General features: G+C 39.2%; 2 protein-coding genes and 1 pseudogene across 2 annotated transcripts; 1 reads left to right on the top strand and 2 right to left on the bottom strand.

Moving 5' to 3' along the window:
* Positions 1-32,550: 32,550 nt before the first annotated feature.
* Positions 32,551-78,063, bottom strand: MOB3A (MOB kinase activator 3A). The gene is made up of 4 exons (XM_074204651.1): positions 77,991-78,063; positions 55,443-55,974; positions 45,189-45,391; positions 32,551-39,314 (listed from the first exon to the last, which is right to left on the bottom strand). Exons 2-4 carry the CDS (start codon positions 55,861-55,863, stop codon positions 39,285-39,287), a joined length of 654 nt encoding a protein of 217 aa, XP_074060752.1. The 5' UTR covers positions 55,864-55,974; positions 77,991-78,063; the 3' UTR covers positions 32,551-39,284.
* A 17,516-nt stretch (positions 78,064-95,579) lies between these two features.
* LOC141503884 (U4 spliceosomal RNA) lies at positions 95,580-95,753 on the top strand (annotated as a pseudogene).
* Positions 95,754-118,759: 23,006 nt separating this feature from the next.
* AP3D1 (adaptor related protein complex 3 subunit delta 1) lies at positions 118,760-256,372 on the bottom strand. The gene is made up of 32 exons (XM_074204650.1): positions 256,015-256,372; positions 207,251-207,346; positions 204,181-204,261; positions 202,653-202,733; positions 198,068-198,175; positions 191,498-191,627; positions 190,159-190,298; positions 189,606-189,679; positions 185,116-185,165; positions 180,835-180,884; positions 180,321-180,369; positions 174,760-174,905; positions 173,724-173,872; positions 173,398-173,628; positions 171,363-171,594; positions 159,977-160,122; positions 159,515-159,656; positions 157,070-157,141; positions 153,145-153,220; positions 149,514-149,713; positions 148,661-148,734; positions 142,166-142,352; positions 140,857-140,919; positions 134,458-134,538; positions 132,864-133,013; positions 131,555-131,602; positions 130,234-130,423; positions 127,766-127,854; positions 126,946-127,031; positions 126,199-126,320; positions 121,318-121,397; positions 118,760-121,157 (listed from the first exon to the last, which is right to left on the bottom strand). Exons 1-32 carry the CDS (start codon positions 256,108-256,110, stop codon positions 121,062-121,064), a joined length of 3,615 nt encoding a protein of 1,204 aa, XP_074060751.1. The 5' UTR covers positions 256,111-256,372; the 3' UTR covers positions 118,760-121,061.
* Between the last annotated feature and the right edge of the window lie 425 nt (positions 256,373-256,797).

Below are 256,797 nucleotides of genomic sequence, written 5' to 3'. Positions count from 1 at the left end.
CCTTCCCATTTTATAGTTGGGGAAACTGAAGCCGGGAGAAGCTACGTGAATGGGGATGAGTGATACAAAGTGAAATAAGCAGAATCAGAATAATTTATCCAATCACTATCCCTGTGTGAATGAAGCAACAAAACCCATCGAACTGCCCTTCCTTTTCACAAGTGGTGGCGCTTGTAGGGGAGGGCTTTCTCTGGGATCTCACTAAGGGTTTCTATAATGCCGGGAAACAAAATAAATCAATAGCAGCCGAGGTGAGGTGCCTGGCAGCCCAGGCTCCCTGGACCTCTTCCACAGCTGGCTGCCTCACACTCACTCAGCAGCGGGCACACTGTGGACTGGCTGGGGTCACGGGACAGGGGAGGCAACCTGCCTGTAAGTTTCCCTTCTTGGCCCTTCCCGGTCTCCGCTGCCCCTGGACCTGGAGCCCAGGCCTTGTGGCCCTTCCCCGGTTCAGGGAGGGCGGCCAATGCTGTTTCCTAGGGTGGGACTAGAAGTGAAGGGGGAGGAGGGAAGAGAGTGTGGACTGGGAGAGTACCAAGGGCAGGGTGGGGGGTGGCGGGCAGGGTTTTGGCAGCGGCTAACCATGAGTAATTGAGAAGGCCTGGCCGTGTGGTGACCCCGGCAGCTTGGGCAAGGGGCCCGGAAAGGCTGTGCGGCTGCTCTGTCTCTGTTTCCTTTCTTCCCAGAGTTGGGAGGTGGTTTCCTTCCCTCCAAATGTTGCTCCTTCCCCCCTCAACTTCCCAGTTTAGGGAGGAGCCGGGGGCCCTATTTCTTAGATGGTAAGCCTTGGGAAGGGAAGGGGCTACATGAGAATTCTGCATGAAGGAAGCAGCCCTGGGCTGCCAGTTTTGCAAGACCATGGACAAGCAATACCTCTTCTCTGGGGTCTAATCTCCTCAGCTTTAAAATACTAGCAGCTGAACTCTGGCCTAGAAGAGATTTTCCCTTATCTGGGAAACCTGACTCCTCAATCCTCACCTCTACTCAACTCTAATCCTTGAGTCTACTCCCTACTTTCCAAAGGATTCCTCCAGCCCCCACATTCTGAGCCAGAGATAGGGTTTTTTTTTCCCCAAGGCAATGGGGTTAAGTGACTTGCCCAAGGCCACACAGCTAGGTCATTATTAAGTGTGAGGTCACATTTGAACTCAGGTCCTCCCGACTCCAAGGCTGGTGTTCGATCCACTGCGCCACCTAGCTGTCCCCTGAGCCAGAGATTGTAAAGACTGCTCACCATCTAGAATCCTTCAGGCAAGGTAGAGGAAAGGCTTATTCTGCCTTCCTACCATCCAACCCATTAACCTCTACTATCACTAGATCCCACCCTCAGGCGCTGCCATCCATACTCCTTCTGAGCCCTAAAGACCAGGAGGACCATGTGTCCTGAACCTCAGAGAGGGAGCCCAGAGAGTAGGCTGCCTCCCTTTTCTATTCATAGCTCTAACACTTATCACAGTGAGTCCTTAATAAATGTATTTTCACTCACTCGTTCATTCAAAATCTCATGGTCTCAGAATCAGGAGAATATTGTAAACAACGACAGCAATATGTTTTAAGAACAACTTTAAGCAAATAAGTTATTTTGATTGTTAAAATACCCACATGAACAATAAAGGACCTAGGAAGGGAGCCAAGATGGCAGAGAGAAGTTATGTGAACTCTCCTTAGTTTCCCTCAGAAACAATGTTAAATCAAACCTCTAAAAAGACATATAAAAAAATGTTATCTGCATCCAGAGAAAAAACACTGATAAATAGAAGTATGTATAGAATAATTTTACAGACACACACACACACACACACAAAATATATTTGTAGTCATTTCTTGGGGACAGGGGAGAAAAAAATTTACAAGATAATTTTGTTATAGATTGACAGGAATAGCAAGAATAGCAAGTTATGCAATAGTAGATTTTCTGTTTCATGTACAATCATCTTTTTATTGTATTATTATAGAAATGCTTGCTTTATTCTATAAGTTAAAAATACAAACAAAACAAACCTCATGAATCTATATCAATTCTAGGTTTAGCTCTGCCACCAACTTACTGTATGACATTGGACTAGTGGCTTCCCCTCTCTGGACCTCAATCAACTTCTTCATATATATTAAAGAGAGCTTTAAAAAAAAAAGTTCTGTTTTTCTTAACTTGCAAGGGATGTTTTTTACTGAGACTGAACTTTTTTAAACATGAATAGTTCAGGTGCTTTTTGTGACTAGTTGGCAACAAGCCCCCATTGATGGAATATGGAAGCTTGATGGAATATGGAAGACTTCCTTCCTTCTTCTCTCCCTCCCTTCCCTGGCTCAGGTACTAATCCCTCTGCAGCTCAGAATGAGGCATTATCTGAAATCATGCAATCTGAAGAAAGATTTCTCTCATCCTAGAGGGCAGGCCTGGGGGGGATGGCTAGCAGGCCAAGAAGAGGCAAAGACAGAGAAGATGACAAATGGCCAAGACTCCATTGGACCTCCTTCCCTTCTCCTCTCTTGGCTTTCAAGGCCTCCATCCATGAGTAGGCAGCATCCTAACCCAGCTAATCTTATTTCTCAGTGTGAGAGAACTGGATTTAGAGTTGGGAGACAGATTCAAAATCCATTTCTAACAACTAGCTGTGTGATGCTGGGCAAGTCCTCTACCTCCAGGAGTCCCAGTTTTCTTATCTGGAATATGGGGATAGAAGTATTTGCACAATTATATCATAAAGTTGTTTTGCAGAAAGTATTTTATGAGTTTTTTCTTTTTTTTGAAGGAGGCATGAGGTAAACCATCATTTCATTGGTATGGAGAATTTCTAGTGTAAACATTCCTTTTGCTGATGCAGAATGTAAACTCCTTATAGTCTTAGGGAGTTGTCTAGAGACACTAAGAGGTAGGTGCCTAAGTTCGAAGCAGCACTCCTCTAGGTATCCCTGCTAGTACTGATTGAGATCTCCCCTCTCTGAATTCTTATCTTATTTTAAGAGTTAACACTAGACAGACTGTGGGGAAATCTGTCTGGTAAGTCAGAGAGAACAGGACAAATGTAGGATTAGAAGGAAACTTTCTTAATGACAAAGAAACTGAGGCCCAAAGAGGGAGAACGGACAGTGAATAGTGGCAAGTCCAGGACAATTCCAGGCCTTCTGATCTTCTACCCCAAACTGTCTCTGAACTAAACTAAATGGAACTGAAAGATTCACTCCCAAAATTGTAAAATTCAAAACCTTACAAACTACTATTATATATAATTGGAAAACAAATAAAATATTAATAAAAAAAGTTCACTGCTGGGGCAGGGGAGATAGCTAAATCACAATCAGCCCAAAGAGGGTTCTCCCTGATTACAATAGTATGACCTTGGTCAAGTCACTTCCTGTCTCATTGGAAAGCTCTCCCTCTTGGATGCAAAGGTTGGAGATCACAATCCTCAGGTTACCTTTCAACTTTCGATCTTGGGCTCCCAGGGGGTGCCAGTTCACGTGGCACTGCTTCTACATACTAGAGATAGAGATCAGTGAAGGAAAGGGCAATAAGGGGGAGAATGTGGGGGAAGTGGTTTAGATAAAGAGAGGTCCTCAGGGTTAGGTTGCCTAGGAAATCACTTCCATCCCTTCACTCCTTTGTTAAAAAAACCCTTCAATGGCCTCTCAGTATCTACATCTAAGATATATTTGGACAAGGAGCTGTCAAAATCCATAGATTTTGGACTAGAGGGTGGCATAGGTAGATAGACTGGGAGGCAAGCCCCTTCCTTCAGCAGCCTACTACCTGGGGAAACAGCCCAATCTACATGAGCTCTTGCTCCAGATGCCAACAGAGCAACTGGGCCTGGCAAGTCTAGCATCCAGCCCGCAAATATCTCTAGTCTGGGGATAAGAAGCTGGGGTCATAATGAAAAGTTGCTTCCTTGCTAGTCCTCACTTTGTACTTGCCAGCTTAGTCCCTTCCCACCCAATCCTGGTAACACAAAAGACCATCATGAATAGCCTATAAGCCTCTTTTTCAAAGAAAACAGCAAACAGAAACCAGAGGAGTTATACAGATTAGAATATTCCAGAATAAAGGAGTTCCCTCTCTGTTAAGTGGATGAATTCTAAATTGGAGAATTCTCCAGCAATAACAGTATGGTGTGTCAAAGGCTCGCTTACCTATCTTCCATGTCCACCCATCTGTGTCCCTTTACTGCATCATGAACTGACCAGGCCACTTTAGAGGCAATGACCTGCTGGAATTCTTCATGGTCATAGATTGTAAAGGTCAAAGAACTAAAAATATTTGCCTGCTTTGGAAATGAAAAACTGAAAAATTCCTACTGTGTTCAAAAGAAAGAATGAGGTTGTACAGTGCTAGACTGAGAAAGATGGGGATGATTCTATCCTCGCAATCAGAAAAGGAAGATTTGAAATCTTTTTTTTTTTGATGGGGAGTTTGTTTTTAAGCCTCATCTAGTGTAAAGAGGACAAAAGATTTCCTTTATGGAGAGCAAGAAGTGAGGAAAGCTAAGAAAAGTAGCTGTTCATTGCCCCCTCCAAAATCTATCCTACATTTTCAAAATTGTTCCTTCCTGAAGTGGCATATTTCAGTTCCTATGAATGGGATCATACACAGAATTTTTATATGGCATTGATTGGAATTTTTAATTACTTTTTTTTTAAGATTGAGGCCTCTGCAGAAAATTAAGTGTTTCCAAAATTTGCACATGGCTTAGGATCTTTTTTTGGGGGGAAGGTTGTTTCTTGAGAAAATAAAACTGACTGGTTTATTATTTTTTAAATATAAATGTCCATTTTCTAGGCATTTAATCATTGCCTCTTCCTTCACTGCTATTCTTAAGTTAGGCATGTTCAGATTTGCTATGTTATTTTTGGAGAGAATCTGTCTACAAGAGCACAGTGTCTGTCTACAACCATGCATTAAGAAGAGGGTCATTATTTAAAGTTGAGATTTCAGAAGCCTGAGTCTTGGGGATGAAACCTGATTGCTGAGATCTTGGTCTATAAACAATTCATCAGCTTCTGAAACTATGAAGAAACACATATCAATAAAATGATGAAATCCCCATCTATGAGTTTGAAAAATGTACTTGAAATGAAAACCTTTAAAAGTTGAAATTTGATCATGCTTTAAACAAAATTAAAGAATTCTTTTTTTTTTTAGGTTTTTGCAAGGGAAATGGGGTTAAGTGGCTTGCCCAAGGCCACACAGCTAGGTAATTATGAAGTGTCTGAGATCCAATTTGAACCCAGGTACTCCTGACTCCAGGGCTAGTGCTTTATCCACCTAGCCACCCCAAAAATAAAGAATTCTTGAGCTGGAAGTGAAAACACCCCAGTGCAGCCAAAGACAGAGGATGCTATTTCCCCCAAAGTACCATAAGTCCAGCATCTCAACTAGGTTCTCCCTTAAAGTGGGTGACCAACAGGTCCCCCTATATAGTTCCAGTACATTGTTTCTCAACAAATCTGGAGTCCTCCCTTTCTTATAAGAATATTGGGCCACCTTCCCCCTCAAGGTGCATCTTTGCTGGGGAGGTTTAGTCAAATCTCTGCATTTGGAGGCTTGTCTTTCTTCTACTATACAGTGAGGGGGCTGTATCAGAAAGCCTCTGCAGTCTTTCTGAGTTTTGATTCTATAATCTTGTGAAGTTGACCACCGAGCCTCACTACCTTCTTCTCCCTGGGGACTCTCAGTCCTGTCACCCCGGTCATTTTTCTTTTGCTCACTTTAGCCCCAGCTTGGAACATCCTGCCTCTTCATCTTGGACTTCTCTATATTTTCCCTGGACCTTTTTATGATGTTTTTTTTTTTCGTGGACAGGAGTGTTCCAGGTGTGAATGTTCCAGACTATGAGCTCCTTCAGGACAGGGGCTGGGGCTCAGATTGGTTTTTACTATCACAGCCCTGATTACAGGGAAGATCATTAATAAACACGAGATGGTGATGGAAAGAAGACAGATATAAGTAGTCAATGGACAGAAAGGGGACCCTCCCAAGATGCTTAACACCATATCACATTGATTCAGGGTCAGCAAAGAAATGAATAACCAACTCCCAGAGAGAGACCAGTACAAACTTTACCAAAACTGCTCTCTCACTACCAGCTCCCTTGGAAACCTTACTCCTGTCTTCCTAGTGATAGAGAGGCAAACCTTGGACTCCAAAAGCTGTCCCAGCAGACCACAAATTGTAGCCATCCCATTAAGCTGAAGACAGTTCAAGTACCAGCCTAGTGAGTAATGAATGGGCACTGTGTCTTTGTCATCTACACTCAACTTGGCTCTTTTTCAGAAGGGTGACCTTATTTTGAGTCCTAGTGACTGAAGAAGACCTGGCTTCTAACATGGGGAGGGGGCGGGGAGTGCGGTAATGAAGGGACCCACCCATCCTGAAGACAAAGAAGACAATTTGAAGTAATACATTTCCTCAACTAGATGTTTCTAGTTGCCATTTATAGCACCACAGCCCCTTCCTGTTTCTGTCTCCTTACTGCTCATTCTTGGGCACCATCCTCACCTAAACTGTTATGATGGCCTTGAGTTTCTTTGCCTTAAGTCTCACTTAATTCCGATCCATTCTCCACATAGGTCAAAATTGTTTTCTTTAGGCCTAGGTCTGACTCTGTTATTCCCCTACCCTATAAACTCCAGTGGCTCCCTATTAACTCTAGGATCAAATAGGAATCCTCTTTTTGACTCTGAGCCCTTCACAAGTGGGCCCCAAGCTCCCTTCCTCATCCTCTTTGATGCCTTGCTGATCATCACCTGGCTCTCTACCTCTGTCTCCATGCCTTTACCCTGGTTATCTTAAATGCCTGCAATGTGGCTACCTTCTCCTTTCCACCTCAGAAAAGCTCAGTTACAGAACTACCCCCAAGCACAGTCTTACTTGGAAGGGTTGCATTGTATACGGCAGCCTTCCTCCCCAAATCCTGGGGCAGAGCAGAGATGACAAGGATTATGGGCGTTCAGAAGGAGTTTTAGCAAGGTGGGAAGGCTGCCTAGGGGAGGTGCAATAGCTACCTGAGCTGGAAGGGCTGGGGGTGAGGCTGTAGGACTGAGCAGAGAAAGGAAGAATCTTGGGGACCCGGAAGAGAACGAGTCAAGTACAGAAAAGGCCCCAGGGGAGTTTGGGCCATGGGGAGAGAGCAGGTGAGCCAGAGCGGAGTAAGCAAGGTGGGAGAGGCAGGCTGGGCTCTTCCCATTCTGGGACACTAACCACAGGGTTATGCAGAGGAAGCTAGATGTCTTGCTCTCTCAATTGAGATCATTGAAGGGTGTTTCAGGGACCGCTAGGCATGGGACTGTGATGTCAAAGGGGATGCTGTTTTTGAATGGCCCAGGAGGATGGAGCCTGGACTCTGTTCCTCCTCCAAAGGACTTGCCCCAATACCAGCAGATCGGGCTACCCCTTCTATCTTGGGCAATTCCTAAGGAGAAGAGGAGGAATGGGTAGAAAATCCTGAGCTGCACATTGACTGTGGGATGTAGAGTTCATCTGGGTCTAGTTTCCATTTCTTTCTTTTTTTTTTTTTTAAATGAAAAGTGGTCTGAGCTGATCTCTAAATCTGATGATTCTGTGAGCCCCTGCCCACAAGCTCTTCCTCCCCTGGACCCCGGTGATACTACCAGTACCTTTCCTGTGTCCATATCTCTCCACCCTAATAGTAAACGACCGGAAGACAGGGCTCCCCACTGCTGCAGTGAAGAGGCAATCAGAAGACCTGAGCTCAGAGCTCACTTACACACAGTGTAAGCCGTCTCTTTCCGTTCTCTGCACCTGACCAATAAACTGAATACAATATGCTTGTCATTTACAAAATGATGTATCGTCTGCCCTGTCAACGTTAGATGGTTATGACAAACACACGAGGGGTGCACGCAATGCTTTGCAACCTGACCCGTTCTATAAACGTGGGTCATTATAACCATTGTTCATTAATTCTTTAGTCTATACAGTGCCCAACCTTTGGGGAGCAACTCTCTCCCCCCAAGGGCAGACCAGCTCCTTCTCTGGAAATGGCAGCCTTAGGGACAGGGTCCTGCTTGCTGGTGGAGAATTTTCCTGAACCCACCCAGCCAGAACAGGAAGGGGCCTTAGGGATCATCTAGTCTTGAGGAGGGAGCATAGCACCCACTTCGTCTTGGAGCAGTCTTGGTCCTTGCAGCTGCCATGACACACACGTTTTTAATGAGATCACAATGATGCTGCTGAGGCAAAAGGGTTTCGAGCCGTGTAAAACACGGTCCTTCTAGTTTGAGAACAGAAACAGAAAAAGCACAGAATGTGCAAACATCCCTGATATTTCCTCACTTATTTCTTCATCCATTCCCCTTTGGAAGAGTGGGAGACTGTGCCAGGCAAAATTGGAGCAGAGCTCAGGGCAAGAGCCTTCTGTTTGCCCTTGTTTTCAAGAAGTGAAATCTTTTGGTTTATGGGCTCTGTGCCTGTTTGGTTGGCAAGGTCAGTCTCCTCATTTTACAGAAGGGGTAGCAGAGACCCCAATTTACACAGGGAGCCACTAGCAGGGCCAGAAAAAAGATCTGAGTTCCTAACTGTCCATTGTTTGCTGGGCTAGCAGTCATTCTCTTCCCCAGGTGCCAGAAATGTTCATTCTTATTTTTGACCAGGCCTTAACTTTGTTTTTTCTTAAGACAACTGTGGCTACAGTATGTATGGTGCTTGGAGTCAGGAATTACTGAATTTGAATCCTGCCACTCTGGGGAAGTCACTTCTCTCAGCCTCAATTTCCTGATCTGTAAAATGGGAATCATACCATGATAGTACTTACCTCACAAGTTTATATCAAGGATCAAATAAATATATGCATATAGGTCTATATAAATATATCTAGGAGTGTGTGTAGTTGTATATTCACAAACCTTAATATACAAACACTTTCTGTTGTTATGCTAAAGTACTTTCCTCACAACAACCCGGAATGAATTCTTTATTTCCACTTAACAAAGGAGCTTAGGCTCAGAGCATTAAGGAAGGTCCCCAAGGTCACACAGGAAAGGGACAGGCAGGCAATAAAGTCAGTACCCAGAAAGGTCTGGACAGTCTAGAACATTGGGGTTAGTCTAATGATGATATTTAACAGTTAAAAACGCAGTCTTCACTTGGGTTTACAAGGGCGGCTGCCAGCTCTGCGGTGGGATATGGGAGCCCGAAGAGCCCTATGTCCCTCCTAGGAAGGGCTGATAGTCCTGGGGGTCGCGGGTCTGGAGTGGGCGTCCTGTCCCCGCTGCCAGCTTAAGAAGACCCTTGGGAGAAGGGAGCATTCAGAGGTGGGCCAGCAGCCGGCAAAGGGCCCTGAGCTCCTTTCCCAGAGGAACGAGGGAAAGGAACCGGAGAGCTTTGGTAGTGGTCCTTAAATAGGTGCAGGGCTGTCCTGAGGGAGGGATCCAGATTCCAGAGGCAAACTGAGGCCGCAAGTCAGGAAAGTGTCCCGGCCTGAGGGGCGGGGAGGCCGGGGCGCCTGGTGGATGCCACAGTGCTGGCATGCTCCCGGGCCCAGGGGGGTGGCCGGAGGGCAGGGCCTGGCAGACGGGGTCAGAACTAACCCGTGGAGCTGGGGGGCGCGGGTGCCCTGGGGGTGGCATGAGGAGGGGGTGCTCTCTTCCCTCCAGCCAGCCGCCCCCCGGAGGCTTCTCTTGCCCGTGAACTGGGGAGCCGGGCCTGGGCCACGGATGCTCCGACGGCTCCTGTCCCTCTCCTTGCCCCCTTCTCTGTGCCCTCTGGGCAGCGGGCCCGGCCGGAGGGCTTGCGGCTCAGCGGGCAGCTCCCCGGCTCGGCTCCCCACCCCGGCACTTTCTGCCCTCCCCAGCAGCTGGGCCCCGGCTGCTGCCCTGCTCCCGCCCGGCCCGCGCCGCCTCGGAGCCCCCCCACCCCGGGCTCTTCAGCCAGGCCGGCTTCTCCGCTCCAGAACCCGAGGGGTCGGAGCGGCCCCGCCCCCCACGCGCTGCCCGGGGTGCCCGGCCCGGGGTCCCCAGCCGCGGGGCGCCCCGACTCCTCCCGGCCCGGGGTCCCCAGCCGCGGGGCGCCCCGACTCCTCCGGGCCCGGCCCGGCCCGGCCCGGGGTCCCCAGCCGAGGGGCGCCCCGACTCCTTCAGGCCCAGCCCGGGGCGCCCCGACTCCTCCCGGCCCGGCCCGGGGTCCCCAGCCGCGGGGCACCCCGACTCCTCCGGGCCCGGCCCGGGGTCCCCAGCCGAGGGGCGCCCCGACTCCTCCGGGCCCGGCCCGGGGTCCCCAGCCCGGGGCGCCCCGACTCCTCCCGGCCCGGGGTCCCCAGCCGAGGGGCGCCCCGACTCCTCCGGGCCCGGCCCGGCCCCAGCCGCGGGGCTCCCGGGGGCGCCTCCGCCGCCGCCTCCCGCAGCCCCCCGAGCCGGGCCTGGCCCCGCCGGGCCCAGGGAAGCGGCACCAGGACCTTCGGCCCAACTGGCTGCTTCTGCCTCGATTGCCTCCCCCTCCCCAACCCCTCCCAGCTCGCCCCCTCCCCTCCCTGCTTTTCCCTTTAAAAATCTTTTTTTTTAGTTTTCGCGCGGCGGCGGGGTGAAGTGGCTGCCCGAGGCCGCACAGCCAGGTCAGGGTTAAGTGTCTGAGGCGGATTTGAACTCGGGTCCTGCCGACTGCCGCCCGCGGCCTCAGTCTCTTCCCTGTGCGATGGGGGAGGGCCCCGCGGCGGGGGGCGGGGGCCGGGGACCGCTCTCAGGAGGGGCGGGGGCGTGGTTGCCACGGCGACAGGGTTGCGTCACTCTCGGGGGAGGAGGCGGAGGCGCAGGCGCGCGCCGAGCCTGTGAGGCCCGGAACCTGCGGCTGCTCCCCCGGGCGGGGGCGGGGAGGGGGCGGGGCTCCCCGGAGGGGGCGGGGCCTCCCGCGACCAGCCAATCCCGGCCGCTGCCTGCGAGGAAAACACGGCGAGGCTGAAGGGGTGAGAAGGGGGAGGCGGCCCCGCCCCGCCCCACTCCTGGTGACGTCACCTGCTCTCTAGCGGCCCCTGGCGGCCTTTCGACGAGCCGGCCGGGCGGAGCTTGGGGGCTCCCGCCACTAAGCCCTCCTCCTGGGCTCCCCCCCCCACCCCCGGGCTGGGCAAGATGGGGAACCACCACTACTAATTTTTTCTTCTTTTTTGTTTTTTTTTACTAGGCTTTACATGGTGAAGTGACTCACCCAAGGTCACACAGCTGGGTAATTATGAAGTGTCTGAGGGCAGATTTGAACTCAGGTCCTCCTGTCGCCATTGTGCCACCCAGCTGCCTCACCTCCACTACTTATTAAGGAAAATGTCCAGCTTTGAGGGACTCTGGAGATGGCATATTAGCTGTTCTCAAACTTCTGGTTCCTTCTAAAGTCCCTTACATTATACAAGGTTTTTCCCCCACTTCCCTTTTAGCAAGAACCACACAGTTCACTGAAAAAAAATCACCAGTTCCATCTTATCCCCATTTCTGCCCTTCAGATAACTTCATTCTTCCCTAGCCCCCTTTGTTCCTTTGATTCAGGCTTAGGACATGAGGTGTCCTTTGCCCTTGCGCCCCTGATCCCAGGACCTTGCCGTTTAGATCATGCGCCCTTCTGTATCATTTTCCAGCTTCCTTATCCATTGGTTCCTTCTCATCTGCCTCAAAATATGCCTGATCTACCTTATCCTTAAAAAAAAATAAGCCCATCCCTCAAGCTCTGCTATGATAAATAGAAGGGGTTATTGAAGGGATGTTGGGGAGGCCTACTCAACAAAGATATAATAATGGATTGGATATGGACATCAAGTGAAAGCAAAGAAGGGAGAATGAACCCCCAGATTTCAACCTTGAGTGACTAAGAGAAATTGTGGGCTCAACAAAAGTAGGTCCCTGAGAAGGGGTCCTCCGTTTCTTAGACAAATTCTAGAAAAGTAACTTTTTCTATCTCCTGTTCAATTCTTGACCCTTTGAATCTGGTTTTTATCTCTTATCACCTAATAGAGACTGCTGTTGCCAAGGTCACCAATTATCTCTTTAATGTTAAATCCATTCATCTTTTCTCGGTCCACATCCCTCTTGGTCTCTCAGATTGAATATTTGACAATGGACAGGTCTCTCCTTCTGAGGTATTCGTGACATTGCTCTGAGGTCTTGGTTCTTTGCCGCTGTCTCTGACTGATCCTTGATCCTTGGGTTGAATCATTATCGATGCCCTGCCCTTCCATGTATGATGGGTTATAGCTCTGTTTTGGGGCCTTTTCTCTTTCTGTCTCTTGGTAATCTCATTAAATTCCCATCAATTCAACTATCATCTCTATGAAGATGACTCCCAATTACCCTAGACCATTCTCTCTTCTCTCATCTGGACTATTCAAGTTAGCTGGCCTCAAAGAATCCAGTTTCTCCCTACTCCTTTCCCATCCTCCATAACAGCCAAACAGTATTATGTAAACATAGCTCTGATCTTATCACTTCCCTATTTAATAAACTGAGTTGTTTCCTACTGTCTCTAGTGTAAAAAAATAAAGTCCTGGGACTTTTTAAAGCTTCTCAACTCTTGGCTGCAGCCTAAGTCCATTTTTACTGCACACTCAGACAGTCTATGGGCCAACAAGACTCAACTACTCTCTTATTACAACATTACATTTCCTCCCTCTGTGACTTTGCCTAGGCTGTAACACCCCCCCCCCCCCATACTCAGCACACATTCCCTCTTCATCTCCACCTCTTGGAACTCCCTTTCAAGGCTCAGCTCAAGTGGTACCTCCTTCAAGAGGTTCTTTCTGATTTCTTATTCTCCCAGTGAATGCTCCCTAGCCACATCACTCACTTTATATTAATTTTTTTTATGTATCTTTGCTCATCTGCAAACATGTTTCTCTCTATAAAATATGATCTCCTTGGAGTCAGGAGAACTCCTGACATGACCTGAGTTCAAATCTGACTTCAGAGACTTGAAACCGGGAAAGAAAAATTTCTCATAACTGTATTGTGATGAAAGAGTAATTTCTATTAGAGAATACTGGACTGCAAATGGGTCACCTTGCCCCCAGTTAAAAAATTAAAACTCCAAAAGTCTCCCTTTAATCATAAATCTAGGAGAATAATGCTCAAGATGTAGGGACACAGGGCGGCTAGGTGATGTAGTGGATAAAGCACTGGCCCTGGAGTCAGGAGTACCTGGGTTCAAATCCAGTCTCAGACACTTAATAATTACCTAGCCCTGTGGCCTTGGGCAAGTCACTTAACCCCATTTGCCTTGCAAAAACCTAAAAAAAAAAAAAAAAGATGTAAGGAGACCATCCTCTCAGAAAAAAGGCAATCAAAGTTTCAGATAATTGTTCAGAGATGATAATCTTGTAGATTAGTTTTGGGTAGAGATATTAGGTACCTGAGGTTAAGCCACCAAGGAAATTAATAATTTTCTCTATTTTTTGATTCTGTATTAAAAGTTTGATTTCTTTCCCAGTTCAACTTCCATCTTGGAATTGGTCTCCACCTATAGATTTTTGGTAAATCCCAGAAAATAAAACATCATGTCTAATCTATGTTTTTACATAAAGTTATTTTAACTCTATTTTTTTGTTTTGGTTTTTTTTTGGGGGGGGGCAAGGCAGTGGGGTTATGTAACTTGCCTAAGGTCAGACAGCAGGTAATTATCTGAGGTCACATTTGAACTCAGGTCCTCTGACTCCAGGGCAGGTACTCTATCCACTTTGATGGCCCTAACCCTATATTTTTAAGGTTCTCACAATTTTAGGGTTCACAACACTTAATAGTTATGTGACCTTAGGCAAGTCACTTAAACCAGACTGCGGCTCATCCAGGCCATCTCCATTCTTCCTGATCCATATCTGGCCACTGGACTCAGATGACACTGGAGGAGAAGTGAGGTTGGTGACTTAGCATGGTATCCCCACCCCATTCAAATCCAATTCATGTGCTTGTCATGGCATCACCTCCCAGATATCCTGGACTTCTACAAGGATGAAGAACAGGGGCGGCTAGGTGGCGCAGTGGATAGAGCACGGGCCCTGGAGTCAGGAGGACCTGAGTTCAAATGCAGCCTCAGACACTTAATAATTACCTAGCTGTGTGGCCTTGGGCAAGTCACTTAACCCCATTGCCTTGCAAAAACCTAAAAACAAAAACAAAACAAAACAAAAAAGAATGAAGGACAATCATCATCAAGCTTTTTGAGGACAGGTGCTGTCTCACCTTTGTACAGCATTTGTTGGCAGAAGGTACTTGCAAAATGTTTGTTAATTGAGAACATGTATGGACACATATAGATCTGTGGTGATGATGGTGGCAGCATCCTTGGGAGTAGAGAGAAAGGGATCAACCAAAGGATCAGTAGCGAGTCCATTAAACTTGGTGCCTGATTATGGAAAGCAAAGTTAGTGTCAGAGACAAGGTTTTCTAGTGTGGTTCAACCCCTCCCTGCACAAGGATTCCTTTTACTATGGTCTTTGTGGGTAGACCCCCACCTTCCCTCTATCTAGACCTTGACCTGTGCAGCCCAGCACTACTTTTAGATGGTTTTGATTTGAGAAGCTTTCCCTCCTCTCACATCTCCATGGACCACCCTGTAGCTTCTGCCCATTGCTCCTATTTTTGCCTACCAGTCTGGGGTCAAACACATGGAGATGATGTGAGAACTGCAGAGCTAGATTACTACCATTTTAGACATGGGAAATAAGCTCAGATTGGGGAAGAGCTCCCCAAACCCCACAGCTTAGGGTAGTAAGCTGCTGAACCAGGCCAGGCCTCTCCTGGAGTTCTTTCCACGCAACTGCTCTGTTTTCCAACTTTTACTGGTCTGCTGTGTATATATAGCACATTATGTTAGGGGTTATGCAGGACTGAAAGACCCCAGTCCAGTGGGAGTTCACAACGCACTCTGGGAAACTGGAGAAAAGCCTGCTAAGTTTTACAAAGCATTTTCCTCACAAGAGGTCAGAGAAGTCCAGAGAGCTTTATTGACCCATTTAACAGATGAAGTAACTGAAGTGGTGGAGAGATACCCAAGGGTCACACAGAGTGTCAGAACTCCTGAAGTCTTTCCTGGGTCCAAGCCCAGATTTCTTTTCACTGCATCATTCTGTTTTAATCTTATATCTTATATTAACATACGGCCTAAAGGTTGACAAAGTGTTTTAGTGCCATGATCTCTTTTTAGCTTGACAATGTCTGGTAGGATAGGTGGGATAGGTATTACTGTTCCTATTTTACAGATGAGAAAACTAAGGCTCAGAGAAAGGGAAGAAACTTTCATGAGTCACATGGCAAGCACTCCATTGACTTGTTCTAAACTGAATTCAGCAAATATTGAAATGGCTACTTGTGTATAAGACCCCCTCCTAGGTGGTGGGGAGAAAAAGGCAGGTGCCCAAGGGGCATGCAAAAGTGTGTAAGAGAGGTAACCAGTCACTTTAATACTGACTGCACTCAGAGGCAGAGGACAGGGTTAGCTTTGTAAAGGACCAGCTAGTTTAGCTTGAGAAAATCATTTGACAGGTTAACCCCTTTTCTGGATCTCAATCCCCTTTCATACATAATACTTGGGAATTAAGAATGAGCCTAACTCCTCTCCTTTTCTCTCCAGTCCTTTCCTGTCCTCTCCCTTCCCCTCTTCTCATGACCCTCCTCTGCTCTCCTCCTTCATCCTTCCTCTCTCAAATGAGAGCACGACCTTGGATAAATCAGCTTCCCTCCAGTAAAATAAGCTGGAGAAGGGAATGGAAAGCCTCTCCAGCATCCATGCCAGGAAAATCCCAAATGGGGCCATGGAGAATCAGGCCCGACTTCACCTCACTGGGTTGTTGGGAGGGTCAGCTAAGAAAACGTATATCAATGGAACCTAATGATGGTAAGAATAACTGGGCTTTTCTGGGTCTCTGGGGAAATAGAGTACACTACTTACTCAGCTCACCATGGTGCCAACACTCCCACTTGAAGTTGGCATCTAAGGGGCATCCTCAGGAGCACTGCTTTCGAGCACCTTTTCTATGGTTTGCTAGCAGTATTTTCTGGATGGGGAGCCAGGAGACCTCCAGGTTCCTAGGCCTGAACTTTTTTTTTTTTTCCCAAGGCAATGGGGTTAAGTGGCTTGCCCAAGGCCACACAGCTAGGTAATTAGTAAGTGTCTGAGGCCAGATTTGAACCTGGGTCCTCCTGACTCCAAGGCTGGTGCTCTGTCCACTAAGCCACCTAGCTGCTCCAGGCCTGAACTTCTTAATTATTCTGTCCCCTACTTCTAGGCCAGGGAGGAAGGCAGGGACAAGGGCGCCCTCCTCCTGTCAACAGACCCTGTCCCAATTGCTTCTTCTAATGTCCGGCAAGTAGCTGGTAGAATGAAGTGTCTTAGCTCCTAGCTTTTTTGTTTGTTTGTTTTTGCAAGGCAATGGGGTTAAGTGGCTTGCCCAAGACCACACAGCTAGGTCATTATTAAATGTCTGAGGCTGGATTTGAATTCAGGTCCTCCTGACTCCAGGACTGGTGCTCTATCTACTGTGCCACCTAGCCGCCCAGCTCCTAGCTTTTCTTAAAGAATCTTGGGAATCTGAATGGATTTTTTTTAAGAGGGCAGGGAGGGGAGGTGACCTCTGTCTTCCAGGACAGAGTTCAAGTTTTTGGGAGAAGGGGCAGAAGGAGGACTGCCCAGCTCTGACATACCAAAACATAAACAGCTGCAATGTTGGAGCTCTCCTGTTGCTCAGATCATGCAGCCAATGGTGGCAGAGGGGTAGGGTCTGGCCCTGTGCCCCTGTTTGGGTGCCTAGACAACCACAACAATCTGTGTGACCCAATCTGCTCTCAATCAAACTCTCAGGGTCCCATATCAGTTTACCTTATTCTCCCAGTGTCCACTGAGCACTCTTGAAGTATTTACCAGCACATAGTATACAAGGCCCACGCTAGGTACTGCTGACATGGATAGAGAGAAGTGTAAGACATGGTCCTGCCCTCACAAGGCTTCCAGTCTACTTGGAGACAGAAGACAAAACAAATAAAATTAAAAAAAAAAAATACAAGGCCACACATGTTATATACAAAATGAAAGGTACAAACAAGAAGTGCTAAAATGATATTCACTGCTCCTATTTCTGAAGCGTTTTTACCTTATCAGTTTTCCTTACCACAACCTGATGAGGTTTATCTGTTACTGAATTACTTTTACAAATGAGGAAGCTAAGACTTGAGAAGGGAAGGGGACTTGCTTAGTGTCACAACCAGAACTTGAACCCAAGTTTTCTAGGCCTAAATGTGGGAGAAACTTCCAGAAACTCTGAGGAAAATGATTTCCTTGGCTTCCTGGAAGAGACTTCCCCTGGACTAGAGCTGGGATGATAAAGATTTAAATAAGCAGAAAGGAAAGAATCAGTGGAAAGGGGAAAAGTGGTGCTTGGCAGCAAATCAGAGCAAGCTGTGGTACTGGAACATAGGCTGGTGAAACAGTTGGAACTTTGTCCTAGAAAGCTATTAATTTTCTGCTCCTGCTTGGAACTTTCTGAGGAAGCATCTTAGAGGCCACCTAATGGCACTTACCTGTGCCATCCTTTCTATAGCACCTTCAGGGGCAGCCCATTTCTAAGGGCACACCTCTCATGGTTGGGAGGACGATCCTTCAATCAAACCTAAACTTGTCTCTTTGGAACTTCTACCCACCGCTCCTTGTTCTATGCTCTGGGTTCAAGGAGAACAAGATGCTTCTTCTCTGGAATGACATACTTTGTTTTTTTTTTTTACAAGGCAATGGGGTTAAGTGGCTTGCCCAAGGTCACACAGTTAGGTAATTATTAAGTGTTTGAGGTCACATTTGAACTCAGGTCCTCCTGACTCCAGGGCAGGTACTCTATCCATAATGCCATTTAGCTGCCCCATGGCAGACTTGCAAGGATTTGAAGAGATAGCTTCGATATCCCTCCTAAATCTCCTTTTCTCCAGTCCAGTCAACTCATTTTCAAATGATATGATCTGGGGATCCTTCACCATCCCAGTTCCTTTCCTCTGGATGTTATCCTGCTTATCATTATCCTTCCTAGAAATGTGATATCCAGAGCGAAACAAATCGACAATCATCTCTTGATTCTTGGACACTGTTTTTTTCAACTTTGCTTACTTTACTCTGCTTCAGTTCATGAAGATCATTCCTTAATTCTCTGTATCTGCCATTTCTTACAGCAGATTAATATTCCATTATATTCAATGTTCCATATGATATACTTTGTTTCTTTTTTATAGCCCTAAAAAGTACTGCTAAAAATTATCTTGGTATATATGGGGATTTCTTATTAGGCTTCCTTGGAAGTATGAACCTAATAATGGAAACTTTGGATCAAAAGATAAGCATGCTTTCGTCACTTCATTTGTATTTGAGCCATCTTTTTTTATAATTCAATAATTTATTTTTCCCAATTACAAATAAAAACAATTTCAATATTCTTCAAATTTTGAATTCTAAATTCTTTCCTTTCCTTCTTTACCCTCTCCCTCTCCATAGAGAAGGTAAGTAATTTGATAGAGGTTATATATGTGTAGTCATGCATAACACATTTCCATCTAAGTCATGCTGTGAAAGAAAACACAGACAAGAAAAAAACAAAAAACAAAGAAAGAAAATCAAAAGAATCTTCATTTCTGCATTCAGTCTCTACTAGTTCTTTCTCTGAGTCCCACAGAACTGTCTTGGATCATTGCATTGCTGAGAATAAACTAAGTCATTCACAGATAATCATCATATAATATTATACAATTATTTCAGAAAATGTTTTCCTGGTTCTGCTCATTTCACTTTGCATCAATTCACATGTGAGCCTTTCCATGTATTTCTGAGGTCATCCTGCCCATCATTTCTTAAAGCACAATGGTATTCCATCACAATCAAATGCAAACTTGTTCAGACATTTCCAATTGATGGGCATCCTCTCAATTTCCAATTCTTTGTCACTACTAAAAGAACTGCTACAAATAGTTTTTGTATATATAGGTCCTTCTCCTTTTTGGTTTTATCTCTTTGGGATACAGACCTAGTAATGGTACTCTCTGACCAAAGAGTATGCATGGTTTTATAGCCCTTTGGGCATAGTTCCAACTGCTCTCCAGAAGGGTGGAATCAGGTTACAACTTCACCAACAGTCCATTAGTGTAGTGTTTTCCCACATCCTCCCCAGTATTTGCCATTTTCCTTTTCTGTCAACAATATTAGCAAAGCAGGGATAATAAATGGGTCAGTGGACTTCCCAGTCAGTCAAAGACTCTGAATACAGAGTGAGACAGAATGTAATGCGTTAAAAACAATTTATCAAGACAATTAATTAAAAGAAAAGAATTAACAGGATATAAAATTAGGACATCTGATTTTTAACTGGAAGAAATATTTTCAAGTTGGGAGGCGAATGAGTGAGTTTTTGAGGATTGGAAAGGGGAGCGTAAACAGGTGGAATTTCCTGAAATCAGAAAAAAGAGGCATCCCAATCCTCCCAAGTGTTTGTATTCAATCATAGGAGCATGGATACAGTAACTGATTGACCAGTATGGGATCAATTCTCATATAAGAGATAAATCACTGGAGATGTATAATTGTGAGAAAACTCTTTGCATTAATCTTTGTATCTGATTGAATTTCCGACTGACAGAACCTAGGTCCTTCTTAGAGAAGGGTCTCCAAAACCCTATTTGCTTCAGTTTCCTCATCTGTCACATGAGTTGGAGAATGAAATAACAAGCTACTCTAGCATCTTTGCCAAGAAAACCCCAAATGGGGTAATGGAGAGTCGCACATGAAATGACTGATCAAGCAACAGGTAGAGGTGGTCCAGCTACTCAGCCACATAGGACTGGGTTCAAACAATGTAATAAAATTCTTTTTTTAATAACTCCCATAATTGAAAAAAGTTTTCTCATAAGGCAGAAATGGGACTAGACCCATTACTGAATAGAAAGGGAACTAAGGGGCAGCTAGGTGGTGCAGTGGATAGAGCACCAGTCCTGGAGTCAGGAGGACTGGAGTTTAAATTGGGCCTCAGACACTTACTAATTACCTAGCTGTGTGGCCCTGGGCAAGTCACTTAACTCCATTCTTGCAAAAATTAAAAAAAAAAAAAGGAAGCTGAGCTAGAAGTCCGATTAAGTAATGAGGCAGAGTCCATTTGAGATTCACTCCTTTCCCACAATTTTCACATATGGAGGTGGAGCCCACAAGGGCAACTGAAAAGGACCAAGTTTCAGAAGAACCAGGAAACAGAAGTGTAATCCAGAGAGGAGAGAGGAGCCAGAACGAGCAGGTGGTCAACACTGTCCAATGACTAATAATAGTTAGCATTTATATAGCTCCTTGAGGTTTAAAAAATGCTTTATATATTGACTCACTTAATCCTCGCAACAACTGTGTGCGTCAAGGGCTTTTATTAGCCTCATTTTGTTGTTCAGTCATTTCAGTCCTGTCTGACTCTTTGTGACCCCATGTGGGGTTTTCTTGGCAAAGACACTGGAGTGGCTTACCATTTCCTTTTCCAGTTCATTTTAAAGATGAGGAAATTGAGGCAAACAGAGTGAAGTCAAACTCAGGAAGCTGCGTTTTCCTGATTCCAGGGCAGGCATTCTATCCACTGCACCATCTAGCTTTCCCTATCCTCATTTTACAGATGAAGTAACTAAGCTACGGAAGGGATGAGTGACCTATGGAGAATGTGAGGAAGGATTAAAACTGAGGTCTTCTTGTTTCCCAATCCTGTGCTCTATCACCCATGCCACCTAGCTGCCTTATGAAAAATGAAGCAACTCCTTACTATATACAGTGTTACGTACTGGGGACACAAATAGAAAAGATAGCTCCACAGTCCCTGCTCTCAAGAAGCTCATATTCCACTGGGGGAAGCAACAGATTCTTTGTTTCAGCTCAGATGGAACAGTGCCACAGTTCTTTGGGTAGGACAGCAAGCTTTCTTTACTGTCATTTCCACTGATATAAATCCTATGGTTTCTGACGTTCAACCACTTGATAATACCAAGAACTTGGGGACTCTTTTCTGGGTCTTCTGTAGTTGTGGCTGCAATCCCCCACAGGAGCAGTGCCAGGCTATGTCTCCATAGACTTTACTTCCCAGAATGCTGGCTGCAGGCAGAGGGCCGGGTCTTTCTAGTTCCAAGTCTCTTGGGTTCAGGATCTCCGTCATGGTCTGAGGGAGATAGTAGTCCATGGTGGTCATAGTGGTTTGACTTGCCTAGCATATGCTGTCCCCTGTCTCTTTCTGCTTCGGCTAGGTTGGCTTGTCTGCCCAGTGAGTGACAGTTGATTAGCAGTTGGAAGGGATGCCCAGTTCCTTCTCCACAGAAGTTGCTTCCTGGGAATGATAGCCTGGGAACTGGGCTAAGCTGGGAACAGGACAGGGCATCTGTGAAGGGTACTACCACTGCCAGAGCACTTCTGCATATCAACCGAGAAGAAATGAGGATGAGGAAAAAATCCATCAGCTTTGACATTTGAGAAACCAACAGTGGAGAAGAGCTAGTGATTTTCATTTGTTTTATCTGTAAAATAAGGGGGTTAAACTACATGAACTTAGTGGCATATATGCAAAAGGGGAAAGAGTAACATCTAGGAAGTGAGGTTTAGAGTAGGTAGAATTTGAAAAGGAAGAGGAAGAGGAGGAATAGAACATTCCTGGGGAATCACCAGGATGAGGCAGAAGTGGTGAGATGATCTTGGGATCAAGAGAGATCTGAGTCTTGTCTCTGTCACTCATTGTGTGACAAAGGTAGGCACCATTTTGAACCTTGGTTATATCACCTATGGGAGTATATTCAGGGAGGACCAGATCCCTTTGCAGGGCTGCTCACTGACCTTTCATATCTACTTTTACCCAACTTTTGCCCGTGTCTGAGATGCTGTAGCACATATAGCAGCTATACACCATTTCAGCAGATGGGCTAAACCAGGTTGAGGGTAACCAAAAGGCCTCAAACTATCAGTGAATTAGGGTATATCTACCCCAAGCATGTGAAGATTTCCCCCACAGAATAGATGGATGTGAATATTTTGTTCCATGAAGGAGCAGAAGACAGCCCTGAAGGCAGCAGAAGCACTTAGAGATTGATAAGACATGGAAATGTCAAGGGCATCCACTGCAGCCAACCATCCTGATTTTTATCTTGTCAATGGACTTCAATGACAATTGAAGAAAGTGAGACTGATTATTTTCTTGTAATTCTGCCTTTCCTCTAAATCAAAAGACATGATCCATACCATTTTGCTCATCTTTGACACAGATTATTTGTGCCCAACTTGTGGTAGAGCCTTCTATGCTGATCAGCCACCATCAGATACACTCTATCTTGACTCCAACATCATTCTCTCATTTTGGTTCTCTTCCAGTACAAAGGACAACAATGATGAACAATATCACCTATGAAATGAAGATAATAATATTTCTAACGGTTCCTCTAAAGTCTGTTGTGGGGCTCAGATGGAAATCTTAAAGCACTAGACAGTATTAGTTTTATTATAGGAGGGAATGATCCCCACATGAGCAGAGAATCATGAGGAGGTAGGTCAAGAGCAGATGATTATAAAGATGGAGTCAATGGGTGAAAAAGAGTAGATGAGGAGACATGGTAAGGGAATAACAAGAGGTAAAATTGTAAAGGTAGGATAGGGGCAGTCTATGGAATGCTTTGTATCAAATGATACAACTTTTGTGGATGATGATCTGTGGATATGTATTAAAGTTGCTCAGAAACCTGATCTAAAATACCAAGAAATACAATAGACTTTCATTATGGCAGGAGCTAATTTTCTCCAGGGGTAGACCCCAAACCAGCCAGATCTTTCTCTAGCTGATAGACTGGGGATGCCATTCCCCTACCCTGTCCCCACCTCTTTCAAGCCTCCCTATAAGATATTGGATTTTCTGATGACCCTGAAAGGATCCACCAAAAGATGGGGAATTGAGGGGTTAGGAAGTCAAGGTCTAATGATGATAAGATTCTGGGGAAACACATGTATACCTACTTATATATGAACATATATATTATATATATATACTTATATATGAATAAAAGTGGTTTATCTTTGGTTCCTTGTAATTTGTATTTTTTAAAATTTTATGATTCTTTTAACTCATGTGTTTGAACTTCAGAGTTTTTACTTACTCTAGTCTTTTTATCAGGAAAGCTTAGAAATTCTCTATTTCATTAAAGATTTAATTTTCCCCCTGCAGTTTTGTATTGTTTTGCTAGATATTACTTTTAGTTATAAAGCTATATCAATATTGTACCCCAAGTTCTTTGTTCCTTTAGAGTAGTGGTTGCTAAGTTATGTGTGATCCTAATTGTGGTTCCTTGGTACTTCAATTATTTCTGGCTGCTTATAGTAACTTTTCATTGACTTGCAAGCTCTAGATTTGGGGGATTGGATGAAATTATTTCATATGATTAGGTGTACAAATAGAGATCTATACAAAAAAGGAGAGGTGAGGTCAAACTACTGACATTTATCTCTACCTCTCCTCTGAACTTGGTCAAAGGCAGGGAATGAATCCGGGGAATTTTCATTAAGGGGGTTTCTTTCAAGAGGTTACCAGAGGGTTACTAAAGAGATCTATGTTCACTTTAGACTATGGTTCTAAAAATCTGGACAGTTTTCTTTGAAGATTTCTTGAAACATTGTTTTGGTCATAGTATTCAGTTAGTCTAATGATTTTACATTTTTTCCCTCCTTGATCTGTTTTTGAGCTCCAGGGCCAGTGCTTTAATCCACTTCGCCACCTAGCCGCCCCTTAATTTTAAAAAATCTTTTGATTGTTTTACTATTTCTTGTGACCCATGGAGTCATTGATTTATTTTTTCTTTTTTAATTTTAAACATTTTTAGAAAGATTTTATTTATTTTGAGTTTCACATTTTTTCCCCCATTCTTGCTTCCCTCCCCCCACACCCCACAGAAGGCATTCTGTTAGTCTTTACATTGTTTCCATGGTATACACTGATGTCAGTTCAATATGATGAGAGAGATATCATATCCTCAAGAAAGAAAAATAAAGTATGAGATAGCAAAATTACATAAGAAAATAATGGCTTTTTTTTTCTAATTTGAAGGTAACAGTCTTTGGTCTTTGTTCAAAGTCCACAATTCTTTCTCTGGATACAGATGGTATTCTCCATTGCAGATAGCCAAAAACTGTCCCTGGTTGTTGCACTGATGGAATGAACAAGTCTATCAAGATTGATCATCGCCCCCATGTTGCTGTTAGGGTGTGCAGTGTTTTTCTGGTTCTGCTTATCTCATTCAGCATCATTTCATGCAAATCCCTCCAGACTTCCCTGAATTCCCATCCCTCCTGGTTTCTTTCTTTTTTTAGGTTTTTTGCTAGGCAAATGGGGTTAAGTGGCTTGCCCAAGGCCACACAATTAGGTAATTATTAAGTGTCTGAGACCAGATTTGAACCCAGGTACTCCTGACTCCAAGGCTGGTGCTTTATCCACTAGCCACCTAGCCGCCACCCCCCCCACCCCCCCACCCCCGTTTCTAGTAGAACAATAGTGTTCCATGGCATACATATACCACAGTCTGTTAAGCCATTCCCCAATTGAAGGACATTTACTTGATTTCCAGTTCTTTGCCACCACAAACAAAGCTGCTATGAATATTTTTGTACAAGTGATGTTTTTACCCTTTTTTCATAATCTCTTTAGGGTATAGACCCAGTAGTAGTATTACTGGATCAAAGAGTATGCACATTTTTGTTGCCCTTTGGGTATACCCATTCTTATTCTCTAAACTGGTAAAAAGCAATCTGGTGAAGTGCATTAAAAGCTACTTTGAGAGTCAAGAAGGAGCTCTACTCTTGCCTCTGATCCATCCTGGCAGTGTGACTATGTTCAAGTCACTTAATCTCTTATTACCTCAGGAAAGTGCAACTATATACAGATAAATTTCTCATCTATATCTGTGAAAAGAGTTTCTGTGCCAAGAATTCCCTATACTGATGAAATCACAGAAACAGACCCCAAAACAGACTCCAAAAGCTACACTGATTGTTCTTTGCCAAAGATTTAGTTCTGAAAGATTTTAGCAAATAATTTGATAAAGTCCCCCGTGTTATTCTTATGGAAAAGATGGAAGGATGTGGGCCAGATGATTGTACCATATATTGGTACCATATATGCATTTGAAACTGGTTGAATGGTTGGAATCCATCACCAATCAATCAATCAACATTTAGAAAGCACCTGCTATATGTATCTCCAGCACTGTTCTAGATATAAGGTGGCCAGGGAGGGAGGGCACTAGTCATTGAGAAAATCAGGAACTGCTTTGTGTAGAAGGTGTAGCTAAGGCTGAGTCTTTTTTGTGGGTTTATTTTTTGCAAGGCAAAGGGGTTAAATGACTTGCCCAAGATCACACAGCCAGGTAATTATAAAGTGTTTGAGGTCATATTAGAACTCAGGTCGTCTTAAGGCTGTTTTGAAGTAATGAGGGATTGGTTCAGTGAGACAGTAAGTTGTGAAAAGGGAGAGCATTGTAGGCTGTGTGTGTGTGTGTGTGTGTGTGTGTGTGTGTGTATGTTGGGGTGGGATCCAGTTTAAAAATCAATAGTAGTCATTTAATTTCTTCATACCTGAGTATCTCTTTTTGGTTCTGGCCTGGGCTGTTTAACACTTAAAAAAAGAACTCAAGCAAAAACAATGGCAGTACCTTTTATCCAATATACAGATGCCACAAGGCTGGGATATGCAGCTAACACAAAGCCAGGGATCCAGAAATAACCTGGTGAGCCAGAACGAGCATTCTGCAAAACCAGATAAAGATAACATTCCATAGCAATAGATGTAAAGTTTATCCTTGGACTCAAAGATAGACTTTACAAGGACTAGATGGAGAATGTGGAGAGAAAATAGTTTGTCTGGAGCAATTGTGGGGGCCTGGAAAAAGGGCTGAAATAGGAACAAGGGGTGGAGTTTCAAAGAGGTAAATTCAGTTTTAGTACTAGCATAAACTTCTTACAACTTATATCCAAAGTGGAGTGGGCTGCCTGAAAAGTAGTGTTTGCTTTTTATCCAAGATCTACAGGTAAAGAAAGACCAGGGCACTGTTTTGGTTCATGGATTGGATGAGCTGGCCTCTGGGGGACACTTCTGACTTTGTAGTTCTAGGCTTTTGGTGTCATGGACAGAGCACTATATTTAGAGTTAGAAGATCCAGGCTCTGTTGCCCTTTGTGACCTTGGATCTGCTTCACAGTTCTCAGCTTCTTTATCTGTACAATCTGTAGAATGAGATGACTTCTAAAAACCATGCCTATCCTCTTCCCTCCTTCCACCCCAGAGCCTCTCAACCTGGAATGTGGGGTACAGAGATAGAAAGTCATTTCCCTAAAAGTCAGCCAGTGGGGAAAGGACTTGAGCCCAGGTCTCATCACTACCACCAAATCTAGGGTTCTTTCCACTGCATTCATTGCGGGAAAATTAGAGAGAGTTGGCCAAATATTAGTAGTTGATAAGTAGAATCCAAGAATGCTGAGTTCAGGGTCTATGCTTGTTCCATTCCTGGAATCATTCTGATTGTGTTTTCTTCCTAGAACAAATTTCAGACAAGGGCTCGTTACTAAAGATCAGGAGAATGACCTTCTCCTCACACACACCTGGACCAGCATTAGGTCAGTTACCCTAGTTAGGGCCCTTTCCCAGAAGCTGAACCTGAGCTGAGCTAGCACAGGGCTAGAATTCCCCAGCCAGTAGATGCAGCTGTTCTGCTGACCCATACATGGGAAAGGGGACATGTGTGTGGGGAATCCATCTGGGACTGAAGCAGGGCCACAGAGAGGGGTCAGGAACCTTCCGTTTGAAGAATTCTGGACATGTGGATTTAGTCTTCATCAGAGGTCAAGTCAACAAGGGTTAGTTATGGCTCCACAGTCTATGCAGATCTTTGCTCCCCTGAGGATCAATCACAGGATTTAGAGTAGGAAGGACCTTAAAGATCATCACCCTCTTCTACTATAAATGTGGAAATTGAGGCCTGAGAAAGTCAAGGTCCCAGAGGTATTAAGTGGCAGTATGAGAATTTGAATTCAGTCCTCTGAGTCCAAATTCAGCACTCTTTCTATCCCACCATCTTGCCTTTATATAACATTCTACATTTTATAAATCTGAGTTTAATTAAAAACAAACCCTGGGTTCAAAACTTTGGTTGGTTGGGTGGGTGGTTCTTGTCTTTCATTACTGAAGAAGACCAAAACAACATCACTATGTTGGCGCCAAATTACAGTGTGTCCAACTGGGGTTGATCAGGCCAATATGAGCTCAGACAGCTCAGCCACAATTAGTCCAGGTGAACTCCTGAGGTTCAAAACTCAACTCTGAGGGAGCAGCTAGGCAGAACAGCAGATAGAGCACCAGTCCTGGAGTCAGCAGGAGCTGAGTTTAAATCCACACACTAGCTGTGCCCCTGTGCCTCCAAAACACCAAAAAAAAAAAGAAAAAACAATCCCATCCCAAATTTCACTTCTGCTGCTCACTGCTCCTTTGAGTAGGTCTCTGAGTTTCAGTTTTGTCATTTGGAAAGTGAAGCCCAAGATCCTCATGAAAATCTTGTAAGGTAGACAGGGCAAAGATTACTCTTCATTTTACACAGAACAAAGCTGAGATTTAGTCAGGGGAAGGAGTTTGCTGAAGGTTGCCCACCCAGCCAGTATGTTGAATAATCCCAATGACATCACAGGTCCTGTTCCTACTCTAAGTATGTAAAATAGGTATGAAGACCTGCCATTTCATTTGGCATAGAAAATTCCCTGGTTGATATTAAGCACCTTTCTGTACCTTAAAGAGTTACCTAGAACAGTGGTCTCCAAAGTTGGGGCAATGGTCTAATGCCAAGGACCAGGGTTTCAACCACTCAGATAGTGGGAAATTTGGTCACATCCCATCTTTCCTCTCCACCATCATTCATCCACTACTCCCTTCCACAGTCCCCTCCTCAGACCCACCCCCACAATGCTACTCTTCCCATAAAGGCCCACTTCACCCTTCTCCCCCAGTTCCCTCTTGCCACAACTCTACTCTTAGGGGAAGGGACTGGTGAAGAATTATTTTTTTGTGGGAGTGAGTAGCTCAGGATAAGCAGGCAAGGTTGGGTTGTGATCAGAGTAGCTTTTCTGCCAAACCACCCCTCTTCTGTGTTCCCTATTTCTGTGGAGGGCAAAACTTCTGAAATATTTCCTCCAAACTTTCTAGATCAAGCATTGTTATTAATATAAAATATGTTTATACTCTCCCATGTATGTATCTTTACTTATAAATGGCATAAATATACTATTATACTATAGTGGCTAAATGCTGTCAAAGGGTAAAGAAAGGTGAAGAAGGATAAATATTGGAAAAGACCTCTAGGCCAATGGTAACTGGAAAGACAGTCACCTCAGTTGAATAGAATCCTGATAAGGAGGTTGGAAAAAAGCTATACTGGATGTCAGAAACCCCAGACTCAAGGGTCAAAGAATATATCCAAAGTCCTAGATGAAGGGAAATCTGGTTTAGATTCATTCAACATCTATCAAGATAGATAGATAGAGCTGAGGGGCAGCTAGGTGGTGCAGTGGTTAAAGCACCAGCCCCGGAGTCAGGAGTACCTGAGTTCAAATCCGGCCTCAGACACTTAATGATTACCTAGCTGTGTGGCCTTGGGCAAGCCACTTAACCCCATTTGCCCTGCAAAAACCTAAAAAGAAAAAAGAAAAAAAAGAGCTACAGGGTCATGAAACAAAGACTTAAGAGACCACTCCTGGGGTCTAGTGTCTTTCAGCAAAGAGAAGAGACTGTATAGACAAAGCAAGATAAACAGAAGCAAAGGATGAGGGACTTTAACTTTAGGATCCCACTAACTCCTTTCTTTCCTTAACAGGAGGCACTTCTTGCCATCCCTTCTCTGGGATATCATAATATGCAGTTAGTGCAGTGGTTAGATAGAGTCAGCTCTAGGTTGGAATCCTAATACATTTGCTTCTGTGTAATCAAGGCCAGGTAACTTAATATTGACTGGTTTCTAAGTTTTCTCATCTGTAAAATGGAGATAGTAACAGTAGCTCCTTCACAGGGCTGCTGTGAGGATTAAATAAGAAAATACGTGCAGAGCATTTTAATAAACCTTAAAACCCTATAAAATATGATCATCTCCTTTTTAATTCTATCATCAAAGGATCATGGGATTTAGACAGGAAGAGAACTGAGATATTGTTTTTTCCCAAATGGTTCATTTTACAACAAAAGAACCGAAGCACTGAGAAGAGCAGGGCAGGGTTCAGATGAACAGAATCATGGAAGAAATGATGATCTCCACAGGAGCCTTCACAGTGAAGGCCAGAAAGAAGGAGTCAGTTTTGTAATTTTATTTCCTTGGCTCCGATTTCCACACCTGCCCACTGAGGCGCCCTCCGTCTTTTTTCAGGGGCTCAGAGAGGCCCAGCCCTTCACTCCTCTCTACAGTCTCCATGAGGCCACAAGGTCAACCAGGTCAATCCTAGTTGCTACTCCGATTGACCCAACAGTCCTAATGTGACTGAGCACTTAGGCCCTGTGGACTACGCCCTGCTTGTCATCAATCCAGTGGAAATTTGATGAGAAATGCATGATGTAAGGGCCTTATTTCTCCCCACTTGAGAGCTCCCTTGCCCAGCAATCCTTGGGCTGCTTCCCGCTACCTGAATGGAAGGGCCTTTCACTGGCTGTTGTGCCACTGTACAAGGTATGCTAAGTGAGGAGCTCTCCCTTCCTTCCCTAAGGCTGGCAAGTTTAGCGCTCAGGGACTCTGGGTGGGAGGAATGATCCACCCTACACCCCAGATGTCACAAAGCTCTGAAAGTAAGGTCATATTTTTTGCCTCTTTTTTCCTGCTGACCTTACCTTACTACCAAGTCTCAGCTGCCATCTTACTGCCTTAGCCTGCAACTTCCCTCAACACCTGGGTCTCACTCCCCAAACTCATCTATCCACTCCATCCCTGCCACATGATGGCTGGGGTGTGTTAGCCGACCTTCACACTCTGCTACCAAGAGTCTCCTCAGTCCATGGAGTGGAGACCAGAGAGAAGCCAGTCCTGAGGGCCAGCATGATCCAGTCAGCAGCAAAGCTACTGCGTCCACCAAGCACAGAGGTCCATGTCCTTTAGCTCTGCCACCCCCAGAAGTGAACAGAAGGGAGAATGCTTTGTAGTAGCTGGTCTCCCAAAGGGTCTAATGTGGAGAGGAGAGTGTCCCTAGCTGGGGCCAGGAGCATTAGCCCATCCAGAGACCCAACCTGCCAGGTCATAGAAGCTCAGTCTTAACTTACCTTACATACCACTGCTCAATTATTTATCAAGTATTTATTCAGTGCCTTCTATGCAGGAGGCCAGGCCCATCAAACCTTTTAGATCTTCTGGGTCTCCAGGCCCAACAAAAACCCCTCAAGGCAAGAATTCAGAACCCATTCATGAATTCAATGCAACCTAAACTAACAGAGCACAACCATCAAAGCAACTTGGCCAGGGTCCCCAAGGGTGGATGGCTGGATATACCTATTCTAGGTTATCAACATATAAAGACAAGGAACATCCCCTGCCCTTAAGGAGCTTACATTCTATTGAGGAGAAAGAATAGCTATACAGAATCAAATATGTGACCCAAAGCTGAGTTTTAAAGGTCACTCCAGATTCTAGGCGGAAGGGAACAAGCCTTTCTAGAGTACCTGTTCTGGGTCAGTTCTGGTCTAAGTGTCTTTTATAAATATTCTCTCATTTGATCTCACAATACTACAAGGCAAACACAACTATTAACCCCATTTTATAGTAGAGAAACATGAAGTAAAATCAGGTTAGGTGACTTGCTCAAGGTCACACAGCTAGTAAATGTCTGAGGCCACATTTGAACCCAGTCTTCCTGACCTCAAGCTCCAACCATGCATTAGGTCAATCTAAGCCATGTGGGCTTCTTCATCCTTTTTGCTTGGACCATTCCCACTCCCTGGGAATGCCCTCTTCTCCATGTTCTTTCCTTGGACTCTCCTAAGCTCAATTGGAGCCCTACCCAGGCCTTCCATGCCAGGTAGACTCATCTTTCTGAGTTCAAATCAGCCCTGTTTGGCTCCATTTCCTCATCTATAAAATGAACTGGAGAAGGAATCTTTGTCATATGGGTCAGGAAGAGTGACACCTGACTGCAAAACAACTCAACAGATGCCTGTAGGAAGGTGCTTCATGCAAGGCATAGAGAGGAAAAGGCGAGGTTCGGCAAAAGGATCATGTATCCGGAGCAGGAGACCTCAAAGGCCGTCTAGTTCAGAGTCCCTCATTTGACAAAATGACAACACTGGAGCCTAGAATTGAAAGCTGTTATAAATGAATGAAAGAGTGAGAGGAAATTGTAGATTTTATACATGAATCCTGCAGGGTACAGGTACCTCACCTAGCATGAGGTACGAGGCAACATTCAAACATCAGGTAATTTAGTCTCCAGAAACTCTTTCCCTTTCCTCATGGATTTTCATAGGCTCTCAGAGTTTGAGTTACAATCTAAGAGGTCCATCCATTCCATGATATATCCCTAATATGATCCCCCCCACACATCATATGACACATGATATGCTGATGAACCCCAATCATCATGGGGATGTGTGGGATAAAATTCAATTACCTAATTGTACAAACTCAGTTGCATTAGGTCAAGATTTCTAGGCCACTTTTTTTTTTTAGGTTTTTGTAAGACAATGGGGTTAAGTGGCTTGCCCAAGGCCACACAGCTAGGTAATTATTAAGTGTCTGAGGCCGCATTTGAACTCAGATACTCCTGACTCCAGGGCCGGTGCTCTATCCACTGTGCCACCTAGCCACCCCCACTCTTTTTTTTAAAGAAAGATTTTATTTATTTTGAGTTTTACAATTTTTCCCCCATTCTTGCTTCCCTTCCCCCACCCCCCACATAGGCAGTCTGTTAGTCTTTACACTGTTTCCATGGTATACACCGATCTTAGTTGAATGTGATGAGAGAAAAATCATATCCTTAAGGAAGAAAAATAAAGTATAAGAGATAGAAAAATTGGGTCCTGGCAACTTGTGGGATTTTTTTCCTAAATTGAAGGTAATAGTCTTTGGTCTTTGCTCAAAGTCCACAATTCTTTCTCTGGATACAGACGGTATTCTCCATTGCAGACAGCCCCAAATTGTCCCTGATTGTTACACTGATGGAATGAGCGAGTCCATCAAAGTTGATCATCACCCCCATGTTGCTGTTAGGGTGTACAGTGTTTTTCTGCTTCTGCTCATCTTACTCAGCATCAGTTCATGCCAATCCCTCCAGGCTTCCCTGAATTCCCATCCCTCCTGGTTTCTAATAGAACAATAGTGTTCCATGACATACATATACCACAGTCTGTTAAACCATTCCCCAATTGAAGGACATTCACTTAATTTCCAATTCTTTGCCACCACAAACAGGGCTGCAATGAATATTTTTTATTTTTTATTTTTATTAAATATATTAAAAATATATTTATATATTTTTATCTAGGTCACTCTTGACCAGATTCTTCTAATCTTGGGTTTGCCATCTCTGGAATGGGATTAGGAAAACTCCCCATTTTATGATTGGCTGGGACATTTTGTAAATTCCCTAGGGGCCCCCCTCCACACCCTGTGAAGACCAACACCCTACATTCCTCACAATACCTTAAGTGTCAAAAGCAAGATCTGAGCCTGTCCTGGGCCTCGGGGTCACTTCTCCTTTCTCTTGGTCAAAGATTCACTGACCTGGGGGTTCACAAATATTACTTATAAACCCAAAACCTAGAAGATAACTGGTAGGTTCTTGGAGTCCTGACAAGTGACAACCAATCTGAGAAACATTTGGAGGACTTGAGTCTGGGGAGAAGGGGACAGGTAGAATACTCCTGAAGGTAGTTCTGTTCTCAATAATCAATCCTGGTTAAAAGGTCCAAAGTGACCTTTCGCCAAATGCTTAATAAAGATCTGAAACTCTTCTAGGCTCCTGGCCTCACAAATTCTAAATTTAAACATAGAAGCAGCTGAGATTAATCTTGTCTAAATTGTGCATTCAGACAAACAAAAATATTTAACTTCAGACGTTAAGGGAACTTTTCAGGAGGAGTTTCTGACCCATAAGATTTTGGGGGGAGGGAAAATTAAACATCTTTAGAATTTTGCATTCCATATGCCAACAAGAAGTCTTTACTCAAAGGCCCATGGCACCCTCTAGGGGCCATAAGTTGCCAGGACCCAAGTTTCAGTAGGACATTGTGCCCAGGGCAAGGAAAATGGAAGGAGGAAACAGATTTATCTTTGAAGAAACATTAACTACCAAATAAACAAAGCGGTCATGATGGGGGATCAAGGCAGTTTTCCTTCCTGCTACAGGATCAGAGAATTAGGACACCTTTTAGTCCAACCCATACCTAAATTAACCCCTCCCCCCATGCCATACCCAACAAGATATCTCCTAGCCTTTCCAGACATTCCTTCAGGGAGGCAGGTCATTCCACCTGACATCAATCCTAAGTTGGCATCTTTACCCTTTCCACCCAAACAAGACTGATGCCTCTTCCTCAGAATGGTCACGTTCCCTCTCATTGTATCTTCCCTTCATGTTGCTTTTTTTAACCAATGGCATGATCTCCAATCCCTTTGCTATGTCGTCCTTTGGTTTTGCATTCCTAACATGTGGGACCCTGCTAGGAAACCAGGGCTCCTGAAGAGTGATAGTCCTGGCCTCCTCTTAGAATGAAGCTTGGCCTCACTAGCTATGGGGGCTGTGAGGTTACTCAGGCTTCTCCAAGCTGGTACTCAGGGGGCTGGGTTTTTGTTTTTAACAGAAGGCTGCCTTTGTACCTGTTCAATTTTATTTTATGACCTTCATGCCCAAAGGTGTCACATCCCTGGAAGGGACCTTGAAACTCCCTAGTGTGGCCAGACTGGGCCAGATTTAGTAAATCTTTAATAAAATATGTAAATAAAAACAACATAGGTGTTAGCTTGAGGTTTTCTTTCAAATCTAATATGTCCCTCAATATGTTAGATTAGATCTTTGGCTCAGCTCTGGGTTATCTGTACATTTGCCAAGCCTACCACCTATGTCTTTAGCCAAGTCACTGAGATACTCCATTGGGGATCCTACCCCAAGGGGACACAGGACCATGTCTGCTCTGAGGCTCACTATTCAGCCTGAATTGTACCACTGTCTAGACCACAAAACTCAATACTTTACATCATTTTTTTAAACAGGAGGTGGCATAGTACTAGATTTGGAGTCAGGAAGACCTGAATTCTAATCTTGCCTCACTCAGCCTCAGTTTCCTCATTTATAAAATGGCTATAATATACTTCTCAGGTTGGGTTATATAAATGTTAGCTATCCATTATCATTATCCTCAAGAATAGCCTAAGACTGAGTCAAATGTTTTACTAAAATCTAGTTAAAATATAGGACAGGTAGGTGGTGTGGGGAATAGAGTATCAGGCTTAGATAAGGAAGACCCAAGTTCAAATCTAATTTTGGACACTTACTGTGTAACCCTGGGTAAGTCAATATTTTCCTCAGTTTCCTGAAGTGCAAAATGAGATGGAGAAGGAAATGGTGAACCATGTCAGTATCTTTGCCTAGAAAACCTCAAATGGGTCACAAAGTTGGCCACAATTAAACTATATAGACTAAAAGACAGCATGGCATTGATGGAATGAGGAAGTCCTGAGTTCAAATCTCTAGACACTGCAAGTTTCCTTAGTGAGGATAATCATACCTGCCTCACAAAATTATTATAAGTATCAAATAAGAGAATGTAAAAAGGTAGTGTAAGTCATTATACATATATCCTATCCAAAATATAGTTATCGTGGATGTGATGTGCTTGATGATGCCATCCTGGGTGTCCGTTGCTGACATTTATTTTTCTAGAATGTTTATAAATCAAACATAAATAAAAATAAGATTAACTGACTGCTTGGGACCCTTGCCCTTCTCCAGTCCTCTGGCCTTCTCCAGTTCTCTGCACCTGTGGGGGCTCAAGCAAGGGCAGTTCAGTGCTTTCTTACAATCATCTTGTTTATTGTGGACATCACTCATAACTAGTAATTTTTTTGTTTTGTCTTTTCTGATCCAAAGACCATTCTTCTTGGCAAATAGAAACAAGAGATGAAGAGTTGATCCTTAATCACGGTCCATTCACTCAGAGCATTACTCTAATCCCTTCCTGATTCTCTTTTCCTCTTTTTTCCCCATTTCCTCTTTTTTTAAGGCCATTATGCTTATTCCAATTTGCCTGGCTGTACCTTTTAAAAATTTAAATTGGTTTCCTTATGCATTAGCATTTAGTTTCACTTTAAATTGGTTTCCTTATGCATTAGCATTTAGTTTCTTTAGAAGGTTATCCCTTTTCCTTCTCATTAGAATTGTCTTCAGTTTTATTCTTGAAAGTTTCCAATCTCTCCTGGGCTGGCTTCCTCTATAGATCCAAGAGCTCTCCCTCAGCCTTTTTTCCTAAACTCTCTGAAATGTGCTTATTGAGTTAAATTGCTTTCCTAGAATCTCAGGTATATATCACACTGAGCTGACTTTTCTCTATCACACATTCCAAGATAGAATAACTCACTTCCCAGGTTTCTCATTATTCCTAACCTAGTAACCAGTTAATTCTTGTTGATAAGATTTGAATCCAGAAAGTAAGTTTTCTTTGTTGGTTCCTGCAACTTTCGAATTATGAAATTCTAATTAATGGAACAGCTGATATAGTCAAAACGAGTACAGTAGACAGAACCCTGGATTTAGTCCGAGACCTTGGGCTCACATCCCAGTTCTGCCATTTACCATCTGTGCAACGTTTTGAGCCACTTTATCTTTTTTTTTACAAGGCAGTGGGGTTAAGTGGCTTGCCCAAGGCCACACAGCTAGGTAATTGTCTGAGCCCGGACTTGAACCCAGGGTACTTCTGACTCCAGGGCCGGTGCTTTATCCACTACGCCACCTAGCCGCCCTGCTAGTTAATTATTAAGTGACTGAGGCCGGATTTGAACTCTGACTCCAGGGCCAGTACTCTAACCACTGCACCACCTAGACACCCCCCACTTTATCTCTCAGTGCCTGTTTCCTTATGTGAACACTTCTAAGGTCCCTTCGAACTGTATATGTCTAAAATTTACAACTAAAAGAGGAAAAGGGCAAATTCTCAAGCAGTAAGAGTTGCTCTCCACTTCGAATTATACTTTAGAGTTCTGAAGCCTCTCCAAGATTAGCCTAGTGCTCTCTCAAGAGCTACAGAAGATGAATGTGACTTATCCAAGGTCACACAGTTGAGCCCTAAGTCTCTTGACTTGGTCTGCAATGGCTAGAGGGCTAGAATCTGAGTCTCAGGGCTAGAGATTCAAAACTAGACAGGGTCTCAGTCTATCATCAAGTTTAACTACTCCTTAGTTTTACACATCAGGAAGCCAAGGCAGAGAGCTTGAAATGGCTTGTCCTGGGTCCCAGATATAGTGTCTGAAACAACATCTGAACCCAGAGCTTCCTGACTCTGAGTCCAGGGTCATCTGTATCCACTACAGCATGTTGCTTATCAGGAAGTTTGATCAAATTTCACCTGGAACATGTATGAGCCATAAGACTGTACTGTAAGTCACTGACCTTTTCAGAGTCTGTTGTAGGATCTACTTCACTGAGTTGTTGGGAGGCTTAAATGAAATAAGGTATACAAAATATTTTACAAACTTTCAAGTATTATCTAAATGTAAGCAATCATTATTTCCACTACCTCAATCTGCTAAGACTTTACTCAACAGTCTAAAAAAAGCAAGTGATAAGTGATACTAATATTCTTGTTTAGGAATTATTGAGACCGACAGGAAGAAACTAGCCAAGAAAGGAGATGCAGTGCTTCCAACGCTGCCTTCATCTTCAGTCCTCATGCAAACCACAAAATCTTCTGTTTCTATGTAGGAAATAAGTGGAAGACTGTACTACTTAGACAAATACAGCATAATTTATTTTTACGTTCATTTCCAAGAATAATAGTGGTATGTGGTAAAGGGAAGAGGAATGTTTCAAACAACTCTAAGTGACAGAGTCCATTCGGTAAAGGCAGAATTCCACAGGGATTTATACTTCCCCAGTTCCCCTCTTATTCGACAAGCAGTGTAAAGGAAAGTGCTGGGCTCATTCTAAGGTACCTCCAGGGGCTGCTCAGGTCCTGAATTGTTAAATATACATGAAAGATGGCTCTGGTAGTTTGGTCACTGCTAACACAAAAACATTTAAAAAAAATTTACCTGATATAACCTTTCTTAATTTTAGGAAATGCTTGATATAATTAGAAAGGACTCTGGTTTTGGTTATTTAAAGTGGGAGTGTTGAAGATGGGTGGTCTAACAGACAGGGCAGCAATGGATCTGAGCCAGTCTCAACAAGCTCATTATCATTATCTCAGCAGAGAAGGTTTACAGTAAACGTAGCTGTGTACTAACAGAGAATGATTTGTGGGCATTATCAAATTCAAATATGATCATCAAAAATTCCAAATGATTAAAAGAGACCTAACCAAAAAGTTCTGAACAACCTAATGGTATGATCCAAGCAGCTGAAGGATTAGCTCTGGAGTATTGGAGAAAAGATGTGGTTTCTTTTGGTCACTTGGGCAGAATCTACATGAAGGCATTTCCCTAAGAAAAAATCCTCAGGACCAGAAGGATTTACATAGAGAATTGACCTACTGGCTTTGGTGACCTTTATTTCAAAGATTAATTCTGATCAACCAAAGGTCTCTGACAAATGATTCTTCCACATCATGAGAATGCTGAACTCAAAACAGTTAAAGGGGAAGCAAGACATCTAAACAAAACTCAAGGTCTCAACCAAAAAGATGTATATGAAAGAAGATTTAGTTCAGCTTCCCTGGTGATGGAAAAGTGAGATCCTTTAGGATTCAATTATATGAGATTATTCCTTGAACCTCTGTCTGAGGTAGATAAACCTCTATGACAACTCAATCTAACTCAGAAGAAATACATGGTGATATGTTGGGGTTTATTATTCAAGATCTATTTCCCAAACTGTGTCATGTGGGACCCAGGCATATTACATTAGGAGAATAAAGGTTTCATGAATTGATGCTAATGATATCTCTAAAATATTAAATATGAAATGGTGCATTATTAAAATGCTCAATATAAACAGCAATTTTCCATTATGAAAATAGATTTACAGTCTTCTATTTTACTCCAAAATTTCTCCAACTTCCTTTATCCTAGGGGTTCCTGTTCAATCAAAACACTTTTTAGCCAAAATAGTTCTGTGGCTAAACTGATTTGGAAAACCTTGGTCTAGAGGAAATAAGAAATAGTTGGGTTTCAAACAAATGTACATCCTGACTAGTCAGAGAGGCTAGCTGGGGAGGATCTGGGTTAAAATAAAGATGATGGAGAGTGCAGTCTGTGTGCTAATCGTACCTTATACTTAAAAAAACAAAAAACAAATTACGAGGTAAAAACTGGTGGCTACTTGTGAGACTAAGATGCTCTTCTAATAACTATGACTCAAATTCTCTTACTCTGCTCCCCACCCCCCACCCCAGTTCTGCAGAAAGTTTTCCATCTGGCTTTCAAGAGTAAATAACAATCTTTCCCTACTACATCTAGGGGATCAGTGCATAGTGCTTTCAGAAGAAGACAACCAACACAGTTCCAAGGCAAGTGTAAGCTGCTATGCCTATAGCATCAAGGCTCCAAGACGAGGACTTCAGGGTGCCACAGATGAAATAATGAAATGTCAGGCGGCTTTGCTGACAAAACTCTTCTGCCTCCTGGCAAAAGGAAGTGGTTTAAGGACAAAGTGGATTTTTCCATTCACTGAGAATCACAGATTTTTAAGAGCTAGAAACAAAGTTGATATGATAAAATCATGGAATCTTTGAGAAGGAAGAGACCTTAAAGCTCATCTAATCCAATTCTCTTCATTTTACAGATGAAGAAACTGAGGCCTAGAGAGATGAAGTGACTTGCCCAAGGTCACACAGCTTGCAAGTGGCAGAGGCATGACAACTAGTTAGTTCTTTCCACTTTAGTAGGCTGCCCTCTAGAAATCAATTCCAAAAATAAAACAAAAATAATCTTCAACTAATATGAAGCATCTTAAAAATGATTACTGTAATGTCACAGTATTCCAGAAAAAAATGAGGAATTTTCACTTGGAAGGTTCTTGTTTAAAAAAATAGATTTTTAAAAAAAATGTATGTATTGGAGTCTCTGGTTTCTAGATGGTATCTTCTTGTTCAGAAAGATGGGGTTCATCTGTCCCGAGAGGTGGTCCCATTTTCAGTGGCACATTCGGGAGGTCATTTCCTTCTGTCAAAAACAAATCCCCCAACCCAAACAACAGAATGAATATTGGAATCAGGAAAATTAGGAGATAAGACCAAGACCCAAATTCTACTGTGGATTTATTTTTAGCCTCTTGAAAAACAAAAGGCACTAGAGTGACAACCAGCCAGTAAATTATTTCAGCATTTCACCAAGGCACTAAAAGCACTTTATGAATATTATGGTCCTATTACTTGGGGTGAAAAGGAGATTGGTAACTAATTTGAACTTTCCATTCTATGATCCTAGATCCTTTTCCCTTCCATCATTTTCATTTTGATACAAAGACATAGAAGGAAATAGGAAAGTTTGACAGGAGCCCTTCCACCCAGAGATACATAGGTAGGCTAAGCCCTGGCTTAATTCTTGGCTCTAGTCATGGCTGATAACTTTAGGGGGATTACTTCATCTGAAGTATGGTGCTCTATCTGAAGCTAGAGGATCTGGCTCCAGACCTTGCTTGGCCTCTAGCTATCTGAATGGATGACCTTAAGCAGGACACTCACTTTCCTGAACCTCAGTTCTTCACTACAGAATCAGGAAGTTGGACTAGATGAGTGGAGAGTCCCTTTCAATTGTTCAATTTAGGATTCTATTCTGTCCAAAAAGTACTCTAAATTTGCTCCTTCACCCTTGCCTGAAAGTCTTTGTTTATGTAATTTTGCAATTCAGCAATTGGTGCTCATATCTTATCTCCTGACTAGCCTGAAGCAGGCTCCTTCAGGATGGCAGTCACATTTATATTTCTCTCTTTCAATTTCATGTCCAGTGTGCTTTGTTCATAGCAGCATGTTAGAAAGCCTGAAGAACAGAGAATCCAAACTGAATTTCCTAGTTTCTCCATGTCCAAAGAGGTTTCTCCCATTGCCATCAGACTATACCACAGTACGTTTTAGAACTGTTCTTTCTGCCCCTAGTCTCTTCCCTTTCTAGTTCACCCTTCATACCAATACAGAGGTCATCTGATCATTGTCCTCTTCCACTTTTACATTTCTGTTCCTATGTCTAGAAGGGAATATTACCTATTTATCCACCTCTCCCACTTCCAAGTCTTTCCTGACCCCCTCTCCCCACCCCAGCTCTAAGAGAAGCCTTCTGTGCTTGGGAGTCTCTTCTCTCATCATATATATATTCTCATCTATATGGAAAAGCAAGGACATTCTTTCTTCGTATTTTTCATTTGTGTATCCCTAGGGTCTAATATGAAGCCTTGTAAGGAAGCATGTAATATTGGTTGGATGAAGAAGGGGCGGGGATTGTTCAGCACTGCCACTATGCAAAGGCAATAGGAAGCAACTAATTGTATACAACCAAAAAACTCCACAACCCAATTGTTGCTACATTTTAGGCTAAACATTTCTGAGCTAGGATACATCCTGAGAGGGTTCTAGGCTGGTCCTTAAGGTGACCAGACTCCCAAGGCAAGGAGGTCTGATGGAATCAACTGGGAATGTTTAGTCCCAGGAGGAAAAAGCTTAGGGATAACAGGATAACTATTTTCAAATGTCAGAAACATTTGATTTGGTTTGTTTGGCCCAGTGAGGAGGGCAACTACTGGATTCCAGCTGAATATAAAGAAAACTTCCTAACAATTAGAGCTGTCCAAAAGTGTCATTTGGTAACTCAGAAGGTAAATGAGTTCTTGACCACTGGGAGTCTTTAAGCAAAGAATGACTGGCACCTGTCAGAAACATTGTAGAAGGGATTCCTATTGAGTTGGTGCTGGAAGAGCCAAGCTCTGAGGTTCCTTCCCAAATCAGACTATGATAATATGAACCTTGCGGGCACTAGAGAGCATCACACATTCAAGAAGCAGATCAATGGAGCAGAGCAGAATTTTTCAAGGTAATAAGAGGCTCAGGAAAGTCTGAGTGTACAGGGATGGTTTTCCTCTTGAAATTGCTGCTTTTATGATTTCAGTCTAAGTAAGAGATACAGACTCTCTCTGAGAAAAAAACCATAAGGCAAGGTGGGAAGTCATTGATGCCCTTGGAAATGGCACAAATGAACTCAGTTTGAGAATCACTGTCCAAAAGCACCCCTTTATTATGGGATAAATCAAAGTAGTCAGAGCTGGAAAAAGCTCAGAAATCACTTGGCAAAGGTGAGGGAGGACAGGTGTCTTGACCAGGGCAACACAGCAGGGCTGAGACCCACCACTGGGTCCTCTGAATCCACCTTCCAGGGACCTCTACTACATGATGCAGCTTCCTCAAAGTTCGGCCTTTTTCATTCTCCAAAATTCCTAGAGGAGCTGCAGAAAGGGAAGGAAGGGAAGAACCTCACTTCTCTGAATGTGCCCAGGCCAGAGTGACCCTCACAGGCCCACCCTAGGGATGGCTGGGACAGACACTGCAGGAGGATGGTTGCATGATCCTTTGTACCAGACTCTGGGATCTTTTTGGTTTTTTCAGAGTAGGACTGCTGCCCTTCTTCATCCCCTATATTGCAACTTCTGCATTAAGAGAATCTGGCCATAATTTGACTGAGTTGCATTTTTATTTAGTTGTATTACTATTGTTTTTCTCACTTGGTTGTTTTACATGTTAAATTAGATATGGATCAGGATCTCCCAGAACTTGTGCTTAAATAGGTGGAGCCCTGGAGTACATGAAGGCCTTGGGGTATATTCCATGCACAATAAAGCACTGCAGGAGATTTTGGTGATGAGATGTATTCAAAAGAAAAAACTAAAACTATAGAACACTTAGAAGGAGATGTTTGGTAATTCAAAAGCCATCAAAAGGGTTTGTCTGCCTCAATCTCCAGCTGGGTAAGGGCCAACATGCCCTCTTCAGATCATTCTTGAGTATCCTAAAAGAAGTCAGCTTGGGTCCTGCTGTTCCCCTCTCATACCATGATCCTCTTTTTGCCACAGAAAGAGTCCTTCACATTTGCTGCTTTCACAGTCTCATCACTCACTTCTCAATTTCTTGCAAATATACTTCCATCCTCCTTAATGTATCAGATTGGTCTGGACAGTCACCAGGACTTCCAAACTGCCAGACCTTAATTCCTTAATGCCAGGTCTTAACTCTTTTTAATTGTTTTCCAATTATATACAATAATAGTTTCTATGAATCATTTTTTTGCAAGATGTTGAATTTTGCAATTTCCCCCCTTCCTTCCAACAGAAGGCAATCTGATAGTCTTTACATTGTTTCCATGCTATGCATAAATCAATACTGAATGTGTTGAGAGAGAAAAAAAGATATTCTTAAGGAAGAAAGAATAGAGATAGCAAAATTATGTACTATTAAGACAACTTTTTAAAAATTGAAGATAATAATCTTTAGTCTTTGTTCAAACTCCACAATTCTTTCTCTGGATAGTGATGGTATTCTCCATCACAGAACCCCTAAAATTGTTTCTGATTATTGCACTGATGGAGTGAGTAAATCCATCAAGGTTGAACATCACCACACGATGGTGTCAAGGTTCTTATGATTCTATTCATCTAATTCAGCATTAATTCATGCCAGTCTTTCCAGGCTTCTCTGAAATCCCATTCCTGTTCCTGATGAAACAGTAGTGTTCCATCACATTCATATACCACAATTTGTTCAGCTATTCCTCAATTGATGGACACCCCCCCCCTTGATTTCCAATTCTTTGCCACTACAAACAGAGCTGCTATGAATATTTTTGTGCAAATGATGTTTTTACCCTTTTTTCATCATCTCTTCAGGGTACAGACCCAGTAGTGGTATTGTTGGATCAAAGGGTATGTTCATTTTTATTGCCCTTTGGGCATAATTCCACATTGCACTCCAGAAAGGTTGGATCAGTTCACAGCTCCATCAATAATGCATTAGTGTCCCAGCAGTGGTCTTAATTCTTACCCTTAATATTCTTAATATCTGACTCTTCACAAGTATAATTCCAGCACCTTGCAGTTTATAAGACACAACAGAAATGTGATCACCCCTCCTTTTTTTTTAATGTAGGGTTTTGGGTTTTTTTTGGCAAGGTAATGGGGTTAAGTGGCTTGCCCAAAGCCACACAGCTAGGTAATTATTAAGTTTCTGAGGCCAGATTTGAACTCAGGTACTCCTGACTCCAGCATAGGTGCTCTATCTACTGCGCCACCTAGCCGCCCTACCCCTCCTCTTTTTCAATACTTTTTCCTCCCTTTTTTTCCTGTGACTACTCCTGCATCTCCTGGATTACTCTGATCATTCCTGCTGAATCCCTTCATATGTCCTCAGAGCATCCCTCTAACTCCTCCCACTACAGTCCCTTGGTGTTCTTACTCCTTGTTAAGCCTCAGTCACCTGCATACATCTACCCCCCAACTTCCCTCTTGGTCTCAGGTCCAAAGCTCCAACTTCAAAGTGATATTTCCAACCAGACATCCCTGCCATGCCTCAGAATCAACAAGCTCGAAATTCTTCATTTCCTTTCTCTCTAAAACTAGCCTCTTTTCCTAATTTTCATATTTTTATTGATGGTGCCACTATTCTCCCAGTCATCAGACTTGAAATCTCAACTTTATGTTTGACTTTCTTTTTCTCACCTTTTACAAACACTCAGATATTAGATTTTATGAAATCCATCCGAGCAATATCTTTTGCACCCATCCCCTACTTCCTACTGTCATACTACCATTACCTAGTTCAGGGACCTTACTACGCTTTCTTGTCTCCAAATTATGGTATCTCAAATTACTTAAACCATTGGCTAACCTGAATTATATATATATTTCTATATCTGCCTTATCTCCCTTCTACCTCCTCTAACAGAATATAAGCGCCTTGAAGACAAGAGCTATCCTTTTCATCATTGTATTTCCCAAATCTAGTAGAATGCCCTGAAAATAGATGTTTAAGGTTTGTTGAACTGAATATATTTAATTGAATGGGCATAAATTTTTGGTCTTTTAATAAAAATACTGTTCTGAGGATGAGGTAAATCTCCATATTAGATCTGATTTTGAACTTCTGAGAAATCCTGACCTTGCTCTTATTAGGAATCCAGCCCCAAGTCTAGCGGGTCTCAATCATTCATACCAGCAAGACTTTCCTTATGGGCAGTCCTTGTCCTCTTCTCTGCCTCATCCCACTCCTCAAATGCCTCAAGAACTACTCATCATCAACCAAGCCTGAGCAAAGGAAGAATTGCCTCAGTTAATAATGGGCACTTTCTTTCCATTTAGGACAAAAGACATCATTGCTGCTAGTACCTGCAATTGTGATTCTTATATTACTTGAGAGTTGGCAATTTTAGTTGACTAAGCTACTTTATTAATATGATTTTCTGATCCTTGACCTTCTGGGCTGTGGACACCTGCTTCAGCTGTTAAGTGCCAGAAACAGGGTCTATCTCTTGGTAATAAAACTTCATACTGAAGTTGGTCATCTTGACTTTGCAAAGGTTTGCTCATTAATAGATTCAATTAAAGCCATGGAGAGACTCTGCCTGTCATCTAATCCAAATCTTCCCTGAAATATTAATCCCTTGAAGTGGTGGTGGTGGTGTATGCCCTTCATTTTTGAAGAAGACTATGACATCAGGAAGGCGATGTCATGACAAGCACATGAATTGGATTTGATTGAGAGGGTGCTGAACTAAGTCACCAGACTCATTTCCTCCGGAGTCATCTGGGTCCAGTGGCCAGATGTGAATCAGGACCACTGGAGATGGCCCTGGAGGCAAGGTAATTAGGGTTAAATGACTTGTTCAAGGTCATACAGCTAATAAGTGTCAAATGTCTGAGGTCAGAATAGAATCCTGTCTTCTTGACTCCAAGGTCAGTGCTCTATCCACTGCGCCACCTAGCTGCCCTGGGTGGTGAGGACAGTTAGAAAAAGTGACTATTTGTTCCCCTCCTTCCCCTCCCCAGTCCTCCTGGCTACTCACCAGTGGTTCTAATTCTTTGGTGTCTATCAGGTTAAACTCTTTCACAAAATAATAGAAGTGTTTATAGCAGGTATTCACATGAGCCTCGGAGCCCATCTGAGTGATTCGGTCAAAGTGGTGGATATACACGTGAACAAAGACTCTGAAAAGCCTGGACAGGATCTTCTTTACCACTTGCAAAAAGTTCTTGGGGAATGGGGTACCTAAAAGAGAAGGATCAAGAATGAGAAAGATTACATTTTTTTCAAGAATCATTTATCTTGTGCTCTGGATGACTTCAGAGGGAGTGGAAACCTGCTAATCTTTTCTAAAATAACAACCTACCTCTATTAGTCAATTGACAGGATACTATATCTCAATATTCTAGATTTATCCTAGTTCAAAAAATTTAAAAATGATAAAAAGGTTCTATTTTTAATCAAAACAGTCCTGTGGATTTTATTTTGTTTTTCATTTGGTATATATTTTGCTTTGGGGAAAACTAGACTAGTGACTTTAGTTCAACTAGACTAGTGACTTTAGTTCATATGGCAGTGAAGTAGAATAGAAAGTATGATGGACTTGGGAATCAAGAGAACAGGTTCATATAACAGCTGTAACTGTAACTTATTAACTGTATGACATTGTGCAGATCATTATCTAAGGCTCAATTTTCTCATCTACAAAATGACCCTGTTGTACTCATAGAGAACTTTGTAAAACTTTAAAAGTTCTACAAAAATGTTAACTACTGTTATTTTAAAAACTATTTTAGTTTCTACCTCTGCCCCACTGTCCTAACCCAAGGTCTTAGTAAATATAAGAGAATAAGACTTTAGATCAAGATGGCTGCCTGAATGGGAAGTCAACCATCCAGCTCCCAGATACTTAATCTATACAAAACTGAACCAAGAGAGGGGGAGAAGGGAGATTTAGAGAGAGGATGGATTAGGGGAAGCAACAGTACTAAGCTAAGCAAAATAAACTACTAAGCATGTACAAAAATGTTTGCAGCTCTTTTTGAGGTGATAAAGAACAGGAATCTGAGGGGGCACTCATCAACTGAGGAATGGTTAAACAAGTTGAGATATATCAATGTGATGGAATACTACTGTGCTATAAGAAATAATAAGAGGATGGTTTCAGAGAAAGCTGGGAAGACTCATGAACTGATGCACAATCTATAAGACAATAATATCTTGATGACCATCAACTCCAAAAGACCTAAAAACTCTATTACAATGACCAATATTCACAGAGGGCTCAATGAAACATGCTACTACTGAATGAGAGGTAAGACTGTCACATAATGTGATTTTTTGGGGGGGTGGGGGGAGGTGACCAATGAAGACATTTGTTTTGCTTGACTAGAAATGTTTGTAACAGGGATTTTGCTTTTCCTTCTTTCTCAATTGGGAGGAGGGGATGAAAGCATAATGAGAGTTTTTACTGATTTAAAAAAAAATTTAATTAAAAAAAGTCAAACAACAAAAAAGACAAGTGGTATTAAATGGAGATTCACAGTTGCTATAGAGAATCCTCCTTTTGCATTCTGCTGTGTGTATGGAAAAATGTTCATTTTTTTATTTAACTTCACAACAGAAAAAGTATTTTAAAAAATTTAATATAAAAATCATTAGAAAACTGTCTAAATTTTATTTTTTTGGTGTGAGTTACCATCTGGGTCTTCACAATAATTATGTTAGACAAGTATTTTATATGAATGTAATGGAATTTACATATATAATAGCATATATAGCATAATGTCTTAACAGAATGTCAATAACAGTAGCAAGCTTAGAAAAATATCAGTGCATTTAGAGACAAAGAGCATCAGTAATGAGATCTAGGCTGGTTCTGTCACTCACATGACCAAGTGACTGCCCTCTTTGAGCCTCCTCAGTAAAAATAAGGATGTTAGACTAAGTAACCTATAAATGTCCCTTTTCCAACATTCTATTTAAGGATCTACTGCTTCATACTCTCAAAGCACTTTCATGTACATTATTTTTTATCAATTTTCAGTCTAATATAGCACCTGTCAACTTCCATCTCACTTAATTTTCACAACTATAGGAAGCAGGCAAGACAAGATCACATATTTAGAGCTGAACAGCTCTTGAATATCATCTAAGTGGAGTGTCTCCACTTTGTAGAATGGAAGCCCAGAGAATTCAGGTGACTTGTAAAGGTCACATGGAGAAAGAGTACAATAGCCAGGGCTGGACTCAGTTCTTCTGACTCGACCATTCCCAACTATCTCTTTATTATTAATTTCAAATTAGAGACATCAGCTTCATTTCCAACTGAAAAAACTGAAGTACAGAGTAGGGCACCTTGTCCGAGGTCACACGACCAGGTAGTGATGATGTTTAGTGGGGCTGCCAATACAGTTTACATCCTCTGGGCACTGACCTGAGGTTAGGGGAAGACCTAGAGAAGCCCCTGAAAAGTGAATAAAGAACATCTGAAGAAAAGTAATAAGAATAGGTATGACAACTTGAAGCTGAAGGGCAATCTGAATGAATCATATAAAGGACAGTGAATACAAATGTTCTCCATAGTTACACAGAATAAAACAAGAATATGTTTAAATAACATTATGAAGGGTTTAGATTAGAGAGGAAGAAGAATTTCTTAGCTGGGAGAATTGTTGAATACTGCAATAGGCCAGTGGGGTGAAACCTTTTTTCTGCCAAGAGCCGTTTAAAAATTTATAACATCATAGGGGCAGCTAGGTGGCACAGTGAATAGAGTACTGGCCCTGGATTTAAAAGGACCTGAATTCAAATCAGATCTCAGATACTTAATAATACCTGTGTGGCCGTGGGCAAGTCACTTAACCCCTTTGCCTTGCAAAATAAAAAAAATAATAATTTAAAAATGTATAACATCATTCAAGGGCCATAGAAAATTATAAAATTTGGTCAAACATTTCAATAAGGCAGAATCATAAAATCTCACAGCTAGAAGCTAGTCCAACAATGCCCTTTATCATACATCTTCAAAGTGGGCAAAAAGGGGGAACCCCCATCACCTATTAAGGCTGACTCCAATTCTGGAAAGCTGTCATTATTACCAAGTTTTCTCCTACATCAAATCTAAATTTGTTGTTGAATCAGGATCTTTGCCATTCTTGTTTGAAGTGATTCTAGAGAGTCAGACACTTGTTAATGTGTGTCTAAAATGTGGTACCCAAAAGGAAACCAGGCAAAATACAATGGACTCTTCTTCCCTTTCTCCTGCATATACATAAGGATAAAGGCATGGAAGAGTTTGGAAGCTACATCAAGGGAAGGAGTGCCCTTATCCATAAAAATCACAAACCTTTGAAATAATAATTTCAGGGCTGATATACTTAATTTGTCCATGGAAAAAGGCTTAAATAATACTGAGGCAATGGTGTTGACTGCTATGGTTGTCTCTGGCAAACAGTGCCTTTTGTTGTCTCTAATCCATTGATGGCAATTTTAGATTCTGCAGGAGAGTCATGTGATGGCAATATTTGGAAGGTAAAAGTGGGGCTATGGTCCTTGCAGGAAGCTAATCCCTAGGAATGGAAATGAAAATATTCATGTTTTGTTGTTTAGACCCATCTTTTAGTATCCATGGTCTATCCCCCAGGGATTTCATGATGACTGAGTTATACAGATCAGAAGATCATAGGATTAATACATGTAAGGGACCTTAAAGATAATCCAGCCCAGTCCTTACACATTTTACAGACAGAAACTTAAGTTTCCAGAGAAGGGAAATGACTTGCCCGGGGGGAAGTCACTAGCAGAGCCAGGTCTTCTAATTCCAAATCTAAAAAGACAAGATATGAGCAAGCTACATCACGTTATCAGTGATGGTTTGCATTCTAGAAGCAGAATAAAAGATGTCATCAGTGCATAAATGACTGGAGGAAGAAATTAAGCCAGTCTTGTAGTGAAACTGGGAAAAATGGATAGAAACATCACAAAGAGCCAGAGGAACACATCTTATTTTGAATATATCCTTTATATAAGATTTATGGAAAAACGTGGACAACAATCACACAGATTGCATCTCTTTAGAGTGGTGGAGAGAGTATCCCAGTGATCATATGGATGAGATTATGAAGCTATATATTATGATATATAAATATTAACAAAACATTTTGATATTTCAGAAACCATTGCCAATGATTGTGAAATCCTGAGTAAAACAAAAACAAAAACAAAAACAAAAAGCACAGGTAGTTATACCATTTTTATCCATTGTAGATGATTTAGAAGAGAGGCAAATTTAAAAGAAGTGACTAGTTAAGATGATGATGTCAGAATGGAATTAGGGCTTAAATATTGCAGTAAGGATCTCTTACAAAGGATGAACTATACCAAACATATTTGCCTGGAGTCTTCAGAATCTAATCTATAAACTAAACCAAAAAGGAAAGGAAAAGGGGAAAACTGGCCCAAATAAATCACAGGGCTGCAATTTTAGTTTTATGGTATTTATATACATGTATATGTTCTAGATTGCCTTCCATTCTATCATTTCCTGAGATCCCTTCCTCAAGAACTGCAAGTACAACATAGAAAAAGTAGAAGTGGGAAGAATGGTACTTTATAGATGATATCCTTATGTATCCAGCAGTAATCCTTATGACTTCATATTTTTATACACAAATGCACAACATATGGCTAACAAACAGAACTGGAGTTGCTATTGCAAGGAGAGAATTTTGACCTTATAGGAATTACTGAAACTTGTTGGTGTGATATGCCTCAAATGGAGAATGACTTTGGATGGGGGAAAAAAGAAGTGAGAATATATAATCCTACTCCTCTTTTTTAAAGATAAGACTCATGTGAGGCAATTTAAAAACCTGAATCAAGAACATGATCATTTGGATGAAGATCAACTGAGGGAAAAAAAAAACAAACTATTGAACAAGGATGTAGATTAGAAATTAGACAAGGACAGGACTTGAACAAGTGGATGGGAGGCAGAAGGAAGTAAAGTTAGGTTTGATATAGGGAAAATTTCCTAACTGTGAGAGCTAGAATGGGCTGCCAGGACCTGGGGGAAGGGGGCATTGACCTCTCAGGGAGGTCTTCAAAAAGAGTCTAGGTGTCCAATTATTAGGTTGTTCAAGTACAGGTTGGTTCTCAGATAAGTCTTTCATTGGATGGTATTCAAAAGCATTCCACCCGGGAGAATCTGCTAAAGGCTCATACTGTACTGAGCTAGTTTTGAGAACCTAGGGTTATCTCCCTACCATGTTCATGAAACAACAAAGGAGGATTATCCATATAGCTAGGTAGATGTCAGGACAGCTAGGTGGTGCAGTGGATAGAACACTGGCCCTGGAGTCAGGAGGAACTGAGTTCAAATCCGACTTCAGACACTTAATAATTACCTAGCTGTGTGGCCTTGGGCAAGCCACTTAACCCCATTGCCTTGCAAAAAACCTAAAATAAAGAAAGAAAGAAATAGATAGATAGATAGATAGATAGACAAACAAAGATATGTAGATGTGTCAATAATAAGCACTGATGTCCCAAGAAATATATGCATATGCAAAAAACTACCAAGATTATTTGAAGGAAAGCACTAGTAGGTACAGATAGCTATGCATGAACAAAACTGTTATCTTGTTATGTAATTTTGCTATCTCTTATACTTTATGTTTCTTCCTTAATGATATGATTTCTCTGGGGCAGCTAGGTGGCACAGTGGATAGAGCACTGGCCCTGGAGTCAGGAGGACCTGAGTTCATATCTGGCCTCAGACACTTAATAATTCCTAGCTGTGTGTCCTTGGGCAAGTCACTTAACCCCATTTGCCTTGCAAAAAAAAAACCTAAGGATATGATTTCTCTCTCATCACATTCAACTAAGATCAATGTATATGATGGAAACAATGTAAAGACTAACAGAATGCCTTCTGTGGGGGGGGGGGAGCAAGATTAGGGGGAAAATTGTAAAATTCAAAATAAACAAAATCTTTCAGATAGCTATGCATAACCATACACAGATGTTTGTAGATTGGAGCTAGAAGGTATCTTAGAAACCATGTCAAAACCCTCATTTTATAAAGGAATCAGAGGGAGTAAGAAGTGACCTTTCTAAAAATCAGTTACAATTATCATAGGATCACAGAAAAGAAGGGATCTAAGAAATTGCATAGTTTGGCTATATATAGGTTATGATATTGAGTCCAGAAATCAAAGCCACAAAGCAGAGAATATCAGATTAGAGACTTCAGCTGCTCTGACTCTTGACTCTGAGCGACACCTCTCTGTAGAGAGGTCTTGTGGATTTGGAGTCTAGAAGACCTGGGCTTCAGTGTCACTTGACACAACCTGTGAGATTCTGGGCAAGAGATTTAATCTCTCTGAGCCTCAGGCCACTCTAAATTTTAGTTTAGTAAAAAAGAATGGCTTAGTAAATGACTTAGTAAAATGGCTTAGTAAAAAAGAGAGACTTTCCATATGGAAAAAACTCTATATCCTTAATGTTTGTAGTTATCAGGTTATAAAGATAATTAATAGTAATTACTTACATTTGTATATTACTTTTCTCATAACAAACCTGTGAGGTAGGGAATACAAGTATCATTTCCCTCATTTCATATGTAAGAGAACTAAGATTAAGTGATTTGACTAGAGATAAATATATCAATGATATGAATCTCTCTATATAGCTTATTCAGATTTTTTCAAAAAAACATTTCATCATGCTTTTTCCTTGCTCAAAAACCTTAACTACTGCCTTAGTACCTTCAGATAAAATCCAAATTGCTTAGCCTGGAATTAGAAGTCTGCTACAGTAATGTCTATTTTTCCAATCTTATCACAAACTATAAGCAGTCCTATAAGACTGCAAAATTTTCACCAAATAGTCCTACTTTTTTCCTTCCTTGACTTTGATCACGTTTTCAGAGATTTAGAGCTGGCAGGAACCACAGAAATCTTTTAGTTTAACCCTGTCATTTTATAGATAAGGAAACTGAAGTCAAAGGGACTAAGTAACTTGCCTAAGGTCACAAAGGAGACCTTAGCAGCAGGTTCTCTGGCTTTAAACCCAGAATTTTTTTCCACTGCCTCTAAAAATGTTGATCATTCCTATCTGACCATCCAAATTCTCCTCATCCATTCAGAACAAAGCTCCAGTGCATTATCAGTTCCCAAAGATCACTCTCCCACTTTCCTCCTCTATAATAGTTTTTCCTATACTGATGGTATAGAAACTAGTGAACAATGAATCATGTACTGCCTTCTTTAACTTTTAGAGCTTTTAAGCTTCCCTTCCTTAATTCTAAGTTCTTCAAGGACTGAGCTAATGTTCCATGTCTAGAATTTTAGAAACCTTAGAACACAGCTTTAAGAATAAAGAGTAAGCATCAAAGAGACTTAAAAACATTTAAACATTCAATGCAAAAACTGGAAGAAACTTCAGAACACATAGAGTGGATTGTAGATGATACACTAGAGCTGTTATCATCTAGTTGAACCCCTCAATTTTACAGAGGAGGAAATGAGTATCAAGAATACAAATGATGTGTCTAAAAGCATATAATGGGCTGGTGGAGGAGCCCCAAGCTTCTTCTGACCTCATCTAATACAGGGCACCTTTGAGACTGCTTTGTCCCCTAACAATGCTCACTACATTTTTCATTTTATTAAGCAAATTAGATGTAACCCTGGGCAGGAGAGACATTGAATCTAGAGGGATACAGGACAGTTATATTTCAGGAGATGTACAAAGAGCAAGTCTTACTTAGGAGAAGGGTGACCCCTATTTAACTAGTTTTTTCAGAGGTAAATTCTCCATGAAGGTCAATATCAAAAATAACAGTTCATGGCCAACTAGCAAGAACTGAATTTCTTTTACTTTAAAATGATTTGTTAAAATTATATACAATTCTCAGGGCAGCTAGGTGGTGCAGTGGATAGAGCACCAGCCCTGGAGTCAGGAGTACCTGAGTTCAAATCCGGCCTCAGACACTTAATAATTACCTAGCTGTGTGGCCTTGGGCAAGCCACTTAACCCCATTTGCCTTGCAAAATCTTATGCGATTCTCTAGGGAAAATAAAAATTAAAAAAAAGCCTTGGGTATGAATGAGACCTAAAATGATCAGATTTCAAATTATATTAGATCAGATTTCAAATTATATTATAATGTCTTAATCACCAATATTATTTGTACTGGTTAAAAAAAAGGAGAAAAGGAAATCAGTAGAATGGATTAAATAGACAAACATCAAGAAGGAAGCACATGCAGTCATCAGTATTTAATGAACCTTTGACTATAACAAAGTAAATAGAAAAACAATAAAAATAATCAAAACAAAGTCTTGAAATTATAATGATTAAAAGGGGAAATATGAGAAAGAACCTCCTTATACTTTTTTTAAAACATTTTATTTTTTTTTTATTTAAGGTCCTGGGGTTAAGTGACTTGCCCAAGGTCACACAGCTAAGGCAATTATTAAGTGTCTGAGGGCAGATTTGAACTCAGGTCCTCCTGACTCCAGGGCTGGTGCTCTATCCATTGTGCCTCCTAACTACACCCCCCGCCACCCTATGCTTCTTTGAAAAAGTGGAGAAATGTGACTGTGGAACTGAACAGAAATCTGATTTTTCCTATATTCGTTAGTTTTGTTGAACTGTTTTTTTCTCTTTTATAATTTGTTATAAGGGATAGATAGATTTGGAAATGCAGTTAAAATAATGTTTGTCCTTCATTTTCAAAGAAGACCACAACAGAGAAGAGATGCCAATATGAAGTGGATTGTGGGGGTGAGGGGGGTTGGGGGTGGGTGTTGTACTAAGTCACCAGCCTCACTTTCACCTCCAGAGCCATCTGGGTCCAGTGGCCAGATATGAATCAGGACAAATGGAGATGACCCAGATGTGAGGCAATCAGGGCTAGGTGACTTGCCCAAGATCACACAAGTGACCTTAAGAGTCCAGTGTCTGAGGCTGGATTCGAATTCCTATCCTCCTGACTTCCAAGGCCAGTGCTCTCTCCTCTGTGCCACCTAACTCCAGGAAATTAAGTTACTCATAGAAACAAAAGATGTTAATGCAAAGTTATTTTTAAAAAGCAAAACTATACACATAAGAAAATTAGCTAACATTTTTAGAGCCTCTACTGTAAGCTAGGCTCTGCATTAAGGGTTCTGAGCAGGGAATACAATGAAGTCCCCTCAATACGATGATTTTAATAAAATAAAATACAAAAGAGAAGTCAACTTTAAAAAATGGTTAAGGTGCTGCAGAAGAACTTCAAACCCTTGTGACTTCTAAAGTGTAGAGCCCTCTGTAATTCACCACAGCACAGTCAATGGATGGCAGATAAAGAAGGATAAGAAGAAATTTAAGCCACTGTTCAAGCAGCAGAGCCCAGGTCGGAGCAGCTGCCACCACCATCCCCATGCTGGTATGACTACTCTGTCACTCTGACTGCTTCACTCTTCTGAGATATATAAGTGACCAAACTCATAACACACAAATGTGAGAGGACACTGACCCACAAGGAAAGATGACTCAAAGTAGCAACACAAGGACTGTAACACCAACGTTTTTGCTAGCACCATGTTATGACTCGACACATCAGCAGAAGATAAGCTGAATCTCATTCAAGAAAGCTAAGCATAGGGAACATGGTACTTTTGGTAATGAACCTATTTTTAATTCCCCTGAAATGAGAAAATGGTGGGAGTCTGGGTGTGAAAGGAAAGGGAGATGTGGCTTAGCTCTCTTGACATAGTTTACATTACTGATTTAACTGGGGAGAAGGAAAATAATTGGGATAGTGTTGGCAGGTGCCAAGTGGATATGACCCCTCACTAACCCCTGTGACTCACAGGGAATGAGTCAAGTTTAATGGCAACTGGTCCCAAACTGACTGGTTACTTTCACCAGCTGGACCCCTGCCGCACAAGACTAGAAAAACTGAGACAATCAGAGATCAGTATTACTCTGTCTTCTGTCCCCTCTTTCCTTGCTCCCCCTGCCACAATTCAGCTTTGGCTCCAGGAACTTCATGAAACATAATCTTCTGTTCTTTCCAACTTCTCTAAAAAAAACACCAGTCAGACCCTGGAATGAAGTAACTCACATGGGCCACAGACTCGAGTCTTGATACCTTAGGAACTCAGCACTCTACAAACCTGGAAATAAGTCCCCTGGATAGCCAGGGCTGTCAATACTAGCAGGAGTGGCAAATGGAAAGGAGAAGGCAGAAGACAGCAAGCTTCCTCTCCTCATTTCTTAGATGGGAGCCCCATGGCCAACTCACCGACATTGGTAGGGAAGATGTCTTCATTGTTGATTAGAACCTCAATCCAGTCCATCAAAAGGTTCATATACTTGGGTGCAGAGAGAGCAGTTGGCTTCCGGTATTTATGCTCATCCTGCCATCGATATTCATACTTAGGACCCCCGGACATCACTGGACAGGACTGCTCAGTGCAGTTATCACTGATGGTTCCATAGATGAGGTTGATGCGATTGAAGAAGTCTACCACATGGACAGCCACCCAGTCATTTAGTTCCTCATCAGAAGGCAATTGCACAGCTAACTTCAGATCTAGCCCTGCATTCAGAGAAGCTTGAGCCTTCTTGTGAAGTTCGAATCTCTGGGTGCCTGGTTCAAATTTGCGCTTAGGCCGAAAGGTTTTATCCTTGTTGAAAACCTGCTTTAAGAAGGGGTTGGACATTTTCCCCCCTTCTGTGATGGCTTTGTTCTCTCTTTACAATTCTTCAAAGAAAAAGCACGATGCCTGGTGAAATGAAAGAGAACCCTGGGACCCCTGGTCCTTTTCTGAGATCTGTAATACAAAAGCAAATAAATAAATTATTACATGTTAGAAGATAGAAAAATAGGAACAAACAGAAGGAAAGGAAGGAAGAAGGGGCAAAGGGAAAGGGGGAGGAAAGGACAGGGGATCAGAAACAAAATAATGGGGAATACAGATGAGGTGAAAAAGGAGGAAAATAAAAACAGAAGGAAGATAGCATGGAGGGCAATAAAGCATTACTAATTATAACTCTGAATGTGAATGGGATGAACTCTCCCATAAAACGTAAGTGAATAGCAGAGTGGATTAAAAACCAGAATCCTATAATATGCTGCTTACAAGAAACTCATCTCAAGCAAAGAATGACATAGAGAGTAAAGGTAAAGGGTTGGAGCAAAATATGTTTAACTTCAGCTGAAGTGAAAAAGGCGGGGGTAGCAATCCTTATCTTAGACAAAGCAGCTGCAAAAATAGATCTCATTAAAAGAGATAAGGAAGGAAACTATATCTTCCTAAAAGACAATGAAGCAATCTCAATACTAAATATGAATGCACCAAGTGGTATAGCATCCAAATTCTTAAAGGAGAAGTTGAAGGAGTTGCAGGAAGACACAGACAGTAAAACTCTACAGATGGGAGACCTCAACCTCCCTCTCTCAGATTTAGATAAATCTAATCATAAAATAAACAATAAGGAAGTTAAGGAGGTAAATGGAATGTTAGAAAACCTAGACATGATAGACCTTTGGAGGAAACTGAATGGAAATAGAAAGGAATACACTTTTTTCCCTACAGTATATGGTACCTACACAAAAATTGACCATGTACTAGGGCATAAAAAACCCCTCATAATCAAATGTAGAAAAAACAGAAATAGCAAATACTTCCTTTTCAGACCATAATGTATTAAAAATCACATGCAATAAGGGGCCATGGAGAGTAGACCTAAAACTAATTGGAAACTAAATAATCTCATTTTAAAGAATGAGTGGATCAAACAACAAATTATAGATAGAATTAATGATTGCATCCTAGACAAAGACAATAATGAGACAACATATCAAAACTTATTGAATATTAGGGGATATATTATATCTTTAAATGTTTATATGAATAAAATAGAGAAAGAGGAAATCAATGAATTAAGCATGCAACTAAAAAAATTAAATAACAAATTAAAAACGCTCAATTAAATACCAAATTAGAAATTCTAAAATTAAGGGAGAAATTAATAAAATAGAAAGCAAGAAGACTATTGAACTAATAAATAAAAGAGTTGGTTTTATGAAAAAACCAATAATATAAACCTTTGGTTAATTTGATTTTAAAAAAAGAAAGAAGAAAACCAAATTACTATTATCATAAATGAAAAAGGTGAACTCACCACAATGAGGAGGAAATTAAAGTAACAATTTGGAACTATTTTGCCCAACTGTATGTCAATAAATTTGATAATCTAAGTGAAATGGATGAATATTTATAAAAATATAAGTTGCCCAGGTTAAATGAAGAGAAAATTAAATACCTAAATAACCCTATCTCGGAAAAAGAAATTCAACAAGTCATTATTGAACTCCCTAAGGAAAAAATCTCCAGGGCCAGATGGATTCACAAGTGAATTCTATCAAAGATTTAAGGAACAATTGGTTCCATTTCTAGATAAACTCTTTGGAAAAAAGGTTTAGACAGAACTCTGCCTGATTCTTTCTATGACACCAATATGGTGCCCATATCTAAACCAGGAAGAGTCAAAACACAGAAAGTTATAGAACAATTTCCCTAATGAATATGGATGCAAAAATCTTAAATAAAATTTTAGCAAAGCAATTTCGGCAAGTTATTCCTAGGATAATATACTGTGACCAAGTAGGATTTATCCCAGGAATGTAGGGTTGGTTCAATATTAGGTATACCTAGAGAAGCCTAAAAAATCATCTAAAAAACTACTAGAGGGGCGGCTAGGTGGCATAGTGGATAAAGCACCGGCCTTGGAGTCAGGAGTACCTGGGTTCAAATCTGGTCTCAGACACTTAATAATTACGTAGCTGTGTGGCGTTAGGCAAGCCACTTAACCCCATTTGCCTTGCAAAAAAAAAAAAAACCTACTAGAAACAATTAGCAACTTTAGCAAAGTCACAGGATATAAAATAAACCCACATAAATCCTCAGCATTTCTATATGTTACTAGCAAGATACACCAGCAAGAACTAGAAAGAGAAATCCCATTTAAAATAACTTCAGACAACATAAAATACTTGGGAGTCTCCCTGCCAAGGAAGACTCAAACTCTATGAAAACAACTATAAAACACTTTTCACACAAATAAAATCAGATTTAAGTAACTGGGCCGATATCAACTGTTCATGGATAGGCCAAGCTAACATAATAAAAATGACAATTCTACCTAAATTAAACTACTTATTTAGTGCCATACCAATCAAACTTCCAAAAAATTACTTTAATGAGCTAGAAAAAAATTGTAACTAAATTTATATGAAGAAACAAAAAGTCAAGAATATAAAGGGATTAGGGGTGGCTAGGTGGCACAGTGGATAGAGCACTGGCCCTGGAGTCAGGAGTACCTGAATTCAAATCCAGTCTCAGACACTTAATAATTACCTAGTTGGGTGGCCTTGGGCAAGCTACTTAACCCCATTGCCTTGCAAAAAAACTAATATATATATATATATATATATATATATATATATATATATATATATATATATATATACATATATACATACATACATATATATATAGATAGATAGATATAGATATAGATATAGATAGATATATAGATATATAGATATATAATATAAAGGGATTTAATGAAAAAATGCAAAAGAAGGTGGCTTAGCCTTACCAGATCTAAAATTATATTATAAAGCATCAGTCATCAAAACTGTCTGTTACTGGCTAAAAAATAGAGTGGTAGATCAGCGGAACAGACTAGGTACAAAAGAGACAGCGAGTAATGATTATAGTAATCTGCTATTTGATAAACCCAAAGAGTCCAGCTTCTGGGATAAAAACTGTTTGGATAATTGGAAGTTAGAATGGCAAAAACTTGGATTAGACCAACATCTCACACCCTATACCAAGATAAGATCAAAATGGGTGCAGGATTTAGACATCAAAGACAATATTATAAGCAAACTAGGAGATCTATGGAAAGGGAAGCAGTTTATAACCAAGGAAGTGATGGAGAAAATCATTAAAAACAAACTGGATAATTTTGATTACATTAAATTTAAAAGCTTTTGTACCAAGAAATCCACTCTAACCAAGATCAAAAGAAATGTAAATTGGGAAACAATTTTTACAGCTAGTGTTTCTGACACAGGACTCATTTCTAAAATAAATATATAGAGAGAACTGAGTCAAATTTATATTTAAAAAAAAAACAAGCCATTCCCCAATTGACAAATGGTCAAAGGACATGTATGCAAAAGCAATTTGCAGATGAGGAAATCAAACTATCCATAGTCATATGAAAAATTGCTCTAAATCATTACTGATTAGAGAAATGCAAATTAAAGATCTCTAAGGTACCATCTTATACCTCTCAGACTGGCCAATATGACCAGAAAGGATAATGATCAATGTTGGAAGGGATATGAGAAATCTGGGACACTAATACATTGTTGGTGGAGCTGTGAACTCATCCAACCTTTCTGGAGAGCAATTTGGAATTATGCCCAAAAGGCAATAAAACTGTAAACCCTTTGATCCAGCAATACTGGATCACTACTGGGTCTCTATCCTGAGCAGCCCTGCTTGTAGTGGCAAAGAATTGGAAATTGAGGGGATGTCCATCAATTGGGGAATGGCTGAATAAGCTATGGTATATGTACAACATGGAACACTAATGTGCTATAAAAAATCAGGAGGGATGGGATTTCAGAGAAGCCTGGAAAGACTTGCAAAAACTGATGCTGAGTGAGATGAGCAGAACCAGAAGAATATTATATACCCTTACAACAACATGAGGGTGATGATCAACCTGAATGGAATGCTCACTCCATCAGTTCAATAATCAGGGACAATTTTGGGCTATCTGCGATGGAGAATACCATCTGTATCCAGAAAAAGAACTGTGGAGTTTAAACAAAGACCAAAGACTATTATTACCTTCAATTTTTTAAGAAAAAGGTTGTCTTATGTACTTAATTTTGCTAACTATAATATTTTATTTTTTCCTCAAGGATATGTTTTTTCTCTCAACACATTCAATTTTAATTATTGGAAACAATGTAAAAATTATCAGATTGCCTTCTGTGGGGGAGAGGGAAAGGAAGGGAGGTTGGGGGGAAAAGTGCAAAATTCAAAACTTTACTAAAAACGATAGGTAGAAACTATTTTTTGTAGATAATTGGAAAACAAATAAAATATTTATATAATTAAAAAAATAAAAAGTAAAAAAAAATAAAGTCCCTTCTAGCTCTAAAAAAAGAAGTTAGGGGGCGGCTAGGTGGCACAGTGGATAAAGCACGGGCCCTGGAGTCAGGAGTAGCAGCTGGGTTCAAATCTGGTCTCAAACACTTAATAATCACCTCGCTGTGTGGCCTTGGGCAAACCACTTAACCCCATTTGCCTTGCAAAAAAAAAAAAGTTAGGGATCTCTTCCTCAGCACTAGTTCTCCACTGACAAAACATAAGCTAGCAAAAACTTCCACAAGGAAAAGTGCTGACAGTTCTAAATTAAGAAATTTCAAATTCAAACAATTCGGTACAAGCTCTCTGATTCCCCATTGACACACCCTATTACTCAGCAGAAAACCTACAGATTGAAACTATGGTCATAAGGGGAAACATGGGTTCTTAAAGTCTGTTTGTTTATCCTCTTTATATTTCCTTTCCATAAATCAGAGAATTAGAAAAATGGAAGTTGTCAGCTGGTCCAACCATACAAAAAAGGAATCCCAACTCTAACATATCCAAAAAGAGGTCATCCAGCCTCAGCTTGAAGCCCTCACAGAAGGGGGAACCCATCACTTGTCAAGGCATGCCTTTCTACTTTTGACAGAATCATTGGGAAGACTTGTTTGGAATTTCTTGATGTTATACTTCAATTTGCCCCATGACAAATTCTGCTCTGAGGCCAAATAGAACAAGCCCCATCCCATCTCTACCTGACAGCCCTTCCAAAAGTTGAACACAGCTCTTGTGGCTCCTCCTGTATCATACCAGATATTCTTCTACAGATGGGTTATTTAGAAGCTGCTCTTAAACTCTGGCACCCAGAACAGAACACTACTGATTTCTGGAGGCTCTGCTCTGCTTAATTGAAGTCCAAGATCATATGACCTTTTTTGGTTACCACATTACACTGCTGACTCTCATTGATCTTACAAGCTATTAAGGTACTCCCATTTGTTTCAAAACTCTCTATGCCTGCCCCATTTTTATACTTTTTTTTTAGTTTTTGCAAGGGAATGGGGTTAAGTAGCTTGCCCAAGGCCACACAACTAGGTAATTATTATCTGAGGCCAGATTTGAACTCAAGTACTCCTGACTCCAGGGCCACTGCTCTATCCACTGTGCCACCTAGCTGCCCCCCCCCCATTTTCTACTTTTGAAGTTAATTTGTTTGGATCCAAGGGTAAGTTTTTATATATTTAGCTCTTTTAAGATAGCTCTACACCCGTCAAAGATCTTTTTGTATCCTGACTCTGTCTTCTGTGTCATTATTCCTCCCAGCTCTGAGTCATCTGCAGATTGCATGAGCATGCCTTCCGTGCATTCTTCCACAATTTTTTGGTATGTCTGAACAATGGCTGATCTTCTATGTAAGGATGGCAGTTTTTTCTTTAAAACCTCTTAAATAATAAAATTAATAATTGTCCATAAAAACAAATCAGATAAAGGAAGAAAATCCTACAAAAAAACCTATATTTATTTTCATGAGTTTGAGAAATATACAATTTCAACTTGATTTATATCATATATACATATATCATAGACTATTATAGGTATGAGGGACACTGAAGATCATTTAATTCAAACCACTCATTTTAGAAATGAGATTCAGAGAAAGGAAAAGGAATTTCCTCAATGTCACTCAGAAACTGAAAGACAGAAGCCAAACTTATCTTCTGAATCCAAGTTCAGTGTAACTTCCAATAAAATCTCAGCACTTCTTTCTCAGCAATGTAGAAGAAAGAATGGGCTAGGGAATAATCCAAATGAATCATAGGATTTTTAGAGCTTGAAGAGTCTTAGCGATCTCTTTTAAAATTGAGGAAACTGAAGAACATTGATGTTATATCTATAAATACTTTGTTAGCTAAAGAATGGCCAATGTGACATCTAATATGGCAAAACAAGGCATAACTCGGGAAATATAACTAATTTTGAGATTTAAAATCCAGCAAATAGTCAGGAGAAAAAAATGTGCTTGAAACATAAGTATACATTATTAGTAGGTGTTTAACAATAAAAAAATTTTGAAAACATAACAAGCTTTTGTAGAGGTAAATAGCATCTATATTCCTCTGTATTGCAACATATGGTTAGTGAGAGACAAGTCATAACTTTACCACATCCTGTACCCCGAAAGTTCTTAACTATCTTTATCCAAGCAGCACAGATAGGGTATAAAACAAGCCTCAGAGATCTTCCTGTGTCTAAGCAGTTGTTTATGGTTTAGACAAAGGTTCGCTTTAGTACAAAACAGTTACCAAGGTGGTTCTCTTGAGTATAGAAGAAACAGAATGTGAAGGAAAGACTAGCTGATTGACTCCCAGTGTACCTCTTCTTCAAGAAGATACAGGCTGAGGTTCTACCAAAACCCAACTTTTCAAAGTTTGGACTCAGAAAAGAGAAACAAATACCAAGTTATAATATTTCTTCTCAGTAAATTTATTTATTCATTTAATAATTAGTTGAACATTTACTATAATGATGACACAATATTGGCCCTTAAGGCATTTATAATCTAGTTGGGGAGACAAGATAGACACAGGTGAACTGGCTAACTATGTAAGAACTATATGATTAAATACCAAATGGCAAATTTTCAAGGGGAGGAAAGGAAAAGGCTAAAACATCTGAAACAAAGGGATGGTATAAGCAAATAGGACGGATATGGAAATGTACAACTATATTCTGGGTACAGTAAAGAGACGAGTCTGTGGTGAATAAGAGATTTGTATAAATGAGAGGTAAGGTAGAAATGTTCAGTCATTTCAGTTGTCTCTAACTTTCATGATCCCATTTGGGGTTTTGTTGTAATCAATGGGAGTTGTTAGCCATTTCCTCCTCTAGCTTATTTTACAGATGAAGAAGCTGAGATAAACACTTGCCCACAGTCACATAGATAGTCAGTGTCTGAGACTGGATTTGAACCTAGGAAGATGAGCCTTTCTGATTCCAAACCTAATGATCTATCCACAAAGCTGCAGGGACAAATGTAGGTTGGTGAAAAATTAGAAGCCCCTGAATCCCTAAATGCGATTTTGGACTTTGTCTTCTAAGCAAAGAGGAACCAGTGAAGCTTTCTGGTTTTTGGTTTTTGTTTTTTAGGTTTTTGCAGGGCAAATGGGGTTAAGTGGCTTGCCCAAGGACACACAGCTAGGTAATTATTAAGTGTCTGAGGCCAGATTTGAACTCAGGTACTCCTGACTCCAGGGCCGGTGCTCTATCCACTGCGCCACCTAGCCGCCCCAGTGAAGCTTTCTTAACAGCAAAGTGACATAACTAAAGTAGTATTTTAGGAAGATTATTCTGGCAGTAGTATGGAGGATTACTGGGAAAGGGGAAAAATTAGAACTAGACTGTAAATCAGCAACACCTCATTCCATTAATTTTTAATTCCTGTATTTGCTATGCTAACAAATTCCTAAGCCAGGAATGAAATAACAGAATTCTCTTATCAGGACAGGTTTGAGCCCCTAAGCTGAGGGCATTACTCTTTCTGCAACTGCTCAACTCCATTAATCTATATATTTCCCCCTCCTCATCTGTTAGCTATTTTCTGTCTCTAAATTACCCTAAAATGCAACTTCAATATCAAATCACTGAATGAGGATAATGTTGGAGTCAATGGATCACAGATTTTAGAACCAGAAGGGACATTAGAAACTGGTGACCCATGGGGCAGCTAGGTGGCGCAGTGGATAGAGCACCGGTCCTGGAGTCAGGAGTATCTGAGTTCAAATGCCGCCTCAGACACTTAATAATTACCTAGCTGTGTGGCCTTGGGCAAGCCACTTAACCCTATTGCCTAGCAAAAAAACCCTAAAACAACAACAAAAAAACTGGTGACCCAGTAGAGAGCATTTTCTCTAACTTTAAGTCCAGACAATTAATACAACAATGAATCAAGTCCTGATTTGTATTGTTTGTGGATTTCACTGAAAATTTAATAATCTGTCCATTGGTTAGAGCTGTTTCCAGCATACTCCTGTTTTTCAGGTAATGAAAATAAGGTCATGAATGTTTTCTTGACTTCAGGTCCAACCTTTCTATAGCCATCCAGGTCAGGTGAAGACATATTCTGCAGGGCAATCCTCTCATTTTATTGATGAAGAAATGGAAGGTCAGATATGTCCAGTTACATCCTAAATTGCAGAGATGGCACTTGAACTTATGTCATCTGTCTTTAATCTACAGTTCCTTCATTTTAAAAGATCATGACATCAGGGAGATGATGCCATGACAAGCACATGAATTAGATTTGAGTGAGGGGGATGCTGTGCTAAGTCACGAGTCTCACTTTCTCCTCCTCTGGGGCCAGTGGCCAGATATGAATCAGGACCACTGCAGATGGCCCTGGATATGAGGCAGTCAGGGCTGTGACTTGCCCAAGATCACACAGCTAGTAACAGTCAAATGTCTGAGGCTCCCCTGACTCCAGGACCAGTGTTCTACCCCCTTAGCTGCCCTTAGCTAAACTCAAGCCTAGAATGCCTTCCCTCCCTCTCTCCCTCACTCTACTTCCACGAACACTAATCTTCCTGCTCAGGTTGGACTTCCTCTGAAGTCCTTTTCTCTGATTTTCTCAGACTGCTAATACCCTCTCCTGCTTCAAGCTATCAGTGAATTTTTTTAATTGGTGCCAATGCTGGGCCTTGCCCACCCCTCACATTTCTTAGTAGAAGGTAAAATCCTTGAGAGCAATTGATTGGTTTTTGGGGGGGAGGGAAGAGGTGGGAGGAGGTTCTTATAGGCCTAGCACCTTAACCCAGTACTTAGATGGTTACTTAATAAATATTTGTTAATGCTGCAAATATTCCATAAATACTTAATAAACGGATCTTGAATTGAAGCAAAACAAGTCTAAATTTTCTTGAACATGACAACCTTTTCAAAAACCTGAAGATAGTGCTTATAGTTCCTACAAACAGACCAAAGGTTCAAGGCAATTACTACAACTGTCACCAGACCCTCAAAAGGTCCATTTTCTAAATCTTTGGCCTGAATGGTAAAAATTCTTAAAAGTGTTTAAGAGAGAGCACTGAGAAAGGGGCAAAATAATATAAATCAATTTGAGCAAATGGAGCTTTTATATGCCCATAATCAATTATATTGTGGAGAAACTATACTAAAAAGAAGTGATTTATAACTCTAATTTGCAATCTCTTCCACCAATAGCATCAATTTTAAAATTCTTTAAGTTTCCTCTCCTATCCTTTAAGAGATGTGAATTGATAATCAAGCTGCATACACACCAAGTTAGTAAGATTAAGCATTAAATTCGTGGAGTTTATTGTTATAACCAAACAAAGCTGTTTTAATTTAATCTGGGTACATATTTAATGATAGCAAAGTCATTATTGGGTTTCTTGTGAATTGGTTGCCTCCTATAAACTGGAAGGTTAATACTGCCTGTTATCTTTACTGAGTAGTGATTGAGAACAGAAAGGAGTAACAGAAAAAAGCAGTTATAAGTTAAAAAGTATATGACTAGACAAAAGAAGGTGAGGAGTTGGGCTGGGAAGAGCTTAAATGCCAAAGAGAAGAGTCTATTTGATCTTGGAGGTAACAGGGAAGCATTATGGTTTAATGAGTGGATGTGTCAGGTTACATGGGAATAGAAGCAAGAGATGGAGAGATGGGGCTGACAACACACATCGAATGGCTGACTATGTGGAGAGGGAGAGAAGGATGGGTACAGAACAAGACTGAGATCACAAACCTGAATGTGCTGTCAAAAGAAATAGGAAGACCAGTCAGGAGGATGTGGGAGAAAAGATAAATGAGTTTTGCTTTGGACATGAAGTGTGTGAAATGCCTATGGGTTATACAAATGAAGATGTCCAAGAGATAGCTAGTGATAAGGGGAAACAGAACAAGATGGAACTATATATGTATGTATGTGGGCATACACACATGTATGTATAGAAACACATGTCTATATATGCAAATGTGTATGAAGGACTTATATGTAAAAGATGATCATTAAACTCATAAGAATTCATTGATGAGGGCAAAGAAAAAGAATAAATGAGGAATAAGACAAAGCCCTGTAGTTAAGAGTAAGCTAGTCAATGGAAATGGAAGAGCCATTAAGAGGGTAATGTTATAAAATCCCAGGGAGAAGAGGATGGTCAACAGCATCAAATGCTCCAAGGAGGATGAAGACTGAGAAAAGAACATAGGATTTGGCAATTAAGAGACCACAGGTAACTTTGGAGAGAATAGTTTAAGAAGAATGCTGAGACTGAAGTCAGATTTTCATGGGGTTGTACACAGCTTTTAATGAGAACTTGGCTGTGAGAAGGAAGAGAGATAAGAGTATGAGAGTTTGAGAAGATAATGGGTTGAAATAAGATTTTTTTTTTAAGGAGATTGGACCCACATCGAAAAAAGAACCAAAAACTAGGAAGAGATTGGGAAACAGTGGAAGAGGGAATTTGATTTTAGGAACAAGAAATCAGGAGATAGGATAAGAGAAGGGCTCAAATGAATGGTAGAAATGGACTTGGTGAAAAAAGTTCTCTTCAAAAGAAACAAGAGTAAGGACAACATGTGGGATGAGGGCAAAGGATTTCAGATGTAGAGGAGAAGAAAAATAGTTTTGTGCTAGGTTTTAGGGTCTAGAAACTAAGGATACAAAAAAAAGAAACAGTTGCTGTATTTAAGGAGTTTTTGTGAAACTTAACTATGTTTGTCTTACATCTTCTAAGTAAACAATGTAAATTGAGGAGGATTTGTGATTTATGGGCTCAGGAAAGGCTTCCAGCAGGAGGTGGCCCCAGAGCTGAGTCCCGAAGTTAGGAATTACACCAGGCAGAAGTGAGTAAAGAGTGCATTCCCAACCTAAGGGAAGGGAAGATATTTTGCAGGTACCAGGAAGAGTCTCTTTGAAGACCCTGACACAGGTGATGGAATGTTAAATTCAAGGATAGCTGTGAGGCTAGTCTGACTAGAATGTAAAATGTATGGAGAATAGGAACTAAGCTGGGAAAGGTGAGTGAGAACCAGATTATAGAAAGCTTGAACTATCAGGAAGCAAAGATAAAAATGTTCAGGCTAAAATGTCTAAAAATCAGGAAGAAAACCCTTAAAGAAGAAATGACAAAGAATGCTTTCTGCTCCCAAATCTTCAGTTATTGTACAATACCAACAAGGAGAACTCAAAAAAGGTATAGTCATTCCCTGCCAATATCATGAAGATATAGGATACAGAGTACAGAGAAGGTAAATGACTTGACCAAAGTAAATAAAATATCCTGGCAAGGATTTCATTATCTTTACTTTTCACCAGATCATCCTGCTATCAATCCATCACAGAAATGTTAGCAATTCTTTCCTTGCTTTCTGTATCTGGAACTCATCAGCCATCATCAGGTATCATTTGTCCCTAGTTCTGAAATGCATATTTTAAAAAACTGATTAAATAAAAGTTTGGCATTTACAAAGTTTCTACTCGAGTCTCCTCAGAAAGGGGAAGAACCTTTTTTTTTTTTTGCGGAAGTAAATTTTGGAAGAACTTTATGGCCTCCTGGTAGAGTACATTCTAAAAGTAAACAAGACTTCATCTCACCAGCATGAAGCAGCTACCTACCTTATGGAAAGTGTCTCTTCCTTTGAAAACTAAAGGAAGTGAGAGAATGAGGGGAAAGAGGAGAATGCAAATGTTAGCCTCTGCTGCTACTTTAGAAATAATGGGGTGGGGGCAGCTAGGAACGCAGTGGAAAGAACGTCCACCCTGGAGTCAGAAGGACTTGAGTTCAAATTTGACCTCAGACACTTAATAATTGCCTAGCTGTGTGACCTTGGGCAAGTCACTTAACCCCACTGCCTTAAATAAATAAAAATTTAAAAAAAGAAAGAAAGAATGGGGTGGGAGGGGAAAAGTATATTTGACCTGGGTTTGAATCCCAGCTTGGCCATTTAATAGAAGTGGCAATTTTTTTCTCTGTAGTTCTCAGAATCCTGAAACACAAGGGGTTTGGTCTCATCACTTAGGCTCTAAAACTATTATCCTAAGACTCAGCTGATTGCCACCGATATGCGGGTACAAGATTTCAAAAAGGAAACTGTCACCCCATACTGACTCCAAAGTGTCTTTTTTCCTTGCTCTTTGAGAATCAAGTATGAGTCAAGAATTAGGCATGGAAGACTCAAATGTTCAGATATATTCCTTCCCAAAGGGTAACTGAAGTGCTAAATGAATTTATAAACAAGTCATAAATAAAACTATTACCTTCATTTTCTTATACATACCATTTAAATAACACCCTTTAAGATATGAATGGCATTTGTGCAAAGAAACCAAACTAAAGCTAGTATGACCAAACTTCCCCTTTTTCTTTAAGTAATTCCTCCCATGGTTTTTACAAAGCAAGCCAACACTGACCCCTCCCTAACTGAGGTTCAAAAATAGAGAGATATACACCAAAACTCATCCCTTTCCTTCCGGTTCTATATATCCTGTTGCTTTCACACTAATAAGGGACCACTTTTAAAAATGTTTCAGTTTATAAACTATGAGTTCATAGGTTTTAATTTTACACAAGGGCTAAAATACTTAGAAAAATAAAACTGATTTTAAGTGATCTTAAAATAATCACAAAATTCAAGACACAGAAGTCACTATAATTTCTATAGTATGTCAACAAAAACTAACAGAAGCAGAGCAGCATTGGAGAAAGACAAGAGAAAAAAGATGTATATCAGATGTACATATTTGAAAAAATATAATCCTCTGGGATTTCACTTTTATAAGATTAGAATTTTTAAATTTTAAAGCTGAAATTCTATAAGACAAAAATAGTGGAAACCTCTAACTCAGTGTAACATTAACACCTACAAAAATTGTTACTTGATAAAAATTGTATAAGATTGATCAAAATAACAGAATTACACAATATTTACAAATATTTAATAATTCATCGAGTTTATCTTCCTTGATTATGTCTTTGAAGATTCCTTCTTGGGGGAAGGAGCTGAGATCACATATTATTTTACAAAATATAAAGTATATAATGTAATAATATCACACTGAAACTATTTAACACATTAAAAAAACAAACAAACAGTACTTATACTGTTTATCATTTTTTCTAAAATAAGGGTTCTTAACCTTTTTTGTGTATGTCCTGGAGCTTTCCTTGAGAAGCCTGGTGAAGACCCTCCCTTCTCAGAATGTTTTTTTTTAAGTATATAAAATAAAATTCATAGGGTTACACTGGAAATCTATTTATATTTAGCTACTGAAATTTTTTTTTAACAGGTCATATGCCCAAAGGACTATAAAACTGAGCATACCCTTTAATACAGCAACACCATTCTAGATCTGTATCCCAAAGAGATCATTAAAAAAGAAAAAGACCTACATGTACAAAAATATTTATATCATCTCTTTCTGTGACAATGAATTGAGAGGATGCCCTTCAATTGGGGAATGGTTAAACAAGCTGTGGTATATGAATGTGATGAAATACTATTGTTCTATAAAAAATCATGAACAGGCAGATTTCAGAAAAATCTGGAAAGACTTACATGAACTGGTGCTGAGTAAAGTATGCAGAATGAGAACATCACATAATAACATTTTGTGATGATCAACTCTGACAGACTTAGCTCTTCCCTTCTATACAGTGATCAAAGACAATTTGAAAAGACTTGAGTTAGAAATGTCTTCCACATTCACATGTGGAATCTGAATGCAGACCAAAGCACACTATTTTCACTTTTTTAAACTTGTTTTTTCTTTTTGTTTTGATTTTTCTTTCATATCTTGGTTAATATGAAAATATAATACAGGCATAAAGCTATATCAGATTACTTGCTGTCTTGGGGAAAGGGGGAGGGAAGGAAGGGAGAAAATGTAGAATGCAAAATCTTACAAAAAATGAATGTTAAAAGTTATCTTCTCATGTAAATGGAAAAAAAAGAAGAAAACAAAGAAAAGAAAATGATGTTAAGTCAACCATGAAGTCTTAGGATTTAGAACTGCAACCGTTGTTTTAATAAACATTTGTACTAATTTAAAAAAATAAAAATGAAAACAAGTTTGTAGAGTCTGTTTAGAATATATGTTCTACAGTGTTTCATTCATTCTAATGGAATTTTATCTTGAATTTATTTCCAGTTTCCCCTTAATATTTTCCCTTTCAAATGGGAAGAATGAGAAAAGTGAAAAATTATTCAAGTCTGTCAATTTCCTATTCCTTCACAGCTTCATTACTCATTGAGGTTCTTATTCCCATGTACTATGAGAGAATAATAATTTTTGCTTATATAGTACTTCACAATTTCTAAAATATGAGCAGCGATTTACCTACATAACTATATGCCAATCAAACAGCAATATAGAATTTTGAGAACCAGATTGGTGAGGAAATGTGATGTTCTGATTTAAATAAATAAAATGTTATAATAAAATTTTACCATACATATAATACACATTAATTTCCAAGGAACTGGAACAGAACTACACCAAACCATTGAATGTTCAACTTCTCCAGGAGATTGGCCATTTTATCCTTCCTATTTGTAATTACTTATCTTCAGGCATATTCTCTATATTGCTCCAGTGAGTGAAATAATGACTTGATCAGGGTTGTGGTAGCTTAACTCCCATGGTGGGCTTCCTATTTACTCAAATACTCTAAAGAACTGGTTAGCTCCTCAGGTCGGGAATCCTTCCAACTATAAAGAAGCAATCACCTGCTCAGCCTGTGGCTATTACTCTTGTCCTGACATAACTCCACCACGGGGGATCTTCACAAAGTGCTCAGAGCTGGCACACTTTCTCTTAAAGACTGCAATACAAGAACTAATGACTCCTTGCCTCCTGATCAGTCCAATCTTCTTTTTCATTCAGTCATTTCTTTGATGACATCCTCTTCATTAATTCTACTATGCAGTTCTTTTCTTGTATTGTGCTATAGTCTGTTTATTGATCCATTTTCTTTTTTTGGAACCTGTATCGTTCCCAACTCACACCCACACAACATTGGAAGAATATTGCTTTTAAAAAAATGGATCTTCCTCATTAACCCACTACAAGGTTGTTTTTGTTTTGCTTTTGTGCTGGGAATATCTTTGGGGGAATGGGGGAAAGGAGGGGAGATGACAAGGGAGTTTGGACTACACCTTCAATATCAAAGCAAATCAGTTCTTGCTCTCTAACTAGAGTTGCCTAGGACACTGAGAGGTGATATGATTTGTCTAGGGATACAGGGCCTATGTGTCAGTCATCCTGGTAAACAATTTGGAAATGCAATAAAAGGGATGAAACAGGGATTAATTTTTTGTCCTTCATTCTGGAATAAGATCATGACATCAGGGAGGTGATGCCATGACAAGCACATGAACTGGATTTGAGTGAGGAAGTGATGTGCTAAGTCACCAGTCCCACTTTCTCCTCAGAGCCATCTAGATCCAGTGACCAGATCTTTAACAGGATGACTGGGGATGGCCCAGGGTTCCGAGGCAATCAGGGTTAAGCGACTTAACCAAGGTCACACTGCTAGTGAGTGGCAAGTGTCTGAGGCTGAATTCCAACTCCCATCCTCCTGACTCCAAAGTCAGTGCTCTATTCACTGAACCACCTAGGTGCCCTGCAATAAAAGTCGCTAAACTGTTAATACCTTATAATACAATAATGCTAATACTGGAAATATAATATCTCTAAGAAGGTCAAAGTTGTAAAGAAGGGTCCCATAAATACCACAAAATTCAAAAAGGCATTTTTGTGATGAAAGAGAAATTCAGAGAAACATCGAAACTTGTATGTAACAACAGAATCAAAGAAAGTAAATCCAAGAAAAAAGTATTCATGATGACTATAAGACAAACTATAAAACAGCACTACAACTGAGAAAATTGAAGCAGACAGAGGGTGGGTGACTCGTCCAAAGTTATACAGTTAGTAACTGTCTGAGACTGGATTTGAATTCAGGTCTGCTCATTCTAATGCCAGTACCCAATCTACTGCAACACCTAGCTCCCTATATCTAACTATAGTATCCTCTAGTCCATATCTGTCTGCTTCCTATACAAGAATAGCAGGAAATATTTTATCAAAAGCTTTCTTTCTTCATCTATGAAGTTAGCATAGAAGAAAGAAGACTGAATCTTAATAGCCTCATTCCCGGAAGTCTTCCTAAGACCTCTTAATTCTAGTGCTCACCCTCTCAGGAATCCTGTATATATGCATGTATGTATGAATGAATGTATCATGTTTGTATATCCTTACTGCATATTGCCCCCTCCAGCAGATTGAGGGCAGAAACTATCTCCCATTTACTTAGCACAGTGTCTGGCTCATGGTAGAGGCTTCAAAAACAATTTTTGATTGGTTAATTTATGAATAACTTCCTCCTTTTAAAAATATTAATCTCATTTTTAATAATCTATTCCAGAATTGTCCCAGGAATCAAAGCCAAGGTTACTTGTCTATAGATTTAACCATTCCAGGTCACCAGACTCACCTTCTCCTCCAGAGCCATTTGGGTCTAGTGGTCAGATATGAATCAGGATGACTGGAGATGACCCTGGTATCTGAGGCAGATTTGATCTCTTGAACTCCTGACTACAAAGTCAGCGCTCTAAAGAGTTACATTGGAATTGTTTCTCATGTTTACTCTTTCTCTTGGCTCTACTAAGTGCTGTGTGACCCTGGGTAAGGCAAACTTGTTTGTCTCTGGTTTCCTCACCCTACTTCACAGGGTTGTGAGAACAAAAATGAGATAGCTATAAAATGCTTTTTAAACCTTCCAGTGCATATAAATGCTATGATAATTACCTTTTAATGAATAATTAAACCAATTCTATCAGTTTCTTTATTTGCCTCTTCAAAGAGACAATAAATTCCAGTGGCTCTCTCTTACCTTCAGGATCAAATATAAACCTTCAGAATCAAATATAAAATCTTCTATTTGGTTTTTAAAGCCCTATATAACCTGGCTTCTTCAGACCTTTCCCTCTGCTTACACTTTATTCATCTCCAAGTACTCTTCAGCCTAGGAGTGACACTGACCCCCCTGCTATTACTCAAATAAGATACTCCATCTCAATACTGGGCATTTATTTTCTCTGGCTGAATGCTCTACCTCTTATCTGTATTTGGTTTTAAATTACAACTAAAATCCCACCTTCTGGGCCTACCCGCATTAGATCTAAAATGATACTGTAAAGTAACTGTCATCAAAACAGTCTGGTACTGATTAAGAAAAAGAGAAGTGGATCAATGGAATAGATTAGGTATAAAAGAAACAGTAGTAAATGATTATAGTAATTTACTGTTTGATAAACCTTAAGACTCCAGTTTCTGGATTAAGAACTCACTATTTGATGAAAACTGCTGGGAAAATTGAAAAAGAATATTGCAGATAGGCCTAGATCAACATCTACACCAAGATAAGGTATAGATGGGTACTGGACTTAGATGTAATGGGTGATACCATAAGCCAATTAGGAGAACAAAGAATAGTCTGTCAGATCCATAGAGAGGGGAGGAGTTTATGACCAAACAAGAGATCAAGAACATTATAAAATGCAAAATGAATAATTATGATTACATTAAATTTAAAAAGTTTCACAAAACAAATGCAACCAAGATTAAAAGGAATGAGAAGGGGGTGGCTAGGTGGTGCAGTAGATAGAACACTGGCCTTGGAGTCAGGAGTACCTGAGTTCAAATCCAGCCTCAGACACTTAATAATTACCTAGCTGTGTGGCCTTGGGCAAGCCACTTAACCCCATTGCCTTGGAAAAACTTAAAAAAAAAAGAATGAGAAAAAAACAATTTTTTACAGCTAAGTGTTTCTGATAAAGGACTCATTCCTAAAATAGAGAGAACTGAGTCAAATTTATAAGAATACATACAAGTCATCCTACAATTGATAAAAGGTCAAAGGATATGAACAAGTAATTTTCAGTTGAGGAAATTAAATCTATTTATAGTCATATAAAAAATGTTCTACCTAATTATTGATTAGAGAACTGCAAATTAAAATAACTCCAAGGTACCACCTTACACCTAGCAGATTGACTAATATGACAGGAAATAGGAAAATAATGTTGGAGGGGATGTGGGAAAAGTGGGACACTAAAGCACTGTTGGAGGAGTTATGAGCCGATCCAACCATTCAGGAGAGCAATTTGGAACTATGACCAAAAGACAATAAAACTGTGCATACTTTGATCCAGCAATACTACTACTAGGTCTGTATCCCAAAGAGATCATAAAAAGAGGGAAGCGACTTAAAGAACAAAAATATTTATAGCATCTCTTCTTGAAATTTCAGGCAAAAAATTGGAAATTGAAGGGATGCCAATCAATTGGGGAATGGCTGAACAAGTAATGGTATGTGAATGTTATGGAACACTATTGTTCTGGAAAAATCATGAGGGGTGGGGACTTCATAAAAGCCTGGAAAGATGTTGCTGAATTGATGCTAAGTGAAGTGACCACAACCAGAAGAACATTGTACACATTAACAACAACACAGTATGATGATCAAGTATGATGACCTTGCTCATTTCAACTTCAAGACAATTCTAAAAGACTTGTGATGAAAGTACCATCCACATCCAGAGAAAGAACTATGGTGTCTGAAAAAAGAACAAATTATACTATTTTCAATTTTTAAAATTTGGTTTATGCTTTGTTTTTGTTCCTCCTTTTATTCTGATTCACAGCATGACTAGTATGGAAGTATGTTTAACCTAGTTACATATGTATACAACCTATATTAAACTGCTTGCTGTCAGGTAGAGGAGGGGAAAAACGGGAGGGAGAAAAATGTGGAACTCAAAACCTTACCTCAAAAAATTATGTGTTATTATATGTATTAATTATGGTTATCATCTTGCTGATAATTTTCAAATAGACTTAGCTTTTTAACCCCAACAGGAAGGGATCAAAAATCCTTCTGACAAAAGTAGATCTGAAACCATCTACCTGGAAAATAACAAGATACTTCTAAATATTAAAAGAAAATCTCTCAAATAAAACTGGACAAAATCAGTGTTTAAGTATAAATAAATCACAAAAAAAGTCTAGTACTCTAAAATCAGAAGAGGCAATTAATTATCAGAGAGACTTTTATCTGGCCCCTGAAGTTAGGCTAGAATGCTTAGGGAAGCTATTAATGAAGATTTCCTTTAAAGACTTAATTTTCAATTCTTCCGACCCATCAGTTGAGTGGCTGATTCATCTTGTGTCTGATTTAGTAACTGAATTTCCAAATTCCAGGAATACAGGAAGAATCTCTCTCTCAACAAACAAACACACACACACACACACACACTTACTTTAAAGCTCCAAGAGTAAAATATATTTATTTGTGTGTGCATATATGTAAATATATTTTTAAATTTAAATTCAGATGTTGGGAGTTTCTTTAAACCTCTACTTTAAAAAAATAATTGTTTAGAAAATCATCTCATTCTTTTCAAAGAAATGATACAGAGTAGAATGAAAACATATGAACTGATGCAAGGTAGAATAAGTAGAGGTAGAAACACTATGCACAAAACACTACAACGATGTGAATAATAACCACAAAATAATTCCAAATAACTCACACAAAATTATAAAGAACAAGCTTGGCCCCAAAGAAGAGACATTAAAAGATGCCCTCTTCCAATTCCTTTGCTGAGATGAAGGAAAAGGAAAGGAGCTTGGAATATAATGCCATATTTTTGTATTAAATAGTTTAGCTAAACTTTGCTGAATTAAAAAAAAAAAAGGTTTTTGTTATATGTGACAGTTCTCTGAGGAGGAGGAGGAGAAGGGTGAAATGTAGTTGATATAAAAATCTATTTTTACATTGTAAAAAAAAACCCTCCGTCTAAAAATGCAAAATACTAACTTAGCATCTACAATCTCTCAAAGTACCCCAAACATAGTTTAAACAATTAAGTCTCAGAAAAACCTAATTTAACAAAGTGAGAAACTGAGGTATTTATTCAATGTTAAAGTTGGAAGAAAAATTTAAGAATTACTCTCTTGGAGGCTCTGTAATCACTTAACCAATCTATATTGATTCTAATACTAAAACGTGATATTTCAAGTTTTTTTTTTAGGGTTTTGCAAGGCAAATGGGGTTAAGTGGCTTGCTCAGGGCCACACAGCTAGGTAATTAAGTGTCTGAGGTTGCATTTGAACTCAGGTCTTCCTGACTCCAGGGCCGGTGCTCTATCCACTTGGCAATCTAGCTGCCCCACATTTCAAGTTTTTAAGAATCTTGACTCCCTTCAGCAAATTAGTTTTTAAAAAAAAGAACAATACCTAGTTAATCTGAATCACTAAAGAAGGAAGTTGAAAGTTACTTCACACAGTTCAGAAAATTAACGTGACCATAAATACACTTGGAATTATGTTTATGTGGGGGGGGGAACATCAAGATGCTTCTTAAGATGCCAGCTCAGTGGGAATTTCCAGCATGGGGATTTCTGGCAAAGGGCTTTCCTTAGGGGAAAAGAAATAGCACCAACATCCCGGGGTCAAAAAAAAAATCGTGGCCCAGTCTATCACATGCTATCTACTGTCAATACCAGAACATACACTGGCTGTTCGCCCCTTTCTCAGAAATCTCACAGCAAATATTATAGTTGTTTCATCCCAAACCTCCTAAGAGCTTTTATTTTCAAAAATAGAAGCCCTGTGGCTTTCACTTTTCAAAAGTCAGCCAATGTATGAGGGTTCTTAAATGAGATCAACGACCGAGAAAATCCAAAGTCCAAGCTCGGAGTCCCCGGTGAATTTTTCTGGTGTTTCACGGTTTAAAGTAACAAAGCCAGTTACGGGGCACCCCCGACAGGAACCCAAGGGATCACTGAGCCGCTCTCTAGGTTTCAGTTCTGCGGCTCTAGTTCGCCCTTCACTGCCCACTAACAGGCGCCTTCTCGACAGAGGGAATAAAGACCCCCAGAAGGAGAGCCTGGGTTGCCCCCCACCCCCGAGCTGGGAGACCTGATGCAGAGAAGGGAAGGGTCATTTTACAGATGAGGAAACTAAGTCACAAGGAGGGGAAGAGGCTGGAGAGCTGGAAAGGGCCCTAATAAAGCCAAGTCTCTAGTTCAGCCTCTCAGATTTGCAGATGGGGCAGCCGAGCTCTCAAGGGGGAGGGGGCTTTCCTGATCTGGACCAGAGCTGGCCCTGGGGGTCCCTGAACCCCAGCCCTCATTTTACAAGGGAGGAAGCTGAGGGTCAGGAAAGGGGGAGAAACAACTTAGAGTCGTAGAAGGGGGCTCAGAAATGATCCAGAAGCTCGTTCTCCAGGAGAGGGGCCTGAGGGGGGCCGGGCGGGGCCGCGGGGCCCCCGGGCCGGGGCGCCGCGCTCTTGGGGACCCCACAGCCGGGCCAAGCCTCCTCCTCAGCTGCTTCTGAGCACCCAAGCTCCTCGCGCTGCCGCTAAATCCGGGCCCGGTGGCGCCGGCGGCTCGGGCTGGGGCGCTGAGCCGGGCTCCGACTCCCCTTACAAAGCGCCGGGCCCGGGACCCGCGGGGCCCCGAGCCCCCCGCGCCCCGAGCCGGCTGGCTGGCCCCCCGGCCCGCCCGAGCCCCCCGGCCCCCGGCTGTCAGGCTCCCGCCGCCCCGCCCCGCCCCGGCCCGGCCCGGCCCGGCCTCGCCCCTCTCACCTGCCCCAGCTCCCGGGCGCCCCTGCGCTCCGCACACCCAACACCGCCCAGCTCGGCGCGTCTGCGCAGAACGGCGCCGCGCTCTCGCGGAGCGCTCTCCTTTCACATAGTCCCCGGGGCCCGCCCTCTCTTCCTCTTCCCCCGCCCCTCGCCGAGGCCCAACCGGATCTAGTTCTTCTTAAAGGGCCCGCCCTTCGGTCACGCCGGAGAGAGGGGACTGGGCGGGGCTGTTGTCACTCTTTGAAACTCAGAAGGCGCTTAAGGGCCCTGGGAGAGCACCCCGCACCCGCGTGTTTGCTAGGGAGGAACCCGAGCCAGACAGGGGAAGGGGAGTTGTCCAAGGCCACCTAGCTCCAGCCCCCCGTGTGACAGAGGAGGAAACTGAGGCCCGAGGAGCGCTCTGAGCCAAGGCTACGCGGGGACGGCGGGAGAGCTCCGCCGCCCGGGCCCTGCCACCAGCCTTCTCCTCTGGGCTAGCCCGGGTGGAACGGGGTGACGGGGCAAGCCCCGGACCGAGGGGGCTTGTGGGGAAGTCGTCCGACACTGACACTGACACTGACACTGACACTGACACTGACACTGACACTGACACACACTGACACTGACACTGACGCTGACGCTGACACTGACACTGACACTGACGCTGACACTGACACTGACACTGACACTGACACTGACGCTGACGCTGACACTGACACTGACACTGACACTGACACTGACACTGACACTGACACTGACACACACTGACACTGACACTGACACTGACGCTGACGCTGATGCTGACACTGACACACACTGACACTGACACTGACACTGACACTGACACTGACACTGACACTGACACTGACACTGACACTGACACTGACACACACTGACACTGACACTGACACACACTGACGCTGACGCTGACACTGACACTGACGCTGACACTGACACTGATACTGACACACACTGACACTGACACTGACACACACTAACACTGACGCTGACACTGACACTGACGCTGACACTGACACTGACACTGACACTGACACTGACACTGACACACACTGACACTGATGCTGACACTGACACTGACACTGACACTGACACTGAAGCTGACACTGACACTGACACACACTGACACTGACGCTGACACTGACACTGACGCTGACGCTGACACATGTACGCTGACACTGACACATGTACACTGACACTGACACTGACACACATACACTGACACTGACACTGACACACATACACTGACACTGATACTGATGCTGACACTGACACACGTACACGTACACTGACACTGACGCTGACGCTGACGCTGACGCTGACGCTGATGCTGACACTGACACACGTATACTGACACTGATACTGACACTGACACACGTACACTGACACTGACACATGTACACTGACACTGACACTGACACACATACACTGACACTGACACTGACACTGACACACACTGACACACATACACTGACACTGATACTGATGCTGACACTGACACTGACACACGTACACGTACACTGACACTGATACATGTACACTGACACTGACACTGACACACATACACTGACACTGACACTGACACTGACACACACTGACACACATACACTGACACTGATACTGATGCTGACACTGACACTGACACACGTACACGTACACTGACACTGATACATGTACACTGACGCTGACATATGTACACTGACACTGACACATGTACACTGACACTGACACTGACACACATACACTGACACTGATACTGATGCTGACACTGACACACGTACACGTACACTGACACTGACGCTGACGCTGACGCTGACGCTGATGCTGACACTGACACACGTATACTGACACTGATACTGACACTGACACACGTACACTGACACTGACACATGTACACTGACACTGACACTGACACACATACACTGACACTGACACTGACACTGACACACACTGACACACATACACTGACACTGATACTGATGCTGACACTGACACTGACACACGTACACGTACACTGACACTGATACATGTACACTGACGCTGACGCTGACACTGATGCTGACGCATACTGACACTGACACACACTGACACTGACATACATACACTGACACTGGCACTGACACTGACACACGTATACGTACACGTACACATACACTGACACTGACACTGACACTGAAGCACACTGACACTGACACACACTGACACTGATACATGTACACTGACGCTGACACACACTGACATTGACACTGACACACATACACTGAAACTGAGGCTGACGCTGACACTGACACTGACACACACTGACACTGACACTGACACACACTGATGCTAACATTGACACACACATTGACACTGACGCTGATAATGACACTGACACACATACACTGACACACACAGAGACACTGACACTGATGCTAACATTGACACACATACACACACTGACACTGACACACACTGAGACACTGACATTGATGCTAACATTGACATACACACTGACACTGAGCACACACTGAGACACTGACACTGATGCTAACGTTGACACACACTGTCACTGATACTGACACTGACGCACACACTGAGACACTGAAACTGATGCTTACATTGATACACACTGACACTGACACTGATACTGACACACACTGAGACACTGAAATTGATGCTAACATTAACACACATACACACACTGACACTGACACACACCGAGACACTGACACTGATGCTAACATTGACACATGCACTGACACTGAACACACACTTTGACACTGACACTGATACTGACACTGACACACACTGAGACACTGACACTGATGCTAACATTGACACACACACTGTCACTGATACTGATACTGACACACATACACTGACACACACTGAGACACTGACACTGATGCTAACATTAACACACACTAACACATACTGACACTGACACACACACTGAGACACTGAAACTGATGCTTACATTGACACACACTGACACTGACACTGATACTGACACACACTGAGACACTGAAACTGATGCTAACATTGACACACATACACACACTGACACTGACACACACTAAGACACTGACACTGATGCTAACATTGGCACACACACTGACACTGACGCTGATAATGACACTGACACATACACTCACACACACTGAGACACTGACACTGATGCTTACATTGACACACACACTGACACTGATACTGACACTGACACACATACACTGACACACACTGAGACACTGACACTGATGCTAACATTGACACACACTGACACTGAACACACACATTGACACTGACACACACTGAGACACTGACACTGATGCTAACATTGACACACACTGTCACTGATACTGACACTGACATACATACACTGACACACACTGAGACACTGACACTGATGCTAACATTGACACACACACACTAACACAGATACTGATACTGACACTGACACACACACACTGAGACACTGAAACTGATGCTTACATTGACACACACTGAGACACTGAAACTGATGCTAACATTGAGACACATACACACACTGACACTGACACACACTAAGACACTGACACTGATGCTAACATTGACACACACACTGACACGGATGCTGATAATGACACTGACACATGTATACTGACACACACAGAGACACTGACACTGATGCTAACATTGACACACACTGACACTGATACTGACACTGACACACATACACTGACACACACAGAGACACTGACATTGACACTGACACTGACACACACTGACACTGACACTGATACTGACACACGTAAACTGGCACACACACTAACACTGATGCTAACATTGACACACACTGACACTGACACACACTGAGACACTGACACTGATGCTTACATTGACACACACACTGACACTGACACTGATACTGACACTGATACACATAAACTGACACACACACACTAACACTGACGCTGATAATGACACTGACACATGTACACTGACACACACAGAGACACTGACACTGATGCTAACATTGACACACACTGACACTGATACTGACACTGACACACGTAAACTGACACACACACTAACACTGATCCTAACATTGACACACACACTGACACTGACACTGATACTGACACTGACACACACATTGAGACACTGACACTGATGCTTACATTGACACACACACTGACACTGACACTGATACTGACACTGACACACATACACTGACACACACACTGAGACACTGACACTGATGCTTACATTGACACACACACTGACACTGACACTGATACTGACACTGACACATGTAAACTGACACACACTAATGCTGATGCTAACATTGACATACACACTGACACTGACACTGATACTGACACACAGACACTGACACTGATGCTAGCATTGACACACACTGACACTGATATTGACACTGACACACACTGAGACACAACATTGACACACACACACACTGACACTGATGCTGATACTGACACTGATCTACATACACTGACACACACTGAGACACTGACACTGATGCAATGAAATAAAGGTATAGTTTCCAGGGAGAGCTGATGGTCCTCTGCCTTCATCAGATCTCCTATGAAGTTTTTGCGTTCTGTTCTGGGGTCATGGTTTAAGAAGACATAAGTTCGAGATGACCTAGAGGAAAACAGTAAAGGGTCATTTGAGTCAATCATTTGAACAGATGAAGGGTGTTTACCTTGGAGAAGAGAAGACTGGGGTGGGGGGCAGATGATAACTATGTTCAAATACTTGGAGCATGTCATGTGGAGACTTACTCTTTTTGCTGAGGGGCAAAGGGGCAGATTTAGGAGCAGTAGATGGAAGTTTAAGTCTGATTTAGGCTTGGGCAGGAGAAAAGTTTCCTCACTATTTGCAAAGTCCCAAAGTGGAATTCTTTGCAGGGGTTGGATGACTGACCCCTTGCTGGGTAGGAATTCCTTTCATGTGAGGTTTGGATTTGATCAATGATTGGAGAATCAAACACCCTATCCATCCCCCCTCTTTGGGCTCCTCTCTCAGATCCCACTCACACAACCAGCCTGTCCCACAACCCAGGTTTTCTCCTCATTAATTCATCTCAGCCCCTCTCACCCTCTGGCTCGATCTTCAGAGTATCCTCAAAGCCACAACCCTAGGAAGTTTTCAGATCTAAGCCCCAGAGTCCCCCCGCCCACCAAGATTCTAACCCCCTTACATACACACATACCAGTGTTTCTCCATCTTTAGAGCATGCTCAGATTAAACTGTCTCTTCTCCCTGGTCCTAAATCATTGAAAGGTGATGAAAAGACCTTTGGAGATCATCTATTTCAACCACAACCCTATCCAACTCCCCATCACTTAATAGAGGAGAAAACTAAGTCCCAGAGAAATTAAATGTCTTAAATAAGGTCACCAAATGGAAGATCTGGGATTGGGAATCCAAGTCTAAATCCCAAACCAAGCATATTCTAGGCCAAAGTTGGCTGTTCAGCTGGCTGGCTGGCTGGATAGATTACATGAATAGGGTCCAGAAGTTAAATGACTAGCCTAGGGCCACACAGGTAGCCAGTGGGCAGAGACAAGATTTGAAAGAAGATTTTCTGATTCTGGATCTAGTGTCCTTTCAGATGCATGAAAGCCATGGAAGGGATTTTGCTAGACAAAAGAGGAAGCAGTTTCAGTGTGGTAATCCCTTCTGCTAGGAGCCATTTGTTGTTGGGGGGGACAGGAATAGTGCGCACAAAGTCTAGAAGAGTTGAATGTGAATTTTGCCTCAGAAAACATCACTTTAACTTCTATGCCTCAGTTTCCTTATCTGTTGAGTTAGACTAATGATAACACTGGCTTCACAAGGTCATTGTGAAGATCAAATAAGGTGACTCAGTTAAAACCCTTTGAAGCCTTTATTTATGGTACCATATTAATTTTAGTTCCTTACAGTTAGCCTGGGATTGACTATTGCCTCAAGGGGAGGGACTTAGAGCCAGAGCAGGCCAACCAACAGGGAGGAGGAGAGGCAAGGACAGACCTTTAGCAGCTCTGTTCTAGGTGGAACCTTGCTATACTTTGCACACCACTCCTTTCTGCACAGAAATATCAGTGAGTTCACCTTTAACCACCCTGTTAACTTCAATCTATGATGTGTCCAGGTGGTTCTGATCTTGGGGTCTGTATTGTACAACTGGTCATAGGGCAGGCTAAAGAAGCTACATTTTCCTATCCTCCCAATTCAGATCAGTGAATGGGGAACCTTCTTTCTTTCTTTCTTTTAAAATTTTATCTATTTAAGGTAATGGGGTTAAGTGACTTGCCCAAGGTCACACAGCTAGGTAATTATTAAGTGTTTGAGGCCAGATTTCAACTCAGGACCTCCTGACTCCAGGGCCAGTGCTCTATCCATTACTACACCTAGCTACCCAGGAATCTTCTTTCTTAAGGAATATGAAAAAAAGACTTTGCCTCAGTTTCCCCCACAATACAGTGAGAGATCAGGGAACATAGAACCTCAAAACTGGAAAGAAGACTTTTTTTTGGAGATTCCATCTCATCTATCCTTTTGGTGCACAGAGGAAAAACTGAGACTCCACATAGGAAAAGAATTTACTCGCCTAAAGTTACAGTCAGTGAATTGAAAGAGTCTAGACTGCAGTCCCAGTCTCTTGACCAATAGCCATCAATAAGTTGTTAAACCAAAGGAACAATGGCTCCAGACCACTGGCTCTTCAAATCTGTCCACCAAAGCCATCCTCCAGTGGAGCAACCCTTCAGAAGAAGGGCCCCACCATCCCTACTCAACTCAATATCAATGCTTGCTGCTTCTTACACAGCCCACTATCTCCCTATTCTATGACTTAACATTCGCTATCCTCCAAAAGTGGAATGTTCTTTCTCCTCACCTCTTCCTTCCAGCTTCCCACCTTTTATAGGCAAGAAGTCCTTCCAGGTTCTCCCCTCTCTCTGTGTTTCCTCTGTTATTACCTTCCATTTACACTAAATGTCTCCTCCATTAGAATGGGATCTCCTTGAGGGTTTGCCATGTTTTTCCTTTTTCACGTACACCCAGGGTTTAGCACAGAATCTGGAAGGTGCTTAATAATTGCATATTGATCAACTGGCTGACCAAAGCCAACTGCCACAGACAGGACAAGCCTAAGAACCCCAGGAATGCAGCCCACTCCCCACCAAACCACTCTTCACCCTGCTTCTAGTCAACCTTCACAGTCACTGTTCAGGGAAAAAGAAATCCTTGTGGAGAAGAGCTCCAGTTCCCCAATGAAGGCTTATAAATGAGATGCTTTCACATCAGAGTCAGACATGATTCTACTAATAGAAATAAAACAAAAGATGGTATTGTTACCATCCATTTTGCAGCTGTACCTCAGCACCACGGGCTCTTTCATCTGACTTGCAGCTGTCTCTGTTAAAAGTGTGGTTTCCCCCATCAGAATTACTTTTCTATGGTGTCTTGCCTTGCGAAAATAATTAATAAATGCTCTTCATTTTTCTAATTCTAGGGTTTAGATCAGTGCCTCCAGCCCTTAGTGTTATGTCTGGAACATGGTAAGGGCTCAATAAATATTTATTGATTAATTAAAGTTCCTCCTTGACTCAGTATTACAAGTCTCAAAAATTCCAGAATTGGAAGGGACTTCACAACCATTTAGCTCAATCATATTGAGAAAAAGTCCTCACCACAATGTGATCTGTATGTGCAAATCTTCACCTGGAGCTGTCCACTGAAGTTGAAATCACCATCACCACCACCACCATCAGCATTGATGATGTTGATGATAATGATAATGTAGTGATCCAATAAAACATTACTATGTATATATTCTATTTATATATAATATTAACACATTGTATATTATGTAATGATTTATTAATATTTGTAAAGTACTTAGGACAATGCTTGGTATCATATAAATGCTATTAATAATATATAATATATAATATATAATACATAATACATAATATATAATATATAATATATATTTCTTTCAAAAGAGCAACTCGGTGGCACAGTGAATAAAGAGTCAGAACTGGAGTTGGGAAGACTCATCTTCCTGTGTTCAAATCTGGCCCTAGACACTTACTAGCTGTGTGACCCTAAACAAGTCACTTCACCCTGTTTACCTCAGTTTCCTCATTTGTCAAATGAGCTGCAGAGGAAAATGGCAAACCACTTCAGTATCTTGGCCAAGGAAACCTCCAGTGGCATCATAAAGAGTTAGGTATGACTAAAAAAAAGACTGAGCCAGGCTGAGGATGGGGAGGGGGTTATTTCAGGATGCTAGCTATCTCTTTGAAGACCAAGATCACATTGCCTTTTTGACTGCTGTGTCATCCCGCTGATGCAGTGTCTGCTAAAGAAGCCCATGCCTTTTTCTTCTGTCCAATCATGCCTCTGCTGTTTCTTCTTATAAAATTGATTTCTTTAATTGTAGCATTTAAGTGACACAGTGGATAGAGTGCTAGGCTTGGAATCAGAAAGATTCATCTTCCTTAGTTCAAATCTGGCCTCAGATATTTATTAACTGTGTAACCTTAGGCAAGTTACTTCATCCTATTGCCTCAGTTTCCTCATCTGTAAAATGAGCTGAAAAGGAAATGACAAACTACTTCAGTATCTTTGCCAAGAAAACTTCAGATGAGCTCATGGAAAGTTGGACACCACAGAAACAACTCAATAGCAAGAAATATATGACTTTATAATTATCCTTATTAAATTTATATTACTTGGGGGCGGCTAGGTGGCACAGTGGATAGAGCACCAGCCCTGGAGTCAGGAGTACCTGAGTTCAAATCTGACCTCAGACACTTAATAATTACCTAGCTGCGTGACCTTGGGCAAGCCACTTAACCCCATGCCTTGCAAAAACCTAAAAAAAAAATTTGTGTTCTTCACCTTTATCCAGGTTTCTGATAAAATTGTTAACCAACCAGGGACATCTAGGTGGTTCAGTGTGACCTTGGGCAAGTCACTTAACCCCCCATTGCCTTGCAAAACCAAAAAAAAATTATTAACCAACCAAGGTCAAGCACAGATGGATACCTGGGGGGGGGGGCCAATGTCCTGCAGACCTTTTACAAATTGACCCTAAACTATTCCATGAGTATCCTTTAAGTCTGAATATTGTCAGACTATTTAACTATGAAAAAGTATAATAAGAAAGTTTGCAAAAGAACATTAATTAATTAATATATACTAGGAGAATGAGCATGTACAGGAGATCACAATGAGAAGCCCATACCTGGAGATGATGTGTGGAAGGATAATTCACTTCTAGACCAAGGTGAGGTCATTGTACTCCATTTCTGAGCTGATGACAATGTCTCTGCTGGGATCCTCTACATTACAGGTCTCCTTTTCGGTCTGCTAGGGTAAAGTTGCTAAAATCTCTTCCTGAGAAGAGCAGTTTTAATCACAGCCATCACACCCCATCAACAAAAGCCAGATAAAGCATTCCCATGTTAAGATTCTTTTCTTATCTCTGCGTGGAGAGCAAAGATATATGCAGCAGACAACCATCTAATTTAGGCTTCTAATGTCCTTAGATATTCGTAAGAAAATTTCTGGTTTGGTAGCACATGAATTTGAAGCTATACTAAGAGGATCAAGGTTTCCATCTACCTGCCCCACATTCTTATGTTTGTTGGCCTATGTGTTAAAAAAAAAAAAAAAACACAATTGCTTTGTCATTACTTTTGTTCAGCAAAATAAAACCACATATAAGGTCACGCTCCAAGTCAGTCAGCGCTGGCTGAAAACTTTGTGAATAGCACCTAGGTGGAGTGACAACTTGATGACACAGTGAATAGAATGCAAGGTCTAGTCAAGAAGACCTGGGTTCAAATGCAATCTGACATACATAGTAACTGTGTGGCCTTAGACAAGTCACTTCACCCTGTTTGCCTCAGTTTCCTCATATACAAAATGATTTGGAGAAGGAAATGGCAAACTCCAGTATCTTTGCCAAGAAAACCCCAAATGGGATCATGAAGAGTCAGATGCCACAGAAATATGCCTGAACAGAATCTGGAAGAAGGGGAGTTGGAAGAGGAAAAGGCAGATCAGAGAATTTATAAAACCCAAACCTTGGAGTCAGAAAGTTTGAGTTCTAATTTCAGCTCCACCTACCTACTAGCTGTGTTATCTTGGGCAAGTTGAGGGGAAACCTCAAGATCTGTGACACCATTCCCAGTCACAGGAGGCCCTCCCCCACTCCACAAGAGTTGTGTCATGTCAGTAAGATGTTTTGCAAACCTCAAAGCACTAGAGGAAAACTGAATTAATATTGTTTAGTCTCCGGGACAAAGTAGGAGATAGAGGAGTGAGAAATCTCTGTGAAGACTCTGCTCCATGAACCCAAATACAGGGCTTGGTTTCAGGCTCTTGGTAACTCCAGACTGAGCTGGCCTGGAGCCCAAGGAACATCTTGATGTGTTTATGTCTCTGTAGGATGGGTGCTAAAGGTCCTTCATGGCCTCAAGACAAGGATTTCCTTTAGCTGAGACTCCTAGGATGGAGAGAGAAGAAAGGGAGGCCAGTGTCCTAATGAGGAATTCCAATATCTAGAGGGAGCAATGCAAAATGTGATGAAGCAAGCAGCTGGAAGGTGCCTTCTCATTGATTTGAGACAAATTAAATTAAGGGGTAGAGGAGAAAAAGTGAGGAGGGGACCTTGGAATCTGGGACATCAGACTCTATGGTGAAAGAACTTCTGGACACTGACTTCCTTGGACCAGAGAATCTGGGGACATGGTGAGCCACTACTGGCTCTGAAGTAGGAATAGGGCTAGGTCGGTCAAGGGTAGAGAAATGTGGGAGGAAGCATGCCATCTGGTAGTTCCCTATGTTAATTATTCTGAGTAACTAAGGCAGCTAGGCCATGCAGAGGATAGAGTTCTGGTCCTGCATTCAGGAAGACTCATCCCCCTAAGTTTAACTCTGGCCTCAGAAACTTAGTGGCTGGGGGTTCCTGACAAGTCACTTAACCCTGTTTGCCTCAGTTTCCTCATCTGCAAAATGAGCTGGAGAAGGAAATGGCAAAACCCTACAGTAACTTTGCCAAGAAAACCCCAGTTGGGATCACAAAGAGTGAGAAAGGACTGAAACAAATAACAATATCAAAAGAAGGCAATGGCAAGTCAAATATTTATTATTGAAATGAACACTCATCTAATCCCTACTCCCACCAAGTCCACCTGAAGAATAATTGGAAAGATTCTTCATTTTCAGAGCCTAGAGGATCTGAGGGATTGAACTATCAGACCCTGGTAACCAGAAGTCCCAGAAATAACCAGACTTGCTGGTATCCAGACTTAGGCACAGGGAAGCCTGGAGAAGGGAATCTGAATTGGGATAGGGTGGAAATCTTAGGGTTTTGGAGTGAGCTGGACGATAAGTATAACGAGGATAATTTCCAGGGGGCATTGATAGAATTTTTAATGTTTTGCTTTATTTTGTTTTAACCCCATTTGACTTACAAAAACCTAAAAAAAGAAAAGTGGAAATTTTGAGATATGTAGGTGAGTACATAGAATTTCTGTGTTTTGGGGATATCTACTTATTAGAGGGGGGGGGTATTTTTATTTCTGAAGCTTTCACATTAAGAAGTTTATTTAAGGACATAAGTTGGCCCTTGGCACCCCCACCCCAACCCCTCTGAACTGGTTCCTACAGGTGTCACTTCTTTTCAATGAATAGGTCTTAGACACCAAAGACCCAGGTTTGTTCTGAACCTCACTGTCTGTCAGGATGTGTCTATGCTCTCTCTGAGTCTCAGTTTCCTCATCTGTAAAATGGACTTGCACTGGCCACCCCCCCCCAACAGCCTTCTTGAGATAAGGGCTTTGGAAACTATAGAAGTGAAGTCAATAGGGCCAGGGCTGTCTCTTGCCTTTCCCTGTATCCTCCTAATGAAATCCAGCCTCAGACACTTAAGTTTTTTTGGGTTAAGTGATTTGCCCAAGGTCACACAGCTAACTAATTATTTTGTGTCTGAAACCAGATTTGAACTCAGGTCCTCCTGACTCCAGGGCTCTATCCACTGCACTACCAAGCTGCTCCCAGACACTTGACTCTTATTAGATGTGTGACTTTGGGCAAGTCACTTAACCCTGATTGCCTCACATCCACGACCATCTCCAGTCATCCTGATTCATATCTGGATGCACTTTCTCCTCAGGAGATGGAGGAGAAAGTAAGAAAGCACAGCCCCCCAACACACACACACATGCACTCAAATCCAATTCAAATGATGTCATGGCATCACCTCCCTGATGCCATGGTTTTCTTCTAGATTAAAGGACAAACACTACTTAGCAAGAATCTAGCATATAGCAGGGGTTTTCATAAAGTCTCACTTCTGACAGAAAAAAAAAAAGCAAAGGCAGCTGGGTGGCGAAGTAGATAGAGCACCACCCTGGAGGCAGGACCTGAGTTCCAATTTGACCTCACACACTTAAATTATCTATCTGTATGACCTTGGGCAAGTCACTTAACCCCATTTCCCTGCAAAAAGCAACCAAAAAAAAAGGCAGTAGAGGGGCAGCTAGGTGGCTCAGTGGATAGAGCACCGGCCCTGGAGTCAGGAGTACCTGAGTTCAAATCCCATCTCAGACACTTAATAATTATCTAGCTGTGGGGCCTTGGGCAAGCCACTTAACCCCATTTGCCTTGCAAAAAAAAAAAAAACCCTAAAAAAAAGGGCAGTAGAACTGAAGTCAAAGGAATTGGGTTGCAATGTGACTGTGCCACTAAGTAGCTGTGTGACCTTCGTAACATATCTCTGGCCTTGGGCTTCCGTATTTCCAAGATGCCATCCAGTTCTTAACTTTTCTTTCTTCCTTCTTGTTTTCTTTTCCTCCCTCCTTTCCTCCTTCTCTGGATCTCAGTTTTCTCATCTCTAAAATGGGAACAAAAATAGCTGCTTGGGATTATCTCCCAATGGGGCTGTGGGCTTAAAATGAAACCCGTAGGGGGATCAACTTAGGGCTTATTGTCACAGATAGTGATATTAATGATAATCATGGATAATTATGGAAATATGTTTTATATGCTTTCTCACAGATAACGGATATTATATTCTGAAGAGGTGGAGGAAAGTCTTGAGAGAGGCAAAGAATTTAGAACTCAAAATTTTAAAAATGAATATTAAAAAATTAAAAAACTAAAATTAGCAATGATTATAGCTGGCATGTATATAGTGCTTTAAGGTTTACAAAGTCCCTTATTATGTGTGTTATCTCATTTGATCCCCTCAACAACCCTAGAGGTACAGAGGGAGATACTGTTATCCCATTTATAGATGGGGAACCCAAGGCTCCAAGAGGTTAAATTGACTTGCCCAGGGTTATTCAACACATAAATATCTGGGGCAGGGATATGCTGATAAACTTGTAAGCAGGACACACTTTTTTAAGTTTAATCTCATTATTGCTAATATTTTCTCCTTCACTTTCTTAAATCTAAATAATTAACAAAACAATAAATCAATCCCTGGTTTGTTGCATTTGCTGATTTCTGAGGTATAAGTACATATACTGAAAACTTAACAATCAGCTTTAGGACCCAATGTGAGTTGGGACCAACACATCCCTGAAGCAGAGTTTGAACTGAGATTTTTTCAGCCTCCAAGACCAGCATATTCTTCTTGCCACCTAGCTGCTTCATACTGCAAAGGGTATTCAACACTATATCTCATTTCAGAAAACCCTTCCTAAAAGAGCCTGGTAGGATGGATGGAGCTCTGGACTTGGATTGAGGAACATCTTGAGTTCAAATCTTGTCTCAAACACTTAACTACTTGTGCAATCCCAGCCACATGATCTAAGTCTCAGTTTTTTCATCATTATGGGGCACTTGACTTACAAAACAGTTGTGAGGTTCAAATAAGACTATTCACTTATGAAAGTACCAATGTATAACTTAAAATAAGCCATTTCATGTCTCTTGGTTTCAAACTTTCCATCTGGGATAAAAGGCTGTTGGAATAGAAGACTTCTGAGGTCTTTCAGCTCTGAACCCTAGATTGTCCTCTCCTGCCAGAAGCAGGTACGTCAGCCCAGTTCTTGTGGTACCTGCTGAAGTTCAGGGGTGCCCCCTGGTTACTGTGAAGAAGCATGACAACTGTGGCTAAGGTCATTCAAATTCCTCTCCTCTGCTTGCCTTTGTATATCGGAAAGACCAGGTTAATCAATTGATACATCTATTCTATTTATTTATTTTTCTAAACATTTTATTTGTTTTCCAATTATATACAATAGTAAATTGTACCCATCATTTTTTTCAAGGCTCTGAATTCTACAATTTTTCCCCCCTCCTCCCTTCCCCCCCCCCAGGCTGTCTGACAGTCTCTACATTGTTTCCATGCCATACATTGATGTAAATTGAATGTTATAAGTGTAAACATAAGAATAAACATAAATCCCCTCCCCCCAGAAGATGGGAAACCTCAAGAATAGAGACAGAGAAAAAAAATTGTACTTCAGTCTGTATTCAGATTCCAACTCTTGTCTCTGGGGTGAGTTCCTTTCTTTATTATAAATCCACCAGAGAAGTTGCTTCAATATTTTCCCCTCAGTTGCTATCACTGTACCTCCACTCTATTCCTCCCCACTCTCATTTATTCTATTCTCTCTCTCTCCTTTCATCCTGACCCTGTCCAAAAGCATGTTGCATCTGAGTACCCTCTCCCTTGATCTTTCCTCTCTTCTGTCACCTATTCCCCCCTTCCCTCCCCCCATTTCCCCTCATCCCATTCCTTTCCTCCCATCCTTCTCCAGGGCAAGACAGATTTCCTCACCCTATTAAGTGTGTATGCCATTTCCTCCCTGAGCCATTTCTGATGAGAATGAAGGCTCACTCATTCCCCCTTTCCTTCCCTCCTCCCCTCCATTGAAAAAGCTTTTTTTTGACTCTTATGTGAAATCTCTCAGCTTCTTCATCATCTCCTTTTCCTTCCTTCCAGTACTTTCCCCCATCGCCCTTTCACTACATCCCTTTACCACATCATACCATTATATTCCACTCCTTCCTATGTCCTGTCTATATATGCTCCTTCTAGCCGCTCTTATAAATGAGAAAGTTCATATGAGTTATCAATATCTTCTTCCCGTGCAAGAATACAAACAGTTCAAAATCATCAAGTTCCTCATAGTTAGTCCCTCTTTTCTACTCCCTCTATGGTTCACCAGTTTCCTGTACTTGGAGATCAAACTTTCTGTTCAGCTATGGTGGTCTCTTTAGGAAAGTTTGAAAGTTCCCTGTTTCATTGAAAAGTCATCTTTTCCCCCTGAAAGAGGATGTTCAGTTTTGCTGGGTAATTGATTTTCGGTTGTAAACCAAGATCTTTTGCCTTCTGGAATATCATATTCCAATCCCTATGAGCCCTTAATGTAGATGCTGCCAGATCCTCTGTAATCCTGACCATGGAGCCTCAGTAGTTGAATTGTTTGCTTCTGGCAGCTTTTAGAATTTTCTCTTTGATTTGGGAGTTTGGGAATTTGGCTGTAATATTCCTGGAAGTTTTTCCTTTGGATTCTCTTTTAGGAGGTGACCAGTGAATTCCCTCAATTTCTATTTTACCCTCTGCTTCTAGGATCTCAGAGCAATTTTGCTGTATTATTTCTTGAAAAATGAAGTCTAGGCTCTTTTCCAGATCATGGCTTTCAGATAGCCCAATAATTTTAAAATTCTTTCTTCTGGATCTGTTTTCGAGGTTGATTGTTTTTTTCCAATGAGATATTTCAAATTTTCTTCTAATTTTTGGCTTTTGGGGGAGAGTTTTATTTCTTCCTGATTTCTTGCAAAGTCATCAGCTTCCTTTAGTTCCATTCTGCATTGAAAGGAGTTATTTTCTTCAGAGAGCTTATAACTTGCCAAATCTGCTTTTTAAGGCATTCTTCTCCTCATTTGCCTTTTGTTTTGCTTTTTCCATTAGGCCTAAACTGGTTTTTAACATATTATTTTCTTCGGTATTTTTTTGTATTTCTTTCACCAAGCTATTGTTTTGGTTTTCTTGATTTTTCTGCATCACTCTCATTTCTCCTCCCAATTTTTCCTCCACCTCCCTTAATTGCTTTTCAAAGTCTTTTTTGAGCTCATCCATAGTCTGAGCCCATTTTCTGTTTCTCTTGGAGGTTTTGGATATGGAAGCTTTGATTTTGTCATCATCTGAGTATGTGTTTTGATCTTCCATGGGACTAAAGTAATTCTCTATGGTCAGATTCTTCTTTTTCTGTTATTTACTCATTTCCTCAGCCCAAGGCTAATTTACAGCACTTCCAAGGCTTTATTATTTTTTTTAGGACACCCCACTGGGACCTTTATTCCTCCAAAGTCTTATACTCTCTTGCCTGTGCTTTGATATGTAGATGACCACCTCACTTCCCTCTACCCTGGAGCTGTAAGGAGGGATCCAGCTTGGCTATCTTAGTATGGAAGCCTAAACTGCAACCTGGATCTGAGTATAGGCAAACAGCAGAGTCCTACCCTGAGGGAGTGCAGAGAAATTTCTGCAGTCTTCCCTGACCCCCTTACCATCTGTGGGCTTTTCTCTGGGGGTGCAGGCTGCTTTCTCCAGGTTCTCACTGCACCTGTGGCCAGTGCTCCCTTACTCCACACTCATTCTGGTTTAGCAGAATTCTCTCTCCACCCCTTCAAGCTGTTCCAGGGTTGTGCTGTGACCTGGGCTTTTTCCCACTCCTGTTCCTGGTGAAACATACCTTTCCCATGGAACTTCTAAGTTATCTTGGACTGGGAAAATGTATCACTCAGTCTTTCTGTGTGTTCTGCCCCTCTAAATTTTGGCTAGAGTCATAATTTGTTGGCTTTTGGAGTCTGGTGGGGAATGAGTTCCCAGGAAATGCTGCCTTCATGCCACCATCTTGGCTCTGCCCTCCAAGAGTGTATATATCTATCTATCTATCTATCTATCTATCTCTATATATATATATATATGGAATAAAGATGTAAAAAGACTGAAAAAGTAGGAGGGAGCTAGGTTTGAAGGACTTTGAATTCCAAACAGCATTTTGAATTTGATCCTGGAGGTGTTATACAATAGATATTTGCAAGCCAGGAATATAAAATTCTTTTAGGAGTTCAAGATAAAAGTAATCTTACTTGGTCATTCATTGTTAGTGGAATATAGTCCTGTATGAGTTTGGGGGGTGGGGCTGGGAAAAATAGTAAGCCTATTATAGGACAGCTTAGCTCCCTCCCACCAAAGACTTGCTATACTAAATTCAGCACAAAAAAAAAAAAGGGAATTCATCAAATTAGGGTAGAAAATAAAATACACTTGAGAAGGAGATAAAATCTCAGGTCAGAGGACAGAATGACTGTAGAGGAAAAGTCTGTTCTTATTTGGGTTGTAGGTACTGGCAATTAAGGACATATTGAGGGGTCTGGCTTTTCTCACATATCTATGCATACAGGGATTTCCAATAACTTTTCAAAAATTTATGGTTTATGTCTTGCTCTGCCTTGATCCCCTTCTTGACTTCTCTCACCAGAGTCTCTCCTACCTCATGGAAAGTATATACTAGTATCATGGACTCAAGGGTCTAGAAATTAATCAGGAGTAATGTCTTCTTGAACACAAACACAAGCTTTGCACAGTGGCAGTATCGTAGCCAATGAGGTTTATCCAAGGCACGATTATTGCTAATTGAACACAAACACAGATTTGTCCTTCTGGGAACCACCTAACATGCTTAAATGAGGATGTTCAAGAGTCATAGAATCATAGAATTTTTAGGGGGTTTTTTTTGCAAGGCAAATAGGGTTAAGTGGCTTGCCCAAGGCCACACAGCTAGGTAATTATTAAGTGTCTGAGACCGGATTTGAACCCAGGTACTCCTGACTCCAGGGCCAGTGCTTTATCCACTACGCCACCTAGCTGCCCCCGTAGAATTTTTAGGTCTAAAGAGACCTCCTCAATGGGTAAAATATGAGGGACTTAATGATGATGATGAACTGCATGTATTTCTATATAGAAAAATGATACTGATAATACTCATACCTTCTCATTTAATAGAGCAGGTAGAAGGAGCTTTTATATATGAAGTTCAGTAGAGAGCTGAATTTGAAAATATATTGTAAAAATGAAGTCGATGGCTAAAAGGGAAATGTAATGGGAGTAAAAGAAAGGAGAAGTGGAATAGGCTAAGATATTTCATATAACAAGATTTTTTTTAATATTGCAATGAGCTATTGCAATGATATGGAAGGGGGGAAGGCAAGGGGGAATGAGGGAATCTTCGCTCTCATCAGAGGTGGCTAGGAGAGGAAACAGCATATATACTCAATGGGGTATAGACATCTAGAGTAAAAAAGAGAGGAGGAGGACGGGGAAAGGGTGGGGATGTGAGTGATGGAGGAAAGGGTGGAACATAGGGGGAGAGTGGTCAGATATAACACATTTTCTTTTTTACTTCTTGCAAGGGACTGGGATTGGATGGCCTGTCCAGGACCATAGGGCTGAGTAGATGCTGGGACTAAGGGGTGGTATGTGGGCTCGGGGTCTCTTGGCCCCAGGGCCGGGGATCTGTCTGCTGCCACTCAGCTACCCCACAGCATATTTAAGAAGAGGGACAGAGTGAAAGGAGAGAGAAAATATAGTATATGGTAGTGGGGAGGAATGAATGGAGAGTTGCGAGCAATGGCAACAGTGGAAAAATATGGAAGTAGCTTTTGTGATGGATTTATCATAAAGAATGTGGTCCACTCACAACAGAGCTGGTGGTGTTGGAACACAGACTGAAGCACATTAAAAATTTTTTTTCTCTTCACTATTGCTTATGAGGGTCTATAGTAATGTATAAAAAAAACATCATTTGTACAAAAAGAAAAAAAACCAGGAGGGATGGGAATTCAAGGAAGCCTGGAAGGATTTGCATGAACTGCTGCTGAGTGAGATGAGCAGAACCAAAAGAACATTGTACACAGCAACATGGGGGTGATGATCAACCTTAATGGACCTGCTCATTCCATCAGTGCAACAATCAGGCACAATTTTGAGGTATCTATGATGGAGAATACCATCTGTATCCAGAGAAAGAATTGTGGAGTTTGAACAAAGACCAAAGACTATTACCTTTAATCTTTTTTAAAAAGTTATCTTATTATATAATTTTGCTATCTCTTAAACTTTATTTTTCTTCCTTAAGTATATATGATTTCTCTCTCATCACATTCAACTTAGATCAATGTATATCATGAAAACAATGTAAAGACTAACAGACTGTCTTTTGTGTGTGGGGGGAGGGAAGCAAGAGTAGGGAAAAAATGTAAAATTAAAAATAAATAAATGTTTGGATAGCAGAAAGAAAGAAAGAAAGAAAGAAAGAAAGAAAGAAAGAAAGAAAGAAAGGAAGAAAGAAAGAGACCTCCTCACTAGCCAATGTAGTACAGGGATGTCAAATTCAAATAGAAACCAATTCCTGTGGGTTTGCATAGTGACTTAGAAAACCTCAAATTAACATTATCTGGTTTATTGTATTTTTTAGTTAAATTACAATTATATTTTTTAAAATTCAATTTTATTTTTAGTTCCAAATTCTTGTCATCTCCCTCTTCTCCTCCCTACTCACACTGAGAAAACCAGACAAATAGAAGCCATTGCAAATATGCATAGAGATGGAAAACAAATTTCTGTATTAGCCATGTTTCCCACCACCCCTACCACAACCTCAAAAAAGGAAGAAGACAGTATATGATTCAATCTGCATCTAAGTTCATAAGTTCTCTGTCTGGAAATGGATAGCATTTTTCAACGTGAGTCATTTGACATTGTAGTTGGTCATTGTGTTATGAGAGGTTAGTCTTTCAAATTTCATTATCTTTACAATATTGTTACTGGATAAATTGTTCTGTTTCTGTTCACTTCACTATTCAACAGTTCATATAATTCTTTCCATTCTTCTGAAGCCATACCCTTCATCACTTCTTAGACCATAATCGTATTCTATTATATTAATATAATAACTTGTTGGCATCTCCTCAGTTTCCAATTCTTTGTTACCTATTATAAATATTTTTGTACATATGGGTCCTTTTCCTCTTTTTTTGGATCTCTTTCGGATATAATCCTAGTAACATAATTCTGGTTCACTGGGTATATACATTGTATAGTTCCAACTGGAATTTGTCAATTTTTTTTTGTAATATTAACAATATGATGGGGGCAGCTAGGTGACACAGTGGACAGAGCATCGGCCCTGGAGTCAGGAATACCTGAGTTCAAATCCAGACTCAGACACTTAATAATTAATTACCTAGCCGTGTAGCCTTGGGCAAGTCACTTAACCCCACTGCCTTGCAAAAAAAAAAACCTAAAAAAACCCCAACAATATGATGAGTATAAAGTGGTACTACAGAGTTGTTTCAATTTGCATGTCACTAATTATTAATAATATAGAATATTTTTTCACATGACTATTGAATAGCTTTGTTTTTTTCCCTCTGAAAACTGCCTAATCATATCCTTTGACCATTTATCAGTTGGGTAATGTCTTATTTTTGCAAATTTGACTTGGTTTGCTATTTAATTTAGAAATGAGATCTTACTCAGAGAAACTTGCTGCAAAGATTTCCACTCACCCCCACCCAGTTTTCTGCTTTTCTTCTAATTTTATAGGAGCTGCATTGGTTTTGTTTATGAAAAACTTTAAAATTTTATGTAATCCATATTATCCCTTTTACCTCCTGTGAACGGTTCTGTCTTCAAATTCCACAATTCTTTTTTTTTTTTTTTTTTTTTTAGTTTTTGCAAGGCAATGGGGTTAAGTGGCTTGCCCAAGGCCACACGGCTAGGTAATTATTATGTGTCTGAGGCCAGATTTGAACTCAGGTACTCCTGACTCCAGGGCCGGTGCTCTATCCATTGCACCACCTAGCCACTCCCACAATTTTTTCTCAGGATACAAATGGCATTCTCCATCACAGATATCCCAGAATTGCACCTGATTGTTACATTGATGGAATGAGCAAGTCCATTAAGGTTGATCATCACCCCCATGTTGCTGTTAGGGTATACATTGTTCTGGTTCTGCTCATCTCGCTCAGCATCAGTTCATGCAAATCCCTCCAGGATTCCCTGAATTTCCATTCCTCCTGGTTTCTAATAGAACAATAGTGCTCCATCACATACATATACCACAGTTTATTAAGCCCTTCTGCAATGGATGGACATTCACTCAGCTTCCAATTCTTTGCCACCACAAACAGGGCTGCTATGAATATTTTTGTACAAGTGATGCTTTTACCCTTTTTTATAATCTCTTCAGAGTATAGACTCAGTAGTGGATCAGGGTATGCATACTTTTGTTGCCCTTTGGGGCCATGTTTCTTACCACCCCTACCACCACCTCTCTCCAGAAAGGTTGGATGAGTGTTTATTCTTTTTTAAATTATTTTATTTGATTTTTTAAAAATTGAAATTTTATTTTTTCAATTACAATAGTAATTTTTCAACATTTATCCATTTGCAAATTTATGAGTTCCCCATTTTTCTATCACCTTCCCTTCCCTCCCCTCTCTCCCCATAGGAGCGAACAGTCTGACAAAAGTTGTACATATGCATTCCCGTTTAATATATTTACATATTAGTCATGTTGTGAAAGGGGATTAGAACTAAGGGAAAAGGAAAAGACCATGAGAGAGGAAAAAAAGTCAACATAGTATTACTTTGCCCTGCATTTAGATTCCATTGTTTTTTCCTCTGGATGTGGATGTCATTGTCTATAGCAGGTCTCTCAGGGTTATCTTTGATCTCTGAACTGTTGAAAGGAGCTATATTAATCGTAGTCGATCATCTCACAATGTTGTTGTCAATGCATACAAAATTCTCTTGGTTCTGCTTATTTCACTCAGCATCAATTCCTGCAAGTCTTTCCATACTTCTCTAAAGTCCAATTGCTCATGATCTCTTATAGAACAATAGTACTCCCTAACATTCATATACTCTGTATTGCTAAGAGCTAAGTCTATCATAGCTGATCATCACACAATGTTGTGTTACTATGTATAATGTTCTGATTCTGCTCACTTCACTTAGCATCAGTTCATTTAAGTCTTTCCAGATTTTTCTGCAATCTGCTGCTTACTATTTCTTTTTTTTTTTAGTTTTTTTTAGTTTTTTTTTTTTTGCAAGGCAAATGGGGTTAAGTGGCTTGCCCAAGGCCACACAGCTAGGTAATTACTAAGTGTCTGAGATCAGATTTGAACCCAGGTACTCCTGACTCCAAGGCTGGTGCTTTATCCACTACGCCACCTAGCTGCCCCTGTTTATTATTTTTTATAGCACAATAGTATTCCATTACTTTCAAATACTGCAACCTATTCAGCCATTCCCCAATTGATGGACATCCCCTCAATTTTCAATCCTTTGCCACTACAAAAAGAACTGCTATAAATATTTTTGAACATGTGAGACTTTTCCAGCTTTTTATGACTTCTTTGGGATATAGACCTAGTATTGTTATTGCTGGATCAAAAAGTATGAGCAGTTTAATTGCTTTTTGGGACATAGTTATAAATTGCTCTCAGAATGACTAGATCAGTTCACAACTCTACCTCTAGCACACTAATGTCTCAACTTACCCACATCCTCTTGAGCATTGATTAATTTCCATTTTTGTCATCTTAGTCAATCTGATAGGCGTGAGTTGTACTTCATAGTTGTTTTAATTTGTATTTCTCTAATCAATAATGATTGAAGCATTTTTATAAGAGTAAAAATAGCTTTAATCTTTTGAAAACTTATTGATCATATTCTTTGACCATTTATCAATTGGGGAATGACTTGTAATCTTAGAAATCTGATTCAATTCTCTATATATTTTCAAAATGAGTCTTTTATCAGAAACACTATCTGTTAAAATTGTTGCCCAGCTTTCTCCCTTCCCTTGGCTACATTGTGCAAAAAACATTTTATTTGTTTGTTTGTTTGCTGGGTTTTTTTAGGTTTTTGCAAGGCAAATGGAGTTAAAGTAAGTGGCTTGCCCAAGGCCACACAGCTAGGTAATTATTAAGTGTCTGAGACCGGATTTGAACCCAGGTACTCCTGACTCCAGGGCCAGTGCTTTGTCCACTGCACCACCTAGCCACCCCCAACATTTTAATTTAATATAGGAAAAATCATCTATTTTAGGGCGGCTAGGTGGTACAGTGAATAGAGCACGGGCCCTGGAGTCAGGAGGAAGTGAGTTCAAATTCAGCCTCAGACACTTAATAATTACCTAGCTGTGTGGCCTTGGGCAAACCATTTAACCCCATTGTCTTGCAAAAACAAACAAAAACAAAAAAACAAAAACAAAAATCATCTATTTTGCAATTTATAATGTTCTCTATTTCTTTAGTCATAAATTCCTCCCCTCTCCATAGATCTGACATATACATTATTTCTTGATGGATATAGGATTTGCCTGTGGTGATACTTTGGCATAGGGTGTGAGATGTGGGTTTATACCTAGTTTTTTCCCATACTATGTTCCAGTTTTCTCAACAGTTTTTGTTGAATAGTGAATTCTTATCCCAGAAGCTGGTATATTTGGGTTTATCAGACATTACAAAGATTATCATAGTTATTTACTTCTGTTTCTTTTGTACCTACTCCAATCCATTACTCTATTTCTTAATCAGTGCCAGGCAGTTTTGATGACTACTGCTTTATAATATAACTTTAGATCTGGAACAGCTAGGTCATCTTGCTTTGCATTTTTTTCCCCTTCAATTCCTTTGATATTCTTGACCTTTTGTTGCTCCAGATGAATTTTGCTGATGTTTTTCCTAATTCTCTAAAATATTTTTTGGTAGTTTGATTGGTCTGACACTGAATAATTGATTTGACTTGGGTAGAATTGTCATTTTTATAATAGCTCAGCCTAACCATGAGCAACTGACATTTTTTTCCAATAGTTTAGGTCTGACTTTATTTATGTGAAAAGTATTTTGTGATTGTGTTCATACAGTTTCTGAATTTGTCTTGGAAGGAAGACTTCCAAGTATTTTCTGTTATCTAAAATTACATTAAATGGAATTGCTTTTTCTATCTTTTACTATTGGGCTTTGTTGATAATAAAAAGAAATGCTGGGTTATGTGGGTTTATTTTCTATCTTTCAACTTTGCTCAAGTTGCTAATTGTTTCAAGTAGTTTTTAGTTCAGGATATCATCATATCATCTGCAAAAAGTGAATGTTTGGAGGCAGCTAGGTGGCTCAGTAGATAGAGTACCCTCCCTGAAGTCAGGAGGACCTGAGTTCAAATTTGGACTCAGATACTTAATAATTGCCTGGCTGTGTGACCTTGGGCAAGTCACTCTTAACTCCATTGCCTTAAATAAATAAATAAAATTTTAAAAGAGTGAAAGTTTTGCTTCCTTATTGCCAATTCTAATTCCTTTCATTTCTTTTTCTTCTCTTATTGCTAAAGCTATAATTTCTAATACTACATTGAATAGTAGTGGTGATAATCTTATTGAAAATCCTCCTAATTTATCCCCATTACATATAATGCTTGTTGATAGATTTAGATAGATACTACTTATTATTTTAAGGAAAACTCCATTTATTTCTATACTTTCTAGTGTTTTCAATAGGAATGGATGTTGAATTTTTGTCAAAGGCTATTTTAACTTCTATTGAGATAATCATTTGTTTTCTGTTCATTTTGTTATTGATATAGTCAATAGATTGCTTCTTTTGAAGTTAGATTTATCTAATTCTGAGATAAGAAGGTTCAGGTCTCCCACTATTATAATTTTGCTGTCTACATCTCTCTGTAATTCATTTAGCTTTTCTTCTACCTTTCTGCTTCAAATATGCTCTAGTAAACAACAATCCATTCTATCTACTTACATTTTATGGCAGAGTTCATCCCATTCACATTTGCAGTTAAAATGGTTCTCTATATTTCTCTTCATACTATTTCCCCCCATTTATACTTTTCTTTCCTTTCCCTTTATCCCTCCTCATCAATGTTTCACTCCCTTTGCCCTTTAACTTTTCTTTTTAATTTTAACTTTAACTTTCACCTTCCATCAGTCCCTATTCCCCCTTTCTTTCCCTTTTCTCCACTACTTCCCTGTATAATGGGACAGATTTTTAACCTAATTGGGAATATATAATTTTCCCTCTTTGGGTCACATTTGTTGAAAGCAGAATTTATTCAGTGTTCACACCTTCCCTTCTTTCCTTCTACTATAATAGGCCTTTGGGCTTCTTCATGTGGTGTTAGTTATGCTCTACGCCTAGCTTTTTCCAAGTGTAATCTTTTCTTTCCATGTCTTTATTGCTTTAAATCTGTCTTGTTCCTTTAATCTCTCGGTCAAAATATACTCTTTTTATTTGTCCTAATTGAAGTACAGTTCTCAAAGGCTGATTGATTGATTGACTGATCAGCATCATTGCCTCACAATCACTGTCCAAGTACACTCCCCTCTTCTGTCCCATTAGAAATTCACTTATCAAGAGTCATATATAATATCAAATTATAATCACTTTATATCACATTCTCTTTTCTAGTACTCTCTATAGACATACAATCCTCGTGAGTTAAAGTATCACGTAGGGGCAGCTAGGTGTTGCAGTGGATAGAGCACCAGCCCTGGAGTCAGGGCGATCTGACTTCAAATGCGGCCTCAGATCTTAATAAATACCTAGCTGTATGACCTTGGGCAAGTCACTTAACCCCATTGCCTTGCAAAAAAAATAAAGTATGTAAAGCAGTCATTTCATGAACCAATTATACACTCTTCCTCTAAGTACACTCCTAATTGTAATTAAAGTATTAAGTAAAGCAAATCACTTCATGATCTATGACCCATCCCTCCTCCTTAACTAAAATATGGAATAAGGCAATATCACTTCATGATCTGTTTATATCCAGCTCTTCTAAGTACACACACACACACACACACACACACACACACACACACACACACATTCTCTGTCCCTATTGTATTACAACCCTAGTTAACTAAAGTATCAAGTATACTCCCTCCCTCTGTCTCTAAAATAATACAGCTTTTGTTAATTAAAATATCAAGCAAAGCAAGATCACTTCATTATTTAATTATGTACAGCTCCCTTAAGTACACTCCCTCCTTCTGTCCCATCCTAATAAGCAAATTCACTTTGTGACCCCTTTATTCCCATACCTTCAAAGTGCAATCTATATTCAACTATATTAAACCTTTATTAACTAAAGTATTGGCTAAAGGCTCAACACTTTTATGATCATTCTATACCCATACACTCTCTCTAAGTATGTTTCTTTTAGAGAACCACAATTCTCAAGAGTTGCAAGGATGTATATAGTTTAATGTTCTTGACTAGCATTTTTTTCCTTTTCCATTTACTTTTTTACATATTTCATGAGTCTTGCATTTGAAGATTGAATTTTCTGTTCAGTTCTGGTCTTTTTAATCAGAAAATTTTGGACGTCCTCTATTTCATTGAAAATCCATCTTTTCCCTGAAAGAATATGACGAATTTTGCAAGGTCGTTGATTCTTGGTTGGAATCCAAAGTCCTTTGCCTTCCAGAATATTATATTCCAGGTCCTCTGATACTTTAATGTTGAAGTCATTAAGTCCTATGTAATCCTGGCTGTGGCTCCTTTTTAATTTAAATTGCTTCTTTTTTTGGCTGCTTACAGTATTTTCGCCTTTAACTGAGAATTCTACAACTTGGCTACAATATTCCTTGAAGTTTTTATTCTGGGGTCTCTTTCTGGAGGTGATTGCTGGATTCTTTCAATGACTATTTTTTCTTCTTGGTCTAGGATGGGGCTATGCATGCAGCCCATGGTGGTATTTTATGCGGCCCATCTGTGGGTTTTAATTTTCATGAGCAAAAAAATAAAATAATAATTTGTGTGGAATGCATATTAGATTTTTTAATTCCATCACTAATAAATAATTTCATTGATGTTAATTTTCTTTGGTGTTTTTAGTAGTATTACAGATGGAACATATCCCATGGAATTTTTAATCAATCTGTGGGATACGTTCTATCTGTACAATGCAGACTGGTCAGTATGTACCTATCTTTATGCTGCTGTGTTGTTGCTTTGTTGTTTTATGTTTGCTTTTGCCCTTTGTGCCTTTGCCTGTTGTATTGATGATGCATTTTCCCCCACTTTCTAAAAAGTCAAAAATACTATGACTTTTCATAGCACTTGCTAAACCTAAGGTAAAACTACAAATTAACTATTATATTAGTGTCTTGTATTCTTTATTCTGGGTATGGCCTTTGAATAATTATTTTATTTTAATGCAGCCCTAAGATAACCTAAGGTTGGACAGCCCTGAGGGAGACCAATAATTCATAAATTATCTCTCCTGGGTCTATTTTCTAGGTCACTTGTTTTTTCTAAAAGGTATTTTACATCTATTTTTTTCAGCTTTTTGGTTTTGTTTGTTAGAATCTTAGTTTCTCATAGAGTTATTGGGTTCCATTTGTCCAATTCTAATTTTTAGGGTTTTATTTTCTTCAGTTAAACTTTTATGTTTCCTTTTCTAGTTGGTTAACTTTACTTTTATATGAATTGTTTTCATCTTAGAAAACTTAGATATGATAGACCTCTGGAGAAAACTTAATGGAGATAGAAAAGAATATATACCTTTTTCTCTGCAGTATATGGTACCTATACCATAATTGACCATGTACTAGGGTATAAAAAAAACCTAGTAATCAAATGCAGAAAGGCAGAAACAATATATGCATACTTTTCAGATCATGATGCAATAAAAATTGTGTGTAATAAAGGGTAATAGAAAGATAAACTAAAAATTAATTGGAAACTAAATAACTTAATTTTAAATGATGAGTGGATCAGGGGTGGCTAGGTTGCATATATGTATATATATATTAGGCAAATCTTGGTTAATCTGATTAAATAAGTTGTTTTCCTTTTTCCAGTTGGTTAATTTTACTTTTGATAAGTGACATTCTTTTTCCAATTGGTTATTTTTACTTTTAAAGGAGTTGAATTCTTCAGTCAATTTTTCATAATTCTCCATTTTTCTCCATTTTCCTTCATTCACTCTCTTCTTTGGTTTTTAAAATCCTTTTTTTGAGCACTTCCAAGAGGTTTTGGATTTGAGGCAAAACTCTTTTGAGGCTTCACATATAGGGCAATTTGTCATTATTTTATTCTTCTGAGATGACATTTTTATCACCCCTAACAATAATACCTTTCTATGATTAGAGCTCTTTTTGCTTTTTTTTGTTGTTCATTTTTATAGTTGGGATCTGCTCCTGGTCTACAGGGGTATAGTCCCAAGCATTTTGTGCTGGGATCAAGATCTGGTCCCTGTTTTATCACTTGCCAAGGTCTTGCTTATGCAGCCCAAGTGTTGTGTATGAGTGGTTTGTTCCCAGCTTAATCTTGTCTATTATTCCAGTGTTTCCAGGACTTGGATTTTGTCTGGGCTTGGGACCTTCCCTAATGCTCTTAAATTAGCTTGCTGAGCTGGGACTTGGGCTGTGCTGTGGCTAAGAGTCTGTTGCTGGCTTTCCCACTCTCCCACTCACACTGAGCTATACTTCCCCTTTAACCCAGAAAAAAACAGAACTTTAATGAAGAAACTTCACAAATATATTATTGAGAACTTTTCACTTTTTTTTTGGTGGGATCTGTAGCTTTAAGTTCTGTATAGAGGCTTCATCTAAAGTTGTGTGGGGAAAAGCTCTAGGAGCTTCCTAGCTTTGCCATGCCATCTTGGTTCCACCTTGGAAGTCTTCTTGCAAAGCTTATTCTTTCAGAATGCTTCTTGACTATTGGCTTGTTATAGGGCCAGACTCTGCACTTATGGAGGGAATTGAGTTGTTTCTGTTTCTTTCTAATAGTTCTTAGTACTGTGTTATTCTAGTTTCTCAGGAAAAGCTCAGGCTGGGGATCTGCAAAATCTTCTGTGCTTCCAAAGTTGTCTGTTCCAGGGCAAAAGTCTGATGGCTGCCAATCTTATCTGAACTCAGATTTTGTGGGGATTCCAATAAAAGATCTACAGCAGAGGTCTGAGTCAATTTCACTTTATTCAAGAGTTCATGGGTCCCTCCAATGAAGTGCACCTCAGATCTTTCCCATGATCTGAAATATTCCCTTTCTTAAGGGTCTTAGTTTTATAGGGTTTGATAACCAATCAATACAGATGAAGCTAACTAAAAATATAGAATCCTATACCTATCTTAACCTTACAGAAGGTCCTAATAAACACACCTATGGGATAAAGTCAGGTTGTAGGTGGACAATCAGGATCGCTTGGTGGTCAAGTGCTCATTATGGTCATCTCCACATGTTGGGTAATAGAGGGATGACAAGAGATAGAGGAACAACAAAAATAGTAGGAGGACTATCTCTGTAATTGAGTAACTCTTACCATGCTGGGTTTGGTCACCATAACAAGGCAAAACAAGGGTGGAGGTCCTCTAGTTTAGTTCCTATGATTAAGCAAGGGAACTTAGAATTTACAATTCACAGTTCAAGACCCCAATATACAGAAGATTTCCTGATGGAATTATATCAAATTGATTCTTTTTTTAGTTTTTTTGGCTTATTTATTTTATATTATTACAATAATTTTGTTATAAGAGTAAACACAAATCCCTCTTCCCCCCAAGAAGATGAGCAACCTCAAGAATAGTGAGAGAGAAAAAAAATGTGCTTCAGTCTGTGTTCAGATTTCAATGGCTGTCTCTGGGGTGAGTTGCCTTCTTTATCTAAGTCCACCAGAGAATTTGCTTCACTATTTTTCCCCACAGTTTGCTATTACTAGCTGCATTTCCCTACACTCTATTCTTCCCCACTTTCATCTATTCCATCTTCTCTCTCCTTTCATCCTGTCCCTGTTCAGAAGTGTGTTGTATCTGAGTACCCTCTGCCTCAATCTTCCCTTTCTTCTATCATCTACTTACCCCCATTCCCCCTTATCCCATCCCTTTCCTCTCATTTTTCTCTAGGGAAGATAGATTTCTATACCCTATTAAATGTGTGTGTTGGGGCAGCTAGGTGGTGCAGTGGATAAAGCACCGACCCTGGAGTCAGGAGTACCTGAGTTCAAATCCGGCCTCAGACACTTAATAATTACTTAGCTGTGTGGCCTTGGGCAAGCCACTTAACCCTATTGCCTTGCAAAAAACTAAAAAATAAAGTGTGCATGTTATTTCCTCTCTGAGCCATTTCTGATGAGAATGAAGGCTCACTCCCACTTGCCTTCCCCCATTCCACTCCATTGAAAAACCTTTTTCTTGACTCTTATGTGAAATATCTTAGCCCCTTCTTCCTCTCCATTCTCTTCCTCCTAGTACTTTCCTTTATCACCATTCACTCCATCTTTTTACTATATTTTACCATTATATTCTGCTCCTTCCTATGCCTTGTCTATTTATGCTCCTTCTAAAAGCTCTTATAAATGAGAAAGTTCATATGAGTTATCAGTATCTTCTTCCCATTCAGGAATACAAACAGTTCAACATCAAGTTCCTCATAGTTAGTCCTTCTCTTCCACCCCCTCTATGGTTACTAGAGTCCTGTACTTGAAGATCAAACTTTCTGTTCAGCTCTGGTTGTTTCTGTAGGAAAGTTTGAAAATCCCCTGTTTCATTGAAAGTCCATCTTTTCCCCTAAAAGAGGATGTTCAGTTTTTCTGGGTAGTTGATTCTCAGTTGTAAACCAAGATCTTTTGCCTTCTGGAATATCATATTCCAAGCTCTACAAGCCCTCAGTGTAGATGCTACTAGATCCTGTATAATCCTGACTATAGAGCCATGGTAGTTGAATTGTTTGTTTCCGGCAGCTTTAAGTATTTTTTCTTTCACTTGGGAGTTTTGGAATTTGGCTATAATATTCCTGGGAGTTTTTCTTTTGGGATCTCCTTCAAAAGCCTGTGAATTCCTTCAATTTCTATTTTGCCCTCTGCTTCTAGGATCTCAGGGCAATTTTGCTGTATTATTTCTTGAAAAACAAAGTCTAGGCTCTTTTCCTGGTCATGACTTTCAGATAGCCCAGTAATTTTAAAATTATTTCTCCTGGCTCTGTTTTCAAGGTCAGTTGTTTTTCCAATTAGATGTTTCACATTTTCTTCTAATTTTTGGCTTTTGGGGGAGAGTTTTATTTCTTCCTGATTTCTCGCAAAGTCATCAGCTTCCTTTAGTTCCATTCTGTATTTGAAGGAATTATTTTCTTCAGAGAACTTTTTTTATCTCCTTTTCCAGTTGGCCAATTCTTCTTTTTTAAGGCATTGTTCTCCTCATTTGCCTTTTGTTTTGCTTTTTCCATCTACCCTAACCTGGTTTTTAACGTGTTATTTTCTTCAGTCTTTTCTGTATTTCTTTCACCAAGCTGCTGATTTGGTTTTCATGATTTATCTGCATCACTCTCATTTCTCCTCCCAGTTTTTCCTCTATCTCCCTTAATTGCTTTTCAAAGTCTTTTCTATTGCCTGAGCCCATTTTTTATTTCTCTTAGAGGCTTTGGATACAGAAGATTCAGTTTGTCATCTTCTGAGTCTTCCATGGGACCAAAGAAATTTTCTATGATCAAAAATTTCTTTTCTTTTGTTTGCTCATTTCCTCAGCCTAAGACTAATTTGCCACACTTTCAAGGCTTTGGGTTTTTTTTTTTTGGGGGGGGGGGGGGGGACACCACACTGGGACCTTTATTCCTCCAAGGTCTTATGCTCTCTTGCCTAGGCTTTGATATGTACATGACCACAGGTACTCCCCTCTGCCCTAGAGTTATGAGGATGGTCCCTGCTCAGCTATCTTAGTATGGAAGCCCGAACTGCAACCTGGATCTAAGAGGTCTGCCCAGGGAGAGCAGAGAGACTTCTGCAGTCTCCTCTGATCCCCTTACCATCTGTGGACTGCGCTCTGGATGTGCAGGCTGGCTTCCCTGATTCCCGCTGCAAGTTCTTACTGCAGGGTTGTTCTGAGGCTAGTACTCCTCACTCCACAATCATTCTGGTGCAGCAGAGTTCTCTCACCACCCTTTAAAGCTGTTCCCAGTGATCCTTGGGCTGCTCTGCACTGTGGCCATGGCTGTTTTCTAACCCCCAGTCCTGGTGAAACATGCCTTTCCTGTGAAACTTCTAAGTTATCTTGGACTGGGAAATTGTATCACTCAGTCTTTTTGTGGCTTCTGCTCCTCTAAATTTTGGCTAGTCATAATTTGATGGCTTTTGGAATTTTGGGGGAAAGGAGTTTCTGGGAAATCCTGCCTTCAATGTTGCCATCTTGGCTCCACCCAAATTGATCCTTTTTTTTTAAAAGGTTTTTGCAAGGCAAATGGAGTTAAGTGGCTTGCCCAAGGCCACATGGCTAGGTAATTATTTAAGTGTCTGAGACTGGATTTGAACCCAGGTGCTCCTGACTCCAGGGCCGGTGCTTTATCCACTGCACCACCTAGCCTCCCCTATCCAAACTGATTCTTAATGGAATAAAATAGGGATCCAATTAATCACAGTTTGGGTCTGAGCAGTAGTAGACTGCTGCTTGATTCCTCTATTATTGGCCAACAGGAAAGCTATGCTAGCCCAGAGTGATAGAACTGCAGGTTCCTCTTTGGTCTGGTTATTCCTTTGCAGTAGGAATTCAGACTGGGCTAAAAGCTGGAACTAAGACTGTATTCTGTTTCTGGCCTCTTGGTCCTGCTGCTGCTTGCTTCTGAATTTTTCTTCCTCAGTATACCATCCAGGATTCACAATTGCTCCTGGAATTACTATGGAATGTTACCCCCTAGGTACAAGTCCACTTCCAAGTTCACTCTGGGTCTGTGACCTGAAACAGAGGATGGGTGTGACAAAGTTGTCCCCTTTTCCTATTGTGATGTTCCAGTAAGGACTTGGGACCTCTCCCTATGGTGACCTGGGCTCAGAAAAAAATCACTCATTGTTACTTCTTTTTTGGGGGAGTGTGGGGATATTTTACCTATTGCCATATATATTCAGTGTACTTTCTAGGTCTAGTTGTCTTTTTTTTTTCTTTTCTTCTTTTCTTATGGTTTTTGCAAGGCAATGGGGTTAAGTGATCTGCCCAAGGTCACACAGCTAGGTAATAAATATTAAGTGGCTGAGGTCGAATTTGAACTCAGGTCCCCCTGACTCCAGGGCTGGTCTCTAGCCACTGTGCCACCTAGCTGCCCCTCTAGGTCTATTTGAAAGAGCTTTGTTGTCCTTCCAGCCACTCCACCTCCTCCCATTACATCTCTCATTCACTTCACCCCCATATAGAAAACTTGTTAAAGTTGCCAAATCATGTGGATTATCCCTCCACTTGTATCCATTCCTTTCCTCCTCAACACTTTCACGTGCATATCTGTGTCCACACATGTGACTTGGCTCCACCTCCCCCATTACATCTTTTAACCCAAATGAAGACTATTTTACAAAGCTTTCCAAAGACTGTTTCTTGCCTAGCACTCATAAAGGGACTGTCTTGGTGTCCAAATAGCCTTCCCTAAGTCAAAGGCAAGAAAGAAAAAGGTAAAGAAAATCAAGTTTTGTTGTTTTATTAATCTTAGAAGGTCCCTACAAGTCTCTGAACACTTGGAACTGTCCATACGGGGATTAAGGACTGAGGGGGCAACTAGAAGTCACTCCACTTTCAGGTGAAAACTCTTCTAGGATTCCTTCAGAGTGGGAGAGCTATCCAACTGGGGTTCAGACAAAAATCTCTGTGCACTTCTCCACATTTTTTTAGTCACTTCAGTCATGTATGACTCTGTAATCCCATTTGGGGTTTTCTTAGCAGAGATACTGGAGTGGTTTGCAATGGCACTTCTCCATTTTACAGATGAGGAAACTGGGACAAACACACAAGGGGAAGTGACTTGCCCAGGGTGACACAGTTTGTGAGTGTCTGAGATCAGATTTAAATTCATGAAGATGAGTCTTCTTGACTCCAGTCCTGGTATTCTACTCATCGCACCAAAGACAAGGAAAAATTTTAAATTTTTAAATTAAATTTTAAATTAAATTTTTAAATTAAAATTTCCCCATAGGACCTCTTAGCATAGGTGATTAGTCTCCTTGGAAGTCCAAACAATTTTCTTCTGGATTCTTATGCCTCCAACTTTCTCCAGGAGACCACTGTCATTGTAGTCCTTCATACTGTTTTTTTATTGGTATTTTATTTTTCCAAATACATGCTATAGAAGTTTTTCAATATTTATCCATTTGCAAATTTCTAAGTTACTCATTTTTCTACTACCCTCCCTCCCTTCCCCAAGGTGGTGAACAGTCTGGTAAAAGTTGTACATGTACATTTGTGTTTAACAGATTTACATATTAGTCATTTTGTGTAAGAGGAATTAGGATTAAGGGGAAAGAAAGAAAATCATGAGATAGGAAAGAAAAACATAGAAGTTTTTAAAGAGTGAACATAGTGTATATTCAAACTCCATAGTTTTTTTTTGTTTAGCATCAGTTCATGTAATTCTTCCCATGCTTCTCTAAAGCCCAATCACTCACAGAGCAATAGTACTTCATAACATTCACATACCATAACTTGTCCATCTGTTCCCCAATTGATGGGCATTCCTTCAATTTCCAATTCTTTGCCATTTTGAAAAGAGCTGCTATATTTTTTAACAAGTGAGACTTTTCTTTTTATTTTGAATTTTTTTGGCTATAGGTCAATACCGGGGTTGTTAGGTTGAAGGGCATGTTCAGTTTTATTGCTCCATGGGCATGGTTCCAGAACTTCTTGCCTTTTTGCAGCACCTCCTCAGTGAGGCATCAGTGAGGATCTTCTCAGACAGTGTATTTGACATTATTTATTTTCATGACAATGCAGGTTCTGGTGATATGGAAGGACTTCAAAATGGATCTGAAGTCAGGGGAAGCAGCTTTGATGTAGTAGAGATCAGAATCAGAGAAGTTGGTTTGATTCGAAGTCTGCTCCTTACAGTCTTTTTGACCATGAATAAGTCATTCCCTTTTGATGTGCCTCAGTTTCCATATACATAAGATAAGGGATGTTTCCTGAAGATAGCAGCTGGTCTGCTTGCTCTTCTCTGAACACAGTTCTCCATCTCCTCTCTCCTTGTCTTTGAATAAGTTGTCTAATGCCCCATATCCATCACCACTTCAACTTGGCTTCTCTCAATTCCTGGCATCCTTCAAGGCTCAGTGATGCACAGGAAGATTTTACTGACCATGTTAGCTGTCAGTGCTTCCTCCTTTCTTAGATCTTTATATATATATATATATATATATATATATATATATATATACATATTTATAGTTATGTCACATGTGTAGACACAGATATGCATGTGAAAGTACTGAGGAGGGAAGGAATGGATACATGGTATGTGATGGAGGGAGAATCCACATGATTTGACAACTTTATCAAGTTTTCTATATGGGGGTTGAGGTGAATGAGAGAGGTGTCAGATGACACCAAGGTTGGGAACCAGGGTGACAGGTTTGGGATTAGAGTGCTCATGAAAATGAGTCACTTCTAAAAGGAAGTAAAAATAACCTTACTAATAATAATGGATTAGAAAAAGAATGCTAATTCAAATTAAATGGTACTCTTCTGTTCCACATTCACATTGATCCACAATCTTAGGCTAGAAAAGTAACTCAGAAGAAAAGAAGCCTCATAGACTGGGGTTTTTATGCCAAAAATTCTGACGCTAACCTACTAGGCTAAGTACATCCCAAGGATGGACTCATGGACAGGTAGCTCAGAGGCTTTCTAGTCCAATATTCTCCCTTTACAGTTGAAGAAACTGAGGCTGAGCGGTTGTGACTTGTCCAAGGTCACAGAAGTAATATCAGAGGTGGAATCTCTGCCTCCTTGAAGGAGATTCAGCTCAACCTGCATAAAAACAGATGACATTCCCACTATACACTAGATCAGAAATAGGAATTTCAGAGCAAGGCCCAGCTAGAGATGATGAGATCCATTTTGAACATATTGAATTTGAGGTGACAATGATACAAATGAATATATCTGACATACAGTTGGGAGATATGGCAATACAGTTCAAGAGAAACCGGGGGTGGGAGAGATAGACTCAGAAATCATTGTCATAGAGATGATAATTGAACAGTCAGGATTTCCAAGGAAGAATAGAGAAAAAGGAGGATTTAGGATGGAGTCTTAGCAGAGACCTAAGCTAGGGGGTTGGGAGAGAGAATAATCTAGTAAATAATCTAGTAAAGGAAAGCTGGGTCTTGAAAAGAAGAAAAGAGAAGATGAGGGACATAAAATGCCCGGAATCTGGAAATGGAGGGTTTGTGTGAGGAACATAAAGGTCAGTGTCACTAAAGCTCACAAAAACATGGGGGAGAAATGTGGGAAAAGGCTGGAAAGGTCTTTGTGGAAAGGAGGGGGCTGGTTTCTGAAGGTCTTGGGATAATTTTTTATTTGAATCTGGAGGGATAAGGAGCCACTTTGGTCCCACAGTGTGGTAGAGCCAGCTCTGTCCACTATACCAACCTGCCTTCTTTCCTTATGTGAAAGCCTGTGAAACTTTTGCTTGGGTGTTTCCTAAAAATGTCCTTTGTCTAAATTAAATATGTTAATGAATCAAAGAACTCAAGGGAGAAGAGAGTACCTGGAAGTAGATGTTTTAGCAGTAACAAAAAATAGTAAAAAAGTGAAGATGGGTACCAGGAAAAGGCCATTGGATTTAGCAGTTGATTCTTGGTTGAGAGACAGAAAGTTGTTTCAAATAATGGTGGGGTCAATAGATTGTTAAGGGGCTGAGTTCACATGCACATTATGTGAGTATGTGTGTATGGTGTGTAATGCAGACAGTGAATATAAGCTATGCCTTCTAGAGTTCTAGCTATATTTTGAAGAAATGGCAGGGGCCAGGGAGGACCTAGTCAGTTGAGAAACATTAAGAGCTAAGTGTTAGGGACACAAGGAAAGGCAAACATAACTGCTATTCTCAAGAAGCTTGTATTCTACTGGGATATGAGATGGCATGCAAACACCATGTTCAGTGTTAAATAGGAGGCAATTTCAGAGGGAAGGAACTGGAAAAAAAAAACCCTTAGAAGATAAAATTTGAGCAGACTTAAGGGACACCAGAAGGTCTAGATGAGGTGGGAAAACCTTCTTGGCATGGTCTGGGTCAGAAAATGGAAGGTCCCATGCAAGGAAGTGTATCTGAATGGTAAGAAGTCAGGTTGGGGATGTTTTGAAGTGAAGACTGAAGACCTGAGGGCTAGGGAATGACAGAAGATGTGAAGTCCTGGACAGGATGAAATCAGAGGGATTCACTCTCCATGGCAAGAAGAAAGGCCATCTTACTCTCTGAACTCAGAGCAAAGGAGGAAGATGCATGTAAAGATGAGAGGGAGAACTTGAAGATGGGGAAAGAGCTGAGACATTTGCCTTGACACCTCAGATATGAAGTCTTAATGGACCTAACTGAATCGCCTTTCTTCTCTGCCTTCTCCCTCCCACTGTATGATGTGTGTGTGTGTGTGTGGCCAAAGCACCAACATGTACAATAATTTCCGTGATATAAGTAGGAGAAGTCAGTATCCCATTAGAAGACAGAAAGCTAAGGAAACTAAGGCCTAGAAGGGTCCAGTGATTTGTCTAGAGTTGCCTGACTACTGGAGAGTTACAATGGGGAAGCTGTGTGGTGAACAGAGGAGAATGCAGTACTGAGAAATAGAACTGGTTTCAAACTCACATCCATTACTTTCTACCTGTGTGAACTTAGGTAAATCACAAATCTTTGTGGACATCAATTTCCCCTTCTGTAAAATAAAGACATTGGTCTAAATTGTCTCTAAGGTCTCTTTCAAGTAAGTTATAATCTTAGGGCCCAGGTCTCCTCCTTTGAAAACTCTTGGGGGGGGGGGCGGAGCCAAGATGGCGACAAGAAAGGATTGAGTCTTAGGAGCTCTCTGATAAAATTCATCAGCTAAGGACTCTAACTAAACTTTCGAGAGACAGAACCCACAAAGGGTCCCAGTGAGGCAGTTCTCCCACTCAAGGTAACCTGGAAAAGAGCAGAAAGGCTCTGCTCCCCGGGGTCGGAGGGGCGGCCCACCAGAGCCAAAGAACCTCAGCCTCCCGGAGGCAGCCCCAGGGCGCTGGGAGCCTCAGCTCACAACAGCGGGGGAGTCTCCTGAGCTGCACCCTGAGGAGCACCGGGCACAAAGTGGGGGAACAGCAGGGGACCTCTGCTAGAGCAAGCACGTGGAGCCCAGCCCTCAGGGCACACAGCAAGCAGCATCTTCTTTCCCCAGCCCTGATCCAGGAAACAGAAGCAGGCTGAGCCGGTAAGCAGGAGCCCCCAGGGCATGAGCCCATTCAGCTGAGGGAGGGGAGTGAAGAGAGACTGCCTAGCTCTGTCCTCTGCCCCTGAAACAGGACTCTGGGGCTCTGACCACATTCAGATCCTGACCCCAGTCTAGGCCCCCCCATAGAACAGCAGCCCCCCCCCCACATCAGCCCCTTGGCAGAGGGGGGCACTTATGGCCATTCACAGACCAGGAGGGAGGACAGAACCTCACACACTGAGACCCTTGTGGGAGTGTCCTAAAAGCTCAAGAAACACCCCAAACCAGGCCCAGGCTGGGAAAATGAGCAAGCAGAGAAACAAAAAGAAGACTATTGAGAAATATTTTGCAAATGAGCCCAAGAAGGATCAAAATACTCAGTCTGAAGATGAGGAAGCACAAGCTCCTGCATCTAAAGACTCTAAGAAAAACAGAAATTGGGCTCAGGCTATGATAGAGCTCAAAAAAGACTTTGAAAATCAAATGAGGGAGTTGGAAGAAAAACTGGGAAAAGAAAGGAGAGAGATGCAGGAAAAACATGAAAATGAAGTCAGCAGCTTAGTCAAGGAAATCCAAAAAAATGCTGAAGAAAATAGCATGCTAAAAACCAGCTTAGGTCAAATGGACAGAACAGTTCCAAAAGTTATTGAGAAGAATGCTTTAAAAAGCAAAATTGGCCAGATGGAAAAAGAGATAAGAAAACTCTCTGAGGAGAACAAATCCTTCAGACAAAGAATAGAATTCAGGGAGATTGATGAATTTAACAGGAATCAGGAATCAATACTTCAAAACCAAAAAAATGAAAAATTAAAAGAAAATGTGAAATATCTCATTGAAAAAACAACTGATATGGAAAACAGACTTAGGAAAGATAATTTAAAAATTATTGGAATACCTGAAAGTCATGATCAGGAAAAGAGCCTTGACATTTTCAAAGAATTACTACAGGAAAATTGCCCTGGTATTCTAGAAGCAGAGGGCAAAATAGAAATGGAGAGAATCCACCGATCCTCCCGAGAAAGAGATCCCAAAAAACCAACCCCCAGGAATATTATAGCCAAGTTCCAGAACTCCCAAGTCAAAGAGAAAATATTACAAGCAGCCAGAAGGACACAGTTCAAATGTCATGGAGCTGCAGTCAGGATCACACAGGACTTAGCAGCAACTACATTGGAAGCTTGTAGGGCTTGGAATACAATATACCGGAAGGCAAGAGAGCTTAGGATGCAGCCAAGAATGAACTACCCAGCAAGGCTGAATGTCCTCTTCCAGGGAAAAAGATGGACTTTCAATGAACCAGGGGAATTTCAAATGTTCCTTTTGGAATAGCCAGAGCTGAACAGAAGGTTTGATCTTCAGATACAGGACTCAGGTGAAGCATGGAGAGTGGAGGAGAGGGGGAAAATATGAGGGACTTGATGAACTGCATGTATAGAAAAATGATACTGATAATACTCATATGAACCTTCTCAGTTAATAGAGCAGGTAGAGACAGCTTTTATAGTTGAAGCACAGGAGAAAGCTGAATTCGAAGATAAAATATGGTGTAAAAATGGAGTCAATAGAAAAAAAGGGAAATGGAATGGGAGAAAGAAAAAGGAGAGGGGGAATAGTCCAAGATATTTCACATAAGATTTTTTTTTATTACAATGAGCTATTGCAATGATATGGAAGGGGGGAGGCAAGGGGGAATGAGGGAAACTTTGCTCTCATCAGAGATGGCTAGGAGAGGAAACAGCAAATATACTCAATGGGGTATAGGTATCTGGAGTAAGAAGGAGGGGGGAGCAGGGGGAAGGGGTGGGGATGTGAATAAAGGAGAGGATGGACCATGGGGGGAGAGTGACCAGATATAACACATTTTCTTTCTTACTTCTTGCAAGGGGCTGGGAATGGAAGGCCTATCCAGGACCACAGGGCCAGGTGGATTCTGGGCCTAACGGGTGGCATGGAGGCTCAGGGCTTCTTGGCCCCGGGACCAGGGATCTGTCTGCTGTGCCACTCAGCTACCCTACAGCAGAGTCATAGTGAAAGGAGAGAGAAAATAGAGTACATGGTAGTGGAGAAATAAGAAAGGAGGGAGTTGGAAAAATATGGAAATAACTTTTGTGATGGATTTAAAAAGAATGAGATCCACCCATGACAGAGTTGTTGGTGTTGGAACAAAGACTCAAGCACATTTTTTGTTATGATTATTTGGGGGAGGGTGCAGGGCAAGTAGGGCTGGATGGCCTGCCTGGGGCCACATAGCAAGGTGATCTTTGGGTGTCTGGGGCCGGATTTGGACCCAGGTGCTCCTGGCTCAAGGGCCAATGCTCTGTCTGCCACCCAGCCACCCCTACTATTATTACTTTTTTATTTTATTTTGGGTCTTTTTTTTCTTTCTTTCTTTTTTGGTTTTTGCAGGGCAGTGGGGATCGGGTGGCTTGCATGTCACACGGCTGGGTGATTGTAAAAAAAAAATTTGTACAAAATGAGAATAAAAAAAATAAATTTAAAAAGAAAACTCTTTCAGGGTTCCCAGGGTAAAGAAGTTTGCATGGAAGATTAGGAGAATGGGAGGGGCAGGGGTGGTTGTCTACAAGGGCTAACTCTTGACCACTGTGGGTACCCCCTTCTTAGAGGTCAGTGAACAGGGGTCCCATGAGCACCTGTCTGATTGATTATAGGGGAAATTCTTTTGGCTTGCCATAGGCTGAACCAGAGACTGCTAAGGTTCCTTCCAATTCTAAAATTAGGTGGTTCTGCAATCCTTCGGGAGGAGTTTAAAATGTTGGTATGGGAAATCCAGAGAGGACACATCGAGTTTAAACTTCTGTTTTGAAATTTTATTGGATCATCTTGACACAAAATCATTACAGCAGCTTGTGGTATGTTTCTCTTTTCTTTGTAAGGGAATGTTGATAGCAAATAAATTCTTTAATATAACACATCATACAGTCTCAAAATTCTAGAATCACCGCACAGGATTCTGAAATAGAGAATACTCTACATGCTAAAGTGACAGTTTTATCCATGAAAAAAGAAAATGTGAATTTCCATTTATTAAGGACCATTATCTTTGACGACAGTTTTCATTCAATATGCTCAGTCTTTAGCACAAGCTGGTTATCCCAAACGTTACCAGCCAACTGAGCTGCTGCCCACCAATTCCTGGTGTAGACAAGTGCAATCAGGTAACAAATAATGCTTTTTAGATCCCAACACCCATTTCATTGATGCTGCTAAGGAAGGGCTCCTTGCAGACACGCCATTTCACACCAGGAGCTTATTGCAAAGAAGCCCAGGGCTTCCCTCATTGTGTACACACTGAGGCCAATGAAGAGGGCCTGGGCTTCCTTCCTAGCACACATACACACCGACTTGGGGAAGTTACTACATGGACCTACTGGTCTCACAATTTCCACCTGGAGGGTGGCTGGTAATACTTAAGCCTATGGAATGGCATTTCAAGTATTACCAAGAACATTTAAGTGCAAACAACCTGAGTTTGTCCCTTTCTTTCTGGACACCCTTCTGACAGCTGCAGTTGCACCAGGTTGAAAAACCACAGTTCCAGGAATGAGATGAGAGGAAGGGGCTTTAAAATACACTTCTAAAATTGGCATAGAACCTCAAAACTCCACACCCTCCCCTGAAACAAGACTGAACAGAGTTTGATGGGGACATCATCAAGAGCAAGAACAATCAAATCCCTTTTTGCCATCAATGATTCTCTTTGATTACTTCCCATTGTCACCAGCAGAACCACCACCATCCTTTCTCCCTAGGCAGCTCTCAGCAACAGCTGAGATTTCCAGGAGCCTGTTGGGCTCTTCCTACCAGCCACTCTGATGGAAAAATCAGCACTGTGACAAGATTGGTGAGGAACAAGGGGAAATGATCCACCACTACATCTTTTATACACTGGGTTTGGGGACAAGTGAAAACTTCAAAGGTGGGGGGGATGAGACTTGAAGTTTAAAAGTTTTTCCTGCCAAGGACACAAAGACATCCACACTCAGACATAAGACACACTCCCACCCCCACCCCCACACATCCCTTTGGACTTCCAGTTCCTTTGCTACATTCTCTCTTTTCAATGGTGTGAGATTTTGGTGGATTTTATAGGAGTATATCAGTAAAAAATCACTAGAAGGGGATATATCATTGTGCAGATTTTGTGATGAACAAGGGAGGGGGAAAAACGGAATTTAACTCTTTTCAGCCCCTAGGCTTTGCTCCAAAGTAGAAGTCCAAATCAGTTGAAAACTGTATTTCCCCTTCCCTCCTCCTCCACTCCCTGCCACACTTCTCAACCCATTCTCCAATTACTCAAAAATCAAAATCCAGTATGTGTACAGCAAAGGGTTCAGGGAGGCTCCAGACCACATACCGGCCAGTCACATACAAGCTCTTCCTCACTCTCCTGAAGGGAAGTTCTGCAGACTTGTCTTAAGTTACCTTCTTAAGAAGTGACAGACACAGCTACTGCCAGGGGGTCCATCTGTGGCTATTCAGGGGTTCTAGCACCCAAAATTAGGAGGAAGAAGGAATATACCTAGACTATGGGAAACAGCTGGATACAGAGACACTGGGCAGTTCTTGGACTTCAGAAAGTTTCAAGGCTGGAAAGGGTTATTGCTACAGTTGGTAAAAAGGTTCAAAGTGAAAAAATTTTAAAATTAAAGAAACCAATGTAACCTACAGCCTGGGGATGTCTATACTGCAGGTGACTGTGACATTAAATTAAGAGCACATGCCCAGTCTAGAACATGCGGATAAGGAAGAAATGGAACACTTGGAAGCTGTCCTTGGTGCGTCTTCTGCAGGGCGGCATCAGGGGTCATTCAACACTTTGCCAAGGTTTCTTTCATCTCATCTAACAAATTGCTGAGTAGAGTGGGGTCACTGCATTTCCCATCCACAGATACAGAATTCTCTCCCTGCAAAGGAAAAGAAAAGTTGTGAGCCACTGCCCCTCTAAGTAGTGGGGGTCCTGGGTTGGGGCCAGAGTTCAGAAGAGAACAGCTGCTCTGCCGCTAGAGGCTGGGCTCTGGTTGCTCCTCTGTTGCAGTTCTAGACTCTCAGGATGGGGAATCTCACCTTCTTCACCAGCAGGCAGACGTGGTGTCCTTGGATAGAACGGCTGTACATGGAGGCGCAGGAATCGACTCGCTCCACAACTGCAACACATGAAATAACCCCCATCATGGTCAACTTCATTCAGCAACACTCTACACTCCTAGACAGAGAAGTCTTTCTAGGGTTGATGTCCCTGACAACTGCCAAGGCTCAGGGAAGATGGAAGGAGATGCCAGGAGTGCTACAAGTCAGGTCATAAAGTAAAGCAGCTTCTGGATTCAATGAGCAAAGAGAAATTTTCACATTTTTCAAGGTGTCACAGTGGATAGAGTATTCAACCTGGAGTCAGGAAGAAATGAATTCAAATCTGCTACCAGATAATTACTATCATGTGACCTTGGGTTAAGTCACTTCATCTGTCTGCTTCAGTTTGTTCTTCTGTGAAATGGGGTCACAATACATTATACTTACCTCAGGATTGTTGAGAATTGTTGTGAGAATCAAATGAAAGCATATTTGTAAAGTGTTTTGAAAACCTTAAAGCATTATGTAAATGCTATTATTACTTTTACTTGTAATGAAAAATCTTCAGCTCAAACATAAGGTTACCCTCACTTAATGATGGATGGATATCTGGAGTATTTCAATACACCAAGAATGAGAAACTGAAAACACAATCCTCACCCCTAGAGGCAAAGATGGCAGTCTCCTTGAGCCAAAAATGGTGGGTTTTTTATATACATACATTATTAATGAGAAAAAATATCTCATTCTCCAAGCTCTGAAGGAGATCAGTTTATCTGTATCACAGGGAATGCTGGGGAATGGATGGTGATGCTTCAGTCTTCAAGCCTTGCAGAGAGGCTTTGTCCCAGTGACCTGCCACCTTTAGAAGCACTGTTTCTCCTCCTTCATTCATTCATTCAAACACTTACATAATGACTGCTAGGTACAAGCCCGAAACTCTAGTGGTACTCAAATGGCTAAGACATAAGCCCCTGCCTTCAATCTAGTAGTGGCTGGAAGACACATAGACTAAAAAGGATAAGGTGGAGTATGGTATTCTGATGTGGGGGTGATCTAAAATGACCCTTGAAAATTGAGGAGGATTTTAGTAGGCAGAAACTGGGAGCAGAGGGAGGGAGTATGGCATTGGGAGTCCTAAGAGCATGAGGAAAAGATACTGCAATCATTTAATTCAATCCTTTCATTTTATAAAAAAGAGGGGGGAAAGGACTTGTCCAAGGTAACAAAGCTTTTCTGTAATTTTCACATGCAATGAGCTTTTTTGATTTCAAAACCAGTGTTCTTTCCTCTATATCAGGATGTTCTGCAGACAAAGGCAGGGAGCATAAAAAGCCCACAGTGTGCGGGGAGAGGGTGGTAAACAGAACATCTTTCTCGGCTGAGGCATAGGAGGCTGAATAGGGAGATCCTGGGAGTCCATTTAAGGAAGATATGAAGGGGCCAGAGTATAGAGACAAGACTAAGTTAGGTGGACTGTGTAGAACCACAGAAAGTTTAGGAAAGAGGCACTGATGTGATGAAAGCTGAATTACAGGCAAGGAATCAGAACCAGAAAGCAAAAAGGAACCTAGGCTAAGTGGGAAGATGAATGAAGAAGTGACTATACTGATCCAGTATCTAGATGGTAGAAACAATGGGAAAAGAATGGGACTTAGTGGGGCAGCTAGGTGGTACAATGGATAGAGGACCAGCCCTGGAGTCAGGAGGACCTAAGTTCAAATGTGGCCTCAGACATACATTTATAATTGCCTAGCTATGTGACCCAGGCAAGTCACTCCTAACCCCATTGCCTTAAAAAAAAAAAAAAAAAAAAATAGAATGGGACTTGATGATTGAGTGGATATTATAGATAGGAGTTATAGAAAGAATCTAATATGATGCTAATATTTTGAACTAATGTGATGATAGAGATGATATATATTTGTTACTTTTGAATGTTATTTTATTTTTTCCAATTACATACAAAGATAAGTTTACAACATTCATCCTTTTCTAAGATTTTGAATTGAATACTTTTCTGCCTTTCTCCTTTCCCTCTCCTTCCTCATGACACCAAGTAATCTGATATAGTATACACATACCGTATTTCCATATTAGTCATGTTGTGAAAGAATAATCAAAACTAAAGGGGGAAAAAAACTTAGAAAAAAACATAAAATAAGTTTTAAAAAGTGGAAATAGTATGCTTTTGACCTGTATATAAACTCCATAGTTCTTTCTGGAAGGTATTTTCCATCAACACCATGTTGCTTAATGTGTATAATGTTCTCCTGGTTCTGTTCAACTTCAGCTTCTTTCCAAGTTTTTCTGAAGTAAGTCCCCAGCTCAGAATTTCTTACAGAATAGTACTCCACCACATTTATAAACCATAATTTGTTTAGTCTTCCCTAATTAATGAGTATCCCTTCGATTTCCAATTCTTTGACAATATAGAGCTGCTATAAATATTTTATTAAATGTGAGTCTTTTTAAAAAAAAACATGGAAATCAGATATTATTTAAATTTATTCCTATCTCTCTTTCCAGTAATTTGCCAAAGCAATAAACAAATATTACAATAAGTAGTTATAAGGGAATTTTTTAAATTTTAGGCCATTATTTGTTAAATATGGATTTTTTAATGGTTTCAAGGATGAAAAATCATTTTCTGCAGCTAATATCTTAGATTCAACAATGACAGTTCTAACTCTAGATAGTATTAATTGAAGTGTTCATCCTGAAAAGTGTCATGGTAGGAATACAATTCTCAGTGTTTGCATGAACTCTTATGAAAAAATAATCATCAAAGGAAACAAGGAATAGAAGCAATTACAAAAAGATACAATAGGTAACTGATTATGTGAAATTGAAAAGCTCCACACAAAATTAAGATAAAAAGAGAAGTGAATGGGGAAAGAATTGAGGAAAAAATAATTGTATCAAATTTCTCTGATAATAATTTGACAACCAAGATACATAAATAATTAGGAAATAGTCATTTCCCAATAGATATGTTGTCAAGCAGTTTTGACACTTCTGAAAATTTTCTTAAAAGATTTGCTATTTACAACCATATGAAAAAATTCTCCAATTCATAAATAATAAGAGAAATGCAAATCAAAACAACCTAAGGTTTCACTTTACACTAGGAAAATTGGCAATTATCAGTGCTGGATAGAATGTGAAATAATAACTACACCAATACATTATTGGTGGACCTGTAAAATTGTACAATGAAAGCAATCTGAAATTATACAAATAAAATGACTAAAATATCCATGCAGATTGAATCAAAGACTCCATTACTGGCTTTATTTCCCAAGGAAGTCATTAGTAAGAAGAAAGACCTCATATACACTGGTACTTTTTATCATAGCAAAGAACTGGAAACAAAGTAGACATTTGACAAATGGCTAAATAAAATCTTAGTACAAGAATGTAAAGGAATATTACTATGCTTCAAGAAATAATGTATGTAGGGGGCAGCTAAGTGGTACAGTGGATAAAGCACTGGCCTTAGAGTCAGGAATACCTGGGTTCAAGTCTGGGCTCAGACACTTAATAATTACCTAGCTGTGTGGCCTTGGGCAAGCCACTTAACCCCATTTGCCTTGAAAAAAAAAAAGAAAATGTATGTGATGAATACACAGAAACATGGAAAGACTTATATGAACAGATATAAGGTGAACTAACAGAACCAAGAAAACAGCATACAAAATAACCACAACAATGTAAATATAAAGAATTATTCATGCAAAAAAAAGTGCTGTTAACAAAATTACAAAGATCATACAGAACTTGAATGAAAAGATATGAGAATGGGGTGGCTAGGTGGCACAGTGGATAGAGCACCGGCCCTGGAGTCAGGAGTACCTGAGTTCAAATCCGGCCTCTGACACTTAATAAGTACCTAGCTGTTTGGCCTTGGGCAAGCCACTTAAGACCATTGCCTTGCAAGAAAAAAAGGAAAGATATGAGAAGGGAACCCCTGCCCCACAAAAAAAAGACAGCTTTTCATGGAGGTGGGAGGTCTTACTAGCATTACACATAGAATAGTTTTTGAATTTTTTTCAATGCACTGACTCATTACTCTGACTTTTTCTTTTAACTCTCTAAAAAAATACTATTTCCTATATGAGATGACTCTCTGGAAAGGAGGAGGGATACTTGGGATAACAAATGATGTAAGAAGGAGAAGTCATCAGTAAAAATTTACTTAAAAAGATTAGCCATTTACACAGTATATTAGGGAGGTAGGGGAAAACACAGAACTGGGGACTATGGGACAGATGATGAATACACAGGCTCACACATGCTTGATATGGTTGGGGCAAGTTCAACAGATTTAATTTCAAGATGGATTATTTTTATTTCCAACTGTAACTTTTTCAAATAAAATACTGACTAAAGAAAATAGATTTCTTTAGCCTGGAGAAAAGAAAAATGGGGAGGGGGAAAACTTAGATGGAAGACATATGGTAGCTCTCTTCAAGTATAATCAAGGGTCATGAAGAGGAGGAATTAGATTTGTTCTTTTTAGCTCTACAGGGTAGAATTGGAACCAATGAAAAGAAATCAAAGAGAGGGAGGTTTTAGATTGATTTAAAGAAAATCATTGGGCTAGACATTTAATTTCAATTTCTTCATCAGTAAAATGAGAGTGTTGTACTAGATAATATCTTAAGTTCCTTTCAGCTCCAAATCCATAAGCTTAAGATCTTTAGTTTAGAAAGAACCCAAATCATGTGTCTTCTTCAAAACAGGAACCATTCCAATGGAGGAAAGCAAATAAATGACCTATTATGAAATTTATTAAATTTATTAAAAGTTGGTGGGGGAAAAAACTTAAAAAATTTCCCCAAGTCACAATTAGTAAAAGAGGTAAAATAAACTTACCTGAAAAGTGATGGTGAAAACAAATCTTCGCCAATAGGTGTTGGAAAGAAATGCTAATTCCATCAACTTTTATGGAATTCATGCTCAGCTCTCCAGACTCCAGCAGCTTGGCAAAAGCATCACTGTCCCAAAAATACAAAGTGGGGAGGGAAAGACAATAAAGAGAATGTACTGAATGCACATTCTTGCCTCCCCAGATAGTACATGATCAATTTCCCCCTACCCCCCCCAAAAAGAATTGTAACAAGAATAAAAAGCAGCAAAGGATCAAATATTAAAAGATATAGTACTTTTATTAAAAACAAATATATAGTGCTTTTCCTTCCAAGGCAAGGAGACAACAGACTTGGAGGCTGAAGGGTATCCCCAAGTGACCCATCTGAGATATTATGGAACAAACCTTCCTGCTGACAGGTTACAAACTTTCATACTAATTTTAGAGATAAGAACTCTTTCTAGAAAAAGGTCAAAATGTCATTTAAAAGGAAGATCATGAGAAACTTCAAATTAATGTTACCTAAAGCCATTGTGATTCCTTTAACAAAACAATATGGGAGACAAATGAATTAGAGGGAAAAATAAAAAGGGCTTGTGACTAGCAAGATACACTAGGTTCATGCAACGAGCAGGGTATCTAGAGTCAAAGCTCAGCCGGACACACAGAGCCAAAGCAAAAGCCCAGGTGAGGAGTAGCGGAACAGGAAGCTGTGAGGGAGGTCAGAGCTGCTGCCCTTGTTACCCACTTACCTATAGCAAGGTGTGGTGATCAAGTATGAGGTGCAGCTGAAGTGTAATTTGAAATCTAGCTTTTCATGGGTGGAGCCTTCGTCATTCTGCAACAGGCCAAAGGAAATGAGATGAATAGAGGCCAGAGGCTCAGCAGAAGGGAGATCCTGGGGATGCCCTCAAGATCCCCAGGTTCCAGCACCATCCCCACAGCAGGGCTGGGTCTCCTACACAAATGAAGGAGGCCCACAGCTCAAGGGCAGGCACAGCCCTGTTATTCCACTGAAGTTGTGGGAAGGGAGTACAGGGGAGGAGGACACAGGCTTTATATTTTTAAAATTCATTTCCTGGGCATATCAAAATTATATGGCTAAAAAGCAGTTTTAGAAAGTAAAATGACCATAATACCCTCATAAATTCTTTTGAACCTTCTCTTTGGCTAAATAGCCTGCTGGACTCCTTTAAATCCAGAAAGATTTAGATTTTCCTCTCTCTTTTTTTTTTAAAGTTAAAATGGACCCCAGTTACCTCAGGCAAGGCCAAGTTTAAGGAGGAGCCCAGCAGCCCCAAGCTGGTTCTCCTGTAGGCAGGTTCACCCATCACAGCTGATCTGCTCAGTTTAAATTGGGGCCAAGCAACAACAATGAAAAAGCAAACAACCTGGCTTGGGTTCAATTGCTCTGGAGGTGGGGGTCCCTTTGGAGGGTTCAGCTGGCAAGTGAAATGAGACAGGTGAAATGCTGTTCCAGAGAAGCCCTTTAAAGCAATGCTTTCTAGATGCAAACTCCAAAGCCCATATAGTTCAGATGTGATGCAAAACAGAGTTTAAAGCTGCACTTACTTTGACTATAAAGGACAACGTCCCTTTTAGCTTCTGGGCCATGATGATGCTCTGAACAGTAAACACAAACTGGGCTTCATTAGAGATTCCTGACATGGAGAGAGATGGGTGAGGGAAAAAGAAATGAGACGCCAAGAGAAGCAGGGTGTGTGAAAATCACAGGGTGATGAGACAGGGAGACACAGTTCCCATCTACAGAATGTGTTTATTGAGAGATTAAACTCCATAAAATGAAGAAGGACAGAAAGGAGGAAGGAAGGACCTTAATCTTCCCCAGGGCCCATCCTTAATATGTTCTCGTTACAGACCCCATCCCCGGCTTCTATCTGAGATAAGAATACTGCCCTCCATTTAGTACAGGTGATGGTGAGGAAGAACAAAGTCAGATATTTTGTACTAGACAAATTCTGGGTTGTTTTGTTTGAAGGTTTGTTTTTTGAGGCAGCTCCAACTGTCCTATCTTGTGGCAAACTAGGAAACTAATATTCTGAGTCTAAATCAATGTCTCAAAACTTAGTTGTTAATGATTACATATTTACTTAAATCTAAACATAATAAGAAGCAGCTACATTTGTATAGTATTCGTGGGCTTTTAAGAAGCACCATACAATACATTTTAGGAACACTTCTGAGAGGCAGGGGAGTTGGAATGGTGATGGTAAAGGAGGCAGCTAGGTGGCTCCAACACTGGACCTAGAATCAGGAAGACCCAAGTTCAAACCTGGCTTTAGACACTTAATAGCTGTGTGACTCCAGGCAAGTCACAATTTCTATTAGTTTTAATCCCTAGAAGAAGGAAATGATAAAATACTCCAGTATCTTTGCCACGAAAATCCCAAGGACAGTACTGGCATGCAGTGGTCCAAGGGGTCCTGAAGAATTGGAAATGACTGAACAGTAGTAGGAAGATCATAGTTTCTGAGACTGAGGACCAAGGCTCAGATCCTTGCTCTGTTTCTTACTACCTGCAAAGCTTTGGGTAAGCCAGTACTCCTTTGGGGGCCTTAGATTTTGTATTTTAAAATTAGTAGGCTGGACTAAAGAACTGAAAGGTGTCTTGTGGGCCTATAACACTTTGTCAGTCTGTACGTGTGTGTGTGTGTGTGTGTGTGTGTGTGTGTGTGTGTGGTTGTTTCCCCAGGCTTCCCAAATTTTGTTTAAACTAGGTTTTGAAAATGATAATTTTTGAAAAATGATAGACCTGTAACAAATCCCAAGAATACATTTCTTAAGCTTTTCAGAGGCATGAATCTTCACATGATGATTCTTTCATATATTTCTCTTATGGGTTTACCATAACAGGCCTCCCATGAAACAAGATGGGATCTGCTGATATTCATAAAAATGAAATATCATTCAGCATGATAATCAATCCTAACTTCATATTCAAACCAACTGAAATAACTTCAGTAACACTTTCTTTTAGAAGAATGACACCTGATAAGGCAGTACCGTACAGATTCAGAACTGATTTGAGTTTTGGTTTTGCTACTAACTGTGGGACAATACATAAATCACTTCCCCTCACTAGGCCTCTGGAAAATGAAATGATCTGAATAAATGATTACTTTAGTCCCTTCCAACTTCAAGTCTTATGAGGCTTCTGAATTCTGGAAAACATCATCCAGATTTTTTTTTACCTAGTTTGACATAAGTTTTCTACTTGTTTTTCTTCCCTTGTAAACTGGAGGAAAAGAATCTGGCTCCTAAATTTTGGGGATATCTTCGAGATCTAGAGCAAATATATTGGTAAAAAAATGGCAAATAAAGAAAGAATACTGGCCTTGAAGTCAGCAGACCTAAATTTGAATTTTGGTTCCTGTGTTTACTCCATAACCATGAGTAAATTCCTTTCCCTCTCAGGATCAGTATCCTCATTAGTAGGATGGGGATAAGAACACTTGTAAAAGCTTGTGAGAGAAAAGCACTTTGTAAAACTTAAAGTATACTGAATATGAACTAAAATTTAATAAACAGATGTAGTGATCATGTTGTGATGATTAATTTATTGCACATTCAGGTGAGAACTGAGTTTTCATGATATAATATCAGCAGTTTGAATTTGTATACTTGGACAGTCAGTCAATCAACAATTACTAAGTGCTGACTGTATGTGAGTTGTTATACTAAGGACTTGGGATACAAAGTCTTGTAATGGTGCTACAGGAGACAAGTTGGTCAGACAGGAAACCTGCTATAACTGGAAGACTTGTTAAACATCAATGGGATCTCTGGGTTTTACAAAAGGAATGACTTTCAGTGATTCAGTACTACACTAGCATGAAATGCCTTTCAGTGGGGCATCTTTGGATAGGATCTGCTGCCAGGGTTTTCAAGGTTCCAAGTCCTTTCACACATATTTTGCTATTTAGCCTGGGATGCCAGTTCCAAGCTTTTCCTTAGTTGCAGTTCATGTGGGCCCTCCTAAACCCCTCAAAAAAGATGAACTCTAGCTTTAGATTGCTTACCAGGGGGCAGCTGGAAAGGCACAGGGACTCCATCATGGACTGAGGCGCCTTCTGGCCGAGACATTTTGGTGTTCAGAGAATCCAGAACATTTAATTCCATGCTTTTCAGGAAGCTGTCACTCTTGTTTTCAAAAATCACGGACACAGTCACTTGACTATCCTTCTGAAGATTGCCTTGAATGTCATATGTCTACAAACAGCCAAGATAGAAAGAAGTTCTATAAATTGTCTTTGGTATTTAATAAGTCCAGGATAAAAGTTAAAGTAAGATAAGTAGAAATAACAGGGTGGGGGGGGGGGGCGCAGAAATTCCAATAGACTGGTCTAAATATAGGCTTGTTGTCACATTCAATTCTTTGTGGCTCCCATATGAGGTTCTCTTGGCAAAGATACTGGAATGGTTTGCCATTTCCTTCTACAGCTCATTTTATGGAAGAGGAAACTGAGGCAAATACTGACTTGCTCAGGGTTACACAGCTAGTAAAGTGTCTGGGGCCAGATTTGAATTAAGGAAGATGGGTCTTCCTGACTCCAGTCCCAGCACTCTATCACTGTGCCACCTAGCTGCCTCAATAAAAGCTGTATTTTACTTCAAAATATAATGTGGTTTGTATAAATTTTCAGTGAAGATTGTGAAAAAAAGTAAATAATTTCAAAAAATCATTTTAGAGATACAGCAAATATCAGGGGACATTCTATATGCTGATTATGAGTACACTGACTGTCCCTTTCCAAGTCTTATTCACTTACTCTAAAATGAGATCGCTGAAAAGAAAAAAAAAATGCACATTTCCACAGAAAAATAATGTCAATTAAACATAGCAATTAGGTTTCATCTACCAAAAAAAAAGATGTAGGCTATATAAAAATCAAGGAAATTGTGACCTGATCACTTCTTTTGATTACTAGCAACATACATTCTTGTGAGACTTTTAATGAGAAGACAAGTATATCCCCTTGTTGAAGACCTGAAGCTCATCCCAACCAAAATTTGCTGATCTCAGCAGAACAGATGGTGCTCTTTGTACTAAGATCAAAAATTTTTTAAAAATTATATTTATTCAGTGCATAGAGTACTGGCCCTGGAGTCAGGAGGACCTGAGTTCAAATCTGACCTCAGACACTTAATAATTACCTAGCTGTGTGGCCGTGGGCAAGCCACTTAACCCCACTGCTTTGCAAAAACCTAAAAAAAAATATTATTTATGAAGGCAATGGGTTAAATGGGTCAAATGACTTGCCCAAGATCTCTATCCACTGAGCCACCTAGCTGCCCCCAAATTTTTTTCTCCTTGACCATACTGGTGGTCAAATTACTCACCATTTTAATGAAAGAATTTTCAGCTAGAAGGCAGTAACTGGACATAGGCTAGGGGAAAATAAAGAAAACATTTTCAGTATAGAAAGCTTTTGGAAGGTAAAGAAATCTAAGCCTCTTATCATTTGCTAACAAATCTTGTTGACGACCTCCAAGTTTGAAGTGGAAAACACAACTTAGCCTCACAAAACATATTAAAGGGATATTGCATCACAATTTAAGGGGAATGAACAAAATAACCTTGAGCTATATGGCTGCTTTGAATTTAGGAAGTATCCTAGCTTGGGATTGAGAGACTCAACAGAAACTCTACTATCCTTGATACACAATGTTTGTAGACACTCCTTTGTTTCCCTTCACACAGCCATGGATGTAGTTCAGGTCCTCCTGAAATCCCTCCTGGTACCACCTCAAGAAGCCTCTGAACTGGCTTTCTCTATCTACCTTAAGCCTCGGTCCACAAAGGAACTTTGTCCCAACTAAATAAAGTAATTGCATCCAGGTCAGAATATGAATTCTACTTCTTAAGCATTTAAAGCCCTTCCTCACTTTCCAGCTCTATGACATCTTCCTTGCCTTTTCACATAATACATCTAGCCAAAACTAACCTTTGTGCTGCTCAATATACAACAGGTTCCCCTCTGCTCCCATGAGGCCTTCTGATCTTCCACATCCCCCAGCTCAAGGCTTTCTGGTCCATTTGTTTTTATATGTATATGTATATGTATATCTGTATAAGCAACCAGTTTATCTCATATGTTCTCTCTCATGTAGGAAGGGCTTAATAAATGCTTACTTATTGTTTATCCACAGAACCATGGAAAATTTCCTAACCAAACCATCACAAGCTACTAAGAGGCATGTAGGCCCTGAATTATGTCTGAATCCTGGCTCCTCCCTTTATTATTGTTACTTAGTCTTTTGGAGTTTCCATCTTCTCATCTGTCATAGCAGGATAATAATACTTGCCCTACTCGGTCTTCCAGGGGATATGTGAAGTAAGGGCTAGAAATACAAATTTTCACAATAATACTCAAATCATCTCTGCAAGATAAAAGTAAGTTGGCAGAGGTAGCCCAGGGAACCATTCTGAGTAGGTACTAAATCAGAACTTCCTGTGAGGATTAAAAAACTGCTGAGGTCAAATTTCCTTTTTTCCCTTAAGCCAAAATCAGATCATGTCTGTGGTTAACCTGCTGCTGGGTAAATTCCAGTTGGTTGTAAGTGCTCACCACTGCCTCCCCCCACCCAGGGGAGCTCATGTCCATTCCCAGCTTCTAGCAGGGTCTAAGAATCTTAAGTACCCCCTTACCGGGAGAGGCTCGTCATCAAGGGTGCCATTTTGTATAGCCTCCACTTGTTCATTTTCACTTGGATGCTTCTTCTTTTTGGATTTCTTTTTGTCCTTGGACTTCTCTTCCTTTTCCTTCTTATGCTTTTTCTTCTTATGTTTAGAGGATTTCTAGACCAAAAAGTGTCAATAATAAATTATTATTGTAGTTCCTCATAGTTAAAACTTCAACATTTATGGAAGAGTGACTAATATCTCTATAAATTAAATTTCTGACACAACTGTAAAGCATTAAATTCCAGAGAAAATTCTGCCTTTCTTTCGCTTTCACCCTATATCATTAGAGCCCTACCTCCTCATCCTGAGATTCTGTCATGTCTTTCCTGGACTTAAAAATCCTTCAGTAGTTCCAGGATGTCTCCAGAATAATGAATCTTTTATCTGATGAAGTTTTCACTAGGCTTATCTCATTCTATGCCCCTCAACTTGCTGTACCTCAGCCAGATTAGATTGAATGATGAAGCAGAAAACATTCTGTATTTTCCCATTTTTGAGCTATCACTTCCCAGCTCCCAGAATCTCTGAGTTAGAAGAGATTAGTTAATAACAGACCTTACTCATCAAAGGGGATCAAGTCCAACCCAAACCTGAAGAGAAATCTATTCTACAATACAACTGGCATGGCTTTCCCTTAAAGATCTCCAGGAAGAAAAAACTCACTTTATCTCCTGAAGCAGCCCCACTGTGCACTTTTTAATAGCTCTAATTGTTAGGAAAATTCTCCTTTCATCAAAATTGAAGTTCCTTCATTTTGACTTTCATTTCCAGTTTTTCTCTCTGAGGCCAAGTAGAAAAAGTCTAATATTTCTTTCATATTAGATAGCTATCATATACTTGAAGGTAGCAATCATGCTCTCCCTGAAACTGTTTCTAAATTATACATCCTCATCCCATCCTAGCTACCCTCCTCTGATTGCTTTCTAGCTTATCAATGAACTTCCCAAAAGGTGGCCCCCAGTATGAAACACAATATGCTAAGTCTATCTAAGACAGATGGCAGGACCACCTCCTCCCAAGACTACATTAGCTTGGGAGTACCATATTATACTGCTAACTGTTCCCTTTATGGGAAGTCTGCACAGCCCAGGCAGTGTGGCCCTTAGGTCATCTGTGATGCTCTGAATTTCTAAAAAAAGTTGTGTTCTCAACAGTAGTTTGCCTTTTTCTTTGCAAGAGTTATAGAAGTCTATCATCCAACCATTATATATTTATTTTGAGATTATCTTCAATTTTTAAAAATTAAATTAAAAAATTAACCAAAAAACTATTTCCTTTTTCTCCCACCTCCCTTCACTGGGGGTAAAAAGAAGGTAGAAAAAAACAAAACAACTTTCTGATTAGCCACGTTCAAAAAAAAAATGTCTCACATGCATCCTAAGACCATCACCTCCGTCAGGAGGATAGCATGTTTTTTCAAAATCTGGAATTGCCATTAGTTATTGCATTTATCAAAATACATAAACCAAAATTCTAACCAACATTTATTAAGAACACATTAAAAACAAGACGATGTAAAAAAAAAGTCTCTATTTGCATAGTAGTGATGTTTACTTACCTTTTCTTCATCATCATCTTCATCTTCTCTCTCTTCTTTTTTAGGTTCCTCATAGTCTTCAGTATTTACAGTGGATTCACTCTGTGCAAGAGGATAAAAAGTTTGTTTAAACCAATGAACCAGATACAAACAATATTTGTAATCCCATGTTGGAATATGTATGTAGCTAATGGATCTATGGGGGCAAACATACCCTATTTAAATAAAAAAGAAGAAAGCACAATAATACTTTTAGGAAGCCTTATTTCCTCCTGTAAAGCTAACCTTTTCCCCTTATTGGAGCTTTACTCTTTAGTCTTATATACTTCAAATAATTCATAAGCTAGCAGCAGCCCTACTTTTAATATTTAAAGTGAAATAGACAGGTTTTCAAACCTACTTCCCAAGTATGATTCTCTTTATTGTTTTGTTTTGGTTTTTTTTTTTTTTTGCAAGGCAATGGGGTTAAGTGGCTTGCCCAAGGTCACACAGCCAGGAAATTATTAAGTGTCTGAGGCCAGATTTGAACTCAGGTACTCCTGACTCCAAGGCCGGTGCTTTATCCACTACACCACCTAGCCAACCCTGTTTTGTTTTGTTTTTTTTGCAAGGCAAATGGGGTTAAGTGACTTGCTCAAGGTCACATGGCTAGGTAATTATTAAGTATCTGAGGTCACATTTGAACTCAGGTCCTCCTGAATCCAGGGCCAGTACTCTAGCCACTCACCCCCAGTATGATTCTCTTAATCAATTCAATTAACATTTATTAAGCACCAATGTGCCTATTTTGTTGTGAAATACCAAGAAATTCAAAAGATGATGATCAAGTTTTTTCCTTTTAAAGTCCTCTTGTTAACATTAATTCTGGAGGGAAAGTACCCTGATGACAAATAAGCTTTCATTTTTGGAGGGGGGGGGTCAAAAAAGCTTGTATTATATTTTTCCAATTGCATGAAAAGATAGTTTTCAACATTCATCCTTTTGCAAGCTTTTGAAGTTACACTTTTTTCTACCACCTCCAGTCCCTCAGCAGTGAACAATCTAATATAGATTGCACGTGTACAACCGTGTTTAACATTTTTCCATAATAGTCATGATGTGAAAAAAGAATTAGATTCAAGAAGAAAAAGAAAAACTATGAGAGAAAAACAACATAAAAGAAGTTTTAAAAAGTGAACATAGGATGCTCTGCTCTGCATTCAGACTCCACAGTTTTTTCTCTGGATATGCATGGTATTTTCCATAACAGTTCTCTCAGGATTGTCCATGATCGTTAACTGCTGACAGGAGTTAAGCACATCATAGCTGATTATTGCATAATGTTGCTAATAATATGTACAATATTCTCCTGGTTCTGTTCATTACACTCAGCATCACTTTTTTTTTTTTTTTTTTTTTTTTAGGTTTTTGCAAGGCAAATAAGTGGCTTGCCCAAAGCCACACAGCTAGGTAATTATTAAGTGTCTGAGACGGGATTTGAACCCAGGTACTCCTGACTCCAAGGCCAGTGCTTTATCCACTCAGCATCACTTCTTGCAAATCTTACCAGGCTTTTCCAAAGTCTGGTCATTCATAATTTTATTCATCATATTCATATGCCATAACTTTTTCAGCCATTCTCCAACTGATTAGCATCCCCTCAATTTCCAATTCTTTGCCAGAGCTACTATTAATATTTTTGTACATGTGTGTATTTTCCCCTTTTTCTATGATCTCTTCAGAATGCAGACCTAGCAGTAGTATTGCTGGATTAAAGGGTATACAAGTTTTTTTGTTCTTTGGGCATAGTTCCAAATTGCTCTCCAGAATGGTTGAATCAGTTCACAACTCCAGCAACAGTGACTGCTGCCCCAGGTTTCCCATGCAACACTGATTATTGTTCTTTCTTATCATTTTAGCCAATCTGATACATCTATTGTGGTACTTCAGAGTGGTTTTAATTTTAAGCTTTAATATTTAGAAAAAGATTTGAAGTATGAAATTAAGGGCTCATGGATTTTCTCAAAAAGTTATGAACTGAATTAAGAACACTGAGGGGGTGGAGCCAAGATGGCGACAAGAGAGGATCCTCTCTTAGGCACTCTCTCATAAAACTTATAAACTAAGGACTCTAACTAAATTTTCGGGAAGACAGAACCCACAGAGGGACCCGGTGAGGCAGTTCTCCTACTCAAGGAAACCTGGAAAAGAGAAGAAAGGCTTGGCTCCACTGGGTTGGAGGGGCAGCCCGCCAGAGGGATGGCCTGCCAGAGTGAAAGAACTTCAGCCTCCCGGAGGCAGCCCCAGGGTGCTGGGGGCCACTGAGCCATGGGGGAGTTTCCTGACCTATGCCCCGGGGAGTACCTGGCACAAACTGGGGGAACAGCTAAGGACCTCTGCCAGAGCAAGCATGTGAAGCCTAGCCCTCAGGGCACACAGCCAAGGCAGTCCTGATCCAGGAAACAGAAGCAGGCTGAGCCGGTAAGCAGGAGCCCCCAGGGCATGAGCCCATTGAGCCAAGGGAGGGGAGTGAAGAGAGAGACTGCCTAGCTCTGTCCTCTGCCCCTGGAACAGGACTCTGGGGCTCTGACCACATTCAGATCCTGATCCCAGTCTAGGCCCCCCCATAGAACAGCAGGGCCCCCCCACCTCAGCCATGTGGCACTTATGGTCATCCACAGACCAGGAGGGAGGACAGAGCCTCACACACTGAGATCCTTGTGGGAGTGTCCCAAAAGCTCAGGAAGCACCCCCAAAACAGGCTTAGGCTGGGAAAATGAGCAAGCAGAGAAAAAAGAGGAACACCATTGAGAAATATTTTGCCTGTGAGCCAAAGAAGCAACAAAACACTCAGTCTGAAGATGAGGAAGCACAAGCTCCTGCATTAAAAGACTCCAGAAAAACAGAAATTGGGCTCAGGCTATGACAGAGCTCAAAAAAGACTTTGAAAATCAAATGAGGGAGTTAGAAGAAAAACTAGGAAAAGAAATGAGAGAGATGCAGGAAAAACATGAAAATGAAGTCAATAGCTTAGTCAAGGAAATCAAAAAAAAATGCTGAAGAAAATAGCATGCTAAAAACCATCTAAGGTCAATTGGATAAAACAGTTCAAAAAGTTATTGAGGAAAAGAATGCTTTAAAAAGCAGAATTGGCCAGATGGAAAAAGAAGTAAGAAAGCTCTCTGAGGAAAACAAATCCTTCAGAAAAAGAATAGAACTCAGGGAGATTGCTGAATTTACGAGAAATCAGGACTCAATACTTCAAAACCAAAAGAATGAAATATTAGAAATGTGAAACATCTCATTGAAAAAATAACTGATATGGAAAACAGATTTAGGAAAGATAATTTAAAAATTATTGGAATACCTGAAAGTCATGATCAGGAAAACAGACTTGACATCATTTTCAAAGAATTACTACAGGAAAATTGCCCTGATATCCTAGAAGCAGAGAGCAAAATAGAAATGGAGAGAATCCACCAATCCCCCTGAGAAAGAGATCCCAAAAAACCAACCCCCCAGGAATATTATATCCAAGTTCCAGAACTCCCAAGTCAAAGAGAAAATATTACAAGCAGCCAGAACACAATTCAAATGCCATGGAGCTGCAATCAGGATCTCACAGGACTTAGCAGCAACTACATTAAAAGCTCGTAGGGCTTGGAATATAATATACCAGAAAGCAAAAGAACTTAAGGATGCAACTGAGAATCAACTATCCAGCAAAACTGAATGTCCTCTTCCAGGGAAAAAGACAGACTTTCAATGAACCAGGGGAATTTCAAATGTGCCTGTTGGAATGGCCAGAGCTGCACAGAAGGTTTGATCTTCAAATTCAGAACTCAGGTGAAGCATAGGGAGTGGAGGAGAAGAGGAAAATATGAGGGACTTAATGATGATGAACTACATGTATTCCTGTATAGAAAAATGACACTGATAATACTCATATGAACCTTCTCAATTAACAGAGCAGGTAGAAGATTTTATAGATGAAGCACAGGAGAAAGCTGAATTTGAAGATAAAAAATATGGTGTAAAAATGGAGTCAATAGAAAAAAAGGAAAATATAATGGGAGAAAGAAAAAGAAGAAAGGGAATAGGCCAAGATATTTCATATAATAAGATTTTTCTTTATTACAATGAGCTATTGCAATGATATGGAAGGGGGGAAGGCAAGGGGGAATGAGGGAATTTTTGCTCTCATCAGAGGTGGCTAGGAGAGGAATCAGCATATATACTCAATGGGATATAGACATGTGGAGTAAGAAGGAGAGGGGGGACAGGGGGAAGTGGGGGATGTGAGTGATGGAGGAGAGGATGGACCATGGGGGGAGAGTGGTCAGATATAACACATTTTCTTTTTTACTTCTTTCAAGGGGCTGGTATTGGAAGGCCTGTCCAGGACCATAGGGCCAGGTGGATGCTGGGCCTAAGGGGTAGTAGGGGGGCTCGGGGCCTCTTGTCCCCAGGGCCAGGGATCTCTGTCTGCTGCGCCACTCAGCTACAGCAGAGTCAGAGTGAAAGGAGAGAGAAAATATAGTACATGGTAGTGGAGAAATACCAAAGGAGGGAGTTGCGATCAGCAACAGCAATGGTGGACAAATATGGAAGTAACTTTTGTGATGGACTTATCATAAAGAATGTGATCCACCTGCGACAGAGTTGGTGGTGTTGGAACAAAGACTGAAGCCCATTTTTTATTATCATTATTTTGGGGGGGGGGTGCAAGGCAAATGGGGTTGGGTGGCCTGCCTGGGACCACAGCTATGTGGGTGAATGTTGTGTGTCTGAGGCCGGATTTGGACCCAGGTGCTCCTGGCTCAAGGGCCAGTGCTCTGTCTGTCACCCGGCTGCCCCTACTATTATTACTATTTTATTTTATTTTATTTTGGGTTTTTTTTTTCATCTTTGGTTTTTGCAGGGCAGTGGGGTTGGGGTGGCTTGCCTGTCACACAGCTGGGTGATTGCTGGGTGTATGGGGCCAGATATGGGCTCAGGTGCTCCTGGCTCCAGGGCTGATGCTCTGTCCACTGCGCCACCTGGCCATATCTACAATTATTACTATTATTTATTTTTAATTTTAATTTTTTTCTCTCTCCTTTATCACTCAAGCGAGTCTATATTTTTTGGGGGAGGGGGTATTTTGTTTACTCTTAAACAAGAATATTTTATTAAAGTATAAAAAAAATTTGTACAAAATGAGAATAAATATTAAATAAAAAAACTGAGGTAAAAAAAAGTTATGAACTAGTAGATTTCAGAAAAACCTGGAAAGAATTATGTGAACTGATACTAAATGAAGTGAGCAGAATCAGGAGAACACCATACACAATAACATTGTGCAATGATCAACTATGACAGACTTCTCAGCAACACAATAATCAAAAACAATTCTAAAAGACTTGTGATAGAAAATGCCAGTCAAGGGGCGGCTAGGTGGCATAGTGGATAAAGCACCAGCCCTGGAGTCAAGAGTACCTGGGTTCAAATCTGGTCTCAAGACACTTAATAATTACCTAGCTGTGTGGCCTTGGGCAAGCCACTTAACCCCATTTGCCTTACAAAAAAAAAAAACCTAAAGAAAAAAGAAAATGCCAGTCATATCCAGACAAAGACTATGGAATCTGAATGCAGATCATGGCATACCATTTTCACTTTTTTTCTGTTTGTTGGTTTTTCCCTTTTGTTCTGATTCCTCTTTTACAGAATAACTAATATGAAAATATGTGTAACATGATTGTGCAGGCAAAATCATATAACCAATTACTAACTATCTTGGGGGTGGGGGAAAGGGGGCAAAAATATTTTACAAAAATAAATGCTGAGGGGCAGCTAGGTGGTGCAGTGAATAGAGCACTGGCCCTGGAGTCAGGAGTACCTGAGTTCAAATCCATCCTCAGACACTTAATTACCTGTGTGACCTAGGGCAAGTCACTTAACCCCACTGCATTGCCCCCCCCATCAAATCAAAACAAAAATCAACGTGAAAAACTATCTTTACATGCAACTGGAAAACAACAATAAATGAACAAATGTTGAAGGATAAAAACTGGATCATAAATGGAAGAAACAGTTCCTTAAATATCAGAACTTTATTTGGAGGTGACCAATGAAGCAAGGATATGAAAGAAAAGGTGTCTAGTGTGAAAGACATTTTGCGATATAAGAGGAGGCACAGATGCTCATCCATAGATAATATGGCTTGTACCATCCTCACTGTCAATGTCATTGCCATACACCAGCCTTGTTTCCTCGTAAAGTCACATAACTTGTGGGACATGTGCCTGGGGAATATAATGAACTTCCTGACAATTCAACGGAGTCACTCACACTGCCAGTATCTCCTGACAGGGCTGTGTTTCCACTATTCTTAAGTTACGCCTTAAGAGAATGTGCTCCTATATCTTTAAGGGCCAGTCTGAGTGGGCTGGGTACACTTACAGGTGACTGTGCTGTGGAGGCAGCTATTGGAGCAGTAGAAAGCCAGAAGTCCAAGTCTTCTCCCTTGAATAAAGAAGAGATGAAATGTGAGCAGGAAAAATAAAGTCATGAGCTTTCTTTTTTTTCTTTAAGTTATTTATTTAGAATTTTACAATTTTGCCCCTAATCTCGCTTCCCTCCCCCCCCACTGAAGGCATTCTGTTAGTCTTTACATTGTTTTCATGGAATACATTTATCTAAGTTGAATATGATAAGAAAGAAATCATATCCTTAAGGGAAAAAAAAGTATAAGAGATAGCAAAATTATATAATAAGGTAACTTTTTTTTAAATTAAAGACAATAGTCTTTGGTCTGTGTTCAAACTCCACAATTCTTTCTCTGGATACAGATAGTATTATCTCTTGCATATACCCCCAAATTGTGCCTGATTGTTGCACTGATGGAATGAGCAAGTCCATTACGATTGATCATCACCCCCATGTTGCTGTTAGGGTGTATAATGTTCTTCGGGTTCTGCTCATCTCTGAGCTTTCTTTTTTATTTAAATATGAGAAGCTATTCAGTTTTTCTCCCTCATATCCTTTTAGGCCTTGATTTATCAAAATCGAGCAAAAGGTAGAAGAGAACTGATTATATTTCTATCCAGTTCCTAATTTATAAACATCCTTTTCATCTGGAATCCTTGACAGAATTGAGCAATCTTCCTCATCATTGCCCACTATCTCTAAAGATTTCCCTATGTTCCTTTTGTTCTCTCTTCTGAGGTGCTGCAGCCTCAAGAAGTGGTTCCTGCTTCCTACTCTTGACAGGCAAAAGAAAGGAGAAAGTAGGGCAAAGAACAGGAACAATTCAGCCAACCCCTCCTTGACTACCAGGGGCTTGTCTATAGTACCTTGGTTGTAATTCTGGAGGCAAATCCTACAAATTTACCTTAAGTCAAAAACAATCAAAAGTTTCTACTACGACTTGATTCTTCACATGTGAGCTAGGAGGCAGAAGTGGCTTGACAAGCTTTATAACTAAAATATTCACGATTTATAACTGCAGCTCACATTCTAGAACATTTTGAGCTTTACAAAATACTTTCCACACCCTAACCCTCTGAGGCAGACATTGCAGAGCTCTCCACATCATGAGTGATGGAAACAAGGTCCAGAGAGGATAAGCTTCCTAGCCTTACTCCCAACCTACCATGCCACCATGACTCAGCCAGTGGAGAGTTCAGGCATGGCAGATACTGGGAGGAAATAGAAAACAAAAAGTCTGCCTGCTTAGGGCCTGAGATGGCAAGAAACTAGAAAGAATTACCTTTTTCTCTTTTTCTTTCTCTTTTTTCTTTTCTTTTTCTCTTTCTTTTTCTTTGTGTTTCTTTTCTTTCTTTTTGGGTTTTTTGCTCTTCTTTTCTATCACAGGAATTTCTTCTTTTTCGGGGGATTTTGGGGTCTCTGCATTTCTATGTCTTTGGACTGGGAGTTTTTCACTATCTGCTAAGGGCCTTTAAAGAAAAAAGAAGGGTTAATATTTGGTGACCAAAACCATTCCAATTCCAGAATGTTCACTAGTTTCCCCAAAGTGTGTTCTCTATTGAAATACATATTTGCCAAGAGATCTTATTTATGCACCAGAGCTTCTGATATGTGTGTGTGTGTGTGTGTGTGTGTGTGTGTGTGTGTGCACGCACATGCATGCATTTTAGGTTTCCAAATAGGGATCCAAGAGGAATCTTTTATACCTAGGCTAGAGATCACTTTCTCATGCATGCATTTTAAAAACTACAGATTGACTATTTTTTCAACTATGAACTAACTTTATCTACTCACTTGAGGATAATGAAAGCACTTGCAAATCAAACAATACTTTCAAGAGAAACAGTGAAGGAATACTGTCTTAGATCCTCACAAGTCACATTATCGTTTTTTGGTTTTTTTGGCTTTTGCAAGGTAAATGGGGTTAAGTGGCCTGCCCAAGGCCACATAGCTAGGTAATTATTAAGTGTGTGAGGTCACATTTGAACCCAGGTACTCCTGACTCCAGGGCCAGTGCTTTATCCACTGCGCCACCTAGCCGCCCCAAGTCACATTATCCTTAAAGAGATGAGGGTAAAGAAGAAATACTCAAAACTTGAGATAACACAAACTGCCATACAAAGCAAGCTATGAAACAACATCTCAGTCTTTACCAGATGTATAAGACAAGTTATACCTACACATCAGAGGAAAGACTTGTATTTTCTTTTTCTCAGGTCTGGAAACTGGGGACTATAGTGAATAGGAAGCAAAATTCCTCCCTAACTAATCTGTCTGTGGAAGCAAGTGGTATGGTAAGTGGCATTAATCACCAGTTGGCATTCTAATTTAATGCCACATATCATGCAGACTCAAATACTCAGAATAACCTTTTTTTTAAAAAAAATAAGTTTAGGGCTTTGTATTTAAAAATAAACATTGAGATCAGCTTACATCTTAGGATAAAGATACAGCTGGGGGAAACCCATTTAGTACTCTCCTGGTTTAATGGCCAGTTCAATTCATTAACCCTTCTGAGTTGGCATTAATATAGTTTAAATCTTGTTTAGTATGTTGACAGCTAGTAAAGATGGCAGAAGGGAGCCTACTCTAATTTTACTTTAAAAGAAAGCACTGTAAACTCCCAAGGATCACTGCTGGTTTAACTAATTGGTAGTTATAGAACTACAACACATTTGGCTTCCTAGAAGGCTCACATCATAACTCTTGAGATGTGGTGACACTACATGTGATCCTAAGAAGCTGTAAAAAACTGTTTTGGGGGACCAAACCAATATTTTCAAAAAATGCTGAAATACTGGGATATCTTACCTGTGAGGCTTCCCTGAAACCAGACTGCATGTGGGTGTGAGATAGACATGACAATGTGAGCACAGAGAGAAAGAGAAAGAGAGAGGACAGAGGTTATGAGAACAAATGATGGACAGATAGGGGTCAATGGGTCTAAAGAAGTGAGAAAAGAATGGACAGAAATAGTATGAAGAACCAAGTATCTTCAACTGGGAACATCATTTAATTTGGAAACAGTTCTAATATGAAATTTCCCACAAATGTATACTTGGCTTTGGTTTAAGACTTTTGGTTTATGACTGCTCCTCTTAATTTCTAACATGAAGTTATGTTTCTCTGGTAATTTTCACAGAAAGCAACTGGAAAGTAGGAAAGGATTGTGAAGACAAAAAAGCCATTTAGGGTTAAAGAGTACTCAAAAAGAGTTCCCTTCTGCTGCCTGGTAGAAAAACAGGAATGCAGCATTTTTTTAATATGGAAAACCTAGGTAATGCTTGGACACTCATTTTCATGTGTAAAAAGGCATTTTCCATAAATTTACCCACTCTAAACAAACAGAAAACAGTTGGCCTGAAGCAGCTTGTAATATGGTTTCAATTTCAGTTGCAAAAATTGGCCAATAGGTGTATGGCTTAATTCCTTCCACCCCAGAATGCTAAGCAAATTTGTGGGGGTGGGGGTAGGGGTAATTTTTTGAAAGGCGATGGGCTAAGTAACTGGTTCAAGGTCACACAGCTAGATAATCATTAAATGTCGGATGCCACATTTGTTTGTTTGTTTTTATAGGTTTTTTGCAAGGCAGTGGGGTTAAGTGGCTTGCCCAAGGCCACACAGCTAGGTAATTATTAAGTGTCTGAGGCCAGATTTGAACTCAGATACTCCTGACTCCAGGGCTGGTGTTGTATCCACTGAGCTACCTAGCTGCCCCCGCCGATGCCACATTTGAAGTAAAGTCCTCCTCCTGACTCCAGGGCCAGTGCACTATCCACTGTGCCACCTAGCTGCCCCAAGCATGTATTTTTCAATGAGTGCCTGATAAGAGCTTTATTTCAAAGAAACAGTTCAACAATAAAACAGCTCTGGCTTTTACCAAACTTACTGGTATGAGAGAAACATTTTTTAAGCCTAGCAAACTAATACCAGTTACTGATAAAAGAGAAAAACTTCTATGCATTACCTTTGATGCTACTATTAGAACTGGCACAATGAAAATGACAATGCCTTTCATAAGAGATTCAGTCAGTTACAGCTAGAGTTAGAATGGGTGAGAATTTTTTAGGAAGAGCACAGAACCAAAACAAATTTAAAAAGAATAGTTTTCCAGATTATTATGGGAAGTTAACTTTATATTTTTTCCTCATTTTTTTTGTTTATTTATTTAAGGCAACGGGCTTAAGTGACTTGCCCAAGTCACACAGCTAGGCAATTATTAAGTGTCTGAGACCGGATTTGAACTCAGCTACTCCTAACTCCAGGGCCAGGGCCAGGGCCAGTGCTCTATCCACTGCGCCACCTAGCTGTCCCATATTTTTTCCTTAGAGTACAATCCATACCAAAAATGACAATGATTTGTATTTGTTATTTTTTTAAAATCTTTATTAATATAAGGCAATGGGGTTAAGAGTAACTTGCTGAAGGTCACACAGCCAGGCAACTGTTAAGTGTCTCAAGCTTGATTTGAACTCAGGGTCTCCTGACTCCAGGGCTGATGCTCAATCCACTGTGCCACCTAGCTATTCCCTGTATCTGTTCTTGGGACAAAATCCAGAATTCACAAATGAAGTGTTCATCAATCACAAAAGCTGACATTTATCCAATGCTTTAAGGTTTGCAAGAAGAGGCAGGATGCTGGAGGGAATCTAGACTGACCTGGAAGTTCGGAAGGTCTGAGGGATCTGGTCTAACATTTGCCATATTATATGACCATGGGTGAATCGCTTAGCCTCTCAGGCCTCTCAAGGAATTCTCTAAGATGACAAGTAATACACGAGGTGCTGCTCTGGATTGGTGAGAGATTTTCCATACTTGGGAGTTCTCTACAATTATATTCACTAGCTTCAATTTCCTAAGCCTTAGTTTCTTCACTTTCACAATGTGGAGAATAATGATACCACCTATTTAATTTTAAGTCATTGTGAAGTTCAATTGGGAATGCATCAAAGTGCTTTGTAAACTTTAGAGTGCTATATAAATTTAAGTAGCTACTGTTATTACAATATGGTACAGAGTAAAGAGTATACATTCACGGGTCAGAAGACCTGGGCTTAAATTCTACCTCTGACAAGGAGTGAATGTGCATTCACTCCTTGAGTTGGTCTTGACACTAAGAGGTGAGTCTCATCTTCCTCCACTGTAAATTGAGGGAGCTTGCCTGGCCTGGCCTTGGAAGTATCTTTAGTTTCTAGAGCTATGACCCTGTGATGTAATCTCAGGACGAGACCCTCAAAAAGAGTTTGCAGTGGACCTTGAAAGGGAAAGAAGACATTCTACTCTCTGTGGAGAAACTAGGGGACTAGGGACCCTGATGATGTTCATTGCTTAAAATCTCCAGGGCCTCATAAGATTCTGACCTTCATATCAAGAAAGGCCATACTGGTGGGATGAAAGAGGAGGTATCAAAATGTGGTGCTATTGGGGCAGCTCAGGGCACAGTGGATAGAGCATCGTCCCTGAATCAGGAGGACCTGAGTTCAAATCCGGTCTCAGACATCTAATATTAACCTAGTTGTGTGACCTTGGGCAATTAACTTAACCCAATGCTTTGCAAAAACAAAAGGTGATGCTATTAGAAGCCATGACGGTAATCATTACAAATAGCATGGACAGAATACTCAAGACCAATTCCATAACTGATTTGGCCCATGATCAGCCTGAGCATTTTCTTCACTGGGACTTAAACTGTTAAAGTTCTTCAATAACTAAAATATTTGTTTTGCTCAGAGTCTAAGGGGGTGACATGAGGGTGGGGTGGGGGCTAATACCCTTCCAGTGCAGAAAAAGATGAGCTTTATCTAGTTCTCTCTGTAGGAGCAGAACTAACTAGTAAAGGAAATTGGCTATCAGGGTTCTCTATCATTATCAAACTCTCTCTGAGGTAGTAGACTGGGGGAGCACAGTTTGGGAATATGGATTTAGGACAGCCAGAAGAACCTCAAGGGAAGCAACTTCACAGTTTTATTCTGCTGGGTCTGCTTTAAGATAAGCTGGCTGATAAACTCATACTGTACAGAGGAAAATCCCATAAAGGTTACCAGGTCCAATAAGAGGACAGTTATGATGTGTATATGTATGAGTTGGTTTTCTTTTAGGATTTTGCAAGGCAAATGGGGTCAAGTGGCTTGCCCAAGGACACACAGCTAGGTAATTATTAAGTGTCCGAGGCCAGATTTGAACTCAGGTACTCCTGACTCCAGGACCGGTGCTCTATCCACTGTGCTACCTAGCCGCTCCTGAGAATTTTTTTTTTTAAAGTTAAAGTTTAAAGTTAAGTTTTTAAAGTTAAAGTTAATAAATTAAAGTTTCTTTTTTAAAGAAAAAGCAAAAAATAAAACGATCAATGCTTTCAGATAATGAAGAAAACAAGAAAAATTTCTAATTTACCGGATGGACGCCTGTGTTCATTCTGGGCACATTTTTAGAAAGGATCAGGAGGGGCAGCTAGGTGGCGCAGTGGATAGAGCACCGGCCCTGGAGTCAGGAGGACCTGAGATCAAATCTGGCCTCGGACACTTAATAATTATCTAGCTGTGTGGCCTTGGGCAAGTCACTTGACCCCATTGCCTTGCCAAAAAACCTAAAAAAAAAAAGGATCAGGACATGTGGAAACACATTCAGAGAAGGATAATTAGAAAAATGAAAACAAATTGAAGGAATGAAGTAATTTTAACCTAGAGAAGAAATGATATGTGTTGTTCAATCATTTCAGTCACACCTGACTCTTCATGATCCTTTTTGGGAGATTTTTCTGGCAAAGATATTGGAGTGGGGGCAGCTAGGTGGCACAGTGGATAGAGCACTGGCCCTGGAGTCAGGAGTAGCTGAGTTCAAATCCAGGCTCAGACACTTAATAATTACCTAGCTGAGTGGCCTTGGGCAATCTGCTTAACCCCATTGCCTTGCAAAACAAAAACAAAAAAACAAAAAACAACAGCAACAACAAAGATACTGGAGTGGTTTGTCATTCCTTTCCCCAAAGGCCAGACTTAGTGTGCTCATAATTATGATTTTTAAATAAAGAGATGCCACACAGAAGAATGAGGAGGCTTTTTCCTGCTTTGCTCTAAATCAGGGCTGTCCAATCTTACTTTTAAAAGTTTTTATTGGGCAGCTAGGTGGCGCAATGGATAGAGCACCGGCCCTGGAGTCAGGAGTACCTGAGTTCAAATCAGGCTTAAGACACTTAATAATTACCTAGCTGCATGGCCTTGGGAAAGCCACTTAACCCCATTGCCTTGCAAAAAAAAAAACAAAAAACAAACCCTAATTAAAAAAGTTTTTATTGATATAGTAGACAATACATTTTGATTTGCCGTTTTAGTGAAAGCTCTGTGGTTAGCTCAGCTTTGTTTACTAAAGCATTTAATAAACTCACAGGAGGTTATATAAAATCACTCTGTGGGCAGCATTTTTGGACAGCTCTGCTCCAGATGACACAATTGAGAGGAATGAATGAAAATTACAGGGACACTTTCTATCCCAGAAAATGCCAGAAAATGGGACAGGGTGTACCTTATTAGGTAGTAAGCTCCCTATTCTTGAAGTTATTTGAGAATAGGCTTAAGTACTATGGATGATACAGAAAGGACTCAAGCATGAGGAAAGAGACTGAACTGGATAGACACAAATGACCCTTCTAACTTTATAGTTATGATTCAGGAATGCCTGAACTCTTCTATTCATAAAAGTTCCTAAATAATGGAAGTGCTTACTATATTTCCAGAAGCATTTCAACCAACAGGCAAAATGCCAAAAAATTCAATGTACTTACTTATCCAAATCTATATCCAGGGCCTTATAGGGATCATTGGGATCTTTGTCATCTTCGTCACTTGGAAGTGCATTCTAGGGGTTGGGCGAGGGAGGATTAGGGAGAAAGAAATAAAAGAGAGTCAGTCTGTTTATACATAAATCATCCTTTCTAACTAGGTCTAACTTCTGAAACCAAGGAGCCCCAATGACTCTAGTTTTATGTGGAAAGGCTGAAAGCTATCTAAACAGTTAATGCTCACATTTCCAAAGGCACACTTAGAAGGAAAGATTCCACTAAAGTGCTCAAGAAACCAACAGATAGCTGGATAGCAGCATTTATTGCTGAGACCCACAGATGGACATTCTATCCATATTATTTAGGAGAGTATTCTACCAAAACCAAATTAAATGATCACTTAAGCAGTGCCCCACATATGTTACAGACCTTCTACATAAACATGACTACTGAGTGAAATGTATGTTAAACTATTAGTGATGCAGCAGAAGGCAATGGATGAGGAAGCTATGTTGCTTAGCCAAAAGGTGTGATGTGGGTTTGTTACCAATCACAACTGACTCATTGCTTTCTCGTTCTTGCCTCTGGTTCGGTGTTTTCTCCCCATAAAGTATGACCCTTAAGGATGTCAAAATAGGAAAGGAAGCGGGAACAGCAGGACAATGTCATTCAGCAGGGTCCTGTTCTAGAAGAGAAGTCAGGACCTCAGACTGTGGTGACTCAGGTGAAGCTACAGAAACACAGACCTGGGGGAAAGTCAGCTGTACCTTAAATCAGTTAATTCTATACCTTATCCTGCAAAGATAACCACAGAATAAAATGAAGGGATGGGTAAAGGGATGTGCGGCATGCTAACCTCAGGCATCTCCTCAGTGATGATATCCACTTGCTGTGCAGGTGCTATGTCTTCATCACTTTCTGTGTGAAGTGAGTTGTGCCGGCGATGCTTGCCTTTCTTCTCCTTTTTCTGCTTTTTCTTTTTCTTATCTTTCTCAAGTTTTTGTTTATGTCTCCGTTCTTCTTCAAGCTTCACATACTGGTCTGACATAGGAATACCTATAATAGAGTACAATTACAGTTTTGAGGCCCAGAGCCTGTTAAGGACACTAAACTCAAGAATGATGAGGCACAAAGTTTCAAAGATATAAATGGCAAAAAACAGAGATGGCACAGAAGGGCTTATCCCCAACTCCCAAGTAAATCAAGAGCATGGCACTGTCATATACTGCTACCCTTCCTTTTGGTCTGTCTTTGCTTACTAATCCTTGTGCCTAGAATGGCTCCCTTCATGACCCTCTCCTCCCTCTATTTAAGTCCTTCCCCTCCTTCAGAAAGATTCAGCAGGAAACTCCAGGTGGAAGCATATTTTGATACCATCATTAGAGGTGAAAGGGTCTTCTCCCTCCTCAATAGTTCTTGGGATTTGGAGTGGACCTCCTCTCCCTGGTATCACCATTACATGTATATTTATTCCACACCACACCACCCCAGTTAGATTGTGGACACCTTCAAGAAAGGATGGTGCCCTACTCAGTATTGTACCGCTAATGTTTAACCCAGGTGCTAAAGGCAGATTTGCTGAACTTCCCTCCCTGTTGCCAGTCAAGTCGTAGCAGATCAACTCTCAGTCACAAGTTGTTAATGCAGGGAAGGCATTCATTTTGAGAACTGAGGGACAGAGAAAGTTGGTCTAGTGATATGGCCATGTTATAATATTTGCTAATTGCTTGCATTCTCAACTTCTTTGGGAGTAGCCAGAAGAATTACATATTACATACTCATAAATCTAGACCTAAAACAGACCCAAGGTACTTTCTATTTCAATGGGGAAAAAAAGTAAAGAATTCATGACAATTTTGAAAAAAATGTATAAAACACATAGATTCTGAATGTCATTAACACATGGTTTATTTATTTCATCCTTCAAAGTATCCTTATTTACTTCTCAGGTTTATCTACCCAAAAGTTTACTGAAACTCTTATTTCTTCCAAACAAATATGCTACAGAGTGATAAGTCAGATCATTTGCAAAGTGCCTTTAAGTTCTAAAATATGATCTATATTCTAAGATTCCTTGAAGTTCTGACAATGTATTTCATATAAAAAGATCCCTTTCAACACTGACATCCTATGAAGGCTTATGATACTGCCCTTAGATGATCTACTGTAGGATTCTGTTTGCTTGCAAGCTAGTAAAAAGAGCCAGGGTGAGTCAAGGGAACAGAGCAGAAGGATTTGACTCTTGGGACAAATTTTAACAGCCTTGATCTAGTCTGTTATCAATTCAACAAAACCATTCGTTCAGTTTATAACATATTCTTTACAATTTCAGGATAAACTGAGCTACAGGTTCCCCACTATAAAACTCTACTTTTGAAAATAAATCACAAGAATTATAATGATCAAACTGGTTTCAAAGAATAGCTTATCTTCCTCTCTTCTTTATAGAAGTTGGGGAATTAAGTCTTTTTAGTTGCATCCAACTCTTTGTGACCCCATTTGGGGTATTCTTGGCAAAGAGTGGTTTGCATTTCCTTTGCCAGCTCATTTTACAAATTAAAAAACTGATGGCTAAGTGACTCGCCCAGAGTCCCACAGCTAGTAGTGACTGAGGGAAAATCTGAACTCCGATCTTCTCAATGCCAGGTCCAGCACTCTATCCACTGCACCATACAGATGTAGGGATTTATGGAAATTAAATATTGTACATATTATCAGATTTAATGTGATGGTTTTGTTGAATTTCTTTTTGTTATAAGATATGGCTCCCTGAAAAGAGAAATATGTATGGAAATAAAGGTGATACAAACAGAAAAGATGTCAATTTAAAAAAAAAATAATTTTTTTTTTAATAAAAGGAAAGAAATTTTATGGGTCTATCACTTACACCCTGTCTTGGCTATCAGAATGGCACCATTCTGACTTTAAATTGTAGTTTTTTTGGACAAAATTCTTCTGACATAAAGCCAATAAATATATGAAACTATATTTCAAATTCAATTAAAATTCAAAAGAATTAAATCAATATTCATCAGTGCCAAGCTCCTATTGTAGTCTTTATTTTTCTGGCAATGATCATTCAAAACTGCTGAATAAGGCAGCTGGGTAACACAGTGGGTAGAGCACGAGTCCTGAAGTTAGGAGGATCTAAGCTATCATATACCTCCAGACCTTCATACTTACTAGCTGTGTGACCTTAGGCAAGTCACTTTATTTGATGCCTTGCCAAAAAAAAAAAATTTACATACCTCAAAAATCATAATGGAGGAGTAAAAGTTTCATTTTTTAATTTTTCAAAAATTAAAACTGTTATAATAGTTATTTCTCACTATAATTTGTGAAATTATTTTTAGCATTTGAACAAATTAATAATAATTAGTGGATTATTTAATTCAATAATTCATTAAGGACTCACTACTACAAAGGACAGTACCATATTCAGGGAGATATAAAGATTATTTGCTGTTTCTCCTTTTCAAGAGTGGAGAAGTACATTTTGGCCTTAATATCTTTTCATATCAATTGGCACAGAAGGCCCTTGATGTTCTATGTACTTTGCCAAGGCAGTCTCAATTCCAAATGGTGAAGTTTTTCTAGATTTCTCCATATCCTACTGACAGTATATTGAAAAAAGGAAACTGATGGGGAATTCCTTTTTGAACTCAGAGAAATGTAATCTTCCAGAGAAATTTAATTTTCCTCTTATGCAGAAATAAAAACAAAATCTATAAACTCTGTCTTTGACAGAACTGGGGGGGGGGGGGGCGGTATCCCACTTCTAACTGTCTGAGGCATACTTCATTGCTTTCTAAAACTCTTATTGGCCCAGGAAGTGGCATCTTTTAAGGGGGGGAAATTCTATAGCTTGAACACTTCTTTTTTGGAATAGTCTTATGCCTTCCTTGGGACAGGGGATTCCTAGTAAGTCTCCTCTCTCTGTAACTGGCAGTCTGAATTCTGGGGGCCATGGTAGGAAAGTGTGAAGGAGAGGTCAAATCATCTGGCCAGGATCATATGACTAACAAGCCAGGGGTAGGAGCTGACCAGGTCTTTCCAGTTGACTATCAATAATATCTTAACACTACTATTATAAAATTCTCTTCCTCTTTCTTCCTGTTAGAAAACTGAGCTGATTAGCTTGGACAGTTCTTGATGTCACTTTCATCTCAGCAACTCTACTAAAGCAAAGTTTCATTTATGACCCTGGCAATAGGGTGAATCTGAAGGTCTACAATTCTCCTGGTTTTTGGCATCAAGGAAAAATCAGAAATTCCAGTTTCTGGGGGCAGCTAGGTGGTACAGTGGATAGAGCACTGGCCCTGGAGTCAGGAGTACCTGAGTTCAAATCCGGCCTCAGACACTTAATAATTACTTAGCTGTGTGGACTTGGGCAAGTCACTTAACCCCATTGCCTTGAAAAAACTTAAAAAAAAAAAAGAAATTCAGTTTCTGAAAATAATGAAGATAAATCTTTAGCACACACTTGCCTGGAACCTTCAAGGGAACTGAGAGATCAATCTGGACCACAGGTATGTGCTCAACACCAGGTGTGTCCTGATACCGCTAGAAAAGAAAATTTCAAAAGAAATATTACAGAAAATAAACTAGACTAAGTAGTAAATAATAACATTACTTAATGTTAATTGACTAAAAGAATAAAGGACAAATCTTGAAGGTCATTAGGACATCAAAAAAACCCGCAGCTAATTATAATCTGCATATCCAAGTCTTTTATTGGGGAATGTTCTTTAGTGGTTTGGCTAAAATCTAAAAAAAAATTAATCAAAGGCCATCACTAAGAATTGAGTCTTGTATTTTAATTTGACCCAGAAAGGCAATCTGAATCCATGTGATGCAGAATGTTTTGAAAGCTTTAGAGAAAAGGTAATAGTCACAAAACCCAATGTAAACATACACTATGAGGCTTTTTTACATAATGGGCAGAGAAAACATGCTTGTCTTCAGAAAGTGAATGGAGAGCCATATCGGGAAAAAAGAAAAGTAATGGGGATGTCACATCCCTCACATGGAGGGCATCTCCTCAAGCCTGACTGTTTTCAAGTTCTCTAAGAGGATGGTTGTGCATAGGAATGAGATGAACTCCTAATAGGACAACAGGATCTCAAATATGGCTAAGAAAACTCAACTTTTCTGTGCTTCTGTCGCTTCATCTATCAGATGTCTAAAAACCAAAACCACCTTTCAAGAGTCTCTTTCCCACAGGGTGGTTTCCAAATCAGGGTGAGAGCTAGCAGGAACCTTGTGGATCAGTTCAAACAAGCCTGGGTCTTACTGAGGAGCGGTACTGCACTGATTTTACTGAGACTGTGAAGTTATATAACCTGTTCATGAGCACAAAGGCAGGAAGTGGCAGAGCCTGGAATCAAACCCAACGATTCTGACTCAAAATTTGCAATTCTACTGTACTAGGGGACCCCCTCTAAGTACTAAGGCTCAGATGAAATAATATATGTAGGAATGTATTTAAGATGAGCAAATCTTAATGTATTATGTGAATTTTATTGATAATTCTTTCTGTTTTTATTAGAAAAAATCATGGATAGCAACTGATAAGATATCAACTGATAAGATATCAACAACCAACTCATTCTAACTTTTGCATTTCTATAAAACCTTTATGGGAATAATTTACACAAATAACAAGAGTATCCCTGATGACAATATAAGAAGAGAACAGGCAAGTTTTCACAAAGGACATTTCATAACAGACCACATTTTAACATTCTCACAAATATTTAAAAGATGCAGAGAATGCAACCCTACTGTGCACATAATAAATAGATTAGAAGTAAGAACATGATTGATAGAACAACATGCATTCTGAAAGGCTCTCATCCAATGAAGCAACTGCCTTGCATGAATTAAGATTGTAAAAGATTTCTTGATAACAATGATTGGGGTCAGGCTTGAATAAGGAGAGCCGACTGAACTGCATTTGAATAATAGTACAGTGCTTTAAAAGAAACTCAGATTCTCCCTAAGGTAAACCCCATCTTTTAAATTCCAATGAACTTCTGGTGATGATTGTGAATAATTTCATATCACAATCTCCAAAAGATCAAAAGTTCAGGTTAATGAACAGAGATGAATGCTGTGCACAAATAAGCTGTTCTTTTATGCTACTTTTGACTATATGAACAACCATACACTATGACCAGATGGGATTTATTCTAGAAATGTAGGGCAGGTTCAATATTAAGAAAATTATTAGCATAATTGACCTTACCAATAACAAAACCAATAGAAATCATATTATTATGCTAATAGATGCAGAAGTTTTTGACAAAATGTAACATTAATTTCTTTTAAAAATACAAGAGGAGGGACAGCTAGGTGGTGCAGTGGATAGAGCACCAGTCCTGGAATCAGGAGAACCTGAGTTCAAATCCAGTTTCAGACACTTAATAATTACCTAGCTGTGTGACCTTGGGCAAGTCACTTAACCTCACTGCCTTGCCAAAAAAAAAGCCCATAAGAATAAAAGGAGTTTTCCTTCAAATGATAAATAATACCTATCTAAAATCATCAGCTAACATTATCTATAGAGAAGCCAGAAAGGCTGCCCATTATCACCACTATTATTCAGTATTATTCTAGAAATGCTAGCTATTGCAATAAGACAAGAAAACTGAAGGAATTAGAAGAGGCAATAAGGAAATAAGACTATCGACCTTTGCAGATGATATGATGGTATACTTAGAAAATCCTAAAAAATCAGCTAAAAAACTAGTTGAAAAAAATTACAACTTTAGCAGAGTTGTATTATAAATGTATATACATATATATATATGTGTGTGTGTGTGTGTGTGTGTGTGTGTGTGTGTTAAACAAACTAAATTATCAGCATTTCACTATATTACCAACAAAGTCCAGCAGCAAGAAACAGAGAAATCACCTTAAAAATAACTGCAGGCAATATAACTACATGAACATAAATACACAATACTTTTCACACAAATAAAGACAAATATAAACAATTAGAAAAATATTAACTGCTCATGGGTTGGCTGAACCAGTAATAAAAATGATAATGCTATCTAAATTAATTCACTTAATCAGTGTCATATCAATCATATTACCAAAAAAATAATTTCTATAGAGCTAGAAAAATCCTAATAAAATTCATATGGAAGAACAAGACTATCAAGAGAATAAATGAAAAAATGTAAAGAAAGGTACACTAGCCATACCAGATTTCAAACTGTATGATAAAATGGTAATAATGAAAACTATCTAGTTCTGGCTAAGAAATAAGAGTAGTAGATCAGTAAAATAGATTAGGTACACAAGATAGAGTAGTAAATGACCACAGTTATCTAGCATTTGATAAGTCCACAGATGCCAACTTATGGAACAAGCCTTCACTGACAAAAACTACTGGGAAATACGGAAAACAGTACAGAAGAAATATCTTACACCTTATACCAAGATTTTGTCAAAATAGATACAGGATTAAAACACAAAGGGTGATACCCTAAGCAAATTAGGAGAGCAAGGAATAGTTTATCTGTCAGATCTAGGGAGAATGGAAGAATTCAGGACCAAAAAAGAAACAGAGCATTACTACATGTAAAATGGATAATTTTGATTATATTAAAATCAATGCAACCAAGACTAGATGGAAAGCAGAAAACTGGGAAACAATTTTTACAGTAAATGTCTCTAATAAAAACATCATTTCTCAAATATTTAGAGAACTGATTTAAATTTATGAGAAACAAGTCATCCCCAATTGATAAATGGTCAAAGGATATAAATAGGAAGTTTTCAGATGAAGAAATCAAACTTATCTAGTCATACAAAAAATCCTCTAAATCATTATCCACTAGAGAAATATAAATTATTGTTGTTTGTCTTTCATTATCAAATCAGACCATGATGTCAAGAGAGGTGATGCCATGATAAGCATATGATTTGGATTTGAGTGAGGGGGTGCTGTGTTAAGGCACCAGTCTCACTTTCTCCTCCAGAGCCATCTGGATCCAATGACCAAATTATAAATCAGGATGACTGAAGACAATCAGGGTTAAATGACTTGCCCCAGGTCACACTGCTAGTAAGTGTCAAGAGCCAAGTGCCTGAGACTGGATTTCAATTCCTGTCCTCCTGACTCCAAGGCCAGTACTCTATCCACTGAAATACCTAGCTGCCCTTCTATTCAGCAAAATTTCCTTTGGCTTTTTGGCCTAAAACAATAAAACTTGTCACCTTGGTTCTGTTAACTATTAAACAAAAAAGGTAATTCATTTATTCAGAACTTTTGAAAGTCATACAAAACATGAATAAAAATGCAATGCTTATAAAGAGAAAATACATAGGATAATACTCATTCCACTACTGAAGAGTTACTTTTGGCCTTGGCTTATATACAGAAAGTAGTCTCATACTTACCTTTTGAGGTGACGGAGAACTTTTGATATAAAACGGATTGTTGGCCTGTTCCTGCTTCCGTGCTTCCCGACGCTGAGACACATTAAATATTACGCAAAAAGGAACAAACAAATGAAAATTGAATTTAGGGGCAGTGTATTTAAAGTATACCTGAGGGGCAGCTAAGTGGTGCAGTGAATAGAGCAATGGCTCTGGAGTCAGGAGGACCCGAGTTCAAATCCCATCTCAGATACTTAATAATTGCCTAGCTGTGTGACCTTGGGCGAGTCACTTAACTCCATTATCTTAAATAAATAAAAAAAATTTTTTAAAGTATACCTGAGGCATTTCTTGCCTGATTAATTTAGATATAAACTATTATGACCAATTCAATTTTCAGTATTATGTAAGAATAGCAAATATCAGGACTAAATTTTTTTTCACAAAAGGCAGATGAAAAATCTGAAAAGTTCAATTCGGTGTGACAAATTTACAAAATGCTTGCATGAAAACATGGCTCTTGTGTGTGCTAATCTTTTCCTTTTATGGAAAGGTGATATAATCAAAGTCAAAGATCTAGGAATCTTAAGACTGAGTCCCAGCTGGGACTATATTAAGTCCTGTTTCCTTATCTGCAAATTATAAAATAATGATCCTTGCAAAATATCCTCCACATGCTATTAAATGAAAAGCATTTTAAGATGGACCAATTACTTAAGAAGGCAGATTTTAGAAAAGAAGGCAGCTGAGACACAAATAGACAAAAGTAGGGAAATGCAGAAAACCTTGGCTGTCTATATGCAAGGACATTTCTTGACATCAATGCAGAATGGTCATCTGGAAGAGCTCAATTTAATCCTAGCTCCATCTATATAATCCTTCCTTATAGTCCTATACTGTTGTTTCATTATGGTATGAAGGTGACCATGGATTCTTTTTTTTTTCAGGTTTTTACAAGGCAAATGGGATTAAGTGGCTCGCCCAAGGCCACACAGCTAGGTAATTATTAAGTGTCTGAGGCCGCATTTGAACTCAGGTACTTCTGACTCCAGGGCCGGTGCTCTATCCAGTCACTGCGCCACCTAGCCATCCCTGTGACCATGGATTCTTGAAGGATTTGTTAAAAAAAAAAAAAAAAGTGGTCAGGCTGGAAAGGATTTTACTACAGGTCTATCAAAGACCTATCTATTCATTTTCTGAGCCCAGGGCTTACTTAGTTCAGTGTAGCTCATCTCCAAAAAGGCCAGACATAGTTGACTTATGAGATTCTCCACTGGCATATTCTCTATCTCTGATATTTCCACCTTGTCCCTCTGTCCCTTCCCAATAGCCAGCCCTGATCCCGCGAATGCTCTCCTTACCCACTTTCACTTCTGGTAACTCTACTTCTATTAAAAGCTCAATCCAAGTGTTCCTCCTTCTCCTCCTCCTCCAGGCAGCCCTTCCCAATTCTCACAAATCTTACCATCAAATCACTGGGCATGTGCTTAACTGTGTAGATCTGTTTCACTACAGTAGATGGAAGCTCACTGATTCATACTTAACAAATGGTTACTGAAAATAAGGGACTGGTTTCTTTTTGATTTGCATCCCTGGCATGTAACTGGCATTTAAGAAATGTTTATAAAATTGAATTAGAAACAAAACTTGGAATCTGTAAGAACAGAAAGAATACTCAATCTGATAAGATCCTAGAAGTATTGAACTTAATCTAAAATGCACATTAATTCTAAGAACTATGATTAATATAGTACTTAGATAGGGATATCTATATTTAAAGAAATGTCTGCTTCTGAATTCACAGTTGCCATAGGAAATTTTATTCATAGCAAATCAAAACCTAACACTGGGTTTTAAATTCGTGTTAAAAAAAATTCATGTAAATTCTTGCTAGGATGGAAGGAGCTGTTTTTTAAAGAGTTTTTTTTATATAACAAGACTTTATATCTGTACTATGATTACTGCATCTGTTTAGTTATAAAGAGAATAGGAAAATCTTCAAAATTTCTGTTTATTTCAAAGAGAAGCCAAGTCTGTGACTAGCAGAGTTCTGTCACAAACAAATTTTCTCAATGAACATAACAAATAAAAGTAAGAGAATACAATATCCTTTTTAGAAGAGAACCTAGGAAGAGTATTGAAGAAAATTATTTAACTGGCACAAGAATATAAAATACTAAACATTGAATATTAGTTATTAAATTCAGAACTACAGAACATGAACCTAGAAATGATTTGAGAATTCATTTAGATCTACCTTCTTATTTTAAAGATGGGGAAATTGGTGTTTGGAGCATGAATATGTAATATGCCTCTACAGATCTCATTAGTATGACTGCCAGCACTATCCCACTATAGATTCTCTAAAGAAAGTAATTAAACATGATTTGTTAAATTAAAGTAATTAAATATAAGTCTATGGACAGGAGTTTTGTAGCTTGGACAGGAGTTTTGTAGCTTGCTTACCCTAGCCAACTCTTCTTCATCAATTTCAGGTTGCCGATGTTTAGAATGTCTTTGTTCTTCATCATGGAAAATGGTTTTGGGTTTTTCATCTTCAGAGTCACTATCTGAAGGAGGTTCATTGATCCATGCATCGAGGTCCAGACTAAACACAAGCAATATATTTATATAACACATCTAAATGCCACATTTTTCTGATCTCTGGGACAAAAAGTACTTTGTTCAACCAAAAGAATCCTAATATTCTGACAAGTTCAATAGAGATGACAGCTTCCTTTTCTATCCTCTTGTTAAAAAACAAAGTTGGGTTCCCCAGACTTGAAGCTCTGAATTACTATTTTCTCATCTCTGACTGGTTGGTGAGATCAGTTCAGGTAAGAAATAATCACAGAAGTAATATGCCTACATTTATTGCTTTCAAGGTAATCCAGATTTATACTCTGAGACTAGGTATAGCAGACTTACCCCTCTGGGACAGGAACTTTTTTCTGTGCTTTAGGAGCCACAGGGTTCAATTCCCCAGCAAACAGGGCAATCACTTCTTCTGCCACTGGTACTTCCTTTGTTTGTAGTTTCTGAATATACTTAATCAATTGCAAGATGCAAGAAGCCTAGAGAATAAGAACCACAGTATTATAAGGAAGTTGTCAAAACACGTATATGTTTGTTGAGAATGTGAATTAAAAAATTACAAACATCTATTGTACTCTGATACCAGAACCAAAACTTGCAGCTAAAAAGACTCTTAGAGAAGAGACTGTAAAAGTCAACATGCACTATTTGCTTTAAAAGGAAATCTTAGGGGCAGCTAGGTGGCGTAGTGGATAAAGCACCAGCCTTGGAGTCAGGAGTACCTGGGTTCAAATCCGGTCTCAGACACTTAATAATTACCTAGCTGTGTGGCCTTGGCAAGCCATTTAACCCCATTTGCCTTGCAAAAACCTAAAAAAAAAAAAAAAACCAAAAAAAAAACCTAAAAAAAAGGAAATCTTAATGTTTACTATGTCTACTAATGGTGTTATATCAACATACATATCTAGAATAATGCATTTATCAATTATATATGTACATAAACTATATGCATCCTTATGTGTATAGATGTGTGTGTGTATATATATATATATATATATATATATATATATATATATATATATTGCACCTAGTGTATTTAGAATAAATACTATATATACTACTGTATATATGGATTCACACTGTGTTGGGGGGGGCTCATACATACTGAGAAATGCATCAGGAAGGGTTGAAATGACTTGAAATTCTCTGAAGCCTTCTTCAAGTCTCAAACCAAATGACAGATGCCTCCTTTGTAGAACTTTCCTTGATTCTCTCTCTCTCTCTCTACTTGTTAATGTTTGGTCCTATCTCAAATATCCAAGGGCACTTGGCTTTTTGATCTCCCCTTTACTTCATCCTCCCTGTTTCACCTCCATTATAATACAGGAGGTGAAATCTGGACAAAGACTTTCCATTTTTAGTGTTTTACATGCACAAGAAGGATCCTGACAGAATCTACCCATTAAAGAGACAACACTTACATTGAACGTCTTCCATGTGGCAGGTACCATGTTAATATGTACTAGGAAATGAAACAGTTTCCTGTCCTCAAGGAATTGCCATTATACTAGGAGAATGAACATGTTTCCAGATGAGAAGAGGCTAAATAAGCCAAATAAATACATAGTGATAGCAGAAACAATGAGGGTCATCGGGAAAACCTCTTGAAGGAGGTGGCACATAAAGGTTGCTCTCTGGGAAAGAAGGAGTAATGGGGTATGAGAGGAAGAAACCCAGAGGATGCAAAAGTCAGGAATAAAAAAACTATTATTAAAAATAGGGAAAGGAGAGAGAAGGGCTGGAAGGACTACAGCTAACTGCAATTAGGATCTTGTACCAAAAAAGAAACTACATGAGGAATTTAGGAAACAGACTTGGAAGTCAGGTAGAGAGAGATACAATACACATCACAGTTGTGATGAGAAACCATCAATTAACTAGACATATGCTAGAAAACCTGTTTTTTTTTAATATTTATGATTTTTTTTTTTTACACTTTGGCACTTCCTAATAACCATGCTCAAGTCACTGTAACAGATGCATGATTTAAAAAAGCACCAACACATCAATCAGGTCTGCCAGCATACAGACCCAGATTCCATGGTCTCCAGCCTCTATCAAGAGAAAGGAAATTTTTCATCATACATTATCTGTAATCTGGGAATGGCATTACAGTAATATAAATTCTGATAATTTTTGTCATTTCTACAAGGATAGTAGTTAATAATTTGACTTGCCTTAATAATTTAATGTTTAGAAGAAAAAAAGAAAGATACTTGTAATAAGAGTTTGTGATGGGAGAACAGAGGACCACAGACCCATATGCAGCTTAAATTCTGGGAGAGTGGATTTCAAAGGGGCCACAGAATGAAAAGGAAGAATTCTATGAAGTAAAATTCTATAATTTTTTTTTAGGTTTTTTGCAAGGCAAATGGGATTAAGTGGCTTGCCCAAGGCCACACTAGGTAATTATTAAGTGTCTGAGGCCGGATTTGAACCCAGGTACTCCAGGACCAGTTCTTTATCCACTGTGCCACCTAGCCGCCCAAAATTCTATAAATTTTAAAGAATAAGATTTGGAAGATATAAAGAAAAATCATTTTGATGAAGAGGAAAAAGTTAAGTTGCCCAAAGAGACCATCAATGTAGATGCACATGAAACATATCAACTACTTCATGTTCTAAGAAAAAAGAGTTTACAATGATGGAAACAAAGGCAGGAAATATATGAACACAAGAGAATGGCATGGACTTCTAAGTGAATTCAAGTTAATAAGCATTGATTAAACTCCTAACATATGTCAGATACTGCTCAGCACAGAGAATAGAAAAAAAGCAAAAATGCCCATTCTTAGTGCTAATGAAGGAGATAAACAACTATGGATAAGTCAGATATATACAAGATATTTGGAGAATGTGGGATGTGCTAAAGAGAGGAATACTGGACTCAGAATGAATCAAGAGTATTATAGTCTTAAAGGAAAAAAGAATAATAAGTCTAATAAGCATGTTTTTTTATTTCTGGCAAAGTTCTGAGACATAAAGGATCAGCTATATTAAATTGAGCAGTTAGAAAGGGAAAAACCAAACTGGATTCCTTCATAATAAGTTTTGCAAGATTAATTTTTCTATGATAAGGTTATTAGAAAGATAGATAATCATGACTGGTCTACATATTTCATTGAGCTAGACTCTAGTAAAGCATTTGACAAAGTTTCTTTTGTTCTTCATGAAGACAAGATGGAGAAGGTGAGTTAAGACCCAACAAGGGAGGACTTACTGTCATTCTGAAATCCCCAAGGGCACTTGAGGAATGTGCTCCTGGAAAAAGGCCCTGGGAGCTTGCTGATCCTTTATCCCATAACCACTGGTCCCCCTCTGAAGTGTCCACCTTCTCAGCCTCATATGGCCCAGCAAGGAGAACACTTAACTCCCCTTCCTATCTCCTTTTGTTGTCTTTCTCCAGTATAATGTAAAGTCTGTGATGACAAAAAAATGTCTTATTTGCTTGGGCTTATATCCCCAGTTTTTAGCACAATATATGGCACATATTAAGCACTTTCAAAACCAAATTCCTTCCTTCCTCCCTCCATTTACTCCTTTCTTCTATGGTTGTGCATATATGTCTGTACATATGTGTGTATATATCTAGATGTGTGCATGTGCACACACACAAACACATTCTATAAATGACACAAAGTTAAGAGAAATATCTAATATACAGTCTGAAAAATTAGGTTCCCAAAAAATCTTCTCAAGACTAGAACCTTGGACTATTTCCTTTAATTTAAAAAAAAAAACTGCTATCTTATTGTCTGATCTTGTTATCTCTTATACTTTGTTCCTTCTTTCATGATTTGATTTCTCCCTCATCACACTCAATTTGGATCAATGTACAACATGGAAACAATGTAAAGACTGACAAATTGCTTTCTGGGGGGGGGGAAGTAAGATTAGGGGGAAAATTATAAAACTCAAAATACATAAAATCTTTAATAAAAAAAAAAGTTTCCCAGAAAAAAAAGACTAAACCTTGGGCTGAATTGAATTAACTGAAATTTAAATGGGTTTAAATGGCAGGTTTTATACCTGGCCCCAAAACCAGCTTTCCATATTTAAGATAGGGGAAAGTTCAGCTAGACAGCAATTTATATGAAAAGGGTCTGAGGGTTTCAGTGGGTAACAGGTTTTAAAAAAGACAACAGCATTGATTACAAGGCAACCAAAAAACACAATCTAAGGCTCCACTGAGAGCAGCACCGTGTCCTCAAGAGGCCCCAGTTTCTTTTCAAGTTTATTTCATTAAGTACCCTCTTCACATACTCTATAGATAAAAACCAAGCTAAGCCAGTTTACCTGGTTCTCCCTAAAACTCAATCTGTGCCACCTAAGCCCCAAATACACCTGGATGCCCTGAAGCAAGAATACCACTTAGCTTATTAAGGCTCAACTCTGCCTCCAAACTGACTTCATTTTGAGTATATACAATCCTCATGCCCAAATTATCTTACATCCAACCCACCTACCACACCCTACTCCCTCATAGCAAAATTTAAGGTCCTTAAGTTCAGAGGTTATTTTTTGTTTTAATTTTACATTCTCCAACACTCAGCATTAGTGTTTTACAAGTCATACAATAAATTTGTGCTAAACTGAACAAAGTACATGGTAATTGAGATTTTAAAATGTGTGTCAAATTGAACTGAGCTGAGGATTTCTTTAATATCCAAAAATAATGTCTTCCTTAGCAAGAATGACCAAAGACAGCAGCAATTTTGCAAACCAAACATGTCAAAAAAAAAAAAAAAGTTGGAAATTGCAGCCATTTCTTAAAGCACAATAGTTCAGGTCAATTTAAATAATGTTTTTTTAAGTAAACCATTAGCCAGTTTTGAAGTGTTTATTGACAAAATTCAAATTAACTAAGCAGCACTTTCATTTTTACTTCCCTTCTAAATAAATTCAAAGGCTCCCTAACATCTTTAGGATAAAATACAAACTTCTCTATTTAATGTTTAAAATTCTTTAAAACCTAGTTCTAACCTATCTTGCCCAATTTAATTACAAAATAACGAATTTCCTTTATACTAGACAATCTGGGCAAGCCTCCTTTTTTGGGGGTCCTACAACTCTCTTTCCTCTGACTTTTGAATTGACCATCCTTTGAGCCTAGAATTCACTTCAAACATATCTCTCCCTTTTGTGGAATCCTTCTCTTTCTTCAAGACTGAAGTACGTTCTCTTATAAGAAGCTTTTCTTGATCCCCCAATTCCTGATGCCCTTCTGTCTTATGTTATAGTTAAGTACCTTTCTTGTATTTTATATTTATTCTGCATATACTTAAATATGTACTTCTCTCCCTCAACAGAATGTAACTTCTTTGAAAGCAGAAATTGCTTCATTTTTTACCTCATACCCAAATCACCTAATGTAGTATATATATATGAATACAGTAGGTGATCGATAAATGCTTCCTGGGGGAAAAGCCAAGATAGGAGTGGTAGGAATCAGTAAGAAGGTACTCTTCCACAAAATTTGTTTAAACAGACTAGAAAATGTACCAGACCAAATTCTGATGGGGAAGAAAGACATAGTGAATCATTTGTCCAAAACACTCAACAGAGGGAGACAGAAAGAGCCATTCCATAGACACTGGGGAGGGAGTCAGTTACCAGTGCCCCAGGAGAAGTAGCACGCCAAGGTAAGAAGTCCATACTATGGACTCATCAGACCCATACTGCTAATTTTGGTGGGGACAGGAGAACCAGCAACTTTGTTGCCTATACATAGCAGACTGAGAAGGGGGATTTGTGTAATGGGTAGCATTCTGGGTAGGGGGCCAGGCAATGTGGCAGCAGCAGTAGTGGTGGTAATGGTACAACTCAGACCTCAAGTGAGAAGTAGAATCTCATTTTCAGCGTCTAGCCCAGCCTGTAGAAGAATAACTAGGGTAGGAATACCAGACTAAAGGGGAGTCTCCAATTCTGCCTCTCTGAACCAACAGAGCTTTCCAGCTAGCTGACAGAGTGGAATTCAACAATTGTGCCCTCTTGCACAGACCAAAACCAATGTCAGGACCTTGTGGAGTTCAGATCTAGATGTGGAGCAACTGCCCTGGATCAGACCATCCTGGAAGCACTAAAAGGGGACAGATTCCCAGTGCAACAACAGACCAACCCAGAGATGTCCTCCAGAAGTTCTGCAGAGTATAGTTCAAAATCAGGAAATAGGTTGGAAGAATGAGCAAGCAAAAAAAAGAAGCCTACACCAAGGAATTATTATGGCAGAAATAATCAAGATACAAATGTGGAAGAGAAAGAATCCAAAAAAGAACATACCCTGGGCATAAATTCAACTAGAATTCCTGGAGGAGATGAAGAATTTTTAAAAAGGTTTAAAAATATTTTTTAATAAGTGAAGTGAAAATGCTTAAGGGGAAAGAATTTTGAAAAGAAATGAGTTACAGAAGAAAGAATGGGAAAGACAATTAACAGTTTGGTCACAAGATATAAAACCTCGTCCCAAGCAACAAATTCCCTGAAAATTAGAATGAGTCAAACAGAAGCCATCAATTTTATGAGAAAAGAAATACTGAAACAAAACTGAAGAAGTAGATGAAAATGTATGGTAGATCACAGCAAAAACAACTGGCCTGGAAAACAGATTGAAGAGAAAATAATTTAATAATCAATGGACAGGGGCAGCTAGGTGATACAGTGGATAAAGCACCAGCCCAGGAGTCAGGAGGACCTGAGTTTAAATCTAGCCTCAGACACTTATTACTCATTTATGTGACCTTAGGCAAGTCACTTAACCCTATTGCCTTGCAAAAATTTTAAAAAAAGAATAAAAAAGGACTATGAACATCATGACCAACTAAAAGCATCATATTTCCAAGGAATCATAAAACTACCTAGTAGCTCTTAGAAACAGAGGACAATGTAGAAATAAACTTCACCAGTCAATTCTTAAAAGAAACCCCCAAATGAAAACTCTCAAAAACCACACAGCCAAAACCTAGAGTTTCCAGGTCAAAGTAAAAATACTACAAGCAGTCAGAAAGAACTAATTCAACTACAAAAGGAGTCAAAGTTAGGATCATACATGGTTTAATAGCCTTCACTGTTAAGAAAACTATAAAGAAAAGTTTGAAATACAATATCCCAAAAGGCAAAGAACACAAGTTTACAGATAAGTATCACTTTGTCAAGTGCTTAAAAAGCTATAAAACTGCATGTCCTTTTGATCCAGCAATATGAATACAAGGTCTGTATTCCAAAGAGATCATAAAAAAGGGGAAAATAACCCATGTGTACACGAATATTTATAGCAACTTTTTGTGGTAGCAAAGAACTGAAAATTGAAGGGATTCTCATTGATTGGGGAATGGTTAAACAAATGGTATATGAATGTTAGGAAGTATTATTGTTCTATAAGATGTGATTAATGGGCAGACTTCAGAAAAGCCTGGAAAGACTTACATGAATTAATGCCAAGTAAAGTGAACAGAACCAGGAAACCACTGTAGACATAAACAGCAACCTTGGGAGATGATCAACTATGACAGACTTAGCCCTTCTCAGCAGTACATGATCAAAGACAATTCTAAAATTCTGATGGAAAATGCCATCCACATCCAGAGAAAGAACTATGAAGTCTGAATGCAGACCAAAGCATACTATTTTCTATTTTTAAAATTTGTTTAATGCTTTATGTTTTTTCCCTCTCATGGTTTTTTCCCCTTTTGTTCTGATTCTTCTTACATAGTATATAACATGGAAAAATATATTTAACACAATTCTAACATGTATAACCTATATCAGATTATTTACTATCTTAGGGAGAGGGAAGAGAAGGTAGGAAGGGAAAAATAATACGTGGAACTCAAAATCTTACAAAAAATGAATATTGAAAATTATCTTTACATATAAATGGAAAAAATAAAAGAAAAATAACTTAGAAAAATTGAGAATAATCCTGGGGGGGGGAGGAAATGATCCTTTAATGAAATAGTGGACTTCCAAGTATTACTGATGAAAAACATATAAAAAGTAAATATAAAAGAAAAACCATAAAAGGATTAAACAACGATATAATGCTTGCAGTCAAATATGAGGAGATGAACTCCTGCTCCAGGATTAGCCCTCTATCCACTTTGCCACATAACTATTTAAGTGTCCTCTGAGGATTCTATCATCAAGTATCACAGTCCAATGAGACAAGATCTAAAAATGATTCTGTTACAACTTAATAATATTAAGGGAAAAAAATGGAATGAGAGGGGAAGAGGAATACATTGGGAAGGGAGAGGAAGGAAGATTAGGGGAAATTATCTCATAATCTTTAAAGTGTGTAAGTAGAGATCTATACAAACAAGGAAGTGGTTGACATATAATCCTTACTCTCATCTGAACTAGTCAAAAGGAATACACAGACACAGATACACACACATACACATACACACACACACACACACACACACACACACACACACACACACACACAAATACACACAAACACCCAGGGGTTAGGTACAAAAATGCATTTCACTTAATAGGGCTAATAAGAGGGAAAGGGGAGAAGGGAAGGAGGGGAATTTGAAGATGGATTAAAGGAAGGATTTGCCCTAAGCAAAACAAACTAAGCATGTAGAAAATATTTATAGCTTTCTGTGAAGGAATCTGAGAAGATGCTCATAAATTAGGAAATGTAGGAACAATTTATATTATATAAATATGATGAAAAATTATTTATCAGTGTAATTGACCAAACATGGTTCCACAGTACTAATGATGAAACATGCTATGTACTTCCTAATAGAGAGGAGAAGGGTTTAGAATGCAGAATGAGACATGTTTTAGACACAGTGAACATAGAATTTTGTTTTGATTAACATTTTTCTTTTTGGTATAATTTAAGATTACTTGCTGTCATGGGCAGGGGGAGGGAAAAATTGTGGAACTGAAAATTTTACAAAAAGTGAATACTGAAAACTATTTTTACATGTAAATTTTGATATAAGTAATAAGTTTTTTTCTTTCTTGCATTCTCTACTGGAGGAGTGATGAAGCAGGAAGATGAGATGGCCAATTTTGGCTGATTAATAAAAGTATTTTTGAAAAAGCAAACATTTGCTGATTAAGATTATTGAGTTGAAATGAGCTATCAGAGGGAACACTATTAGAAGAAAAAACTTTAGGCATAATAACTACAAATCTCATGGATTATCAAAGCTGAAAACACATAATGTCAGAACTGAAGGGACTGCAGAACAAAGACTAAAAGACCAAAGACCTTAGAATACAGAATGTCAGAGTTTGGAGCTACTGTGAATTCTAGAAAGTTAGAACTAGAAGCTATCTTAGAGAGTATTTAGGAACTCTTAACTTCTGGTCTATGAATTTATTTTAAAAATATTTATAATTATTTCAATATAATTTGAACTCAGGTACTCCTGACTCCAGGGCCAGTGCTTTATCCACTGCGCCACCTAGCCGCCCCAGCTCTTATGTTTCAATGAAGATTTACTCATGCTAAGTTCTTGGGCATGGCATTGCCATGGGAGAGAATGGAAAGCTACAGATACTGATGTCAAGGACGGTAGAGAATTTCTAAGATCTTCTCCACTCAGGGAATCTAGGGTGGCATAGTGGATAGAGCACCGGTCCTGGAGTCAGTTCAAATCCAGCCTCAGACACTTAATAATTACCTAGCTGTGTGGCCTTGGGCAAGCCACTTAACCCCATTGCCTTGCAAAAAACCTAAAAAAAAAAAAAAAAATCTCCGCTCTAGAAAATCCTGGGGATCCCCTGAAGGACCATCAACCATGTCCTTCCCACTGATGTCCCCAGGTTTGTGATGGGAATGTACAAGAAATATGATACTTCCCTTAAGATTGTCAATAATGCCTCCTGAGCTACTAATTGCTAGGCTCCCAGTCGAGGTCATCCAAGGCAACTGAGGGTTGGGGAAGAACTCGTGACCACAAACCACTAGAAGACAGTAGATGACCCCTTTGGCAAGCAATGGCCTGAAGGGTGTGATGGATAAGTACATCCCTGAATAAGCTTAAGATTTTTCAGCACACATCCATTGTGGAGCTAAATCTGATGATTGAAGAAACTTGCCAAATATTATAAAATCAAGAAAGGGATGCAACAAGAACCTGAGGAGGTACTGAACGGTACTGTGGCCTATGCAGAACCCCAGGATATATCCTGTAACTTTAATAGCAACATCTACTCTTCTGCTTTTTGATAAAAGCATATCACCCTTAATGACTATTCTGTCAAGTTCATTTTTCTGGTGTGATAATTAATATGATTATAGTAATTAGGTAGAATATTTTTGGTTTATATGGCCTCCAAGTAGGAAGTAGAAAGATATGGATCTATATTTCCAGGCAATTGACCTTATACCTCATATTCCATCTACAGGCCTTAACCCAAGGTATCTGTATAATAGAGGAGAGAAGTAGAGACTATGTTCTCTATCTATACTATCATTAAAGTTAGTACCATATTCAGTTAATAATTTTTTTTAAATGAGAAAAAAGGGGTATTTAAAAGATGTCTAAAAAATTTTTCACTAAAAAATATAAATTTCCCATGAAAATTGCAGTGAAACTAAAAACTGGAAGAATCCTACTGGACACAATACAAGGTGTGATGAGAAAGAACTTGAGCTTCAGAATCATAGGGACTCCATTGGGGTCCCAGCATGGTTGCTCCTGACCTTGGTGAAGCCTGCTTAACTTTTCTAGGCTTTACTCAACTCACTGATTAAAAACAAACAAAACAAACTACAGGATTAGACCTGGATGACCTTTACTAGCCATTTCAGCTCCAGATGCTATGATCTATTTTCCTCAAGTCTCTGCAATAATTACATCCTTTGATCAATAATCCTCTCATTAGAAATATTTTTTTGAGGGTGCATATCTATGATTTTCTCTGTACAGAGAGTTCCCAATGAGGAGATTCCCTCTATCATAGCAGATCTATAATTGCAATGGTGCTTCAGAGTCTGACAAAGGTGCCTGGTACAATGAGAGGATGAGTACCCAATGGTCACAGAATGTGTCAGAGATGAACGAACATCAATTCTCCTGATAGCAAGGATAATTTTCTATTAACTAACTCACAGTTCCTCTCATTATTGAGCATGGATCCAAAGAATATCACCATAAAAGTAAAAAGTTCTGTTAACTGGATTTATATATAGATTAGCACAGCAGCATTATTTGTCTCTGCAAAGAATTGGAACAAACTAAATGTTTCATTGATAGCAAATCAATGAAATTGGATATCAAAGAGAGAAAACTGGTCCTATAATTTCACAGGCATAAGGAGCTGCTGGAGGAGAAAACTCCAGTAGATACAAGTCTCAAAACTTTCAATGAGGAGTTAAGTGACCTCTCTAGGGTCACACCCCTGGACCTCTCTATCCATTAACCAAGCTACCCTTCAACAGAATATTATAATGAAAAGAAAAATTATGAAGAACTATAAAGAGAGTTGGAAATACATGTAAAGTGAAAGCAGTACTAGAACACTGAAGACATATATTCCCAAATTATAAAAAAAAACTGCACACAAATGTAAGACTGAATGAACAGAAAATGGAAAGCAAAATAGAATAGCTAAAAAACTATTATAGACATATGATATGCAAAAAAATCCTTTGAAATATTTGAAAATGCATGGTTTGGTTTTGTTTTTTCACTTAAAATGAAATACAAAGGGAGAGGGGAAAAAAGGGTGGCTCTGGATTCAATACCCTCTCTTGAACTTCCAAATCAGCACTCTGCACAAACTGAGGAAGCCGGTCAATCATCAGCTGGGTGATCTCCTGGGCTGCTTCCTTTTCCTCACTTTGCTCCTTCTGCTGCAGAATGGATGCATATAACTTCACCATATTCTGCACATATACTGCTTGGATATGACCTGGTAAAGTGGTGACTTTGGGTCTCAGCATGGCTTCTAAAGTCTGATGAGGCTCCTGAAGGTGTCTGAAATGACCAAAAAAAGTCTGTGGTTAAAATTCCACTGTTGTAGAGTTTGTTTTTCTTTAATCTATGATACTTTTGCATAAGATTAGGCACTTCAATGACTCATACTCTCATTAGTGGAGGTTCTCCTTTCACCAAGATAATCTTTATAAACTGCTTTATGGGGGGGGGGGGACCACAGAGTGGCTTTCATGTCATGATGAGCCCCTCTCTGTACTCAGCTAGACTGGTCTTTGGATGACAAAATTTCCAAATGAGACCCTAAGAAGTCTCTCTTGGTTGGTAGGACCAACCAGAATTCATGTTCCATGAGGCACTTGTTTCCAGAAACTAGTCATCTTCCCATCACAAGGAGCCAATCAGTCAATCAACAAGTATTTCTACCGTGTCAGGCACTATGTTAAATTCTCAGGTTACATGTACAAAAAATAAAATAATCACTACTCAAAAGAAGCTAATTCTAAGGGGTGGGGGTGGGGTGGGGGGACAAATACAGATAAATCTATGTATGATATATATGTATGTGCAGGTATCTATCTATATAATCTAAAAAAATAAAGTTAATTAATACAAATAAAAACTAGTTTTGGAGAAAGGTAACTAGCCAATGGGGGGAAATCAGGCAAAGTTTTATTCATAAGTTTGTACCTGAGCTGCACCATAAAGGAAGTGACTCAGGGGCAGCTAGGTGGTGCAATGGATTAAGCAACAGCCCTGGAGTCAGGAGGACCGGAGTTTAAATCTGGCCTCACACACTTAATAATTACCTAGCTGTGTGGCCTTGGGTAGTCATTTAACTGCACTGCCTTGCAAAAACCAAAAAATAAAATAAAATAAAAATATTAAAGGAAGTGACTCTAATGAGGAGGAAAAAGGTCAGAATTCAAAAGCATAGGAGCAGGAGACTGAATATACTACGTAAAGAACACAGAGAAGGTCAATTTGGCTGGACTGCATAGTGTTAGAGAATAAATTCCAATGAGATTGGTACAAGAGGCTGGTGCCTAAACAATGGAGCTTATAGTTGATGCTAGAAACAACTAGAAGTCATCAGAATTGATTGAGTAGGGGAGTCATATGATTAGGTTTGTCCTTAAGGAAAATTAATTTGGCAGCAATGTGTAGGAGGAACTAGTGTGGGTAAAATCTAGAGGCATGGAGAATAATTTAGAAAACTGTTACAATAATCTGGGTAAGAAATGATGGGTTGAGGGGAGAATGAACTGAAGTGTTAGCTATGTAAAGTAAAAGAGAGGGTCAGAAGCAAGAGATTTTGAGAAGGTACCAGCAGCAAGATCTGGCAACTAAGGAATTTTAGGATGGAGGAGGAGGAGCACAGGATAATGTGGTGATGACAAATATGAAACACTAGAAGGATAATGGTTCCTTCAACAGAAATAGGGAAATTTGAATGAGAGAAAGGTGTAGAGGGAAAGAGAATGAGTTCTGTTTTAGACAAGTTGAATTTATGATGTCTATGGGACAATGAGCTGAAAATCTCTTTGTAGTCATTTGAAGGTGTGGGACAGGCCCGGGCTGGATCTACAGATCTGGAGTCAATTGAATAGAGACAAAACAAATTCCTTGGAGATGATCAATAACCAAGAGAGATTAAAAAGAGAAGGGCACTAGCAGTAGATATAAGAAAAAGGGATATGATCCTTTAAGACAAGGTGCCAATTGGGAATTTTATACTTAGAGTGAGGAAGAAAACTTGCCAAAAGTTACAAGTAAAACTGATTAGAAACTAGAAATGAACATTTCCCCTTAGAACACAACTTCCCTTTTAAGTGACTAACTTACTCAGAGAATTCTCCACAGATCCAGGCTGCAGCATAAAGCACCTCACAGATTCCATTCCTTTGGGTGTTACTGGCTATCAAGTGAGCATTGTCCAAAAGCATAGCCATTTGGGAAACAGCAAATTTCCGAATAGCTTTAACTCGGATGGCAACATCCAACATCTGGGCAGCAATGAGGTGACCGTGCCGAGTTCCTTCCAAGCGGGTAAGTTCTACCAGAATGCTTATGTACCTATGGAGGCAGAGGGGACCACTGAAGCTAAGTTCTCCAACAAGACATGACAGGTTTTTGATAACTTCAATTAAAAAAAAAATCAGGAAACTGACCATTCAAAGTTGGTGATATACTGGTAGTTGGCTTGACTACATATGTCGATGATTTTGGTCAGCAGCTCATCCCTATAAGTCGTCCCTTCTGCTTTGTCCACATGAATCATCAGTTTCTTCACAATCTCCATTAAGTTTTTCTTTGATACCTGTGAAAGAGAATGCATCAGAAGATTTCCAATAAGAAATCTATTCAGTATACTATAGAAATATGTTTTATGTTAAACATATAACAAATAATACAAATAATAAACAAATAATTGTACATATTATATAAGATTACTTGCTGTCAAGGGGAATGAGGAGAGAGATAGGAGGAGAAATATGAGGAAGTCAAAATCTTACAAAAAATTATGTTGAAAACTATTTTTGCATGTAGTTGGGAAAACAAGTAATTTGGGGGGGGGGTTGCAAGGAAATGGGGTTAAATGACTAGCCCAAGGTCACACAGCTAGGTAATTATTAAGTGTCTGAAGTTGGATTTGAACTCAGGTCCTCCTGACTCCAGAGCTGGTGCTCTATCCACTGCACCACCTATCCAGACCAACAAATAATTTTTTTTTAAAAATGAGTGTAGGAAACCATCTTTACATATAATTGAAAAAGAAATTAAAAAGAATCTACTCAGTATTAGGGTTACCCTGAGAGTCTTGATCGATATAAAATTTAGTCTTTAATGAAAATAAATGTAATATTTTCCTTTTTTCATCATTTTGAAGGCAGACAAATAAGAATAATGTAATTTATTTTATATGCTACATTAAAAAGCTTCTCTGTGTAATGAAATATGATACAACTCTTCAAAGGTTTACCTGAGGTTCTGGGAAAATTCTTGATTTTTAAAGTTATTCTTTCTTCAAACAACTTGAAAAATATTAAACTCGCACAACAAAAGAATATAATGAATGGAATATGGGAAATGTGTGACTGAAAAACCTGGCATATACTTGACCCACACACTAAAAGGTAATTTGGTAGCTCCAAAATAAGTACAGGTGAATTCATTCAAGAAACTAAAAGAAAAAGATGTACCTACCATTCCATAGAGAAGATCTAATGCTCTAAGCCGAATAGATTCATCTTTATCATCCAAACACTGGAGAATGAGATCTTTATGGGACTGAACAGACTTGGGATGAGTTTTCAGGATTTTGGACATAGCAAGCAATCCCAAATACTTTACTAGTGAAAAGAAGTACAAAATAATTTCTGTTATTTCTGTGCCCAATTGGTCAAAGCACTACAAAGAGGGAATAAAACACAGTGCCTAACTTTTAGAATCTCATAAGCTAAAATAGACAATTTTGTGTACAATTATAGGCAAGATACATATAATAATTAACAGTGATCCATCCAACATTTTTAGAAATTTTTAATGTAAAAGGTACCACCATAGGGATAAATATAAACAAAATGAAAAACAACCAACAAGGTAATGACTAAGCTTACCAAGAATAGATGTCTAATATTCAATGTTATCAGAAGCAAGAGGCACTGTGCTCATCAAGCATTGTGTCCTCAAGGAGCCTTTCATTTAGAATATTAGAGAAGACACAAACACAAAGTTCACCTTGCTCTACATTAAAATCCTCAAAAGTTTCACTATGTCAGAGGTGACCCTGAATTCTTTAAGGCCATGTTGGTGCTGTACAAGTTCTGGAAATTCTACCTTATTGAATGAAGAGGCTCTGGATATGATCCAAAATAGATTGTATCTACTGTCCAAGGCGAAGACTAGTAAATATGTAGAGATTCAACACAAATAAGCTGACCACTAAGTGGTGAAATCAATGGACGTGATATTCCTCCACCCCAAGTATAAAATAGCTCTCAGTCCTTGTTGGACAGTTTCCTTAGTTCCTGCAATAACTGTGTCCAGTTAGTGGAGAAAGAGTCAGAATTTTTAGACCATCTAAAAAACTATTGCTATTCCAAATGTCATTCCAAAGACTGAGTCAAATCACTTATGCTCAAAGAAAAAAATAAAATAAAACCAGTACTAAAGTATTCTTGTAATAAATGAAACCACAAGATTTAACAAGGTTTCAGTTAAATGGAAATACTTTTCAACAATTCTCCTAAGAAAGGCAAACAAAAGGAATTGAAAGTTGGTTTTGGGGCGGCTAGGTAGCGCAGTGGATAGAGCACCACCCTGGAGTCAGGAATACCTGAGTTCAAATTCGGCCTCAGACACTTTATAATTACATAGTTGTATGGCCTTGGGCGAGCCACTTAACCCCATTTGCCTTGCATAAACATTAAAAAAAAGTTGGTTTTATCATATAATTGGCCTCCTGAGCCTATTTATATGATTCTGAAAAACAGCTGGAGAAAATCACAAAATCAAACTCATAGAGTCCAAGCAAATGTATGTTATATATCATCTCAGCTGGGCTTTCATTGTGGCAATAATACAATAATACTTTAATACTTCCCTAATCAATTAACTATCCCATTCACAACAATTCTTCCAAACCTCTTCATCCTTCCTCAAGCTGCCATGGTTGTCCCTTACCCTATCATCTCAGCTGAAAATCTTGCCTCATATTTCAGTGAAAAATTGGGACTATCTGCTGAAAGTTTCTTCATCTCACTTCACTCATTTGCCTTCTACTAGTATTTCCTACTTCAGTCCGGTTTCACACAAAATGGCAACCTTTCCTCCTGCCATATGTATATATCTCATTCTATCCTGTCTTCTCCATCAGACTGCCCTTCACTAATCTTCAACTGAAATCAAGTTCATTTTTCCTTACCCTCAAAAAACTCTCATTTGATCCTTGTAAACTGGTTAGCTTTAGTCCACTTTATGTGGCTAAATCTTTCTTCTTACCCTTACCTTCTTAAAATTCTGAGCTGGTGAACTAAGAATTGCCCAATATAGGAGGAAGCTGAAACACTTTGAGATTCAGTTCATAATGGAACCACAATGAGGGAAAGGTGGGAGAGAATTCAAGAAGTGAATGATAAGGAAAATAAAGGGGTTAAAAAGGCTGAAAATACCAAAGATTTCAAAAAGAAAATTCTCGAAAATTTTGAGTATAAACAGATAAATGAACAAGAAAAACAGTAATAGAAAGAAACATGTCTCCAGATCAGATAAACTAGTCCAGGACTCTATGAATAAATACAGCAAAATAAAAGAAAATGATTCAGCACAAGATGATAGGGCCCTGTAAAATTTGAGAACATGAAATCACATAACATGGTATTCCTGAGTGGTTTGAACAAAAAATGAGAAATATAAGAGCAGCATTTATGTCCTATATAGCAAAAAATAAAGAATGGAACAGAAAAACTAGAATTTGTAATGGCAAGCCGAGAGAGAGAGAACACAGATTGAGAATGTAAATACACAGAAGTGAAGAACAAAGTAGAAGAGAAACAAAAAACCTCAAACAAATAGTAAAATAAAATATACTTCTAATGCAAGCAAAACCTGCTTATCTTGAAGATAGGATACACAGGAATAGTCTAAGAATCCTAAGAAGGACAAGACAGGACCAAAAAAACCGAAACAACATAATGAAGGAAACAGCAGGAGAAAAATCACCCAGAACTTCTGAACATAGAAAATGAAATTCCAATAAAAGAATTCACAAATTAAATCCACCAAAAAACTCCCAAGACTGAAAATTTAGTCAATCAATAATCAATTAATATTAAGTGCACTGTACTAAAATGCTAGGGATAAAAAAGTAGAGACAAAAGATAATCCCTGCCCTCAAAAAGTTGACAATCTAATGGCAGAGAAAACAAATATCCACAAAGCAAACTATATACAGTATTAATAGTGAATAATTAACAGGAAAGGAATTAAAATTAAGAGGGGTGGGGAAAGACTACTGGAAAAGATGGGATTTTAGTTGGGACTTAAGTTAGTAGATAGAACATTCTAAACATGGGAAAAGCCAGAGAAAATGCCTGGATATAATAGAGGTAGTGTCTTATTCACAGAAGAGTCAAAAAACTAGTGTCATTAAATAGAAGATTACATGTAAGAGAGTAAAGTTTAAGAATTCTAACAAGGTAATGCAAATACCATAACAAGGAAACTGAAAGAACATAAAAACTGCCGCACCTGATAGGCATTTGAGCTCCTTGCCAAATAGTAGATTATAGAGAGTGCAACCATAGTCAACAATAATTTGGAACCTTAACTTCATTTGCAGAATCTCACTGAGGAGATGGATAAGAGATGAATAATGTTGTCTCATTAAAAAAAGAGCAGCACTAAAGGGAAAATGAGCCTGGCAAATATTCAACTGAGTCAAATTATCAGAAAAAGGATTTCAGGATAAAAGTAGGAGGACAAAAGATAAATAAAAAATAGGAAAAGATCTGTCAAATTTGATTTTTTGTATACTTTTTTGCCAAAAAATTCCAGTAAAACGACCTCCATTTGGTCTTGAACATTATAGTCCCCAAGAGGAATTAGAAATGGTACTTCAAAAAAGGGAAGAGCAAAAATGTTGACAGAGCAATTCTCAAAATATCTGAACTGGGGAGAAAAAATCCTTGGGGGAAAAATACTACTTAAAAAACCCATAACAATATAGAGGAAATCAGTAAATGTTTTCCTCTCTTTATCTTTGATTAGAAACACGAGGAAGAAAAAGGCTTTCTCAAAGTTTCATTTTTATAAGACATTTTACTCACTTAAAGATATCTTTTTTGGTCAACTAAAGGTCAATGGAAAGATGTTTGATGGGCATAAAAAAGCTGAATCATAACACCAACAATGAATGGCACAAAAAAAAGTGGCATACTCAAGATATCAACAACGATGTGTAAGTACAAAGGGAGGCTGACTGGTTATGCAGATATGTACAAGGGCTAACTGATACCACCCAATTGCTGAAAAACTATCCTTATCATGTTAAGAGGCATAGAAGAGGCTGTTCTGCTGACCCAATAGGTGGATTCCTTGCAAAGGATTTATTTGAAAGTAATGCACATAGTTCTCACAGGCCAGTTGGCTCATTCTGACTGCAAATTACCATTCAAAAGAGTACAGACATCAATGAAGTCACAGATTCACAGAAGTACTTTGTAACAGATGTGAAAAGTGAGATACCAACAAAATGTTGAGTTCAAAGGAAGGAAAATATTTATTTTATAATTGTTGACATTTTACACACACACACACACACACACACACACACACATAACACACATTGAAGTATTTACACTTCAAGAAAAAAAACAATTTTTTCTTTAACTGACTATAAGACTGGTACATTCAGATTTTGAAAGACAAAATGAACTAAGACAGAAATGCAACTCATAAAATTATGAACAGCAAATTTAATCACTTGATCCTATATTGCAGGATATGGGGTACTCTGGACCTGAAGCCTGAACATAAGGCATCCTCTGAATTCTGAGCAGGTGAATTGAGAATGAAAAGAACATCAAAAACATGGAATATTTGGGAAACTCATCCAGTCTAAGAGGTGTTCCTGACAGGAAATAAAAATGAAGGCAGAAAGAATCTGCAAAATTTCATGGATAATAGACCCTTATGATAGAAAAAGAAATAATTTAAGGAAATGGGGGTTAAGTGACTTGTCCCTTGACACAGCTAGGCAATTATTAAGTGTCTGAGGCTACATTTGAACTCAGGTCTTCCCGATTCCATCCACTTTGCCACTTAGCTGCCCATTTAACATTTTTTTGGATTTTTTTGCAAAGCAATGGGGTTAAGTGACCTGCCCAAGGTCTCACACAGCTAGGTAAATTTTTTCTCTTCAGTATCTGAGGCTGGATTTTAAGCCCTATCCACAGGTCACCTAACTGTGCCATCATATGTGTATATGCATTACATATGTGTGTATGGATGTGTGTATATATGACATTTAACACCTTTTTAAAAATTTGGTCATAAATTCTATTCAGTAATAATGTCTTGGGGGGGAAGATAGGGGCATAAAGGAGGAAAAGAAGCCTTGTTTCTAAATCTCTAATAATTTATTCAGAAAGATTTGGCTTAAAGTGAACATTTATTACATCTAGTTTCCAGAAGTTCTTAATATTGAGTCTATACACTGCTTGCTACTAAAGAGATATGTCTCTTTAACAAAGAGATTATTTTTTAAATGTTTGTGTACAAATGCAGGTAAAAGATATTTCATGCTACTTAGAAAGGTAACAAGGAATGCCATCTGCTATTCCACCCTATTTGTTAAAAATGATTTCTAGTAATTATTTTTATGATTTTTCCATAATCATTAAGACTTATGTTTCTACAAGACATAAATATTATTTTGTATTGGAATTTCTTTATTATCTTCTGTCTAAATAGATTTTCCTTTGGATTTCCTCTGAAATGTCAGCAATAAATGTCATTCCTTCAATAAAAATCACCTGTTACCTGATTCCAGAAAGTGTCCCGAACTGGTCACCAAAGGTTTATGTATATTTTTACTTTTAGATATGGATACACACACACACACACACACACACACACACACACACACACACACACACAGAAAGAGAGAGAGAAAGAGAGAGAGAGAGAGAAAGAAATGTGGTAAAAATAAAGAAATAATACCATGAAGGGGGAGGATTGAAGAGGAGGAAGCATAGTAAACTTACAATTTTGATCTGAATCTTCTATTAATATACGTAATTTCTGAACACAAAGCTGAAAAGAAAAGTTAAAGTCACTTATTATAGCTTTTAAAATTAGAGGTCTGTAATTTTTAGCAAGATGATAGTCAATCTGGAAAATCTACAAGAGATCTACGCACTTCTCAGCATTTCTTTCCTCTCCATCCCAGGTGTTTTAAAGAAAGCTTTTCTCTCTCTAGCCATGTCTATGCCCCCAGATAAGAACCAATATAAACACTAGGGGAAAAAGAGGTTCTTAAAGAGACAAGGAAACTTCTTTCATCATATAACAGCTAAAGAACTCTTAAGAGTCATCCCAAACCTTCACTATTAGCAATTATTAATTTTGTATTCAGCTAATTTTGTTCACTCCAATATGGTTTACAAAACAGAAAACAAGCCAGTTTACAGAGCATCTCTTTGTATGGATAATCTACTACTCTTCACTCATCCAAGTTCTTTCATTAAAATCTAGATACAAAGAAAGAAATGATCATACCTGGATGCTGGCACTGTGATTGGGCATTCCAGAAGATAGAGAAATCAAAACTGAAACAAACAATTATCAATTAAACTTTCAACTCAGGCAAAACAAGAACCAAACCTCAAAAAATACAAACAATAGCAGAAATGCATTTAATCTGAGCCTCATGTTTGCTTCTTCACAGATATACCAATATGCAAAACAGTATCAGAGACCCCTTAGCAAATCAATTTTCAATGATCTGTGGCAAATTTTTTAAAAGATGAATCAGCTTCCTTGTGCCTTAAGGAAATTTCTAGATAGCTCCTTATCACCCATGTTATAAATACAAAGTAAAATACAAAGTGATTTTAATAATAGAATAAGTCAAATATAATTAAGGAGGTAAATATACAAGTTATAATAGCCATGATACTTTCAAAAATCCCAACAAAAACACTTAGTGGAATCCATGTTGTAATATATATCATTGCACCCTCTGATTCTCACGAATAATTAAAAGTTACCTCTATTTTCAAACTTCACTTTAAAGACCTATGATTTCATAGGTGTGGCAGGCACTCCCTGCACCAATGCATAGTGCATTGTTCTTTTATGATTCAGTAGAGAATCTTTGATTCACTTTTCAGGCTGTAGACTGAAAAATTCCTCACCCTTTAATCAATCTGCTGATGAGACTCCCTGAATTTGGCTAGACATTAAATCACTGATCCCTTATAATAGGCCTTTAAGAGAATCTTCAGTGTCTGCTAAGCAGGTATAGTCTTTAATATCCTAGAGTTATTGGGCGGCTAGGTGGCGTAGTGGATAAAGCACCGGCCTTGGAGTCAGGAGTACCTGGGTTCAAATCCGGTCTCAGACACTTAATAATTACCTAGCTGTGTGGCCTTGGGCAAGCCACTTAACCCCATTTGCCTTGCAAAAACCAAAAAAAATAAAAATTAAAAAAATAAAAATTAAAAAATATATGTATATATGTGTGTGTGTGTGTGTGTATATATATATATATATATATATATATATATATATATATATATATATGTGTGTGTGTGTGTGTGTGTGTGTGTATCCTAGAGTTATCTTTAAGATATTGAACTAGTACTTTGGTGGAGATATATTTTTGTAAAAGTTGAACATTACAAACCAGTGTTAATGTTACGCCTATTTCCTATAGCTAGTCCAGCACTAAATAAATACCCATTGGTTCACTCATTTCTTTTCTAGACTACAAAGTAATATTTGTGGCTCTTTAGAATCACATTCTAAATCAAACTGACCATGAAACATTTTTAACCTAAGATGCAAATGGGACCTGCAAATGCTAAAAGATTCTGGAAGAATGGAATGGCCTCCAAAACAATATCAGGCAATTTAGATTTAAAATAAAAGGATATAGGGGACAGTTGAAAATAAAATAGAATTAAGTTTGTGTTGTTTTTAAAAATATATTGGTTAAGCTCTAGCCTGACTTTTACCTTTTTACATCAGTTGCAAATAAGAAGCTAAAACTTTGGGGGCAGGAGGGAAAGGAAAATAAAAGAGACTTTTCATCCTTTTATACCTTTCTGCTACCTTTTGCTTCTGCCCAAAGCGGAACTATTCCAGTTTTTCAACTGGAGCAAATGAGACTGGGTCAAGTTTAGTTAGCTAAGGTTGGAATCCTGTGCTCTTCTGTTCAAAGCAAAGTAGGCTTGGGGGATGGTGGAGGAAGAGTGTGCCACTCATCCATTTTGATACAAAAAAATACATGTTTTTGATATGTAGATAGACCATAAGATTTTGAGGGGAAAGGGGCATCAAAAATGATCAGTCCAACTCCCTTGGTTTTAGTTTTTTTTAGTTTTTTTTTTCTACAAGGCAATGGGTTAAGTGGCTTGTCCAAGGCCACACAGCTAGGTAATTTTTAAGCATCTAAAGTCATATGTGAACTCAGATAATCCTGACTCCAGGGCCAGTGCTCTATCCACTGCACCACCTAGCTGCCCCCTCCCTTGGTTTTAAAATGATAAAACTGAGGTGCAGAAATTGATTTGTCCAAAGTCATAAAAAAAGGGAAAAGCGTCAGGATTTGAAGCCACCTCTCCACTTTTTTTTTTTTTGGCAAGGCAAATGGAGTTAAGTGGCTTGCCCAAGTCCACATAGCCAGGTAATTATTAAGTGTCTGAGACCGGATTTGAACCCAGGTACTCCTGACTCCAGGGCCGGTGCTTCATCCACTGTGCCACCTAGCCGCCCCTTAATGACTTTTCCAAAAACAGAAAGTGGCTTCCAACAATATTTACTTTGGATAACAGAATATTACTGTCACTAAAATTTTCTCACAGAAACCCTATTTATATTGCACAGGATACTAAGGCTTCATGGAACTATATGGGAAATGCATCTTAAAGGTATTTTTTTATAAGCAGGGGATAGGGATAGGAATAAAGGCTGGATATGTGATTTCACTTTGTACACTCAAAGATGTATTTGTGGCAAATTAAATGATTTTTAAAGTACTCACACTCTTAGTTTAATTATGGTAAGAAGGTCAAGCATATAAAAGAGCAGGTATTAAAACTTGAATATTTTAACACTGCAGCTAATATCAAGTTATCCTTTGTGCCTGTTTTACTCCCTACTTTTGAAGGTAAAATTTCAGGCTTCACTAAACTGATTTTCCCAGCTCTCAGCTGAATGCTCTGGAAATAGTTGGCACTTAACGAACAACTGCTGAATATAAGCACACAATTCCCAGGTAGGCCATATAATAATTATAGGGACTGTGATCCAGAGGTTCCCTAAGAGGTTGTTGTCTGCCTTTACCTCTACTTCTATATCAGCAGATTATTTAGAATTGAACGGTTTTTAACAATAACTTCATATCTTCCAAAACTGCTAGCCTACCTGTGTTGGTGCACACATCAATCCTGCCATTTTCTAGGTTTTACTGTCTTCTATATAAAGCAGAACTTAAAAACAAAACCAAAACATGGCTGGTTTTCAAAAGTCACAATTTTACACCCCAGAGATAATAATGATCTGATTCAGTTCCACAACATAGACTAATCAAATCCTCAAAATGACATGGAGAAAAAAGGCCTCTTATCATTAAGGGAAGAAACATTCTTACCCCATTTCCTGGATAAAACCCAGAGAGCTCCACTCAGTTCTCATTTACAGGACAAAGAATGGGACTAAAAAGAACACCTTGCTCACAAGCAAAGTGACTATTTCAAAGGTCTTTCAGAAAAGAGATCTTATTAGTCTTATTCCAAAAAGGGCCTTCATCATCCTTTGTTGTTCCAAGGCCTTTTTTTAGTTTCTAAGTTGCAAAGCAGAAGCAGATAAATGGTTTCCAGTCTAGTGCACAGTTAGATCAATGCACATGGTATCAAATAAGACTTCTTCTGGCCTCTGGGACACTCATTAATTTGATTAGATTTAATGTAATTAAAACAAGGACTCAGTACCACCATAATTCTTTTCAGGCATAGATTTAAAAAAGCATTTGTTTCATCAATGAGAGTATAGTTTCAGATAACATCAGGATTAGCAGGCAGAAAAATTAACTAAACTCAGCCTAGTTTTCTTTCACTTTTACACTGCTTAAAAAGATTACCCTGTTTTCTAATGGAGACCTGGTCACTCCTAAGCCCACAGTGCTGATAAGAAGCAGATGTGCTTTCCAATATACCATATAATTAGGGGATTAGATTAAGAAAAAAGGCCAGGGGTGCTAGGTGGCCTAGTGAATAGAGCACCAGCCCTGGTGTCAGGAGTACCTGAGTTCAAATCCGGTCTCAGACACTTAATAATTACCTAGCTGTGTGGCCTTGAGCAAGCCACTTAACCCATTTGCCTTGCAAAAACCTAAACAAACAAACAAAAAAAAGACTAGCTTTATTTTGGTACTGAGATATAGTAACAACACAACAATAGAATGAGTCTAAAAAAATGAAGCAACTGAATTTGTTTTAAGGACTTGAACAATAAGGGTAAGGGAACAAATGATACAGAAGAGTCAGGAATCTCTGACTTGTACCTTGGGAGGTAGAGCCATCAGACTGACCCACTCTAACCTCTAGGTTTTCACTATAACACCCAATACAGGTCATTCATACTCTACCTGCTAACAGGACCTTGTGACAAACTTAAGCCAAGCAGATTTTCTCTGGCTGTTACCACCTGCTTTGACAAGAGCATAGTTTTGAGAGGGAGGAGTCACTAAGAGGCAAACTCAGGTGTTTTCCTGGTCCACCTTGATCTGTACTTGAAAGAGAAGTGTACCCACTGGAGCTCTTCTTTGGTCCTCACCTGCTATCACTGTGTTCACACATTCATAGAGAAGAGACATGGCAGAAGTGCTGAAAAGAGAGAGAGGTGACAAAATGACCAAAAACCCTTTACAAGTCTTAACAAGCTCAAGGAGAGCAGCATGTGATTTGTGAATTCAGTGAAATGGGGATGATTCAATTCTGGATCTGTTTGTTTCCATTCAGTTTATTCAACCTGGGTAAATTACAAATGTCTGTTTCTCAATTTCCATCCATCTGTGATGCCATCCATATAATGGAAAATCACACAAGCTTACATGTATGAAAAATTTGCTGGCAAGAATAACAGTCACAACACCTTGGATTCAGATAACAATTAGCTTTTCTAAGCATTTCCAAATCCATCACCTCCCATGACCCTGAGGTTATCTGTCAATACTCTGGAAGATAAAGTTGGGGGCAGGTGGCAGGTGGTGCTCCTAGTTGGAGAGGCTTGAAATTTGAAGTCCAAAACTTGAGAGGCTTGTCAAAGTTAAGAACCTAGCACCCTGACTTTCAAATTCAGAGTTCTATAATGCTATGGTCCTTTTCAATTGTCATTTTTTTTAAAATTTGAGGCAATGGGAGGGGTGGCTAGGTGGTGCAGTGGATAGAGCACCAGCCCTGGAGTCAGGAGGACCTGAGTTCAAATCCAGCCTCAGACACTTAATAATTACTTAGCTGTTTGACCTTGGGCAAGCCACATAAAACCATTTGTCTTGCAAAAACCTAAAAAAAAAAAATTTAAGGCAATGGGGTTAAGTAATTTGCCCAAGGTCACACAGACAATTATTAAGTGTCTGAGTTCAAATCTGAACTCAGATCCTCCTAACGCCAGGGCTGGTGCTCTTGCCACTGCGCCACCTAGCTGTCCCACTGTGGTCCTTCTCAAAGGATAAATCTAAATCCTGAGTTTGGTTACTGATTGTTCCTCATATTTGAATTCATTACTTACTATGCTAAAGAAACAAATCATCTTGAAGATAAGAATCTATAATAGGTGGAAAGACTGGATCATAATAAGGTCAACTTGCTCAATGAAATAAAAATCTTGATAATTTTTTCTACTTTTTAATTAAAGTTTAAGATCTTTTACCCAAAAAAAGGCTTTGGTTTCTCTACAAAGAAGTCTTAAGTTCCCTCAACAAATACCCCTTTGACCACTAATTCCAAAAGAATCCAACAGATCAGGCTGTTTCTCTTCAACTTCAACACAGTAACACCCTAGAAATATTAACATAACTCCCACACAGGATAAGAAGAAGGAGGGGAGAGATATACACTGTGTTTTTTTTAAATTTTGCTTGTCATCCCTAAAAATCAACACCAGGGAGAGGCATCTAATATAGAAGTCATGGACACAGGTTTGGACACAGCAATTCTGGTTGTCCAGAGAGAATAAATCATAGCAGACATCTTTCTTTGTCATTATTTAGAAATACAGCCAGTATTTTGCTACAGTAGTATTTTATATTTATAAAAACCCAATAGGATAGTTAAAATTGAAACTGACCACAATCCAAATACCTATCTTACATGTTAAATTTAAATACTTTAAAGTTTATGTTACCAAAAAGCAATAAGCTCAGAAGACAATCTCAGATTGAAGGTATCTGGGAGACAATCTAGTCCCTTCTTAGGGATGAGGAAAATGTACAGTTAAAATACTAAAAAGCTAATTAATGGCAAAGCAGGGACTAGACTCAAACAATCTGAATTCTTAGTCTTTAACACACCACACTGATATTGTTTTAAAATGTAATTAAGTTTCCAGGGCGGCTAGGTGGTGCAGTGGATAAAGCACCAGCCCTGGAGTCAGGAGTACCTGGGTTCAAATCCTGTCTCAGACACTTAATAATTACCTGCTGTGTGGCCTTGGGCAAGCCACTTAACCCCATTTGCCTTGCAAAAAGAAAACCAAACCAAAACAAACAAAAAAATTTAGTTAAGTTTCCAAATATGTCACAGAACTTAACAAAACCATACTATGGTATCAATGAAAACCAAGAAGACAGATTCAAAATTAGTATCTCAAAACAGACTTTCTTTTAGAAAAGCAGGTTACAAAGTCGAATATGCTCACTCAATGCAGGCCTATAATTTTAACACTGGAAAGGACTCCAACACAAAAGTTTTATTAGCATTTTTAATTCATTCAGGTATAGTGGAAAAAGCACTTGATAGACAGTTGGGTGATAAGAGTTCTAGGATCAGTTTTCTCATGAACTGTTTTATCTTGGGCAAGACCCTCCCAATCTCTGGATCTCAGTTTCATTCTTTGTAAAATAAGAGTAGGACTAGGTAAGTTTTAAGGTTCTCTTCACCTCTAACATTCTAAGATTCTATACCTTACAACTAACATATACAATTTGGAGCTTTCTCATTCTGCAATGAAGTTAAAATTGTCTGATCTGAAAATCTACCCGAGAAAAAACTTGGGGAACACAATTCAGAGAGTCATATATAACAACTTAATTAGTGATTTGAGAACAAAGAGACCTTTCTTTAAATCTAGGAATTTAAAGCAATAGCATACCAGGAAAAAACAGACCCATTTTCCTTATGGAAAGGAGTCATCTAGTCAAAATGATCAAACAAACCCCAAACCCACTGCCTAAAAAGAACCCTGTCATGATCCATAGGGCAATCCAACAAGGAACTGTGAATTAGGAATTCACTTTCTTCAACACCAGCATCAACTACTAGTTACCCCCAAACAAGCACATAGATCTAGAAGCCCTGGGAGGGAGAGCACTCATGCAAATTGCATGCCTTTTCTCCATTGAACCCTTCATCACCACCATCTGGTGGAGCACTTTATTAGGTATTGAGAGTACAAAGAAAGGCAAGCCAGTCCTTGCCCTTGAGGAGCTTACAATTAATGGGAGAGACAACATGCAAACAAGTCCTATACAGGATAAATAGGATATAATTAATAGAGGGAAGGCACTGGACTTAAGGACTGGGAAAGGTTTCCTATACATTCTACAGGAATTTTAGTTAGGACTTAAAAGCCAGAAAGGTCAGTCTTGTTTGTGGAAGCCAAGGTCACTGTTTCAAAGAAGTGGTTGTGGGGAAGAAGGTCAGAAGACTGAAGATGTAAGAGGGGGGCTATTTGTACTTGATGCTTGAGGTGAAAAGAAGCCACCGAAGCTTATTGCTTGGAGGGTATTGGGGAAGGCTAGTGATAGGACTGAACCTGCACTTGAGGAAAATCATTATGGAGGATGGAGGGTGGCACTGGAGTGGGGAGAGACAGAGGCAGATAGAACCACCAGCACACTATTGCAATCATCCAATCAGGAAATGATGAGGACATGCAAATGGGCTTAAGTGGCTTGCCCAAGGTGAAAATGGAGCAGGGTAGTGGCAGATTTGAAAGATGTTGCAAAGGTGAAATCAATAGGTTATTACTACCCTTGACAGCAATAGGGATGCTGGAAGTCAGGAAAGTAGGGAGAAAGATAATGAGTTCATTTTTGGACGAAGAGAATTTAAAGAAAGCCAGTTTGAGGTGCAGTTAGGTGGCACAATGGATAGAGCACCAGCCCTGGAATCAGGAGGACCTGAGTTCAAATCCAGCCTCAGACACTTAATAATTGCCTAGCTGGCAATCTCGGACAATTCACTTAACCCCTTTGCCTTGCAAAACAAAAAGAAAGGAAAGAAAGAAGGAAGGAAGGAAGGAAGGAAGGAAGGAAGGAAGGAAGGAAGGAAGGAAGGAAGGAAGGAAGGAAGGAAGGAAGGAAGGAAGGAAGGAAAGAGAGAAAGAGAAAGAGAGAGAGAGAGAGAGAGAGAGAGAGAGAGAGAGAGAGAGAGAGAGAGAAGAGAGAGAGAGAGAGAGAGAGAGAGAGAAAGAGAGAGAGAGAGAGAAAGGGAGAGAGAGATAGGGAAAAAGAGAAAGGAAGAGAAAAACAAAGAGAGAAAGTGAGAGAGAGAGAGAGAGAGAGAGAGAGAGAGAGAGAGAGAGAGAGAGAGAGATAGAGAGAAAGAGGGAAAGAGAGAAAGAATTACACACTGTGGGAGTGAATAGTATCAATAAAGAGAAATTAGATTAATAAGAAAAGTGTATTCTGGGGTGGCTACGTGGCACAGTGAATAGAGCACCGGCCCAGGAATCAGGAGTACCTGAGTTCAAATCTGACCTCAGATACTTAATAATTACCTAGCTGTGTGGCCTTGGGCAAGCCACTTAACCCCATTGCCCTGCAAAAACCTTTTAAAAAAAGCATATTCTATCTAGTTTTTAAGATTTATTGACCTGTGGTCTTTCAGAATAGCCCAATTACATACATGCATTCTGAGTAATAACCGATAAGTAGCCATAAACATTTGGATATTTGTTTTTCATTACTTAAGAACCTGATACAATGAAACTCTATGTAACTGTATTTGCCTACTTCAAGTATGTAATTGCATATTTTTTAAAAAAAAAAGAAGATATGTACTTGTATGGAGGCTAGGAATTCAAAATTTTCTCTTCTGACTTACCTATGAATTAGGTTGGTGAGGGGTTCAATTAGTTTTTTTCCCAGCCTTGGTTCTAAGGGAGTAAGAGCACCAAACTATGTGAATAAAAGGAAAAAAATCAATAGATTATTTTGTGACAGGACATAGTTCACATCTGATCATCTTTTCTTTTTTGTAGGGTCAAAACAAGTTTGCAGCAGGTGGTTATTCTCTTCCTGAGCATGCTGACTATAGAAACAGATATTCTTAATCTTTTAGATTAATGTACTGTGAATATTACTGTATAAGCTTTTAAACACAACTAAATTAAAAAATAATAATACGGTCAAATGACCTGGAACTTGAAAAATGACAATGAGTTTATGTTTTTGCTAATTCAATTTATTATGACTTTATAGATGCTAATAATTTCCTCTACAATTTTATTCCTTGTTCTTTAAGTTTACTTAATTTTTTTTTCTGATGTTTATTTTAACAAAAAAAATCTGCAAAGAAGACATTCAATAAATGTTGGGTCACAAACAATTTTCCTAATGAGAACAAAAATTAATAATCACAGCATGGAAATACTTACCAATTTGATAATCTTAATGAGGACCCAATTATTAGTGGAAGAAGTCATCAACTTAAAAAATAGTGGAGCAAGGGATAGATAGTTTTTGGGATTTCGCCTGGCCAGCTCACAGATGACATTCACTGCTGCAGATTGCACACCTATGAATTTAAGGTACATAAAACTACCTTGGTATCTGGGCAAAGGTACATATGGCAAGTCATCCCCATGTAACTATTTATTCCTATCTTCAACTCTTCAACTATTTATAGTCTTTCTCAAAGTGGAAAAAACATATTGTCTAGATTTCTGTGGAACACTTTTGTCCATTCATGCAGTGACCACACCAATTTGGGCTCTCATCCCTTGTTTCTTGTCAAGGCCCTGACTTAAATCTCTTTCCTCTAGATAGATGCCCAAATGATATTCCTTAAGTGCAATCCTGACCATGTCATTTTCTTAATCAATCTCCAAGAACAATCTAATCCCATGAGAGTCAAATACAAAGTCCTCTCTATCTGACTAATAAAGTTCTTGAAAACTTTACTCCAATCTCCCTTTAGAGCATTATGTCATTCTTCTTCATGCATCCTAATTAGCTTTTTTGCTAATCCTCATCAATGTGCCATCTCCCATCTTCATACCTTTTACAAAAACTGTCCTTGATGGCTAACTTAATTTCTTCTTTACCCTTACCTCTTACAATACCTTGTATTTTTCACAACTTAGCACAAACACTACCTTTTATAGAAGGTATTCTCTGACCATCCCTTTCTCCACTTACTATTGCTTCTCTGCAAAATTATCTTGAATATTTTTGTTTATTTATACATTTACATGCTATTTCCTTTACAGAATTCCTTGAGGACAGGATTTTTTGTGGAATTTTTTTTTAATTTCTGTTTCTGGGACAGGATTTTTTTGTGGAATTTTTTTTTTAATTTCTGTTTCTGGGACTTGCCACTAGCAGTAGCCTGGATGGATTCAAAATGGGACCAAGATGATACCTGGTCCCAAAGATTCCATGGACTAGATCTAGCTTACCTTTAACTTCATCTTCAATTCTATTTCAGTTTGAAATTATCCTATCATCTTACAGAAAGTGGGCCAAACATTTCCTTTTCCTTTTCGACCCATCGTACACAGAATTTTAGAATTGGAAAGGGCCTAGCTATTCAAACCCAGACCTGGAAAAGAATCCCAATTACAATAGCCCCAATAAGAGGTCATTTTTAATTATCAACTTTAATCATATTTTCACAGAAAATGGACTCATCAAGATGTTAAATTTAAAAGACCACCTTGCTACTGTACATCAAAATTTTATTTAAATACCCAAGACAACAGAAATGTAACAGACCAGGGTCAGGATCCTCAAGTTTCTCCTTTAGGCGAGGGAAGGCAGGGCGAAGGGACTCTGGGTACTTCAAGAACACTTTATACATGATCAGCACAGCCTTCTTCCTGATGTAAGGCTTTGTGTGTGACATCTGTGAACCAGACAAATGTAAGAGATGCACATGCCATGGTGGAGATATGTGCAAAGATTCATTTCAGTTCTCTGGCCCCCCCACCAAAGTGCAAGCATGCAAGTTGTAACTACATTAGGAATTTATAGATGAGATCTGATTTTGAAAACTTAGAAATCTCTGCCTCCCTAGCTCTCTCAGGCCATGAAAGAGGTATAATTTCTTTCCATATGCAATTTTATTACTCAAAATAAGATCTAATAGCAAACTAGAATAATCCAGCCTCAACTTCTCTCCTCATAATGCCCCAAAAGAAGATCACTCCCATGGAGATACTAGTCTCTTCACAGAGCACAGAGACTGGGTTCAGTCATGACAATATCAATATACTCTGAATATCATCCCCTTTCCTGACTTTGCCTATTCCTAACCATGTTTCTCACCTCCACCACTTCCCTCTAACTTTTACTAACACTGCAAAAAGTTAATGATCTGCTGTGTTCACAACTCAAGAGTTAATGATCTCCAGCATCTGTTTTGGACAGTGTTATCTACTGTTGTGAAATGGACTAAACTGTTTCATTACTAAAATGAGATTAAAATGGATGATTTCTAAGATAGATAGAGAAAATCTATTTTATTTCCTTAACTAAACAGAATATATAAACCCTCCTGGAACTCAAGACTCATAGCAGGAAGTTAGTCCAAGGTGATTATCAAGCACTTCCTAGGGGCCAGGCACTACTGAGGTTGGAGATAAGAAGGAAAGCAAAAAGAGTCATTAACTCTAGAAGCTCCTATCCTTGATTCCTGTCCCCTTCAAACACAATATTCCAGAGTCCTGACCCAATGCTAGTATGTGGGGGGGGGGGGGGGGGGGGCAGGGGAGGTGGCTGTCCTTTGGAATCACTGCTCCACAGACAATATACTTCCCTTTACCCTTAATCTTCTCTTCTCCCTCCTTCCACCTTCAATGACTGACAAGTGGACCATACTTTCCTAGTCTAGGTTGCACCCTCACTGCTTTCCATTGCCTCTGCTATTCAGTAGCTCTCTTCCTTTTGAAGTTCACAACTCATATCTAACACCCAATCAAAATCCAGTAGCTGTTTTCTACAGACATTACCATTGTTCTCTGCCCTTCCTCAAAGAGTTCAGTACATATCTCACAATTTTTCTCTTCTCCCCAACTCTTGCCTTTATATTTGAGAATCTTAAAATTATATTGACTTTTGGGCGGCTAGGTGGTGTAGTGGATAAAACACCAGCCCTGGAGTCAGAGTACCTGGGTTCAAATCTGGTCTCAGACACTTAATAACTACCTAGCTGTGTGGCCTTGGGCAAGCCACTTAACCCAGTTTGCCTTGCAAAAAAAAAATATATATATATATATGTTGACTTTCCCTCAAAACACTAATAACTTATCGTCTTAACCTCTTCACTCCCTGTGACCTAGTTCTCCACTCCACCTCAGTTTCACACAGACAGTCATACTTGGATCTTGTCATCACTCAAAAATGCACCACCTCCCTGTTCAAGAATTTAAAATCCCCTGTTCTGATCACAGTCTATTGGTTTTCCACCTGTTCCCTGCCTTCTCTTACCAAACTACTCTACATGACCTCTGATCTCTTGACCCTCAATTCTCTTACAGGTCACCTGCCCTGCACTAGCATCTCTGTTTCCCCCTTTCCCCATCTTAACCCTCTAGTGAACCAAGTTCTACTCTATGCGATCCTTTTCTTATTAATGTCTCATTCATCCACTTATCATACTACTGTCACCTTCCAAGCTTCAATTTCAGATCACTCCCACCATCTGCCACCTTCACTTCTATACTGAATAAAGTTGGAGAACAATAATTTTGACTGTGGTCTACTATAAATTTGCTACACAATCTCAACTGGGCACTGACAGGCAATCATTCACCTTGCTCTTATTAACTCACTCTCCTATTCTTCACAATGGATCTTTCAAATCTTTCATCCTTTCTTAAGCTTCCTTCTCCCACTTTCTCAGCTGAGAACTTTCACATCATATATTAAAGAGAAAATGTTCTTTACAATGAGTCACCTCTGCTCTCTTCTTTTATCTCCCTCATATGTCTTCTGTCACTATCAACTCCTTCACCTGTCTCACATGAAGAGACAGCCTCACTCCTTCCAAAGGATAAACAATCTCATTCCATTTCATCTCCTCCAGAAGCCTCTGTCATCCCCACTCTATCACTTATTTTCAATCTCTTCCTGTTTATGGGTTCTTCCTCTACTGCCTATAAATATGTCCGTCTCTACCATTTCTCAGAAAACTCACTTGATCCTTCCATTCCTATCACCTTAGATCTCTTCTGTTCTTTATGACTAAACTCCTTGAAAAAGCTATCAACAGGAGATAGAAGCACTTTTCACGCCTTACAAACTGCCTACCAACCACATCATTTCACTGAAATTGCTCTCTTCAATCCAATGGTCTTTTCTCAATCCTCATTCTTCTTGACCTTTCTACAGCATTTGACATTACTGATGTCTCTTCTCTTCTCTTGAGGTTTTTGGAACATTACTTTCTTCTGGTTCTTCTCCTCTCCATCTGATCACTCCTCAGTCTCTTTTGCTTGGTCTCTTCCAAATCATGTCCACTAACTATAGGTGTAACTCAGGGTTCTGTCCTGGACTCTCTCCTCTTCTTCCTCTATATATTTCATTAAGTGATCTCATCAGCTGCCATGGATTTAACTATCATTTGATATATGCTGACGATTTTCAAATCTACCTATCCCACACTAAGCTCTTTGCTGACTCACATCCCCAAACTGCCTTTCAGACATCTCAAACTGAATATCCAGGAAATTTCTTAAACTCAATACATGCAAGATTTCTCCCTAAATTTTCCCTGCCTCCAACATTCTGAGTGCTGTCAAGTGTAACCCCCATCCTGCCTTCCCAGTCCCCAAGTTTCATAGGCTTGGTATCCTCCTGCACACTTCACTGTGTCTAACCACTCTCACGGTGATTTCACCTTTGCAAATTTACTCAGGTACACCCCTTTTCCCTCTGATTCTGTCACCATGATGCTGTACAGGTTCTAATCACCTCAGTGACTGCAAGAATCAGCTGGGGACTATGTCTGCTTCAAGTCTCTCCTCACTCCATTTCATCCTCCACTCAATCATCCAAGTAATTTTCCTAAAGCACATCTGACTATGTAATTCCCCAATGCCCTCACTCAATAAACAAAAAAGTAGATTCCTACTACTTCTAGTATAAAATATTCTCTGGCACTCAAAGTCCTTTATACCCTGGCTGCTCCCTCCTAACTTTCAATCTTCTTATACCTTACTCCTACATTTACTCTTTGATCCAGTGACACTGGCCCTTCAAGCAGCTCCAAAAAACAACATACTCTAATCCCTCACCTTACAAGCATTTTCTCTGGTGGGGACAACTAGGTGGCCCAGTGGATAGAGCACTGGTCTTGGAGTCAGGAGGACAGGAGTTCGAATCTAGCCTCTGACACAAAAGTCTTTCTAGCTACATGGCCTTGGGTAAGTCACTTAATCCTGATTGCCTCTCATCCAAGACTAAGTCTAGTAGTCCTGATTCACATCTGGCCACTGGACCCAGATGACTATGGAGGAGAAAGTAAGGCTGGTTACTTTGTACAGCATCCCCTCAATTCAAATCCAATTCAAGTGCTTGTCATGGCATCAACTCCCTGATGTTGTGGTATTCTTCAAAAATGAACATTATTATTTTCTTTAGTTGTCCCCCATACCTGGAATGCTCACCCTGTATACCCCAGCTTCCTTTAAATCCCAACTGAAATTCCATCTTTAACTAGAAGCTTCTCCAACCTCTCTTGATTCTGGTGCCTTCCCCTCTTTTAATTACTTCTTATTTATCCTGTATAGGGCTTGTTTGTACATACTTGTTTGCTGGGTCTCTCCCCTATTAGAAAGTAAGCTCCTCAAGGGCAGGAACTATATTTTGCCTCTCTGTGTACTCCCAGGGTTTAGCACAGTACCTGAGACAAAGCAAACATTTCATAAATGTTTACTTATTTTGATCAAGGGAAGAGAACACAACAACAACTATATACAAAAAAAGATACATACAAGATAAAGATGGAGATAATGACAGAGGAAGGACACTGGTATTAATAGAAGTTTGGCAAGTTTCTTGCAGGAGGAGGGGCTTTAGCTAAAACCTAAAGAAAGTGAGACCAGCCAATAGACAAAGAAAGGATGGAGAGAATTTCAAGATTGGGAGACAGCCTTTGAAAATGCCCAGAGCTGGGGCAGTGGATAGAATGCCAACCCTAGAGTCAGAAGGACCTGCGTTCAAATTTGGCCTCAGACACTTGATACTTACTAGCAGTGTGATCTTAAGTCACTTCACACCCAACCATCTTGCAAAAAACCAAAACCCAAGCCAAGGTCAGTGCCTCCGACCCCAGAACCTCCCAGCTTCTCTGGCTATAACCTCACATTTGCAAGAAGTCTCTTCCTTCTCCTGAAGGCCAGCACCCGCCTGCTGAGACGACCAGCAAGTAATCACATCTAGAACTCGTCTGACTGCATACGCGCTATATCTCTGCTTTTCTTTGAATCTCCAGTGATTACAGCAGTACCCGGTACATAGTAGGCTCTTAAAAAATATTTGTTGAAAAATGACTAATGTGGAAATGTTTTACCTGACTGCACATGTCTAACCCACACCAGACTGCTTGCCTTGGAGGGCAGGGTGAGAATGGGAAGGGAAGGGGGGGGGGGAGGGAGTGAGAGAATCAGAACTCAAAATCTTAAAAAAAAATGTGCTAAAAATTATTTTGGGGGGGGAAATTGGAAAATTTAGGGAATTGGGGGAAAATTTAATTGGGGAAAATTGGTGAAAAAAACAAAATATTAAATCATTGACCTCAAAAAAACTGCTTACTGACTTAACTTTAACCTTTTTTTGCGTGTCCTGGACCTCTCTGAAAATCTGTTTAAGTCTATGGAATCTTTTTCAATGTTTTTAAATGTATAAAATATATAGGATTATAAAGGTAACCAATTAAAATGAAATGCAGTTGTCAAAATGTAAAGAAGTTCCCAGAACCCCATGAAGAATCCTTACTATAGGGGCAGCTAGGTGGGCAAGTGGATAGAGCACTGGCCCTGGAGTCAGGAGTGCCTGGGTTCAAATTCAACCTCAGACACTTAATAATGACCTAGCTGTGTGGCCTTGGGCAAGCCACTTAACCCCATTTGCCTTGCAAAAATCTTAAAAAAAAAAAAAGAATCCTTACTATAGACTTCTCTGCTGACAAAACCCCAGAGAATCCAGGTCACCTCCATGCCATGGTATCAAAATAAAACTTTGGGGATAAGTGAAAAAATAAAACAAATACCAGTCACTGCTTTGTTTTACACATATATAGCTCGTTATAAAATCTCTTGAGGTATTCTCAAGACCTTATCTTTTTTAAGTCAACAACCCACAACTCATTTTTATGGCATACATTGATCCAAATTGAATGTGATGAGAGAGAAATCATATCCTTAAGGAAGAAAAATAAAGTATAAGAGAAAGCAAGATTACATAATAACAAATCAGGTTTTTTTCCTAAATTAAAGGTAATAGTCCTTCAAATAGTCCTTCAAACTCCACAATTCTTTCTCTGGATACAGAAGGTATTCTCCATTGCAGATAGCCCCAAATTGTCCCTGACTGCTGCACTGATGGAATGAGCATCCACTCCCATGTTGCTGTTAGGGTGTACAATGTTTTTCTGGTTCTGCTTATCTCGCTCAGCATCAGTTCATGCAAATCCCTCCAGGCTTCCCTGAATTCCCATCCCTCCTGGTTTCTAATAGAACAATAGTGTTCCAACACATACATATACCACAGTTTGTTAAGCCATTCCCCAATTGAAGGACATTTACTTGATTTCCAATTCTTTGCCACCACAAACAGGGCTGCTATGAATATTCTTGTAGACGTTTTTACCCTTTTTCATCATCTTTTCAGGGTATAGACCCATTAGTGGTATTGCTGGATCAAGTATGCCCTTTGGGCCTAATTCCAAATTCTTCTCCAGAAAGGTTAGATGAGTTCACAGCTCTACCAACAATGTATTAATGTCCCAGATTTCCCACATCCCTTCCAACACTGATCATTGTCCTTTCTGATCATATTGGCCAGACTGAGAGGTGTGAGGTGGTACCTCAGAGATGCTTTAATTTGCATTTCTCTAATAAGTAATGATTTAGAGCAATTTTTCATATGACTATGGATTGCTTTGATTTCCTCATCTGTAAATTGCCTTTGCATATCCTTTGACCATCACAATTTATCTCTATACCATTTAGAATGGTCTAAGTTTTATTTCCTATTTTATATATGAGGAAAATTGAGGGTCAGAGAGGAGGTGGCATAGACTTGAAATCATAAAAAGAGGTCGAGTTATTTCAGCCAACTCACCAAAGTCATGATGTCATTTGCCAAATCTCTGGCGAGATCTGGAGTAACAAAACAGGACAAACCAGTCAGGGCAACTCCAGTATCATATTGGTTGGGGCTACTCAGGTCCTGCAAAGAGAGAGGGGAGAAAAATTTAACAAAGCATAAAAATCCATTCTATTTATAATGAGTTATATTTCAATAACAGTATTATATATGGAATGAATGAAAATTACAATATTCATGAATTTGAGGAGAAATAAATTTCCATTCATACTATTTTGTGGGCTAAGCCATAACCAAGCAATATCTCATCCAATTAGTAAGGAAACAGTCTATATAGGAAAACACAATATTTTAAGTGGAAAATTTAGAACACACTGCTTGCTAAAAAAGAAAAGAATTAAAAAACTATCACAGGTGGAAATTGTTGGGTATATAATAGTCCACAGATTTACCTGTTATAATACATCACAGAACCAGAAATTTATAAGGTGAGCTTCCTCATTATAAATACATGTAAGCAGAGTTGCATTCCTATAGAAACAAGGGAAGCACCTTTGCTTTAAGAGTTGGTTTAAAATATTACCACAAATCTAAAAGTAACACCACCAGACAAAGACATAGTTTTGCATAAAATATGGTTAACTGAAAGGATAATAGTCTGGGTAACTCCTCAGAACTAAATAATGGAAAACTCTTTTGCCCCCATAGGATAAATGGATAATTCATCAAAAAGCTCAGAAATTGATCATTAAGTGTAGGCAGTTCCATGTCTTACCTAAGTTTTCATTGATTCCAATTAGTGAGAAAGTATGAAAACAGAGGAAAAGAATGAGACTGTTGGCTTGAAGACTTCCTTTGTATTGTCCTCATCATCTTTTTGTTATATATTTCTACATTACTATTTGGAAGTATATAAAATTGACATTTTAGTAACCCTAGAAATATTAAGAAATAATATTTCGGGGCAGCTAGGTGGTACACTGGCCACGGAGTCAGGAGGACCTGAGTTCAAATTCAACCTCAGACACTTAATAATTACCTAGATGGGTGACCTTGGACAAGTCACTTAACCTCACTGCCTTGCAAAAACAAACAAAATAATATTTCTCTAGTCTAAAAAGCACCTTTTCTTTAACCTTCCAACACTATCAGCTGTTAGATTAAGGACCAAAGGGCTTTCATAAGGAAATGGGTTAAAAATGGAACTGTCAGTATGTCAGTCAGCTTTCTTCTGCATTAAGGATAGATAATCTTAAGGAGGGGAAAAAGGGGAAAATGTCAGCTAGTATAGTTACTTATGATAAGTTGACTGTTAAAAGTCATTCATTAATACTGCAGTATATGCCTTTTAGGATGAAGAGTATTATGGCCTCTATTTTTTATTTGAGTTTATTTTTTTTCTTTAAGGTTTGTTGAACAAATCTGAGGGCCTTTAAGTCTTTCCATAACTTGCTGTAATTTTAGAAGCATTAGCTTTTGTCTCCTTAATACTTTTTAGAGGGATCATTTACTAAAATCAATTACTTGCTTATTTTCATTATTTGCCCATCAAGATGTGAGTCAGTTTAGTTATTTGAAAACTATGTGTCCCTATCATTCTAATTGTCAAAATTATTTAAACAGAAACCTTAGACAAAATAGAAAGGTTTAAAAACTTGGAAAATGCTAAAGTTTGGATCATGTGAAAATCACTGATTTAGAATATGGTATCAGTGCTCTGGCTTTTATTATCTGCATGGATTGTAGGAGAGCCAGAATTTGGAAAATAAGACTAATTACAATGGAATTCCTCAGTCTGCAGCCACTCCATTTTTTTTTTTTGCCTTGACCCACCAAAAAGTAACTCCTACCAGTGCTGGTCCCCCTAAGAAGGTAATCAAATTACCTAACATGAGGAGTTTTAAGGGTTTCTGAAGGTCAGGATGGGAAGACTTAAGAACAAGAGAGAAGAATGACATCTGTGTAAAAGAGAGTTTTATAAGCTTGAGTTTCATACAGGGCATGCATATGTTAAAAATCACAACTTTTTTTGATGATATGCTGTAAAAATATTAATAAAAGGGATTACAGACTATAAAAAAAATGGAAGTCAGTCTTCTACAACCCCTGAAGAAATTTTCCCAAAGAGAGTGATCTATATTCCATTGCAAGGAAGGTATCCTCTTGTGATATTGGGAACAGATTTTCAATGTTAATCTTTAGAACTTACAATGATTCCTTGAAGGAATGATGTAGGAAGGAATGGGATGGTGACTTTGTTTCTTAATTATTTTGATTGCTAACTTCTATCTGTATTTTAACTTATTAAGATCTTTTCTATGTTCAAGATTCATATAAATATTATCTTAAAATCATCTTAGGAGGGTAGAGGAGAGATATTTCTGAGGGCATATGAGAACTTAGTTCATTTTGGACTTTTCACTCATTAAGCAGAAATAAGTTTGGATATTAATGTTAAATTAAATAAAATTGGTTTTGGTCAGATGAAAATGCAGAGTACAATATTAATAGTTTTTCTTCAACTACCATCTATCCATCTATCTATCTATCTATCCCTCTATCTAGAATTCCTGTCTCCCAGGTGGGGAAAGGTATTTCTTTGAACTGCATTTAAGTTAAATTTATTTATTAAGTCCACTAAGAAATTTAATATTCAAGTTAAGAGACACAAGAATAAGGAGTAGCTAGGTGGTGCAATGGATAGAGCACCAGCCCTGGAGTCAGGAGTACCTAAGTTCAAATCCAGCCTCAGACACTTAATAATTACCTAGCTGTGTGGCCTTGGGCAAACCACTTAACCCCATTTGCCTTGCAAAAAACCTTAAAGAGAGAGAGAGAGAGAGAGAGAGAGAGAGAGAGAGAGAGAGAAAGACACAAGAATATGCAGAATAGGATTTCCCACTTTGGTCTTTATAAGTATTATAAAAATATTAATTTTGCACAAGCCTGTGTTCAGGGCTGAAGGCAGCAAAGACAGAGTTCACCTCATATCAACATCTGTAACTTATTTGACAGAAGTTTCTTATTTCCACAGCATTCTTTTCTGAATAGTTAGAAAATGGACAACTGGAAGCCAAAGAAAACTGCTAAGGCACTTTACTAGATCAATAAAAAAGACAGAAAGCTCTGGAAGAGCAATCAATCAAGGAAGAAGGGAGAAAGGAGAGAGATTTTCTTTCAAAAATAAATAAATAGGGGCAGCTAGATGTCATAGTGGATAGAGCACTGGTCCTGGAGTCAGGAGTAGCTGGGTTCAAGATCTCAGACACTTAATAATTACCTAGCTGTATGGCCTTGGGCAAGCCACGTAACCCTGTTTACCTTACCAAAAAAACCTAACAAATAAACAAACAAACAAATAAATAAATAAATGGATGAGTGGGTGGATGATGAAGTTTTTTTTAACTGAAAAGGAACATACAAGTCCATTCAGGAGGTCTCTTCCTGTGCTTCTAATTCAATGGCTATCGACCTGCCCACAGAATCAAGGCCAAACTTTAGCTTAATGCTTAATACATAAACTTCACTTCAATCTGACATTTAAAGTCTTTAACAAGTCATTCTAACTTTTCCTCTCATAGTATATAACACCATATATAGAGCTTATAGGATTTCAAAGTGCTTTGTATACGTTATTTCACTAGAGGCAAGATAGATGATGAAGTGAATAGCACTAGACTTGCAGTCTGGAAGATTTGAATTCAAATCTGACTTCAAATGCTTACTGACTCAGGATAAATCACTCAGTCTTTTTGGGTTTTGATTTCATCCTGTGTAAAGTGGGAATATTGATATCACCTACATCACAGAGCTACTGTGAGGATCAAATGAATTAAGTGCAAACATTAATGCTAATTACTAGCTATTAATATTATCCTCACAAAATAATATTACCCTCACAAAAATCTTCTGAGATTGGTGCTATTTTTAAAAGAGATGAAAAAATGGAGGCTTGCAGTAAAAAGCTCAAAAATGATATACATTAAACAATTTTTTTTCAGAATCCTCTAAGCTCCTCCAAAAATTCAAATTACTGTTTTCACCTTTTTTCTTTTCTGAGGAGGAATAAACAACTATATAGAAAACTTGCTTGCTAGATTATTTTGTAGTAGGGTCTATTTCAGTGGTGGGATTCAAAAAAATTAACAACTGGTTCACCAAACTCAACATAAAATTAAGATATTGGTTCTGCCAAAGGTTTGAACTGGCTGAATCCCACAACTAGTCTTTTCCCTTGTATATTAGATTGACTTTCTTTTTTTTTTTTAGGGTTTTTTTTTTTGGCAAGGCAAATGGGGTCAAGTGGCTTGCCCAAGGTCACACAGCTAGGTAATTATTAAGTGTCTGAGGCCGGATTTGAACTCAGGTACTCCTGACTCCAGGGCCGGTGCTCTATCCACTGCGCCACCTAGCCGCCCCTCTAGATTGACTTTCAAAGAAATGATTATGACTTTACTATATTACTTATAAATGAGAAAAAATGGCTTTCTGGAAGAAAGAAACACACACACACACACACACACACACACACACACACACACACACACACAGGAAATCTTACTGAAGTGAACAGTGGTTCCAACTGAAACTTATCACTTACCTTTCGAATTTGATTGGTAGTCAGCATAATTACATCAGTTCCTTCATGAAAGCACTGGGAAGCAGCTAGATAACCAACTCGCTGTTTATTTAGAAAAAAAGAAGCATTAAATTCTTGACACCATTTTGGCCTTTCTTGGAACTCAAGGCTCTTGCTCTACAAGCATCAGTCCCAAGGAAAACAAAACCTGTAGCCATAAACAAACTACAGGCTAGATATGTGGGGAGCTGTTAACTCTGGTTGACCAAGAGAACAAAACATGTATTTAACATTCCAACCTAGTATTTCATTGTTTTAGAATGGCAGTGATTTTAAAATGCTACATGTCATCAATACACAGTCCCAGAAGATCAATTACCAGTCTGGTTGTTCATTCTTCCTATTTCCACTAAATTCATCTTTACAATCAGTGACTTTTTAAAAACACAATGTTAGAGTTTACTATCAATTTTTGGCTGTTTATTCTTTATAGCAAATCACATATGTATTCTAAACTACAAACATGTGAATTCTAAATAATGTTTTAAACATACAACTGACTATATTTCAAGTTTTGCTGAACATAATATATATTTCTTAAATAAAAGTGGACAGAAGGCAGAATAATTCTGTTTTGTAAAGTTGCTGAGGTCAAAAGTGAATTTGGTAGTAAAAGAAGGAAGTCACAAGGAATAACATTTCCTCTATAGACACTAACCACAACACTATGCTCATTCGGGTTCCAGTTTTTATTTATCAGAAATAACCTAATTGATTTCAGTCTCTTTTGACACTGTCAAAATTTAATTTTAATTTGGCCTACAGGGCAGCTAAGTGGTGAAGTGGCCCTGGAGTCAGGAGGACCTGAGTTCAAATATGACCTCAGGCACTTAATAATTACCTAGATGTGTGACCCCATTGCCTTAAATAAATAAAATTTAAAAAAACAGAATTTGGCCCAGCTAGACAGTAGGCAAAGATCAATAAAATTTAAATTTGGCCTAGAAAGACAGTAGGCAAATGCCAATAAAATAATCCTCAGTGTTTCACTTAGAACAATAGAAAGAATTATCAGATTTGAAATCCTTAGTCAACTGCATTTGTTGGTGGGAGCCAAATCTTGCTCATGAATACAATTCCCCACTTCTGGATAAGCAACATTCCAAAACTCCAATTCAGGACTTTTTGGTCCCGTGGAAAAGTGCCCACATGTCCTCAGTTTGTCTCGCCTGGACCACCTCCAAACTTGTTATTATGTCCTAATAACCCAGTCCCCTTCCTCTCAACTTTTGTTGGGTGGAACTCCCAGTAAGAAGGAAATGAAAGGTAGGAGCAATGTCCCTTCCTCTTCCCTTGCTTCTTTCAGGACTCAACAGGTAACACCCCTCTCTCACTTCCAGTTTAATTCCTCCTACACAAGATCTAAAGGATGAGGGAAATATCAAAATGGGTTCTTGCTCAACAACAAAAATAAATTAAAGATCTCTGTACTGGGCTTTGAAACAATGATAGGTTTACATATTTCAAAATAAACACAACAGCCTCTTACCTTAAATGTAAACTTTGAAGCACTCATTACTTCAATAATGTTGAAAGCAGCCCAGCTGATGTCATATCCCAACATCTGTAACTGTTAAGAACAAGAATAAGACACTATAACTTTGTAGTTCCTTCTTAATGACCCCTGAACCCTAAAAGACAAGTAGAAACATTTAGAATCGGAGTTACAGATGTGGAGGAAGGTCATATTAGGACCCTGTACTTTGTATGTGTGCATGTTTTAAGGCTTGATATCTGCTTAAAATCTGATTAAAAAAAACTTATTCAAAGGATAATGTACAAAACTACCCAGGTATAAGAATGTTATACTTTATATTTATATCAATGTGATGAAATTTTATGCTATAGTCCTTCATTTCCCCAGAGTTTGTAGGATCATCTGGATAGGTTCTCCATGTATTAAGACAGAGAATACAGAGACTTTATGAGGTGCTAGCTGTACCCTCCCCACCCCCAATTAATTGTCTAAGAGTTAACTTTCTAATAATGGATACAGACTTTTTATGCCTAGCCTGGCTCTTCCAGAGCTTATACTCTGCCAGAACTTCCTTCAAGAATGTAAGAATAGAATTTATAGAAGTAAGTCTATTTCTCAATTGGTAAGTGGTCAAAGGATATGAACAAGCAATTTTCAAATGAAATAATTAAAGTTATTCTTTAGTGATAATAAAAAAATGCCCTAAACGGATTCGAGAAATGCAAATTAAAACAACTCTGAGCTACCAACCCACATCTATCAGACTGGCTAATATGACAGAAAAGAAAAATGACTAATATTGGAAGGGATATGATATGATATGAGAAAAAGCAAGATTATTAGCTCATTCAACCATTTGGTAGAAAATTTATAACTATGCTCAAATGGCTACAAATCTGTGGATGCCCTTTGATCAAGCAATACAACTACCAGGTTTATATTCCAAAGAGATAAAAAGGAAAATGACATATGTAAACAAAAAATATTTATAGCAGCATTTTTAGGGGTAGCAAAGAAGTGGAAATCAAGTGGAGTATGGCTAAGCACATTGTGGTATATGAGTGTGATTTAAATACTATTGTTACTGTAAGAAATGAGGACTCTTAGAAAAACCTGGAAAGACGTACATGATCTGATTTAAAGTAAAATGAGCAGAACCAGAAAAACACTGCACACAATAACAGCAATACTGTATGATGATCAAGGGTGAATGATTTACTTATTCTTAGCAATACAAAAATCCAAGACAATTCTGAAGGACTTATGAAAATATTCTCCAACTACAGAGAAAGATTGGTACAGTCTGATTGCAGATCAAATAGAATGTTTTCTTTATTTGGGGAGGGTTATTTATCTGTTTTTGTTCACAATATGGCTAATATTGAAATATGTTTTTCATGACAACATGTATGTCAAATTGCTTGCTTTCTCAATGAGGGAGGAAAGCAAGAGAATTTGGACCTCAAAAATTTTTAAAAACTAATATTAAAATTGTTTTTACATATAATTGGGGAAATAACAAAATACTAAATTTTAAAAATAAATTTAATAATATTCAATTAAAAAATATAAGAATAGAGAGATCCTCTCTAAGCCAGGAGTCAGCAAGTCAATGAACAAGCATTTATTGAACACTGCATCAGTCACTATACTAAGCACCAGATTTACAGCCACTGCAGTGAAGAAGCTCAAAGTCTAATGAAGGAGACAACAAGTAAACAATTATATAGGGTAGAAGAAGGTAAGCCAGAGGAGACACTGGTAGTGTAGTGGATGGGGAAGAGAAAGAGGAGAACAAGACTCTCACAGATGTGGGAAATAGAAGTGAATCTTACAGGAAACAGTGAGCTGGAGCATTACTCACTGGACCATTGAGTAATATTTAAGCAAGTAAAGTATAAAAAGGGCTTTAAATGCTAAACAGAACATTTTATAGTTGATCCTAGAGGTAATAGGGAGATGTGTTTAATAAACCACTTCAGTATGATACCTAATATTTATATAATAGTGCAGCTTACAAAATACTTGCTACCTAGACAGCTAAATGATGCAATGGAGAGAGAATTTTTGACTTAGATTCAATTATACCCTAAGGCATGTACTAGTCTTGTGATCTTGGATTAGTCACTTAACCTTTGTATGCCTCAAATGTAAAATAGGAGTCATAACAGCATCTATCTCCTTGGGTTGTTGAGAGGATCAAATGAGATAATATTTATAAAGTTCTCAGGCACTTAAATGCTTGAGCCCTTCCTCTGTTTTATACAAATATCTTAATATTACAAAAGTATTTTGCATCCCACAGCCAGAAATTGGCCTCAATTGAGCCTAAGTGGCAAAATTACAAAGAAAAGGCATGGCATGGTCCCAAACTCTCTTACCTTCATTTTTTTTTTAATTTTATTTATTTAAGGCAATGGGGTTAAGAGACTTGCCCCAAGGTCACACAGGTAGGCAATTATTAAGTGTCTGAGGTTGGATTTTGAACTCAGGTCCGCCTGATTCCAGGGCCAGTGCTGCACCACCTAGCTGCCCCTAAACTTCAGTCTTCTTTGTAAAGGTGGGAAGTCTAGTCACTGGACCTATATTTTGGACTTTTTTGATGTACTAATCAAGTTTTGCTGAATGTTTTCTCATCTTCTTTTCTCTATTTTTTCTTTTAAAAGTATTATTTGTTGGGGTGGCTAGGTGGCGCAGTGGATAAAGCACCAGCCCTGGAGTCAGGAGTACCTGGGTTCAAATCCAGTCTCAGACACTTAATAATTACCTAGCTGTGTGGCCTTGGGCAAGCCACTTAACCCCATATGCCTTGCAAAAAAAAAAAAAAAAAAAAAAATATATATATATATATATATATATATATATATATATATAATTTGTCCTCTGAGGTAACTCTTTATAAAGAAAGGATAAATTTCAGTGATGTAAAAACAAAAGATATCAATAAAACTTATTTTACATGAAGTAATACAGAAAAAACAATTATAAGTCAGGATACCTGTCCTAAGGCATTATGGGTGATATACCCAATTTAAAGTAAGACCTATACAAAGAAATGGAATTCACAAATCAACGTACTTACATAGGTAAGCTTGCAGACAGCATTTGCTTTTACTGCAATATTGTCTTGCTTCAGTTCTTGTTTGATCTCATCAATACACTGAGAGATGTATTTGGCCTGAAAAACAAAACAGAAGATGCTTAAATACATTGTAATTCAAATGATATGAGTACTCCCTCCCAGAGAACCACTCATCCACACTTTCCCATTCTCTGGTAACTTTATCCATAATCTCCCAGAAATCCATCAAGGATGGGATAAATCCCAATTTGTTTATCTTGACATTTTATGTCAACTAATGGAACACAGAGGTTGTATCAGCTGCCCCCTAAATCATGTCATTAAGTAAAACTTACATCTTTCCCATTAAGATTCTTCAATTGTGGGAACAAGGCATCATCCATCATTGCATTTGAAAAAACTGCATTAAGTTAAAGGGCTGCCACTTCAACCATGCTGTGTTGGGCTTGTGAGGAGCTAAACTAGCCTCAGCTAACACTTACTAGATGACCTGAGCCAAGCCTTTAACCTCACTGGCTAGCTCCATTTCTTAGCTTTCAGATCTAAATCACTTACTAGCTGTGTGAATTCAAATACCTCATCTATACAAGTACATTGAGGACTAAATAACCTTACATTTCTTCCAGCTCTAAAAGCATTCTTCTTAAATCTGTCAGACTGGATTTGAGTGAACTTGAGTTTTCCTTTAGATATTTAAACTTCCTAAATAAAACCAACTCCCCCCCCATCCCCCACTCCCACCAAAAAGGGTTGATGCCCCATAGTCAGAAATCATGCGACTCTTTAACAAAAGTGACTCTCTTTCAAAGGTGAACTTTGGTTAATGGACCAAAGAATCATATTTTTAGAACATTTTCCTCATAAAGACAAAAAATTATCAGACTCAAATTCAAGATAAAGGGTTCTTCAGTCATGTGCATTTCCCCAAATAACTGTTTTTCAATTTCCTTGTCTTTTCACATGCTCACATTTACCTAAGAAACACTGGAAGTTTAGAATTTTTTTTTAATTTTACAAGGTGTTTCCTCCATAAAAGCCCTCTGAGCAGTTAATTTAAGTATTAAAATGTTTATTTTGTAGAGGTAGAAACAGAGAAGTTGTTTGTATCGTTACTAAAAATCAGAATCCAGATTAAACATCCAAGTCTAATGTCAAATCTGTCCATTTTTCTACTCTACCATGCTGGTTCTGGTGGCAATATTTTCTCATTCTTCATAAATGTGTTAACTTGCTAAAAATGAACAACAGAAGCTAAGAGTAGAGCTCCATCTTGTTCATCCCTCTTCAAGCAGAACTGCAAATAATTCAACTACTGAAGATTGTCCAGTTATGGTATAAATAAAATAATTCTGCTGTGACCTAGTTATATTAAGTTATGTGTTTGTACAGCCAATTTTACTGAACTTTTGGAAAACTAAACAGACTTTGAAATACTGCAGGCTGCTAGGGTAAGGGTGGAAGGTGAGACCACCTAGAACATTTTTTTTAAGTTTTTTTGTGTTTTTTAGGTTTTTGCCAGGCAAATGGGGTTAAGTATCTTGTCCAAGGCCACACAGCTAGGTAATTATTAAGTGTCTAAGGCTGGATTTGAACTCAGGTACCTCTGACTCCAGGACTGGTGCTCTATCCACTTTGCCACCTAGCTGCCCAGCCTAGAACATTCTTGATAGTATCTTTCTGGTTTAGCAGTGACTTGGGTTAGAAAGCCCAGGATCGTAGGAGCATCCAGATTTAAGGCACAGAGAAAGCATACTAACTAGTACCTAGACAGGGCTCAAGCCATCTCTTGGATTTTCAAATTTCTGTCATTTGCCTTTTTTCAGATGTCTAAGTACCCTGAATTTTTTAAGTTAATAACAGAAAAAGAAATTCATAGGTCATAAAAGGAAGAAGGGAATCTTACAAGGTAGACTAACAGGATGGCAGGAAAGTGTAGAAAAATCTTTGAATGGAGAAGAGAGGATATGGGAGTTGGAAGGTGTTGGAAAGATCATCTAGTCCAATCCTCTCATTCTAAAGATAAGGAAAATGAAACCCAAAGAATGAAAATGTATTTGCCCAAGTATATAGAAGTCAGTAGAAAAGACAAATCTAAAATTTAGATTCCTTACCTCTTAGTCATTATTCTAGTCTGTCTTCTCAAAGGAACACTTTCAATAATATAAATCTATACAAGTCTAATTCTGGGAGAAAACTGCATTCCAGACTACTTCTCCATTACTCAATTTACCTTTTCTCGTACCCCTAAGCAAAAGGAAGACAAGCAAACTTCATGTTAACCACCTCATATGCTGCCCAACTTTTTCTTGGTCAAACTCAGGAATCCTACCTTCTTTTAAAATTTATTGTATAATGAGTGTATTCACAGATGGAAACATGCACATTATTGTCTTCTCAATCTCTTTGCCTCCTACTTCATTAATCTCAGAAGTCATATCTCATGACAAACCATAATTGTGCAATAATCATATCCAGAAATTCTTATCTTTTCATAATTCCTTATGCTTCCATTTCCCCTTTGCCTTGCTTTTCCTAAATCTATCCTTCATTCTCATTGTGACCTCCCATCTTCCACTCTTCCCTGATCCTCCTGCCCTGGGATCCTTTTATTTTTCATGTCTTGACTCTTATAGTTGATCTGTTTAACTATATAATCCCTTGCTCCTTTTCCTATCACTGATATAAGGGTATGAAAAAAATATCTTTTTTTCTTTTTCTTTATTTTTAGGTTTGTTTTTTTTTTTGCAAGGCAAATGGAGTTAAGTGGCTTGTCCAAGGCCACACAGCTAGGTAATTATTAACTATCTGACTCCAGGGCCAGTGCTCTATCCACTGCACCACCTAGCCACCCCCAAAATTCTCTATTGCTAAACAAACTCAAACCTAATGCTAAATTAGTTCCATTATCTGAATTAACTCACATATTCAGATATTATCACTGAGTCCTATATATTCTCAACTGGGTCCTGATTTCTTCAAGATAATCCTTTTATTCTTTCCTAATTAGGAGACTGCAGTAAACAGAGAAAAGACTGTAGGATCAAGAGTTCAAATCCTTGTTTTGTCTCTTACCACCTGTGTCATTTCATCTGAGTCCTGATTTTTTAATTTAAACTAGATAACTTCTACAATCACTAGTTTTCTTATCCATATATCTCCATTGTCTAGCATAGGGTATTCCTCTTACAAAGAGTAGGCATTTAAAAATTGCATTTGCTAAGCATTCATGAATATAATGCCTTCCTCTGACTTAAAACTTATTTCTGGACACAATAAATAGATTAATTCAGGGGCCTAACATCATCACTAGAATAACTACATCAAATTTCTTCCGTTTCCTTTAGAATTTGTCCAAATAATATTCCTATGGTTTCTATCATGGAATTTTGCTACTAAATTTAAAATGGTAACTTTAGTCGCATTTTCAAATAGCAAAGCAAACCTAGCAAGAATACAAATGGACTATAAATCAAAGGCAAGAACAAGGACAACACAGATCTGGGTTTTTTAAGAATAGAAACATGATTCTAAAATGACAGAATGAAGATAATTATATGGAAATATGGCCATTCACAAGACCTTGCAAGGGAATGGGAAGGAGAGACAGTTAATCTCATGTCAGAAGCATACACAGTAATCAATTTGAAAACACTACAGTTCAAGACAAATCACAGAATATAGGAAAGGATCTCAAAAGTCACCTATTCCAGCCACTACCTGAACAAAAATTTCACTACAACATGTCCAACAGTTCGTCATCCAACCTCCTCAAAAAAGAGCATGATATCAGGGAGGTGATGTCATGACAAACACATGAACTGGATTGGGATGGGGGGCTAAGTCACCAGCCCCACATTCTCCCCAGGAGCCATCTGGGTCCAGTGGCTAGATATGAATCCGGATGACTAGAGATGGCCCTGGATGCAAGGCAATAAGGGTTAAGTGACTTGTCCAAAATCACACAGCTAGTAACAGTCAAGTGTCTGAAGCCAAATTTCAAATTTGAACTTCTGTCCTCCTGATTCCAAAGTTAGTGCTCTATCCACTGTACCACCTAGATGACCTGGGGGGGGGGGGGGGGATGGAAGAACACATTACCTCCTGAAGCTACCCAGTCCACTTCTAGATGACTCTATCATAAGAAAGTTTCCCTGGCATCAAACCTAAGTTTCCCTTTCTGTAACTTCTGCCCATTATTGTTCCCATTTCAACACTCTGGGGAAATCCAGAGGAAGTCTAAATCTCCAATCCTTCAAGTATTTCAAATCAGTTAATATTTCCACACCCCTAAGTCTTCTCTTCCCCTGGCTCAATGTGCTCATTTCCTTCAAAAAGCCCTCAAAGGGCATGATTAAACCTCTTTACTATCTTGGTTGCTTATCTTTGGTGCTCTCTACTTTGTCAATATCCTAGCACCAAGACTTGTAAATGTGGTTTGACCAGGATAGAGGTATTGGAGGCCTTATTATCTTCCTATTTTGTGATAATCACATTTCTCTCAATACTGCCAAAGTCTGCACTGGCTTTATTGGATGCTTTGTCGTACTGTTGACTCATACAGACTTTGTAATTCACTTAAAATTCAAACAAACTTTTCTGGTCATACCTTGCCCATCATTTAAGTATGGTAGAGGGATAGAGATTAGACCTGTGATTTCTGTGGAACTCTCTCTACCATAGCTGGTCCGTACTTTCTCCTTCATTCGAATAAAAGCTTCTTGGGAGTAGAATAGAAGTTTCTTTGTTTCTGCTAGTGTTGGCATTTCTATAGACTGCAGTCCCTGGCACTTAGGAAGCTCTTAATACATGTTTGACTTGGAGCATTGTAGAGCACTTAAGAGTGTAAATGACTTGCCTAGGGTCACACAGCCAGTATGGGGCAAAAGGTCGGACCTGAAACCTGTTCTTCCCAGCTCCCAGATCAGCTTTCTACTGATTAGGCCACAATGCCTCATGCCCTTATAATAAGTATCTTTTAATTGTTAAATTCCATTTTTTTAATCCAACTGCAAGATTCTACATTTATCTACATAATCAGGTTTTTTAGGAAAAATCACTTTGAGTGGAAAATGGATTAAAGAGGGAAAGGTTTGCAGTCAGGAAGACCAGCTAGGAGGTATTACAAAAGTCCAGGAGAGACAATAAGGGTCCTAAACTAGAATAGTGATAATCTGAGTAGAGAGGGGGGCACTGATGTAAGAAATATTGTATAGGTAGAATCAAGAATACTTGACAACCTATTGGAAATGTAGGGTGAGGGGAAAAATGAGGAATCAAAGACGTTGATCTCTGTCTGACTGGATGTTAGCAAATTCTACAGAAAAAGAAACTTCAGGAAAGAGATATGGAAGAAAGATTATGAATTCCATTTGGGATATGCTGGGTGTCTATATGGTATGTCAAGTTCAAAACATTAAGTAATTGGTGATGCCTCAGTTTCTTCATTAGTAAAACAAGGACAATATAATGCATCCTTTGTTGAATTATTTTGAGATTCAAATGAGTTATGTGAGGGGTCTTGCAATCTTTAAAACAAATTTCAGCTATTATTATTATCAGAGAGATAATTTGAGGAAGAGCATTTGGGTGGTACATTTCATAGTGCTTAAGATTTTAGAGTCAGGAAGATCTGAGTTCAAATCTGATCCCACAGGGGTGGCTAGGTGGCATAATTACCTAGCTGTGTGGCCTTGGGCAAGCCACTAACCCCGTTTGCCTTGCAAAAAATAAAATAAATAAAATAAATAAAAAATAAATTAAAAAAAACAAATCTGGTCCCAGTTATTTATTAGCTGTGTGACCCTGGGAACATCACTTCACCCTGCTGGTTCAGTTTTCAAATCTGTAAAATGAGCTGGAGAAGGAAATGGCAAACTACTCCAGAACATTTGCCAAGAAAACCCCCAAATGGGGTCATGAAGGGTTGAATGAGACTGAAATGACTGAACAACAAGATATAGGTGTATATAAAATACATATAAAGCAAATTCACAGTAATATTGAAGGGAAAGGCAAAGCACAGCAGCAAAAAAGGATTAAGAAAGGCCTTATTCAGATATCTGAGCTTTTCACATTAAGTTCAACTAACCTGTTAATCTGAGAATGCAGATGAAGGAGAGTGGAAATGAAGTCTACATAAAGGAAAAAAGAAAAAAGAAAAAAATGTAACTTCAGAGATCTAATTTAATCCCATCATTTTAAAAATGAGGAAACCCAGGTCCAATAAATTAAAGCTCAAACTCCAAGAAATTCTAAATAAGGAACCAAAATTAATCCTCAGACTTTAAGTACTCAGTATTTTAAGTACTCAGACTTAAAATCTAGTACTATTTCTACAACACCACCCTGAAATTAGTTAAGGTTATATGGTGCTCCAAAAACAAAAGGTAAAAAAAAAAAAAAACCCACATGTACAAAAATATTTATAGCAGCTCTTCAAAATAACAAAGAATTGAGGGGTGGCTAGGTGGTGCAGTAAATAGAGCACCAGCCTCGGAGTCAGGAGTACCTGGGTTCAAATCTGACCTCAGACACTTATAATTACCTAGCCGTGTTGCCTTGGGCAAGCCACTTAACCCAATTGCCTTGAAAAATCTAAAACAAAAAACAAAAAACAAAAAAACAAAGAATTGGAAATTGAGCAGATGCCCATCAACTGAGAAATGGCTGAACAAATTATGGTATTTGAATGTGATTGAACACTATTGTTCTATAAGAAATTCTTATGGATAGGACTTCAGAATAGCCTGAAAAGACCTGCATGAACTGATGCTGAGTGAAGTGAACAGAACCAGAAGAACATGATATATAATAACAGCAACACTGGGTGATGATCAGCTATGATTGACTTGCACATTTCAGCAGCATAATAATCAAAGACAATTCTAAAAGACTTATGATAGAAAATACCAACCATATCCAAAGAAGGGACTATGGAGTTTAAGTGTAGACCAAAGCTCACTATCTTCAATTTTTTAAAAATTGTCTTATGTATTATGTCTTTTGTTCTCTCCCATTTGGAGTTGATTCTTTTTTTTTTTTTTAAGGTTTTTGCAAGGCAATGGGGTTAAGTGGCTTGCCCAAGGCCACACGGGTAGGTAATTATTAAGTGTCTCAGGCCGGATTTGAACCCAGGTACTCCTGACTCCAGGGCCGATGTTATTATCCACTGAACCACCTAGCTGGCCCTGATTCTTCTTTCACAACATGTTTAATATGGATCTCTGTTTAGCGTGATTATATAAATATAGCTTATATTAGAATGCTTTCTGTCAGGGGGGAGGGGAGAGAAGGAGGGAGAAAAATGTAAATATCAAAACCTTGCATAAAGTGACTGTTCAAAACTACCGCTGCATGTTGGAAAAAGAAATAAAATCTATTTTTTAAAAAAGGGTTATTTAGTGTTACACCTTTGGCGATGAACTTGAACTTTATTTCCTATTAAGTTATCCTCTGAAAAATCGATTTATCTGAACATAGTGGAGCTCATCCTTCCTACACAAACTTTCTTTAAGAGGGATGGTCTTGACAGTTTGCTATATTAGAAACTCTTTTCTGGGCTACACTTGATAACAAGGACTGGACAGAATGCCTGGAGAGAAATTTCCTACCAGTGCTCTAGAACCTTAAATTCTAAAATATATATAAGCAAAAGAAGGAAAATGTAACATCTAAAATTCCAGTGTCCTTTAAGCAGGGCAATAATTCACTGAATATTTTATAAACTGTAGCAGCACAATGGAACAAATGTCACAGTACCCTTTCAAAGTGCATCAAGTTCCTCAATACTGATTAGAGGTATCAATACTAAACTTCAATAGTAATTCACTATATAGCTGGTATCTTCCTGTAACAAATTCAATCCAACAAGCTTTTATTGAGGGTCCAATTCATAATGCTAGGGAAAGAGAGAGAAATAAAGATGAGAAAAATACCTGAAGTAGTTCATAATCCAGTAAGGCAGATCAAACTGATTACAAATATAAAAAATACAAAGCAGATGTGATAAATACATAAAAAGATGGGAGGGAGCAATAAGAGCTCAAAGGAGAAATCACTTCTAGAATCTTGTTTTTAAATGAATGAAGATCCAATTCTCTTATTGTGGTGGGCTGGGGGAAGGAGGAGGCAGAGAAGATAAAGTGCACCGGGCCCTATGCAAAGTGCTTTACAAACATGATCTCCTGTACAGCTGAGTACATATAGTACTTACATACTCATATTTACATAAAGTACACATATATACACACACATGCAATTTTTCCTCTTTAAACCCCTTTATCTTCCCAGTTCTCAAATATATATATATATATATATGCACACAGACATAAATGTGTATATGTATATGTATGTATACACAGTATGTCCATGCAGCAATAAAACAAAGTCAATCAAAACAAATACACCCATTTGTCAGGTCCCAAAAATTGTCTCATTCTGAACCTTGAGTCAAGCTCATTAGTTGTTTAGAGAAATGGTTAATTGCCACATTAATTAGAATTTTGAAATCTTTTAAAAGATATCTAGAGACAGTTAAGTGGCACAGTTGATAGAATACAGGGTCAGGAGTCAGGAAGATATTTACTAGTTGTATAACCCTGGACAAGTCACTTAACCCTGTTTGCCTCAATTTCTTCATGAATAGAATTAAATGGAGAAGGAAATGGGGAAAAAATAGAAAACTATTCCCAGCATCTTTGTCAGATTTGCAATGCCCCCCAAAGGGGGCATGAAAAGTTGGATGTGATTAAAAACAACTGAACAACAAAAGACATCATATTTTACAAAAGCTGAATGTATAAATTTTCCCCTTGTTTTTCTCGATTCACTTTTTTAAAATTAAATTTTATCTATTAACAAAAATCTGCTTTCTTACTCTCCTACCTCCCTACCCCAATGAATAAAAAAAAATAAAATAAAACCCCTTTTACAAACATGCAAGTTAGCAAAACAAACTCCCACATGGCAATAGTCATGGAAAAAAATGTCTTAATCGGCACCTGACCTCATCACCTCTGTAAGCAGAAAGTGGTTTGTATATATCATTATGAGTATTCTGAAATCTCAGATGGTACCCTGCTGATTGGGATTCCCAACTCTTTCAAATTTGTTTGTCTTTACAAACAACTTGCAATTTGATAAGGAAAAGTAGTTTTATTCACTTCACTCAGAACACTCAGAATCAGTTCATACAGGACTTCCCAGATTTCTCTAAAACGATCTCCCAGCATTATCTCTTTTTTTCACATTGCAAATCACTTATTTTTTTAATCTAATTAAGGAATGAGAATGGGCCAGGGTCTGGATGTTGCCTCTGCCCTCTGCAACTCTGAAGTCCAAGATGGTGGCCTGGAGCACAGAGAGGTGAAGAGACTTGCCCAGACCAGGGTCACAACAACCTGCACCTCTGGAGGAGGCATCAAACTCAGGTATCCCAGCTTTCTTTCTCCCTTACAGAAACACAAAGAATTAAAAACTGGCACAGCATGTTGGGTGGGGGTCGGAAGAGCCAGGACCTAAGATGAGTTCCGAAACTTGCTAGGGGAGTGTCTAGAAGCGATTCTCTGGGCCTCAGTTTCCTCCTCTGTAAAAGGAGAGGATGCCCAAGGGCCTTCTTGAGAGCCCTGGCCCCTCAGCTCTGCAGTGACTCATCATGGCCCGGCCTGGCCTGGCCTGGCCCTTTCCTTGGGGCAGGATGGGAAAAATTACAGAAAACTCTGTGAACAGTACAGAAAGAGAAAAGGAAGTTGATGGGGGTGAGGGTGGGAGTTAATCCTTTAAAAGGGATTTTTGCAAAGGAAAATATAGCCAGGCTCATCAGATGGATGTTTATCTCATTTCCCAAAGGCTGACCCTTTTTTATGTGCTAGTGCTGAAAAGTCACCTTCGGTTGGGCCAGGGAAAAGAAAAAGGACACCTTCTTTAGCCATGGTTCTTGTTTCCTTTGAAAGTTCATGTTTGGGTCAGCCCAGCATTATCTCTTATAGCACAAAAGTATTCCATCACATCCATATATCATAAATTCATATACCATAAGTTTGATCATTTGTCAATTTATGGGTATTCTCTCAATTTCCAATTCTTTACCACCATAAAATGAGTTAATAGCTTCAGTTTGTTTTGCTTAGAACTAATTCCTCCCTTAATCTCCCCTACCTTCTTCTCTCTTCTCCCCTTCCTATTTCCTGCAGAAAACTTTTTTCTATACACAACTGTATATGTGTATATTCTTCTCTCCTTTGACCTGTTCAGATGAATGTGAGGTATCACTTACCTTCTTTATTTATAGACTTCTACTTATACAATCCAATTATGTGAGAATTTTTTCCATTCTTTCTCTTCCCTCCACCTATCAGTATATTCTTCTTCCTCTCTTTTTTTCATTCCTTTAAATATGATCAAAAGATGATAGAATCACTCCTAGGTCCTCTAATTTGACTAAATAATGGCCCCTTAAGGATAACAGGGAGAGAAACATTATCATCTTCCATGTCAGAATAAAAAGTTAATGAGTCCCTTATCTTTTTATTTCTCTTAATTTTTGTGTTTATTTCTAAGTTTCTATGCAGCTTTGGGTTGTTTTAAATCAGGAATTCTTGGAAGGCCTCTATTTTATTAAAGATACATTTCCCTGGGGTGGCTAGGTGGTGCAGTGGATAGAGCATCAGCCCTGGAGTCAGGAGTGCCTAGGTTCGGATCCGGTCTCAGACACAGTAATTGCCTAGCTGTGTGGCCTTTGGGCAGGCCACCTGGCCCCATTTGCCTTGCAAAAACCTTAAAAAAAAAAAAAAAAGATACATTTCCCTTCCCATGTAGGATTATAAATTATACTCAATTTGGCTGGTTAAAATATTCTTGACTACAGCCCTAATACATTGCCTTATAGACTGTTATAATCCAAACTCTCTAGTTCTTAAATAATCTGTTGATTTATGTCTAATCCTATTGCTGTTTCTCAGTTCTTGAATCTTTCTTTCTAGTTATTTGCAGTATCTTTTTTTAACCTAGAAATTCTGGATTTTGACATAATCTTCTTGGAAATATTAATTTTGGAGGTGAGCAATTGATTCTATTTATGCTTGCCCTGCTTCTAAGAGATATGACCAATTTTCTTTTCTTATCTATCTCTCCACACATATCTATATTTTTATCTTTATGATGTCTAGGATCTTGATCATAGAGTTTATGTACTCTAATGATTCTTTTTTGTTTTTTTGGCTTTTGCAAGGTAAATGGGGTTAAGTGGCTTGCCCAAGGCCACACAGCTAAATAATTATTAAGTGTCTGAGGCCGGATTTGAACTCTGGTACTCCTGACTCCAGGGCTAGTACTCTTATTTACTGCGCCGCCTAGCCACCCCTACTCCAATGATTCTTAAACTATCTTTCCTCAAACTATTTTCTTGCTGGTTGTTTTTGCTATGAGATATTTTTTTTCAGCTTTAGACTTTTTAAAAATTATCTGTCATGGGGGGCAGCTAGGTGACACAGTGAATAGAGCACTGGTCTTAGAGTCAGGAGTACCTGGGTTCAAATCCAACCTCAGACACTTAATAATTACCTAGTCGTGTGGCCTTGGACAAGCCACTTAACCCCATTGCCTTGAAAAAAAATCAAAAAAGAATGAATGAATAAATAAAATAAATATCTGTCATGGAGTCATTAGCTTCATTTTGGCCTATGCCAATTTTTAGGAAATTTGTTGTTTGGTGAAATATTTTGTACCTCTTGTGCCAAGGTGTATAGTTACTTCCTTTTCCAGTTACTTCCTTTTCCAGTTGTCTTTCCTATAATCCTCATTTCTTTTCCCATTTTCTTCCTCTAGAACTCATTTACAAAAATTTCAAACTATTACTTTATCTCTTTGTCTATTTTCCTTGAAGTTTGGCTTCAGATGTTTGGTAGCCATTATCTTCTTCTGAATTTGTGCCTTATGCACCTGTTTCACCCCAATACCTTTCTGCAGTGAGATTCTTTATTTGTTTACAAATTCTTCCACTCTATTTCCTAACTTTGGACCTGATGAAAGGGGTAGGCTCAGCACTTCTGGAAGGAATGTTTGGGCTGAACTTGAGTCCTTTAAAGTTTTGCTGCTGCTTTCTTCAAATTATTACTTAAGAAATATTGTGTTATTCCATCTCAGACTAGGGATCCATGATTTTCAATGCTTCCAAAGTGGTCTGATTATGGTTGAAGTTGGTCACTGACACCCTAGTTTAAAACTCTACAAGTGCTTAATCTAACTTTAGGTCTAAGTGTGTGGGATGCAGCTAGGTGGCGCAGTGAATAGAGCACAGGTCTTGGAATCAGGAATACCTGGGTTCAAATCCGACCTCAGACACTTAATAATTACCTAGCTGTGTAGCCTTGGGCAAGCCACTTAACCCCATTGCATTGAAAAATCTAAAAAAAAAAAAAATCCACTTAAAAAAATATAGACTTGGGGCGGCTAGGTGGCATAGTGGATAAAGCACCAGCCTTGGAGTCAGGAGTACCTGGGTTCAAATCCGGTCTCAGACACTTAATAATTACCTAGCTGTGTGGCCTTGGACAAGCCACTTAACCCCATTTACCTTGCAAAAAAAAAAAAAAAATATATATATATATATATACACACACACACACACACACATAGACTCCTCTGTGCAAAAAAGAAAGTTTATTTTGGCTTTTCTCAAGAAAAGGGCATACTCCAAGTCTCACAAAGGTAGTGAAGATCAAGGAGCTGCCCCGAGGTGACAGTCAAGCAAGATTATATGGCTTAGCATGATTCCCCCCTCCCTAGCCCCTTCTCTTCCAACATGATTGGGTAAGATTTTTCAGAGTTACAATTTTTACACGAAAAATCTATCCAGCATCAAAGAGAAGAATAAATGTTTTCATAAACTATTACCTCACCATCCAGATGGCAAGGGTATCAGAATATTTCTAATGACCTTCTGTTAAATGAATTAATCTCTGAATATGCCAGGTCTTCTAAGAAACTCTACTATCTCTTTAGTTTAATACTTATCAAACAAGAGAAGGCAGGCTACTGTTCTCACAGTCTATTATCAAATAGGTGGCTAACTAAGACTGCAAGGTCTCTTCTCTGAAAGTATTTCACTATTTCCCTCCCTAACAGAATCAATGCAAGGTCTTTCTGGAAACGGTCCACTGTTTCACTCCCTAGCAGAACTGGGAGGGTGTCTGACTGGGAATGCAAGACCTCTCTCCCTCTTCTAAGAATAGCCTAAGAGTAATAATCTGTCTTTGTTTTAATGATTTTTAACTAAGAGGAATTCACTAGGAATGTTAACTCTTAAGAGGGAATATTCCATTCATAAGTATAACTGTGAGCTCAGTCTGGTTGGAGTTCCAGTAAAAAGATTACTGCTAGACTGTGTCACTATTAGTTGGTTGGAAAGCTCAAGTGAGAGTCAAACTGTAAACCCCCCTTTGGTAAGGAATTCTTGCCCTAATTATTCATTTCAAATTTCAAAATGGTCTGGAGGTCGAACCAAGACTGACTCCACTGCTGGGATCAGAACCCACACAGCTATTATTCACTTCTAAACTTATTCTGGCTTGTGTCACTCTACCTTGGAACATCACCCTTAGGTGCAAGTCCCTTCCTCAGTCTGCCGTGGAGTTGTAACCCAAAATTGGGCAGGGAGTAATAAATTTGGCACTTATTCCTGCAACCTGTACAACTTAGGTCCCTCTGTGCTAGATCTAGGACATCTACCTCCCCTGGCACACAGCTTGTCCCTGCTGTTCAATGCATCACATAGCTCTTCCTAGCTAGACCTACACCCATCATTCCCCACTCCCCCACTCTGGGTCAGCAGAGGGTCTATGTCTTCATTGTCAACTTAAGGTGAAAAAAACGAGTCATTCCCACCCCACCCCCGGGATTTCTAGAGCACATATTTTTTAAATATATTTTTATTATCTCATTAACCATTTCCCAATTACATGTAAAAAAATTTTTAATATATTTAAAAATTCTCTTCCTCTCTCCTGTTTCCTCTCCACTCCTTGAACAGACAAGCAATTTGATATGTGAAGTCATGAAAAACATACTTCCACATTAGCCATGTGGCAGAAAAAAAACAGACCAAAAATAATCAAACAAGAAAAACAAAGTGTAAAAGGCATGCTCAAGGGGTGGCTAGGTGGTGCAGTGGACAGAGTATCAGCCCTGGAGTCAGGAGTACCTGAGTTCAAATCTGGTCTCAGACACTTAATAATTACCTAGCAGTGCAGCCTTGGGCAAGCCACTATCCCATTTGCCTTGAAAAATCCTTTAAAAAAAAAAAGGTATGCTGGAGTTTGCACTCAGTTTATCAGCTTTCTTTCTGGAGACAGATAGCATTTTTCATCATGGGTCCTTTGGAATTATCTAGAGTCTTTCACAGTTGGTTATTCTTGCTATTCCTATGGACAACATTCTCCTAGTTCTGCTCACTTCATTTAGCATGAGTTCATGTAAGTCTAGGGAAGTTTTCTACATCTCAGTGGAGGACCTGTCAGGTAGAGTACGGCTGTACTACTACTCTGCCATTTTTACTCCATCCCCTCCTCACTTCACTCTTCTTCAAATCATGTAACTCTTTCCAGGTTTCTCTGAAACTGCCCGTTTAATCATTTACAAAGGTACAGTAAAACTCCATTATATTCTCCAGTAAACTGAACAGGTAATTCAAAGGTGCATAGAAAAAGTTGAATTAGGTATTTTAATCTCACACTTCAAGAAATGGAAAGTCAAGGATTTTGATAAAGAGATGATAATAAAGAGCATAATGAAAATGAATATCAGTTATGGAACAATGAATAAATATGAAACGAAAATTAACTTATTCAAAGGTTTTTATTTTCATCCAAGGGGCTTCTACACCCAAAACCATGTTAAGAGAGAAAAACTAGGGCCGGAGTGAGGCAGTTCTACTCAAGGTAACCTGGAAAAGAGCAGAAAGGCTCTGCTCCCCAGGGTCGGAGGGACGGCCTGCCCATCAGAGGGAAAGAACTTCAGCCTCCCAGAGGCAGCCCCAGGGCACTGGGAGCCGCGGCTCACAGCAGCAGGAGAGTCTCCTGCTACACCCCGGGGAGCACCAGCCACAAAGTGGGGGAACAGTGGGGGCCCTCTGCTAAAGCCAGCACGGGAAACCCAGCCCTCAGGGCACACAGCAAGCAACTGCCCAGAACCAGAAACAGAAGCAGGCGAGCAGAAGCCCCCAGGGCATGAGCCCATTGAGCTGAGGGAGGGGAGTGAAGAAAGAGACTGCTGAGCTCTGCCCCTGGAACAGAACTCTGGGGCTCTGACCACATTCAGATCCTGATCCCAGTCTAGGCCCCCCCATAGAACAGCAGCCCCCCCACCTCAGCCCTGTGGCAGAGGGGGGCGTTTATGGTCATTCACAGACCAGGAGGGAGGACAGAGCCTCACACAATGAGATCCTTGTGGGAGTGTCCCAAAAGCTCAGGAAGCACCCCAAAACCAGGCTCAGGCTGGGAAAATGAGCAAGCAGAGAAAAAAGAGGAACACCATTGAGAAATATTTTGCATATGAGCCCAAGAAGGATCAAAATACTCAGTCTGAAGATGAGGAAGCACAAGCTCCTGCATCTAAAGACTCCAAGAAAAAAAGAAATTGGGCTCAGGCTATGACAGAGCTCAAAAAAGACTTTGAAAGTCAAATGAGGGAGTTAGAAGAAAAACTGGGAAAAAAAATGACAAAGATGCAAGAAAAACATGAAAATGAAGTCAGCAGCTTAGTCAAGGAAATCCAAAAAAATGCTGAAGAAAATGGCATGCTAAAAACCAGCTTAGGTCAAATGGATAAAACAGTTCAAAAAGTTATTGAGAAGAATGCTTTAAAAAGCAAAATTGACCAGATGGAAAAAGAGATAAGAAAACTCTCTGTCCTTCAGACAAAGAATAGAACTCAGGGAGATTGATGAATTTACCAGAAACCAGGATTACTTCAAAACCAAAAAAAATGAAAAATTAGAAGAAACTGTGAAACATCTCATTGAAAAAACAACTGATATGGAAAACAGACTTAGGAAAGATAATTTAAAAATTATTGTAATACCTGAAAGTCATGATCAGGAAAAGACCCTTGACATCATTTTCAAAGAATTACTACAGGAAAATTGCCCTGATATCCTAGAAGCAGAGGACAAAATAGAAATGGAGAGAATCCACCGATCCCCCCGAGAAAGAGATCCCAAAAAACCAACCCCTAGGAATATTATAGCCAAATTCCAGAACTCCCAAGTCAAAAGAGAAAATATTACAAGCAGCCAGAAGGACACAGTTCAAATATCGTGGAGCTGCAGTCAGGATCTCACAGGACTTAGCAGCAACTACATTGGAAGCTCATAGGGCTTGGAATATAATATACCAGAAAGCAAAAGAGCTTAGAATGCAGCCAAGAATGAACTACCCAGCAAGGCTGAATGTCCTCTTCCAGAGAAAAAGATGGACTTTCAGTGAACCAGGAGAATTTTAAATGTTCCTGTTGGAATGGCCAGAGCTGAACAGAAGGTTTGATCTTCAGATACAGGACTCAGGTGAAACATGGACATTGGAGGAGAGGGGGAAAACATGAGGGACTTGATGATGAACTGCATGTATTCCTGCATAGAAAAATGACACTGATAATACTCATAGGAACCTTCTCAGTTAATAGAGCAGGTAGAGGGAGCTTTTATAGTTGAAGGACAGGAGAAAGCTGAATTTGAAGATAAAATATGGTGTAAAAATGGAGTCAATAGAAAAAAAGGGAAATGTAATGGGAGAAAGAAAAAGGAGAGGGGGAAATAGGCCAAGATATCTCATATAAGTTTTTTCTTTATTACAATGAGCTATACAATGATATGGAAGGGGGGAAGGCAAGGGGGAATGAGGGAATCTTCACTCTCATCAGAGGTGGTTAGGAGAGGAAACAGCATATATACTCAATGGGGTATAGACATCTGGAGTAAGAAGGAGGGGGGAAGGGGTGGGGATGTGAGTGAGGGAAGAGAGGATGGACCATGGGGGTCAGATATAACACATTTTTCTTTTTACTTCTTGCAAGGGGCTGGGAGTGGATGGCCTGTCTGGGACCATAGGGCCAGGTGGATGCTGGGCCTAAGGGGTGGTATGGGGGCTCGGGGCCTCTTGGCCCCAGGACCAGGGATCTGTCTGCTGTGCCACTCAGCTACCCTACAGCAGAATCAGGGTGAAAGGAGAGAGAAAATACAGTACATGGTAGTGGAGAAATACAAAAGGAGGGAGTTGCAATCAGCAATGGCAACAGTGGAAAAATATGGAAGTAACTTTTGCAATGGACTTACCATAAAGAATGGGATCCACCCACGACAGAGTTGTTGGTGTTGGAACAAAGACTGAAGCACATTATTATTATTATTATTATTATTATTATTATTATTATTTGGGTGGTGTGGGTGGCCTGCCTGGAGCCACATAGCAGGGTGATCGTTGGATGTCTGAGGCCAGATTTGGACCCGGGTGCTCCTGGCTCAAGGGCCAATGCTCTGTCCACCACCCAGCCACCCCTACTATTATTACTATTTTATTTCATTTTGGGTCTTTTTTTTCTTTTTTTCTTTTTTTTGCAGGGCAGTGGGGTTGGGGTGGCTTGCATGTCACATGGCTAGGTGATTGTTGGGTATATGGGGCTGGATATGGGCTCAGGTGCTCCTGGCTCCAGGACTGGTGCTCCATCCACTGCACCATCTGGCCACACCTACAATTATTACTATTATTTTTTTAATTTTAATTTTTTTCTCTCCCCTTTACTTTATTGCTCAAGCAAGTCTATATTTTGTGGGGGAGGGAGTATTCTGTTTACTTTTAAAGAAGAATATTTTATTAATGTATAAAAAAACATTATTTGTACAAAAAGAGAATAAATATTAAAATCAAAAAAGAGAAAAGTAAAAATAATTTAAAAAAGAGATAATTATGATAATCAGATTTAAATTCCCCTAAAACACGAATGGTTCTTTTAAAAAGTTCACTTTAAGTATAGCATTTCTGATCAAAATTCCAAGCCACATTCTGAAGTTTAAGATTCCTTTAAAACAGGGCAGCTAGGTGGCACAGTGGATAGAGCACCAGTCCTGGAGACAGGAGGACCTGAGTTCAAATTCGACCTCAAACACTTAATAATTACCTAGCTGTGTGACCATGGGCAAGTTACTTAATCCCACTGCCTTGCAAAAAACAAATAAAAAAAAGATTACTTTAAAACTACTTACTTACTACTTTAAGAGCCTGGAAGTTTTCAGAGTGTCTGAAAAATCTGGACCCTGAACTGAAAATAAGATTGAGACCTTATAATGTCACAGACTTGGTGATTTGAAAATGACTTTTAAAATTATCTAATCCAATTCCCCTCATTTGACAGCTAAGGAAAGAAAAGTCAGAGAGAAGCCCCTTGGTTCGGAATATGTGATACTGAGATTTGTACTGATTGCTTGGTTGATTCTTGTCTTTCATTTTCAAAGGAGACCAAAACAATATCACTAAGTTAGAGACAAGATACAGTGTGTTTGACTGTGGCTGATTAGACCAATATGAGCACAGAATGCTCTACCACAGATCAGATACAAATAGTTCATGAGAATACTTAGGGTGGGTTCTCTAAATCTGTGTATCTCAAGTTACCTTTGAGCTGCTTCAATTCTGTCTTGCTCTAAAAGCACAGCACTTTCTCTGATGAGGTCACACCATTCAGGTGTTCCCTATGTTACACAATCAATTCCAAAGTTCTTAAGAGAGACCTTGAGAGTATCCTTGTATCACTTTTTCTAATTCCCATATGAGTCCTTGCCCTGTGTGAGTTTTCCATAAAATAATCATTTTAACAAGTGTACATTTGGCATCAAACAATGTGGTCAGTCCACCAGAACTGTGCTCTTGGCAGTACAGTTTGAATGCTTGGCAATTTAGCTCAAGCAAGGACCTCAGAGCCTGGTATCTTCTCCTGCCAGGTGATCTTCAGAATCTTCCTAAGACAATTTAGATGGAGGTGATTCAGTTTCTGTGCCTGGCACTGGTTTTACAGACATACAGCAATGAGGTCAGCACAGCAGCTCTGTAGACCTTCAGTTTCTCTTCCTTCCACATTTTCTTTCTGAGACTCCCAAATACGGAGCTAGCTATGGCAATGCCAACTTCAATGTGTACCTCCCTGGAAAGTAACTGCCAAGATAAGTGAATTTATCCACAGCACTCAAAACTTCTCCATTTGTTCTTAAGTGATGGTTCCACAAATAGTGTGCTGCTGGCTGATAAGAGTACCTGTGTTTTCTTGGTGTTAGTTGTTAGGCCAAAATTAGCACAAACAGCAAAGAATAGATCTATACTTTGCTGCATCTCAGCTTCAGAGGTTGCACTGAGTGAACAATCTTCTACAAACAGAAGATTATGGACCAATACTCCTTTCACTTTGGTCTTGACTTGTAGCCTTTTCAAATTGAAGAATTTACTGCGCAATAACTGACCTTGATGCTGAGTTCATCCTCAGTAAAGGCGTTTAATTAACATGGCTGAAAACACGATGCTAAAAAGAATGGGAGGAAGGATACAGTCTTATTCATTCCATTGGGGCTTGGAAAATCATGAGAGCATCATCCAATATCCAGAATCTGGGCAAGCACACTGTCATGAAAATGACATATAATATTGAAGAATTTCTCAAGGAAGCCAAATTTTGACATAGATTTGTACTATTTTTTTGTAATTTTATTGGTTAACTGACTGGTTACTTTAGTCATTTGTTACTGTCTTATGTCCAATTATTCCATATCATTCATTAGAAAGTATCGTATTGTTATAATTCCTTAGATAGGTCTGAACTACAGAAATAAGGGATTTGTAACCCTGAGCTGACCTGCCATGGAAGGAGAAAACTGACACTGTCCTCCCTCTACCACTGCCTCTCCTGTCAGTCAATAAACGTTTATTAAGAGGGGGGCCGCAGTGGATAGAGCACCGGCCCTGGAGTCAGGAATACCTGAGTTCAAATCCAGCCTCAGACATTTAATAATTACCTAGCTGTGTGGCCTTGGGCAAGTCACTTAACCCCATTGCCTTGCAAAAACCTAAAAAAAAAATAAATAAACATTTATTAAGAGCCTCTTAAATTCCAAGAACTATGCTAAGTGCTGAGAATACAAATATGAAAAAGAAAGATGATCCTGCCTTCAAGAAGTTTATAGATCTAATGGGGGACAACAGCAGGCAAGAAGAGGTAGAAAAGGGGAGAGAAAGGACCAGCTGGGGAGCATGTTTATCTTGAGAGCTCTAGGCTTCCCCTATGAGAATGAAGAATAACTGCAATTGACAGAATTAATAAAAACTCTTTAGGACTTCTGGCTAAGGGAGAGAATATCTATTAACAATGAAGAAGAGGCAGGCTTGGTGGCAAATGCCTATAATCCTGCTAATAAGGAGGATGAGGCTCTAGAGCTGTAAGATTCAGAAAGACTAACATATTAAGCTGATTAGATGTCTGCACCAAGTATCAATGCTAAGAGCCCCTGAAAGTGGAACTGGGAAGGGTACCACCAGGTTGTTTAAGGAAGGGTGAAATCAATCAAGAAGAAAAAAGAGAAAAAGAACACTATATGGAATCAAATTAATATATGGAACTATATGGAACACTCCTGAATGTCCTTCACTTGGACAATAGCTAAACAAGTTGTGGTATACAAATGTAATGAAATATTATAGTTCTGGGGAGGCTAGGTGGCGTAGTGGATAAAGCACTGACCTTGGAGTCAGGAGTACCTGGGCTCAAATCCGTTCTCAGACACTTAATAATTACCTAGCCATGTGGCCTTGGGCAAGCCACTTAACCTCATTTGCCTTGCAAAACAAAACAAACCTTAAAAAAAAAAAAAAAGAAATATTATAGTTCTGTAAGAACTCATAAGCTGGCAGATTTCAGAAAAACCTGAAATACTTACATGAGCTGATGCTTAAGTGAAGTGAGCAGAACCAGGAGAATACTGGGCACATTAAAAGAAACTCTGTGTGATGATCAACTATGATAGACTTAGCTCTTTGGAGCAATACAGTGATTAAAGATAATTCCAAAATACTTGCATGGAGTCTGAATGCAGTCCAAAGCCAACCATTATAAAAAAAAACTCTGAAAAAAGCCAAGTGCTCCTTTAATTTCAAACTTTCTTAAGCAGTTAATTGGGCACCAAAAGTAAAGAGCTAAATGGGGCAAAAATAAAACTATGGGTAGAACCCATAATAAATCAATAAATTATATTTCTACTATACATTGATAGCCAAAATTGGCAAGAATTTATCTCAACCCTTGCCAAAACAACTGTTGATGTTTACTAATACTTGTACTCAGCATACAGAGAAGAAATCATGTTGCAAAAAACTCTTCTGTTCCATGGATGTTATTAACAGTTCAAGAGAAAATGAATTCGAGCAAAACTTTCCTTTAAAAAGGATAAAATTATGTTTAAAAAACACTTGGAAACAAGTTGTTTGTTCTATTTTCCTTCAAAATTGCTGATTTCTGCTCTCCTATTCAATACCACCTGACCAACAAATAAATGCTGCCAAGACTAATTCCAACCCAAATCAGTCTCATGGTTAAATTAGTTTGGGAGTTCTGATTTGACATCTATTTTTTTTTCTTTAGTGTTTTCAATAAAGCAAAATAAAATGGCAAATGTGAAAAATGTAATATCAAAATGACATTGTTCAGACTTGTCAAAAATAATTAAAAGTGTAAGAATGATCTTAACTTTCTCAAATCTTTCATAGCCTGCTACATACAGACACTTCTCTTGTGAAATTCACACTTCACCCTAGAGCAAGAAAATGAGTTTCAAAAATACAAATGTTTTTCAACATCTGCTTAAGAATTACTAAAAAAAAATTCCTTTCTATTAACTCTTTAGATAATCACTAAGTAGAAATCGTATATTTAAAGAAATATCTAGAAAGGGATAATTGATAACTGCATCAGCCAACTGACAGATTTTAAAATACAGACTTGGATTTGAGTTCCTGCTATTTCATTTTCAAGTCATTAACTGGTACCTTGTACACTTTCCATTGTATCATCTAACTGCCTAATAATATAGCTAGCATCTATCAGCACTGTGCTACATGAATACTCCTTTTGTGAAATTTATTCAGAGCTGTTTTATAAATATTATTACATTTGATCTTCACAACAACCCTGCTAGATGCCATTATTATTCACACTTTACAATTGAGGAAACAGAGGCAAACAGGTTAAATGACTTGCTCAGAATCACACACAGTTATTGAGTCTTTGAGGCTAGATTTGAATTCAGAAATACCTTTATCCTCTTTGCCACTCAGTATATGTATGGTGCTGGTAGAGGAAGTGAATTCAAAGCTATAAATTCTTCCATGAATGTGGCTATACAGTCTCAAGAAAGTTGATATATTTGGAGAGGAGGAACACAGGTTTTGCTTACAATGCATATTTTTAATAAAAAACAAATGTGAGAAAAAGTTCTTTTGAGCATGACACTGATTTAAATTTCAGCCTTCTCATATATATATTTAGAATCAGTACAGTTCCAAATATGAAAGTCAAAACACTGCCACAGAGCTAATTAGTGCATAAAGTCATTTATGTCAATTTTAATATCTAGTGGATCAAGTCTGAAGCATTCTTTTTCTAGCTTATATGATCACACACACACACACACACACACACACACACACACACACGTATGGAAGATGACGGCGGCCAATTGAGATTATGTGACTTGCCCAATGACACACAGTTAACTGTCTGAGGCCAGATTTGAATTCAGGTCCTCCTGACTCCAAGGTCATCTGGCTGCCTCAATAGAAGATTTTTTTTTAAAGTAATATACCCTTTCCTTTTAAGATACACTAAACCTGGGGGCGGCTAGGTGGCGCAGTGGATAAAGCACAGGCCCTGGAGTCAGGAGTACCTGGGTTCAAATCCGGTCTCAGACACTTAATAATTACCTAGCTGTGTGGATTTGGGCAAGCCACTTAACCCTGTTTGCCTTGCAAAAACCTAAATGAATGAATGAATGAATGAATGAATGAATAAATAAATAAAATAGATACACTAAACCCCCACTATAATGTTTCCTGGGACCACTTAGAAATGAAATTTACTTGCATGTCATGGTATCACCTCCCTGGGGACATGGTCTTCATGGAGAATGAAGAACAAACAGCAAGGAACAAGTAGGTTTTCAGAGACCATATTTAACAACCATTAGACTGTAATTTGATCTAGCAGATACTAAAATCCCTTGGAATAACCAAAATGGATTTCTTTTTCCTCAATTTTATTCTACAGGAAATAGCATTTTAAGGGAAGTTCCAAAGTACTGATATTTTATAAGTAAAAATTATCTTTTGTATCAGGAATGACCTTCATTGTAACTGATAAAATGTTGTTTTCTGTTTAATATTTTTGTACTGAAAGTTCAAGAGAATGTATTTTACATTTTATCTTGAAATGAAACTATAAAAACTTTGTAACTTCAGTTGTGTTTTGTTTACAAAACAAAAAAATGATGTCGCTCTCAACCATGATTCCTGGTCATCCTATTTGACCCTTGTCTCTGTCCTTCCATAAGTTCATTACAGAGGATCCAACTAATGTATAGGAGGCCTTTTCTTTCTCACTTTTCTCATACGGGAGGGTACCAGTGGAACATGCCTACTGTCTACCTGTCATCTCTTGCTCTTGCTATATAATCAGTCTATATTCTCTTCCTATGAGGGAATTACTTGGACATCATTTACTCCTATTATTCACAGTTCCTCATTGGTTATAAGTTGTAGCCTGCCCATACCTAACAAGTATATTGCTTTCTGTATGATTCTCATTTTAAACTCTTCATAATGTTTTTCTATTGTCTCATTGTCTTTATAAAAACAGCAACAAAATATTAATAATAAAAAGATGAACTTCTGCTTTCATGGGAAGCAATTTCTCCAAAGCAATCCAGATTCCTGTTTTCACTTTTTTTAAGTTTTTTTGCAAGGAAATGAAGTTAAATGGCTTGCCCAAGGCCACACAGCTAGGTAATTATTAAGTGTCTGAGGCTGGATTTGAACTCAGGTACTCCTGAATCCAGGGTCAGTGTACTATCCAAAGCACCACCTAGCTGCTCCTCCTCTACTCTTCTTAATTACATCTGAATTCAACTCATTACCCATCTACACTATCTGTTCTAGATAAAAATATTGATAAACTTTATCAGATATCCATTCAAATGCATATAGAAATCTGGACAAAACATTCCTCATCCACTTCATCTTTCTTATGTGGATGGACAGAGCAAACTTCTTTGAGACTGCAGATCTCTTCTAGGGAGATCCACAATGGAAAAAGAGGAACATCTGGAAGAACTCACCATCCATAGAGAATCTTTCTTTGAGCTGGGCTGTATCCTGGATCTTCTCTATCACAGGGACTGATAGATTTAGAAAGCATGCCTCACATGATATTTATTTTATTTACACACACACACACACAAACACATAATCTTCCATATATATATAAATTTAGAACCTCCTCAATGAATAAGGTAAAGTAGTAGGGTATAAATCCATCATCCTGATCCATAACTGCCAATGCTCAAAGATGGCTCCAGAGGAGAATGTGAGGCTGGTGACTGCAGTCCTCTCTGATTTAAATCCAATTCACTTGCATGTCATAGTATCACCTCCCTGGTGACATGGTCCTCTTGGAGAATGAAGGACAAACAACAAGGAACAAGTAGGCTTTCAGAAGCCATATTTAACAACCATTAGATTATAAGCTCTTAGAAGGCAAAGACTGTCTTTTGCCTCTTTTTGTATATCCAACTCTTTGCAGAGAAGGTACAGAGATTAAGAAATAGGAAGAATCAGTGAAGAAAGACTTCAGGCAGGAGGGAAGGAACATTAGAGCAGAAGGTCTAAGATAAGAATTTTGAAAGAAAAGGTAACAAGTAAGGAAAGAATTTAACGTATAAGGTAGGACTTGTTTGTCCTTAGTTTTGAAAGAGACTCATCAGGGAGGTGGTGCCAAGACAAGCTCTGGAATGGAGTGTAGGACAAGGTTGTGCTAAGTCACCAGCCTCACTTTGTCCTCCAAAGCCATCTGGGTCCACTGGCCAGATATGAATCAGGAGGGCTGAAGATGGCCCTGGAAGGGAGGCAATCAAGACTGTGACCTGCTCAAAGTCAAAATTCTAGTATCAAGTGTCTCAGGTCACACTTGAACTCAGAACTGGTGCTCTATCTACTGTACAACTTAGCTGCCCCCTATAATTTAAAACTAAGTGATTCAATATAAAGATAGTCAAAATGGAGGACAGGAAAAGAATGCCAGACAGGACAAGAATGCCAACGTGGTTAATTCAAAGAGCAATGGTTGCCCACAATGACCTTGACAAAACATTGATCCATAAAAACAAAGGATTTTAATGAATGTTAGCAACCAAATACTTAATCCTTTAAAACTAGATGTATTGACAAGATTATAAAATATGTAGACTTAACAGAGAACAAAAACATATGGGAACAAGATGAAGTACATTTTAATATCCTTGCTGTCCTATATCTGCTACTGGAGGACAGGATGTTTTCATTGACCTTAAGCAGTTTTCTTTTATCTATCTGAGCAATAATTTATAGAACATTAAATATAACAAAATAAATAGTAAAGTATTAAATTGTAGGGGCAGCTAGGTGGCGCAATGAATAGAGCACTGGCCTTGGAGTCAGGAGTACCTGGGTTCAAATCCAACCTCAGACACTTGATAATTACCTAGCTGTGTGGCCTTGGGCAAACCACTTAACCCCATTGCCTTGAAAAATCTAAAAATATATATATATATTAAATTGTCCCAGAATATGTCCAGATTTAAAACAATGACAATGTAATAACAAGTGACATATATGGCACTGAAATTTGCATAATTTTTACATATACTTTTTTATATTTCAATTTTATATTCAGTTTTAAATTCTCTTCCTTGCCCTCTTTACCCATTGAGAGAAAAACAAAACTCATAAATATGTACCATCATGCAAAGCAAATTTTCACATTAACCATTTACATAGTTTCATCTGATCCTCACATTTAGCAATATGATTTATGTGCAATCAACCTCATTTTACAGATGAGAAATTTGAGGGTAAGACTGCTAATTGACTTGTCTAGCATCACAAAACTGGTTAAGTATACCTAACAGATGAAATAAGTAGTGAAAACTCACAGTGATATATATCCAGAACACCAATGTTTAGAAATCACTATCTGGAAAAAGTAAACACAGGCTCTCTTCCAGTTCCACTAAAAATTTCTATCATTTTCCTTTAAATTCTATGCTCTGATTCATATCCAGGGTCAAATGTCATCTTGTACAACAGACACTCATCAGTTGGATATTCCCATTACTAGAATCAAATCAACATAATTTACCAGCTAAGTGATTTAATGCTATTTCTTTTTTCAATAACTTAATATTTTATTTATTCCCAATTACATATAAAAGCAATTTTAACTTTCCTTTACCAAACTTTGAATTCCAAATTATCTCCCTCCTTCCCCCCTCCCATTGAGAAGGCAAGCAATCTGACATAGATAACACATATGTGGTCATAGTCATACAAAACACATTTCCTTTTAAGTGATGATAAAAGAAAATGTAAAGAAAGTAAAGAAAAAGGATCTTTAGGGCAGCTAGGTGGCACAGCAAATACAGCACTGGCCCTGGAGTCCTAAGTTCAAACTTCAATTCAAACACTTACTAATTACCTAGCTGTGTGACCTTGGGCAAATCACTTAACCTCATTGCCTTTGCCAAAAAAAATAAAAGAAAAAAAAAGGATCTTCATTATTTAGTTAGGGTCTACCAGTTCTTTCTCTAAAGATGGACAGTCCTTCAGAATGATCATGGATCATTTTATTTCTGAGAATTCCTAAATTATTCACAGTAGATCAGATTTGATGTTACTTCTCAGTTACTTTCCATAACCCTGAATACAGATATAAATGCTTTAGAGGAGTTCTGTTTTGTTCAAAAAAGAACTGGGGCAAAAACAACTAAAATGCACATCTTCAATTGAATCTAAAAGTTCTTATTCTTTCTTCCTTTAAAATGCCTCTTCAACTCCCCCCCCCCAGCTTTAGGAAGTTATATTAACAATGATAAAGGATATTTCAAATTATTGAGCTAAATTATAGACAAACATAAGCTAGTTTTAGAGAAATAAAAGACTAAAACAAGATACTGTAGACTAACAGCTACTCTGGAACAGCATCACTATACTTTTCTGTAGTCCCTCATGATTTAACACTGTATTTTGCACAGTGCAAACAGAATACAGATTAGAATAAATTAGATTAGAATAAATACAGATTAGAATAAAGGATTAGAATAAATGGTCTAGGAAAGGACTTTAACAATCATACAATTGCCTCATTTCACTGACGATGAAAATTGGGTTTGTCAGTTGATGGTGTTCTGAAGACTCCAAGTCTTCTGAATCAACTGATATGATATCCTAAGAGACATATACTAAAAAGGTCTAGATCATATCTTAAGGGTAAATGATCTACTGGTGAGTTTTCCCATAGAATGTAAAATCATTGACAAAGAGATTCTTTTAGGGTACTGTCTTTTTGCCCCAAGTGCCCTAGTAACACAATGCTCCACACAGAGCAGGTGCTTAAAAAATGCCTACTGAACTGAAATGAATTTCTAACATAGCATGTTGCTAAAGAATTGAGGCAAGAGCAGCTACCAGTCCTACCCAGTCTCACCACATTCTCTTCCTGCACTTCAAGGAGGGTAGAATGCCTAAACCCTGCCTGAAGTCTGAGAGGTGAACATAAGCTTTTGAGAAAAAAAATCAAGAAAGAAATTGCTTTAGGACTTATTACTGTACCACTCTAAGCTTTTAAAAACAGATTTTGAACTTTGACCTTTGCCAAAGTATAGGTTACATTCTCATTTTATAGTTGAAGAAACTAAAAGATTGGGATTAAATAGGAACTGAAAAGTAATTGAGTCCTGGGGCGGCTAGGTGGCGTAGTGGATAAAGCACCGGCCTTGGAGTCAGGAGTACCTGGGTTCAAATCCGGTCTCAGACACTTAATAATTACCTAGCTGTGTGGCCTTGGGCAAGCCACTTAACCCCATTTGCCTTGCAAAAACTTAAAAAAAAAGTAATTGAGTCCTTTACCTATATACTGAATTAAAAAAATAGTTTATCGTTATTGTTTGATTCTACTTTATCAGAATGTGTAATAGTATTTATGATTTAATGGATTTTATCTTATTTTGTAGTTTTGACTTGGTGTTGCCATAGGGGATGGGGTGGAGCTGAGATAATGAAATTAAAGTGTTGGGTTTATAGTCTGGGTTGCAACTTCCTAGCTGTTTGACTCTCAGCAGGTCACTTAATCTCTTCCCAAGCTTCCTCAATTGCAAAAATGAGGATAATAGAGTTGCTATGAAGATAAAGTCAGTTATTTGGAAAGTATCATAGTGGCTAGCATATAGTAAGTGCTTAATGATTAATTGCTTGCTCTCCCCTTTTTCCTAAGATAGAATTCTCTGCAAATCACAGACAGAATTCTCAAAGAAAACCATGGCATTAGGAGAGATGATGCCATGATAAGCACATAACCTGGATTTTAGTGGGGGGGGGGGGGGCTGTGCTAAGTCACCAGCTTCACATTCTCTGAAGGACTCATATGGGTCCAATGGCCAGATTTGAAGTACGACTACTAGAGATGGGGGTAGCTAGGTGGCTTAGTGGATAAAGCACCAGCTCTGGAGTGAGGAGTACCTGGGTTCAAATCCGGTCTCAGACACTTAATAATTACCTAGCTGTGTGGTCTTGGGCAAGCCACTTAACCCCGTTTGCCTTGCAAAAACCTTAAAAAAAAGACTACTAAAGATGAACCTAGATGTGAGGCAATCAGGATTAAGTGACTTGACCAAGGTCACACAGCTAGTTAAGTGTCAAGTGTCTGAGGCCAAATTCCCATCTTCATGATTCCAAGGTCAATACCCTATCCACTGTGCCACTAAAAGTGCCCCTTACAGACTAGAGAGAATTCCAACACATACCCAGATCCTTCACATAAAGGAAAATGTTTTTTGTTGATGGTAATATTATTCATAATAACAGCAATATTATATGATGAATGTGGATGACTTCACTGTGCTCAGCAATCTATGATGAAAAATGCATTCCACCTCCAGAGGAAAAAAATGATAGAGAGTCTGAATGAAGATCCAAGCATACTTCAAAAACAAAAAACTTTAGTTTCCTTGGGATTTTCTGGCTGATTTTTTCTTTCCAACATAGCTAATATGGAACTAGAATCTATAGCAAATTATTTGCCTTCTCAAGGAGGGGAAACAAAAAGTAGAAAATTTGGAACTCAGTTTTTAAAAAATGAATGTTTAAGAACTGTTTTGTATATAATTGAGAAACAATCTAAAAACATATTACAGGGGCAGTTAGGTGGCGCAGTGGATAAAGCACCAGCCCTGGAGTCAGGAGTACCTGGGTTCAAAACTGGCATCAGACATTTAATAATTACCTAGCTGTGTGGCCTTGGGAAAGCCACTTTAACTCCATTTGCCTTGCAAAAAAAAAAAAAAACTAAAAAAAAAAAAACATTACAAATCGGAAAAAATAATTCAAACCACTACAATAAAGAAAATTCAGTCACAAAGCTCAATTACAGTTTTCCAAAGTTTATATTATGATCCCAAACATTTACTTTAACTCAAGCACTCATTTTGCTAAAGAAAGGATTGAGGCATTGTGAGTAGTAGCAGTGTGGCATGCTGAAAAGAGTACTAGATTTGGAGCCAGAGTCACAGGTTCTACTATATATTCATGTTACCTGAACAAGTCACTAACTCCTCTCTAACTCTGTTGTCCTCATCTGTAAAATGAGAGAATGAACCTTGATGATCTCAAAGATCTTTTCCAGTTCTAAATGCCATAATCTGAATACTTTATTTTTGGCTTCCTTCAAAAAAAATAATTAGTTTTGAGTCCTCTAAAGAATAATTCACTTATATCCTACAGCAAGTTACTTTCGTGGTATATTTAATAAGAAGAATTACTAACAAAATTTAAAATTCAAAAGTAAATCCAGGACATTTTGTCCTGTTCAGCTTAATTTTATTATTTTTCTTACTTCCTGCCCACCTATTTCTACTAACTTGATTTGTAAAATATATCAATTGTTAGAATCCACAAAGTTCACATTACTCCAAAAGAAACCAAGCAAGGAGCAGTAAGATGGAACAGTGGATAGAGTACCAGCCCTGGAGTCAGGAAGACCTGAGTTCAAATCCAACCTCAGACACTTAATATTATTACCTCAGCTGTGTGACTTTGGACAACTCACTTAACCCCATTGCCTTAAATAAAACTAAAATTTTTTTTAATTTAAAAAGAGAAGGCGCAGCTAGGTGGCACAGTGAAGAGAGCACCAGCCCTGAAGTCAGGAGTACCTGAGTTCAATTAATGATCTAGCTGTGTGGCCTTGGACAAGCCACTTAAACCCATTTGCCTTGCAAAAACCTTAAAAAAAAAAAATAAGAAACCAAACACAAATATACCCTGCACATTAGTTCAATTAGGCATCAGATAAAAATTAACAGGTCAGTTAAAACATTGGAACAATTTGAAGCTACAGGTTCCATTTCTTTTTTTTTAGTTTTTTTTTTTTTGCAAGGCAAATGGGGTTAAGTGGCTTGCCCAAGGCCACACAGCTAGGTCATTATTAAGGGTCTGAGGCCGGATTTGAACCCAGGTACTCCTCACTCCTGAGCCTCACTATCCACTGAGCCACCTAGCCGCCCCTACTGGTTCTATTTCACTAGAGAGACTAGATGATCATCTGAAAGGATTTGTTTAATGCAGTAGTTTTAGCTCTGGGACCAAATGACTAGGAAGAGTTATCATTGTTCTATATCCTATAAAGGAAATAAGTTCATATACTGTCATAATTCATGCTGTCATTTTTAATATACTTATAAACATATATGTTGTCTCTTCTCATAAGACTTTAAAATGCTGAAGAACAGGAATTGTTTTATTTTTTTATCTATCTTACAAAAGAAACTTTTAAAATGTTTATTGATTTTTACATCAAAATGAAACATTAGGGAAAAAACTGTAACAAGAAGTCCAAGACTTTTACTTCATCTATTCTATCAAAAAAATTACTAAGGGGCGGCTAGGTGGCACAGTAGATAGTCAGGCCCTGGAGTCAGGAGGACCTGGGTTCAAATCTGGCCTCAGACACTTAATAATTAACCTCGGTGTGTGGCCTTGGGCAAACCACTTAACCCCATTTGCCTTGCAAAAACCTAAAAAACAAATTACTAAAATAACAATGTTCTGAGACATTTCATTAAATTTAACAAATTGTGTGTGTTGTGTGTATGTATGTGTGTTCGTGTTCAAAGTACTATGTAGGGGGGTGGCTAGGTGGCATCAGTGGATAGAGCACTAGTCCTGGAATCAGGAAGACCTGAGGTCAAATCTAGCTTCAGACACTTAATAATGACCTACCTATGTGATTTTGCAGAGCTAGCCTGGTAATAGATAAAAGGGAAAGGCATCAGGCAAGATGCACTCTGCTTTATTTCAGCTATTGGGAAAGTAACATACATGCATATACACACACTTATAATAGCTAGCAAATACCATTCATATACAGCAGTATGTAGGGTAAAAAAGCACTGAATTAGGAAAAGGTCTGGATTTGAATACTAACTCGGTTATTCACTAATATATGACTTCACAGAACCTGTGTCCCCATCAGCAAACTGGGAGGACTGAACTAATCTATAAAAGTCCAGTCCTATGATCCAACCTATAACTACTAATATAGTACATTAATAATGATAGTGATAAATTCACCACTGATTATCAGAGACACCATGGTATAATAGAAAGAGCATTGAATGTGGAGGCAGACAAGTTGGCTTAAATCACAGTTTATTAATTTATTAAATGAGAAGTCATTTAACCTGAGTCTCAGTTTCCTCAGCAGTATTTGAAATTAGAGGTAAAGAAAGGCCTCTTGAAGGTGATGGAATAAATGGAAATAAAACAATTCAGGTCTCATATAACTACTCTAATAAACAGTTTAAAAAAAAGGGCATCAAGACCAAGTATCAGTCAAGAAATCAAAGCAGAAACTACATTAAGTGAATTTCCAATTCAGGTCCCTACTAAAGAGACAACCCAAAGTTGCCAAGTACAAACCAAAAAGGTCTGGGGTCTGGGAGTGAGTGAAGCCCCTGAGAAAAACCTGAAATTTGTACTTGATCAAATAATGCATCAAGATATGCAAAGCTATGGAGATATGAAGTGAAAAAATCTTTCAACATTACATATTATTGGGGTGGGGTGAGGTAAATTAATCATATATTTTGTATACATATATTTGCTTAGTATATGAGAAAGAAAAGAATACTAACAAATAAGGAACTTCTGCTGGAAGTGACAAATGGAGAAAACAAAGGAATTTCTAAGAGGCAGTGGTAAAGAGGGAGTTCATTCCATTCTTCTGAGCTTGGTGCTGGAGATGCAGTCCTGTAGGAAGAAAGCATAATGCTCTTTTTTATTTTCTGCTAAATATTTGGAAAATCTTTTCTTCTTATTAAACTAAAAAAAATTCCCAGAAGAGATGAAACAAGATTAAAATTATTGGGGCAGCTAAGTGGCACAGTAGATAGAACACTGGCCCTGGAATCAGGAGGACCTGAGTTCAAATCCAGCCTCAGACACTTAATAAATGCCTAGCTGTGTGACCCTGGGCAAGTCACTAAAACCCATTGCCTTAAATAAAAAATTAAAAATAAAGTTATTATAAATTATATCAAAGCTCTAATGGGAAAAAGAATAAAAGATAACAATTTTATTTTGGAAAAATGTTTTGGAAATCTTTGGAAATAAATACTAATATCAAATGATATGGAACAGAAGTAGTCCCCCCCACTATGATAACTATGTTCACCCCAAGTTTGTTATCTAAGGGCAATAAAGTTTTTGTTGCTACAACTCAATTCTCTGATTCTTCCCAACAACAAACTTCACCTAAGCCCTCTCTTTTCTCAAGTTTCTTTCTCTCTCACCTAATTTATCTGGAATAAACATCCTTCATTAGTAGGTTCCCCCTTTTTCTTTCATTCATACTTCAAAATTCTTCAACACCCTTCCTCGCTCTTTCATCCTTTGCTTCAGTTTAAGCTGATCTTTCTCTTTACTAAAGCCAGTTCCTCATTCTGTGAATCTGAACCCACTCCCTTTAGTTTCTTCCAAGAACTTGCCACTCCTATTATTCTAACTAATCTACAATGTCCACTGGATCCTAGGTCTAGGTCTCCTCAATATTTAAAAGAACTTTCATTGAGTCCTATGATCTCTTTAAACTATCATTCTCGTTTTATTTTGTTTTAGGTTTTTGCAAGGCAAATGGGGTGAAGTGGATTTGAACCCAGGTACTCCTGACTCCAGGGCCGGTGCTTTATCCACTGTGCCACCTAGCCGCCCCCAAAACTATCATTCTCTCAACTCCCTTTCATAGCCAATATTCTTTTCTCTCATTTCTTCCTATACTCTTCTCAAATCCTTGCAAGTTGGTTTTCCCACTTCACTATTCAAAGTAAACTCCTCACTTTAATTATAATCTGTTAATTTCTGCAGTAGCATTTTCTCAGTCTTCATTATCCCTGACATCCTTCTGACACAGGTGAGACTCACTTTCTTCCAACAAGACTGCATCTCCAACACCAAGCTCAGAAGAATGGAATGAACTCCTTCTTTACCACTGCCTCTTAGAAATTCCTTTGTTTTCTCCATTTGTCACTTCCAACAGAAGTTCCTTATTTGTTAGTATTCTTTTCTTTCTCATATACTAAGCAAATATATGTATAAAAAATATGATTGATTTACCTCACCCCACCCCAATAATATGTAATGTTGAAAGATTTTTCACTTCATATCTCCATAGTTTTGCATATCTTGATGCATTATTTGATCAAGTACAAATTTCAGGTTTTTATTTGACTATATGTTTATGAACTGAGCAATATTCCTGTATTCAGGCAGCCATTTTACAATCCAATTAAATTATTAAAATACAAATCCTACCAAATTCATTGCCAATTTAATCTTCAGGGATCTTCAGTGATTCTCTATTGAGTCTCAGAGAAAATTTAAAAAAATTTTCTTTCTGGTCTTCACTGTCTATAATATATTTTTTACTGTTCCTCCTTCATGTATTCTAATTCAAACTGGTTCCTGCCCCCTTGGGCCTATTGGTAGCTTTTGTTCTCACATCACAGATAAGTCTCAATATATCCCTTCCCTGCACTGTCCTAGAGAGTCATCCCCCCTCAATCATTGAAAAAAAACTAAATCTTGAAAATAACAAAGAAAAAGCAAAATGTGAGGAGGGAGGGCTACTAGAGGGTTGAAAGGGAAACTAACATAAAGCCAAAGAAATGCAATAACAAATATTTATTATGTGTTTATTATGTACCAGTACTGTACTAGATGCTGAGGATACAAATACAAACAATGAAACAATCTCTTTTCATAAGAAGCTTACATTCTAATGAGAGAAACAAATACTCACTTATTTTGGTATAGGGTGTGAGATAAGGTCAAAACGGGTACAGGATTTAGACATAAATAGCAATACCATAGATAAATAAATAGACCAATGGGGCAGCTAGGTGGCACAGTGGATAAAGCACTGGCCCTGGAGTCAGGCGTACCTGGGTTCAAATCCGGTCTCAGACACTTGATAATTACCTAGCTGTGTGGCCTTGAGCAAGCCACTTCACCCCATTTGCCTTGCAAAAACCTAAAAATAAATAAATGAATGAATGAATGAATAGACCAAAAAATATTCTTATCTATCTGATCTATGGAAAAGAGATAAATTTATGATCAAAGAAGAATGAGAGCACATTAAAACTGCAAAATGAATGATTCTGACTATATTAAATTAAAAAGGTTTTGCACTAATAAAATCAATGTTGCCAGAATTAGAAGAAGAGCAGAACGCTGTGAAACAATCTTCACATCCAGGAGTTATGATAAGGTCTCATTTCTAAAATAAATAGAGAATTGCATCAAATTTATAAGATCACAAGTCACTCCCCAATTGATAAATGGTCGAAATGAACAGTTTTCAAATGAAAAAATTAAAGCTATATATAGATACATATCTATCTATATATGTGTATAAATATATATATATATGATCAGTAAAATTAGATGATGAGAATTGAGAAAAAGCTGAATTAAATTTACTAGAAAGAACTTCATAAATTCTGAAGAAGCTGGGTCAACAGTAGTTTCCTGAATGGGCAGTTCCAAGAACCAGACGAGAGAGAGAGAGAGAGAGAGAGAGAGAGAGAAAGAAAGAGAGAGAGAGAGAGAATATGTTTGTTTGCTTTTGGCAAAGGCCTCTATTACTTAAATCCTTCTTACTGGAATTTTTCTGTAATATTCTCATTGGTTTATTAGAGTCATCTCATCAAAGTTAAGTCACTGAATACCTGCCTGCCTCTGTTAGAGAGTGATGAAATTGTGATTGGGCTAGAATGACTTTTTTTTCCTCACCCTTATTTTCTTCCATATGCACCTATGTACAGTCATCAACTTGTGGTACAAACCCTAAGGTGCCTACAGGCCAGCTCCTTTATTGGTTTTCTTGAGTAGAACTAGATGTAGTCATTAACCCACAAAAAAACCTAAACAAACAATATTTCCTTTTCTTTGTCCAAAACTTGGCTCTTTCACTTTCTAAAGGATTTCCTTTAATCTAGAATAAATAACAAGGTGGTGAGGAAATTTATGGTTACCTTAACCATATCCTAACATTTTCTCAGAATCATCAAACTCTCTTCAGGCTTTCAGACTGAAGAACATTAACTTACTTGGAGGTGAAACTATTATTCCAAAAATCTCATTTTTCTATTGTAATCCTTCCTTTACTCCCTTCTTTCCCCTTAGAGATTTGGGCTGGATGGCAGCATGCAAGTATACTCATAAACACTGCTGATGCCACCAAGTGGTACTCAAGGATTAAGAAGTTGTTAATGAAGACAAAGCAAAAATACAGAAATATAGGCAAGGACTTGGCCTGAACTCTCCCCCAAACCTCTCCAATTATTTTAAATAATGACTAAACAAAGTCTGGAGCCACAGAAGACAAAGTAAAACAATTTTACAGCCCAGACAACTTGGAAAAGTTGGCAGGAAAGGTCTGTTGCACCAGTGAGAGAGGAGAACAGTCCAGCCTCATCAACTTAGACTGTGTCCCAGAAAACCAGAAGCAGGCCTGGAGGGGGGTGGGGGTGGGTACACCTAAAAGAGGAGCAATTGAATCAGTAGCAGCAGAGGTAGCAGCTAGGTAATTATTAAGTGTATGAGACTGGATTTGAACCCAGGTACTCCTGACTCCAGAGCCGGTGCTTTATCCACTGCAACACCTAGCCGCCCCCTGACATCATCTTTCAGTGGCAGCAGTGGTGGTTTTCATACTTTTAATCTACAGATGGTAAAGGGATCAGAAAGCTGGTCAGAAAGAGATTTACAAGGGTTCTTTTGCTGGTACCAGGGAAAGAATTCTGTTGCATTGCCTATATCTGGATCTGAATTGTGGTCCTGGATCTAGGAGTGGGTCTTCCTGATCCCAGGAGCACTAACACCTCAGAGCTTGCAGCCCTAGGGGAGCAGGGACTCTGGTCACAGATGTAGGGTTGAATAGAAAGCTCACTCTCTCTCTGGATCATACCACTTTGAAAGAATCAAAACCTTACAGATCCCCAGAATCTCTGAAAATGACTGGACAAAAAACCTGAAGTTTGGGAGGGTGCTTCTCTATTTGGGAAGCAGAGCCACACTTTAGTATAGAGTTAAAAATCAGGAAATAAGCGAGAAAATGAGCAAAAAGAAAAAAATTCTGAACTGAGTATTATGTTGGCAAGGAAAATCAAAAAATGCTCAGAAGACAACGAAGTCAAAATTCCTGCATCCAAAGCCACCAAGAAAAATATGAATTGGTCTTAGGTCCTGAAAGGGCTCAAAAAGGATTTTTGAAAATCCATTTTGAAAGGTAGAGGAAAATTGGGAAGAGAAGTAACGCAAGAAAATCTAGAACAAGGAGTCAAAGGCTTGGTAAAGGAAGCACAAAATTGCACTAAAGAAAATTAACAGCATAAAAAAATAGAATAGGCCAAATGCTAAAAGAGGCACAAAAATACAATGAAGAGAATAATGTCTTAAAAAGCAGAATTGGGCAAAAAGGAAAAGATATACAAAAATTCAATGAAGAACTCCTTGAAAAAATGGAAAAGAAGGTACAAAAACTCACTGAAGAAAATAATTCCTTAAAAGTTAGAATTGGGAAGCTAATGGCTTTATGAGACATTAAGAAACAATCAAACAAAATCAAAATACTGAAAAATAGAAGAAAATTATTAAATATCTCACTGAAAAAACAACTGGGAAAATAGAACTAGGAGAGATATTTTAGGAATTATTGGACTATCTGAAAGTCATTATCAAAAAAAGAGCACTGATATCATCTTTTTTTTTTTAAGGTTCTTGCAAGGCAAATGGGGTTAAGTGGCTTGCCCAAGGCCACACAGCTAGGTAATTATTAAGTGTCCCAGACCGGATTTGAACCCAGGTACTCCTGACTCCAGAGCAGGTGCTTTATACATTGTGCCACCTAGCCGCCCTCTGACATCAACTTTCAAGAAATTACCAAGGAAAACTATCCTGATACTCTAAGATCTGAAGGTCAAAATGGAAATTGAAAGAACCCACCCATCACCTCCTGAAAGACATCCCAAAATGAAAACTCCCAGGAATATTATGGCCAAATTCCAGACCTCCCAGATCAGGGAGAAAATATTACATGCAGTAAAAAACAAACAATTCAAATATCATGGAGTCACAGTCAGGATTACACATTAAAGGATCCAAGGGTTTGGAATATGAGATTCAGAAGAGCAAAAAAGCTATGATTATACCAAGAATCACCTACTCAGCAAAAATATACATGGACATTCATTGAAATAGAAGACTTTCAAACATTACTGATGAAAAGACCAGAGCTAAATAGAAAATTTGACTTTCAAATTGGAGATTCAAAAGAAGCATAAAAAGTTAAGCAGGAAAGAGAAATCATAAGGGACTCAATAAGGTTAAACTGTTTATATTACTATATAGTAAAATGATATTTATAATTCCTAAAATCTTTCTCATTATTAGAGCAGTTAGAAGAAATATACATGAACAGAAAGCTGAGGCAAATTGAATGTGATGCTATGATTACCTAAAAAAAAAATTAATTAAGGGATGAGAAAGAATACTGCACTGGGAGAGGTACAATGAGATCAATTATCTGATATACATGAGGCCTGAAAGATATTTTACAGTGGAGGGAGAAATGGGGAATTGGAAGAGGAACACACAAATCTTACTCTCACTGAATTGTCTCAAAGAGGGAATAGACTCAGTTGGATGTAGAAATCTATCCTATGAGGCAACAAGGTGGTGCAAATGGATAGAATACTGGCCCCAGAATCAGAGGACCTGAGTTCAAATCCAACCTCAGAAACTTAATACTTGCTTAGCTGTGTGACCAAGAGCAAGTCACTAAACCCCATTGCCTTGTAAAAAATCTAAAATTAAAAAAAAAAGAAATCTATCTTACTATACAGGAGAGGAGGAAAAGAAAGGGTTCAGAAAAACTGATAGAAGGGAGGTAATATCAGAAGGAAAACACTTGAAAAAGGATAGGATAAAAGGAGAAAGAATAGGACAAACAGGAAGAAAGTAGGATGGAGGGAAATACGTAGTTGATGACCATTACTGTGGAAAAAAAATTTACAGTGAACTTCTCTGATAAAGATTTCCTTTCTCAAACATATAAAAAAAAACAGAAAAATTAATAGAAATAAGAGTCATTCCTCAATTGATGAATGGTCAACATAGGAACAGGCAATTTTCAGACAAAGTAATCAAAACTATCTATAGTCATGGGGTGGCTAGGTGGCACAGTAGATAAGAGCACCAGCCCTGAAGTCAGGAGTACCTGAGTTCAAATCCAGCCTCAGACACTTAATAATTACCTAGCTGTGTGACCTTGGGCAAGCCACTTAACTCCATTTGCCTTGCAAGAACCTAAAAAAAACCCAAAAACTATCTATAGTCATATAAAACAATCCTCTAAATCACTATTGATGATAGAAATGCAAATTAAAAATCTGAACTACCACCTCACACCTGTCAGACTGGTTAGTATGACAGAAAAAGAAAATGACAAATGTTGGAGGGGATGTGGAAAAATTAAACACTGTTTTAAGTAAATTAAACAAATTTAAAATTAAATGTGCTGATGGTGAAGTTGTAAACTGATCCAACCAATCTGGAGAATAATATGGAATTATGCCCAAAGGGCTATAAACTATACATACCTTTGACCAAGCAATACCACTAACAAGGTCTGTATCCCAAAGAGATAAAAAAGAAAAAGGAAAAGAATCTAGGTGTGAAAAATATTTATAGTAGCTCTTTTAGCGATGACGAAGAATTGGAAATTGAGGGGATGTCCATCAATTAGGAAAAAGTTAAACATGATTTTTTTTATGATTGTGATGCAATATTACTATGCTTCAAGAAATAATGAAGGAGAGGGAAGCAGCGGCTAGGTGGCACAATGGATAGAGCACCAGCCCTGGAGTCAGGATGACCTGAGTTCAAATCCAACTTCAGACACTTAATAATTACCTAGCTGTCTAGCCTTGGGCAAGCCACTTAACCCCAATGCCTTGCAAAAATCTTAAAAAAAAAAAAAAAAGAAGAAATAATGAGCAGGATGCTGTCAAAAAAAGATGAAAAGAGGAAGCAACTAGGAGGTACAGTGAAGAGGACCAGAACTGAAGTCAGAGGACCTAAGTTCAAATACTACCTCAGATACTTGCTACTTACTAGCTTAGCTATATGAACTTGAATAAGTCATTTAACCTCACTGCCCCACAAAAACCAAAAGACCTACTATGAGTAATTTGGCTATTCTTAGCAACATAATGATCCAAAACAATAGACAGGATAAAATTTTAATTTAATTTTAAATTTTAGTATAGGACTTAGGATAAAAGATGCTGTCCACCTCCAAAGAAAGAGCTGGCAAAACCTAAATGTAAACAAAAGATACTTTTTCATAACTTTATTTTTCTTGGGATTTTATATTCTTTATTTTCTTTCACAGAATGACTTACATGGAAATGTGTTTTGTACGACTACACATAAATATGTCAAATTGTTTGCCTCTTCTATAAAAGGGAGGGGGAGTGGAGGGAGGGAAAGAATTTGGAACTCTAAATTTAGGGAAAAAAAGAATGTTAAAATTGTTTTGACATGTAATTAGGAAAAACAGAATGTTAAATAAGATTTTTTTTAATTGTAGATTCTTTTTTAGTACAGAAAAACTAGGAAAACCAAGAAATTTGAAGAACAAGAGCACAGAGACTACTGGGGAAAAACAAGGGAAGAATATGTCAATCTAATCCATAGATCAAATTCTGTCAATTGCCCAGAAACCTCATTCTAACACTATGTCATATTTAAGTACTGGGCAGCTAGTGGCACAGTGGATCTCAGAGCACTGACCCTGAAATCAATAAGACCTGAGGTCAAATCTGGCCTTCACACCTACTAGCTGGGTAACCCTAGACAAGTCACTTAACCCTGACAGGCTCACATCCAGGGTCATCTCTAGTCATCCTGATTCATATCTGGACCACTGGACCCAGATGGTTCCAGAGGAGAAAATGAGGCTAGTGACTCTGCACAGTCCCCCCACTCAAGTAAAATTCAGGGGCCTGTCATGTCATCACCTGCCTCTTGTCTTCTTCCATAATGAAGGACAAAGGATAAACAACAACAGCAACAACAAATTTGAGAAGTACAAACCATAACGTTGTAAGGGGCTCTATCTCTTTTTATATAGTATTCTAATTTAAAGTTTTCCAGCCCCCTGAACATAGTGGGTACTTTATTAAAAAAAAGTCTGTTAATTGAATTAATGTTTCTTCTGTGATAGGCTATCAAAATTTCCTTAAAGGTAGGTACCATATCTTCTCAGAATGTCTAATACCATGGACTTCATAAGCAATGGATATATAATGAACTAATTGACCTGTTTACAAAAAGAAATTTCAGGTAAATTATCAATCTAGAAAATTTGGCTAAGAGGCATCTCAAAGTCTGAGCTGATTAATTCATATGAAAAATCAGTAATTCATTTATTGAGTTAAACTGGTCCTATGTGCCAGGTATTACCATAGACACTGGGTTAGTTTAGCACATAGTATTAAGAAGGCTAAGGTTGAAAGTTTACGACTATTACTTCTCTACTTTGTAAAGAATGTGTCACAAATGAACTACAAACTAGGATGCAAGTTTCTTAACAATGAAGGTAAGGGGGTAGCTAGATGGCACAGTGGATAGAGTACCAGCCCTGGAATCAGTTCAAATTCGGCCTCAGATACTTAATAACTACCTAGCTGTGTGACCTTGGGCAAGCCACTTAACCCCATTACCTTGCAAAAAAAAAAAAAATGAAGGTAAGTGGGGCAGCTAGGTGGTACAATGGAAAGAGCACCAGCCCTAGAGTCAGGAGGACGAGTTCAAATCCAGCCTCAGACACTTAATAATTGCCTAGCTGTGTGACCTTGAGCAAGTCACTTAAAACCCCACTGCCTTAAATTTAAAAAAAAATTAAATAATTAAGATAAGCTGACAGTTACATTAAAAAAATCTGATTTGCCTAGAATCAAATATAGCAACTTTTTGCCTTTACCATCACAGCAGGTCAGTCAATTAAGAGGTAATTAAGTGCCTATTATGTCTCAGATTCTGGACTAAGTGCTGAGGATACAAAGAAAGTAAAGAACAAAACAAAAAAACCAGGTCCCACTTTAAAGGAGCTCACAGTCCAAGGAAGAGAAAACATGCCAACAACTATCTACAAACTAGCTGTTCACAGAATACAGTGGAGAATGTCAACCAAGGAGAAGGCACTAGTTTTAGGAAGAATCAGGAAAGGTTTCTCTTAAATGATATTTCAACTGGGACATAAAGGAAGCCAGTGAAGCCAAGAAGAAGAATATTCCAGTGCGTAGCCTAGTCTGGGGTCAGGACACCTCCCTGAGTTCAAATCTAGCCTCAGATACTTCCTAGCTGTGTGACTCTGAGCAAGTCATTTAATTTAACCCTTTATGCCTCAGTTCCTCATCTGTAAATCAAACTGGAGAAAGAAATTACAAATCCTTCCAATGTATCTTTCTCAAGAAAATCCTAAATAGTTTTATAAAGAGTCAGATATAATGGAACAAGAACATTCCAGGTACTAGGAGAGTTTGTACAAATGCTTGGATTTGGAGATCTCATTAAATGGTCTCAATTTTTTCAGTCAAATATGAGGCAAAGCTCACAGCTCAGAAAGTGAGGGAAGATAACTATGGGGAGTTTAGGGAAGGCTGAAAAGGTTTAGAAAAGTTGTCAAAAGTATAATGGTAAGAAGAACAGAGACTCGGGGTGGCTAGGTGGCACAGTGGATAAAGCACCTGCCCTGGAGTCAGGAGTACCTGGGTCCAAATCCGGTCTCAGACACTTGATAATTACCTAGCCTTGTGGCCCTGGGCAAGCCACTTAACCCTATTTGCCTTCCAAAAACCTAAAAAAAAGAAAAAAGAAAAAAAAAAGAACAGAGACTCAATGGCAGGGTAAAAAATTGCCTCACTTAGAGTGATGGCCCTGTAGAGATTTCTTTTTTTCCCAGGTTTTTGCAAGGCAAATAGGGTTAAGTGGCTTGCCCAGGGCCACAAGGCTAGGTAATTATCAAGTGTCTGAGACCGGATTTGAACCCAGGGCCGGCCCTTTATCTACTACGCCAACTAGCCACCCCCCTGTTGAGATTTCTAAACAGAAATTAGTAGTGGTGCGAGTCAGCAAGATTTCATTTTTCTCCAATTTTGTTCAGCAGTATGTTGTAGAGTCAAAGGCAGTGGATGGGGGGAATGAACCAGGGCTGAGGCAGAACAAGATTGGAGATAAATTAAAGGAGCAAGGAACTTAAGAAAGGAGGTTAGTGTCAAATTGCTTCATCATGGGATCAAAATGCAAAAGCCAGTGGGGATGTAATGGCCTGGCAAAGAACTAAGAGGATGAGAGACTAGAGGATCACAGTAAGGACAATAAGCAAGGTTTGGGGTTGCTGGGTAGAAGCAAAGGTAGAATGCCAATAGACTGAATGAGCTAAAAAAAAAAACATTTCATAGTTTATGAATTTAGAAGTGGTGTTTTTGTGGATGGTGGCAAGACTATGTACATGATCATCACTGTGTAAAATAACTGAAGTGTGGTAGAAGAGAAGATCATAGGAAATGACTAAGTTGAGGTTGGGGAGTCAAGGGAATAATCAATATGTATGTGGTAATGCAGATCTTATACAGTATTTGTTAACAGCTCTCAGGCACTTATCATATAATATTACAGATTATAGTTATCTGTGTTGCTTTCAACCATCCATGAAGAAAAACACTACCTTATAATCCTTAATTTTGTATCTCCTACAGTTCTACCACAGCTTGCACATGGTAAGTCCTTAATATCTACTGAATAAATGCAATTAAAAAAACTCAACAAAGGGGCAGCTAGGTGGTACAGTGGATAGAGCACCGGCCCTGGAGTCAGGAGTAGCTGGGTTCAAATCCGGTCTCAGAGACACTTGATAATTACCTGGCTGTGTGGCCTTGGGCAAGCCACTACCTCAACAAAACTGTTCCACTGTTTAAAGTTTTTATCATTAAGGATTCAAAATTAAATACAACAATACAACAAAACTCTAGTCAAATGCAATTGTCAATTATTATTGCTGTATTATTATGTAATTATTATGTGTTATTTCAAAATAGAGTATATCAGTAATTATTTTAATTATCAAATGAACTACTCCCCAGTAAAAAAAATTGTCAAAGGATATGAATAAACAGTTCTTTTTTTTTAATTGTTTTTTTTTTGCAAGGCAAATGGGGTTAAGTGGCTTTCCCAAGGCCACACAGCCAGGTAATTATTAAGTGTCTGAGACCGGATTTGAACCCAGGCACTCCTGACTCCAGGGCCGGTGCTCTATCCACTGTACCACCTAGCTGCCCCAAATAAACAGTTCTTAAAAAAGAGAATTGCAAACTATTAACAATCTACAAGAAAAATACTCCAAATTGCTAAAAAAGAGAAATGTAAATCAAAACTCCTCTGAGGTTTTAACTCACACCCTGAAAATCTGCAAAGATGACAAAAAATGGAAATAGTTAATGTTGAAGGAATTGGAGGAAGATAGGCATACTAGAATATTACTGATGGAGTTTAAAAGATTGGAAAGCAATTTGGAATTAAGTAAATAAAGTGACTAAAATGACCATATTCTATTACTAAGCTTATACCAAAAGAAAGCCACCAATAAGAAGGAAGTACTCAGAAATATCAAAATATTTCTATCAGCACTGTCCATTGATTGAGGAATGGCTAAACCATCTGTGGAACGTGAATGTAACGGATTATCACTGACACAAATTTGACAAATACAGCTAAGTATGGAAAAATCTACATAAATTGATATAGTGTTTATTAAGAGGAAACAAAAAAACCCCAACATACTCAATGACTACCACAATGTATATGGAAGGAACCACCACCAAAAAAAATTCAAAAGTGAATGTTACAAAATTATATAGAATAAGCAAGGCTCAATAAAAGAGATTTGATAAGAAACTTCCATCCCATCCTTTGCAGAGGTGGGAAGTACACAAAGATTGTAAACTGAACATATGCACTGAAAAGTTATGCTGATTTTTTTTCTTCTTCCTTTCTCTATCTTTAAAAAAATACTATTTTCCAGGCAGCTAGGAGGCACAGTGGATAGAGCACCGGCCCTGGAGTCAGGAGTGCCTGGGTTCAAATCCGGTCTCAGACACTTAATAATTACCTGTGTGGCCTTGGGAAAGCCACTTAACCACATCTGCCTTGCAAAAAAAATACTATTTTCTATATAGAATGGTACTCTGGGGAGGGTGATTCTGGGAACAATAATGGCAAGAACTATGATGATGTAAAAAATAAATTAATAAAAATTTATTTTAAAAAGTAATCTACTGCTATTTAAGAGTCCTACAATAAATCAACATTTTCATATGAACTGAACTTAAAATGTATCTTCAATGCCAGATGACAGAAGCACAATCCAGAAGACTAAAGAGTGTAGGAATCAAATAGTTTTTAGTTCACAACAAGCAGCTGTCATGACATTAAATTGTTCTTTTTTCAGAAAATGAAAAGAAATGCAATGGTTTTTTTTGTTTGCTACTTTCTATGACCTTTAGGAAAAATACATTCACTTTTTTTTAACACTATATATGTAACTTCTAAAGTCTACAATAGGAATTTTTGTTAAAAAAGGATAGCTCTCTGGGAAGGGGAAAGGTACAGAGGAAAACTGAGATGACCTAAAAACAAACTATGAATTAAAAAGTATTTTTTTTAAAAAAGCATTGGTTATTAGCCAATCAATAGTAATTTGGGAGGAGGGGGTTCATAATGAGTAGTTATAGAAAAGAATATGAATGACAAAAAGAAAACATTCCTAATAATCAAACTTGTCCAAAAGTGAGATGGCCAACCTATTTAAGCAAACAGACAAGATCACTTGTCAAATAAGTTTTGTTTGGGTACATCCTGGACCAGACATTAACTTCCAAATGAGATTCTATCATTAAGTCCAAACAAAATAATAAGCATTCACATTAAATGGGGAGAATCTACATATCAGCACCAGTCTTTTCATAAATTATTTTTAATAATATTAATAATCCCCATTTTTAGAGATAAGTAAGCTGAAGCAGACAAGTTTAGTGACATGCTCAGGTAACCATATTTATCATCTGAGGCAGATGTGAATTCAGTTCTTCCTGACTCCAAGTCTAGCATTCTGGTCACTGAACCTATTTTACCTTATAAGCAAAACTGTCCAAAACAAGCTTGAGTCACTCAGACTAAGCCTCTTTCAAAAGTTAAATAGATTGTCACAAATTTTCAAAGATGATGTACTCTCCTCCAGATTAAAAAAAAAGACAACATTTAGGGCAGCTAGGTAGTGTAGTGGACAGAGCACTGGCCCTGGAGTCAGGAGGACCTGAGTTCCAATTCTGCCTCAAACACTTAATAATTACCTAGCTGTGTGCCCTTGGGCAAGTCACTTAACCCCATTGCCTTGCCAAAAAAAAAAAAAAGACAACATTGCCCCATCATCACACATCTTTCAGGTTACTTTCCTTATCTTGGTTATAGAGAGGACCAAAGTCTTGAACAGAACAGACTTTCAATAAACATTTTTGGAATTGAAAACTTAGGCTTACTTTGAGCTTGCCACATTTTTTTGCCATCTTCATTGAAAGATGGCTTTCAACATAAGTTTTTCTCCATGCAAAGCTATACTGTCTCATATAGAAACTGAATCTACAACACTGACGTCATTAGTTCCAGAAGCAAAGTAGTCCAGACATTTCAAAGTGGAAAATGATATTTCCAAACAACAATTTTTCTAATTAAAAACTAAAAAGTAGGGGTGGCTAGGTGGTGCAGTGGATAGAGCACCGGCCCTAGAGTCAGGAGTAATTGAGTTCAAATCCAGCCTCAGACACTTAATGATTACCTAGCTGTGTGGCCTTGGGCAAGCCACTTAACTCCATTTGCCTTGCAAAAACCTAAAAAAAGAAAATTAAAGAAAAAAACTAAAAAGTACTGGAGAAGGTATTTTTTCCTAAAGATCCTGAGGTGCACAAAGTCACGTTCTACTGCTCTTTGAATAGGCACGTTTTTGTTCTTTACTCAGTCCTGAACCCCAACTGACAATTTCAATATACTTAATTGTCCATCAAGTTTGTTTGGAATCAAGCATTATGTGATGCTACTTTTAAATGTGGAAGAGTAGTGACTAAATCACAAATACTCTAACATGCATTTCTTCATCAAGGAGTCATTACTCTTTTTGCTACATTAATACAAAAATATCAACATAGCTAGAAGAACACAGATTAATGTGAGCGAGGGGTTTAATGACAACTCAAGAATTAGTGAAACTCAGCAATTTTCATACTTACTAGAAAGTGTTTACCTTAGAGAAGATAAGACATATGAGAGATAGAATATCTTTAAATGATGGATGAAAAGGAAGAAGACTAAGATGAAGAGAATGATTCTAAAGATACCCTCCAATTATCTGAGTTCCTGCTGCCAGTACAGCGCCAAGTCTCCTGTTCTTTCACTGCTAAAGAAGCTGGAGAACTCTGTTAAAGAACTCCCTCCACCACTGTTAAACAAAACAAATAGTTCATGGAAGTCCTTATTACTGCAACTGCAGTCACAGGTATCAAGAGCAGCAACAAGACAATGGCCCTTTCTGTTTGCTGTGTTCCATCAGAAGTTTCCTCCTTATCCATCCCCAGCCCTCATTCAGCTACATCCAATCCTATCTGAAGCAGTTTCCCCTCTGTCCTCAGCTGTCACTCCCACTCTATCTCCAAGAGATTATGATGAGCTCTGCTCTGCCTGGGCCTGGGCTCAACAGGTCTTTCTTCGAAGAGCTCCCAAACCAAGTCTGGCATTGCTTCCTGACAGGTGTCAGTGGGACCTACAATGGAGAGGGCAGGCAAACAGGTCAGGTAAAGCTGCACCTTGGGGATTCAGAAGAGATGCTCCTACTACATCATCAGTGAAAGTTAAAAGATACTGAGCTTTTAAAGTACAACATGGAGTTGATCCCTTAACAAATGATGCAAAAACCAGATTCTATCTAAGCTAAAAAAAAAACAAAAAACACCAGTTTGGTTTCAGTTCTGTTCATTTTTCTCTAAATGTAGTTCTAAATTATATCAAAATATGAGACAAACAGAAATGCCAAGAGAGTTTCCGCATCATCTGTCCAACTCGTAATGCCACAATAATTCCTAAGAGAAGTTTAATACCTGTTACTTGCCTTTTCCCTCCCTAACAAGTCTCAGGAGAGGCAGCTAACACCCAAAGCCTATGTCGGCTCGTACACTATGGCAGATCGGGGCTGCTCCTCCCCAGTCTATCTCCACTGATCGGGGCCGCGGGCACGAGTGGGGCAGGACGTCAGGCAGGGCCACACTGAACCCCCCTTGGTGCCACAATGGCAGCATTCCGAGCAGCGGCTTCTGGGCACCCCGAAGCCGGCTTCTAACCGTCTCCCGGGTGTGAGTCGCGCAGGATGGCAGGGCGGGGGGCGCGGGCCCGGGCCCCCGGGCAGCGGGCGGAGGCAGGGCGCGCCTCCGGGGCCATTTTCCATTCATTCCGAGGCTGCCCCCGCTCCCCAGGCCGGCCCGAGTCGCGCCCCCTCCCGAGGCCTGGCCGCCGCAGCCCCGTCTCCCCCGGATTGCAGCTCTGCTGGCGCCGGGTGGAGCCCGGGAGCGGGCACCAGGACGTGCCCCGCGCGCCCGCGCACCGCCCAGGCCGGGGGCCGCCGGCTCGCCCTCGCCTCCCGGACGCCCGAGCGGCCCCGGAAAGGCCCGGCCTGGGCGGCGAGGAAGGCGGCCCCCGGCCCCGGGCCTCCGGGCTCACCTCGTCCTCCTTGTGGTTCCGGATGCCGCGGACCAGGTCCTGCAGGTTCTTGTCGAACATGCGGTCGATGCTGCCCTTCACCATCTTCAGCGCCATCGCGGCGGCGGCGGCGGCGGCCGGAGCCGGGCCGGGGCGGGGGGCGCCGGGGCGGAGGGGGCAGGCTGCCGGGCGGGGGGAGGGTCTCCGGGCTGGGCCTGGCGCCGGCGGCGCTCCGAAGCGAGGCAGGGAGGAAGGGCAGGGGGCCGCCCGGAGGCCGTCACATGCCAGGCGGAGGCAGCGCGGGGCGGGCGGCGGCGGGACCGGCGCCGGCTGGCTGCCCGCTCGCTTCTTCCCTCGGCTCCCGCTCCAGTCAGATTGCAAATGGCGGACAAGATGGCGGCGCGGTCAGCTGACAGCTCTCGCCGCTCCCTCCTCCTCCCTTCACTTTCCGTAGGCCACGCCCCCTCCGCCCGGCCCCGCCTCTCCCCGGGACTGGAGCCGCCTGGTTCCCAAGGACGCCGAATCCGGCTCCGCCCCCCCAGCCGCCGCGCGCCACGTTTCCTTAGCGACCTCTGCACCGCCCAATCGGAACGTCCTTGGCTCCTCCTCTCTGCCTGGAAGCCCGCCTTCCGGCCCCTGACACGCTCAGGCCCCGCCTTGGATTCTCCTCCACGGCCCCGCCCCATGCTCGTAGCCCCGCCCGCTGGGCCTCCCAAGCTCGTCTCATTGGTAACCTGGAAAAGATGGCCACGCCTTCGTAGTCTCCTTCTTTCCCTGCCCCCACATTGGACCCGCCCCTCCCTG

Source organism: Macrotis lagotis, chromosome X (assembly GCF_037893015.1).
Source record: "Macrotis lagotis isolate mMagLag1 chromosome X, bilby.v1.9.chrom.fasta, whole genome shotgun sequence".
In the NCBI taxonomy this organism is placed as follows: Eukaryota; Metazoa; Chordata; class Mammalia; order Peramelemorphia; family Peramelidae; genus Macrotis; species Macrotis lagotis.
This window is presented reverse-complemented; position numbering and strand designations above follow the sequence as displayed.

Coding starts and splice junctions, on each gene's coding strand:
- MOB3A (XM_074204651.1), bottom strand. CDS start 55,863: ATGTCCAACCCCTTCTTAAAGCAGGTTTTCAACAAGGATAAAACCTTT. Junction 45,392..55,442: donor CATCTTCCCTACCAATGTCG/GTGAGTTGGCCA, acceptor CTTCTCTTTTAG/GTACCCCATTCCCCAAGAAC. Junction 39,315..45,188: donor CCAAAGAATTAGAACCACTG/GTGAGTAGCCAG, acceptor TGTTTTTGACAG/AAGGAAATGACCTCCCGAAT.
- AP3D1 (XM_074204650.1), bottom strand. CDS start 256,110: ATGGCGCTGAAGATGGTGAAGGGCAGCATCGACCGCATGTTCGACAAG. Junction 180,885..185,115: donor TGTGAACACAGTGATAGCAG/GTGAGGACCAAA, acceptor TGTTTGTTTCAG/TTTTGATTTCTCTATCTTCT. Junction 160,123..171,362: donor ATTTGGAAGTTCAAGAGAGG/GTATTGAATCCA, acceptor CTTATTCTCTAG/GCTTCTTGCATCTTGCAATT.